The 288,358-nt window shown below is 39.6% G+C and overlaps 1 protein-coding gene across 1 annotated transcript; it reads right to left on the bottom strand.

Moving 5' to 3' along the window:
* Positions 1–54,298: 54,298 nt before the first annotated feature.
* SH3GL2 (SH3 domain containing GRB2 like 2, endophilin A1) lies at positions 54,299–269,518 on the bottom strand. Its single transcript, XM_030294159.1, has 9 exons — positions 269,425–269,518; positions 110,430–110,498; positions 100,708–100,780; positions 64,538–64,681; positions 63,581–63,714; positions 61,603–61,761; positions 59,674–59,777; positions 58,002–58,132; positions 54,299–55,935 (listed from the first exon to the last, which is right to left on the bottom strand). Exons 1-9 carry the CDS (start codon positions 269,467–269,469, stop codon positions 55,736–55,738), a joined length of 1,059 nt encoding a protein of 352 aa, XP_030150019.1. The 5' UTR covers positions 269,470–269,518; the 3' UTR covers positions 54,299–55,735.
* Positions 269,519–288,358: the final 18,840 nt, after the last annotated feature.

The following is a 288,358-nucleotide window of genomic DNA, read 5'->3' as shown; positions in this document are numbered from 1 at the left end:
ATGGGAAAGACAGGATCAAATGTGTGCGTGGATGAAGAGAAGTCTTCCCGAGCACGAGCACGGAGAACCCATGCCAGCAGACCCTACCATCATCATTTCAGAGCAAAGAGAGGTTACAGCAATCCCAGACAAGGAGCGCCCTCCCTGCAACCCACTTTCAATCAAAGGGCTAAAGAGGCATGTGTCTAAGCACCAGTTTCTAGGACAGCAAAGAAGAAATTCTAAAGGGCTGGAAGACAGGTGCAAAGGGCATGTCTGGTGGTCTCTAAGTCCTTGGAGGAGGATGCAAGTAGTGAATAGAGCCACAGGTGGAACCCGTGCAACGGCAGCCTCAGAAGCATGTCCAGAGGTGGAGAAGCTCACTAGAGAGGCTAAGAAATGGTCAGAGAAGTAGAAGGAAACCCAGGGGAGCCTGGGCCAGGGGATGAGAGAGCTTTAAGACACCCCAAGTCAAGGAGAGCAAATCCTGCTGGGGAATCAAGGGAGATGAGGCTGATACATCCCCACTGCATCCAAAAGCCAAAGTGGAAGGCTTTGGGAGTAACAGATGATGAGTACGTTTCTCTCTCAAAAATGTCATGGAGGAGAGATAGAAATGGACATACAATTAGGCAGGAATTTTGTGGAGTTTTGTTCATACGTTTGTTTTGATGGGGATGTTAAAAGATTAACTGAAGTATATTAAAAATTTTAAGAGTTTATTTGAGCAAAAATCTACTCAAATTGGGCAGTGACAAGACAGAAGTGGGTAGGAGGACTCTACTGGCAGGAGCTAGAGGCAAGACTTTAATGTTTTTATTTTATTTTTTATTTTTTAGTGTTCTTATTTATTTTTGAGACAGAGAGAGACAGAGCATGAGCAGGGGAGGGGCAGAGAGAGAAGGATCGGAAGCAGTATCCAGGCCCTGAGCTGTCAGCACAGAGCCCAACGCGGGGCTCGAACTCACAGACTGTGAGTGAGATCATGACCTGAGCCGAGGTCAAACGATCGACCAACCGACTGAGCCACCCAGGCGCCCTTAGAGGTAAGACTTTTATAGAGAAGACACGGAATCCAAGCAAGGAAGTTATTTGGTTGGCTATTGCTTAAACAGGTGCCTTATTGGGAAAGACTTCTTGGCTGTTTGTGAGTAGTTGTCTTTAGGTTTTGATTTCTTAATCTTAAGGCATTACAGGCTTAGGTTTGGTTTGCTGATGTAAGATGCTAAAACATTAGAAGCACTTCAGTCTAATGGCCTCTTTGTTTCATTAATGTAACAGGGAAAACATAAAGATGGTTAAATGTTGAGAATACAGAGCCAGTAAAAAGGGAGACATTGCCAATCTAGGAAGAGAATGAGAAGCAAGGCCAGACTGGGACTAGAGTTCTGACAACAGGGAAAGAGAACCAGGTGTGAGTGTGCAGATGTAGGGGCCGGAAGCTGCAATGTCAAATAATGACTTATCTTTTAAATGTCTGTTTTATTTCTCTTCCTCTACCTGCCTATAGATGGCTTTCTATACCCATAGTCCTTAGTGGAAAAAAACCCCTCAGCTTTCAGTTTCAAAACAGAGTTCCTCAAGTCCCTGGTAAGGCATGTCTGAAAGCTGAGTGTTTTTGATTTGTAAGAGCTGGGGCTTGTTGAAAGAAAAAAGCCAGGGCTGGAAGATGCAAGGCAGGCCCAGCAGACGAGAGCATAGGCCTGTAAAATCAGCCAGAGGGTGGCAGGAGGAAGCCATGGAAAGGGGGAGGAATACGATGTCAAAGTAAATTTTCCCATCACCCAGGAAGGAGGTAAAAATCCCTTCTTGGCTGAGAGGAAATCTTAAAGACATTAAGAGAGGAGAGCCCAAAGGTGGGCGTGCTCTGTTTCTCAGCCCTCAGAGTCAAAACCAGCAGGTGGGTAGAGACAGGACAGAAATACCCAGATAGGCTTAGGGAACTGCAGCACTTCATAGGATGCCTCAGTCACATGGGACATCCAGAGTAGAGAAAATGTGGCAACAACAATGGCATATTAAGCAGGAAGGGCCTGAAATAGCTCCCCTCCTCCTGCCCCATAAGTCTCCCTGGCCTCCAGTAGACATTTAATGCACCTAACAAATTTTTGTATATTTTTTAAATGTTTTCTTAAGTAAACTCTAACCCTAGGATGGGGCTCAAACTAACAACCCTGAAATCAAGAGTCACATGCTCTACTGACTGAGCCAGCCAGGTAGCCCTCAAACGTGTGTATTTTTGAGCACACTACACAGCCATAACTAGGCGGCAGGGAGGTCCGCCCATCTTTGACACTCAGGGCCTAGGACAATGGCACAACAGCCATCTTGGATATCGTTGGTTGGTCTGCCAGAGGAAAGAGTATTCTGGAGGCTCTTGCCCAGGTAATTAAATGTTTACCTTGACTCACCTCATCTTTGCTAGTTGGTCAAATGAACCACATGGCTCCAGATACCCATGGGGGGGGGGGGCGGAAAGTATAATTGAGAGATATTTGGTAAGCAGTACTAATGATTGCCACATCTTCCTTGGTAAAAGGGGCATTGTACCAGCCAGAACACCGGGTGGCTCGGGGTGCAGGGGCAGTCATGAGAAGCTGATGAAGGAAAAGGTGCGTCTCAGGGTGGACAATGTTACTGAGCAGAGGTGGAGCTGAGCAGGGGTGGGTGGAGTCCAGGAGGAGAACCACATGCTACACCAGCCACAGATGCTTCAGCAGAGGGTGCAGAAAGCACAGGGGCCAGAGCCATGGCCTGGGGGCGTGGGAAGGCAGAGTAATGGTCAGTAAAGAATGAAGGACAGCACGTGGACAGCTGCATGTATCTCCCCTGGCCCAGGAAAGCTACCAATTCTTTAAATTGAATTGAGAGAGTTAAATTCAGGATTGACCATATTTAAAGCTATAAGTGACTGAGTTATCTGGAAGTAGCAAAAGAAGTATATGTCACATCAGAGGAAAAGAGGGGAGCTGTGAGAAATTCTAGTCCAGTTATACAGTATAAATAAATAATGACAAGCATAGGACTATACATATAAGCTGTGATTGGGACGTTTCTGCTCTGATGAGTAAATGTGCGGTGGGGTAGGAGGGGGCAGAGATTAGTAGCACTATAAAAACCAAGACATTCATGTGCGAAGGCCTCTATTTTCTTTGTAAATGACGAAACCGCTGGAAACGTGAGGCTGGCCCAACAGTCAGTAACCCTTAGTGGTGTCTACCCCAGGGAGCACAAGCACTAGCAGGTACCAGTGTCCCCACCCCTATACAGGCAGGAACTTGGCATTCTGGGCCTGGATGGAAGGGAGAACAGCGTGTAGCCCAAGCTCTTACCAGGCAGCGCACATTTGATTCAACAGTTCAACCCGGGCCACACTCTCCTGGAGAGAAGTCAAAATATGGCCCCTGCCTCAGGGAAGCGGGGAGAGGGAGGCAGTAAAGATCCTGTTCACAGCACTTTGGCATCTGCAGTGAGGTCACATTGGGTGGTTGTGTGTATCTGACTCTAATGAGTGAAAAGAGAACAAACATTGGAATCAGACTGAGGTTCAAGTCCTGGCTCTTCCAGCTACCTTCAAAGTGCAACCTCTCTGAATCAGTTTTCCCATCTATAAAATGGGCAGAAATGCAATTCCCTTAAGTGTTTGAATGGGATAGTCCTGGAATATAGGAAGTATTTATAAAATAAGATTCTGCTTGCATTTCTGTCCATTAGTGACCCATCTGTTCATTCAGAGAATTTATATCCTGCCATCCTTCCTGATGTGAAGTATTCTCTAGCAGTCCCAGTAAATCACTTGAAAAATCAAATTCAAAGGCATGTTGGACAAATCAGAAGTGTAAACGTTATGTAATGAATTACACAAACAGTAATTGAGCTTTGACAATCCTCACTCCCCCCTCTCTCCCTGGCAAGACCTGTTCTGTTGCATTATGTCACAACATGGGAGTAAAAGGCTGATAAGGAATTTTATTAAAAGTTCTAATCCCTGCCCTTCAACCTAACGACAACAAAATTTAATTGAGCAGCCCATGATTCTCTCCGGGTTTGGAAACTTTTCGGGCTTATTTTTGTGTATGGGAGGTTGGAGATATTTCTACATTAGCACCAGGTACTATGAGATAATGAGTGAGTTAGAGAGAATATTAACTCACTAACCATAGTATTCCATTATCTTTTGCTGCATAACAAACTTCCCAACACTCTGTGGCTTAAAACAACAATTTATTTTTCTTTCTCATGGTTTTAAGGTTGACGGACTCAGATGAGCGGTGCTCACTTGGGGCTTCTCCATGCAGTTGTGAAAAAATGGTAGGCTGGGGCCGGGGTCCTCTGAAGGCTGGCTAGGACCTGGGTGGGGTGGCTGGTGACTGGGTAAGCACCTCTCACCCAATGGGGCTTCTCCTTTCTCAGTCAAAATGGTAGAATTTAAGCTTGACAATTCATTTCCCTGGAGGAAGCAGTAGATGATTTAGGATAATTGTAACACTTAATTTGGAAGAAATGTGGGTGAGACAGGCCTGAGAAGGTCCAATGGAGGCATCAGGGCATAGTGGTTAAGAAGATGGGCTTTAGGGACACCTAGGTGTCTCAGTCGGTTAAGCGTCTGACTCTTGATTTTGGCTCAGGTCATGATCTCACAGTTCTTGTGGGATGGAGCCTTGCATCAGGCTCTGTGCTGACTGCACAGAGCCTACTTGGGATTCTCCCTCTCCCTCTCTCTCTCTCTGCCCCTCCCCTGCTCCTGCACAAGCACATGTGTGTGCGTGTGCACTCTCTCTAAATAAATGAATAAACATTAACAAAAAAGAATGTGGGATTTACAGATGGAGGGCTCTATTGGCCTTTTTGCCATTTTGTCAGTTCTCCAACCCACTAGTTGTGTGGCTTTGGAGCAGATTTATCTTCTCTGAGCTTCATTTTTGCCATCCCTAAAAGAGGCTAATAATTCCTACCTTGCAGGGTATTTGTGAAGACTAAACAAGATAATGAAGTACAATGCCCTGTGCTTAGAGGATGCTTGTTAAGTGTGCAACAGTGACAGGAGGAAGTATCTTAGGGGCCAAGCCTCAAAGCAGCCCCACAAATGAGAAACCCTAGTGATAGGAAATTCGGTTGGTACCAAGATTTCTGGCCATGACTAGAATTAAACATTCCCTGCACTGTGTTACCCCATGAAGGAAAAATATCCTTTTGATGAGCAAACTTGCTTATGGTTACTTGTTTCTACATGCATCAATGTCCTTGTAGGGAGTCCCCAAACGAAAACCATGGTTGTGGCTTATTGTGGTGCCTTGTAAATGGGGTTGTTTTTTTATTACAGAGGTTGTGTTTGGCTCTGGGAAAAGGAGAGGCTCAGATCACGGCATGTTGTGAGTGGGTGTGTGCCGGGAATGCCCACTGCTGGTCCTTTGTGCATAGCACCTCTCCCATAAACTGTCAGATCTCTCCGTGACAGCTAAATACATGCTTTAGACATGTGTTAGAAATCAGGCATGCCAGGCCCGGCTCGGATTTCATCTCACTGAATCACCTTCTGCGTAGGTCCTTAGGAAGAAGGCAACAACCTCAAACAGAGATTAAATTGCTTTCAGGTAGAATTACAGGACAGGGGCCTGGCTGGGGAAATGTTCCTACAATTTAAGGGCATCGCAGAGGACCCTACTGCTTGAGTGCTTCAAGAACTACAGAAATTGGCAAGCATTTTGCTTCTTCTTCTTCTTCTTCTTCTTCTTTTTTTAATCTTTGTGGGGCTTTAAAACTCAACTTTAAGTGCCAGTTAAAAACTGTATAGGCAGCAATCATTTCTATCTCCATCAATATTAATGCTAGGGACAAGCCCTCCACCCAAGTGACAGGAAAGCATCCAGAACTAATTTGAATCCCCAGGCAGATTTAGAAAATTATTATGCCTCAACAGGGGGTAGGGTTGAATCTATCTGCTTTGACCCACTTTGGAAGATGATCTCTTCCCACTGCAAATAAACAGATGATGGAAAATGCAGGCCAGGGGTAGAGAGAGCCTGACTAGATAATTTTAGCCATTGACACAGAGACATTTTTGCTGCTCAACAAGATCAAGGCTAAACTTGGAGTGGGCAGAGTTCCTCAACATTTTCTGTGGTCAAATATGCAGCTTGGCAATCAGTCAGGAGAGGAATGAGCACAGCGGATATGTCCCCTTCAGCTCAGCCTCACGGCTCAGCCAGGCTCTTCACAGCAAGAAGGGTCTATTTGTTTCCTCTTCCTATAAGGGAAAGGACATTTTTTTAAAGGACCAGAAAATAAAAAAATTTTTGGCCAAATTTGGATTAGTATATCAAGGAATAAAATTATCAGGAAGCTAAAGTGGAAATAGATATAGAGACAATCAGTCTGAAATTAAATAAAGTGAATATGTAAGGCCATTTAACAACTATTTCTTGAAGTCTGAACCAAGTGCTCAGCTGTAATCTCTAGATCTATTTTATTTGACATGTAGAGATAAAAATGGATTTCCTGAAGTAATTAACCAAGTGATGTGACCACCAAACACTAAGCAAGGCTTAGGCAGCATTAAAAGAAGTATAGGAACTAGAAACAGGAACTACCTGCATAGTGGGGAGATGCAAAACCCTGTCACGTAGAGACTGTTCAAGAACTGGGACCATTTTGGGGGAGAGGTGTTCAAAAGGCAAAGGGACACAATGCTTTGTTTGTTTGTTTTTTGTTTGTTTCCAGTTTGAAAGGAAATCATGTGGTCTTAACACATTCGTGTAAAAGTTCACGACAAATGTTGGGTATAAGCTGCAGAAAGTCAAGTATGGAATGGGTGCCCTGCTGGTAGTGAGTTCCTTGCCATGGTTTAGACGGCTGGTCTGTTGACAGCGGTATGAAAGAGGGATTTGAATACAGGATAACACTGGATTGGGATGAGGTAGAATTCAGAGACAGGATGGTGCACTGGTTATATTAAGAGCTCAGCTCTAGAAATGGATTTGGGGGCCTCAATCACTTATTTCATACAATCCTGAACACTACTTAACTTCTCTGAGCTTCAATTGCTTCATGAAGAAATGGAGATAACAGGGGCACCTGGGTGGCTCAGTTGGGTGTCTGACTTTCGCTCAGCTCATGGTCTGTGGGCTTGAGCTCTATGTCCAGCTCTGTGCTGACAGCTCAGAGCTTGAAGCCTGCTTCCGATTCTGTGTCTCCTTCTCCCTCTGCCCCTCCCCTGCTCACACTCTGTCGCGCTCTCTTTCTCTCTCAAAAATAAACAAACACAAAAAAAAGAAAGAAAGAAAAAGAAATGGAGATAGCAGTGCCTGTCCCATGGGTTGTTTTGAGAAGTAAATGCATTAGTGGATATAGAGAGCTTCACATTCTGCTTGACATTTTTATTACCCTGATAGTCAAATGTAAACTTTCCAAATTCTCTAGATTCAAGGAACTTAACCTACAACATAACCACAAAGTGGCAGACAGATTGGAACCCTAAGTCATGCTCTGGGATCTAGCTTGGAGGTAAAGGAGCAATGAGAAAGCAGTAAACAGTGAATGGAGAGTGGTAAATGAATCTGGACCCACAGGCTCACAACCAGAAACAAAGCAGGGTGGAACCCGTGAAATCGGGCCATGAATTTACAAGGAGTTTACCATCCTCTGACTTTTTTTGGTTTCTTTGACTTTTATAGGAATAAAATATCTGTTGTATAATAAATAGGTGTTTTCCTGGAAGCTGATGCTTATGGTGACTTTAACTCAGTGGCAGGGAGACAAATGGAAAAAGACAGTAGAAAAGGGTGATATGTGTTTATAGTTGTGCAAGGAAGATACTAGACATATATAGAGCAATGCCCTTCCCACCATCCTCAGACCCAGCCTCACATCTACCTGCATGAAGATATAAACCACATGTACAGGCACCTAATAGTTCTTTCTTGCCTCTAACCCTCCAAGATTGCCCTCCCCAAACTCCTATTAAAAGAAATATAAAAGGAAAGCCTCCCTTTAGGAAAGGATGTTGACTTAGGGAACAGTTAAGTGGATTCTCATCCTGACTGTAGCTCCTTTGGCTTGAACAAGTCACTTCCTCTGTTTTCACTCACATGGCAAAGGTGTAACCTAGCCCTAACTGAGCTCCAAGAGGTCCTCCCTTAATAGCCTCCTACTCATTAAAGTACAGAGCAATACCTTTCTCTGAAGCCTAGCATCTACTCTTTGGTTACATGGCCTATGAGCCATAACCATAATTTTGTTCACACTAAAGCACATAGACACTTAAAACATTAGAAATGGAAGAAACCTTAGAAATCAAATATCCTTGTCCCTCCAGTTTATGGTTGAAGAAACAGATCTAGAGTGATAATTTTTCCAAGGAGAGACAGCTAATTAGTTATCAGGCCAAGTGTAGGGGCCAAACCCTCAGAAATTCAGATGCTCTTTCTCACTTGCATGTATGCACACACACCACACCTACATGGTGATACTCTTTATTTTATTATTTTTTAATATTTACTTATTTTTGAGACAGAAAGAGAGAGAGAGAGAGGAAACAGAGTGTCAGTGGGGGAGGGGAAGAGAGAGAGGGAAACACAGAATCTGAAGCAGGCTCCAGGCTCTGAGCTGTCAGCACAGGGCCCTATGAGGGGCTCAAACTCAGGAATGGTGAGATTATGACCTGAGTTGAAGCTGGACACTTAACCTACTGAGCCACCCAGGTGCCCCCTGCCCAACATGATGATATTTTTAGAGTTTTGTTGAATCTAACTTAGATACCATAAAATCTACCCACATTAATTGTACAATTCACTGATTTATAGTAAATTTACAGAGTAATGAAACCATTACCATAATCCAATTTTGGAACATTTTCATCACCCCATAAAGATGTGCCGATTTGCAGTCATTCCCTATTCCCACCAGGGGCAAACGTTAATCCATTTTGTGTCCCTATAGATTTACTTCTCTGGATATTTTATAGAAATGGGATCATACAATATGTGATCTTTTCCCTAATTTTAGAGGGAAAGCAGTCTTTTGCCAGTAAGTATATTTTATAGAATCCTTTACCAAGTTGAGAACATTTTTTTTCGATTTCTAGTTTATTGAAAGTTTTTATCATGAATGGGTGTTAGATTTTGTCAAATTTTTTTTTGTGCATCTATTGAGATGATTGTACGGGTTTTGTCCTTATTCATATTATTTAATTAATATGATATCATATTGATTTTGAGATATTAAGCCAACCTTATATTTCTGGGAGAAATCCTACCTGGTCATGTTGTTTAATCGTTTTTATATGTAGATGGATTTATTTTACTATTTTGTTGAGGATTTTTGCACCTAGACTCATGAGGAATATTGATCTATAGTTTTCACATGATGCCTTTTTCTGGTAATTGGAATTAGCTGGGAAGTATTCTTTCTTATCATTTGTGGAGAAATTTTTAAAGAATTGGTATTTTTTTCTTTGAATATTTTACAGAATTCACCAGTAAAGACACTTTTCTTTGAGGAAATAATTTTAATTACTAATCTAATTAATTATTTGTTACAGGTCCAGTCAAATTTTCTATTTCTTCTCTAGCCAGTTTCATTAATTTTTGTCTATCTATAAATCTTCCTATTCTAAATTGTCTGGTTTGTTACCATAAAGTTTTTCATAGGATGCCTTTATTATAATCCTTTTAATTTCTGTAAAGTTGGTAATGATGTCTCCTCTTTCATTCCTGATTTTGGTAATTTGTGACTTCTCTTTTTTCTGGTTTCTCAACCTCAGCACTATTGATATTTGGGCCCAATTATGGAGAGGGCTGTCATGCATTATAGAATGTTTAGCAGCATCTGTGGCCTCTACCCACTAGATGCCAATAGCACACCCACACAGGCACACACATATGGACACACACACCAAGGTATAACAATTAAAATTTTCTCCAAATATTGAAAAGTGTACCCTGAGGAGAAAAATCATCCCTGGTTTAGAACCACTGGTCTAGATAACATTTTAATTTTGTTGATTTTTTTCAAAGAGTCAACTTATTTTCATTGATTTTATCTATTTTGTTTGTTTTTCATTTCATTGATGTATGTTCTAATCTTTAACTTCCTACTTTCTCTGCTTTAGGTTTAATTCACTTTTTTTTCTAGTTTCTCAAGGTGGAAGTTTAGGTTATTAATTTGGGGTACACAAGTTGATTTTAAGACATTATATTTTGAACAACTTGGAGTTTGATAAACGTAGCCTCTTAGCTAGAAAATTTGTATATTAAACAAAAAAAAATGGTAAAAGAAGAGCTTTTCCTCAGCTCTCAATTTTTCCTTCCCTAAACAAAATGTTATGTAAACTAAACTTAGCTGTGGTGAACTTCTAGTCAGTTTTTTTACCTAATAACCTTGGCTTCCCTAAAGATATGAATTGTCAGCCTTTCCTTGCAACTTCTTTTTCACCTCCCATCTACATCCTGACCTCTTTTTATTAACACACACTGATTAGCTAATCTGACTTAATAACTGCTGCTGATTATATAGAAAACTATCTCTTCTTTTTTTGTTTTAAAAAAAGTTTTTAAGGTTTATTTTTGAGAGAGAGACAGAGCATGAGCGGGGAGGGGCAGAGAAAGAGGGAGACACAGAATCTGAAGCAGGCTCCAGGCTCCGAGCCATCAGCACAGAGCCCGACATGGGGCTTGAACTCACAAGCTGTGAGATCATGACCTGAAATGAAGTCGGATGCTCAACCGACTGAGCCACCAGATGCCCCAGAATATTATCTTTTCTAAGTGCTATAAATAATGAATAGCACATGGAAGTGATCAATAGACAGTAGCTGCTAAAGTAATGATTACCATAGTGGTGTTTGTGTAGACAATAAAGAATTACCTCTTCAAAAGACTCGATGTTAAAACAACAACACTTTCAAATCATGGAAGGACAGAGGAGATACAATCAAGTACACTAGAAAGGAAGACTTAGTTTAGTGGCCAGACTTATAGTCAACCACCATTCTAAGAGCAAGTGCTAAAGCTGGGATGGGGTTACCATCAGGAACTAAAGGGAGAGATGGTTTTTGAGCCTCCTCAGCAAGCATTAGAGCCAAGCCATGGAAACCAAATTCAATCAAGGAACACCATGGTCATTAGCAGAGGTAACTAGATAAAGACGAGAAGCAGGGCAGAATATAAATATTTGGGACAATGTGAAGAGGCCCCGAGTGGAGCAAACTTCCAGTTTGCAGTTTGCCTTTCTGGGTTCTCCAGGCATGCAGGGCATATCAATGGTCTGGTGGGCTTATAGGTTACAAGAAAGCTGCTATTAACTGGCAGCTTTCTCTACCTGTGTGCTGTGCACTGGCGGCAGGTGCTGTGCCCTTTTTCTCTGTTGGGCACATGCATGGTCTAAAGAGCCTGTCAAAAGGAAGGCAGCTCAGCTCCATACTTCCTTCCTTGATTCCAGTTCCTCTCCCTCTCTATCCCTATCCTTGTCCCTGTCCTTTTACAAGTCCCAATTCATCTTGCATTTGCCTTCTCTCTTTTAGTCCCTCTCCCTCTGTCCAGAACCAATTTTTCTCTTTTACATGTTACATTACCCAGGCTACATTCAGAACTCACTACAGGACTTTAGGAAATATTCTTTCTCTATTTCAAATCATGCTTCTTACATAAAATATCAATTCATCCTGTTTCAGGACATCCCAGGTGTGGTGCACTTCTGTTTACAGTGCAAGAACATTTGGTAGCATTACATAGCCACACAACTGGGAAAATGTTGAAATGGGAAAACTCAGGCTGAAGCTGAGATCCTGTGGGTACTCTTGTCCTAGGCTATGAGACATGTCTATGAGCTGGCAAATGAGTCATGAAAATAGGAGAATTTTGGCAGAAAGAGGTTTAAGAAAAAAGAGGAAGGGAACCTACAAGGTCCCTACACCTGTAAATGATAGAAGCTTTACATGTATTCGTTAATTTAAATCCATCAATTCTATAAAAGAGTTCTCATCTTCCTTATTTTATAGAAGAGGAAAATGAGGCTAGCAGACCCTAAATAACTTGTCCACTATAAGTATGCAGCACAGCTAGGATTCCAACTCAGAGCTAGATGACCCTGAAGTCTCCCTTCCATGCCACACTGCTTCATACACCACTCAATGGAGAACATAATGGTTACCTTGTTAATCACTGTGGTCAGTTTTCTTTTGCTCAACAATAGTCTCTACAGGGGCACCTGGCGGGTTCAGTTGGTAGAGCATGCGACTTGTGATTTTGAGGTTGTAAGTTTATGGCCCATCTTTGGTGTGGAGCCTACTTAGAGAAAAAAATAAATTAGTTTAAAAAACCAAGTCTCTAGAGTAGAAAATTCAGTTTGAATATGTCCTGGCTCCATTCTAATCCAGCCACTTCTCCTGAGTAAAGCACTATTATGGCTGCAGTTAACAATGGTAAAGGTGGAGATCACTATGTGTGCAGGACTTTCTCTGCCTGAGCCAAATGAGAACCTAGAAACAAAGCTGGAGACCTTAAGGTCAAGGATTAGAATATATGGATCCAGAAAGTGAACTTAGTCCACTGACAGTTATGCATCCCCATCTCTCATTCAAATAATGCTACCAAGAGAAGGGAAAATAGACCCACATAAGTGGGTCTGGGCTCCCTGTCCTGAGATGCTTAGGAGAAGATGGAAAAAAAAAACTTTTCTCTCTATACTCTTAATGTAGGAGATCCCAAGTCAGCTAAGAAACAGAAAGACTTCTTCCTGATGTTGACATCTCAGTAGAGCATGATAAAGTTCTGCTGTTGGCTCAAAGAAGCAGAGACCACCAAGCTTCCATTGCTCATGAGATACCCCCACTTGAAATGCATCAATAGCTGAACCTGAGCCTAAGTGAGCAGACTATCAAATGAACCAAATAACAGTTTTACATGAGGATGTCTGACAGTCAGAGGCAGGAGAATGAGCAGAACATTCTGAACTGGCCTCAGTGAAATAGAGCTGCTGGAGGAGGTTAACAACAAATTGGACAGGAAAAGCAGTTATTAAAGAGATTCAGGGACAACACAAAGATGGCTCTCAGAACTAAAAGACATGATTTAGATTAATATAGTCAATAAATAAATGGACAAAGGAATAACCACTGAGAATCAAATCACCAGCCAGACAAATGGAAGAAATATTTTCAAAAACCAAGCTACAATGGTTTGAAAAAGATGAAAGATGAAAGCCATGAGGTAAAATATAAAGGGCTTAGAGAATATAGTGAGGCAACTTGAGAAGCAAAGGAGTCTCAGAAGGAGAAAAAAGAAGAGGTGGAATTGAGGCCATCATTAAGCATAATTAAATAAGTCATAGAAGAAAATATTCCTAACCTGAAGATGAATCTCTGTCTACATGGTAAAAAGGCTCACATAATTATATGTATAAAGTTCAAATCAAAGCAATGCAGTGTGTGGTTTATAACATATGTAAAAATAAAATATAAGACAACAATAGCACAAAAGAAAGAGGAGATAAATCAAAGAATCCTTAATTGTATATGAAATGGTACATACATTAATTCATGGCAGACTATGATTAGTTAGGGATGACCATTTTAATCCCTAAAACAACCACTAAACAATAAAACAAAGAGGTATAACTAAAATCCAAATAAGCATATAAAATGGAACACTAAACAATATTCAGTTAATCCAAAAGAAATCAGCAAAGGAAGGAAAGTAAACCAAAACAGGACAAATACAACGAATAGCAAGACAGAGAACTTCAACCAAACCATGTCAATAATTACATTAAATATAAATGGGCTAAACACTCTACTTTAAAAAGTGAAAGTGATTGTCAGACTAGAGTTCCAAAAAGGCAAGAACTGTATGCTATCTATAAGAAGTGCACTTTAAATATGAAATTACAAATAGTTTAAAAGAATGTAAAAAGATATACTATGCAATTACTATTTATGAAATTTTTAAAAGCTGCAGTGGCTATATGAATAACAGGGAAATTAGACTTCAAAACAAAGTGCATTGCCAGTGATAAAGAGGAACATATAAAAGGGCCAATTCATTGGGAAACATAAAAACATTAAATTTTCATGCACAAAAAAGAGCTTTAAAATGCATGAAATAAAATCTGACAGAGTTGTAGGTTTTCATACTCCTGATAGAAGAGGTGGACAAAAAAAAAGTCAGTGACGATATAGAGTATATGTTGTCAAAGTGTGGTCTGGCTACCACTAAGGGTCCCTGAGACCCTTTCAGGAAGCCTGTAAACTCAAAACTGATTTCATAAGAATACGAAAAGGAGGCTATGTGTCTTTTTCACTTTCATTCTACACTGGGATAAAGCATAAGATAGTATGTTCACAATCAGGGAAAAGTTTCTTAGATGCAATATCAAAGTATTAACCTCACAAGAAAAAAATTTATAAATTCTGCTTTACCAAAATTTTAGAAATATTCTGTTTATCCAATGACAATACTAACTGAACATGAAAGTAAGTCACAGGCTAGAAGAAAATATTAGTAATATTTTGTAGTGTTATGTAAAAATATCTGATAAAGTACTTCTATATCATACATATCAAGAACTATACATTAATAACAAAGGTCAATCAAATTTTTAAATGGATATAGACTTAAAAAGACACAATAAAAGCAGATATGCAGATGATAATAAACATATGAAAAGATGATTCATATCATTAGTCATCAGGGAAACGCAAATGTAAACTCTAATGGAATACCAACTCACTTGACTGAAGTGAAAAAGTCTGACGACACCAAATGTTGTCAAGAATATGGAGCTACCTGAATTCTCACAGACTGCCAGTGAGAGTATAAAATTGTACAAACAGGGGCGCCTGGGTGGCGCAGTCGGTTAAGCGTCCGACTTCAGCCAGGTCACGATCTCGCGGTCCGTGAGTTCGAGCCCCGCGTCGGGCTCTGGGCTGATGATGGCCCAGAGCCTGGAGCCTGCTTCCGATTCTGTGTCTCCCTCTCTCTTTGCCCCTCCCCCGTTCATGCTCTGTCTCTCTCTGTCCCAAAAATAAATAAACGTTGAAAAAAAATTTTTTTAAATTGTACAAACATTTTGGAAAACAAATAGTTAAGCATATACCAATTCATGACATCAGGCATGAATCCCAAAATCCTTATGGTAAGAAAAAAAGTGCCAAACACAAAAGAGTATATTTTATTTAATTCCATCAGTATAGAAGTTCTATAAAAGGCAAAACCTATGATGTTTTATAAATTATACTTTAATAACAAATTAAAAGGAAAATTATCTATCTTCACCATCCCCTATAACCCTGCCCCCCCAAAATCCAGATAGTATGAGTTCACTACACCAGGCATACATGAAATGGATGGACTTGGTCAATTCTTCCTCAGTTTGGAACTGTCTTCTTTGAGGCTCTTATACCTATGGGAGATTTCATTGCTACTGTGTGTCATAAGGACTGAGTGAATCCTCCATTGCCAATTCTTATTTTAAACATTTTGCAAATTTTGATTTCTTACTGTTAAGAAGTTCTAATTTTTTTTGTTGTACTCCAATGAGTCATCTTGCACAAACTCTAGATGTCTGTCTGTTACTTAGGAGATCAGCAACTTAAGTATTTTGCATCAGGATTTTCTGCTACTTTCAGCTGAAAGAATCTTAACTGATAAAGCTTGATGTTGAGGGAAAGGCCAGACATGAAGGTGACTACATCTCATGCTAAGGAAATAAGATTTTATCCTGTCAACAATAAATAGCTTTCAAAGATTTTCAAAAAGAGAGAGAAGTATCTAGCATCATTGTGCGGGGACTAAAAGCCGAAATATCAGTCTGAAGTCTGGGAGGGATTGTTGCCTTATTAAGACAGTGACAAAGGAGGAGAGATAAGAAAATAGAATTAAAGGCAAGCAGAATCCTAAGACATGTGAGTGAAAATACTGCAGGTATTGGTGGTGGGTCTGATGTGGGAACTGAGGGCATGAGAAGCATCATAAATGATACCTAGATTCCTTGCTCCAGCAGCTGGGAGTGTGGCAGGACCCTATCAAGGAGAGGGGGAAGTCTATCAAGGAAGACTTTCATCTTCCTTCCTATCAAGGAAGTAGAAGGGGTAGGGATGAATGCAGCTTTGGGCATCCCAAACTTTGGTTTCCAGGACATTTTCAGTGGGCAGCTGGTGCTCAACAGTGAAGTTGTGGATGCAGGGAAAGCCCCTCAAGTGTTTTCTCTAGGCTAAGGTTTTGTCTTACTAGTTTCAGTGCTTCAGCTCTTCCTTAGCATACAGTGGTGCGTGAAAAGAGCCCCATCTTTCCTCCCTGGCATCACTACTGGTTCCTCTCCCACCTCACTAGACTTGAGGAAAGCTTCAATGGATGACATTGTCCTTTCCCTCCTCTTATTTGTTTAGTCTTAGGTTTGGGGTCACCTCCCACTTCCAGTGAGAGGGCCCTATTGGAGCCTTCAAGGATGCATGCCTGGTGAACTAACTTTCCATTCTCTTCATCAAGAGCACAGACCTGCATCCATTTAACATTTACTGAGCTTTATAATGTCCCAAGCTTTGTGCTACAGACCACATACACAGAAATGCAAGGGCATGGCTCCTGCCTTCAATGAGCTCACAGTGAAGAGACAGAGACATACAACTGCAATGACTGGATTGACATGGGTTTGGCTAAAATACAGTGGAGTTTTGGAGGAAGGAAGGATGAGAAAGGCTGCAGAAATAAGGGATGGTTGTCAAGAGTGGGGAGCCTTTGGGCTGATGTTGAAGAATGTATAAAAACCAGCTAGAGACAGCAAGATGCAGCAGATTCTCTAAATAAAAGATCACACAGAGAACTGAGGTGTGAGCGAGCCTGGTGTATTGGAAAGTGAGGGGTTTCAGACAGCTTAGTGTGGCTGGAGGGTAATGTGCAAGTACAGGAATGTTTGCCCCGTGTCTGCAGAGAGAGTAAGTGGTTTGCTTGTAGAGCAAGTGCTGAGCCTTGCATAGTGTTTAAAGCTTCACAGGCAATAGGAACAGCCTTTCTCTCATGGGCTTTCTCCCATAGGAGAAGCTCATTAACAGTCTGGGAGAAATCTCATTAATAGACACAGTCTCCTCAAGATCATCATGTGGTGCTCTAGAAAAGGACATTTTTCTGGCTAGGGAGGATATTTGCAGCCAGAGTAAAACAGGTTGCACAGTCAAGTTGTGGCATTGCTGAGAACCAGCGAAGTGGGGATCCCACCATAGGGGATCAGGTACCAGCACCACCTTGGGCTGCTGATAGCCAACGGAGCTGCCTCAGAGCAATACCGGCGCCCAGGCTGAGATGATAGTCAGTCATACCCAGTTCCCAAGCCTTGGCCCTAGTGCAGTTCCTGCCTAAAATAGGGCTAATTAACTCTAGTGGACATGATGAGGTGGCCAGGGTGTCAGCGGAAGCAGTGTTACAGCAAGAGCACAGGACCACAGGACTCAGAAAAGCAGAGACACTCTGGGCCCAGGCAGCACTTTACAATGGCCACAAGATGAGGGAAGAATACAAGACAAAGAGAGAGGATGCAACACAGGTGGTGGCCAAGGACACAGCTCCTCTTATACACGTGCAAATGGCATAGCTTTGGTGCAGCAGCTCCCATGAAGATATCCTATGAACTTCTGGATGAGTTTATTGGCTATGAGTGCTTTTATGACCCAAGACTTTGATTTTTATGCCTTTGTGATGGTAGGGCTAGGAAGAAATCCTATTAATAGTCTCGTACTATCCATAAAAGCTACCATGTTCCATAAGATCTAAGAGACCACATATTATCAGAAACATTACTATTTTACCTACCACTGATAAGGAAAAATACTGCTGATTAAGTATAAGGTACAACCAATTGTAAGGTATTTAGTTGTCATTGGTCTTACTGCCAAATATTTCCTGTTCTCCTTGCTTCTGGGGACACGGTGAATAAGATGACACTTTCTGACAGCTTTGTGTTTGGGTGAAGTCACATGGCTAAAATGGGTTGTAAGCGGAAGCGAGCAACTAATTACTTGTGAGTCTGAGACCTTCAAAGCACTTGCTTCTAATCTGAGTAAAGCTACCACATAAGCTAGAGGCGGCAATGGACGTGGTACACAAGATACGTGGCCTGCTAAGATTACAATGAACCCAAGCCCTGAGCTGGGAGTCAGCTCAGACAAGCCTTCTTTGTGTTTCTGCTTCCACTGTATTAGAAAAGGCCACAGTTTCTGAGATTCATAAAAACTGCTATCACTCCAAGAAGACATTTCAGGATATACAACTGGCATCAACTAACACACATTTTTAAACAAAGACATATGCTTTTGAATGAAATGATAACAAAGCACAACTTTAAGACATAATAAAAATGCCAGACTTGGCCAGGGAAAACTTTCAATACTGGGAAAATGAAACATATCTGTTATGTTAGTTACTTTTCCTGTCTACCATCACTCACTGTATTTGGTCTTTTTTTGGAAGGTAGATATTTAGAGCATTTAGGACTTTGTATGGAGAGCAAACCCTTTGACAGGAGCCTAATTCAGTCCTGAGATATCCAGGATGAGAAAAAGAGAAGGATTTACAAGCTTTACTACCAGGAATTAAAGAGGCATAAGAGGCAGAGACCATCCCTAAACCTTCTCAGAAAAATGGTTAGGAAACATAGACCAAGGAACAGGCTATAGGTACATGGGCAATGTTTGGAAATGTTGAGCTCCACCCATATTTGCCAGTCTTGTTCCTTCATGTCTGTGTCCCCATGTAAAGAAGAAGAGTGAGGTTTTTGTACTTGTTGACGAATACAGTTTCTAGGACTTCCCTGGTTTCAATTTCCTTGTTCATTGTACCCACAAGCATTTTTAAGCTGGCAATTCCTTAGTTTTTGGTTCTGAACACATGGTTGCTGTAGGAATTGGCTATAAAGAAAGTCCTTCTTTCACTCTGGGGAGCTTGCACCCAACTTTGTAGACACTGAGACACTGTGAAAATGAGCACATGCAGATGGAAGCTTCTTCCTGGAAGATAAGCAGCACCAGAACTGAGATGGGAAAAGTGGACCCTGAGCTTTATCTAGCAGAAAAGCCCAGCAAGTTTCCTAGAAATTAGATGATAAAAGCAAGGCTTATAAAAGTGTCACTTGGGACTTTCCAGTACAAACAAACTTAACACCCAGATCTTAGTTCTGAATACAATTCTCCACTGAAAAGGATCAGTGTTCTTTATTTTTTTGTTTTATGTTTGTTTTTTTTTTTTTTTTTTAATTTTTTTTTTTTTCAACGTTTATTTATTTTTGGGACAGAGAGAGACAGAGCATGAACGGGGGAGGGGCAGAGAGAGAGGGAGACACAGAATTGGAAACAGGCTCCAGGCTCTGAGCCATCAGCCCAGAGCCCGACGCGGGGCTCGAACTCACGGACCGCGAGATCGTGACCTGGCTGAAGTCGGACGCTTAACCGACTGCGCCACCCAGGCGCCCCATGTTTTATGTTTGTTTTTGAGAGAGAGAGACAGAGACAGAGAGAGAGCTAGCAGGGGAGGGGCAGAGAGAAAGGGAGACACAGAATCCGAAGCAGGCTCCAGGCTCTGAGCTGTCAGCACAGAGCCCGATGCGGGGCTCAAACTCATGAACTGTGAGATCATGACCTGAGCTGAAGCCAGACTCTTAAATGACTGAGCCGCCCAGGTGCCCCAAGGATCAATGTTCTTTAAGGAAATGAATGATTTCAGGAACGGAGCTGAAAAGTACAAGATGACGTTGGAACACCTTGCTGGATCAGAAAGTAGAGGTGTGCAAAAAGAATATGGGGACATGTCAAAGGGATAAGGACACAGCTGAAGGGACTAAATCTGGGACAACTTCAGCCTCAAAATAAAAATTGATAGTATGGGGGCGCCTGGGTGGCGCAGTCGGTTAAGCGTCCGACTTCAGCCAGGTCACGATCTCGCGGTCCGTGAGTTCGAGCCCTGCATCAGGCTCTGGGCTGATGGCTCAGAGCCTGGAGCCTGTTTCCGATTCTGTGTCTCCCTCTCTCTCTGCCCCTCCCCCGTTCACGCTCTGTCTCTCTCTGTCCCAAAAATAAATAAACGTTGAAAAAAAAAATTTAAAAAAAAAATTGATAGTATGGATTATAATCCACAGAATACAGTAAGAATCCATGGGTCCATACTTATGTAGATACAAAAACAAATACATGAGAAAGAACAGAAATCTCTTCTTTGTGGTAGAGTGGCAACTAATAGATATAGAAGAAATTATGGAAACACATGTAAAAGGAAGATGGGATTTGAAAACAATTACCATTTGGCAACTATTGTTTTAGGTCTTTTGTCTTTTGAGATGATATAATGAGAAAAGCACATCTTTTTTTGTGTAGTATTACTTCCCAAAAGGTACAACCTGAGTCTAATCACAGGGAAGCATCAGATAAAAATTAGAGACACTCTACAAATTAACTGGCCAGTATTCTTCAAATACGTATATGGTCATGAAAAAGATGGAGAAACTTGAAGGAAATTATAGAGATATCACAACCAAATGCATCATGTGAAACTAGATTGGTCCTAAACCAGGAAACTGGTTTTTTTTTGTTTTGTTTTGTTTCGTTTTTGCTGTAAAGCACATTAGTGTCCATGTTTACTGATGAAATGTGAATGCGGGTAGGTTAGATAATAGCTGTATGAATGAGAATTTCCTGGTTTTGATAACAGTACTGTGATTATGTGAAAGAATACTCTTGTTTCAAGACATATGCAGAAAAATTTAGGCATAAAGAGGCATTATATCTTCAATGTACTTTCAAATGATTCCAAAAGAGAGAATGATAGATCAGTAAAATTTTAGCACATTGAGAATCTGGGTGAGAAGGTTATATGGAAATTCTTGACATTACTTTTGCAAACTTTCTGCATACCTGAGATTATTTCAAAATAAAAGTGGCTTTTTTAAAAGGAAAGACAGACAGACAGAAAGAAAGAAAGAAAGAAAGAAAGAAAGAAAGAAAGAAAGAAAGAAAGAAAGGTCTATGGAGTTTCTACTGGGGAAAAAATGGAGCGTCAAATCCCATGTAGAATGGACTAGGGTAAGGATTGAGGTTGGGAGAGAGTTCTTCTAGTATGAAGAAATATTTCTTCTAGTCTTACCAGATATCCTCTCATACCTCCAGTATGGAGCCAGTGTGGGTCCAGAGCTATATTTCCTATTTCCTAATGGTTTTTGGTCTAACTCCATAATGCATACAAGAAATCTTGTTCTCCATTTTCACAAGAGGTACCCACAGATTCAACACTCTTTTCAGAAAGCACCCCTGAAATCCTCTCTGAGCACCCCCTGAGATTAGATTACCTAAAAGACAACATCCACCTCTAAACTAGAGGCTCTGATTAGTTTGCAGATTATGGCTCTCCAACTATAGTCTTCTCCCCACCTCCAAGCACCCAACCAAAGTTTCACAAGGTTTTGATTAGGCCAGGGAACAATCTCATCAGAGTTCTAATTGTATTCTATTTGTGTTCATGTTTACTCATAATCCAGTGGGGAAGGAATCCTAAATGGAGAGAAACCACATACCATAGTGAGAAGAGCTCTGAATTTATAATCTTAACCTTTACTACTAACTAGCTATGCAAGCCTGGGTAAATAATTTCTATAGTTCTCACCGTAAAATCAGGAATCTGAATTAAATCTTAATAGCAGTCTCTTCTGCTTCTTAAAAAGGTGTGGTTATTAAAAAAAGGGCCCTCTACCTTAGTTTGCATACCCATAAGAATGAACTTTTCCCCTTGAATTAAAGAGATGATATCTTGCACTCGATTCTCAAGGTTGACCTTGGTTTAAGTTCATGGCATTGACATCACTTTACCCAGGGGAAGGATTACAGCTAAGAGGCATCCTTCCCACACCCAAGTTCTATTTTATAACAACCTCTGCCAGCTATGCTATGTTTAGCTTAAACTATTTCTGGATGCACTACTGTTAATCACCAGCAAAAAATTAAAGGGTAAAAAAATACAAAAAAAAATCCTGTAATCACTTCCAAATACCTTTAACTTTTCTTCTGGTTCCCTGTCCCCCATGCCCTTCTTCTCGGAGATTTCTCTGTAATCCCTGCAACAGTATGCACGTGAGCTGTTTCCCTGTGTCTGGTACGCTCAGGTATCTATTTCCTTCAGGCCTGGCTCAGATTCAATAGCTCCTAGTTGTCAAGGAGTTGGGAGAGCCTAACTGTGCCTGGTTGTGCATGAAACTCAGGCACACACATTTTAGAATCATTCTCCAGGCTCTGCTTTCCCCCTTGAGCTGCCCATCAGGGCGAAAGTCTTCGCTACTAGCGTAAAGAACTTTTACTCTAAATCCCAAGCTTCTGGAACATTGCCTCTTCTCCCAGTGACTATTAAACACTATTCCATTTACTTTTTTGGATTTTGCTCTGATCTGATTGTTCCTTTTTTCAAAGGAAAAAAAATCCAAGTAAGAGAGAGAAAGTTATGCTGAATTTCTCTTGTGGGGCCAGACAAGGGAATACAATAGGAATCTTATATCCTGAAGGAATGCAAGGAATCCCAAAGATGGGCACAGGCGGCCTAAGCTGAGTGCTTTTTATAACAGAAGACACAAGAGCAATGAGAGAATGGATTATGTCCACTTGGTGCAGGCAGGATAAATTAACCTTGACACCAAGGGGGATCTCTAAAGTCATTAAGTTTCCGTGAAAAAGAATAGGTGAAAAATACTTTAACTCCTTTTACATGTCAATTCTGCAAAATTAGAAAATTATAAAACATGAAAAATGTCAAATGTGTAAAAATTAAAAATATTAGTATAAATACCTACAACATTCTGCCATATTCGCTTTATTTTGTCATATGTACTTTCATATACATATATGTATAGTATAAATGTGTATATTCCATATACAGATATGTATATATAAATGTGTATATTCCATGTATATATATGTATGTGTATGTGTGTATACATGTGTGTATATGTGTATTATATATGTATATACAAACATACATATACATTCCTGAAGTATTTTAAAGGACTTACAGACATCAGGACACTTCACTTCTAAATACTTAAGCTTTTATATCCCCCAAATAAGAACATTTTGTGATTTAATGGCAATAACATTACCCTTAAAATTAACAATAACTTGAAAATATAATACCCTGTCTCTAAGAAATTACCCCAGTGGTACCAAATATGTATTTTACAGTTGATTTCTTCAAAACAGAATTCAATTAGACCAAGCCAACCATCTGATAAACATTTTGCATTTATCTAATTGTTTCCTCACAGTATCATTTAACTTTTTTTCTATCTCCTCTGTTTTTCTTTACACTGGAAGTTAGATCTAAAGGCTTGATTAGGGGCACCTGGGTGGCTCAGTCGGTTGAGCGGCCAACATCGGCTCAGGTCACGATCTCACGGCTCATGAGTTCAAGCCCCGCATCAGGCTCTGTGCTGACAGCTCAGAGCCTGGAGCCTGCTTCATATTCTGGGTCTCCCTCTCTCTCTCTCTGCCCTCTCCTGCTCACGCTATCTCTGTCTCTCAAAAATAAATAAAATAAACATTAAAAAAATAAATAAAGGCTTGACTAGTTTTAGGTTCAAGAATTCTAGTAAGAAGCCTTCGTAGCTGATGCTGTATAATTGCAACAAACAGGAGACAGATAATGTCTGGTTGTGCTATCTGGAACATTAAATTTCATCACCCAGTAAAGCACCCAGTAAAATCAGTTTTTCTATAATGCTACATATCTCAAAAACCACTATGCTATACAAAATTACATTCTAAAATCCTTGGGACTTATGGGGAAAATAGGGATAAGGGCACCACATTCAAGGACTTTGTCAGTGACGCATAACAACAAAAAAGAAGTTAGCAATCTATTAAAAACAGTAGCAGTTTTCTATATGTGAAATGGTTAAGAAATACATAAATACGACAGTGCATATGGCACTTTACATTGAAAAAAAGACCTGAAGCTTGCTTGTAGAAGTGGGCATCAGAAGGGTTGTAGCTTGCGGGTTATCATGAAGTGATGGAGGGAGAGTTATCTAAAAGTTCCAACACCAGATGTGGATAGTGTGGCTTATCACGCATATGGCGAAATGAGGTAGCTGGGAGATGTTTGAGATGTGTACACTTGTGCATTTTATGTATTCGTTCGTAGCCCCATTCAACTGGGTGCCATTTTCTGCATTTACCTAGTGTTTCTTGTGGGAAGAATCACACACAAATAACTGTGAAAGTGCATTACTCTCCAAGTGTTCCCTAGGGTATCAGTTGCATTGGAAACAAATCACATTTTGAAACAAATGTTACATCAGAACTGAGTACTGGAAATTTGTGTCTTCTTTTTCTTCCTCAGTCTAGCTAGGGGTTCATCAATTTCACCGATCTTGTCAAAGAAAGAGCTGTTGGTTTCAATGAAGTTTTCTATTGCTCTGTTCTCTAGCTCATTTGTTGTGCACTTATCTTTATTATTTCCTTTTTCTACTTATTAAGATTAAATTTTCCCTTTTTATTCTAGCTTTCTAAGGTGGAGGTTTAGATTACCAATTGTAGATTATTTTTGTTTTCTAAGTTTTTAGAATTATATATTTTTCACTGAATAGTACTTTAGATGCACCTCCCAAATTTTGATGTGTTTTCATTATCATTGTGTTAAAAATATAGTCTAAGATTTCCAAATCTGCAAAGATGGAGTAGACATACTTTTCCTTACTCTTGATTTATGTATGCCTAAGGACCTTGGACATAACATATAATGTAGAAGACTCTGAAAGGTATAGAACAAAAGGCAGGCAGGCTGGGGACCTCAAAACTGATGATAGGTATCTGGATGCTATAAGTAGAGGCATACTGGGGATCCTCAGCTCCCACCTCACCCAGGAATAACAGGGAATTACCCCCACCAAATGTCACTGGAGGTCAACTAGGGGACCCAGACTTCAATCCCCTCCTGTTTACAACAAATCATGCCTCCCTTCTCTAAACAGAAAGAAATGGTAAAAGAAGGAATCTTAGGATACCAAGAAGGAAGAAAGAACACTGGGAAGAGCAAAGATATAAGTAAAGAAAACCTTACTTTCCCTCTTGAGTTTTCTAAATTATGCTTGACAGTTGAAGCAAAAATTTTAACATTCTCTGATTTGGTTCTCAGTATACATAGAGAAAGTTTAAATTTAATTTTTACTTATGACAATTATATTAGAAATAGAAGAGCACAAAGGGACGTAAAGTAAGTTTCTTAAAAGTCATTTGTCATTCTAATGGGTAAAGTGTTGACACCAGTAGATTATGTGTCATATAGATTCATAGATATATAGATAATATGATACCTGATATTACAGTCAATAAGAACAAACTATATAAAGTGATCCACTTAATAACACTGCAGATAATATGTTAAAATGATAAATAAAAGTGGATTTCTAAAATTATTAAAGTAACCCACAGAAAAGCAGGGAAAAGAAAACAGAGAAACTAAAAACAGAAAGAACAAAATATAAAAAATAAATGGTAGACTTAAGGCCTAACAGTAGCTAATGATTTATCTGAAAAATCAATTAAAAGACAGAGAGTGTCTTAAAAAATTGGGGAAATTTTAAAAAAATTTTATGTGCCATTAGGATAAACAAAACCAAAGCTTTTTGCATAACTGGTCCTCCAATAGCTAACCCTTTCCATCATCTGTCACCTAAACCCTACTGCTGGGTGCTCGTCTAGTAATTCAAATATCATAGCTCCTATGAGCTTAATGCTGCCATTTTACAATGTTCAAAATAAAGCAATGGGGTGAAGCCTATTTATGACAGTTTTTTGGTTTTTTTGTTTGTTTCTGTTTTTGTTTTTTTTGGAGAGAGAGAGAGAGTGTGAGCAGAGTAGGGGCAGTGAGAAAGAGAGAAAATCTTAAACAGTCTCCACACCCAGCGGGGAGCCCAACACTGGGCTTGATCCCACAACTCTGAGATCATGACCTGAGCCAAAATCAAGACTTGAACTCTTGACTGACTGAGCCACCCAGGCACCCCCTATTTATGACAGTTTTAAAGAATATATATGAAAAGATAAATAAAATGACTGGACTCAAAATATGCTTATAAAAATGCAAATTTTTTTTTTAATTTTTTTTTCAACGTTTATTTATTTTTTTGGGACAGAGAGAGACAGAGCATGAACGGGGGAGGGGCACAGAGAGAGGGAGACACAGAATCTGAAACAGGCTCCAGGCTCTGAGCCATCAGCCCAGAGCCCGACGCGGGGCTCGAACTCACTGACGGCAAGATCGTGACCTGGCTGAAGTCGGACGCTTAACCGACTGCGCCACCCAGGCGCCCCAAAAATGCAAATTTTTTAAAGAAATTGTCATATATTTTTTAGCATTATGTTATTGTTAATTTTTCTCTGTGGTCACAAAATATGCTGTGTAATATTTCAGTCTTTTGAAATGTAATGTACCAGCATATGGCCTATTTTGCTGGAAGTCCTTACTTATGTGCACTGGAAAGACTGTGTATTTTCAGGGGTTGCAGGTGGTGTTCAGGCAATGCTAGGTCTGTGTGTGGTTCAAGTCTTTTTTATCTGTCCTGAATCTAAGTATTCTATCAATTAGTGAGAAAGGGATGTTAAAATCACTAATGAGGATTGCTGGTTTTTCTATTTCTCCCTTTATTTTATATCAGTCATTTCATATATTATGAAATTATTGAATATGTACACATCCATGATTGTTTTGTCTTATTGATGAATTAATCTTTTTATTATGAAGTGTCCTTCATTATCTCTGATAATCTCTTTGTTTGATGCCTACTTCGTTTGATATCAAAAAGCTGTATCACCAGGGCCCCTGGGTGGCTCAGTTGGTTGAGTGTCCAACACTTGATTTTGGCTCAGGTCAGGATCTCAGGATCATGAGATCAAGCCCTGGGGCTTTGAACTGGACATGGAGCCTACTTGAGATTCTCTCCCTCCCTCTCTCTCTCTGCCCCTCCCCCACTTGCACTCCTTTACTCTCTCTCTCAAAAAAAAAAAAGCCATGCCACCTTTGTTACACTTCTGTTTATATGAACATGTTTTTCCTATGCTTTTACCTTTATCAGTTGGTGTCTTTATGTTAAATTGTGTCTTTTGAAATGAGTATATAGTTGAAACTTGATTTTTTATCTACTCTGACAATCTCTCAATTAAGGTGTTTAGTATAGGCACACTTAATGTAATCGGTGATACAGTTCGTTTTGTTTGTCATCTTGTTGCTATCTAAAAAATGTTTTTGTTTCACTATTTTTCATTTCCTCCCTCCTTTTGAATTAATGTAAAATAATCTCTATGAATTCTTCTAATAGCTTTATAGCTAAACCTTTTTAAGATACCCTTTATTTATTTTTAAGTTTTTACTATAGATATGACAATAAGCATTCTTAATTTATAGCAGTCTACTTTGAATTAAACAGGTAGTTCTTGGGGTTCATGGGTGGTTCAGTCAGTTAAGTGTCCAACTTTGGCTCAGGTCATGATCCCACCACTTGTGAGTTTGAGCCCCACATCAGGCTCTGTGCTGACAGCTAAGAGCCTGTCGCCTGCTTCAGATTCTGTGTCTCCCTCTCTCTCTGCCCCTCCCCTGCTCATGCTTGCTGTCTCTCTCTCTGTCTCAAAAATAAACAAACATTAAAAAAATGAATTAAACAGGTAGTTCTCACTTAACATGGCAGTGCAGGACTATAAAAATGACCATATAAGCTGAAACCATGCAAAGCAATCTTAGTAATCAATGACAAAATTACAATTGTTCAGTGAACTTTAAATAGTTTACCAAAATATTAAAAAGACTCTTCTTGATGGCTGTAAGATAGGAAAATGAAAAAAAAAAATAAAACTAATGTTTATTTAGTACAGTGTAGTTTAAAACATCAGGAACATTGAAAATTCAAATGTTTTATTCATTCATAAAAAAACGTTTCAAGGGCAATTTGAACAGGTTTGCCTTCTCCTCCTCAAGTAATCTGTGATACGGAGCAGGCATCGTTTATATGTTGATGAATTGTCATACTCCTTTCTATGTTAGAATCTACTTCCAATACTATGTCCTTTGCTCTTCCGATGCCATGAAATATTTCTGAGAGTTCCTTTAATGTGAAGTTCTTTGCCAGATATATCCATTTCCTCTGGGGTATATTCATCCTTTATGTTGCAAATACTTTCCTTAATTTAGACCCATAGCTTCACCTTCCCTAAGTTCCTCCAGCTGCCTTTTTAGAATCTCTCAAAAAGCAGTGTGGACATTTCCACAGTCAAGGACTCTTCCATGGCTTCATTAGTGTTGGATTCAAATTTCACTGCTAGGGTTATCACTTCTCATTTCTTTGTTATACTTCCATTTTTGTCAGCCAAATTCCTCTTGATTATCCATTTTTGTAAAATGTCATGTGGGTTTATCACTGGGAGGCAAGGTGGTTAACACAACTACCTGCTTTGCTGCCTATATGAACTGAAAAACAGATGTATATTGACCAGACCCTGGCAGATTTTGAAATAAATGACATGACTGATTATTGATCATGATGATGTATGATGTGCATGTCATTTACATAGTTATCTGTTGCCTGGAGTGAATTGTAGATTATTTTGCAACTACTTAGTACACCATGATAATTTTTTAAAATATTTTTGTGGGACTGGTGTTATTTAACTAAATTTTAGAAACTGAAATGTATGCATTTTGGAGCCATGCAAGGGAGGATTGCCTGTATTGTATACTTCATGTAAGAATCTCAGTGTGGACCTTGTCATTCAGCCCCTTAATCCACCTAGCTACCCCAAAGACTGGCTTACCTTTGTGATCTGCACAGAAAGAGCCTCCAATCCTTTTTAGTACTACCAAGCCTTAGGTTTAGACTGCTTCTTTTGCAAAAGAATTCCCACCACTGCCACTTAGAACACCAATTTCACAATAATTTCATGTTCTCTTCAGTAATAGACAAACTTCTAAATAGCGCAAGGCTGAAGTATTTAACATTAAATAAATTTAGGTTTGAAATTCTGTTGTTTTTTTAAAGTAGCAAATGCACATTGAGCATTTGTTTATGTGGCCATTAATCTCTTTGAGATCTCAAAGAGTTATACACCTCATTGTCCCCAGGTCTGATTTATAGACCTCAAAATATAGAAGGTGGGAAATCAATTCTGTAAGTATTCAGATAATAGAGCACTTGGCTTAATCAGCTCTTCAGAAAAGATCTCATCAAAGACAAGAGACATGAACTGGGCCTAAAGAATAATTAGTATTGGGGTACTTGGGTAGCTCAGTTAAGTGTTCAACTTTGGCTCAGGTCACAATCTCACAGATCTTGAGTTCAAGCCCTGCATCGGGCTCTGTGCTGACAGCTCAGATCCTGGAGTCAGCTTCAGATTCTGTGTCTCCCTCTCTCTCTGCCCCTCCCCTGCTTGTGCTCTCACTCTCTCAAAAATAAACAAACATAAAAAAAATTTTTTTAAAGAATAGTTGGAATTTAGAAGAAAAACATAGAGAAAAGTGTTTAAATTATAACGGTAAATAAAACACCTATTTGCAGAGGCAACATGGCATGGTTACAGCAAAAACCTGGTAACTCTGGAAAATACAGAATTCTAAGGACCCCAAGTGATAGCTCCCCAGGTGTTTCCAAACACTAGCCACATTTGGGCAGCTACAGTAAAAACATGTTTAACACATGTTCACTGCTTCAATAACTATGAAACAACATTTGGATGTTACCATATAATTATTTGATTGCTATAAAGCAGATACAGTCCAAAGACCATCAGGCCTATCATTAATACAAAAGACTTTGGACAGAATTGATTCAATGACATGCATCATTTCTGTTTACCAAAAAACAAAATCTAGGGACAACACTCTATTTATGAAAAGGTCTTATATGAAGGCACAGTTTTGGGGTGGGAAGGATTGTTTTCTTGTGGTAGTTTTTGTTTCCTTTTTTGTTGCTTGCTCTTAGCACCACCCTGGCAGCTGTGTGGTCTGACTCAACGGGCTTCTTTCTTCAGGTGAACAAGGATCTCTTGCTTATAAACATTTGGCTCCTTCTGTTTCTTGGGACACTTTTCCTTGGGCTTGTCCTTCCTCCCCCTTAAGGATAAGTGTGAGAGACTGCAGAGAAGATGGAGCCCAGGAGGTCCTTCTTCTGCTGGGGAGCTGAGCCTTAGGCCAGCACACTTCAGGCAAGAGAGATCCTCTGAGACCACGAGCTGGCCAAGTCAGAGCCCAGGTTAGCCCCAGCAGGCCCTCTGCCTCTACTCATCCTCTTCTCCCTCCAGTTCCAGGGGTAAGAGGCTGGGGAAAGGTAAGCTCTGAACTTCCTGGGTCACCTAACTACCTATTAATCTCCTTCCATAAGATGCAACTGTCACAAGGTCTTGTGGAAGTTAAATGTTACAGACTTGCAAACCTTACAGAAATCTTAACCACCATAATTAAATCATTCAAATCTAATTACTCTTCAAGCAATTTAGCATAGTGGGGTAATTGTGAAGTGCTGAAAAACAGCTGTGAGCGAAAACAATTCTACCCTAGCCCATGCTAAAATAACTGCAACATGTTAAAATGTTCTCATCATTTGGGAATCACAAAAACTTGTCAACCAATTTATAATTATCCCAGAAACAAGAGTGGATCTTTTGCTAACAGAGGTCCCATTCAGGGATTCTCTATAGCCCATCCATAGGGGTAAGTTGTGTCCTAGCTCCTCACAAAAGACAAAAATGTTCATCACGAAAAGATACTTCTCCCAAGCTCTCCATTTGATGTCAATCGTCACAGAGATTGGGTTCAAGGGTGTAAACTATCTCTACCAACTTTCTGTTCTTGAATATGCTTACGGACTTGCCTGTATTTGTGGTTTGCTTGTTTGAAACCTAAATTGCCCTCTTAGGTGTTTTGATGGTGGTGATGATGATGACAAGAATGACGACAATGATGTTGATAAGAAGCTTATAAGAAAACAAAGCAAAGCAAACAAAAATAAATAAACAAAAATACAACTGAAGGGGTACCTGGGTGGCTCAGGTGGTTATGTGACCTACTCTTGAATTTGGCTCAGGTCATTATCTCAGGGTTCGTGAGTTTGAGCCCCACATTGGGCTCTGTGCTGACAATGAGGAACCTGTTTGGGATTCTCTCTCTCTCCGCCTCTCTCTCTGCCCCGTTGCCCACTCACACTCTCTCTGTCTCTCTAAAAATAAATAACACTAAAAAACAAAAACAAAAACAAAACTCACAACTGGTAACCTGCTTAATCTGTACTGAACTTCATATAGATACACATGGTTGCACGCAGGAAGTTGTTGCAGAGTCACCATACGCGCATTCCTCCACAGCTCCCTTTGGCCCTCCCATTCCCAGAGCCTGAAAATCACATGAACTATTGTATAAAAGTGTTGAATTAGAGGTGAGTGGCACTTTGGTCTTCTGTCAGAGCCATCATGGGAGGATGGGCTGTCTTCAGAGAACATCTTGAGGCACAGGTCAAAAAAAAATCTTTGTCTCCAGCCTACTGAAGGGACCTGTCTATCAGGAATCAGTCTTTTCCAGCTCCCTCTGCATAGATAAGCAACTTTTCTCAATCCTGCACCTTTAAAACGTAAAAGACTGTGCTGGGGTAAACTTCCTCAGCTTTTACTGAAATACTTTTTAGAAAGTGAGACAAAGCAGAGACTGGACTCAGGTCCCCTTAACCCTGACTGTGAAACCCAGCATTCCATGATAGCAGAACCCCTATGTCCCTTGAGTAGCATATTTGTAGGAATACAGAAGCAGAACTCTTACCAAAGGGAGGACGTGACTACAAAGACTGGTGAAGACCCTACCAAACCAGTTTGTGCCAAGGTGGACCCCAGTGTTGACCTTTTCCCTCATTACAATACTAAAAATCACTTCCAGGAGTGGAGATTTAACATGCTAATGAGACATGCCATGCATGACAAAGCATGCTCTGTCCACTGTGCCTGCATACACAACTTTCTGTGTCTCTCCTTGCCCCTACATGCTTAGAAATAGCTCTTTTCTTTCCTTAGCCTCTTTAAAAACTCTCCTTGGCCTTTGAGGAGTGAGCCTGAAGGACCCTTTTCTTTGTGCTATCTCCCTTGTCCTGGAGCATAAGCCTCAATAAAAGTCTTGCCTGGAATTCCAATTTGGCCCCAGTTAATTTCTTTCCTTGGAGAGCCCAAGGACGGGAGTTGGCAATAAAAGCTTCATGAGGAGTCAGGCTTCAGGGGCAAAGAGAGAGCCAAACCATGTCTTCACCCATTCACTCACTGATTCATTCATAAACTCACTCATTCACCAAGATTTATTAATGAACCATCAGTCTAGGTTCTCAGGTTCTAGAGGTACAAAATAAATATTTGCTTCTCTCTCCCAATTCACAATTTGGCAGGAGAGACAGACATGCAAACAATAAATTATAATACATCATAGCAAGAACTGTAGGGAAAAGCTTCTAAGCTACCCCTTCTACCGGTGCACATACTCACCAGATTAGTCAATATGAACATTATGTCTAGACATAATGGCTGAGCAGTACACCTTATGGATAATTTTTTGTGTTTTATGTTTTTCTACATTTCTTATGCTTCCTTAATACCTAAATGAGGAACCTAACTGCAGCTTCCCTTGGACATCCAGTGAAATGAGTGGAAATCCAAGTTTCTTGAAGTTCTTCATAAGTACACCTTATGGATAATTTTTTATGTTTTATGTTTTTCTACATTTCTTATGCTTCCTTAATACCTAAATGACGAACCTAACTGCAGCTTCCCTTGGACATCCAGTGAAATGAGTGGAAATCCAAGTTTCTTGAAGTTCTTCTTTTCCCAGGTTGGTCACACATCTCAATTCCCCCAAAGTGGCCATTGAAGTGCTCCAACCACCAATGGTGGTACTCTTTTCTTGCCCAATAGAAGACTTCCTTTGGCAACTGCTACTGATTCTATTTTCCTTTTCTGGAACTGATGGGAAAAGTTTCATTTCACACCAATATTTGTGGCTCCTTGTTCGGCTTCAGGACAGGAATATGCCCTGCTAGTATTTTTAGTCTCCTGTCTTAAGAAGTTTTGGTCCAAGATTCCTGGGGTCTATTTGGAAGGTATTTGAACCTAGTTTTACACTAAACATTACTTTTCCCCTCTGACCCTGTGTTAGACTATATTGCTTTGGTTCTCAGCTGGGCATCTACATATTCGAGGCACTCATCCCAGAGGCAGGTGAAAGGAGCAAAATTTGTCACCCCAAAATATGTCATTTTGGCATGAGGATTAGTTTGAGCTAAAAGCCATGAAAACCTAGCAGATTCAGGAAAAGTTCTTTACTTTCCACTCAACTCCTAAATTTACATTGGGAAAAGGTCCTGCACCAGGAAGAGAGCTACTGCCAGAGATGATCTTGCATAACAGGGCAACCTTTGTTTTCCAAATATCTCCTCTCAAAAGGCCTTCCTCCCTTTTGTATTCCCAGACTCCTACCATTGTCCTATTTTTATGGGGCTCCTAGACTATGAAATTTGTTTTTCTTCTGATAAACGGTCTTATATCAACTTAATTATAAGACCAACCATAGAATCTAGAAGGAAAGAAGGGAAATTTTTTCCACCCTTACACAGGCATTAATTCTGGTCTCCCTACATTGTTTAAAAGTCTTAATCCAGCTATCAAAGGACCTGACTACGTATCTACCAATCAATCATGCAAATTATCTCTTTTTTTATCTTCTCTTTCTCATCATGGAAAAAAATATTCCTTCACATCCTAGAGTTCCCATGGTAGGAATTTAGCTTAGCTTCTTTCCCTTACAGTTACAAGTAGGTGTTTGCAGATGTCCCATCCTTCTGGGTCCAAAGCAGCTTGAGAAGAAAACTGAATCCACATAATTCCCTATATTTGTGGCATTCTTCATTTCAACAAACTGCCTAGAAACTCCTAGTATCCGTTGCAACTTTTCAGAGTGAAGAAAAACTTTTTTACGTATTCTCTATTTTTATACCAGAATGCCTTAGAACATTTAAAATTGCACAAGGGAAAAGGGGAAGGGAAAATAATAACTGAGTTATTTATTTACTACACATGCAAATAGACCCTCACAACACACTGGGTAACTCAATTACATTTCATCTGATTATCCAACACATGTTAAATCTACAATCAATGTCAGCAAGTTGGAAATGCTCTTAATAGGAGAGAAGGGTAAGTCTGTTTTTCTTCTGTGGTAAATTGTGGCAAAGCCCGTGGGGAATGAAGTGTTCCCTGAACCTCATCCCAGTGCAAAGGGGCATCTTTCAGGCTTTTCAGAATTCTAATAGTTAACCATTACAAAATCTTACAGGAATTCTTACAGTCATCAGGAGGTGCTGAGAACCAGCAAGGTCAAAACCAAACTTGGGTCTTTTATCAATGGACAACTCATAAGCATCTGCTCTGCCTCTGGTATATTACTAAAGCCTAAAAGGTTACAGGATACAAACAAAAATTGACCCTCAAGCCATCTCATGGGAGACATATATTCACATTATTGTCAAGAGAAAGAGCTTCATGGAGTCACTCACACATAGAAAGCCCCTAACAAACACTGGCTTGGTTATTAGCTCTGTGCTGCAGTAGAGTCACATGAGGTTTTAAATATGAGGCAGCACTGAAAGCGTCTGTCAGAAGGGACCATGTAAGGTTCTTCCAGAGGAGGTGCTTGGAGCCAAGCATTGGAGGATCAGTATGGAGTCTTCAGGGGAAAAGGAAAGAGCATTCAGGGCAGAAGGAACAGCATAGAGAAAGGCTTGAATTCACATCTTGATCTTATTGAAGAATTCAAGTGTAGCCAGTGTCAATAGAAGATAGGGCCACAATTATGGGATGGGAGAAGGTGCAAAGGTAGAGGTAAATTGGCCCAGATTAGGAAGGACTTAAGGCTCAGGGCTTAGTCTGTAGACAATGGGGGGGAAGGGGCAATATTTTAGGGGGAAAGTGATGTGATCAAAGTTGTAATTTAGAAAGATCACTGTGGGGTAAAAAAATAAAATAAAAGGATATGATTGGTGAGGGGCAGGGATGCAGTTAGGAGGCTTCTGTAGTGGGATGGGGGAAGTCTGTGCAGGAGGGGCCTAAAATAGGCAGTGAAGGGCAGAGAAGGGGAGAGATCAAGAAGCATCTAAAAGACAGGCATTTTCCTTGTGAATTACTATGCTATTATTCTTTCCAAACTATTGAATGTAGTTTTTAATGAGGTTCATTTCTACAAGCTGCAAGTTCTTTGGAAAATGTTTAAAAAAGACTGGATTTTGCCCTTTCTTCCTACTACTGTGTTATGGGTATCTGGGGAGGTCTACCCTGTTAGACCTTGCAGGCGCCACTTGCTGGCAGCTCCCTGAATTACAGGCACAGGACCCGAAAGTATTATATTTAGCTCTGACCAAGGCTTTCTGCCAGCCCATCTTGAGATCATGACAAATGCCACACTGAGATTCCATTGCACTTTTTCAGAGCTAACAGAATATATTCTTTCTTGGGTTATAGAAATGAACATTTAAAAAGTGCTAGCCTCGGCTAACAAAATGAAATGCCGCATTCCAGGTAAAAGAGTAGAAAGAGAATGGGGGAAGGGGGCGTGGAATAGAGGCCACTAAGGGTAAGACCTCTGGTGTTATATCATACAGATTATTCAAACCTGGCAAACAGACTGCTGTCAATCATAAAATAATGAGGGAAGCCCCCATGCTGTGGTCCTGTTACCTGAAATCAGAGCTCCTCACTGTTACCAGCAACATAAATAACAGTTGTTGGGTGCTCGGCTTGGTGTTAAGGGTACAAGAGTTGAAGGCAGAGGACTGGTTTGGTCTTGATTTAAACTGCATCATCAGAAAAGAAAGAGAAAAATGAGACCCTGGATTTGGCCAAACTCTCTCTTATACACCCTTCATATTGTCAATCCATCGCAAATCCCAGAAATGTCATCTTTAAAATCTTTCAAATACTTCCTAATTTGACCACTGTGTGCCACCTCTGTTGTTGCCACCATGGTCTGGCCACCAGACCCTCTGTCCTAGACTCTGCAGTAACCACATGGCTGGTCTCTCTGCTCCCTTGGCTTCTCATCACACTGAGAAGAAACTCTCATTCCTTCCCAGGCCCTCCCAGGCCCTCCTGGTCCCTCCCCTGCTGCTTTGCCTATCTATCTCCCACACCTACCCTTCACAACCCTGCTCCAGCCCCTTTGGCCCCTTTTTCAATCCCTTGTACACACCAGGCACTCTCCAGCACTGGGGTCCCTGTACTTGTTGAACCCTCTATCTAGAATGTTCATCCCTCCATGGCATGTACCTGGAACAGCACCCTCCCCCTCTCTCTAACCCTTTAGCATGCTTTATTTATTTTTTTCCATGAGGGTTTTTTTTTCCCCTGATATTTTGTTAGGCATTTGTTTATTTGTTTATCTCTTTCCCTGGACTGTAAATTCTATGAGGTCAAGGATTTAATCTGTTTTATTTACTGCTGTGTTCCTGTAACCAGAATAATGCCAGGCACATGGCAGTTTATCAAATATTTATTAAATGTATGAAAGACTGGATGACTGAATGAATGAAACACTACCCTCACTTCCTAACCCAGACTCATCCCACCCCTTCCCCAGTGCTGAAATAACATTTACCTTTACTCTTACAACATATCAAAATCCCTACAGGCCAACCTGGACTAAGTGATTTCCCACAAAGTGAGGGGATAGAGCAGGCTTTGGAGCTGGTGAATGGTTAGTACATTTTCATGACACCAGATTATGTTCTTCAGACCTCTTCAGCTACTGTCAAGAACTCAACAGCTGTGTCAACTCTGCCTAAGGAGGGGAGTTTAGAGTGTGCATCATTTTAGCAATAAAGTTCAGAAGATTAAGTGAAGGTATGTTGTAGCTCTGAATGACCTAGATATGTTCTATGGTGCACTATGAAAACAAAATATCAGTTCAGATAACTAATGCATGAGTTCAGTCTTTTGATCCAGAAAGTCAAAACCAGTACCTCCTTGAGGGAAAATAAAAATAAAAGCAAGCTTAGTTCTAAAGGAATCAACCAATCTCAAAAGGGAACTTTAGTCAAAGGCCAGAGTGCCCTCTACTGGCTACTGACAATTAACAAAACCAAGGGGGGATATCACAAAGAGGAAGCAGCTTTATATTTAAATTTATAAATGAGACTATTAAAAAATATTTCAGTCCCTTCAAAGAAAATGGGCTGTGACTATAATAGAGACTAAGTCTTATTAAGTCCCTGTTTTCAGGGGCTTGAAGAATACTATGAGGAACTGAAAGTTGGGATTACAACAGGGTAGTGTAAATGATATAATCTAGAACACAAGACGTGTATATAGTCCATCATGCAGTGGTGTGGGGGTGATGCCTGAGCCAAGGTTTGTAAAGGGATAGAGTTAGCCAGATGAAGGGTATAGTGTGTACATGCAGAATTATACTCTAAATGACAATCCATAGATGCAAAAGCATAACAGTGAGAGAGAAGACATTTAAGGACTACAGGAATTGATAGCAGTGAAAATTATTGGTTGTCTCTTGGTTGTCTATTCACCAGCAAGCCTCATCTGTTTCCCTCTGCTGGTCTGCATTCATGTGGTAGCAAAAAGTACTAGATACAGACATTTCTAACTTCTCTAATGGCTAGACATGGCCATGTGACCCAATTCTAGTCAATGAGATGAAAGGGATCATGTGACCAGAGATATCATTTCTTTCACGATAAAAGAGGAAACGCCCAGGAAGAGAGCATGATGCTCTCAATCTGCTTGTTGAAGCTGTCTTGTAGAGGTGTGACAATTGGAACTATAGCAACTATCTGGTGGTTATGAATGGCAACATCACCAGCACAGTGAGGATGACATTACAGGGCTGCAAGCCACACTTTGGACCACACATCTCTGGACTTCTTATTATGAGAGAAAAAAATAATCCTTATGACTTAAGCCACTTTTGGTTACATACTCTGTTATTTATAGCCAAAGCATGCTCATTGATATAATCCTTATTCTGTGATTTGAGCAATAGCAGAAGGTGTTTCAAAGGCTATAACACAATGAAATTTGCATTTCAGAAAGAACAAGCTGATAACAAGCAAATAATTAATAGAAGAGAGCAAGATGAAGGGCCAGAAGGCCAACTGGGATACTTGTAAAATTCAAGTATGAATGGGAGAGGAAGGTGAAGATTAGGGCCTGACCACTGGAACTGCTAAGAATGGAATATAAGGGAGGTTTTTAAAAAAATATTTAGAAAGTAGGGGTGCCTGGGTGGCTCCGTCGGTTAAGCGTCCAACTTCGGCTCTGGTCATGATCTCGCAGTTTGTGGGTTCAAGCCCCACATCAGGCTCTGTGCTGACGGCTCGGGGCCTGGAGCCTGCATTGGATTCTATGTCTCTTGGCCCTCCTCTGTTCATGCTCTCTCTCTCAATAATAAATGTTAAAAAAATTTTTTTAAAAAATATTTAGAAAGTAAAATGGACAAGATATGGTCATTCATGGGGATGAGATGAGGGGAGAAGTCAAGAGTGAATCCCAACTTTGGGGCTTGGATAATAAAGTGGGTGCACAGGTCACTCTTTGATATGTGGAATTTGGGAGAAGGAGCACATCAAGGATGGGATGGAAGTGATGAACTCTTCCGGTTTAAGGAAGCAAGTAGAGTCCAGGAAGCTGCTGAATTTTATATGTGGAGCTCAGAAAATGTGGATTTAAGATAAAAATTTTCAACATATTTACATGGACATCGTAATTGAAGCCATGGAAATAGAGCTGGTCACTCTTTTCGGAACATATATAGAGCAAGGGAGACAAGAGAAGAGGGTCAGGGCAGGGCCTTGTGATTACCAACATTCCAGGACATATAGGAAGAAAAACCACATTGATTCCAAGAAACAGCAAAGGGAGAAAGCAAAGAGAATGAATGTCACCAAATGGCAAAGAAACTGAAAGATTCCAGAAGGCAACTTCCTATTGCAGAGGACATAAGTAAAATAGCTCAGAAAAGGACACCTTTGGTAACCTTAACCAGAGTGGTTTCGTGGAATGCTGAGTGAAGAAGCCAGAGTCAGCAGAGTGGAAGGGATGAAATGGATGTGATCCAAAGAGACTTTTATTTCAAGAAGATGCCTGTGAAAAGAAGGAGAGAGATAGAAGGATGGTTAGGGAAGGTGTGTGGCCAAGGAAGGGAAGCTTTTCAATATGAGGGAGGTGTGAATGTGCGTCCATATTGAGGGGGGAGGAACCAGCAGAGGAGATGCAGCAGAGTTATGAGAGAGGGGAATGCAATGATAATTGAAGGGGTGAGGTCCTTGAGGTTTGGGAGGGGGAGGGGAGTTGAGGGGCAGAAATTTTGCAAACCAATTAGATCATAGTTCCTTCTAAAGCAAATTAACTCTTTGGTGAAAAATGTAATCCCAACCAATATTGGTGCTCCCCCACCTCCCAAAAATCATGTAAGGATCCTAGCACAGCATCAAAATATCTGGATGGCCTCTCTGGTTAATGACAGTGGTGAGCAGAGAGCACAGAGATGCTCACTCTTCAGCCCTACGGGGCCCAATCTGCTTTGAAGACAACTCTGAGCCCATAGGCTGGGGGTCAACATCCTTAGATTTATCACAAAGACAAACCAGCATTCCCCACACACTGCCACTGAGTCCCCATTACTGGTGGGGATTTCCCTCTCCTCTCCATCTCCAGGCTCTTTTAGAAATGATTCTCCTCTTTTCTCGTATTTATAGGCTATCCCTTCTCTACCTTCTCTGGGTATCTGCAGAGAACAGGACTTCCTGCAACCTCTGTTTTTCACCTTGCCACAAACCACCTCTGAGGTAAAGGATGATGCAGGTGGGGATAGGTGAGGAGCACAGAACAAGCACAAATTAATATTACAGTAAATTATTCTGTCACAGGGGGTAGAATCCAAAATTCAAGTGCAGAAATGAATCCTTCACAAGAGGAGAAAATCTCTTCACAGGATATTGCTAAGTTGGCAGTTGGCCGTAGGGGGAGGGCAGGAATTTAAGACTTTTCCAGCTTACAGGAGAGACTGTCTATTGAAAGGGATAGAGATGGCATAGTGGAGGGACAGGTATGCTGAGGATTATGGTACAAGTCCAAAACAGCTGGTATATGGAAGGGGAGAAGGAACACAGAAGTATTGCTGGGCAATGTTAAGTCCTTGGCTGGAGTTAGGAAACACATGTTACTATGGCACACATCCGCATTATCATGTGATTTTCTCCAGCATGGTTGGCAACCTTAGGGCAGGAAAGAAGAAAACACACAGTTGGATGCATCATGGGATAGGGCAGGATGGGAAGCTGCCAGGGAGATGGCAGGAAGACAAAGGAGACCAGGGTACTGGCTAGAGGCTGGTTAGAGTGAGGGACCATGGAATATAGACAGAGACAGGCTATTGCAGTTTAAGATCTCTGAGACAACACAGTTCTGGGTGGTGGTCATAGAGTAGAAGATCATTGGAGGTGATAATACCAGGGAACCGGGAGCCTAGGAAATAGAACTGGTTATTCATCCTGACAGTGGAGGTGACCAGGATGACAATAAGACAGTGGCAAGGAAGTAAGTCTCTGAGCCACCTCTCAAAGTTATCAGTGAATGAGGTGGGTGGTGAGTGGCAGGAAGGAGCAACAAAGATGGGTAGATCCAGACAGCATGAGTCTCAGAGTGAAAGGATTGGTTACCAAAGGATAGAAGTTGTGGTTTGGAAACATCAAAGGAAAACTTGAAGGGCACTGACATTACTCCTCTCAGTAAGCCATTCTCAGCATTGCCTCTTACCCATGGAGTGTCTACAGATGATTTCAGGATCACACCTCAGAGATTCTGATTGGGACTCTGGTCTAGACTAACACATCATTTTAGATGAGGAAATGAAGATCTAAGGAAAAAGAAGTGACATGCAGGGTACAGTCAACCCGACCCCTATCCGGTGGCCTTTCCTTTATGCCTCACCAATTCTCAGTTTGGGCTCGCCTGCTTTGCAGTTGCCTTAATACTAAGCACAAAAAGAAGAAAAAGAAGGAGAAGGATGAGGAGGAGAAAGAGGAAGAAGGAGAAAAAGGAGGAGGAGGAGGAGGAGAAGACTTCTTTTAACAACCTACTCAGCTACAAATTATTGTTACCAATAATAGTATCATGTCAGAAGCAAGAAGAAGGTTTTCTGGGTTATAAGTTTTGAAAGGGTTTGTGGCATGTAAATTGTCAGTGAGGCCTGAATCTAGAACAGGGGTTCTCTACGTGACCCTCTTGGCAATCCCTACATAGAGTTTACAGCCATAGAGGATGTTGAGGACCCTGCCTGGACTAGAGGCAGAGGCAAGACAGGTGCCATTCCTGCTTTTTTCCTGAAGCCCACCCTTATTTTATATGGCTTCTTAAAGATGATGTCGTCTTCTCCCAAACACAGCTCATGTACTGTTACATGGGAGATAAATTCTAAGATGCTAAACAGTCACAAGAACACACAAACAAAAAGGCCCTTTAAAAGAGCTGAACTCTGTGGTTCAAAGTCTAACTCTGCTATTCAATGTTGTGTGATCTTAGGGAAATTATTAAATCTCTGAGCCTCAGTTTCCTCATACATAAAATGGGGATTACCACTAGGTCTTACCTCATTAGATCATTGTAAGGGAGTATGTGAAATTATCCAAGTAAAATGCTTAGCACAGTTTCTGGCAACACAACATGCACTCAATTAACTTATTCTCCCTGGTCCTCAGTTTCCTCAGCTGTAAAACAGACATTATTGTGTCGCCACCAAATTTGTATGTTGAAATCCTAACTTTCAATGTGATGGTATTAGGAGGTGGGGGCTTTGGGAGGTAACATATCATGAGGGTAGAGCCCTCATGTATGGGATTAGTGCCCTTATAAAAGAGATCCCACAGAGCTCTCTTGCCCCTCCTGCCAAGTGATGACACAGTGACAAGTTGGTTGTCTGTGAACCAGGAAGCAGGCTCCCACCAGACATCAAATCTGCTGGTGCCTTGATCTTAGACTTCTCAGCCTCTATAACTGTGAGAAATAAATGGGGTATTTTTGGTATAGTTCAACTTGAACTAAGACAGTGATAACAGTTCTTGAGGGGCGCCTGGCTGGCTCAGTCAGTAAATCATGCAACTCTTGATTTCTGGCTCATGATTTGAAGCCCCACACTGGGGCATGGAGCCTCGAAAGAAAGAAAGAAAGAAAGAAAGAAAGAAAGAAAGAAAGAAAGAAAGAGAGAAAGAAAGAAAGAAAGAAAAGATAACAGTTCTTACCTTATTGGGTTGTCATGAGGAACTGTGAGAAACCATCTGCATATAATGTTCAGCACTATTCCTGGCACATAATATGCATTTAATTGATGCTATTTATAATTCATTTATCTTCCCACCAGAAATTCTACTCTTATTTATGTTTGTCCAATTGTGTCCTTTTTTGACCCCAAAAGCCCCCTCTCCTCCATAAATTGATGTGAGGTGAAGGTAAGAAAAAGTTCTGTGCTCCCTCAGAATTAAAAGCATTGTAGCCAACCTCCTCAATAAAAATTTCATAGGGATATGCTTTCTTGTGACTGTATTAGTAAGAGAGACTTTAAAATATGACATAGCCCCACTAAAGAATTGCATTGCTCTATATTAGTTGGAAAATACGGTATCACACTATCTCAGGGTCTGACCATCAGTTGGATTTAGTCACTCCCCATCCTTACTCTGATGTTGGTGATAGCCCCAAACATGCAACTGTGATTTGACATTTTTACCTAGAAGCCAATTAGCTATGTGAATTAGATGTTCCTTCTGGAGTGTCCACTGTCCCTCATTAGGTCGGAAGAATGAGGTCAATCATTTTTGGAAAGCAAAGCCAATGACTCTCTTCAGATGCATGGACAAGGGCCACTCAAAGTCTTCATGCACATAAATAAATGCTGAGTGCAAGGCCTAGAGTTCCCCTGCTAAAGATTCCAGAACCCTCTAGTTGGCCTGCATTAGAAAGCACATAAAATGCCACATTTTTAAGAGAAAAGGAGAGGTGGTGGTATAAATATTTTATTAAAGGGAAGTCTTACTCTTTATACTACTTGAATAGTCTCTAGCAGTGTCCAGGGAAGAGAGAACTTGATCAGTACAAAGGTGCATTTCAGACCTTCTGGTAGGAATGTTCCCATGGTGGAAATAATTGCATCAGGACATGAGAATATGGCGAATCTGAGCTTACAATCAACAAAGAGCTGAACTCACATTAAACACAATGAGATTAAAATTTAGTTTTCTGTACAGTTCACCTACACAAAACCCATACAGATTGGATGATATGGCCTTTTCAGCCTAAGTGACAGTTTCCCACTAGCTGACATCCCGCATTGCTTGGGTGATTGTTTCATCATTGTTAAATAAATCAATCCTAGCTGCCAATCCTCCTGAGGCCTCCTACATAGGGCTGCCCATGTGAGAAACAACTTGCTCATACCAATCAGTGCCTGAAATCTGAAGCACCTGGCCAATGACTTTGATTCTAGGCTTATATTTCAGGGCACAGTTTGATTTCTCTGTTCATTTACCATGTCCTACCAGTTCAGCAGCCCCATAGGCCTCTCACCACACCCCAGCTTCAGCCCTCTTGGAGTATAACTGCCTGCATTTTGATGAAGCCACTGAGGACTTTCTTGACATAATTAGGAGACATTCCACAAAACTATGTGAACATGCCTATATTGTCAAACATACCCTCTGTGATGTCAATTTTATGTGTCAACTTGGCTGGGCCACCTGGCATTATTTCTAGGTATGTCTGTGAGGGTGTTTCTGGATGAGATTGGCATTTGAATCTGTGGATTCCTTACAGTAGCTTGCCCCTCCTGGTGTGGGTGGGCATGATCTCATCCATGGAGAGCCTGAAAGCAGAGGAAGTAGGGTTCATTTCCTTCCTGCCTATCCGCTCAAGTTGGGACTTCAGTCTTCTTCCCTTGGACTCAGATTTATAGCATCAGCTTTCCTGGTTCTCAGGCCTTCAGACTTGGACTGGAAGTACATCACTGACTTTCCTAGGCCTCCAGCTTGCAGACAGCAGCAGCTTGTGGGACTTCTTGGCCTTCATAATCACATGAGCTAATTCTTCATAAAAATAAAAAACACTCCTTTACATATATGTGTAGATAGAGAGCTTAACAGACAGACAGACAATTGGGTTCTGTTTCTCTGGAGAACCCTAATATACTCTACAAAATTTCTGTTCCCCTTTAATCTCAAAATCCCACAGCTTTCCCAGGACCTGAGTTCCAGAAGTGCTCTTACTGATATATTAATGACCCTCATGTCCATCCCTCCCACTCTAGTGTTCTTGAGATCCCACACCGCATTGTCCTCAGTGCATTTATATAAACTGAAGCCTTACTACTATCAGCCACATGAGCCCTAAATATACCCTGAAGTCACACAACATTTTTGGTTCTGGGTAGCTCAATGGGATTGGGAAGACAAACCTGCTACTGGAAGTGGGGTTCCATAGGCTTGCCAAAGGAGGACATCTTACTTAAGGTAGTTGTCCAAAGCACAAAGAGTAGGAGAGCACATTGAGCCACAATCCTTGAGGTGCAGACAAGAATCAGGAGTCAGGGGGATCTGATGTAGATATCAAATCTAAGGGCAGGTGAGATTACGCAAGGTAAATAAAACGAAGTGCCAGAAACCAAATGTTAATGACACTGGAGGGCAAAGAGGAAAAGAACAATTGAGAGAGCCTGAGATTGAATATAAGGGGCAGGGGGATGGGATACTGATAGGGTTTTGTTTGCCCAGCATTCCTTTTTCCGTTGGAGAACTGTTTATTCTCCAATACAAAGCCTTGCCTCTCCTACTGCACAAAGGAGCGTAATGACCAAGGCTGGGACTCTCATGGGACCCTATCCACCTAACCATAGTCATTAGACCATAGTGATTGGTCTAAAGGTGGACAAGGATCCAAACAGGGCCAGTCAGAGTTCTCCCATGAGATTTTTCTACTTAGATACTGGAGAGAAAAGGTCCCTCTTCCTGTAAGGATGAACACTTGGATCTGTCAACAATCATCTTCCCATGATGTGCAAAGAGTTGTTCTGTGGCGGGATAGAATAAAGCCAACATATGAAGAAGAGTGGAAATAAGAAGAGCTGAGAAATATGTGTGTGAGGGAGAGGGAAAAAGGGGTAAGCCCCCAAAATATTGCTTGAGCCACTAGATCTAGTTTTGCCTGAACTGAGTATGTCCTTGAACTTACCAATTACATGTACCTTTTTTTTTTTTTTTAGTACATTCTGTCATTTGCAATCAAGCATCTACTGTGCTGTGTAGAACAAGCATTAGCTATAACCATTCCAAAGCCTCACGGGGCATGTCTTGTCCTGCCTGCTCAGCCTCTACCTATCTGGTGTTCCCACCTTGCTACCTCAATTCTTTAAAGCCCCATTGTCTCCAACCTTCTGAGCTCCTGCTCTCTCCCTGGAATGAACAATAAATGATCTCTCAGTGAATGCATCTGAATTATTCTAAACTGGATGGAGTCTTCAAATCACCAAATGTTACTGTTTAATGTTATAAAAGCATGCTGAAAAGAGATGCATAGAGCATTTGGAAAATACAACTCATTTCCCATTGACTTTACCATATCAGAAATGTTTCCTAGAGGAAGACTTTGGAGCAAAAGTCAGAAGAAATGATTCGAGACCTAGAATCTGAGAACTTTGGTTTGGTTTTACTAAACTATTATGGTATGCCCACTCTGCACCAAGCACTATTTTAAACAGTTCGCTCTGTTAATTCATTCAGTTCTCAACAACCTACCACACCAATGAGATAGGTAGTAACATATTCTCATTTTACAAACAAAGAAACTGAATCACAGAGAGATTAAGAAATCTACTCAACATAACAAAGCTAGTAAATGGGCGGGGGGGGGGGGAGGAATGGGTCATGTGCCTTGAATTTGGAAACTTGTGTCCCTCATCCAGAAAATACAAGCTATTTGAAAAGCTGTGTGCATGGTATAAGGAAAGACTGGATTAGAGAGTCAGAAAAACTTGGGTTAGAATTCTGAGCCTCAGTTCTTTTATGTGCAAGACGGACTCACACCACCTTTCTAGGGTTTGTTGTGTGGATTAAATGAGGTAATATGTCAGTGGCTATAGGAAACACTTGGAAAACCCCTCTTCCAGCAAAGCAGAAGAGGCCCCCAGACTATTGCTATGGGTTTTTAAACAAGATGCTTGAAGTATATCAGTCCTTTCCTAGAAACAAGCCACTCATATGCAGTAATGCAAAAAAAAAAAAAAAAAAAAAAAGTTAAAATATCCCTTTAGTTAGAAATCCTGCTTGTTTGATTTTTATGTTTTTACAAAAGCACAGGGAGATATCTGCCACAAATGAGGTAAGAGTTGCAATTAGATACCACCATGGGCTTATACTTCTGCCCTGAGGGAAAATAATAAAATGTGTCAGAACATGTCCTCCCTCACCCCAGGGAATACTCACCTGGTGGCCACCCTAGAGACTTGGCTCTGTCTGCAGAGAGAACTCCTCCGTGTCCTCATTCTACCCTAAGGAGCCACCTCAACTCTGGGACAGGACAACTGAGACACCCTGCCCTCAGCAGGAGCTAAAATCAACACAATTAGAATCTGAAGAGTTGCCCTGGCATGGAAATAACCCTGGAGAGAGTGTGACTTTCAGACTAGTCTCTCAGTATAAGACCCCATATTTCCATTTCCTTGTGATTAAAAGAATCAACATAGGAATTCTGGTATAAATGTAATAGGGTGAGACGTTCCAGGTCTCCTCCAAGATGTCATGCAAAACAAGACTAATGGAAACAACATCAGTATGGGTATTTCCATTTTGAAAAAAAAAACTAGGGAGATACATAATCCTTAGCCTCAAACAAAACAAAACAAAACAAAACAAAACATCTAAAGGCTGTCCAAATCAGGTGCAGAAGCCACTTAGGGAAGAAGCTGGCAGGGGTGGGGGATGCTGAAGGAGCTGGCCCAGGGGCTCACAAGATGTCAGCAGAAATACACTTCCTTTAGGTAAGGGGCTTATTCACTTCACATCCTGTGAATACAGTAAGAATTGCAAGATCTAGGGAGAGAAGGTCAGAAAAGGATGGAGCAGAAACTACAGGAGGGTGGGGGGGGGGAGGGTGGCCACTTCAAAATCCTCCTGGCCCTACTTCTTACTCCAGTCAAAGCACAGCATCCACATCCATGCAAGCTTTGACTGTCTCTGCACCAATCCAGTAGATGGAGGTTTGCCTTGGGGTTAAGGGTTAAGACTGCCTCTCACTTCCTGGGAACCCACTTTTGTATTCCACCATGCAAAACCCAGAGATGTGGGGGAGAGGAGCCAACAGATAAACTTCTCCCCCTTTTATTCCCCAAATGAGTATTTCGCCTTGGTAGATTTCAGTAGGCTCAAGCACTAGTTGCCAAGCAGGAAGATCTCAGTAATGTACCTTTGTGTTGGCTTTTTCTGCTTTCCTGTCCTAATTTCCTACATGTTGGAATCACGGTCCTCAAAAAAACAAAAACAAACCCCCCCCCCCAAAAAAAACACCTAAAAACAAAAAACAAAACCCCCAAAAAACAAAAAACAAACAAAAAACCCCACAAAAAACAAAAACAAAACCTACCTACATACAAGCCATTGTCTCAGGCTTTGCCTGTTGTTGGTGCCAGGCTAAGAAAGTTAGTACCAGAAATGGCCCTGGAAGCAAAATCTCAGAATGTGATTTTGGAGCTGATCACCCATGAGTCGGAAGGCAAGGGCTCCATTGATGGTGATCATTGAGGGACAAGGCACCACAATGAGTTCTTGCCTGCTGGGGATTGGATTAGGTGCTGGTGGAAGGGGAAGCGTGGCACTTGAGCAGCATAGGGGAGCAGTAATTACGAGGACTGTGACATTCACTGGTTTTGGTAACTGCTTTTGAGTACCTGAAAAAAAAATGACAGCTACAGGTCAACCAACCATAAACTGTGGCTGGATAACTGTGATGTGGGCTCCCCAACCAATGTTTTTTGTTAGAAGAGTGGGCCCTCCATTGTCTTAAGACCACACATTATTATTTCACTGGGTAGTACTGTGATACCCACAGGGGCCAAAAATGACACACTCATTAAAAGATCAGGTGTGTAAGCATCATGCCATTGGAAAGAGGAAGACCTTAAGCTCTTTTTATGCATGATGATCAAAAACAACCAGGGAACTTTGTCAGATTTTTAACTGGTTAAAATATACATAGATTTTTTTTTTTTTTTTTTTTTTTTGCCAGCAGAGGGCAATCTAGGTCCCAGGAAACTAATTTGTGGGGGGACAAAAAAAGGGAAAATAGAACATAAAAGACCATATTTAATAACCAGATGGCATCAAAATCTTGGTGATTGCATATGTTAAGGCAGTCAATGCAGGTTTCCTTAGACTCTTGAGCCATTTTCCTCCTCCCATCTCTATTTCCCACTTAATAAATTCAGATCCTTTCATGTTCCTAAAAAAAAAAAAAAAATCAAGGCAAGAGAAAAGGTGGTTACTGCTAATGTCAAGAATTAACCTGTGCATTCTGCAATACTTTCAACTGACTCTTTTCATGGAAGTGCTGCACTACAAGGGGAGAGGAGGCTTGTTCCTTCTCTTCCCTTCTTAGCCACCAACCCATGTCTACTAATGAACCTCTTCCATGGCACTCACAAATCTAAAGGTTCCAAGACTGACCCAGAGTTTCTCAGAGTATGGCCCTAAAACTGCCTGCAGAAGAACTATGCGGTGGGGCAGGATGCCAGTTAAGCCTGCGGATACCGGGCCCCACTCTAGACAACTGCAACAGAATCTGGTGTCAGGACCCGACTCCGCATTTCAGTGGTACAGAATCTTGGTGATTCTGATAGGGACTGACTCGTGACCCACCGATCTAAATAAGAAAAGTGTGAGATATGACATTAACTCAATCCAAGGCAGTTGAGTCTCACTGTAGGCAGACCTCTGACTCCCTCACAAGACATGAAGTAAAGCATGAAGGACCAGGAAGAAGGTGGTAATTCTAAGTCAGCACAGACACAGACGGAGTGTGTCTTTTCTGTCATCAGCTTGAGGGAACACTGGGACGCTGTGGGTTTGCAACATCACTCTGAGGGTGGAAACACACGCCAAATGTTACCTCAACAATCGATAAATGTGAATGTCCCAAAAAAAAATCAAAGAAAAAAATAGAAAAAGTCAGAAAACAGCTGGCTTCATATTTAAAACATTTTAATGTAGACTAGCATTTCCCAAACTTGCCTGGATCTGAGAATCACTTGGGAAGCTTGCTAAAAATACTGACACAGACACTCTAGGGCATGTCTAGGTGGCCATCCTCACACAATTGAAGTGGGACTTCTCAGCTCTGCAGCAAAATGCCTGGATTTCCCAACCATCATTCTCCACAGAGAGTTCTGTTCGGTGTTTGGGCACAAAGAACAATTTCATTGGGGAAAATAACTGATGAATGCATCCACGTTTTGTCCTTACTCTCAATACCAAAGGCAGAGCCGAAATACCAGGAAGCAGCTGACTCTTCCTAAGTTCATCTCGTGGAGCAGGAGTACTTCAACTACAGGCCAGGGACCAGGAATTTACTAGACATGGGAATTCCCAGGCTCCATGGCAAACCTCTGGGGGCGGGGCCCAGGCATTTAACAAGCTTCGCGTGATTCTGATGCCTGTGAACTTTAGCAGCACCATAGTAGACTGTTTCCTAAACCTTTCTGATGTTAGGAGATACCAAATCAGGCCCCTCTGTGGGCAATGTGATTCTGAGAAGCTGGAAGGAGACCTGGAAGGGGGATTTGTGTAGGTACCCTCAGGCCACTCTTATCTTTCAGTTTAGGAGACTCTAGGCACGGTTTGGATTTCTTTACCTCCATGAATTGTGGTAGAGGCAGATGTTTCATGAGATACATGTTAAGAATCACTGGTGGAGCTTCTGCTAAACTCAAGCCTTTTCCTAAACTCTCGTCACTCACCATATCTGGGACAGGCGGTAGAGGAGTAAATAACATGTCCTGGCCTCCTGCAATCGAGTGACTTAAATGGAGAAGGGGTGACTTCCATGAAAACGGCTCTGTGCCCAGGGATGCAGAGTGCTAGTGCTGCAGCTCAGGTCCTTGGCAAAGACCCAGCACCAAGCCCAGGCACAGAGGACTCCAGGAGTACTTTCTAGCAAACTTTGCTGGAGAAAAGTGAGGCCCAGAATCAGAGCCCCTTCCCCACAGGGAGAACTGAGGGAGCAGTGCCTGCCACTTGTGCTGGGAGCCTGGGCAGCACCCATACTTAACTTGCTTCAGGAAAACAGCGGAATGCGATGTTTCTTTTACCAGGCACACATGGAACGATTTTAAGAAAACCAAAACACCAGCAGGGAAATAAAGTGTGAAAAATGTTGCTTTTAAAATGCTGCTTCTACCTTCTGCTTTATCTCCTACATCTCAAATTCTATAAAGCCTTTTATAAGACCTTATAGTCTCTTTATTTCACCCCATCAAGCAGCTCACCATTTCTTTGTCTTGCTAAAATAATCTCGTAACATTAGTAAACTTTTTCTTTTATAAGCTCTAAATTCAGGAAACATCAGACCCTACTTTGGATAAACAATCAACCTGTTTACAGAGCTTTCTTCCAGTATATCAATCCTAAAGAGCTAAATGTTTAAGGTTTAAAACCTTAGTCTTCAGTCAAAATTATATATATTGAGTTTAGCAGAGTGCTTGCTTTGGAATAATAAATAATGATGGCTCCCATTTCCTCTGCCTTCAATTACAAGCATCATCTTATAAAAGTGTTGAATGTGCCTGATTTCCTGGTGTGAAAAGAATGATAGGAAATTCAAACGCAGCTATAAATACAAACACCAGTTATTGCTTAAAGGGCACTAAAAGCCTACACTCCCGATAGATCCTGCCAGATGAAGAAAGAAACCTACAGTTTGCTCACCCGGAATATAAAGAAAGAACAATTCCTGATTTTAGTGAATGCTGAAAACATTTTTTTTCAGGTGACACACTGAAGTGTATATGAACCCCTTGTTTCTGAGACCACGTCTGCCAGGAGGAAAAAAAATAAAGAAGCCAGATTGCAGAGATGCCTCCAAATATCTTTTCATTTTCCAGATATTTAAACTTCATTCTCCACTGTCTACTGTGGATATGTCATTTCTTGTTTGAAGGAAGTTACCTCATTCTTAGCCTTGGGCTAATATCAGCACCTAATCACACAGGGTGGTACAAAATAGTCCAGGGTTGGGCGCCTGGGTGGCTCAGTCAGTTGAGCATCCTACCTCAGCTCAGGTCATTATCTCACGGTTTGTTGAGTTCTAGCCCCGCATCGGGCTCTGTGCTGACAGCTCAGAGCCTGGAGCTTGCTTTTGATTCTCTCTACCTCTCAAAAATAAAGAAACATAATAATAGTAATAATAAATAGTCCAGGGTTCCTTTCTAAGAAAATGGTACTGTGATCGGTGGTGCTCTCCATTCTTCTGTCTCCGAAGCTGACAACCTGCTCCACTCCTGTCAAGAATCACAGCTCCCCTGTCTCAAGGGGAAGGCCGCCATGATTTAGGCATACGTGATAGCTAAGTGGCATTCAAAAGCCTCATCTTTAAGTTCTTAGCATTCATTGGGCCCTTTAAAAAATAACCTTGTTCTTTTCTTTGACAGCTCCTTTAATATGGGAGCTCATAACAGGTCCTCTGTAGCTGGGCCTAGGAATTGACAGTGTGGTCACATCTCCACATAGCCTTGTTAAGTTTACTTCACCTACCATCACCCAGAGTTAGAAGTGGAAGCTTTGGGCTGCCACTCTCTTCAGCATTAAGGCCTTCCTATGTCATTATTGCCATCCCCATGGGATCAGGCAGTCTGAATACTAGTTCTTAATTTGGTTAATAAGATGGCCTTAAAATATGAGCCTTGAAAGTGCCCCCATAGTTCCATCCAGACCACGAGAAGCTGTCTTGAAAACACAGACTTGAGATAATCCTGGTTGACTAAGCCCTGGCTCAGCCTTTGCAGAATAGGACTCAGGACGTTCCAGGATATATGTTATAGACCATATGGTCTCAAGAAAATCTCAATTTTTGGTCATGTCATTCTTACTGTCTACTTATTTATAGCAAAGGGAAAATTTTCTCTTTAAGACCCATCAGACCCATAAGAAAAATAAAATGGGACAGTTGCCTCACTGAACTTTTCCTTTCTCATTCCATCTAGTTTAGTTCTGCTTCTGTTTCCACTTCAGTTAGTTTATTCTGTGATTAGTCTTAGAACAAGTGTTTGGGGTAGGTCCAACATCCCCAGTGGTGGTCCACAGAGTTGCCTGCTCATTTCAGTATTTCACTTTTGTAAAAAGGCATTTACTATACTCCAATAAAAATAAGGAATTCAGGTGGTTCTGAATCTAGTGAGTATATTATTAATGTTCTCTAAGACTCCCTCAAATAAATATTAAGTTCTTCCTGGAAACTGGGGTCATGATACTTTTGTTTCATTTGATATTGACTCATGAGATTATTTGGTGCAAGGTCTTGCTATTAGTTTCCCTTTGAATGTACAGAACTACGATTACACAGGTACGGTCATATCTGAATGTGTAACATTACAAACAATGGAGTGCCTTACTGGCTCAATATGGTTGAATGCACATGTGTCTCTTTCTGGACTCACTGTTCTGTACAGATCATCTTTTTTCCTATCATGGCATCAGTAGCACACTATATTAATTACTGTAACTTTGTTTTATATCTAGGAAGTGTAAGTCTTCCAAATTTGTTGTTGATCTTCAAGAAGAAATATCTCTTTGCATTTCCACATAAGTTTTATGTTTGTCAATTTTCACACATTAAAAAAAAACAAAAACAAAAACAAACTTCTTGAGGTTGTAGTTGAAACCACCCTAAACGCATGTCAATTTAGGGAGAAATGACATCTTCACAATGCTGAGTTTTCCAACATAGAAACACAGAGTATCTCTTCACTTTTTAAGGTTTTTATTTTTCCTCAAGCATGTTTCATAATTTTCTGTACAGAGATCTTGTATAATTCTTGGTAGATTTATATCTATGGATTTGGCTTTTTGCAAATGATTTTTTAAATTCCTTTTTTCTAATTATTACTGGTATACAGAAATAAAGTGATTTTTTTAAGATTGATGTTATATTCAGTAACTCTATTAAATTAACTATTAATTCTAACAGTTTACCTGTGATTTTTCTGTATTTTCTCCATTCATGTCACAGGTAACTGTTTTTAAAACCGTTTTTAAAAAATTATTTGTGGGTGGGAGGGGGGCTAGATGGGTGATGGGTATAAGGAGGGCACTTGTGATGAGCTATCGTATGTAAGTGAAGAATCACTGAATTCTACTGCTGAAATTAATATTTCACTGTATGTTAAGCTTTAAATTAAAAAAATAGTTAAACCCACAGAAGTTAATAAAGGCCTCAACCACAAGAAAAAAGAGATTCTTTCTCTCTCTCTACCCCTCTACTCCACTTGCGCTCTCTCTAAAAACAAACAAATAAAAGAAAAAAAAAGAATTGATCTGTAATACTCTAACTCATGTAGCTGGCAAAAAATATTATTTTCATGTTAGAGCAGTTCACATATAGAACTCAGTATTTTAGATTAAAACTGTTCATGTTAGATCAGAACACCTACTAGACTATTGGCCTCAGCATGGAAGAATACAAATGCACCCAATATATTAAAAAACATGTTTATTTTCTCAGAAGATCAGGAAATACATATTCTGTAGGCACTACTCCCCTACCTTACCACCCCTGCCCCCTGCCCCGACACAGAGAAAAGAATGCTGGCTTTGGCCAATCTGTATTTCCCTAGTTCTTTCTCTTTAAGCATGAAAGACAAGAAAAGACTGGTTCAAATGACTTATTTTATTTGTCTCTCTGGACATCATATTCTTCTGATATCACCAGTGATGATATCTCGCATGACTTGTAGAAGACTTCCTCTCCCCACTCCCTTATCCTCTCTCCCGAATCGCCTTCTTCCTAGGGCTACCCAGAAGCTCCCCGTGTCCAGGGTAGGTCACTTCTCACTAAGGAGACTTCCCTTGCTCACAGGGAGGGAGATCTGAGGTGGCAAGTGGGTCTGGTCTGGCTGCATCAGACGACAATGGAGACTGAAAGAAGACCCAGTCCACCCACTGTCAGACCCATCAGAACAACAGACACAAAATAAAGCACCAGGGCCTCTGGTTTTGTCTTCAGCAATATTTATTGGAAACGGCGATGCTTCCTGTGGTAAGAGGTTTATACATTAAGCAGTAAGATTTGCCTTTCACTCCACATGACCCACTACCGCAGGCAGCACATCCGAAGCAGCACATTAAACCTCTGAAAGAATCTGTACAGCTAGATAAATAGAACTCTGGATACCTAACAGGACTTAATGACTGATACCAAAAAAAAAAAAAAACAAAAAAAACAAAAAAAACAAAAAAAAAAAAAACCCAGAAGAACAAAAAACCACTCATAAGCTTACACACGGCACTGTACACACAACGCGAAGATGGAACAGAAGGGACAGAAAGTAATGACTGAGTTGGGAAAAACTTTTGCATCTGCAGCCACACATCTTACTTAAACTGCTAAGCACAAAAATCATCTTTATTTGGTCCTCATTGAGGGCAGAATATGCACAAATGATGTTCAAAGAACACAAGGTGGAAGTGAAAAGGAAAGACAATTGCTGTTTCTTGGTCTAGGAACTAGTGGAAAAATGGTTTCTTGTGTTTTTCTCTTGTGTCTCTGTGCCAAACGGACTCATGAAACATGTAATTCATAAATAAAACTGAAGTGAAGTGATTTTTGTTCCCTCTTCCCTGTACCTTCAGAAATGGCCGAAATATATACATCGTTTCTCTGCAGCAAGAAATTTAAGCTTGGAAACCAGATGTCTTCCCAATTCCTCATAATGGAGAATCTCTTCTCTTCAGCCCCTCTCACAATATGCTGATTGCCAACTGTCACTGTAGTACTTAGAAATAACAGCGGGAGTCCCCCTCTGGCTTTATTAGCAGGGTGAGAAGAAAACTTGCTGTCCCTCAGAAACACGCATATGTGAGAGGAACAAAGGTGACAGTTTTCAGAAAAGGTTTTTAACTCGCACTCAACACTTTCCTACCTATAGCATCAAGGGACTAATTCATTCAGACCAGAAGACAAGTTGCTGGTGAGGGAGGCTTTCTTCCACAATTCTGTGACTCACATATTTGGGAGGGGCAATGTGAAAGCAAGAACTTTCTCCTATTGAAACGGAGAACCTGAGACCTTGAGATGGCCCCTGGGTGATAGACAGTATCTTCAGTAGGATGTTTTTTCTGTGATGTGGCTCACGGTCATATTCTAAGAAGCCACAACCTCCTGAGAACTGTGTAAACAGCAGTTCCATGACTACTGGCTGGTCTCAGATGGTGTTTAAAAAGCACATGCCATGCCCACCAGCCTAAGAAGATACCACCCATCACCATGACTCTTGTGGGATCACACAAGTCAACCAAAGATACTCGGTGGGGCTTGATGACCTGGACCACTGCGGCCTGCACTTGGGATGTGTTGTAAGCAGCATTACCAAAGCAGTGGTTAAACTTAACTATCTGGGTCAAGAGGAGGTAAGCCTGCCAGCCTAACATCCTAATGAGGCAGGGCAACCAGAATCTCCACATAGTTGATGGGGAAGAAGCCTGACTGGCCATGAAGCATCCCCTCATACCAGTTCTCATCAATTTGGTTAGTGAGTGTGATGATATCACCCTCTTTAAAACCCAACTCCCCTTCATTTTCAGGTTCAAAGTCGTACAGAGCTCGGCAGCAGGGCTGATCCATTGGGGCACCTGGAAGTGAAAGCAGGAGAGAAGAACACAGAAAGACAAGGGGTATTTAAGTCACATATCTACCACCTGCTGCACCTGCCCGGCTTGCTGTCCCCCTTGATTCCTCCCTCACTCCTCTTCCTGCTGAAGCTTCCTCTTGCGGCTCATGCCGAGTCCACTGCATGGCATCTGCTCTTTACCAGTCTTCAGAAGCTTTCTCAGATTTCTGGAAGTTGTTCGATGCCTGCTTCCATGTCCAGTATGAAAAATAGCCTCATCTACGTTTGTAACACATGCGCCACAGTCCATCAAGTTTTGCCTTCCTGATGATGTCCAGAGATGGGAGACCCAGTGACTTAGGGAGTTTTAATGAGATTTAGGTCAATAATATAACAAGGCCAGAACCCTTTCCATGTTAGCATTTTAAAATCTCTGCCCATGTGAAAGAGTCAAGTTAATTACATGAAGAATGCTTGGCAACCACAGAATAACAGTGCAGTTTTCACTTTTGAAAGATAAAGACTCCAGCCTCTGCGAAACTGCTGTAATGTGGTGAAAACAAAACAATATAAGACACCGGGTTCAAGTTCATATTCTGGGTGACCTTGCACAAGGCACTTATTTCCCTTTCAGTTTCTTTGTCTAACATTAGAATTCACAGCAGAACTTACTCCACACTACTACTGTGGCTATTAACTGAGATCACGTAAAAATTATATAACTTTGTAAATTGTTACATATACAAATAATAGGAGTACATCAGAGTTCTGGCGTACAAAATATAATGTACTCTACCTTGAGTAAAATAATGAAGAATGGAATTGTATCTTAAAAGTGATCTGTTTTAAGTGAGCATATATATTTTATACAGCATGTATCCACATAGGCACATCAACTCAGATAAGTGCATACACCTCCCGTGTCTTCTAGATGGCTTGAAAGGGAAACAACATAACCTATTTTTTTTTTTTTTACTTAAAGCAGAAAATGAGCAAGTCTCCAAAGAAAGGGTTAAACATGCGGTTGGCTTCTGAACAGGGAGAAGCAAACTAGTCACAACAGACATGACTAGTGCTTGTGGCCAGCTAGCTTCTAAGAGCCACTGCTGTTTATAATACCTGACCCTGGGGGCTCCGAGAAGCCAAGGGGAACGCAGAGGGCAGAGGGCGCTGACTGTCACCACACACCTGTTTTCCTTCATGGTCTCCTGAAAGCATCTCACAAAGCATTTCTTACCACAAAACATCAGCACTGGGCTACAGGGAAAATAGGAGACACTGCATATCTTTGAAGTCCACATCCAGTTTTAAGAGAGTTTCCACTTCTTCAACCAGGTAAATGTTAAGGTTGAAAACACCTCAAGCACAGGTTTTTACCTAATCTGTGTGTAGGGGGTGGAGAGCAATGGTGCCAACTGAAAGAATATATTACTGGGTATACATCAATATTCCTGATAGAAAATAAATTTTAGCTTTTACTGTACCAACCTCAGTTACACGGCATAATGAGTTGGTTGAAGGTTGCGGAAGGAGAGGAAGAGAGCAGATGTTGAGATGAGAAATACATTCATCTACAGATATATTCAGCCATTTGCTCCCATGACTTAAGAAATCCAATTGGACATGTTCCTGGAGCTGCTGTCTGTGGGTTATATGTGAGTGTATGTGGGCACGCCCTGTCAGGGGCATTTTCTCTCATGCGTTCTGGAACACAGAGAGTAAAACAGGGGAAAAAAAGATATTGCTGGCACCAAATTGGCTCATTAAGGTGACAACACAAGAGAAGGTCCAAATCAAATGTGTTACTTAAGAGGTTAATGTGTGCTAATGATGGAGAGGGAGAGAAAAGGGGACAAAGAAAGTTTCCTAGAGGAGACAAGAGGGAAAAGGAGGAAAGAAATGATCAATGAGAAAAGAAGGAAGGAGTGCTTTGAAAGAGTTTCTACCTGACAAAACCATCCTGTAAGAAATATATCACTGTACAGTTCTTGTGCAGCCCGACTGGACTGCACCTAGAATTTACGGACAAGTGCCAATGGGAGGTGCCCAAGGCTCTTATAATGGGGTCTGCAGGTCTCAGCTCCTTACCTGCAGGTTTGGGTGTACTGGTGTGTGAGAGGCCCCCGTTGGGCTGAGTACTGTCTCCAGTCGGAAACTCCAGGCTCATTCGTGGTTTAGGCTGATACTCCCTTCTAGGCTGAGATGAAGCTTGCCTTATTCTGCATTAAAAAGAAAAGGTGGGGAGGGGGATAAGAGTATGTAGCCAATTAAGAAGCAAAAAGAAAAGCAGTGATATCCAGGAAGGCTACCAATGTGGAGCAGGGAAAATCTCAAAAGAACCCATAGCCGTCTTATCTGTAGGAGGTCTCTGCTTTCAGTGGTGTCCCTCTGGTCATACCCTCACCATCTTCAACCTTTCTCTCAATCCCTCCCTCATTTATTCAGAGCTCCCTGTGAAAATGTGCTGGGAACCCAAAAATGAATGAGACACAGTTCTTGCCCTCAAGCAGCTTATGGTGTGTAAGGGAGATGGAACATAACTGAGTACCATACACTGTGGTAAGTGCGGTTATGGAGATACATACAAAATGCTACAGGAACATGGGGGTGGGAGTGGGCAGGAGTCTACCTGCCCAAAGAAAGGCTTATGGAAGGAGAGAAAACACAGCTAAGAGTCATTTCCAGATGAACAGTCCTTTCCAGAAGAACTCAAGAGCTTGAAAAGATTTGGAAGGAGGAAATACCCTGAGAAGAGTGAGCAGTTTGAGATACAAGAAGGGGAAAGAAATGAGGGAAGACAGGAGGAAAGTGGAAAGGTGTAGACAATAAATATATTCCGTACACCCCCAAGTATTCTCCATAGTCTCAGATGCATATGGAGCAAAGTGTACAGATTTGCAAGGACAGGGAGAGGTTAAGATATGGTGACTGTAGAATGATACTGACTTTGAACATATTTCAGAGAGATAAAAGGAAAATGGCCCTTCTGCTCAACAGATGTCACAAAGACATATAATACTTCTTTAGTATGTCGAAGTGCATGCTTTTAGATCTTTCTCGAGGTTTCCGAGTGTTACACACATTTCCATGAGGGTGCATGGAGGAAAGCTGCACAATGTGACATGTGTTACAGTAAGGACCTCTAAGCTGTGCAGGTTGGGACCTTGCAACTCCAGGGAGCCCCATTCACAAGACTACCCTCACAGTGGGGTGCACCTGAGGAGATGGAACAGGCACACGAAAGCTGTCCCTCTGACAGTGGAGGGTTCTTACATGGTGTGAAAAGATACAGGCTTTCAAACAGATTATGCCTGCCTGGCAAACCCTGGTGACACCACGGTGTGACCCTGAGCTAGTTACTTGATCTCCCTGGGCTCCCACCTTTAGGTGAAGCTAATTATACTTAGTTTACAGAGCTGTTTCATAAGACAGGTGATGATATGCCTCCAGTACGCACACAGAGTATCTGCTCAGCAAATCACATCCATTATCCTCGGTAGCACCCGGCTTCCCATCTGTGGTGGCCAACACACAATCCAAGCATTGACTTCTCACAAACACAAGAGTACACTCAAGGGAACAAAGTAAAACAAAGCACAAGACCCACAAAAGTCAAGACAAATAATCCACAAAGTGCCTATGCAGAATCAAAACTTTTGGCACAAGTTTTACTTAAAATGGACTCCATTATTTCCATTTCTTTACCCATCATTTCATAGGAAGAAAATGGAAGTGTAAAATTCAGGAAATGCTGAGATACCTTTCTTCCAGTCTGACAGTGACTTGCTGCAGGATCTGGACCGCCTGCTTGTGGTATTCCAGCTGGGCTTGGACGAGTGCAGACAGCTGGCTCACCTGTTCGATCTGCAGGCCGATGGGGTGGGGGTGGGGGGGGGAGACACACCTTAGTTACCAGGTTACCATCGTTAAGCAACCACTCCTGCCCCAGCACATATATGACAGAGCTGCCCTGACACACAACCCCAATCTCCAGCCCCAGGAGATATTTCAGGTTCCATATCAGTTAAGGATAAGAAGCATCCATATGCTTGGAAACACCAATACCACAAGGAGTAGTTAGGAATCCAACTGAAGATCACATACAACTCTCACTGAAAGTCTCATTCTTAGCTACAAACTTCCAGCTGGATTTGGCTAATTTTATTGATTTCTTATAGGAAAAAGATACATTGACCAAAGGACTCTTGGCTCCCTGTACTTTTCATGCTCTGTCAATATATTAGTGTTGTTAATAAAAATGTGAATACTGATTTGTCACAGGGGGAAGCATGGAGGTAGTGTGTTAGGATGGAAAACGTTTTGTCCTCTTTCAATCTATCTGCAATGTAAAGAGGCTGGGTCAATGCTTGGGTGCATTTCAGCTCTAATATTCTAGGCATCCTCAGTTACTCTTCATTTTGTGTCTCAGGCTGTGACCTAGCTGAGTATTTCCCTCCAAGTCAGCAGAGGCAATGCTATTCCATAAGTTTTGGGGTGGAATGGGGCCCTGGGTGGAATGGGGCCCTGGGAAGGAACACTGTGATTCAGGTCACACCTCGCGCCTAGAGCATCCTTCTTTAGCAGGCAGGTGGAACACCAGTTGTTTCACATAAAGAAAAACCTACACTGTGTCTCTGGGTGGTGGGAAAATCCAGGTATGTTTAACACGACTCCCCTATCACCAGTCAGGGCAAGGCGGGTAAGTGATAAGCACATAAAGGCTCTGTAAACATCTTAGAAGAAGTTGGTCGGCAAATGATAGGGCCAGAGGTGAGAGTGAGCAAGAGCTTGAAAGCTGTTTAGCAGGTTTTATTACATGAGCAGTCAGAAGTCCTCATGGCTATGAGGCTGAAAGGACTCAATGGAATATAATTTCTAAAGCCACAAATAATAATTTGGTGCTCTGGAAATGTAAAAATAAATTTAAACTTCGTTATACATGCCCCCAAATACAGTATCTGTGCTACAATCATCAAACTCAATTGAAATTAGTTTTTGAAAGAAAATATCAACTTTACTTCAAAATACAGAACATCTTAACCTATACTGGGACCCTCAATTCTAAATGCATTTTAGGTGATATTCTTTTATAATCTGAAGCCAATTTGCCAAATATTTCAACAAAGTATTTTAAGCTACTGAACCTTTACATGAATCATCAGAAAGATTCTTCATCTTCTCACCACTGGTAATTCTTTAAGGTCATTAGGAGTCAAACATCTAGTTAGATCAAACCATGATAATCAGGAAAAAAAACCTTACCATTTCTTGATCTACTTTATTTTTTCAATTTTTTTAAAAGAAATAACTATCGGGGCGCCTGGGTGGCGCAGTCGGTTAAGCGTCCGACTTCAGCCAGGTCACGATCTCGCGGTCCACGAGTTCGAGCCCCGCGTCGGGCTCTGGGCTGATGGCTCAGAGCCTGGAGCCTGTTTCCGATTCTGTGTCTCCCTCTCTCTCTGCCCCTCCCCCGTTCATGCTCTGTCTCTCTCTGTCCCAAAAATAAATAAACGTTGAAAAAATTTAAAAAAAATAAAAAATAAAAAAAAAAATAAAAGAAATAACTATCTGCTGAAGTTCTCAACATATAGTGTAATCAGATATGCACATTTTAAATTACATAACCCTTTAACATAATCTTGAGTCTCAACGGCAAGATTAAATTAGAAACCACAGGACAGTCACTCACATCCATCTCTAAGAGATTAAACATGCTTGACTCAGCAATTTCTTTAGATTCATCAAATTTCTCCAGAGCCTGACGGAGCTCTTCATCTGGAATCTTGCCTTGTCGTTTTTTCTTATAATCAAAGTCCAGGCGTCGACCCTCCAACTTCTTTAGATGATGCTGAAAAAGTCAAGGGCGGCAATATGCTTTGAAAGGATTCATGGAAAGGGCCTATTTTTAGTCTACTTCTCTGTCATGCCTATTAGCCTCCAAAATAAGACAGGCTAAGTTCTAAAATATCATGTTACCAGAAAAATAAAGAAACCTGCAACAGTGGGGCAAATGCTTCCAAAGACTAAATGTGGAGAAGCATCTTTAAAAACAATTAAGAGTAAGAAAGAAATTGTGGGAATTACCAGTGCCCTTTATTTTCTGACCTTGCTGGGCCAAAACCAAGCTGGGCATATGTGCATACCGCCTCACATGTGGAAAACACTGCTACATAGAACCCACAAGTTCCCATCTTCAAGAGAAATGGTAGCTTGCAAGAAGGCAGGGGGAAAAACACTTCCCTTGAAAAGAAGTGAAAAAGACTGGCATTCTTGTTTTTTGAGTCCTAGAACATTAATGCTGGAAGGGACTTATCTTTGAGGAAATCAGTCTGTTAGAATCACATAAGTTGCTTATCAGAAATATGGATTACTGATCACCTGCATTAGCATATCCAGGGCCAGCATCTAGTAATCTCTATCTTAACCCTTAGCCCTTGGTGACCGATGTAGCTTTCAGGGAACCACTGATGAGTTTAAGTCTCCCATTTGGTAGATGATTAAAAAAGTGGAAAAAACCTAACTCAGAAGGGACAATAGACGGGGTCTAATGCCCCACAGTGCTCTTCAATCCCTCCGTGCATCCTTCCCCACTGCCTGGCCACCCAACGTCTGCCCAACACATCTAGTGACAAAGTGGGAGAGTCGTTTCCCACTGCTACAAAGTGTCTTTTGCAAAGAGCTGCAGTGTTGCATTACTAATGGGTGGGAGGAAACGCTAAACTTCCCTGATCCTGGGCGTGTATGGAAAGAAAGGGAGGGAGATGAAAACAGAGTTGGGAGCGGGAAAGAAATGAGAAGCAAAAGAGGAAGAAAAATATCCTAGACCTTCCCTTCCACTGTATACCCTGCCTGCAATCCACACCCTGATCCAAGTTAAATGTTTGCTCCTTTGGAAGGGATAGTCTTAAAACACACTTGAACTTGCAGTCAGGGTAGAGTATTGGAGGTGGGGTTAACATTGTAGATTTAGAGTGAGTCTGCCACTTACTAACTGCAATCTTGAGCAAGTGATACGGGGGAGGAGACTAGAGAAAAAGCCGTGTAAGGGATTTCAAGCTGTAGATGACCACATTACAATAAAGTTAAATTTCAGAGAGGTTCCATAAATATTTGTTGAAGGAATGAATGAGTAAACATTATACACACAGATGGAGGCAAAGCCAGGTGAACTTTATTTATTTGGAAGAGCTCACTCTTCTCCATGTTTTATAAAGAGGATAGTTGGTTATTCTTCCTCAGTCCTAACAATCATCATGAAAATATGAAAACATGTGTTTATAGAATGACAGTATAGCTATTTACCTAAGCTAACAACGGATACATCTAACAACTGTTTTAGAGGGTGAAATCAGCCCAGAAAGACATAATTAATAACACTGGATAGTATCAGGGAAGGATATTATTCTTCTGGAGAAAAAAAAAAAAAAGCTTGAAAAACCTGAAGACTGAATGTGGAAAAGTCAAATGTAATATTCATAAAAGGCCCAATCATAATAGTGGGGCAAAAGAACTGCATTTCCGGTTAATCTCAATTTGTCTAGCTGGGTTGTTTTTAATTCAAACCTGACCGCACATGATAAGCTTAAAACAAAAGTTTTGTGAAGAAAAAGGACACCTACATCTGCACATTCAAACTGCTTGCTTCCTAAAGGACTGGTTGCAGATACCTGAATTTCTCTCAGATCTTTGTCATGAAGGTTCTGAAGGGGGTCAATGAAGTTTTGCTTCACCTCCATGTCCAATGAGTCTTTCACCTCCGAGAGCTCCCGCATGGCCTCCCCCACTTCACCAAGGGCTGGGCCTGGAAGGGGAGAATGAGTCTGTTTCACGTTAAAGGACAAAGGTGAAATGTATATGCGGTCACAGGGCCACCACAGGTGAAAACCCAGGGACTACTGCCTGTCTTGCGAGGACAATGGAGATGAGAGGCATTACATAATGCCCTCTAGAGAGCAGTGTGTTTCCACCTAAGACAGTCCATACAGTACAAATTCAATGCTACCAAGGGGGAGGTATCTCTTATTATGAAGAACATAACATTTTGTTTTTCCTTTAAAAAGCAATTTTGGAAGCTCTCTACCCTCCCTTGTCAGTACGGGCTTTTCCTAATAGGGAACCTGTTTAAGGCCAATGCATTTAGCAGAAGCAAATATAAGGAACAGACATTTATTTGCTGAGACTTCCCATCATGAAGAAGTGAAAACAGAAGTGTTTAGTATGGTGACTGAGTCGGACAAGAGAGGGGTGAAGGAATTCATCTGGGGTGGTAGATCTCAGAGAAAGCTTATGGGGCAAGGTGTTACATCATACAGACTGTTCCCTCTGCCCTAATATTCAGTTATGTCAGACACACTCCACAGTGAGCTTCCAGGCATCTGGATGTGTTCACCAGCTACTGTAAAGATTAGGATCTCATCAGGGAAAAAGAAAATAACTAAAACCTCTACTAAGACAAATCACACTAAACATGAAATGACTCTGAAGACAAATTTTTGGCCCATGCATATAAGATCTAAAACAGAATCAAAATATAAAATGGTTTGAATAATTTCCTGCAGCGTCTTACTGGCACTAAGTCCCCACAGACAAATGAAAGAACAGAAGTGTGAGAAAGCACACATTACCAAAGTTGCAATCATCTCCAAGCTCTCTTCCAAACTTGAGCATGGCCTCTGCCAGCAGTGCTTCTGCCTGGGGATAGCCTGGCCCTTTCTCCTGGCCACGGATTTTTGACATGGTGTTGATCATGCTGAGTTTAGCTCTGGAAGCTGGGGGCAAAGAGATCACAGACGTTCACAATAGGCAATGTGATATAGCAGAGACAGGGCCGGATGGAGAATCAGACCTTAACTGGCCCATAAACCACCTCAGCTATGAACAATTACATCTGCACCTTCCTAGCTTTGGTGTCTTCATCTGTAATATGAGGAGGCTGGCCTACAGATTGATATAAACAGACTTTTTTTTTTTTAATCACCAAACTTTCCCTTTCTTTCAATACTTACAAGGAACTTAATAGAAAAAGCAAAGCTCTTCTGGGTGGAGATCCTACCCTCATGTGGTCTCCATCTTCCTGTGTACTTTTCCAATCCTCTCTTCACTGTGGTGGCTCTGGCAGTACCTCTGTGGAGCTGGGAGGCCCCATGGGAAGCATTTTGAAAACTACTGAATTATGCATTCTCTAAGTTTTAGGATTCAAGTTTATATTTCAATTCTAGGAGTCTATGGACAAAAGTAGGAAATTGTTAATTCTTGCCATGGGAGCCTTATGCCAAATTGTACTTACACCCGTTTTTTCAAAATCACTGTTCAACTAAGATTCTGATGGTAAACAGACCCATGAACAACAGAAATACTGAGTTCATTAAAAAGACTTAATCACTTCCCTAGAACATAATGGCTTCTGAGAATTAGTTTCATGCCACAAAGAGCACTTCAATTTCTTTTTTGCTATTGTTTTTATAAAAGATGCTTAGAAGCAACTCCAGTTTTCCTGGAAGAAAAAGTTTTTCTAACACAGTGTTAAAGAGAATTTCTTGATGCTAGGATACTAGATTTCCTCAGGTTCATTATTAGAGTTGGGCTGTACATTAGCCTAGGATTGTGCCCAGGATCCCATCTGCATGGAAACCCCTGAATGAACCACTGCCAAAGACACTTCCAGCATTATCAGTGGCCGATATTTAATCTTGAACATTTGTTTCAAATAGTTTTTAAAAAGTTTTTATTTCAACTCTAGTTAATATATAGTGTTATATTAGTTTCAGATGTACAATATAGTGATTCAACAGTTCCCTATAACATCCGGTGCTCATCACAACAAGTACACTCCTTAATCCCCATCACCTACTTAACTCACTGCCCCCTCCATCTCCCCTCTGGTAACCATTAGTTTGTTCTCTACAGTTAAGTCTGTTACTTGGTTTGCCTCTCTTTCTTCCCCTCTACTCATTTGTTTAATTTCTTAAATTCCATCTATGAGTGTAATCATATATTTGTCTTTCTCTAACTGCCTTATTTTGCTTAGCATAATACTCTCTAGTTCCATCCACATCAATGCAAATGGCAAGATTTCATTCTCTTTTATAGCTGAATAATATTCATATATATCACATCTTTTTTTCCCTCAGATCTAGGGTTAGGGATAGGGCCAGGGTGAGGATATGTGCCTGGTATCCTGCAGGTCAGGTCCCTACAGAGGGTGTTAGGGTTAGGGGTTAGGCTTTAGGGGTGAGGGTAGGGTTAGGGCTAGGGTTAAAGTATGTGCCTGGTATCCTGCAGTTCAGAGACCTCTCCAGAGGATAAAATCCCGAATTTATGCTAGAATGGGAATAGACATGTGAGCCATCTATTGAGCTGAGGCAAGGTGAGATTTAAGTTTTTATTTTAATTCCAGATAGCTAATATACAGTGTTGTATAGTTTCAGGTGTACAATATAGCTATTTAACACTTCCATACATCACAAATAGGCTTTTATTTAAATTTGGGATTCCAAGGTCAAAACTGGAGATGAGGACAGTTATCATGAGAGGACTCTTCCCAGCCTAGCCCCAGGGGTATATATTATAATGAACAAGGAAGATATGGTGCCTCCCTTTAGGAAGTTTACAGTGAACTAAGGGGAGCATCTATTTTAAAACAATTAGAATGAAGTGCATATACTAAGTGCCATGGTGGGGGATTATAGCAAGTTACAGAAGTACAGCATCACCTCAGTCTGGGGGCAGAGGGCATTGCAAAGAAGGATTCTGGAGGGAAGTATCTTTAAGCTTAGAATCACATAGTGACTAGCAGTTAGTTGAGCTAATAGTATATGCAAAGCCTGGTGGTAACTGGAAAAAAATATATATATATGTATATATAATTCAAATTTTCCTTACTCTGCTTTTCAAAGTATATATGTGTTAATTTTCAAAAATTGAAATTGCTACATGGTCACACATTTTTGAGGGAACAGTATTATTAGAGCATATTTTCAAAGCCTTTTCCAAAATAAGTCGTATCAGAGATGCCGGAAGGAACACGGTCCCTGCCCTCAGTGTGCTCACAGTATAGTGAGGTGTGAAATAAACAGACAGTGGCAACAAACATAAATGCAATGATGGCTAATGTGTACAAGGTACTGGGGGAGTACAGAGAAGAAGCCATAAAAGCACAAATAAAAGTGAAATAAGCAAACATCAGACAATAAGAATTATAGAATGAATAGAAGGAAAGAAGATAAATGGAGGCCAATGAAATACAGTGCGGAAATCACACATGGTAGTTAATCCCTTCAAATCCTGTTTTGACTACACTCTGAAGACTTACTCCTTTTACAAAAGTTGGTATTGATTTGTGCTTATAGCTTGGTTCTGTTAAAAGTCCTCTTGTGGTTAAGTAATGACCAGAAGTAATTGAAATGGTTTAATACTGTGGCTGATTTTCAAAGTCATCATTCTTATTCTTCTAATTACTTAAAAATATCTTGGAAATTTTCTACATTTTCATGAAAAGGGTAAAGAAAACCATACCTATTAGTTTATTTCTTCAAATCCTCTAAAATATCTATTGATCCACATATTATTCTCCATACTATGAAAAGGCTGGCTTTTAAATTCATTCACAAACTCCTTAAATATTTATCAAGAATCTCTAGTTAGTAAAATTTCTGTGTTCTTGAAAACGATCATCAGACCTCTGAATTCATCATCTTTAAATATAACATAATTGTATTCAAATGATTTTTTTAAAGCTGTATTTTAAGAAACAGAAAGTAAACCTGGAAAATACAAATTTCAGACATTAGAATTCGTATAGTATGGTCTCTTCTCTTTCAAATTATCTTTTTTGCTTTCTCATAAATTTTCTCACAAATTTTTACAATCTCTGAGGCTACAGCCCCATATTTACTGTTCCAGCTTTGCTATCCTAGTTCAAGTTGCCCCCACTGGGTTTACTGCTGAAACAGCTTGTCAACAGTAATCCCTCCCCTGGTCCATGGGAACAGGATCCTGGTATGCCGATGGGTGTATCTCCCAGATGGGTTAGCATAACCCCGTGTACACTGTGGATGTTTAACACATGCCCACTGAAGGAAGAATAAATGAAAGAAGAGATTAACTTGAAAACTAGTAGAATATCATGGCAATGGTTTCCATAAGTAGACTCTGCTCACATCCATTGGCTCATGTGCCTAAGAGCCTATAAAAGCATAACAGAGAATGAGAAATAGAAAACTTGTTTCTTTTTGTTGAAAAATAAAAGATTTTGGGGCGCCTGGGTGGCGCAGTCGGTTGAGCGTCCGACTTCAGCCAGGTCACGATCTCGCGGTCCATGAGTTCGAGCCCCGCGTCAGGCTCTGGGCTGATGGCTCGGAGCCTGGAGCCTGTTTCCAATTCTGTGTCTCCCTCTCTCTCTGCCCCTCCCCCGTTCATGCTCTGTCTCTCTCTGTCCCAAAAATAAATAAAAACGTTGAAAAAAAAATTAAAAAAAAAAAAAAAAGAAAAATAAAAGATTTTTTAGGAGAGAAGGGAAGACATCTATCTGACTCAGCTTAGAATAGGCTTCTATACTGAAAACAGGACATTAGGGCCTGTCCATATAGTGAACAATGAGATTTCCTCTACCCACTTCCCCTAATTGTCGCCCAGAGAACTGGCAGCCAGGTTAGTATTCTTCCAGGTAGGGAACTAGAAAATTTTTCTAGGGGGAATACAAATAATCCAAAAGAAGAGACCTACAGACACTGGTAGCTGTTAAGTACCGAATACACCAATCCAGGCTATTCAGCCTAGAAAGAAGCTATTACAGTTTATAAGCCCCTACTAACTCCCACACAGCTTTACTGCCATACACTTAAGTGGAAAAATATAGACACCAACACCAGATTTTGAAAAAGGTTTCTAACATAAAGGAACCAAAATAAATAAGGCAATTACAGGAAACAAACCATTCTTGGAGGGAAAAATAACTATCATTAATATTCTCAGGTGTCTAAGACACTTTGTCCATGAAATAAAAAAAGAAACAAAGAAGAATTCTTAGGAATTAAAATATAATTTAAGTTTAAATACGAACTTAAGTAAAATATAAAATTAAAAATCATGGACACATAAAGTTGAGGCAAATTACCCAAAAAATCGTACAAAATTTTAAAACTAGAGAGAAAATCAGAAAGAAAGCATAAAATCAGGATCAGTCCAAGAGGTCTAATGACTGAATAACAGAAGTTCCAAAAAGAAAAAAACACAAAGAAATATAAGGGTAATAGATTCTTTTTAAAAGTTAAAGAAAATTTCTGAGAACTGATGAATGTGTGTTTCCTGATTGGAAGAGGCCACTGAATGCCTAACACAATGGATAAAAGGGTCCACGTGGAGGGCCATTAATAAGAAATTTCACTGAGAACACAAAGAAGTTCCTAAAACCTTTCAGAGAGGAAAAAATAGGTTATATACAAATATCAAGAATTAGAAGGTAATTGAACATGAGAATATCATGAAAAAACATGAGAAATTTCCAGGTAAACAATGTAGTGATGACTAAAAATTTCTTAAATAATATATAATTCTATATTCAAATTATCAATGAAGCATGAAGGTAGAATGATGACATTTTCAGACACACAAAGAAGGATTCTCATCATTTTTCTTCCCAAGCTAATGGAAGAGGCAGTCTACCAAAATGAAGGTGTAACTCAAGAAAAGGGACAGTACAGAATCTAAAAAAAGAGATCCAATACAAGGAAAGATGTAAAAATGATGACAAAAGGAAATCTCAAGATGGCTATTGCACATCATGCACTAAGGGCAACTGTAGCTGATGCTACACATCATAACCAGGTCCACATAGCAGAGGAAGCCATGAGCTACAAGGGAGCTACAGGCTCCCCAAGATCCTCCATGGGGTCAAGTTACAGTTATCTACCACTGTACCTTGCTTTATAATGCACCCTTCTTTGGCTTCCCCTCTTCCCTACTTCCCTCAAGGTTTCCTGGAATCACTTCCCAAATCAAACCCTAGTGCTCATATCCTTGCCTCATGGATTGCTTCTGGGGGAACTCAAATTAGGACAACAAGCAATGTGGAATGCAACTTTAGATATCTCAAAAATAATGAACACCTGACATGTTTCAATATAATGAGAGAAGATTCACATATGTGGCAGAGGGTCTGGGAAAGAATGAAAGGTACACAAAAAGTGAAGAAAATGAGAAATAAAACAACTACTAACTCCACGAAAAACAAAAAGGTTGTACAAGAAAGGAAATATAATCATATTATTTTATATGTCTTAGCTCCATACAAGTTTACAAGGATGTAAAATGTAAATACTGAATACTAATTTAACAAAAATTATGCCACAAACATACTGGTAATGAGGGAGGGGAAGGATGTGAAAGAATGGGAAGATAAGAGCAAACAATTCTCATCTTCCAAAGTAGGAATCGAACAGAAAACTTAAAACCGGAAAACCAAGCAGGGAGCAACATAAGCATGTTGTTTCAAGATTAGAAGTAAAAACCAAACAAAGAACCAAAAGCATCTTGAAAGTGTTGTTTCTTGAAAATGGGTGAAAAAATGCAACTCCAAGGGCATTGTTTTTTGTAAAAAGCACTGTAAAATTATTGGACTATTTTTAATATGTACATGTATTACTTCCATTATAAATAATTAAATTTAAAATACTTCCCACTTCCTTCCCTCAGGAGACCTAATTTAGTGGCTGAACTGGGTAAGAAATACTCATGGTATCTTGACAATCTGGGCACTGCTCTAACTTCAAAGATCTTTCAGCCAGAAAGTTTCATATTTTAATTAGTTTAAGGAGAAAAGAACAAGAAAAGTTAATAAGGATTAACAAGTAAAATGCCATTAAAAAACCATCGAAGAAAAGGGCTGGATGAGTCCACACCCACTTGATTTCTGGAAGCAATTGTATCCAGTCAACTTGAACCAGAAGAAGAAGTAAAATTATGATGACCATAAAAGGCTGATCTTTTCCCTAAAAAGGGGTCCTGTTGTTGTGTGCTCCATAAAAAGGCTGTTTATTTTTTGGCCTAACGTGGAAACTACTGGGAAAACTCAGAAAACTCTACTTATAAGTCTTAGTTTAAAAAATGTTTACTTCTTAATCCAAAAGAACAAACAAGAAAGCCACCAAGGTCTTGTCTTTCACAGAAATCAGCACAGTGCATTAAAATAAACATTAGCTTTGGTTCAGACAAACATAGGTAAAAATCCAGTCTCAAAATCTTGCTAGCTGTATATTCTTGAAAAATAATCATTCATAAGGTTGTTACCTGTATTCAATGATAAACTACAAAAAGAGTAACTAGTATAGCCACACAACCGGCACTGGAGACAGAGGAAAGCATTCCTTTCTTTCCTTTTCCAAGTCCTCTTTTTTTCTTTTTTTTAATGTTTTTATTTATTTATTTATTTGGGACAGAGAGAGACAGAGCATGAGCAGGGGAGGGGCAGAGAGAGAGGGAGACACAGAATCTGAAGCAGGCTCTAGGATCTGAGCTTTCAGCACAGAGCCTGACGCAGGGCTTGAACTCATGGACTGTGAGATCATGACTTGAGCTGAAGTGGGACGCTTAACTGACTGAGCCACCCAGGCGCTCCATGTGCTCTGGAATACTGCCAGCTTGACTGTATGGGGAACTACATTTCCCAGAATCCCTTCTCCATATGCTTCACAGAATTGGTGGAAAGCGAGATTGTGTGAGACTTGGGAGGTGAAGGGGAAGCAGTAGTCCTAATATTCTGGAGGCTGTGACTGCACAGAGGAGGCAACAGATTGATGCAGAGCTACAAATGGGGTCCAGCTCATTCCCGCTCTTCCCTACTCTGTGTCCAGCTCTTGTTGAATGCTGATTCTGCTTACCAAAGGTGACCTTAGACCCCCCAAAGATCTTTTGTTGCAAAAGCAGACATAGTAACTTTGAAGAGCCAACAACCTTCCACTACCTTCCATAGCTTTTGCAGTTCTGCTACAGCAGCTGGACCTGCCTACCAGATTCCTCTTTAGATTCCTGTCTAAGTCCATTCACCTGAGCCAGGGCTGGTCAGTGACCTTTCTCTAGTCTTTCAACTCCATATTTTTGGCATTATCAAGATCTTTCAATAACTGTGCAAGCTCTAATTCCTTTAATAAATCTCTTATTTCATGATATCCACAGTGACTTTACTTCCCTGACTGTGCCCTGAATGATGCAATGTGTGATGTTCTTGTAGAACTAAAAAAATTTATGATGTATCATATACAGAATCCTAAAATTATTACTTATGTCAACAAAACTGGCTGTAACTATTCCAGTTCTACAAACCTGTGTTTTGAGAATTAGACATAAAAGAGAATAACTGTGGGTAGGAGTTAGCTGCTAACTGTGGAAAGAACGGTAGAAAGGGGAGCCAGTTTAAAAAAGAATTAAGACAAAGACTTTTTTTTTACATGTTTGTTTATTTACTTATTTATTTTTATTTATTTATAGATTGAGAGAGAGAGAGAGAGAGAGAGAGAGAGAGAGAGAGAGAGAGAGAGAGAATGAATCCCAAGCAGACTCTACGCTATCAGCAAGGAGCCTGACAAAGGGTTCAATCTCATGAACCATGAGATCATGACCTGACCTGAAATCCAGAGTTGGAGATGCTCAACCGAGCCACCCAGGTGCCCCAAGGCAAAGACTTTGGACTCAGACTGTCTGAGTGCAAATCCTAGCTCTATTTCATGCTGGGCAATTTTGGCCCTTAGTTTACTCATCTGTAAACGGTACCTCTCCCTCACTGGGTTAGGCTGATGTAAAGACTAAATGACATAATGTATGTGACAATGCTGGCACATGATAAACAGTCAACAAATGTGCTCATATCTCTATGAGCACCACAAATGCTAAGAAGTTTTGCTGTGTGATTGTGTTATGAATTACTTAACCTTTCTGAGTCTCAGGTTCTTCATCCACAAAAAGCTGAGGAAAAAAACAAGGAGACAGCTGGATAATCCTTATACCTCTTTCAAGTTCATATACTCAGGTTTATTTGTATTAGATACAAAACTCTGAGCTCAGGGAAAGCATACCCTGGCCTTCAGACATAGGAAACTTCTGGCAGTTTCTTCAAGTTACTAGAACTGTTCCTCTTCTTGGAATAGCCTTCCCTCTCTCTGTCTACCTGCCACCATAACAGCAGATACCACCCCCAACCTTTTCTTACAAAATCTTTCTCAATCACCCTTTACCTGTACTGCCTCCAAGTTTAAGTGACCCCTTCCCTCATTTTGCCTCTACTGTGCCCTGTATATACACTGATAATATCTCTTGATACTTTCTCCCTTTTGTGCATGTCTGTTTCCTGATACAAGTTCTACTGAATTCTAGTACAGGGCCAAGCATGCAGCACATGCTTACTTATTAACTGTGGGCTGGATGTCTTTATTTAAAAGGTTTGGTTTTTTTATACATTTCTTTTGCAGATGTCATTTTTTCTAATCCTTAAGAAAATCATCCCTATTCAAAAACACCACAATCTCCTACTATGCTCTGAAATGCAGCTAGAGCCTGATGATAAGATCTAATTACACACTAACTTTGTGATCTGACAGGATGATTTCGGAGAGCAGGTCATGCTGATGGCAATCTGCATGGCATTCCCCTTGCACAGACTAGATTTTAAGATTTATGAGGCTGCCAAGGTTCTTCATTTCTCTTAAAATGCAGAAGGGTGGAATCCCACTTCCTATTTACAATTAACTAATACTGGCTCTTGGGTAGCAATTCATCTCTAAACTATGTCATGGAAAACTGATTTATTTGAAAATGATAAGAAACTGATCTAATAATCTCCCAGAATCCGAATATGAGCTCTCTTTTCTCCAACAAAAGAAAGTCCCTAAGCTAAACTGTAGGCCTTAGCACAGGGGATACAAAAGACAAAACGAGTACAAGTCAATGAATAGGTTACATTGGAAACAATTATGTATTCCTTGATACAGAAATATTGATTTGTATTGCCTGATTGAATTATTTACTAAAAATCTGCTTTTTAAAGATTTTTTTGTGATAAAATGAACAAAACAAGTATTTATTTAGCACTTAATGTGTGACAGGGACTGTGCTAGGGAGACTCTAAGAGAAGCAAGGCCAAGCCTCCACTCTCAGTGAGCTTCTTGTCTATTTGCAGAGTCAGAGGGCGCTCCACTCACCGTGACATGAGGCCAACGGGGGCCATGCTGTGGATAAGGTTCTAATGAGTTCACATCACAGAGAAGAGTGGTAAATTCCATCCAAAATAGTAAGGCTTGGAAGGCTCATGAAACAAGGTGACACTTGAGCTGGGCTTTCTCAAAGGGTAAGCTGTACAGAGTGGTGGGAAAAGCCATTCTAGTTCCCTGGAGACTGAGCAAAGGTACATGAAAGTGCCTAGCATATCTGGAAAGTTCAAAAAGTCTTTGGCTTAGGTGAAGAGGCCATAAAGTTGGAACCATGTTGTGAAGGGCCTGGAGTTTTACGCTAAAGAGCTTGGATTTTGTTTCGTAGACAATGATTTTTGTCAAAGGTTTCTGACACAGAGGTATTTCAGATCTAGACCTTTAAAAGGGCTTTAATTCAGATTAAATCAGACTGTGGTTTGGGAAAAAATGATTCTTAACATCAATTAGGGAAAGTGGGAAGAACTGTAGGCAAGGAGACTAGCTTTGAGAATACTATGATGAATGAGTCCTAAGAAAAAAGGGATGACTGTTATAGTCCTTTGATGGTAGCATTAAGAGGACCAGGTGACTGATTAAATGAGGACAAAGAAGAGAAGCCTCTGGGATGATGTTAGGGCAATGGTTAGCTGCCTGGTGGAAGCACCTGGGGAGCTTTTCTTCCAAAATTAGTACTGGGTCAACCAGGTTCCATAAGGAAAAACACTGACTCTACCTCACACTACACCTAAAAATCAATTCCAGGTAGACTGCACATCTACCTATGAAAATAAATACACTACAACTTTTAGAAAATGATATAGGAGAACATATCCATGATTTATGAATGCAAAGATGCAAAGATTTGCAAAGATTTCTCAAAATAGGGCACAAAAAGCAATATCCATGAAGGAAAGTATTTATAAATTGGACTGTTAAAACTAAATGCTTCTTTCTTTTTTCTTTATTTATTTGAGAGAGAATGAGAGCACAATCAGGGGAAGGGCAGAGAGAGGGAGAGACAGAATCCCAAGCAGGCTCTGTGGTACCAGTGCAGTGCTCGATGTGGAGCTCAAACTCATGAACCATGAGGTCATGACCTAAGCCAAGATCAAGAGTCAGACGCTTCACTGACTGAGCCACCCAGATGCCCCAATACTTCTTTCTTTTAAAAGAAATCGTTAGAAATAATTACAAGGCAACCAACAAAGTGAATTAAAATATTCGCTATATATATATATATATATATATATATATATATATATATATCCATATCCAAAACAGGACTTATATCCAGAATATATATTTTAAAAACCTCCTATAAACCATTATGAATGAAATAACCCAATTTAAAAAATGGGCAAAAGAGACAGGCCCTTCACAAAAGAAGATATCCAAATATCTAATGAACATCTGAAAGGGCTTAATTTCATTTGTTATTCTGGTGATGCAAGTAAAATTGCACTGAAACATACCCACAAGAATGGTTAAAGAAAAAATAAAAACCCTAGAAAGTATCAAGTATTCAGAGAGTATAGAACAGCCTGAATGCTTGAATAGTGCTGGTGGTAGAACAAATTGGTAGAACATTTTAGAAAACAATTTAGCAATATCTACCAAAGCTGAACAGCTGTGCCCCAGCAATTCCACTTCTAGTCATATATCATAAATGTATACATGAGCAATAGACATGTAAAAAAATAGGCTATTCCAAATAGCCAGAAAATGGAAACACCTAAATATGTATCTGTGAAGAAGTAGAAAGGTTGTGCTATATTCTTACAGTGAAATGCTATGCAGCAATGAGAATGGAGGAACTAACCCTACATTCGACAGTAACATAAAGCAGAAGAAAGGAAATCAGATCAAAAGAGACATGCTTGGGATGGCTGGCTGGCTCAGTTGGTACAGCACATGACTCCCTACCTCAGGGCCATAAATTCAAGATCCATGCTGGGAATGGAGCCTACTTAAAAAAAATGTACATGCTCTATGATTCTAATTTTAATGTTTTATTTATTCTTGAGAGAGAGAGAAAGACACAGCATGAGCAAGGGAGGGGCAGAGTGAGAGAGGGAGACAGAATCCAAAGCAGACTCCAGGCTCTGAGCTGTCAGCACCGAGCCCAAGGTGGGGCTCAAACGCACGAGCCGTGATATCATGACCTGAGCTGAAGTCAGACACTCAACCGACTGACCCACCTCAGCGCCCCTCTATGATTCTATTTAAAGTCCTGAAACCTGGTGGTTCAGTCAGTTAAGCATCCAACTTTGGCTCAGGTCATAATTTCACAGCTCATGAGTTCGAGACACATGTCGGGCTCAGTGCTGACAGCTCAGAGCCTGAAGCCTACTTCGGATTCTGTCTCCTTCTCTCTTTGCTCCTCCCCTGCTTGCAGTCTTTCTTTCTCTCTCTCAAATATAAATAAACATTAAAAATAATAATAAAGTTCTGAAACAAACAAAACCCTATGTGTTAGAGGTCACAGGGCAATTTTTCTGGAGAGGGGTTTTTGGACTGTCAGTAACATTCAGTTTCTTGAACTAGTACATTTACACAGGAGTGTCAGTTTGTAATAACTCATTAAGCTAAACAGTTACACTCTATAAACACTGCACTTCTTTTTATGTTACAGTTCAGGAAGGAAATCCTAATGTCTGTGTCCCACACCCACATTTCTGATTTAGTAGGTATGAGGTCTGGCCTCTGATAGTTTTTAAAGTGTCCTAGGTGATTCTAACGTGCAGCCAAGGTTGAGAACCACTGCATGAGTCTCCAGACTGAGTACTTGTATAGGTAATGATACAAATCTAACAACACAGGAGGAAGAGAAGATTTTGGAGAGGAAGTGTTGAAGTATTTCAATTTCCGCAAATACAAAGTCTAACAGTATCTACAAGGTTGCACTACACAGTAACTAAAAAGGTGTGGGTCTTGAGTCCAAAAGAGTAAAAAGAGGCAGCTTGTTTGGTAACATTTGGAATATTGAAGGTAAAGCTAGTAAATAACAGAAGGAAGGGGAATAACATTCCAACTCCATCAAATTTCCTCTAGGCGTAAAAGCTGCAGGTGGAAACCTCCATGTCTCCACAGGATAATAGAAAAAAAAAAAAATCCTCCTCTAAAGGCTTTTACCAGTGGCTGTCAACTTGGTGTATTTCAGAATTACTTAGAAAACGTTTTAATTTCTTTTAATGTTCATTCATTTATTTTGAGAAAGAGAGAGCAAGAGAGCATGCACGGGAGCAGGGGAGGGGCGGGGGGGGGGAGGGAGGGAGGGAGAAGGGGAGGGAGAGAGAGAGAGAGAGAGACAGAGACAGACAGACAGACAGACAGACACACACACACCCAAGCAGGCTCCATGCTGTCAGTGCAGAGACTGATGTGGAGCTTGAACTCACCAACTGTGAGACCTGAGCCAAAATCAAGAGTTGGATGCTTAACTGACTGAGCCACCCAGGCACTCCTATTTAGAAAACTTTTTATTTGGCTGCTTAGAATCTTTTGGTTATTTGTTTTGTACATTTTTTATCTTTGGTTTCACATTCCCAATCAAAACAGTATTTTCCAAAGTTACTTAAGTCACTTCCTTCTTTTAATTGAAGTATAATTACAGTGTTATATTAGTTTCAGGTTCCAATATAATGATTCAACAATTCTATATATTAGTCATGCTCATCTTAAGTGTACTCTTAATCTCCTTTATCGATTTCACCCATTTCCCTACCCACCTCCCTCTGAAAACCACCAGTGTTTTCTCTATATTTAAGAGTCTGTCTTTTGTCATTTTCCTTTGTTTCTCAAATTCCACATGTGAGTGAATTACATGGTACTTGCCTTTCTCTGACTTATTTCACTTAGCATTATACCCTCTAGATCCATCCACTGTTACAAATAACAAGATCTCTTTATTTATGGCTCAGATACCAGTGTGTGTGTGTGTGTGTGTGTAGCACTTCTTTATCTATTCATCTATCAATGGACATTTGAGTTTCTTCCATAACTTGGGTATTATAAATAATATTGTAATAAACATAGAGGTACATATATCTCTTTTAGTTATTGTTTTTGTTTGCTTTGAGCTAATCCCCAATAGTGGAATTATGGGATCAGATGGCAATTCTACTTCTAATTTTTTGAGGAGCCTTCAAACTATTTTCCACAGTGGCTGCACCAATTTGCATTCCCACCAACAGTGAACAGGGTTCCTTTTTCTCCATACCCATACCAACAGTTGTTATTTCCTATCTTTCTTATTTTAGCCATTCTGACAGGTGTGAGATGAAATCTCATTGTGGTTTCGCTTTGCATTTCCATGATCATTGCTGATGTTCAGCATCTTCTCACATGTCTTTTGACCATGTTATCTTCTCTGGAAAAATGTCTATTCAGGTTCTTGGCCCATTTTAATCTGATTATTTTTTTTTTTTTTTTTGGTGTTGGCTTGCAGAAGTTCTTTGTATATCTTGAGTATTAACCCATTTTTAGATTATCATTGCAAATATATTCTCCCATTAAGTAGGCTGCCTTGTTTTGTTGACAGTTTCCATTGCTGTACAAAAGTTTTTATTTTGCCATAGCTGCAATAGTTTAACTTTGCTTTTGTTTTCCTTTCCTGAGGAGACCTATCTAGAAAAATGATTCCATGGCCTATGTCAAAGAAATTACTGTTTAGGCTTTCTTCTAGTTTTATGATTTCAGGTCTCACATTTAGGTCTTTAATCTATTTTTAGTCTATTTTTGTGAATGGTGTAAGAAAATGATCCAGTTTCATTCTTCTGCATGTAGCAGTGTCATTTTCCCAGCACCATTTATTGAAGAGACCATCCTTTCCTCACTGGATACTCTTGCCTCCTTTGTCATAGATTAACTGAACATATACATGTGGGTTTATTTCTGGGGTCTCGATTCTGTTACATTGATCTATGAATCTCAGAAAAAAAAAAAAAAAGATTTGAAGACCACACCTCTGCCTTGCTGATTTAGAATACCTAGGGGGTTGGACCACAAACCAGACTCCAAGGGTACTATGGAGATATGGAAAAACAAGCTTGGGCAATGAAGTCCCATCTTTTATTGGTCTGGACAATCAGTTAACCTCCTTGAGTCAGTAAGCTGATTATTCTTGATTTTTTCTCTCCAACCCAGGTACTCATGTATTCGAGTACCTACTTAACTCCACTAGCACGTTACACATTTCATAGTATGCTTAAGCTAAACTCTAGGTGTCCCACCATCATTCCCAATCTTCCATTTCTAAAGTATTCCCCATATTAGTGAATGCAATTCCATCCATTCTTCTACTTGCTCAGATCCAAAACTTAAATGCATTTTTGGTGCCTCTCTTTACCCCATACTTTGCACTTAATCTGTCAGTGAATTCTGGCAGCTCTGCCTTCAAAATATATCCAGAATCAGAGCACTTGTCACTGTAGTCCAAGCCCCCATCATCTCTCACTTGGATCCTTAAAAGAGGCTCCTACTGGCCTCCCTGCTTTCACGCTTGCCTCCTATAATCTATTTTGTGTATGAATGCTTTTAAGTCAGATCATGTTATTCTTCTCAAAACCCTTTAATATGTTCCCATGTCATTCAATATAGGAGACAAGATTCTATGTTCTTGACATTCAGAATGGAACAAGGTCCTTTATGCTACAGTCCTCATGACTTCCTCTCCCACCATGCTCTTTGCTGCTCCTTGAGCACACTACCACTCTGGACCTGGTCACCTCTCTTGCTTACCCTTGATTTTTCTTCATTGCACTCACCCCACCTGACATTGGATATTTGCTCCCTATCAATCTCTTCCCACTAGACTGGAGACTCCATGAAGTCAGGGTCTTGGTTTGCTTCATTTACTGATATGTGCCTGGGGCTTAGAATACTGCATTAGAATAAATGTGACACATAATTGAAAACAAAATGTTTTTCTCTTCTATAGAAAGGAGAGTATCAAAGCTACCGAGCTGGGTTACTGTGAGGTTTAGAAATTATATTTTTAAAGTACCTGGTACCGTGCTTGGCATTTAAAGAAATACCGAATAAAACTGAAACTATAATCAACATGATAAATTCTTTGTTGTATGTAAATTAGGTTAACTAAGAATTATATTGAGCTAAACAGAGCATTCCCAGATTATCATGGACAAGAGGAAAGTTTTTAGAGTTTTTGGTATAAAATCTAATGTCTCAAGTATAACACTAAGCACAGGGATAAGACGGCCCCATCTAGGTTAAAGGAATAGAATTGGTAAGAGAGGAGAAGGCACAAGAGGACATTCAGAAAATTCTCCATTTTCACCTCCTTCCTCCCTATCCCACCACCCCTATGTCTGTGGATTAAATCCAAAGGAGCTATAATATTGACTTAATAGAAATGTTTCTAGTCTATGTTGACTTTGATGGTAAAAAACTATGACTAAAATGTTAAAATTCCTTCTTGTTCTCTGTGAATGAAAATGACTTTGGGTTAACTCCCTAGCTCTGTTCCCCCTGGAAACCTGATAAAGGTGCAATACTGCCTACTACAAGGTAATACTGCTTATGGTAAATACCACTGCTGATTGATACACTGTGTCTGGACTGGAGGAATCAGGAATAAATGATCAATACCTGGTGAGAAGCCTTAGATCTAGGTTTCCCTTCCTGAATCTTGTAACTTGCCATATCCCTTACTGGGATCTGAGAAGTTACAAGTGATAGTAGTGATATTGATTCCTATTTAGGACAAGAAACCTCTAAACCCCTTCTCTGTAACCTGTTACATTCTGATTCTCTAGTACCTGAGGTGACCCTTGGAAAGACAGGAAGTAACTCGTGGCTGCTGTGTGGACTGCTGAATCGCCCCTGAAAAAAATGCATGGCATTGCCCTGCTGCCTCCTACACTTCCTGTCTTAATATTCTTCTAAGTGAATTCCATGTCAGAGGAAGCTAAATGAGCCATGGGAGATGAACTGCCTAGGTGAACCTCTGAAGACCCCCAAAGTGAGTGCTGCAGAGACTTGGAAGCAATTTGAAATAAACATTTTATTACTGTCTGTATTCCTTTCCTAGGGCTGCTGTAACAAAGTATCATAAACTGGGTGGCTTGAAACAACAGAACTTTATCCTGGAGGCCCCTTTTCTATACCTTGCCCTATGCATCTCTTCAATTGAGCTGTTCCTGAGTCACATCCTTTGTGACACACCAGTAAACATTAAATATTTCTCTGAGCTCTGTGAGCCATTCTAGCAAATTATCAAACCCAACTGGGCAGAGTCAGAAGCACCAGAGACTCAGCTCTGGGATTGGTACCCAAAGTGTGGGTAGTCTTGGGGGACTGAGCCCTTAACTTGTGGGAACTAACACTAACTCCAGGTAGATGGTGTCAGAATTGAACTGTGGGAAACCAGATACAGTCAGAGAATTGGTCACTGTGCGAAAACCCCCAAATGTCTGGTATCAAAAGAGTTCTGTGGGTAGAATGCAGAGAAAAACAGTAGTTTTCCATTTATCTCTCTAAAACAGGATGTAGCACACTCATATGAGTGGGTGTTAAGGTTTTGACAGACATTTGTTGGAAAATCCTTGAGGTTCTTTTTCTAGAAAGCTTCTGCGAAATGTCAAGATATGTGGATCCCAAGCCTCTGACAAGGCAAAGTGGTATTTTCTAAGAAGGGTTGGTCTCAAAGACAATCTTCCTCAAGGAAAAAAAGGTGGGGAGTCCTAACGTTATTTTTTTTAAGTTTTATTCACTCTAATTCAAAATCAAGGTTTATAACAAATGGGATTTCTGTAGCTTTAGAAACCAAAAGTCTCTGTGGAACAGGAAGCTGGATTAGAGGTCAGCACAAACCTGAGCACAGGGTAGGAGGGGACGCAGGGTACAGGGTGATGAAGGTGGGTGTTCACTGCAGTGGGGAGGACAGGAGTGAGCAGTGAGTCTGCCCTGTTGCACTTCATCTTCCTCCCCACCCTCAATGATCGTGAGGGGATCATTGAGGGGATCGTCAGGGGATCGTCAGGGGATTGTGAGGGAACAACCCTAGGGTTGTTTGGGGAGAGACCTTCCATTAAAAAAAAAAATTCACAACTTGCTTTAAACTGCTGCATCGTGTTCTCAAAAGTGGCTTCTTTCCCTCTTCAACTGTGAAATTTCAAATAAGAACACATATTGATAGGGCATCTGCCTGTCACAATAGAGAGGAAGAAAAGCCAACCCCTGCTCCTGGCTGGCCACACTCAGAAGAGGTGCCCACAGTTTCCAAGTCACATCTTCATGATCTAACCTAAGGAATTTAGCATTCGTTAGGGGAGACTAAAGACATGGAACAGATTTTCCAGATCTAATGTGATGACTTCATTTCTTTCTACCTCTCTACCTACTTTACAGAAACCAAACCTAGTTGCCCAAAGTTACAGAGATCTCTTGCAGACAAATGCTTACTGATTCCTACTGGTATTCATAAGTGCTACCATCTGGTTTGAAAACTTAGAAAGAGCACTGATGTGTCTTTGAAAAAACTGAAGATCAGGACCATGATTCATCTCACAGCTACCATCTCTGAAGTATCTGCTGTGTGTAATTCACATGTATCATCTCTTCAATCCTTCCAATAATATGAAGGCAGGTTCCATTTCTGCATCTTGTAGCTAAGGGAAGTAGGACACAGAGAAATGATACAACTTGCCCCAGGACATGTGGCAACAGACATGAGCCAGAATTCGAATCCTGGCTATGTCAGCTATGTCTCAAAAGCCTGCTCTAGTCCCAGAATGCTGCTATGGCCCTTGCTGCTTTATTAACATCTTTGTTAATATAGGTCAAATTCAGACTTGTCAGCTTTAGTTATATTTACACTTGTTAAGTAATTTAAAATGCAGAGGTGAGGAAGTGTGATAGACGCTGTGACTTGGGAAGGTGCAGGAGCTCCACACCACAATCAGGGAATTGGAGGTCTTTCCATCTACATAACCTTGGCGAGCTACCTAACTAACCCCTCTGGACCTCTGCTTCCTCATCTTGAACACAAGAGGACTGGCTTACCTGATTCTGCAGTGCCTTTCCAATGCAAAAATCTCTCATGCACACACTAGTGGCCACGAGGATAAGTGGACTAGGTCATTTGCAAGAGGAGATCCCAGTGTACACAACCTAATGTCAAGTTTCAAAACCAATGAAACTCATCTTTTGTAAAACAAATACTGAGTTCAAAACCAACAGATCTTACTTTAAAAACTCCAATGTAAAGATTTTAACTTTATTCTTTTTTTAAGTCTTTTTGTTTCTTTTATTTCCACAAGAAGGCACCCTCTAGCCAGATTATTTCCTGCTGATCTGGTTTCTGTTTATGGTGCTTTACAAATACAGTATTTTTTAAATGATAAAACAGATAGTTCAAGGAAAACAAAAAGGTAGTTTATTTTCCCCTTCTCGTATAAAATTGTCAAACCTCATTAGGAGGAATCAATTAATACAGTGAACACTGAACAAGTACTGTTAAAGTTTGGGGGACAAAAGTGATATATAAATGTAAAAATACAGCCTCTTTTTAAAGATAAAACAAATAGAACGGCATTCTCCTGTGTGACAGCATCTATTTTCATTTCGTACACTTTAACATGACAATACACGCTATCAAAGAAATAACACAGGCCGGGGTTCAATCTGCAGCTCTGCCTCTCACCAGCTCTTCAGAGAGGAGAAGGTCTTGCCCTCCCCCTCCCTCCCTCCCCACCGGAGCCTCACTGAGCCTGGGTAGAAGCAGGAGACAGTAATACTTAGCTATGGAATAGCTGTGATGACAAAATCACAACAGTTGTGATGTATATGTCATTAAAGCAGGTGCTAAATAAATGTGAGTTCTTTTCCCCCTTTTGGCTGCAGAAAACTGTAGTCGACAGCCATTTCACCGAAATGGCCACCTAGAGCTAAAAACCTGCTTACCTCGGTGGCTCAGTCAGTTGAGCCTCTGACTTCTGCTCAGGTCATGATCTCACAGTTCATGAGTTCGAGCCCTGCATCAGGCTCTATGCTCAGACAGCTCAGAGCCTGGAGCCTGCTACAGATTCTGTGTCTTCCTCTCTCTCTGACCCTTCCCCGCTTGCACTCTCTCTCTCAAAAATAAACAAACATTAAATTTTTTTAAAAAAAAAACCCTGCTTACCTCTTCATTACCTATAAAGGCTCAATGATTTCTTTAGTTGGTGTAAAGCCATTAATTTTGAATTACTTTAACTAAATTATTTTAACTAAATCTAAATTATTTTAACTAAATTATTTTAAATTACTTTAACTAAAGTCTAGTACAGACATCACAACTGAAATGTGAACATAAATCCCCAAATCACACCGAACTAGATTTGGAGCTTAATACTTGCAACAAAATGTATGTAATAACACATTGGCGCATCTTTCACGCTGGCAACTGTGATGACTTGTAACGGCCTCATTTTCCCAGGTGAAATCTCAGAACATCCACAGATCTGAAATGAGCCCTCTGACGCTCCCTGCACTGTAGGCGATGTGTTCCCTGGACTTGCACACCAACAATTACTAAAGGATGCAAAAGATGTACATGTAATGAGGACTTAGGTAAATTTCCTCAAACCTGTGCAGTTTCTTGCGAAGTTAAATACTCCATAAATATTCTAGAGACTGGGAAAAGGGAAGAGGAAGATCTTTCCACTGACTTATTCAAATATGTAACTCTAGCCCTGGATCATGCTACTCTCAACCCAAATAATGGTCGTTATGTAACACCTCTCTCCAAGGTGCCAGAGCTCGCTCACGCCCCGCTGAGTGGGAAGCGGCGGGGAGGTATTTTAAGACACTGGGTGGTGGTGCATGGCAGCCCTAAGAACCCATGAGATGGGACAGTGAACATCTCCCACCTCCACAAAGGGTGTTGCTAGGTGTCGACACAGGTCTCAGAGTGAGTCCTGGATAGCAGGCAATTGCACCACAGGAGCATAAAATGGCTTCAGCAGTATGAAAAATACATAGCCCTCTGAATACTAACATCATGAACCTTTGCTTCTTCTGGTTTGGGGAGCAGACAGAGGGTGGACACTTGTACTGTGTTACTGTGTGTGTGTGGCGGGGGGTGGGGGAAAGTCCTGCAGTGGGACTTCTCCCTGGAGGCCTTATCTTACTATGTATCTTACAGTGGAGAATTGCTAGCTAAGCCCCTGAGATACCCTCAGGTACACGGACCCTGCAGGCCACAGGCAAGAGAAGGTGAGTGACATTTCCTGAGCCCCTACAAAGTGACAGACACTGTGCCCAGTGCTTTTCACTGCCTGTTGTTTCAAAGTTATCTGCAGTCTTAGCACAGAGCGGACCTGTCCTACCTTACAGAATTCAGGAGACTTTATCCTAAGCTGAAAAAGATGTGACAGGCTTTCTCAATCTATTTCCTGCTCCCATGGAAGGTATCCAAGGAACCAAAACTGATAAGGGCAAATGTCCAGATAACCCCAGAAGACAGTGATATGCTTGAAATGGGAGCTCTAGCTGGGGAACAAACAGCCATACTATATTAGTTTTCCATGCTGTATAACAAAGTTCCACAAAATTAGTGGCTTCAAGACACACATTTATTATCTCACAGTTTCTGTAGGTTAGAAGTCCAGTGCAACTTAACTGGGTCCTCTGTTCATGGTCTCACAGGCTACAATTATGGTATCAGCCAGGCTATCTCGGTATCTGGAAGCCTGAGTGAGAAAGAGTCTGCTTCCCAGCTCATTCAGGTTGTTGACAAAATTTCAATCCCTTGTGGTGGTATCACTGAAGACCTTGGCTTCTTTCTGGCTGTCATCTGTGGCTACCCTTATGTTCTCAGGGCACACCCAACTCCCTGACACTTGGCCCTCTCCTTGGGCAGTCACAACAAGATAGTTTGCTTCTTCCAGACCAACAGGAGACTCTCACTCCAGTCTGCTACAAAAAATTGATATAATGTAATGTGATCATGGAAGAAACATCCCATCAATTTTATTTTATGTTGTAACCTAACCGAGGCAGCAGTGAGTGGTGATCCCAATACCTTTGCTATATACTATTGGTTGGGAACAAGTCAGAGATCCCACCTGCACTCAAAGGGAAGGGATTGTACAAGAGTGTGGGCCATTAAAGGTCACTCTAGAGTATATTTACCACACATACCAAGAATGAAGGTATCTCCACATTTTGTAGAATATGAGAGTGAAAACAAAATGGACTGTGGAGACAGTCATATCTGAATATGAAGTTCTCTTGTTGCATGACCTTAAGAAAATTATTTAATCTCTCCTGAAGCTTCAGTTTTCTGAAATCTGAAAATGGGAACAATTATCTTCTATATTTATACATGTGAATGTTCTGTCAATAGTTTCAGCCCACTGATTTCAGTGAGATGATATATACACTTCCCTATCTTTTCCAAAGCAACTGTGAAATGTATTAATTGTACATGACATCAAGTAGGTATTATATAGACACAGTAACATCTCTGATCCTGGCATGTTCAAGCCTGCCTATCATGGCTCTACCTGAGAGGTCAGCTACTCCTATAGACGGAGCTTAACTATGCTTAACATGATTTGATTCATTCATTCAGCACATTAAACACCTACTAAGCACCCCTGTGTGAGGTACTCAGTAGATATAAATGAGCAAAACAAATACAGTCTTGTCGTTGATGACTTTATGATACAGTGGGAGAGATACAAAGCACTGATTCAATAAATACTGAGGGCACTATGTGGATATTAGAGATAGTTAACAGGACAAACTCTACTCTGGTAGAGATTAAATTCTACACGGGAAATGTGGGTGATGAACAGATGATTTTTAAAAAGATAAAATACACTATCATTTCAAATGATGATAGAATAATAAAAGGAATACGAGAGGTACAAGGAGAAGCTACTTTAGATAGTGTCCAGGGAAGGAGTACACAGGGAGGTGGAGTGATAAGAACAGCCATGTGGGAACCAGGAGAAGAGTTCCAGGCAGAGAAACTTCATGTGCAAAGACCCTGAGGCAGGAACAAGCTGAGCATGGCTGAGGATCAGAAGAAGTCAGTGAGAGTGGACAGGAATCAACATGGGCTCCGTGGTAGAGAGCAGGAGCCAAATCATGTCGGACCTCACAGTAAGTTTATTCTCAGTTCACTGGGAAGCTCCTGGCGAATAATAAGCAGAGGAATGATATGATTTACATCTTTAATGGAATGACCTGGCTGCTATGTGGAGAATGCACAGAATGTATAAGGCAGTCGGAATGGAGGAAGGCAGGATATTGAACAAATAAAAAAAAAAAAAACATATGAAAGTAAATACTGGGGGGAGCAGGGCATCCGGGTGGCTCAGTCAGTTGAGCATCTGACTCTTGATTTCAGCTCAGGTCACCATCCCATGATAGTGGGACTGAGCCCCGGGTCAGGCTCTGTACTGAGTATGGAGACTGCTTAAGATTCTCACTCTCCTTCTGCCCCTACCCTGCTCACAGTCAAGTCCAAAGTCCAAAGTCAAGTCAAGTCAAATAAAAGAAAAAGTAAATATTGTGAGAAGTACAATAAAAGGTAAGAGTAGGCTCTCTGACTATAGTTTGTGAAAAACAATCCTACACTCAGGCTACTTGCATTATGGTGGCAGACACAAGTAGTATCTTAACCAGTAAACATATAATAAAAATTTAAGGAGTGATAAATGCCATGAAGAAAAATAAAACAGGAAGGGCTTAGAGGGTGAGGAGGAGTGACATTTTAAGCAAGAGGGTCAGGAAAGCCGACAAATAAGATGATACTCCAGTGGAGATCTGAGTGCAGACTTTGAGAAGAGGTGGAGGTAGGTGATTCAGGCAGGACCGGCACAGTCCAGATGAGTGGGGGTGCTGTGCATCTGAGGAACGGCTGGGAGGCTGGAGATGCTGGTGCCAAGGGAGCAGATGGAGACTGAAAGGAATGTAGGACCTGAGTCAGATCATGGACCCTGGACCACAATAATGGCTTTCAATGTTATTACAAATGGGAGCCACTGGAGAGATCTGTGGAGAGGACTCACTTGTAGGCATCATGAGAATGTGGCAGTGGAGTGGAGCTGTTTTAGAGGGGGCACAGGGAATGCCTCTTGGAGGAGGTGATATTTAAGACAAGCAGGAAGGATGAGTAACAGTAACAAGACAGGTGTCACATAAGTGGCAGGTGGGCATTCCCAGAAGGAGGAACATCCAAGTGCCAAGTCCTGCTGCACAAAAGAGCTTGCAGCACCAGAAAAACTGGAAGACCAGTGAGCCTGCAGTCGGGTGAATGAGAGGGAAAAGGGACTTACACAAACAGAGAGAGGGCAGGACCACCACATGCAGGTAGGGGATTAGTAGCTCAGGGCTATTATTTTTTTTTAACTATTTTTTTTTAATTTTTAATACATGAAATTTATTGTCAAATTGGTTCCATACAACACCCAGTGCTCATCCCATAAGATGCCCTCTTCAATGCCCATCACCTACCCTTCCCTCCCTCCCACCCCCCATCAACCCTCAGTTTGTTCTCAGTTTTTAAGAGTCTCTTATGCTTTGGCTCTCTCCCACTCTAACCTCTTTTTTTTTCCTTCCCCTCCCCCATGGGTTTCTGTTAAGTTTCTCAGGATCCACATAAGAGTGAACACATATGGTATCTGTCTTTCTCTGTATGGCTTATTTCACTTAGCATCACACTCTCTAGTTCCATCCACGTTGCTACAAAGGGCCATATTTCATTCTTTCTCATTGCCATGCAGTACTCCATTGTGTATATAAACCGCAATTTCTTTATCCATTCATCAGTTGATGGACATTTAGGCTTTTTCCACAATTTGGCTATTGTTGAGAGTGCTGCTATAAACATTGGGGTACAAGTGCCCCTATGCATCAGTACTCCTGTATCCCTTGGGTAAATTCCTAGCACTGCTACTGCTGGGTCATAGGGTAGGTCTATTTTTAATTTTTTGAGGAACCTCCACACTGTTTTCCAGAGTGGCTGAACCAGTTTGCATTCCCACCAACAGTGCAAGAGGGTTCCCCTTTCTCCACATCCTCGCCAGCATCTATAGGCTCCTGATTTGTTCATTTTGGTCACTCTGACTGGCTTGAGGTGATATCTGTGGTTTTGATTTGTATTTCCCTGATGAGGAGCGATGTTGAGCATCTTTTCATGTGCCTGTTGGCCATCTGGATGTCTTCTTTAGAGAAGTATTTATTCATGTTTTCTGCCCATTTCTTGTTTTTTGGGTGTGGAGTTTGGTGAGCTCTTTATAGATTTTGGATACTAGCCCTTTGTCCAATATGTCATTTGCAAATATCTTTTCCCATTCCATTGGTTGCCTTTTAGTTTTGTTGATTGTTTCCTTTGCAGTGCAGAAGCTTTTTATCTTCATGAGGTCCCAATAGTTCATTTTTGCTTTTAATTTCCTTGCCTTTAGGGATGTGTCAAGTAAGAAATTGCTGCGGCTGAGGTCAGAGAGGTCTTTTCCTGCTTTCTCCTCTAGGGTTTTGATGGTTTCCTGTCTCACATTCAGGTCCTTTATCCATTTTGAGTTTGTTTTTGTGAACGGTGTGAGAAAGTGGTCTAGTTTCATTCTTCTGCATGTTGCTGTCCAGTTCTCCCAGCACCATTTGTTAAAGAGACTGTCTTTTTTCCATTGGATATGCTTTCCTGCTTTGTCAAAGATTAGTTGTCCATACGTTTGTGGGTCTAGTTCTGGGGTTTCTATTCTATGCCATTGGTCTATGTGTCTGTTTTTGTGCCAATACCGTGCTGTCTTGATGATTACAGCTTTGTAGTAGAGGCTAAAGTCTGGGATTGTGATGCCTCCTGCTTTGGTCTTCTTCAAAATTACTTTCGCTATTCGGGACCTTTTGTGGTTCCATTTGAATTTCAGGAATGCTTGTTCTAGCTTCGAGAAGAATGCTGGTGTAATTTTGATTGGGATTGCATTGAATGTGTAGATAGCTTTGGGTAGTATTGACATTTTAACAATATTTATTCTTCCAACCCATGAGCATGGAATGTTTTTCCATTTCCTTATATCTTCTTCAATTTCTTTCATAAGCTTTCTATAGTTTTCAGTATACAGATCTTGTACATCTTTGATTAGATTTATTCCTAGGTATTTTATGATTCTTGGTGCAATTGTAAATGGGATCAGTTTCTTTGTCTTTCTGTTGCTTCATTATTAGTGTATAAGAATGCAACTGATTTCTGTACATTGATTTTGTATCCTGCGACTTTGCTGAATTCATGTATCAGTTCTAGCAGACTTTTGGTGGAGTCTATCAGATTTTCCAAGTATAATATCATGTCATCCGCAAAAAGTGAAAGCTTGACTTCATCTTTGCCAATTTTGATGCCTTTGATTTCCTTTTGTTGTCTGATTGCTGATGCTAGCACTTCTAACACTATGTTAAACAACAGCAGTGAGAGTGGACATCCCTGTCGTGTTCCTGATCTCAGGGGGAAAGCTCTCAGTTTTTCCCCATTGAGGATGATATTAGCTGTGGGCTTTTCATAAATGGCTTTTATGATCTATAAGTATGTTCCTTCTATCCCCACTTTCTCGAGGGTTTTTATTAAGAAGGTTGCTGAATTTTGTCAAATGCCTTTTCTGCATCAATTGACAGGATAATATGGTTCTTATCTTTTCTTTTATTAATGGGATGTATCACGTTGATTGATTTGCGAATGTTGAACCAGCCCTGCATCCCAGGAATGAATCCCACTTGATCATGGTGAATAATTCTTTTTATATGCTGTTGAATTCGATTTACTAGTATCTTACTGAGAATTTTTGCATCCATATTCATCAGGGATATTGGCCTGTAGTTCTCTTTTTTTACTGGGTCTCTGTCTGGTTTAGGAATAAAAGTAATGCTGGCTTCATAGAATGAGTCTAGAAGTTTTCCTTCCCTTTCTCTTTTTTGGAATAGCTTGAGAAGGACAGGTATTATCTCTGCTTTAAATGTCTGGTAGAATTCCCGAGGGAAGCCATCTGGTCCTGGACTCTTATTTGTTAGAGGAGATTTTTGATAACTGATTCCATTTGGGTCTGTTATGGGTCTGTTCAAGCTTTCTATTTCCTGTTTGAGTTTTGGAAGTGTGTGGGTGTTTAGGAATTTGTCCATTTCTTCCAGGTTGTCCAGTTTGTTGGCATATAATTTTTCATACTATTCCCTGATAATTGCTTGTATTTCTGAGGGATTGGTTGTAATACTTCCATTTTCATTCATGATTTTATCTATTTGGGTCATCTCCCTTTTCTTTTTGAGAAGCCTGGCTAGAGGTGTATCAATTTTGTTTATTTTTTCAAAAAACCAACTCTTGGTTTCACTGATCAGCTCTACAGTTTTTTTAAGATTCTATATTGTTTATTTCTGCTCTGATCTTTATTATTTCTCTTCTTCTGCTGGGTTTGGGGTGTCTTTGCTGTTCTGCTTCTATTTCCTTTAGGTGTGCTGTTAGATTTTGTATTTGGGATTTTTCTTGTTTCTTGAGATAGGCCTGGATTGCAACGTATTTTCCTCTCAGGACTGCCTTCGCTGCATCCCAAAGCGTTTGGATTGTTGTATTTTCATTTTCGTTTGTTTCCATATATTTTTTAATTTCTTCTCTAATTGCCTGGTTGACTCATTCATTCTTTAGTAGGGTGTTCTTTAACCTCCATGCTTTTGGAGGTTTTCCAGACTTTTTCCTGTGGTTGATTTCAAGCTTCATAGCATTGTGGTCCAAAAGTATGCATGGTATGATCTCAATTCTTGTATACTTATGAAGGGCTGTTTTGTGACCCAGTATGTGATCTATCTTGGAGAATGTTCCATGTGCACTCGAGAAGAAAGTATATTCTGTTGCTTTGGGATGCAGAGTTCTAAATGTATCTGTCAAGTCCATCTGATCCAATGTATCATTCAGGGCCCTTGTTTCTTTATTGACCATGTGTCTAAATGATCTATCAATTGTTGTAAGTGGGGTATTAAAGTCCCCTGAAATTACCACATTCTTGTCAATAAGGTTGCTTATGTTTGTGAGCAATTGTTTTATATATTTGGGGGCTCCCGTATCCGGTGCATAGACATTTATAATTGTTAGTTCTTCTTGATGGATAGACCCTGTAATTATTGTATAATGCCCTTCTTCATCTCTTGTTACAGCCTTTAAAGTCTAGTTTGTCTGATAAGTATGGCTACTCCAGCTCTCTTTTGACTTCCAGTAGCACGATAAATAGTTCTCCATCCCCTCACCTTCAATCTGAAAGTGTCCTCAGGTCTAAAATGAGTCTCTTGTAGACAGCAAATAGATGGGCCTTGTTTTTTTATCCATTCTGATACCCTATGTCTTTTGGTTGGCGCATTTAGTCCATTTACATTTAGTGTTATTGTAGAAAGATACGGGTTTAGCGTCATTGTGATGTCTGTAGGTTTCATGCTTGTAGCGATGTCTCTGGTACTTTGTCTCACAGGATCCCCCTTAGGATCTCCTGTAGGGCTGGTTTAGTGGTGATGAATTCCTTCAGTTTTTGTTTGTTTGGGAAGACCTTTATCTCTCCTTCTATTCTAAACGACAGATTTACTGGGTAGAGGATTCTTGGCTGCATATTTTTTCTGTTCATCACATTGAAGATTTCCTGCCATTCCTTTCTGGCCTGTCAAGTTTCAGTAGAGAGATCCATCACTAGTCTTATCGGTCTCCCTTTATATGTTAGAGCACGTTTATCCCTAGCTGCTTTCAGAATTTTCTCTTTATCCTTGTATTTTGTCAGTTTCACTATGATATGTGGTGCAGAAGATCAATTCAAGTTACGTCTGAAGGGAGTTCTCTGTGCCTCTTGGATTTCAATGCCTTTTTCCTTCCCCAGATCAGGGAAGTTCTCAGCTATTATTTCTTTAAGTACACCTTCAGCACCTTTCTCTCTCTCTTCCTCCTCCGGAATACCAATTATACGTAGATTATTTCTCTTTAGTGCATCACTTAGTTCTCTAATCTTCCCCTCATACTCCTGGATTTTTTTTTATCTTTTTCTCAGCTTCTTTTTCCATAATTTTATGTTCTAGTTCACCTATTCTCTCCTCTGCCTCTTCAATCCGAGCTGTGGTCGTCTCCATTTTATTTTGCAGCTCATTAATAGCATTTTTTAGCTCCTCCTGGCTGTTCCTTAGTCCCTTGATCTCTGTAGCAATAGATTCTCTGTTGTCCTTTACACTGTTTTCAAGCCCAGCGATTAATTTTATGACTATTATTCTAAATTCATTTTCTGTTATATTGTTTAAATCGTTTTTGATCAGTTCATTAGCTGTCGTTATTTCCTGGACATTTTTTTGAGGGGAATTCTTCCGTTTCATCATTTTGGATAGTCCCTGGAGTGGTGCGGGACTGCGGGGCACCTCCCCTGTGCTGTCCTGAATAACTTGCATTGGTGGGCGGGGCCTCAGTCAGACCTGATGTCTGCCCCCAGCCCACCGCTGGGGCCACAGTCAGATTGGTGTGTATCTTATCTTCCCCTCTCCTAGGGGCGGGATTCACTGTGGGGTGGCATGGCCCATCTGGGCTACTTGCACATTGCCAGGCTTGTGGTGCTAGGGATCTGGCATATTAGCTGGGGTGGATTGGCAAGGTGCACAGGGGTGGGAGGGGCAGGCTCAGCTCACTTTTCCTTAGGTGACCGGCTTCGGGAGGGGCCCTGCAGCACCGGGAGGGAGTCAGACCCGCCGCTGGAGGGATGGATCCGCAGAAGCACAGCATTGGGTGTTTGAGCGGTGCAAGCAAGTTCCCTGAGGGGAACTGGTTCCCTTTGGGATTTTGCCTGGGGGATGGGCGAGGGAGATGGCGCTGGCAAGCGCCTTTGTTCCCCGCCAAGCTGCGCACTGTCGTCAGGGGCTGAACAACTCTCCCTCCCATTGTCCTCCAGCCCTCCCGCTCTCCTAGCAGAGCTGTTAACTTATAACCTTCCAGATGTTAAGTCCCACTTGCTATCCCAACACACTCCGTCCGGCCCCTCCGTTTTTGCAACCCAGACTCAGGGGCTCTGCTTTGCCGGCGGGCTGCCCCTCCGCCCCGGCTCCGTCCTGCCAGTGCATGTAGCGCGCACCGCCTCTCCGCCCTTCCTACCCTCTTCTGTGGACCTCTTGTCTACGCTTGGCTCTGGAGAATCCGTTCTGCTAGTCTTCTGGCAATTTTCTGGGTTATTTAGGCAGGTGTGGGTGGAATCTAAGTGATCAGCAGGACACGGTGAGCCCAGCGTCCTCCTACGCCGCCATCTTCCCAGCTAAATGAGGTAGGGCAAATGACTCAGGACAGTCCCAGAAACAGCAGGTAAAGATGTCTAAATGAGCAGGGATCATATCAAAGGAGCCTGAGGCCCAGCTGATGATGGGTGGTCCACTAGTGAGTAGATGACTGTGCCAAGGGCATCTTGGTGGTAAAATAATAGGTTAGCGCATGGCAAGGGCACACTTCACATTTCCTCAGAAAAATAAAAGTCACTCTCCACACAACGCCAGGGTTCCCACCTCAGCTCTGCGTCTGCCTAAGAGGCACCCTCGCTCAGATTGGGCCCGCGGCTGAAGAACTGCGACGAGGCGCCGGTAACTCGGCAGGCCTTCAACACCGCGGATGCTCAACAGGCAGGGCGCGCAGGCTTGCCTCAAAACGCTCAGGGCTATTAAACTGAGACTCCATTAGCTTAATTTTCTATATATATGCATATTTTAAATGCCTAATATCTGTTATGATTAAGTATATTTTAAATAAGGTCTGGCTTTAGCAATCCTTAGAGACACAGAAAATGAAGATCATTCATCTATCAGTGCCAGGTGACTTAAAAATTATTTAAGGTGCCTCAAATATATTAGGAACCTATTAATTTTCAATATTTTTCCCAAAGATGCAGCGAAACTAGGAAAACCCTCTAGCCTTTTCAGTACAAACAGTGTATGAATTATACCACATATCACCCAGCTTGTTTTCCACCCTTGAAAGATCCTATTCCTTTCAAGTTTGGCAATATTTTCCTCACAATTACTTTTGTAATCTGTCCTTTATGCATTTCCATTACTTTTCAGTGTCAGGACCTAGAAAAGGAAATGCTCTGGTTACCAGGCTCAGTACGTATTATCCCCATTCTTTAAGATAAAAATAGATACATTTATTTGTGCGTCTAATCAGAAGACATATTGAGGGCAAACAGTGAACCAGGCACAATGCTAAGAGCCCTGCAAAACAAGATGAATACAACTCAGGACCTGCCCTCCAAGAAGCACAGCAATTTCAGTATGTTGTGGAGCCACAAATTTGAATACATAGATGTCAAACAATATATGTATTGATTTTCAGTCCCACTGTCACCAAATATCTTATGATCAGTGTGTTTTCATCTTTGGAAGGAGCCCGTGGGAAAGAAGTATAACAGTCTTGGTGTAATATCTTTCCAGGAATTAATGAGATATTTAAAATTAATATAGCTAACTTTTACTTCCACAGGCAATATTCCTCAAATGAGATTTAAAATTATTACTAAAAAATTCTGAATAGACACCAAATGACCCCGATTTAACACCCCAATGTGAGGCATGCTGGAGAAAGCTAAACCATGTAGGCCTTCAAGGGAAGCGCATTTCTGTAGAGAACCAAACCTTGACTGTGCACAGTGTTCTTCATGTTCAAACTGCTTTTTATCTATGCATCTTGGAAGTTTGCATAGGATTATGCAACTTCTCAGGGTCAGAACAACTTCTTAGTGCAAACTGAAAAAGCCTCTGTCACCATCACTAAGCTAAGGCTGGGAAGGAAACACAGCCAAATCTGGCCGTGTCTCTCATTCTATTTCAGGGGAAGATCTGCAGTATAGTGCCATGTAACACATTTGCAGAAGGTTAAAAAAAATTAAAGATATCCTGGTCTAAGATCCAGAGTCCATTTCTCTTATTGAAAACATAACCACCAATGTACATAAGCCAAGGAGCTAAATATCAAACATACATCAAAACAGAATAAATAGCTTGAATGGTAAATTATCTAGAGCTGTCCATTATGGGAACCACTGGCCACATGAGGCTATTGATCATTTGAAATGTAACTAGTCCAAACTGAGATGTGTTGTACATATGAAATATACACCGAATTTCAAAACTTAGCACAAGAACAAAAAAATATAAAATTTGTCAATAGTTTATTTGTTAAATTTTGGGTATGTTGGGTTATTTAACGTGGCTACTAGAAAATTCAGAATTGCACATGTGGCTTGCATCTTATTTCTTTTTGACAATGCTGATTTAGTACTTTTTTCTCCACAAGGCATTAGACTACTCATATAGGAAAACTGATCTGTATTCTCCAATGATTTTGCTCTTAGATGCCATAAGAATATAAGGGCTCACAACTGCTGCAGTATTTTTCATGTTCGAATTATTTCTTACCTAAGCAGCCTTGCAAATTTGTATTGGTTTACACTGTTCCTTTCAGAATATTTCACAATCTGTGGTAAAACACTGCAGGAAGACCTGCAGACCTATGACCCCTTTCACCCTTCCTAACTGCATCAGTTAGCTGGGATTTCCAGAAGGAATTATCTGTGAAGCCCTCTAGACTGCTCTCCTCAGGGTGTATGTATCTTATGCTATTAGGCTGTGAAGTATCAGAGGGCAGGGGCCCAATCTTGGTCCTGTTTCTACCCCTAATGCATCTAAAGTTGGCCTTTGCATAAAAATAAATGCATCTGCTAAGTGTTAGTAACACAGGTAGAGCCGATGGTTGAGGGAAAAGGAAGAGCTTTTCCTTCTCTTTATATTACAGCAGTTTTATCACATTAGCCAATGATTGTCAACTGTGTTTCATAATTTATTTGTTCAAATACCCTAGTGCCACTGCTGTCTGGAACTGGGCTGGGGATGTGGAGATAAGACAGGCACAGTCCTGCCCTTACAGAGGAAGACAAACAAAAGTACACACATCACACACGTCTATAGTAAGTATGGCATGTGCCACCAGGGAAAAGCAGCTGGAATCGTGACAGGGAAGTTGACAAGTGAACCTAACTAGTCCAGGGGTTAAGGAAGGCTTTTAAATGACCTTTATCCTGGATCTGAGGGTACTATTTACCTGCAAGGTCGAGGGGAAAGGGCCAACTGACCATGCAGGGAGGGACCTTTAAGTCAAGTTAGAAATTTTAAACTTAGTCCTAAAAGCAATGAAAACCCATTGAAGGGTTTTATGCAAAATAATTATGTGATCGCAAGTACCTTTTAAAAATCTCACTCCAGAAATGGGTAAGAGTGGATATGGGCAAACACAGTGTAGAGCAAATTAATAGATTCATGAAAATTAATCAAACTCTCTTTGGTCATCATTTCAATACGAACTGGGTTTTACAAATATTAAAGATGTGTATGCTCCACAACCCACAAGATCTGAAAGCCAGAACATATCTCAGAATATTAATCTGATGGAAGATATTCTCAAAGTACCTTCAAAGCATGAATTTCCACTGAATCTACCAGCCTGTCCATGTAAATCTGTTGGTTGTCATCAGTCTCTGCCCTGACCCAAGCTCCCTGCTTATTCAGGAGCAGCCTCTAGTGATACATATTGGTTGACCCAGCTCCTAGCATCATTGAGAGGCTGAGTGGTCTAAGTATTTACCAAACTATAGGAGTTGAGAATATTCTCTCTGCTCTTCTGTACCTAATGACTGGGTGCCTGCGTGTTTGCTAGACTACTACATACCTTTGTCAAGGACACTTGAATAGCGAACTAATGTACTTTTCAAAAGTGCTTCAGTCAAGTGTCTGCTCTTAGGGTGAGAGATTCAGGGAAGAAGTAAATCATATCTATCATAGAACAATTAAATACAGATTGTCTAAATTCTATAGAATAACTATATGAAATTGTGTTTTGTTCTCAACTCCTCTGGGTGACACTTCTGTGGCCTGCCCATATATAACTGCTTTTTTTTTTTAAGTTTATTTTTGAGAGAGAGAGAGAGAGCGAGCGAGCGAGCAAGCACACAAGTTAGTGGGGTTAGAGCCGGGGGTGGGGGGGGGAGAGACACAGAATCCCAAGCAGGTTCCACACTGGCAGCACAGAGCCTGAAGAGAGGCTTAAACTCCTGAACCATGAGCTCATGACCTGAGCAGAAATCAAGAGTTGGATGCTTATCTGACTGAACCACCCAGGCATCCCAATAACTCCTTTTCTAAAACCAAACTGGGATTTTTCCGGTGATGGCCTTCATTGTTCTTCTTGGTGCCAAATGTCTATTCAAATTTCAAATGGCCACAAAACATGTTGACAGTTAATCAGCACATTCAACATTTGACTAAAAATGTCATTTTTAAAAATCCTTATCTTTCCCATTACTTCCTCCTGTAATCTTTTTTATTAAAATGAGTCTCAATCCCATAATTTGTCTCCTTTCTGAATTTCTATTGTACTCACTCTGACCTGGGTTCCAATTCTGCCTCCATCCTCTTCTAAGTGTGCGACTTTGGGAAAGTTTCTTAAATTCTTGGGCCCTTGTTTTTTCCTGCAGAAAATAAGGCTAGCCTACTGTATTAGTTTTCTAGGGCTAGCATAACAACTTGCCACACACTGTGTGAGTCAACACACTGAATTGACTCTCTCACGGTTCAAGAGGCCAGAAGCCTGAAATCAAGGTGTCTGCAGAACACCTCCCAGGCTCTCTGGGAGAATCCTTTCCTTGCCTCTTCCACCTTCTGGTGGCTCCTGGAATTCCTTGGTTTGTGGCCACACCACTCCAATCTCGGCCTCCACTTCACATTGGCTTTCTTTCCCATGTCTCTGTGTTTTCTCTTCTTATAAAGACACCAGTCATTTTATGTAGGGCCCACTCTGACTCCAGAATGAGTTCATCTCAAGATCACTAAGTAACATATGAAAAGACCCTATTTTCAAACAGTCTTATATTCTGAGATTCTGGGTGGCCTTGAATTTTGAGGGCGCATACCATTCAACACACTGTACCCACCTACAACAGAGTTCCATTATACTCAGGAACACTGATGGGCTTACACTTACAGATTTATGTTACAATGGATTTTTAGTCTCTTTTCCATAACTATGAATTGTTCACCTGTGCTTTATTTTTACAATCAGAAAAAAAATGTTACTTGTAGAGTTGACACAGTGTAAATAATTAGCACTGTCTTACAAATGCATTAATGCTCAATAAACAGTATATTCTCCCTCCCTTACCCTATCATTATCTTAGCCCCACACTGAGTTACCAGCACGAGTCATGTGTAAATCCCAGGAGATCAGAGAGTACTTCAAAAGTTCTGTGCCAAGATGAAGACACAAACTTCTTGCCCTTATGGTGAGGCAGGTGGAGCAGCTAGCTCTCTTCAGATCCTGACCTGTCACGGTTGTGATAGGAATACTATGGCATAAATGAACATCTGAGAGATCCTTGCATCTCTGCAGAATATAATGGTCATAAAGAAGGCTCTGGTAAAACTTAGAAACTTCATTTTTTGCTATTCTTTGCCTTATTTGCTAACCATTTGGTTCGCAATCAGTTAAATTCCTCGACCCTACAGGATACTGTATTTCCTTCTGTATTTTCCTTCCGTATATATTCCCATCTCTGATGTATTTTAAGAAGAAAAAAAAAATCAAGAATGTGTTCATCTTTTGAAACAGCAGCTGTGCTGTCACAGGTAAATAAAGGTTGAATGAGAGCTCAGTCAGCAGCAGGAGGCAGTAGAGATGGTCAGCACTTACTATTGCACTTGCCCACTCTTACCCCACACCTCCTTTTTTCATCTCTTGCCCACCAATGCTCTGTATCCAAACACACTAGGGCTGACACAGTATCTAGACCATCTTCCCTAGGACCACCAAATACACTGGTCTCCCAGCCTGAAACTCCCAAAGAAACTAGTCCCAAAAGAAAGCAGCAGTCTTCTAAATATTCATACTTTTCACATAAATACATCCAGCCTTGCTTCAAGCTTCTATCAGTTCTAAGTTAGGAACTGATGTCAGGAAGAGTAGTGAGGAGGTCGATGACAGTGGCTGTTTTGCTTTGTTATACCTTGTGCCTATAGACACTGCCCAGTTCTGCCTGGTTCTCTTTTCAAGGGGTAGATCCATTATCTCTATTAAAACTTCCTTCTCTGAGAGTGTAACAAGTTAGCAGAAACAAATGCTGACCTGCAATGTACTGGGAGAAGAACTGGAATTAGGAACAACCCTCCAAAAACTTTAGTGATGCTGTATGAAAGAAACCCTCTGTATTTCACAAAAATTTTTTACTCTTTCACACCTTATAGGAATAGCTGTATCATATCTTAAAATTATCCCGTTTTTTTCTTACCATCCCTTGCAAATTAAAGTTTGGTTACTAACAGCTTGTGGCTACCCTGACATGATGTGGCTTCCAAGCTGTCCATGCTATACCATTTGCTAAATATCCTAGAGTCAGATAAAATATGACAGACTCCTTCAGTTACCTCAGTGTGAGCCTTAAAAAGTCCTCCCTCCTCAAAGTGCCATATACCAAGCCCTCCAGAAAGGTGGGCTGAGAAAGTAGAAGCACACCAAACTTAAATGTATATTAAAGAGAAACTACAAGTTACCTGGAGGGATACCCTGAATATATAAAGTGGTCCCTTACCTGGATTGGGTTGAAGGTATTCAATTGTTTTAGTCATTATTTCCATCACAGCCCTGCTGGTGACATCCACTTTCTGAAATAAGAAAATAAATATTCTAAGTCACAAGAATTATTCACTTTAGCACCTTAGCTCTTGCTTGAGTAGATCTACAACCACTGGTGCAGCAACAGAACCAGTCCTGCAGTGGACAGTGAGGGGCCGGAGATGCTCCAGTAGGAAGAATGGCTTTGCATTCAGCTCAGCTCCATCAAGATGTGGAAACCCTGTTTATTCAAAGAGGAACCTGGAATTTCCTAAAATTTGTTTCAAAATATACTTCACTATCTTCTGGCAAAATAAGGTGGAGATGGCTTCCTCTTCCCCTAAATGGCCTGAGGTAATCTCTGAAAATGGTCTACTCTTAACTTGACCCAGAAACCCCCCAAAAATCATGCAAATCAAGAGGTTAAAATCTTTATATTCACTTTATAGAGCTCATAGTCAGATTAACCCCTACATGAGCTCACTCTGCTGCAGTGAGATAACTCTTATTAAAAAGAGCCAACTATTCCTAAACCAGAAGAGGACGTTGCATGCGCACAGGTGTGTACACACACACACACACACACACACACACACACACACAGCTCAGGGAAAAAAACTAAAGAAACAAACACATATGGCCCAATAATCAATTCAGCATAAAATAAATGTAAATAAAAGTTACAAAGGTAAAAAAAAAAAAAAAAAGAAAGAAAGAAAAAGAAAAGGTGGAGATCATGAATCATATTTTGTTCCAGAGGCATTTATAGGATGTCTACAGTAGGCCAGGCATGGGGACAGGTTTGGGGGCTGAAAGAAAAAAAAATGCAGTATCAACTCTGTTTATTCAAGTACGAGATAGAACATTTTTATTTAACTTCTGAGGATATCCTAAGTATATAAAACTTTTGAGCAAACACTTCTAATCAATCCTTGAATTTTTGGTTCATTCCAAATAAAAATCCCAATCCTACAGTCTCTATCTGCAAAGTTTTGAATGGTCAGCATTTGCATTCAGCAGGTCAGCATGTCCTCTCTCTGTTGGGCCCTCCTCCCTACATGAAGAGTCTGTGTGGATCCACTCCACATTTCCCAATAAAATGCTTTCCTTATCAACATGGGTGGTCCACTCACTCACTCTACAGGGTACATTACTGACAAAAACAAATGCATCCTCCTATCCAAGGTACGTGTGTGGGATAAATGATATAGATAGGAGTGAAAGAAATTTTTGATGGTAGAATTGCAGATATCAATTAAGCCCACGGGGATTTTACTGTTATGTTTTAACTGGAGTTCAAGAGCTCCTCTGTCAATTCCAAGAAATTTTTGAGTAACATACTATACAACTACATATAAAATCAGCCTTTTATGGATGGGTTAAGTATCTTTCATAATCAGAAACCAAACCATAAACCATCAGAAGATTTTATCTTTCAGTTTGGTTTTTCAATACTTAATAATTTCCTATTCTATGGCAGTCATATTGTTGTGTGTGTAAGGAGTTTCCTATTATTGTAATTAACAGAGGAGAACACTTTTCTTGTGGGGTTATCATGGGATAAAATTACCTCAAGAAGCACTCCTATTTAAGAGATGCCTGTCTCATAGGACATGTACCATGTCCTTCTGGTTGACTTGAGTTAGGAATATGCCTTAAGTTTGACCATGTACCAAGTAGTGTTTAGTACTATAGCGGGCAGGGGTTCCCTGGAGTTGTGCAGTACAGGACTTGCATGGCCAAATGTGGAAGTACTGGCAGTATTAGCAGAATACCAATCAACCACTATGTACTCAATGTCATGGAAGTGAATTAAGGGTTGTATGCACAACAAACATGCTAAAAGTCCAGGTTACATTCATGACAGGAGGAAAACGCAGATCTCCTAAAGACTACATGATAGGGATAAGGGAATTGGATGTCAAATGTGTATCCAAAGATCCTCTGTGGCTATGATGGGAGGAAACAATTCTAAAGTTCAAGGTGTCTAAGAGAGTGAACCAGAGGAACTGACCATTTTATATTCTGAAGTCATCTGCTACTAGGATGCTAACCACTTCTAACTTTCCCCCATATCTGCCCTCAATCATAATTATGCCCAGCATCATCATAAAGTGTTTTCTACTTGTCAGAACTCATTCTAAGAATTTTAAATACCTTTACAGTTTAATTCTAAGAAACCCTGTGAAATAGATACAGAGAGGTTAACAAACTTACCCAACTATGGCTCCAGAGATAGTGTTCTTAAGTACCACACTGTAACTTTTTGCAAGAATAAGCTCCCCATAGAAGGACAAGGAACAGAAACATCTCCCAAATGAAGGAAGAGCACAAGTCAGAGCTGCAAGCCTCTTTATAACATCCCCCAGATGGGGCTGGGGATCTATCTAGTAGTGGCCAACAACACAGGAGCAGGAGGGAAACACCTGCCATCCCATCTTCTGGGGGGTTTTTTGGTGTTGTTGTTTTTTTTTAAGTCGTCAAAGTCTGTGGAAACTTCATTCACAAGAACTATTCTACCCTGGGCATCTGCAAAAGGGAGGCTCTCCGACACTGAGCTGTTTGGCTACAAGCCCTGAGTTACACAGGCTTCTCTACAGAGGCTGGATACCAGAAGTGCATATTTGGAGTGGTCCACAGAGTGGTCAGCAAGGAAGGTGTGAAAAATGGTTCTGATTTGGGGTATGGAACCCCCTTTCCCTTCTGGGCTCTTTAAATACACAGCTCAACTACTCAGGCTCTATTAATAGAGCCACTAGCTTGGCAAATGCCAGTGGTCTCAGGGGAGACACAGAACAGCGATGCCAATATTCGAGTGTTAAGTTTGGTTCCCAGTGTGGAAATCAATCTTCAAAGGGAAGTAGGAATAAAAACTATCCAGTGTTCCCTGTGGTTTGACAGGGAACTTCCACGAAGGAGTCCATACCACCCTGAGATTGTTATAGACTTTTTCTGCCCAACAAGGCAGATTCCTTCAACACTTTTAGTTACCTAAGCTATATATCACCATAAAACAAGCTCTAGCCAAACCCATTTGATCAGATCATAAAACAAAATTCACTTGAAATCCACTTCTGAAAACAACTTCATCCATATAATATATTTACTTATATACAGCGTTCACAAGAAATATCTCAGAGAACAGCTTATCAGCAAATTCATTCACTACCTCTTGCTCTTGATTTTACTCTGACAGATGTCACTTGATAAAGAACAGAGACTACAAGAGCATCTAATCCAAAGCCTTGATGTTTTAAACGTGCAAGTCTGAACTCGGAGAACGGAAATAAACTATCTGAGGTCACAGACCCATTATAGCTATGACGGGAAGAAAAGTAGTTCAAAGGTCATGGGTCAGAGATTTTCTAAGAAAGACTGACGGAGGAACTAAACAGAATGATGGCCATCTGCAGGTAGCAGGCTGACCAAATTCTAGCTTCTTTCCATTTGTGTCATTGCTAAGAATGTCTCAGAGTCTTTCTGATAAACTATGCTGTGTTTTGGTGGTCATAGAAAGGCTGAGGGGTCAGTACTCTGTGAGAACCTTGAGTATAACTTATTAGGTACTTGCTAGGAAGCTATATATATACACTTAAACTGGATTTGTCCAAGCACATATTCTCTTATTAATAGGCCCGATATCATTAATATGTACTAAGATTTCCACTTAAATAATTTATCATACCTTTCAAGGGCTCATTCCCATTTGAGGACAACAGTTTAGCTCTGAGCTTATACAGTTAAAGATTTCCTCAACCCCCAAATTTTTCGATTACCTGAAAAAAAGTTTTGATGCATCCTAAATTACAACTTCCATTCCTGTGAGCTCCTGAGCATTTCTTTAACTAACTTTGTCTGGATGGTGGTAGGGAGTCATTAGGGAAGCCTGTTTAGAGGTGAAACTGTAAATATGTATAAAAATAGGCATGTTTTCAAGACATAAAAACTCAATGTAAGTTTTTTTCTGAAGGTAAAAGCATAGACATATATTCTTCTGGTCATTTTTCCTCAATTTTCTCAATAACCAGGATTTTAGCAACACTCATACTTTAGAATCAGAAGGTTCTCCCTCCACGATCTAGTCTTGTGATTTACAACTTTGGGTAGGGAGAAAAATAGCTCTCTTAACCTGCTGTACTCACTATAACATTTTTCTTCATCAAGAAAAGCAAGAGTTGGCAAACTATGGCCAGTGGGCCAAATCTGGGTCACTAGCTGTTTTTATATTTTTAAGTGATTGGGAAAATTCAAAAGGAGACTACCATTTCATTGCACATAATAATGACATGAAATTCAAATTTCAGTGTCTTTAAATAAATTTGACTGGAACACAGCTATGCTCATTCCTTTTAGGCACCATCAATAATTGCTTTTGCTCTTCAATAGTGGAGATGAGAAGTTTCAACAGAGGCTACAGAAGCTCTCTGACCCACAAAGCCTAATATGCTTACAGAAGAAGTCTACCAATCCCTTGCTAAGGTTCTATTTTCACCAATGTGTGCCACAGTGAATCTATGGATGCTGAACATTTCATCAGCTTCCCCAGCCTCTAGAGATAAGACACAACAGAACCAAAAGGCACCACATTGACTAGAATATGATTTTGTTCTGAGGCATCTGAATATTACCTTTTCCACTAGAGAAAAAGTAGACATTGCATCCTGAACTTAGCTGGCAACACACACAAACTATACAGCATTCTTTGTGGGGCAAAAAAAGAATTAAAGATAGGACTTTATACTGTCAGATACTCCATCATCCCAGATGCTGTCACAGGGAGGCAGGAGCAGAGTTTAAGAAAAAAAATTAAAAGATCTTAAAACGGAGCAGGACAGTGTGTAGGTTTGGTGATCAATAATAAACAGATGAATTAAGCATCCACTCGGACATGGGGTAACTCACAGTTACATGCCATATGAACACTAAATCTTTTGAAAATCTTAATTTTTCTATCACTGAAGTTAAGAAAATGAACCTTTTAAGAATGCACACGTACCCACTTAATGAGAACCCTGAATGAGACACCTAATTAAGCAAGTCACAGAGACATAATGGAATCAGTACCCTGGGAAAGTTTGTCTGGCAGTAAGATACAGTCTGGCCCAATAAGGATGTTTTAATAGTTCCCTACTGGCTCAGAAGAATTAATGTACCTGTTCCCAAATTGCTCTGCTTTCTAGCAGTTATCTGGTATTTGGAAAGCCTGATTAATAGTGTGTTGAAAAACAAAAATAAACAAGGCATTAGGCTGAGATTTCCCCAACGTATTTTTTTGCTAATCTTCACAGGCATTACCTTTAATGAGTATCAGCATGGAAGCATATTGTAAACACACAGCTGAGAAGAACCGTGACTTCCCTGAATTTCAGGATCACCAGAAAGCTGTTTTTAGAGCTCATCTTGTCTGGGGCTCTTACCCATCTTACAAGTATACCAGTGAGTGAGGGTCTTAGTACAGTCATCCACACCTTCTGTTTTACCACCACGTCCATGAAAAAGACATTCATAGTCATGACAGACTCCAAAGGGTGTGCTCACATATGTTTTACTCTGAGTGTGCTGGCCCAGACTCTACTCCTTCCTTCTTCATTTGAGATCAATCACCAGAGTTCAATCCAGTGGTATTATTTAATTGTGACGTTATTAGTTCCAAATTACTTGCCACAATACTCAAGAGATGATGACTAGTGTGCTTCACACCACTTCACAAGGTGATTTTAGCCTCTGCTTAAACATGGACAATGACGGGGAATTCAGTTATAGCCATGGCTTCCTTTTTTTAAGTAGCTCTGAGAACCAGAAGTTCTTTCATACATTGAGCCTGACTCTATCTCTTCACAGTTCCTACTCATTAATTCTATTTCTACCACTTGGAGTTGGATAGAAAGCTGTAACAACCCCCCTCCACCCAATGACTAATTAAGTGTATGAAGATGATGACCATGGACATTCATTTCTGACTTTTCCCCACATCCCACTCTGTCAACAACCCACTCTTTCACACTTTCACATGGAACGGCTTTCTTCCCATTCTTCTCCAACATCCTGCTTGTCTTAAAATTGGAGGCAGCCCTTAAGAATTCCATTCTCACTGAAGTGGTATACAACCACATTTCCAACCATATGACCTCTTCTGGTTTCAAGAAAAGAGATTTCCCAAGATACTTTTCATGCTGCGAAAAGGGACACTACACTCCTCCTATATGCAGGGCAAGAGAAAATTGTAGCATTTAGCTCAGGCACCCTCTGCTCTAGGAAGCTTCCACCAATCTAACCAACCTGAGCTAGGTCTTCCATGGGAATCTCCACAGGGTGCCAAACACCATGTCCTGTAAGCCACATTTCTTCCATCAAAACTGGAAGTTCTTTGATGGCAAGAACTGTGCCTTAATCATCTTTGTATTCCTGATGCCCACCACAACACTTTGTACAAGGAGGACGCATTTACGGATATACCATATGAATTAATGAATATAACCACACACACGCACACACACCTACGAAACCACGGTATCACTGCAGCAACAGATGGAGATTTAAGAAGGAATTACAGATCCTCAAATTCTAGAACTTCCTCTTGACAAAAAATCTGCAGCTTCTCAATAAACATATCTACAAGATGTCTATACCACAGTAAGAACTTTAATCTGTATTTAACAGATCTTGTAAGCAACAGACACCATTTAAAACTAAAACATAAACAATTCTAGGCAAGGTATTTACGGGGAGGAAAGAAGTGGCTATAGGCAGCGATCCTGCAGAGACAACAGAGTTGCAGGGTTCCACCCAATCAGCTCTGGGAGCCGTGAGTGCTAAGAGACCCAAGTGTGATTTTACTGCATCTTGGCAGGAGAGTGGCTGGGGTGGCTGATTAGAGAAACAACATCTAGGAATACCCACTTCTCTTTCCAACTAGTGCTGATTGATGCAAACCTCTAATTTATTTCATTTGGTTGCCTAATTGCACCTCTGAGAATGCATCTGAACAAAGGTCTCTGTACCCAAAATGCCTGATGATCAGAAAACTGACTGTGGACAGGTGATTCTTCTGCAGGCTTGGGAACGCCGAGCTAAAATATTTTTGTGAGTCATTAATAAATTAACAGGAGAGAAAAGATTTGAGATTCCAAATCCAAGGCATGTGCTTTCCAGTTATCACAGAAATCTTTACCTTTAATGCAAACTGAGCATAGGTAGAGTGTAAAATGTGCACAGTGCCATAGGTAAAACAAACAAATATGTGTAGTAAAATGAAATTAACTTCCACACTGCTCTGAAATGTAAATCTCTCAATTTACTTAGAGATAAACCCAAATATAAAACCAAAGGTGTGTTCCTCAAATAATCAGCAAAAGTTTCCCCCCCCCCACCAGGAATACCTTTTTTGAGACAAAAGCTTCAGAAACTAATTATTTTCTAGGAAATAGGAGAAATAAACCTTACCTTTGAGCCCAGAAATGCCTTTGAGTCTTTGCCTGAAGGAAAATACTTACAAGATCTTCTTTCATTTCAATTAGTTTGCAAGATGGACATGGATTCAAAGGCTTAATTAGTTGCTCAGTGATAAATTCTACTCTATTCTCTAAATTCCCTGTTCTTTTTAGTTCCATTTAAAAAATGGAAAGTTTGTCTTAGCTTAGTCAATGAGCTACCTAGCTTATTATCTTTAGTCCTGGCAGACGCTGAAAGCTCAACTCAAATTCTGACTCCTTGGTTCTGAATTCCTCAATGCCTGACTAATCTGTCATTAACAACATGGCACCAGGGAGGATGTTATAAATTCTCTCCTGAGGGGAGAGGGACGAATCAAAGGATAAGGAAGGGGAGATTAAGAAATAATGGCTGGAGACAGAAGCTGGTGCAAATTAACAGACCCACAGGGCAGCTTCTTATGAGGTGTGAGGAACCCCAATATTACAGGGAATAGAGGAATCCAGTCATTCTAGGCAAATGTATCAGTATCTGTTCTCAGATGCTGTAGAAAACAAAGGGGTAGAATACCATTTCCAGAACTATGAACACCAGAGAGTTCTAGCTTTGGTTCATCGGGCAGTACTGAGAACTGTCCAGAGATGAGAAATAAGGATCAATGCAGATTTTAATTGCCCCAGTGGGGGCAAATAGCTATCAGGTATTAGGTGTAAGAGGCTGGACTCCCAGACTTCTGGTTGGGCCTCACGACTCTTGTATTAAATCTCCTTTCTAGTGGGTACCTGTGCTATCAGTGAGATCTGTCTCAAGAACTCGGCCAGAATGATCAGTTACATTAACACTACACAATCTCATCTCATAAGACCCCTCTCCCTTGGCAACTCTTTTTTTTTTCCAGGAACTCAAATGGGTCCTGTTCTCTCTTACTTGCTGTTTCTTTTACAGAAACATTAATTTCTAATAATTCATGCTCATTCTGTTCACTGCTGTATCCTACATGCTTGGCTCATAGAAGCACAAAATAAGAATTTGCTGAATTCATCAATGAACTCAAAAGAAAGAACTGAAAAAGACAAAGCACAAAGCACCTAAGCAACTTTCTTCATTTGGCTCTTCACACAAAGACCACAAATGGCAAAACTGAGGCAGCCTACTGGAACTGATGTGACCTAAGTAAAAATGCAGTTTTCCAGGTACTATAGGCTTTTGACATCCTCTCTGTCCAAGTACAGAGTTTGTATTGCCAGATCCTTTACCCATCAGTTGAACACCAGAAACAATTCTTTGCAACACGCAACACACACTCTTCACCATAAGCCTAGATTATCACTTGCTATGAACCGTCTCAAAGAGAAAATACGGCGATGTTACAAGAGAAATGAAATGGGCTATTCTGTTTGCCACCTCCACCCTCACCTGCTGAGAATCAGCTATCTTTTAGGCAGAACGCTAAATGATTTACCTTATTTTTCATCCTTAACACAAGTCCCCAACTAGGGATTAGTATTCTCATTTTACATTTACACAAAAATAAGACTCAGAGCAATAAACTGACTTGTGGGTCAAGCAGTTCAAGGGCATCATGGCCAAGCCCACAGGTCCCTTCATGCGTACTGTCCACCACACCTGCTGCCACCACATGGCCCTGCCCAGAGGTCCACCAAGGCCAGGCAGTGACTCAAACTCTCCCAGACACTCAGGACACCATTTTCCACCTTCCCCTATTTTTTTCACACTCCACCCCCCATTCAAGCACAACTTTATGTTGTCCTATTTGGAAAATTAATGATAAAATCCACCAGGAAAGTACATTATGACATTTCACCTTTGCTGAAGCTTTGTTCTCAGTACAAAGGGAAGAGAGAATACTTTGCGTCTTCTGTTTTAAAATATACACTAAAAGGAGAGTATAGGGGCGCCTGGGTGGCGCAGTCGGTTGAGCGTCCGACTTCAGCCAGGTCACGATCTTGCGGTCCGTGAGTTCGAGCCCCGCGTCGGGCTCTGGGCTGATGGCTCAGAGCCTGGAGCCTGTTTCCGATTCTGTGTCTCCCTCTCTCTCTGCCCCTCCCCCGTTCATGCTCTGTCTCTCTCTGTCCCAAAAATAAATAAACGTTGAAAAAAAAAAATTAAAAAAAAAAAAAAAAAAAAAAAAAGGAGAGTATATTTTACAATAACAAGATGCATTTTCAGGTACCAGAGAAGAGCCCTTCCCCTCTTAGTATGCTAGACAATTTTATGTCAAAGGGAGCTCTAAGGGTCAAGACTTACCCGCTCCATCTCTTTGAAGTCATCATCCAGCTTGGTTCCTTCAGCTCCTCCAACCTTCTCACTCACTTTCTAAAGAAAACAAGCAAAAAGGAGAATTATTATAAATAAAGTTTCTTTTCAAAATGTGTGTTAACAGTTTCAAGCACTTTCACAAACATCATCTAATATTATTTTTCCTACAGCCATTCTCTGACATGGGGGACAGTCCTATTTTCATAGAAGGAAACCGTGGCTCAGAAGGTTTAAACAATTTGCCAAAGACCAGGCACCCAGTAGGTACTGAAACAAGAATTTGAACTTATTTCTTCTGCTTTCAACCCCAGTGTTCTTTATTATATACATCATTATATAACTACCTAATCACTAACATTTGCCTTTTCAAAGTTCTGAGGGACAACAGCATCATACAATTATCATTTCCCTCTGATAATGGATCTAAAATGCTACCTAGGTAGAAAATTGCTACTTCTTCCATCTATTTCTCCATGGGCTATTGAACAGATAATCACAAGCATCTATCAAACTGGTAAGAAAAAAAAATCAGCCCAGCTGATCTTCAGATGAAAGGGCTTGAATACTAATCTTATAAAGCTTCCTGTAGCTGTCTATATCCTTATAAACATGAGATAAACCATACAGAAAGAAGTTAAGGGTATTTCTTTGCTACCCAATCAATTCCCATTATTATACATTTTATATTCATTAATTTATGCATTCAAATGGTCATTTTCCGTATGTAGAATTCATGTTTATTAAAAAGTTAAATATCCTATTTTGTTCTGAAATAAAGATTTAAATTAAATCTAATAAAAATTTATGAATGGATCACAAGAAAAATACCTTAGTTTCATCAAAGGCAGGAATATTAAATGCTAATGACTCAAGACTTCTGTTGCTCCTAAAATATTCTAATTATAAAGGTAGTTAGATGCTTTTTACAAAGATGTCACTGTATTAAAGTTATCACACACAGATACTGAAGTATGAATTTTTATTTTCTTTAATAACCGCTGGATTGAAGGTCTCTGCAGAGAAGGCCACCACCAAGGCCAGACCTACAACAATCTCAGTAACAACCTGGGTCATCTTGTGAGTTTGGTTTATCTCCTTCTAAAGGAGTCCTTGGATATATAGCTCTGTCTCCTGGCAATGGAAGCCCCCAATATCCCCCTGCTGGGGACTTTAGTGTATTCCTTCCTTCCTTCCTTTCCTTCCTTTCCTTCCTTCTGTCTCTGTCTCTCTGTCTGTCTCTCCTTCACTCCTGCTTTCTGCTATCAGGAAAACCTCTAGAAGAGACTAGTATTGGAGAAACTGAAAGTACGAATTCTATCACCACTCAGGACCTGCATACCAGATGCCACCCATTTCACCCCAGCATAAGTAACAGAAGGAATGTGTTGTGATGAATGGCCATGGCATGGACAGACTCCTCTACTCTTTGCTAGGTACACAGAGTTGTTATGAAAATTAAATAGTGTATCAAGTATAAGAACCTATGTCTGAACCTACAAGACAGATGGTAAATTCTAGTTCCCTTCTCTCACCAATGAAGTATATATCTGCTTATAGTATCCTGGTTTCCCCAGTTTTTTTTTTTTTTTTAACTGTAGTGTGAAATCTTGAGAAGAATCCAGCAATTTTCATTAACATAATACAACCGTAGGTAAATAAAGGTCGATTATTAAAAGTGTAAGGTTAATAAAAACAATATTAATATCTTTCATTTGTATAGCTGACACCTACTTTCACTTACAATTTGTCATCTAATATGTGCATCACAAGAACTATGTAGATCACATATTATTCCCATGTCACAGATGAGAAAACTGAGGGTTGCATAAGTTAAATTTCCTACCCATGGTACAGATTGTTAGCTAGGAAAAAGTGGAACAAGGACCTGAATGCATTTTTTCCAAGCTAAACCGTAGACTCCTTCGCATCCCCAGCCTAGTTTGGGGGAGCTGTCCATGGTGCTGACCTTCCCTGCCTGAAGTTCCATTAGATTCACTGCCTTAACCCTGGGTCCTTGACATCAACCCTCACTTAACCTGTGTCCTAAACGATGCTAGTTATCAATTATTTCAGCAGTCCATACAGATCTAGGATTTGCCTAGCATCAACACCACCTAATCAAAAGCCTGTGATCTGGGAAAGAAGTCAACTTCTTTGCCTGCTTTCTTAAAGATTTTTAACAAACCAGAAATGGGGGTAGGGAGGTCCCAGAATTCAGTTTAGAACTTTCTAGTGGGATCCAAGTGCCAGTGACTTGACCTGAATGTTTGGAATTAAGTTATAGAAAATCAGGAAATAGAAGGGCCTGACAGGTTATTAATAATCAAATTTTTTCTATCAGCAAACAAATTTTTACTGTGATTTTTATAGGTTTACTCCCTTTCACTTTGTTCAGAGATGGCAGTTTTAGCTCACATTTAGCCCCTCTTGTGTCTTATTATTCTTGAATTACATAGTTTTCAGTTAAATTTGGGCTGGGAAACTCTAGTCAAACTCCTACAAAATAAAAAAATATATACTGCACAGCCCTCAACCAACTCTCAGTTCTACCTTTCTCCAATGTCAAGGAACTCACTATATCCCAACATCCCATTTTGGTCAAAAACAGATCCTCCTATGACCTGTGAGTGAGACATTTAATTTTTATTTACAAAATTGTTACCAAAAAATAGCCAAGAATGTTTCCATTTATGGTAACATTAGCAAATCCTGGTAATCCTGGGTTAATCACATTCTGATCATCTCTGGGGAATAAAATACGGCCCTTATCAAAAGCACAAGGCCTATATCACATTCAATCCCATATTGCTCAGCTGAGAATGATTTTAATTCCCCCCTTTTTGCATCTAAAAACAAGTTGGCATCACAATAGCTGACTCACTGTATCAAACAGAATACCAAATGGAATTACAATGGCCATTAATAATTTAGAACTAGTCCTATGACTCACACCAAGGGCAACTCATCAGTCCACTGGCTTTAAATATTTGGTTTAAAATACTTAGTGTGGGTGTGGGTGCAGGTATGGGAGGAAGAGGTAGAGAGAAAGTTGGATTGAGAGATATTAAGCTCTTTCTCTTCTCTACCAAAGCTGATTTTGAACTGCTCTGAGAGAAACAGTTCACCAAACATACTAAATGAGGCTAGCAGTTAGATTCTGGTACTGGTCTGATTGGTTGGCTGATATAAAAATTTCTTATCTAATTAGATTCTTGGAGAAAGCAATATTCAAAATGACATCTACATTGTTCTTGGGGCTATCTTCTTTTCAAGTCACAAAGGATCTAAATATATCAAGGCATTGAATTAAACAGTGGGCTTAAATAACACTGACTCATTTCTTAGCAGTAAAGCAAATATTTCCCCCTCCTGATCTTTAAATATCATTACTAAAACTTCTATCTTCTTATGAATGAGTCAAGGTGAGGAATATAGGCTCCCTGATCTTATCTGGCCAACAATGAATTTTGTTTTCCTTACCTAATACCATATACTTAATAATTTCGCCCTACTATTTTCCAGTGAGGTGGTCCCTAAAAACTAAGAATTCATGGTATTGAATATTTTTGGATACTGTTTAATGTACTTTGGCTAATATGCTAGCACTTGAGAAATTGATCACCTATTTAAATTTAAATGAACTTTGGGGCATCTAGATGGCTCAGTCGGTTAAGCTTTGGACTTTGGCTCAGGTCATGATCTCAGGGTTCATGAGGTCAAGCTCCGCATCGGGCTCTGTGCGGACAGCTGGGAGCCTGAGGCCTGCTTCAGATTCTGTGTTTCTCTCTCTCTGTCCTTCCCCAGCTCTCTCTCTCTCAAAATAAACATTAAAAAATTGTTTTTAAATTTAAATGAACATCAGCAAAAGGTATTTGAATCAAACAAAACAGTACAAATAAGCCAATATACTCCCCTATGCTACCCAAAACAAAACAAAAACATCAAACACATCAAACAACAACTCCTGTATTCAAAACTCTCAACTGTACCCACTTAACTACATCGAGAGCTTAAACTTCTCATCTTATCTATTACACTCTACATATACTCTGTTTCAATCAAACCAGCAATTTCACCTTCCTCTATCTTACTCTCCATTGTATTCCTCATAACAGGTACTCAGCTAAGATCTGTGGAACTGAACTACAATGTCTTTTTGTAAATATTAATGTTAGGTTGACAAGAGAAAGCATACAGTGAGGCAAATAAGACTTATCACCTCACTCAGGATGGTAGTTCAAAAGGCACAACTTTCCAAAAAAAGAAAAAGAATATAGTCAACTCACATTTTAAATTAAAAGTCTTAATTCTGAGCCTGCAGTAGCATTGTCTCATGCTATTTTTTCTCCATGTACCAAATAAGAAAAATGTCAAAGGGAACCAGTAGCAAGAGACAGCTTAAATAAATGACCACTGTTCACAGCCCAGAGGATGCTGCACTGCTTTCCAACAATGACTCATCCTCCTCCATACTGTCACCTCTGGGAAGAAGACACCCCCCTCTAGTTACAGCTCTGATTCTTCCCTGCATTGTGTTTCATTTACTAAACACTGATGACTCAACTCCCATGTTTCTGACTGCCTTTACGGTGGTCTCCTTGAAAAATCACATCAGTGAAATTAATCAGACTTAATACCAAATTCATTCATACCACATACACCTGCAAAGTGATTTACTTCCTACTTCTCTGTTTTTGTTCAGTTCTGTTATTTTACATCATACAAAGCCAGGTTTCTTTACAATCCACCAAATGCACTGTGTTTATTCCCTCTGCCTTGTACATGGACCTATTTCCTTCTTCTATTTTTTAAATCCTACCAACTATTCAAAATGCTCACCCAGATTTCACCTTCTCTGTCATCTTGACTGCCCACCCTAGCAGGAAGTTATTAGACTTAATATGCATTCTTAATAAAGCATATCATCTGTTGGACTACCTGGAACTAGCCACTTCATTAATAAAATTGCTGAAGATCTTTGCTCATCTGAATTTTAAGATGCTAAAGGCAGGAATCATATCTCCTGCTTCTTTGTCTAAAAATGTTTGAGACTGTGGTACCTAACAAAGTGCTTGCAAAGTAGACATTCAATTACCAGTGGAAAAAATGATCTCAAAGAATTATCCTAAGGTCAAAAATTGTACGTTAATTAAAGGAAGACCCTAAACTATGAGTTAGCACTGGTTCTGTACCTCCTTTCTCAGAGTTTAATCTCCCCTGTAAGTGTAATATCTTTTTCTCTACCAGTAACAGGCAAAAAATTAGAAAATTGAATAATTAAGGATAGTTTATTTATAGCCAAGGTTAAAGAAAATTCTCTTCTAATTGTAACCATTCTACATTCACCTGCCAAATTACTTTCAGAACAATGATAATTAGTATCAATAATATATATTCTTCCCATTAATCCTGATTCTAAATATGTATGTATTTTAGTCTATATGCATAAGCACATATGTGTGTATAAATACACACACAGGCCAACATGTTCGTGTGTGTGTGTGTGTGTGTGTGTGTGTGTGTGTGTATCCCCTCACATGAGAGAAAGTAATATAATACTTTTCCCAAATGTTTTTTACAAAATCAAAAATAATTTTATGATGTGCTGCACTATGTATTTATTCATATTAAAACAGAATTACTTTGACATTCCATAATCACAGCTAGTTTGTTCAGAGCAAAAAGTAGAACTCATACACTATCCTGCCCATCTGCACTGTAGATCAACAAAATTATTTATATGTATAATGAAATCTCATTGACAAGGAAGTCAATGAGAGCCACTTGAATTAAGATTTTAGAAATGGATTTAGAATTGAGACATGAATTTGACCTTGACAATGACACCAAATGGTTGTATATAAAAGAAGATGCATAACTTCTTAATGCCTCAATTTCTTCTCCTAAGAAATGAAAAACAACACCATTCAACACTGGGTGTTTTGTTGTTTTTTTTTTTTAAAGAATTAAATTGGAATGTACATATAAAGAGCACATTATAAACTATCAATAATCATTATTAAAATACGGGTTTATTATGTCTTAACGTGATCTTACTCATATGACAGGCAAAATTTTAAGTTGTTTTTTATATTTGGCTAAAAAAAACTAAGTTTAATGTAAATGCATTAAAGCACAACATTATTAACGTGCAAGTTCTTCAAGAAGTTATGATAACTACACCTGTGGGACACTGTACTGTATTCCCAGTACTTGTAGAAAGGCATCACCTATGGTAATAAATAAAAGAAGCCCATACTCATGAAAGTTCTTTAATCATCATTCATTAATAAGGTACCAAAAAATAAAAATTATACTTGATGACATACCAAATATTCAGAAGGAAACAGGAAAGTCAAAATTACAGCAGTACTTTCTTGATTATTTGGCTAAATACAAGTAGATCTTGTTTTTCCAGATGGTGGTATTCCCATGTTTGAAAGGCAGGGTGGATTCACTTCATGGAATATAAGTTTCACACTAGTTTTTCTCAGTTGTCATTAAATTGGAATGCTTAAATGCCATGATGTTTGGAAGTGAATTTCAAAAAAATACGTATTTTTCCCATCCAGAAACTTCTAATTTTCTTAGAGAATGATTAAAGGCATTTTATCTATCTAAATTGGGTTAATTCTATTTCTTTTTTTTTTTTGGGGGGGGGTTAATTCTATTTCTTACTCTCAAATAGAATCTGTATATTGAATAGTGGTAAGTGTAAAGATTCCTCTTGCATAATGTAAAAACTAGCGACTCCTCCCCACCCCCAAGAATTCAATAAGATGAAAACCGATTTTCTTTAAATATCTGAAGTTAAAACTTTAAAATAAGTTTGAGTGAGTTAAGCACTTCACCCTATTTCTAGCTTCCAATCTCCCTATCTTGCTTCTGGTCAAATACTATATGGAAAATGTAGTAACTGATTTGCAGCATGTTATAATGATTTCTGGTATGATTCTCTGGGGTTAAAAGTAGTAACTTTCTAAGCCCTATTTCCCCAAGGTGAGAATTTCCCTTAGACTATGTAGCTAATTACTTGCATACACCCTTCAAAGGGCGTTAGCAGGATTGATCATAGAAGTTTCATGCAGAGCCTCAGTCCCTCCCCAGAAAGATCGTTTACACTATCACTTATGGTGTCATTTGCAAATGATCCTATTTTTGTCTTCTAGAAAATAAAAAAAAGTATAAAAAATGTTCAGAATAAAAGAAAACCAGCATTTCTCTATTTTTCAACTTCCCAAATCATCTAGTTCCTTACCAGAGAAAGGGTAATTCTCCCCCATCAGAGGGGGAGAATATTTCCATAAAGTTTCCCATCTCTGACGATAGGAAAAAAGTACACATTTTCATAGTCCACTGCAATACATAAGCCATTGAAACTGAACAAAATACAAAAAGACAGCGTGTGCTAAAAATAGACTCTATACTTGAGGCCAGAATTATGTCATGTACTATTTTTAAAGTTCTATTTAAAGCTGAGTCATAAATTCTCTTGAGAAGAAAACAGAACTCAGAAAGAGAAATAAGAGGTACCAGTAATTTACTTGAGGATTCAGTCCTGTTAATAAATGATGTAGAACCTAATGTCTGATGACTCAGTTGATAAGGCAAGATGGAGTAGCCCTAGGCTTTCACTTGTAGGAGAAACTGCTGGAAAGCCATTTTCTGTTTTGTGAAATGAAACCACAAACTCACTGAGCTTCTGTTTCCTCATTCACAAAATGGGGCAGGCCCAGGGTATGCTCAGACAACCAGGAGAGTTCTAAGTTCTCTTACAATGAAAAATTTGATGTCTTTTCTGTGATGGTTAATTTGATGTGTCAGTTTGGCTAGTCTATAGTACGTAGCTTTTCAGTCAAACACTGATCTAGGTGTTGCTGTGAGAATATTCTATAGATGTGGTTAATATCCACAATCAGTTGACTTTAAGTAAAGGAGATTATCCTTAATAATGCAGTTGAGCCTAATCCAATGAACAAACTAAAAGGTCTTTAGAACAAAACTGAGGTTATCTTGGGAAAGAAGAAACTCTGCCTACATATCTCACTGGTTCTTTTTCTCTGGAGAACACTAATAGATACAATTTCTACCTGGTACAGTGCTATTTATAGTACACCAAAGGTAGATAATAAACCAGGAAAAGTTCCTTTTCCTGGAAAAGAGAAAATACCATGAAAAATGTTTGAAAAGAAAATGCTTTGTTACCCCCCTCCCCCAAATCAGGGTTATTTTGATGCAAATCCCATTCTGAAAAAAAACAAAAAACAAAAATAAAAACAAATCACCTTTACTTTAATTCACCAAATGGAATGAATGCAAAAGTACTCAGTTTGAATGCCTACTATGTACCAGGGAGTTTGTTAGCACTGGAGGTTTTGTATGCAAATTTAAGACATGGCACATGCTCTCTGGAAACTTACAGTTTGGTGAGATATATGGATACATAAACAAACCATTCCAATAAAATGGGGCAAGTGCATTAAAAAAAAAAAGTAGACTGTAATCAGATCCTAGGATAGACAATTTGGTTGTAGCTTGATGAGAAGTCAAGACTGGGGAAACCTTCCTGCAGCTGATACCTGTGCTGATTCTCAAATGAGAGTAAGTGAGATGGAAAAGTAGACACAGGATGAAGAAAGAAGCTTTCTCAGGTAGAAGCTACTACACGACAAAAAGCAAACAAGCAAAAACACAGCATTTGCAGGAAAGTACAGATATTTCAGTGCCGCAAGATATCAGAATATAAAGGACGGTGTGACAAGAACTGAGGTTGTAGGAAGAAGGAGAGATCAAGTGATAGTGGGCCGTCTAGGCCATGCCAAAGACCTTAGTTTTGTTTTGAGTGTTAGTAAATAATGGAGTTGGGCAAGCATCACTACAACCTAGCTTTAAACAGTTTCATCACCCCAAGTGCCCATGTTCAGTCAATGCTCACTGCCATCCTTAGGCAACCACTTATCTGCTTTTCATCTCCATAATTTTACCTTTTCTAGAAATGCCATATAAATGCAAACATACAGTAGGTTATTTTATTATATATATATATATATTTTTTTTTTTTTTTGAGAGAGAGAGAGAGGGATAGAAAGAAAGAGAGAGAGAATGAGCAGGGCAGGGACAGAGAGAGGGAGAAAGAACCCCAAGCAGGCTCTGCGCTGTTAGTACAGAGACCGACACGGGGCTCAAACCCATGAACCATGAGATCATGACCTGAGCCAAAGTCAGACACTTAACTGAGCCACTCAGATGCCTCAATAGGCAATTTTAAATATCTGGCCTCTTTCTCTAAGCATAAGGCATCTGAGATTCATCATGTTGTTACCTGTATCAATAGCTGAGTTCTATTTTATAGCTGAGAAGTACTCCACTGCACGGTTATACCACATTTTGTGTATCCATTCTTCTCCTGTTGATGGACACTTGAACTGCTTCCAGCATGGGGCTATTATGAATAATGCCACTATGAATATTTGCATACATGTCTATGTGGATATATTTTTTTATTTCTTTTGGGTAGAAACCTAGGAGTCGAACCACTGGGTCTTGTGGTAAACATATATTAAACTTTTTAAGAAACTGCCCAAATGTTTTCCAAAGTGACTTACCATAAGACCTTAGATTTTATCTCAGCATTAATAGAAAGCCATTAGCAGGCTTTAAGCTGAGGAATGACACAGCTAAATCAATTTTTAAATCTTTAGATTACAAAGTGAAGACTTACTTGAAAAAAAAAATGAGACTGGAGGTAAAGACACCAGTCAGATTGCTACCAGAATCATACAGGCGGAAGATGAGGACGTGAACCAAGAACTCTGGGATTAAGGATGGACTCAGTAAATATTTAGGGCCCAAAGTAAGCAAGCAAACTTTGTGACCGGTTTGGTGTAAGAGAGAAGCAGAGAACTCTAAGATGATTCCCAGGTTTTAGACTTGAGCAAATGGATGGCTGAACACAAATGAACACAATCTATTTAAAGCAGGTTTAGATTCACTAGGTTGAAATCCAAGTACATATGTCCAGCAGGCAACTGAATATACGAGTCTGAGCTTGTAGGAAGAGGTCAGGGCAAGAGACAGATATGTGGAGTCGGCACTGTATGTATATGTGACTTGTAAAACCAGAAAACCAGCAGATGAGATCGCTCAGGGAGAACATGTACCAGCAAGTGGTTATGGGTTAAGGAGGGAACCCTGAGCATCACCAATAATTAAGGGCTAGCAGAGGGGGAAACCAACAAAAAAGATCATGAAAAAAAAAAAAAAAAAAAAACCACAAACAGAAACTACAGGGAAAACCTGGAAAGATAAGGATCAAAGAAAACAAGGAATTAGTTTCTCAAATGAAGTGTGAGCAAACCCTCAGAATGGAAAAGGAGGACAGTGGGGTTGTGGTTCGAACAATCATTCCAAGAGCCATTAAAATTGTGACCATGGCAACTGCTATATATGTGATACAGGTTAGTGCAATGGGATCCAAGGCAAAATACATGTGACCTAAAGGCTACCAGGAATCAGACAACAGAAATACAACCTCCTGATTTTGTGTCTAGTATTTCTTCCATCTCTCTTTCTGCCTATAGAAGTATCATTTGGAACCACAGGACATGCCCATGAAAGGTAGAATAACTGACAGCTGTTGAGTCCCAGTTGCACTGCAGGGCAAGCAGCTTAGAATACGCTCCATTTCCATCACTGTGCTTGGACTGCCTTCCTCCACACATCCCAGGAAGGTACTTCAGCCTTGCAGAAGAAAACATCGGGGACAAACTGCAAGCAAACAGGTATCTGAAGATATCTGAGAGATGTCCTGCAAGTATTTCACACACTAACATAATCAGCTTTCCATATAGCATCGTGTATCACCAAATGTGGCAGCCAAGCTCTATTCTGAGGTAAACACTCTTCCTAAGCCAAAGGAAGCTAACATCACGCTCATAACAGCAGTAATAAATCATAAGCTTAACCTTAAATAACAACAGGGAAGAGATATGAAGAGACTTCAGAGATGGTCATAAAAGTGGATGGACAGCCACTGGATACCAGACCCACCATCTTATATAGAAAACCACTGACCTACTGACAAAGGAATTAAATCAGGAACAAAGAATAACCACACAAAACAGAAAGATGGATCCCTGTCTGAGATATCAAGTTTGATAATTCACATATGCAGAAATTCCATCATCTGAACGAAATGTTTAAAAAGCACCTTAATGACAGAACACATACACAGATATAGATTTGATTTATAATCCTGGACAGAATTTCCTGAATGTTAAGCAGCCCATCACTGCCTGCGAAGGCTTTGCACTGACAGATGCACCAATCTGCTTGTGCTCCAAGCTTCAAGGTCTGCTGCCTGTGCTGAAGACAACTCTCTGGAGACTCACACCTTGCAAGCTCATGCTGAGGTCAGAAGGGAAGTGGTGGAGGCTGCCCCCATCACGTCCACTCCTGGTTTGCTTTTCTACACGCAGTGTCTAGTATTAGAACTTCACGTGTCCTCTGCTGCTGCAGGGTATACGTAACAGGAAAGGCAGCTACAAGAGCCGGAGCACGTATTCAGAGTAATGTCACCGTATCCCACACCATCTAAGAGCTAACTTGGTTCCTCTTTCCCAATATGCTTTCAAGGTGGGGTGTGGATAGAAACTACTGACTTTATTGTCTCATTTCCTACTGCCTCAATCAACTATATACGGATAGTTGCATTTCATACTCCTTTACACACACACACACACACACGCACACGGCACTTGATGAACAATACGAAAATATCTTTCTACAGGTTTAGAGTTGCTCAGAGTTGTACATTTAATTGGGGAAAGGCTCTAAACACTATTCAAACATTCCAAACTAGCACTAATGGCTTCCTTTTCTTTCAAGTTTCAGCCCAGTGCTTTTCAATCACTTGGGAGACTTGCTCTTAAATGAGATGACTGCTTGCAAAGCTCTAATAAAAATATACCAAAAAATAAAATGGAAAGCATACAGGAAAGAATATTCTCTTTTTAATTCTGCTCAAGCATTCAGGGACTCTTATAAGCTGTTATTTATTCAAGTTGGACATGAGAAGAAGGGACAGAGGGCTATTTGGAAGAGAGACTTTTAAGAGGAGGCTGGGTACCTCTTCTCATGACAGGGAAAATGTGAAACCAAATATATACTAAGAAAGGGGCCCAGTGTCAGCTGGTTTGAAGTCCCTTGTCCTTAAGCTCTGTGAGGTAGAAAAAAAATGAATTATAAATTTAATAACTTCATTGAGGTATAATTTATATGCCACAAAGTATTATTCATTTACAGTATACAATTCAGTGATTTTTAATGTATTTATAGAGTTGTATGAGGCCATAAGCTAATTTTTCAACAGTTTCATCGTGCCACAAAAAAGCCTTGTAACCATTTGCATCATTCCCCGGTCCCCTCCCCCAATTTCATTCACTGCCCCATTTCTTGACAAGTATTAATCAAATTTTGGTCTCTGTAGAATTATCTATTTTGGACATTTCATATAAATGAAATCATATATTATGTGGTCTTTTGTGTCTGGCTTCTTTTACTTAACACAATGTTTTCAAGTTTCTTTTGTGTTGCAGCATGTATCAGTACTTTATTCCTTTTTATAGCTGACTAATATTCCATGGTAATGATGTATAAAGCTACCTCACCAGGAGTTATGCAGATAACTAAGTGCTTTGTCAACTACAAAGTACTTCACCAATGCAGAGGATTAGTGTCATAAACGTACAAGTGCCACTGAGAGTACTTCCCTAAGAGTAACAAGGTGACATCATATGGAATTTCATGGACATGGTGAAAGCAAGGCAGAGGTTTCCAAAATGTGTCTACCCAGGGCTAACTTGTGGTGGAAAGAGAAAACATGAACACATTCAGAAATACAGGCCAATTAAAGGTTTGAAGGCCATCAACATATATGGCACTATTCTAGATGAGGATCTTTAAGAGCAAAATTGTATACCTGTGGGCACTTGTTACTAAAGATAAATCTGAAATTTACACTTCAGAATGTAATGCTATACTGAGGATGCATTTTTCAGAAGTGACCTCTTCTTATCACATCAACTCATTTCACAAAGGTTTTGTGGTATAGTGGTCCACTGAGTTAGCAAGTAAGAGTTTAAATAGGAGAAAATGAGAGAAAATGAACACATTCAAAAGTCTACACAGTGTAGCCTGCTTTGTGTGTGTGTGTGGGGGGGGGTTGGCAAAATGAAAACTTCCAATTATGATTTTGGGTGAAGGCTGTATGAAAGGGGAAGTCTGGTCACCCACAGAATAGAATCACTGCAGGAGGAAACTTGCAGTGTTGAAGGGAATGCACCATCTCATGGGTGCCTATGTGTGCTGGAGAGTAGGGGGAAGGGCAGGGATGGGAACTCTGAGGAAGTAGACATGTGTTAGGGGCAGACTGCCAGGCAGTACCAGAGACAAGACTGAAACCCAGGTCCTGATTCCCAGACTCAGTAAACCCTGTTTCCTAGGAAAGGGTCCACTTGGATTGACTGTAATTAACAGACGTCAGCAGCATCAGAGGGCACTTTAGTGTGCAAGCATACTTTAAAATGTCTACCTTGTTTTCAATAAATTTATACTGCTAAAAATTGTTACTAAAATTTTCTTGGTAACAAGAACTGTTTAAAAGCAATTTGGTTTTACTGCCCTTCAGTAATCCATCGCTCCCTCCCTTTGCCTATATGCCTCCTGGATCGCAGCCACTATGTCAACTGTACTTTCCCAAGTGAAGATGTCCAAACCCTCTGGGCTCCCACAGCACCTGGGCCTGTCTCTATCCAGCACTTGTTAGACTGCATTTGTACCATCATTATCAAGTTGAATGCCTCTCCCAAATTTTCTGAGTCCCCAGAAGGCAGTGATTTCAATCTTGTCTCTATTCCCTGGTGCCTAGTGCAGCACTGGCACAAGCTGGTCTGCAGCGGAAGGGCAGAGGAGAGGCAGTGGAAAAGCACCGTGGCCTCGGTGGCACCGGATTTTTTTCTGCTTATTTTTATTTTTCTATTCAATTCTACTTGAAGATACTCCCCTAAACAATCACTGTATTTGCCTTCTCTTCTTTCCCCTCTGCCAGTGACAAAGCTTGAAGGCAAAAAGTAGGTACAGAAAACAGGGTACTCAGCAGCAGTTCTGGACACATTCTCCTATCTTGAACAGGTTTTCTTTGTTTTTATGCTGGCATGACTACTGATAGAAATAAAATGAAGAAGTTAGAGAAAGTAGAAAAGCAAGAGCTGGCTTACTCAACACCCACTTAAACCAGGAGGGATCAGACAAGGCAGTCAAAGGTTGTGCTGTTCTTTTTTTAATGTTTATTTATTTATTTTGAGAGAGAGAGGGAGGGAGGGAGGGAGAGGGAGAGAGAGAGAGAGAGAGAGAGAGAGAGAGAGAGAGAGAACGAGAACATGAACACACATGCGCACAAGTGGGAGAGGGGCAGAGAGAAAGGGAGAGAGAGAGTCCCAAGCAGGCTCCATACTGTCAGTGCAGAGCCTGACGCAGGGCTCAAACCCATGAACTGTGAGATCATGATCTGAGCAGAAATCAAGAGTTGGACGTTTAACTGACTGAGCCACCTAGGCTCCCCAAAGGTTGTACTTTTTTAAGTGCTTGTTTTCCACCACAGCCACCAAATTATAAGGTGGCTACCTTCTAATATCTATCATTAATTCATTTTAAAAATATTTATTGGATGTCTTTTATGTGTCAGGCACTGAAGATATAGTGAGGGGTATATGCAAAGGCCCTGAGGAATACAGGGTAATACACATGGCTCCTCCAAGAGGCAAGCATGAACAAAGGTTAGAGAGGGAAGGAGAAAGCATTCAAGGTGAATGCTGGAGAGGCCACCCACAGCCAGACTCTACAGACCCTTTTGGACTAAATGAAGGTCTTCATCCTTAGAGTCGTGAGGGTAAAGCAGGAGAGGATTTGTGATTTTCTAAAATCATGCTAGATGTACTTCATTCAAAGTCACTCAGCCAAATGAAAGCTTGGCATGACAAAGGATGCTGCTTTAGGAAGAGGTTTGATTCCTGCTGTAAGGACTATACAACATTTTGCTTTCATTTGCAGGACCACAGAATCGTGATTGTCACAAATCTGGCATGCATAAGAGAACATATGGCTTCTCTCTGGAAGAAGTCCTGCATGCATCAAGTCCCAAGTTTTCTAATGAAAACATCCTGTTCTCTAAGTAGGCTTAGAGAACAAAACATATTTTATATATATATATATATATATATATATATATATATATATATATATATATATATATACACACACACACACACACATATATATGTATGTGTATATATCTATGTATATGTGTGTGTGTGTGTGTATATATATATATATACATATACATATATATGCGCTATTGTCCTTTTGTTTGGGTTTGGTTCCCTTCCCTACACAACACATGAAAACCCACAGCAGGACTTAATTTTCTGAAACGTAAATTTTCCAATGAATAATTTTATAGTTTCCTACAAGCTGTATTTCTCTTGAGTGAATTAACCATCTACTCTTACATAACATTTCCCAACTTAGAGTATGTATCAGCCTGTCATTTAAAGCTTAGGAGAATATCTTTAGCAGAGCAGAAGGTTTTAGATACCACACGACTGCTAGAGGAGAAAGTTATATTCTGAAGTACGAAAAAAAATGGAAAGTATCTTTCAATTTAATTACTATGGTGCATTTTCTCTACTAGTTAAATCCAGGCACCGCTCTTTTAGTCTCATAATGAATTAATTTCACTCAAATAGGTATGATGAACATGCCTAGATAGAAATTAGATTTTAAGCACCACAAGAAACAGATTCCTGAACAAATAAAAGTCAAAGCGGAAGACTAGTTTCACATAGAAATCCAGTATGTTATTTCAAATTCCAAAATGTAAACACCCATCTAAAAGCAACTCGACCTTTAAAAACCTAAAATTTTAGGGGTGCCTGGGTGGCTCAGTCGGCTGCGTGTCTGACTTCGGCTCAGGTCATGATCTCGCGGTCTGTGGGTTCAAGCCCCGCATCGGGCTCTGTGCTGACAGCTTGGAGCCTGGAGCCTGCTTCAGATTCTGTGTCTTCCTCTCTCTAACCCTCTCCCACTCATGCTCTCTCTCTCTGTCAAAAATAAACAAACATTTAAAAAAAAATTTTTAAAAACCGAAAAATTTCCCCTATTTGTTATGGATAGTTTTAAATAAATAAAATGTAACAAACAGAATCAAAGCTCCTCTTATGCCCCCTGCCCCGGAGATACTGCTGTGCTTCCCAATGACACTTTTGTTCCTTTACTGCCCAAGGGTCTTGGAGACCCTCCCCCCAAACATAAGCTGGGATGTAGATGAAGGGGCAGTGATCCCACCAACCAGAGTGAGGGAGTGGGAAGGAGCAGAGAAAGGCAAGGCCAAAAGGAGTGTGGTCTGAGCTGAAGTTAGGCAATGTGTCTTGACCCTGAGGGATCCCTGTGAGGAATGATACTGAACGTCCCTCAGTGTTGTTCCCTGGAGGAACAGGAAGCTCAGGCAATCATCTGACTCACGTTCCCATTGGTTGAAGGCTGCCTCCAGGTGCTTTAACTGATATGTCAGGCAACACAGAGGGAAAGCTGAAATTTCCAAGACTTAGGAGAAACTGCTATGACATGAAGGCTAGAGGTGGGGTGCTGGAGCTGTCCACCCAGGCTAGACTGAGGGGATGTGAATCTCGGCACACAGAGCATACGTATAGCAGGGGCCGGTGACGTTTTTGGTAGACTGGCAAACAGAAATAGGACTTGAGGGTCAGTGCTATAGACTGAATATTTGTGTCCCCCCAGAATTCATGTTAAACTCCTCCCCCTCCCATATGGTTCGTATTAGAAGGTGGGGCCTTGGGGAGGTGATTATATCATGAGGATGGAACCCTCATGAATTGGATTGCTGCCCATATAAAAGAGACCCCTGAGAGCTCCTTCACCACTTCTGCCATGTAGGGTCACAGCAAGACGATGAGTGTCTATAAACTAGAAAGAAAATCCTCACCAGACACCAAATCTTGGGTGTCCAGCCTCCAGAACTATGAGAAACAAATTTTTGCTATTTATTAGTCACTCAGTCTATGGCAGTTTGTTATAGCAGCATAATGGGCTAAGGAAATCAGATATATTTGATGACACGCTTTTTTTTAATTAAAGCATTCTTTTATATAGAAAATTTTTTTAGAGCTCTTGGAGGATCTATCTGACCTGCAATGGAGAAAAGCCATAGCTTTCCCTTCCTCCCTTCCTTCTTTATATTTACAGCACTTTAAAAATGTAAACATCAATCTCAGCTTGACTGTTCAAACACAAGCCATGGGCTACATCTGGCCCCCAAGCCACACTTTGCTGACACTTGCAGTATAGTATTCATCAATCATATAAAAACATACTTTTTTGACATATGTTAATGGTATCTTACTGTCCATATCCTTCTATAATTTGTCATACATGAAACTTATAAATATGCTACATGTAGAGGTAAGCCATTCGTTTCAACTGCTGTATCATGTTCTACTGTAAGAATACATCTAGATCTGTTTACACACTTCCCTAGTGGTGTGTATTTGGGTTGTTTTATGTTTTTCACTATTACAAACAATGCAGCAATAAGCATCTGTCTGTGAGGGCTGCTGCTACACCAGTAAGAGTTTTCTCTGAGATATATGCCTTAAGTGAAATTATTGGTTCATAAGATATGTGAATAACTGAATCTTCAACTTTGTTACTTTCCAAAGTCCGTTGTATCAATTTATAGCCCCACCTGCAGTAGAGCAAAATTCCCATTTCTTCACATCTTCCTCAATATTGTTTTACAGGTTTCTTAATTTTTGCAAATTGGATGGTTATTAATTTATATCACATCATTGTTTTTTTATATTTATCATTTTTTATTTGAGAGAGACAGAATGCAAGCAGGAGAGAAGGAGAAAGAGAATCGTAAGCAGGCTCCACATTCAGCCCAGAGCCTAATGCAGGGCTTGATCTCATGACCCTGGTATCATGACCTCAGCTGAAATCAAGAGCTGAATGCTCAACTGACTGAGCCACCCAGTGCCCATATATCATATCATTGTTTTAATTTCCATATTCCTGATTACTATAGGATTTGCAGACCCTTTCACACCATTGATCTTCTGTGATTCTTATCCCATAAAATGTGTATCATACACCTATTTTTTTTTATTACTACTGATGTTAGCTCTATTATGGGATTGTCTTTTCTTACTCATGTAGTTCTTTATAACCCTTTTATTTTTAAAAGTTCTAGCTGGAGGGTGCCTGGGTGGCTCAGTTGGTTAAGTGATCAACTTTTGATCTCGGCTCAGGTCATGATCTCACAATTTGTGGGATCAAGCCCCATGTAGAAGCCCGAGTTGACAGCATGGAGCCTGCTTGGGATTCTCTCTCCCTCTCTCTCTCTGCCTCTTCCACCTTCACATATATGCTCACTCTCTTGCTTTCTCAAAATAAACATTTTAATAAAGTTCTGTTTGGCTGTTAGGTCAGCAGATTCTAGATCTATTTCCACACCCAACAGGTCCCAAAGTACCTGAAATCATCACTAAATGTATCACTTCCTTTGGGTAAAAATAAACCTATCACTTGAAAAGTATGGTAGACATCCATTCAGTCATCCACTCACTCATTCACAGACACTTACTGAGTACTTGTTTTGAAGTAGCATTCACAGTACTAACAACAGAGAACATAAAAATATAAGAAGGCATAACCATAGTGAAGGATTTGTCACCAGATGAGCTAAATGTCATTTAGCTAGGAGCACAGCCTTGAAAACTCAAGGAAGAGGATGTGATGAGAGGTCTGGGTGGATATGGCCAAGGACATGGGAGTTCCCTCTCTTCCCAGCAGGTAATCTAGGGATACAGTTTCACGAACTGAGAGGGGCAGGCTGCCAGTGTCTCCCATCCCTCCACCCCCATCCCCCACTGCAGGAACACAAATCTGGCCAGGTGCTGCTAAGACAGTTAAATCTCCCCTCCCCCACTCAGTTCCCATTGGTTGGGCAGGGCTCTGATTCAAGAGCAACAAGCTGAGAATAATGGGGCTCCAATCACCCCAATTCTAGCTCAATCCTAGAGTATAGAGACTGCACACTGAGAGAAGCAAGCTAGAAGACCAGTGACCACCCAGTGCCTGACTGTTGAGAAGTTCTGTCCCTCTGGGAGAAGAAGGAGGCTACTGTCTCTGCTCAAAGCTCTGCTGCAGTGGCACAGAGGCTCTGCTCAGGAGGAGAGACAGGCCCGAATGATAGAGAGCTCCACCACACTGTGTAAGGAGTCTGACTTTGGGGATCAAGAGTGGGGAGTCAAAAACAATGGAGATTCTGATGGCAAGCAATTAATTACTTGGGGGCTAGTAGCTTCATGATATTAGTAGCAAAAAGTGAACCAGCCATATATTTAACAGAGCCTGAGAGATCCAAGAAAAATCCTCCTGAGATCACATACCTCCCTGAGGGTCAGACAGCAGACAGAAAAAAATTCCCCAAGTTATACACAGATCCATCAGCAACATGTGGAAGTCTTACTGACTGAAGGGGCTACAGCACAAGCTTTCACCAATTCTGGCTGAGCAATAAGCCACTCTAACCTAGGAAGAAGTCAGGAAGTCAGACTTAATAGAATTACATCCATCCCTCACGGTCTTTTCCAGTGTAGCACCCATTCAGGAGAGACTGAAGGAAGCACCATGGAACTACCAGACTTCAAGCGGGAGAAAACTGTGAATGCCCTGAACTGTGAAAGCAATTTACAACCCATACACACATCCAACTGGCTAAGATAACTTAAACACAAACTTTGATCAATAAATGATGTGTGTAGGGTCACCTGGATGGCTCAGTTGGTAAAATATGTGATTCTTGATCTCAGGGTCATGAGTTCAAGCCCCACTGGGCATGAAGCCAACTTAAACTAAGTAAGTAAGTAAGTAAGTAAATAAAATGATGTATGACAACCCAGGGAAAACCCCTAGGAAGCCAGACTTAAAAATGCAAACAAGGGGAAGAAATTTCAGCAGGTAAGTCATAGTGTACGTGATGTGGAGAAAATAGACTTCATAGAATTAGCCCAACCAAGTCACTAAGCATATAAGAAAGTGACCAAACAATAACTTCAACAATAACACCCCTTTCTCCAAAAGGGGTAGGGTCAGTATTGAAAGATATTAGAATATGTTACCTAAAATGTGCAGTTTTCAAAGAAAACTTATGAGACATGAAAAACAACCAAAACAAAACAAAAAAGGACAGATAAGTATCATCCATTCACACAGGGGAAAAAACTCAGCCAATAAAAACTTACAGAGACCAAGAAGTAGGAATTAACAAATACTTGAAAGCAGCCTTTATAAATATATTCAAAGAATTAAAGGAAACCACACCTACAGAAGTAAAGGAAGCTACGATGGCAATGTCTCATCAAATAGAAGAGTATCAATAAAAAGATAGAAATTATGGGGGCGCCTGGGTGGCGCAGTCGGTTAAGCGTCCGACTTCAGCCAGGTCACGATCTCGCGGTCCGTGAGTTCGAGCCCCGCGTCGGGCTCTGGGCTGATGGCTCGGAGCCTGGAGCCTGTTTCCGATTCTGTGTCTCCCTCTCTCTCTGCCCCTCCCCCGTTCATGCTCTGTCTCTCTCTGTCCCAAAAATAAATAAAAAACGTTGAAAAAAAAATTTAAAAAAAAAAAAAGATAGAAATTATGAAAAAGAACCAAATGGACATTATGGAGCTGAAAAATACACAAGAGTGAAATGAATTCATAAGAGTGGCTAAGTAATAGATTAGAACTGGCAGAAGGAAGAATTCACAAACTTGGTAACAGGTGAATACAGACTATGTAATCCAAAGAACAGAAGGAAAAAAACAATGAAGAAAAAAATAAACACAGCCTCAGAAAGGTGGGACACCATTAAGTGTACAACACATTCATAATGAAAACACCAGGAGAAGAGAGAGAAAGAACAGAAACTTCCCAAGTCTGATGAAAACCATTAATCTACCTTTCTGAGAAGCTCCATGAACTCCAAGTAGGGTAAACACAAAGAGAACCATACTCAACCAACCTCATCAAAATGTTGAAAGCCAAAGGCAAACTTCTCAAATCAGTAACAGAAAAACAACTTTCAATGGAACTACAATAAGATTAAGAGCTTAATTCTCATCTAAGAAAAATGCGGGGGCGGGGATGGGGGGAGCCAGAATGCTGAAAGAAAAATCAGGAAAAGGTATGTATGTTTTGATTGTGTGAGAGAGAAAGACCCTTCAAAAACATATCTGGAAAGGTATTAGAGGTATTGGGATATTACCCATGTATTCCTAATACATGGGTATTAGGAATCCTCAGGCAAACAGAGGAAGAATGTGGAAGAATTACCACAGCAAAGTAATACTGAGATAAAGTCTGAAGGAAAACACAGATCTCAGTTGTTAAAAGACTTTACTTGAAATCTGCATTTTTATTGAAGTTAGAGAAAATCTCTTGTGTACATCATTTGAATGTTTATGAGAAGTCAACAGCTCTTTCATCTCAACAGATTGAGATACATTTCTCAACCAGATCTGTCAGCGAGCCATCCCGTAGTTAAGTAGAAATATGAAAGATATATAGAACCATTTGTTAATTTTCAGAAAGGATTCATTAATTATTAACAGCTTATAAATGTGAGCCATGTGGGTGATAGTGAAGGCAAAATGGGGATATCAGCTGCAAAAGATGACCAGAGAATTTATCCATTCATATTTTTTATTGGAAATACAAGATTTCAAGGTTTGTAAAAACAGTGGGTACAGTCAGAAGAAATGCTAGAAGGCTCCCTGAATACTGATTACTGGTTCTACAAAAAAAGATAAATAACACAAATGAAATCCACAACAGCCATTTATTTATAGTACTGCAACAGGCTTGCCTGGACTCTCAGTAAACATTGTAAATTTTTTTTTTTTTTGTCTTCTGAGTGTTTTAAATGAGCTTTTATTGTTGGATGCTATTTATCTTTTACAATCAAAGCAAATTTACCAATCAGGCACCGGTGATTTAGATAAAAGACATCTGTGAGAGAAAGAGGGCACAGTATTAGTAAAGCAGAGATAATGAGCCAACTCGAAGAACCTGCTAATTATATTTAGCATGCCCTGGATACGCATCTCTCACCTACATCTACTAGCTCCTCCTGGAAGCCTAGTTGTTATAATCAGATACGAATATAAATTAGACAGAAGAAAATGGCTAATTTACACAGACAATAAGAGGTGATGGTAGCGGTCCCACCAAACACGGAAGGGAAGTGACCTGGAACTGTGTAAATCCTGATGAGCCTCTTGATAACAGAAGGGATTTTTATAAGCCAGCATTTTACTGCATGTTCAAAATCCAGAGTTAAATTACAAATAAAAACAAAATGATTCTTTCCAAAAGGAAATTAATGTTCACGATGGCAGGGAGAAAATGTTTTCTCCTGAATAATGGATTATTAGTGATATTCAACAAGATCTTGTCCAGCAAGAGAAGGTAACAGTCACATAACTATGAGAACCAGAAGTTGAAAGTACATACAGGAAAAACTGCCAACTGTTTAAAAATGGAGACTAAGAAAGCTCACTAAACAGCAGCTGTTCATAATCACTATGATCAGGACTGGTGCAGATCAAGTCTGAGGTTCACTTAAGTAAAGAGAGGAAGCCCGAGAAGCCACACTTCCCAGGTTCTAATCCCACTTTCTGGGTAGGTCATCTTGGGCTGGTATTCCACTTTCTCAATACCCTCAGATTCCTCATCTGAAAAACAGTCTACAGATTATATTTTCAAGGGGGTATGAGACAGGGGAGAGGGAAAGTGAATCCTTAGCTGTTAGTCTAAGTGTCCTATGTGCATCTTGAGCTACACGACATTTGACTAGGATTGAGAGTGTCACTAAGAATTCTATGCAGACTATCACTTCAGAAGAACTTTTTTTTCCTTGTGAACAGGTCAGAAAATCAGGCCCATCTTAAACAGAGCATTAAAAATAACTACCAACGGGGCGCCTGGGTGGCTCAGTCGGTTAAGCCTTGTCCGACTTGGGCTCAGGTCATGATCTTGTGGTTTGTGAGTTCAAGCCCCATGTCAGGCTCTGTGCTGACAGCTCAGAGCCTGGAGCCTGCTTGGGATTCTGTGTCTCCTGCTCTCTCTGTTCCTCCTTGCTCATGCTCTGTCTCTGTCTCTCAAAAATAAATAAATGTTAAAAAAAAATTAAAAATAACTACCAACGAAGTATTTACATTTTCTAGTACTGTAGCTGCTGCCACTACTGCTTTCCTGTCTTCATATATTCATTGCAACAACAATGAATGCATCAATACAGCAACGCAGAAAGTCTGCTAACTTCTGGAGTACTGTTCACCGCCCCTATTCAAGAGACCTTAAATTTTAATATTGTAGACTTTTAACACAGGTAGAAATTTGCTTTGTCTTTTTCCACTTAAGTTTGAATTATGGTTTAGTATGACATACCCATTACATTGTTGTTCGAGGGCCCATGCCCTCTACAGAGTGGTTGTAAAGACTAAATTAGATAATGTGTGTGAAGGCATTTTGAATAGTGCTTAGCTCTCAGTGAGTGCTCTCAGTGTTAGTTATGATTGTAATATTATTATTTGATCACCTATTATATATTATTATAATCATATTATTGTACTGTTAATGCAGACAGGCAAGGCAGAGGATCTCTGTCTCTAATTCAGCCTGCAGAGTTCATTATCTCCCTGCTAAGACATGATCTGGGATCACACAGGTAAGTGGCCCGAGCATTACTTTTGACATCACTGCCCTATTTCACTGTTTTCATTTTCCTATTAGTAGTCAAAACCACAAGCACATGTGAGGGCACACTTTTTTTCTTTACATCAGCTAAAATGGGAGTAGGAAATTTAGGAGAAACTTTCCCAAGAAATGAAGAAATACATAGACTGGTTGAGTAAAAAATGTATCTTCATTTAATAGAGCACACAGCAACTACTTAAAATAACAGAAAAGATATTCATTATGTGTTGTAAAGTGAAAATATGTCAAGCTTAAAACAGCATGATCCTGTTAAAAATACACATATAGAAAAAGTAGAAGAAAAGACTAAGTCCTCAAAATATCTAAATTATCACTGGTGAGAGAATCATAAATTATTTTTTTCCTCCTGGTTATGTTTATCATAATAAGTGTGCATTAATTTTATAATCCTAAAAGAAACCCTGAAAAAATTAAGGTCCACTGGATGTGGCCATTTCAAGGCTAATTTCTTAAGTCAGATAAAGGGTCATGTGGGTCCACATTTAGGGGCCAAAACCTAGGCAAACACTCTAACCAAACTGTCAATCACAGTGGCTGAACAGAGATGCAGAACGCAAGCAAATTAGCAAGAAAGAGAAGAGCCAGAAGCCTCCTAAAGGAGGGGCCACTGTGGCCTGACACACAGACCTTGTTTGGTTGCCAGTCTGATCTTCCAATAAAACTTCCCACCTCTGATTTCCCACAATTATACACTGCCAAACAACAGACCGCCATTCAATCTCATCAAAATATTTCCTCTCAAAGACAACATAGCAACTACTATAACAAACATGAACTGTATACCTTGAACACATTTTGGTGGCTTACCTATGAAGGGGTCATGGTACAAGTGGGCACCATGGCTCATAAACGTAGAACCACCCATTTAGATAGCTGTATATCTTTAATCCCTCCAGCTATGGGGCTTTTTTAAAAGTTAAACTTACAAAACAGATATTAAGTACTTTATTTCTCACATTTCCCCCTATTTTAGGTGAAAAACACCTACAGTATAAAAAACATGCCAGGAAGTAAACTCCTTGTTTGATTTGTCTTCTCCTCACTTCAAAGAGGCAGAAGACCATGCAAGTAATTCATTTTTAGGTCAATCTCTGTTGTGTCACGTCTCAGTACCAAATTAATTTCTTTTGTGCAAAGAGTTGATACTAAAATTATTACTTTAAAACCAAGCAGAATAAATTAAAACATCTTTCCTTCTATTGGTAAACAACACATTCATATCTACTTTGTCAATGATGGTTGTTTGGGCCAACTATAACTTTATAAAAACAGGATATTCGATATATCAAAAATATATGGGTGTTTCTGTAAATTACACAGTACTATACTTTACATCTCAATAAACACAAGAGCATTCAAACTTTCCAATGCCCTAGGGCATGGATCAGACACGGGTCTGATTCCAAAAGCTTAACTTTATATTCCAGGTAAGATCTTGTTCTCTTTTTATATTTATAATTTGCCCTAAATCTGGCAGATCATGAAAACACTGATTGGAAATGGGCCTGGAATCAGTTCCTATTTTCTAGAGACAGTTAAGTCACATTTACAATGCTATAAGCTTTAAAGTTAAGAATCTTGGGGCGCCTGGGTGGCGCAGTCGGTTAAGCGTCCGACTTCAGCCAGGTCACGATCTTGCGGTCCGTGAGTTCGAGCCCCGCGTCGGGCTCTGGGCTGATGGCTCAGAGCCTGGAGCCTGCTTCCGATTCTGTGTCTCCCTCTCTCTCTGCCCCTCCCCCGTTCATGCTCTGTCTCTCTCTGTCCCAAAAATAAATAAACGTTGAAAAAAAAAAATTAAAAAAAAAAAAATAAATAAAGTTAAGAATCTTATTTAGTTAGCTAAGCCACTTTGGAAAGCAAGTAACATTCCACATATATAACATTAAGACAGGATGAAGTAATATTTGCTATGACCATGGCAAGGTAACTTGATTTTCCATTAGTTTTCCCAACAGCCCTCAAGAATAGGTAGATTATATCATTCAGATTATACTCAGGAAGTTTAAAAATAACTACACCAGAGTACACAGGTATCTTCAGGCTATAGTGAAGGTTCTTTGAGAACAAAAACTGCCTAAACTCATCTTTTTGACTCCTCAGGATGTAAATTCCAGATAATGGGTAGACCCTCAGAAATTGTAGAGGCAAGGATGGAAAAACAAACACAGCGTAGGAAGTAGGACAAGAAGATGTACTGCCCTCATATGACAGGCTCACTCCTCAATCAATGTTTCTCAAAGCAGGACCCACTTGTACTAGAATTTCCAGAAACTAATTTCAAGTATACTGCAGCTCCCCGACACCCTACGTCCACTAAATGGCTAACTCAGAATACTTGGAGGTAGGGTCTTGGCAATTTGCATTTTTAACATTCTCCCCAAGGGTAAGAAAAGCTTCCATATTGCGTGTCCTCCCAAACCCCAACCTCAGCAGCATGAATATATAGATCTTCCTCTTACTCACGTTGTTGGCAATGTAATGAGATGCTTGAAAAAATCACGAGGAGAAGCTCTAACACCCTGTGAGGGAGGCACAGAGTGACCTAGTGCTACAGAGTCACGATATCCGAATCTTGCCAATGCTTTCTTCTGCAAGTGGTTTTCTGTTTCTCCATATGGTAAGTGCCTAAGTATTATCATTGCCATCTAAAGTTTTAAAGTGTAAAACAATAAAGCAGTAGGGATTTACAGTGCCCCCAGCTTACAAGATCTGAATTCACATAAAAATTCACTGGGTACAACTTGTTTTTTGTAAGAGCTGAGCACAAATAACCTGCCGCAGCAGGAGGAAATTGAACTTACTGGCATGGTTCTACCTCCTGTGGGCACCACCACATATCAAAACTCACTAATTATGTGGAACCCAGGGGTTTCAAACAGGACCTTAACACTGAAAAGGTCAGATTAAATAATGAGGACAGATCAGCTGTTGATACCCCTTTCACTACTGCTAATAATAATTCCAAACACATTTATAGTCTTTTATAGTATATAGACTACACTTCGAATATCTTAATTAATCTGATCCCTAAAATCCTGGGCTGGGCCCAGCATACTCCACATACTTCCATTTATAGGCATTTTTATCTCTGTGCTGCCTCATCTGAATTCCCTTCCCCCACTGAATTTCTGGAAGGCAGAGACAGTATATTTTCTTCTGCATCCTTAGCATCTGGCATGGTCTCTGACTCACTAAAGAAGGCACACACAGACACAGAAATCTTTTTTTTTAAACAAATGCCACATTCTAGAACTGAGACAACTGAGGTTGACCGAGATTGAGATATTTTATCCCAGAGAGATGACTGAGGAAGAAAAGGGATTAGACTACTTTCATATGATATTACCACACAAATTTGGATGGAGGTTAGCAGGAATCTTCCAGCTCATTTAAGAAAGAAGTTTCTAACCATGAAAAATATCTAAAATAGAAAATGTGTTCCTCAAAGAGGAGAGTTGCCCAACATGTGAAAGTTGGTATGTGAAGATACTGTATAGAAAGGGTTTTAAGCATCAGAGGATCAACCACATAACCTGTAAAGTTCCCCCCAACTAGGAGACTCCATGAGCTTACACAGGCTGGTAATGGACAGAAAAAGGAGAGACCCTCAACCTCCTATCACTACTCCCCTTGGATGCCTTTGGAGATCATTTAGCTCATAGGTTTTGACAATTCAAACAGCATCCCATCAGGCTTCAATTTCAGAGCAAGACAAAGTAAAAAGGGCTGATTTATCCTACCTGAAACCAACCATATAATACGTGTGTGCACATGTGTGCATATGTGTGCGTGTCTGTGTAGAAACAACAGACTTCAAGACTGGGCATCAAGAAATGAGAGAAATTCATCCCTCACTGGTGGGAAACAAGAGAAAAGGGCCCTATAGTTGTTCTAACTTGCTGCCTTGAGAGATTTTCTAGGCTGCAATGCAAAGAGGGAGCACACAAGAGTGAGCTTCAGAGATCAGTCAAGTGTGTGAGGAAGGACAAAGATGACTAGAATATGTAAGAGAATACCAGAGTGGAAAGAACTACAAAGACGTACAGAGAGAACATCTATAGACAGTCCTCTTGACTAGGCAGAATACTGATCAGCACATGCATGTGAGGAAACTAACCAAGAGTATGAAAAGAACCATCCAAGAAGCCAACACTCACACAAAGCCACAAAGCCAGGGATATTGCCTATTCTCACTAGACATAATGGAAAACCATGAATGACCCAGCATTTAGTGTAGTACTCAGAAAGGTAAATGATTCATCTCAGTAGTGTGAAGTTAGGTGCTTTAGCTATAGAGTAAACACTGCACTGGTCCTCCCCAGCAAATTTAAAAGCAATACCCAAAAGGATAAAACCATTTCCATATAATTTAGCTATATTCCAGAAGTAAGTTAAAGAATTCTTATGGGAATATAAAAATACTCAGCACTATGATAAAATTCACAATGTCACGCAACCAAAAACTATCAGGCATGCAAAGAAGAAAATATAAAAAATATGATCTATAATGAGTAAAACCAACCAATTAAATCCAACCCAGAATTGACACAGATGATAGAATTAGTTGACAAGTACATTAAAACAATAACTGTATTCCCTATGTTCAAAAAGTTAAATACAGACATATATGCAAATCAAACTCCTAGTGATGAAAACTACACTGTCTAATATGAAAAAACAACAATAGGAGATATTACAGGGAAAAAAGAAAACTTCATGGAATTTAAAACATAGCAATTGAAAGTATCCAAAAATAAAACACGGAGAAAAAAAATGAATCTAAAAAACAAAGAAGAAAAAAGCATCAATGAGCTGTGTGACAACTTCAAATGAATGTAATATAAGTTCATGAAGTTGCAGCTGATTTTAGTTCATAAAGGTGAGAAGAGTTTGGGAGTGGCAGAGAAAAGATTTGAAGAATGGCTAGTTTTTCCAAACTTTAAGAAAACTATAAACCCATAAATCCAAGAGAACCCTAAATACAAGAAAATAAAGAAAACTGGACCAAAGTAAATCATAATCAAATTGCTCACCAGTAATCAGGAAACATTAAAATCAGACCAGGGGAAAAAAGACATATGACATACAGAGGATTCAAGGAATAAAACTTCTGGATGGCAGCATAAATAATAGAAAGACTGTGGAACAGCTTCTTTAAAATACTGTAAGAAAAAAACTGTCAACCAAAAATTCTATATCCAGTGAAAACAACTTTCAGAAGCAAAGGCAACATAATGACATTTTCAGACATATGAAAACTGAAATAATTTATCACCACAAGAACTACACTAGAAGAAATGTTAAAGTTAGTTCAGGGAAAAGCAAAATGATACCAGATGGAAACGTGACTCTACACACACAAAAAATGAAGAGCACAGAAAATGCTACATGGTTAAATATATGAATTTTTTCTTATTAAAATATATTTAAAAGATAATTTGTTTAGGGGCACCTGAGTGGCTCAGTTATTTAAGCATCTGACTTCGGTTCAGGTCATGACCTCCAGGTTTGTGGGTTCAAGCCCTGCATTGGGCTCTGTGCTGACAGCTCAGGCCTGGAGCCTGCTTCAGCTTCTGTGTCTCCCTCTCTCTCTGCTCCTCCCCTGTTCACACTCTATCTCTCTCTCAAAAACAAATAAAAACATTTAAAAATTTTTTGAGAGAATTTGTTTAAACAAAAATAACTATGCGTATAGGAATTATAATACCACTAAAAGTAAAATACATGACAATAACATAAAGTCCAAGAGGGGGAGAAAGGAAGTATACTGCTATAAGGTTCTTACTCTATACATAAAGTAGTAAATATCACTTGAAGGTAAACTGTGATAAGTTAAATATGGATATGGCACACTGCCTAAAGCAACCACTAAATAACAAAACCCATATGCCCAATAAAACAAGGGATATGTATTGGAATCATAAGAATAACCCAAAATAGGTAGGAAAAGGAGGAAAAGAGAAGAAAGGCCATACAGAACAAAGAGAAAGTAGCAAGATGATATATTTAAACTTAAAGGTATAAATAAACACATTAAATGTAAATGGTCTAAACACCTCGAATTAAAGGAAGAGATTGTCACACGGCATAAAAGACTAAAGAACAGTAATATTTGCTTACAAGAAACGCACTTTAACATAAAGGCACTAATAAGTTAAAAGCCAAAGGATAGAAAATGATATATATGGTAACACAAGTGAAGAAGATACACCATGGTAATACAAAATAACATCTCTGATATTAGACAATATGGATTTCAAAGCAAAGAATATTACCAGGAACAAAGAAGGTTATTTCGTAATAATAAAGGAGTCAAATAATCAAGAGCCTAAATATTTATGCCCCAATATAAGATCTTCAGATGCATGAAGATACATATAAAAACAATTAGAAACTGACAAATCCAAAATTAAAGTTGGAGATTTAAGTACCCCTTTCTCCGTAATTAGTAGAATAGGCATACAGATTTTTAACTACCCTGTCAACCAGCCTGGCCTGACTAACATGATAGAGTCCACCCAACAATTACAAAACACACATTCTTCTCAAGTATATATGAAATATTTAACAAGATAAACAGCATTCTTGGCCATAAAATAAGTCTCAGTACATTTAAAATGACTGAAGTCATACAAGTCATTCTCTAATCACAATGGAATTAAATTAGAAATCAAAACCAGAAAGAACTCTGGAAAATCCCCAAGTATTTATAAATAAATATTTCATTTCTAAATAATCACTGGTCAATGAAGAAATCCCAGAGAAATTATAAAGTATTTTGAACTGAACAGCAATACAACATATCAAAATTTGTAGGACAGCACTAAAGTGGTATTTAAGGAAAAACTTATAGCAGTAAACTATATTAAAAAAGAAAAAAATTCTCCATTAATGTTTTTCACTTACACCTTAAGAAACTACAAGAAAAGCAAACTAAACCCAAAGTAAACAGAAGAAAGACAATAATAAAGTCCAAAGCAAAATCAACAAAATAAAGGACAGAAAAACAATATAGAAAAGTCCATAAAACCAAAGGCTGATTCTTTAAGAAGATAAATAAAACTGATAAACTTTAAGGCAGGCTTATCAAGGAAAAAAAAGAAAGAGGACACTGATTACTAATATTAGGAATGAGAGAGGTGACATGACCACAGAGTCTACAGATTTTAAAGGAATAACAAGTGAAGTTTATCCCAGGAACACATGATTAGATCAACATTAAAAAAATAAATCACCATATTAAGAAACTAAAAAGGGAAAATCACATGGTCATCTATGGCAATAGATGCCAAAAAATCATTTGACAAAATCCAGTATCTACTTCTCATAAAAACTCTCAAGAAACTATGAATATAAAGAATGCCCTCAAAATGAAAAAAAGACATCTATAGGTAATATTGTACTTAATGGTGAAAAACTGAATACTTTCTCCCCATAATCAGGAACAAAGACAGAATGTCCACAATGATATTATGCTTACCATTTCTACTCAACAGTGTAACAGAGGTTACTAGCCAGTGAGATATTTATTATCATACAATAAAGCCAGAAAAAGAAGTAAAAAGAACCCAAATTAAGAAAGAAGAAAATAGATGACACCATTGTGTAGAAAATCCAATGTAATCTACAAAAACAAAACAAAACAAAAAAATACTGGCACTAAAAAGTGAGTTTAGCAAGTTATTTCAGGCTATAATGTCAATACACAAAATTGTATTTTTATATCCAAGCAATTAACAATCAGAAGCTCAAATAAAAATGCCATTGAAAATGGCAAAATATAAAATATTTGGAGACAAACCTGACAAAAAGATGTACAATACCTGTGCACTGAAAACTATAACTTTGATGAGAAAAAAATTTTTAAATCTAAACAGAGATATACTTTGTTCATGGGACAGAGAATTCAATATTGTTAAGATCTCTATATCCCCAGGTTGATCTATAGATTATTGTAATTCCAACCAAAATCTTAGCAATCTTTTCATGTATGTGGAGAAATTGACAAACAGATCCTAAAATCCATACAGAAGCATGAAGGATACAATCAAAATAACTTAGAAAAAGAACAAAGTTGAGACTAACATCTAATTTCAAGACTTACTACAAAGCTATAGTAATCACAAAAGTCTGCATTAAGGTAGACAGAGAGATCAATGTAACAGAATGAGTCCAGAAATTAATCCAGATATACAGGAAAACTATTTTTTTTTTACAGAGATGAAAAGACAGTTCAGTGATGAAAGGATTACTAATGATGCTCGAACTGAATATCCATATGCAAAGAGAAACAAAACTTCAGTTCATGCATTCTACCATATACAAAAATTAACTCAACCTGATCACAGATCTAACTCTAATACCTAAAACTATAAAACTTCTGAAAGCAAACATAGAACAAAATATTTACAACCTTGGTGATGATTATATGGCAAAGATTTTTTACATATGACAGCCAAAGCACAAATCATAAAAGAAAAATTTGATGAATTTGATCTTTATCAAAATTATAGTTTCTGCTCCTCTAAAAACAGTTTATGAAGAGTCAAGCCATAGACTGAGAGAAAATATTTACAAAGCATATATCTAATAAAAAACTTCATAATATATAAAAAAAAATTCTCAAAACTCAGTAATAACAACCCAATTTAAAAAATGGGCCAGGGTGCCTGGGTGGCTCAGTTGGTTGAGCATCAGACTTCAGCTCAGGTCATGATCTCATGGTTTGAGAATTTAAGCTCCCACATCAGGCTCTGTGCTGACAGCTCAGAGTCTGGAGACTGCTTCGGATCCTGTGTCTCATTCTCTCTCTGCCCCTCCCCTGCTTGTGCTCTGTCTCTGTCTCTCAAAAATAAATAAATGTAAAAAAATTTTAAGAAAAAATTGGGCCAAAGATTTTCACATATATATCACCAAAGAAATATAGAAATGGCAAATAAGCACATGAAAAGATGTTCAGTATCATTTGTCATTAGAGAAATACAAATTAAAACCACAACTAAACTCCACGGCATACCTATTAGAGTGGATAAAATATAAAAGCCTTCCCGCCATACCAAGTGTTGATAAGGATGTGGACAACAGGAACTCTCATTAACAGGGACATATATGGAACAAGTACTTAGTAAAACTCTTCAGTAGTTTCCTCAAAACTTAAACACGTATTTAGTATGTGATCCAGCCATTTCACTCCTAGATTTATCCAAGAGAGAGGAAAAAAGATTAGACAACAAGGTCATTTGTGACTATGAAAAAAGTTATGGCTTGTGTTTTTGTCTCATTGCTGCTAGCTGGCTAGATCTAAGACCAAGCCCATCTTAGAACTACTGCTCTTCCCTTTCTAACTAAGAAAAAAAAAAAAAGGTTTTGGGGAACCTAGTTTGGTATGCCTAAGATCAAGAAATTTTTTTTATTCTTTGGTCACAGGCACAATTTCTCTTACATACTCCACTATTTGCTTCCCTTAATTCTGAGCACTCTGTATTCTTTGAGAAAACTGAAAGATGTCAGCTGTGATACATATAGGTCACCATATGAGAAATAGAGACCATAAGAACAAAGAATAAAACTAAGGAACAACATGTGTTTCTTTTTGGTGACTAAGTACAAGTACTTTTACCAAACCACCATTGTCATTAAAGCAGTTAAAGCCAACACATTTTTAAGTAGGACGTATCACTGATTCAGCTCTAAAAAAGCATTAACAAAAAGTTTTTGTTCTGTTCCAGCTGTGTCTTGTCTAAGTGTAAACACTGTGTTTTAATATCTAACCATAAGATTTTTGAAAAATTATTTGCACAAATATTTGCACTGCTTATGCCTGCAAATATGTGATGTGACTACTGCTTTATTTTGACTGTTTTTTTAGACAATGTAATCTGATCCTTTCAAATAAACATGATTTATAATTCTTATGGGACTATTTCAGTGATTTAAATAATAAATACATTTTTAAAACAAACAAAAAAACCCCAAGATTTGCCCACAGAAGAAAACTTGTCGATGAATACTCATAGCAGCTTTATATGTAATAACCCCAAATAGGAAGCAACCCAAATACCCATTAGCAGGTGCATATGAATAAACAAATTATGGTATATGCATATGATAGAATATACTTGGCATTATAAAGGAATGAAGTATTCATACATGTAAAAATTGGATATATCTCAAAATAATTATGCTGAATGAAAAAAGTCAGACAAAGAATACATAGTGTATAATTCCATTTATATAAAACTCTAGAAAAAGCAAACTAATTTATGGTAAGAGAAAGAATATTAGTGGTTGCCTGGGGAGACAGGAGTGGGAGAGATTACCAAGGGACTTCAGAAAGTTTTTGGTGGAGTAATGGATATGTTCACTTCATGGATTTCAGGGATGGTTGGTGGATATCTATCAATATATTTAGAAACTTACCAAACTGTGCACTTTAAATAGGTATAGCTACCTTAGGGGCACCTGGGTGGCTCAGTCGGTTAAGCAGCCTACTCTTGGTTTTGGCTCAGGTCATGATCTCACAGCTTCGTGGCTTCAAGCCCTGCATCGGGCTCTGTGCTGGCAGTGGGGAGCCTGCTTGGATCCGCTCTCTCCCTCTTTCTCTCTGCCTCTTCCCCACTTGTGCTGTCACTGTCTCTCTCAAAATAAATAAACTTAAAAAAATAAATCGGTACAGCTAATTTATATCAACTGTATCTGAATAAAGCTATTAAAAGACATTCCATTAAAGACAAGGAAGGAAGGTTAACAGGCCATAGCCACAAACTGCTGCTTCGAACAAAGAAATACTAGTAGTCGCAGCACCACCGGCAGCAGCTAATGTTTACTGAGGAGTTACTGTGCATCAGGTATCCTTTGAAGCACTTTACATGAACTAACTTATTTGTTACTCAGGCCTACCCTGCTGTTTCATGAAGTAGGTGCTATTATTACACTTCTCAAATGATGACTGGCTTATTTCACGTAGCGTAATATCCTCAAGGCTCATCCATGTTGTAGCATGTGTCAGGATTTCCTTCAAGGCTGAAAAATATTCTATTACATGTATACCACATTTTGTTTATCTATTCATCTGTGCATGGGCATTTGGATTGTTACCACCTTTTGACTATTGTGATTATGTCGCTGTGAACTTGGGTGTACAAACATCTGTTCAAGATCCTGCTTTCAGTTCTTTTGGGTATACAGCCAGAAATGAAAATGCTGGATCGTATGGTAATTCATGATTAATATTTTCAAGAATAGCCTTACCTTCTCATTCCTGTGCTGTAGTCCACAGATTGAACTGCCTAGAAGGTAAATCTGATCATGTCACTCCGGGGCTTAAACTCCTTAAAGTTCCTTAACTCACTTTAGGTTAAATTCAGATTTCTCAACACAGCACATCCTTCCCAGACAACTGCACTCCAACCCCAAAACCCCCTCTCCCAAGAACCTCCAAGGCTCCAAAGCACCTTGCATATGTAGTACATCTATCAGCACTTCCCTCACTGTATTCTTTTTATTTATTTCTGAGAGAGAGAGAGAGAGAGTGCACGCACAGTGCAGGGGCAGATAGGGAGACATAGAACCAGAAGTGGGCTCCAGGCTGTCAGCACAGAGCCCAATGTGGGGCTCGAACTCACTAAGTGTGAGATCATGACCTGAGCTGAAGTCAGACACTTAACCGACTTAGCCACCCAGGCACTCCAATCCCTCTCTGTATTCTTAATGGTTTACATTTCTATGTCCTTCATGAGGGTGTAAACTACTTAATAACGATATTCACATTTTTATTACTTTTTGTATCCCCAATACTGAACCATAATGCATAAAGCACAGTAGACACCTGATATGTATTTGTTAAATGAATAAATGCCAGTTTTCCTGGCCAAGGAGTAAAAATCTTGCTATGGTGTTAAGTAAGTAAAGTAACAGAGGAGAGAGAATATGGGTTAAGTGTGTGTGTGTGTGTGTGTGTGTGTGTGTGTGTGTGTGTGTATAATGCATACACAGGTTAAACACGCAACAGATATATGCAATGAGAAAACCTCGTTTTTACATGCAGTATGTGGTCATCATATATCATTTCCATTTTCAGTCTTAAGCTGCTTATGATGCAATTAGAGGCCCCACCAAGCAGAGAGTGAAATAAAAGAAACCAAAAATACACAGTCCACTTGCATGTCAGATACGGTACCAGAAATAGGATAATATCTGGGGCACCTCTCTCTACTGAGTATCCGTGTGTGGATTATGCCTCTGGTTTTATGAACAAGCCATACAACAAATACGTTCTTGCGTCTGGGAATAGAAATCTAGTATGGCTTCTTGGTTAACTGTGTAACAAGCTTCTGTTTTACACTCATATACAAACCAAAAATGGCTTTCTTGTCTAATAAGACAGCAGACATTAGCATGCAGCTAAACCTCAAGAAAGGTTATGGATAATGGTTTTCCTGACACAACAATTCAAACTAAAATTAATGACAGTTTATAATTGTCCACACTAGATGATTGCTGAATATTTTTTTAACTCTGGTAATATTTCTAATAAAAATGTCACATTTTCCCAAAAGGTTCTGGCTTTCCAGACTGCACTTTTGCAGGAGAAAAAAAAAGCCAAAGACCACATCACTGGACTTTCTAATCATGAGATGATACCAAAAGGGGTGATGCCCTTGGTCCGTGCTAGATAATGTAAAGAAGTGACCTCTCTACACAACAAGCTTCTTCCAGGCCAAATGCATTCTTCATGGGTCATATCTGAACAAGCCCGGGGAAACATTTCAACCTGCACAATCTGGAACACTACTTACCAGCAGAACCTCTGGCATAAACACTTTGCCTACATTAACATTAGAAACCAATAAAATGTTTTTGCTAGGTGTAAGAATCATGGCAGAGGAAACAAACTGACAAACAATAACATACCAAGCTACAGAATCAATTTCTGAACATGAAATAAAAGTGCAGCCTTAGGACTCAGAATTAAGGATAATGCACTAGGGCTAGATGTGGAATTCTTCTCACACAAAAATGTAGAAGCCTAAAATGCAGGGGCTTTTTGTTCCAGTAATATCTAAGATCTATGGTAACAAAGAGCCTCAAATGTACTTCAAATTTCCTTAAACCTGAATCTTGTAATCAGGTTGGATATGCATAGCCTAATTTCTTAAACAGGGCCATGCAGACAGCCTTTTAAATAGTCCTTTTAAACTGATCTCAGAAGTGGACCTCCTTGACATATAGCAAATTTAAAGCACATCAAAGGGCATTTATTATCTGAGCTACATAAGGGTAAGTAAAGCAGCCTGTTAAAGCCACTGGACACACTTGACCATGTGCTCATTTAATTTAGGAGTATAATGTAATATAATCATATATATTTATTGATAATATACTTGAATAAGTTTCTAAGAAAGTCAAGATGTGATGGTTCCATCCACACATTTTACATGCTTAAAAGCCCAAGTTAGAATATTCTCAAACTGGAGTTGTTATATTCTAGGGTTCTTAAATTACTCAAGGTAGAATTTCTCTAGAAACATCCAACAGGAAAGAGGGCCAAGAAGAGTCAAACTCAAAAGATAAAATGTATGAAACGTGACAATCTGTTAAACTGAAGCAAAATTCATCATCACTATGAAAGCCAAACTCATGTACAAGTGAAATTGTAGAAAAATGAGGAAAATAGATAGTAGATGTGTAGTAAGAATGTCAAGAAGCAGCACAGAAACTGAAGAGAGCAAAGATGACCACAGGGGAAGAAAAAAACCAGTCCAGAATCTAGGGACATGGCATTCCCTTGCCCATCACAGAGACCCTGAAGACAGCAGTGTATCACAGGGAATTCATAATGGAGATGTCCAGAGATAAAGATTTGCTGAATTCTCTTTGTATATTCTAATACAATGGGAACATCATACATAAAATCTACATGCTTTCAGGAGGACAGGTGTGAAAATACACCTCTCCAGGTCTCACCTTATATTTGGGGGAAAATGTAAAGAGTAGATGCAGGTGTTGAGTATGTGTGAGATAGTATATGCCTCTGAGGTTAATTACTTGTTTATGTTGAACAGACAGCACTGCGATTTTAACAGCAAATGGAACAGACTTATTATGGGCTGTGGACTTACAGGTAAACTCTAATGGCTATAAAATAAAACGTTTGGTGCCAATACAAGTCTCCCTTTCTCTTTTGTGGTGCAATATATAGTGAAGAATTTTCCACATCAGTTGATAACTAAAATGAAACATTTAAATTTAATTTGAGCTGCTGTTCCTAAATACACAAAGGCCACTCTAGTAAGACTGCATAGTATGAACTCAGTAAAATGCAAGTGATCAAAGAGAATGCGATAAGGTGCCCCCAGCTTGCTGATGTTTTATCTGCAAATGTCCTCCAATCACACAGCTTTCAATACACAAAGGACAATAAACAGCTCTAAAGAAAGAGTTGAGGCCTGAGATTGAATGCCCCTAGAGGATACCTGCTGAGATTACCAACACATTCTTGGTGGCCCCAAGAGGCAGACTCAGAACCAAGAGATGAGATCTAGAAGATCTATTTCAGCTCAGCTTCAGGGTGCTAAATGATGTGACAGACCAGCTGAGAATAGCACTACAGCTATCTTATTTCTCACAAGGGCCTAACAAAATTACAATAAGGAAACAGAGGACCAAGAGAGGTAAGGGTCTCTCGCTCAAGGTCACAGAACACATGTATTGCAATCAGGATCCAGAGATATACCAGATTCAAAAGCCCAAGCTTTTTCTTTAACTCTAGGCTGCTCTGATAAATTTCTGATCTTCAGGGTGGATCAAGCAGGGGCTGGCTGACCACTGGTTGGCAATGTAGGGGCTTTGTATGTCAAGTGGTTATATACATAGATATTGCCTAAAAATCCTTTTTTTTTTTTTTACTCTGAGATACTGCAATTCTCTTAACAAAGCACACTGCTTGAATTTCCTTTCAACACTTACCATTTTGTTGAGGCAAAACCCTATAGCAGCTTTCTCTAGCCTTCTCAAGCTCTTAATTAAGACCCTCTAATATGGGAAGCAGGATTATATTTTTTTATCATTACTCATTTTAATGGTGTGACATTAGCATTAGACATCAGGAAGAAAGGGACTAATGAGGAAGATCCAAAGAACGTTAGCTGCCCGCCTATGATAAGATGTCTGAAGCTGGGAGGAAAATAAAAAGATGCAAATCTTCCTTCGTAAACAAAACTTTCTATTACACACAAAAGAAACCAGAATGAAGACATAAGCAGCATGTGCTATATAATTTAACACAGGAAAGATTAAATGCACTGCAATCATTTTATGACAGATATAAATGACCATAAAAGTTTACCAGGGTAAGAAAAGATAAAAGGAAAATAAAGTGAACTAAGCATTTCTTTAGGAATAGCAGTTTTCCTGCTGCATTTGGCAGAACTGAGAGGCTAGGAAAGCTTGGAAGACAGGAAAGTTCCTGAAAAGGTGCTAGAATTACATGCAGTGTGGAGGAAGGGTTTAAATTAAAAGAGCATAAAAATACCGTCAGGCCTAGCACACCCTACTAAAAACTTCAACACACATTCTCGGGGAATGACGATAATTGATTTAAAGGTATAAAAAAGATCCTAGAGAAAGAGCACAGCTCTGGAGATCCAAAGACCTGGCATCTAGGCCCTGCTGAGTGGCCCTGAGCAAGTTCTTTAGCTACTCTAGAACCAAAGGATAACAAAAAGGGAAACAAAAACAAAACAAAACTCTCAAGTAATACAAATCTAAGTGTTACTTAAAATCTGAAATCTATTATTTTGATCAGTCTTTAGTTCTAGGTCTCAAAAAAAAACTCTTTAATTATTCTTAATAAAACAAATTGGGTGAAATTGGCACATATTATTCTCAACAATCACCCTCATTTAAAAAGTCAACTTATTATTATGATACTAAAATCTGACCTTTTTATCAACCTCACAATTAGTTGGATCTCACAAGCATTTTAAATAGAGGTTCACATACTCTAACTGTTAAAAAATATTTTTACTGCTCTTTTCTCCTGAGCCATAAAATCCTTCAACTACCATCGAACATAGCTGATTTTCATTTGGTGACTGGTTGGAAATTTTGGAGGCACTCAGGCTATCTCTATATTTCACCCATGTTGAGTCTTCTTTCAAAAGCTTGAGGCTCCTGCTAATGTCTGATGGATACACACCTTGCAGAATTTATCAGAGACTGCTGGGTTGTCATCTGTCATAGTCCTAAACAATTTCTAAGGGCAGGATAAAGCAACCAACTTCATTCAGGTCAGAGCAAGATCCAGGATTAACAAAAGGATAATCAAGTGACAAACCAGCTGACTGCAAGGCATTAACAGATTCAGAGCATTTGGGACACTGCAACAGAGAGGTGTCTAAATTTAGTTTAATAGGCATTTCTGCAGCATATTCCCTCTTTTTTAACTTAATTTTTCCTAACATCTCTAAATTCATAGAATGTGTCATATACATATACATACACACATATATATATATACACCCACACACATATATATTTATACTTATGTGGGTATTATTTACCAGAGGATTCATTTTCCTATGCCTTAAAAATCATCATGGATATTAAGGAATTATTAGTTGTGATAATGGTATTTTAATGTGTATTTCTTAATGGTCTGTGACACACACACCCACAGATATTTTGGATAAGATTATATCATAGCAAAAATGATCTTTGGGGTGTCTGGGTAGCTCAGTAAGTTAAGCGTCCAACTCTTGATTTCAGCTCAGGTCATGATCTCTTGGTTCATGGGATCAAGCCCCATCATGTCAAGCTGCACACTGATAGCATGGAGCATACTTGGGATTTTCTAAATAAATAAATAATCAAAGAAACAAACTTAAAAAAATCTTCAAAATAAATAAGATTAGCCACAAGTTGATAATGCTTAAAATCAGGATGGGCACATGACAGTTCACTGCTTTTCCCTTTACTTTTTCTGTTTAAATTTTCCCATGACTCTGCTTACAGTGTTTTTTGCCATGTACCATGATTTCTTTTTATGGAGGTACATATGTTGATTCTTTTATAGATTCTGGGTTTGGAGTCATAATTAGAAAGGCTTTCACCAAACCAAGATTACTTTTTAAAATCTTTCCATGGCTTCCTCTAGTGCATAGTTTGATTTATTAGTATTTAAATCATGGTAGAAGGTCTCAGTTATGGACCCAAAGTTTTTCTAAGAGGATTACCCATTTGTTCCAACATCATTTATTGAATGATATCCTGTCTTCACTGTTTTGAAATGCCACCTGTATCTCATTAAATTCCCACATGTATTGTGTCTATGGATTCATTATTCTTGTCTATTGATCTGTATCTTCATGAAACAGTAACATACTGTTTTAAATACTGAAGGCTTTTTAATGTGTTTAGTATCTGTCAGGCCTGGTTCTTTCTTATGATTCTTCTTTACATATTCCCTGGCTATACTTGGTTATGCCTCCATATAACTTATGAAAGCCTTATTTTGTTGAAAACAGTATTTTTTATGATTAACATACTATGTTTATAGCTTAATTTAAGCTACGTTTACAGTTTAATTTAAATAAAATGGATACTTCTATAATGCTGAGTCTTCTCATCCAAGAAAAAATATGATAAGCCTTTCTATTTTTTACATCTTCTACTAGGAAGAATTTTACTGTTTTCATTTAATTTTTAAACTAAGAAATTGTATTGCTAATTTATTCCTAGGTATTTTATCTTTTTTTTTCTTTTTTGATGCTACTGCAAATAAGGTCTTTTCTTCTACCATATACTCTAACTGGGAGTTGTTTTTATCTATATAAGCTATTTCTGTATGTTAAAATGAATGTAATTATTGGTCATGTTTTTCAAATTGATCGCATAAAGCTTTCTAGGTATACATCACATCATCTGATAATACTCATGATTTTATTGTCTCTTCAAAATTGTAGACCACCTTTTCTTCCCTGTTGAACTGTATTGGTGACAAAGTACCTCCAAAATAAAGTTAAGTGATAGTCTTCTTCCTGACTCTGATGGGAATATTTTAATGTTTTGGCATGATGCTAACTGCTGCGACTGAGGCAGATTAAGAATGTGTTAATGTATTCCTACTAAGAATTATTGTAATGAATGAATACAGAATTATGTCAAATGCCTTTAGCACTTATGGAGATCATTGTATATGTCTCCTTAGACCTAATGTGGTAAAATGCATTGATATTAAGCCATCACTGCTGATCTGGAATAAGCCCAACTTGATTTTCCACCCCACCTCCCAAAATTTTGTTACTTTAAAAACTTGAAATATACAGATTACCCGTATACTTATCATCTTTGCTTTTAAATTAACAATTTTCCATATTTGCTTTATATGTGTGTACACATATATCTCACACACATATTCTTAACCATGTGAAAGCAAATTACAACTTCATGACACGTCATCTCCAAATATTTCAGTAAGCATCTCCTTATTTTGTTAAAAGCTCAGAATAAGAATACTGTCTCAAATGACTACATACCAACACCATACTTTAAAAAAATAACAATTTTCTATTATTATATAATATTTCATCTATATTGATTCAATTGTCCTTAAAACATCTTTTAAACTCATTGCTTCAGGATCCAATCAGGGTTTATGCATGACATTTGCTTGCTAATCTTCCTTAGTCTTCTAATTCTGAAATGTTTCCCCAACCCCTTCTTTTTTTCCTCTATGACACAGATTTTTTTTTTTTTAACAGACCAGGCCAATTGTTTCAGAATGTCCCACACTTCAGAGTCATCTAATTGTTTTCTGAGAATGCTATTTAACTTGTGCTGGTGTATTGCTGAAATCTCAAATTTAGGTACAAAAGCTTAATTAGATCTAGGTTAACTATTCTTCTGAAGACTGCTTCCTGGGTGATTATGTGTGCCTCATATCACATCAGGAGGCATACAATGTCAGGCTGTCCCACTATTACTGATGCTCAGTTTGGTTGAGGTGGTGGCCTCCAGATTTCTCCATTGTAAAGATACATTTCTACCTTTTCAATTAACAAGAAGGGTGTGGGCTATCATCCTGGCCACCGTGAAAATACACTAATGGCTTTAGCATCCTTTAGAACCAATTTCTCACCTTCTCAGAACCAATTTTTTCTCACTGGGGTTTATGGAATTGGGATTTTCTAACTCTATCACTCCTTATATATTTACTAGGTATCATTCTCTGTTTTTTAAAAAAAAAGCCATTATTTGCTTCATTTATTACTTTCTACCCTCAATTTAATTATGTCTGATAGTAGGTTCAAATCTCTGTGTTTTCTGTGTTTTTGGGTTTTGAGGTTTTTTTGTTTGTGTTGGTCTGTCCCTACTTGGTATACCATTGCAAATGTAATCAGGTTAAGATGAAGTCATAGTAGATTAGGGTGGGCCTTTAATCTAATAAGACTGGTGTTCTCATAAGGAGAGAAGAGGGGCACCTGCATGACTCAGTCAGTTGACCGCCCAACTCTTAATTTTGTTTCCGGTCATGATCCCATGATCACGGTATTGAGACCCACGTTGGGGTCTTCACTGAGTGTAGAGCCTGCTTAAGATATATTCATTCCCCCCCTCCCCCACCTTCCCCCTCTGCCCCACTCCCTAGCTTGCACTCTCTCTCTAAAAAAATTTTTAAAAAAATAAATAAAAGAGAAGAAGAGACACAAAGACCACCACAGGGAAAATTTCACATAATGACAGAGGTAGAGATTGGAGTGATGTGTCTATAAAACGTGGAACCCCAAGGATTGCCAGCAACAACAGAAGCTAGGAGAAACATAAAGGCACCCCCCTAGAGGCTTCAGAAGAGCATGGCTCTTCCATCACCTTAATTTTGGACTTCTAGCCTCCAGACCTATGAAAGAATAAATTTGTTTTGTTTTAAGCCATCTAGTTTTCAGTGATTTGTTACAGTAGCCCTAGGATACACACGGGTTTGGTCTTAACTGTCCTATTGTAGGTAATTTTGTTCTAAAGCTGTTACAATTTTTTCACCATTTGGCTATTTTACTTTGCATTGTCAGGACATGCATGTGTGCAATTTAAAGGTTATTATTTGAGCATTCTGTGTTTAGGAAAAGGTGACTCACTTCCAACTTCTCCTCTCAAAGAGCAGACAAAAGTCAAGCCCTCTTCTCACTCCCACCTCCTATCACCCCCACTTCTCCTGGGACAGCTCAGGTCTTCAGTTCCCTCTTCATTTTTGGTGCCTGATAATGCCTTTACTGTCTGATTAGCCCTGCTACTCATTAAAACATATAACTGTTGTGTTTTACTCAGCATTTCTAGATATTCTGTGGTGGAATTTTTTTTTCATTTTTTCTAGTCTGTCTTATCCCTCCCTCCCCCCCTTGCCTGCTTCAAAATGAGAGGTTATGGAATGATGGAAGGTTACACCTCATTTTACCCGCAAGGCAGGAAGGTCCAGTATGAAACAACTTGTCTAAGGGCAGGCACACTCCATACTAGCATGATGAGACACAGTCAAAAGCTTCGTCCACCTCTTGAAGGCAAGCCTTTGACATGAGCTCACCTGCCACTCTGCTTACTACGGTTCTAATATTAAAAACTGTGTGTAGCATCTTTATACCATATGTTTAAGTCCTTAGAGTTTGATTCAAAATATCAGAATAAGTGTTTTCTTTAGTCTGCAGAACATCTAGGAAACCATATGGCCTTATTGCTGACAAGATTTTAACATGGGCCTTTGTAATATTTAAGAGACCCTTCAAATTAACCACAAACATAGAATATAGGAAACTGTCCAAAGAAGAAGGGTAAAATAAATGGAAAACATGAAAAACTTGGAATGGCAAGGAAATCTGGCTGAAGAACAAAAGGGTAGACAACAATTGGTTACCTTTTCAAAAACAAGAAAGACAGACTCAGTAATTAGTACTGGCTAACCTAACCCAACCATCAGGAAACCACAGAAAAAGGGGGCTAACGAAGACAGTTTCAACTCCTTTAGGGACTAGGTTTTGTAGGATATTGCTTTAGGAAATTTTAACTTGGAGTTTCTAAATTTAAATGCATTCAACTGGGTAAATCATATGTATATAGAAAAACAATAAAAGGGTCAAAAATGCTCAGCAGGCTGAGAGAAATCCAGCCCCTTCTTCAAATACGGTGAAAGAACATGAGATAGTCTGTCCTCTGAATCGAAATGGGTTAATATGATGGATTCAAAACAAATTTATTTAAAAAAAAAAACAATAAATCCCTAGCAGATGGATCCTGAACACACAAAGGAACTCAAGTTCTTTAGGGATAATTTTGCCTCTGTGTGGCCATATGTTCCTCTTCAGAGACTGTGGTAGCCAGAATTACTTTCTTATTCCACAGAGATCACCAGCAAGTGTGACAAAGCAGGGCATTCTCATGTACTCTCACTGGGAAAATAAACTGGTGCATCTATTCTGGAATGCAAATTTCCAGTATGGGTGAAAATTAAACAGGTACACCTTTTGACTCAGCAACAGGTCTCCATGGCATTGTCTAAACAGCCAACTGAAGAGAGCATTCATCATGAAATAATTCTAACACATACCAAAAATGACATAAATGTTTGCCATTAGATTAATGGCTACATAAATGATGGCACATGTCATCAGTGAAATTCTAAGACGGAAGAAGCACTAAACCAGCAGGGGTGCCCTTATTCAAAGGGCCACATGGTCTTCACTGGGAGCTTAAGTTCATGAGGCTTCACAGTAACACAGACAAGCACTCCTGGGCAGCCACATGGGGCTAGTGTTCAATATGGCATAAGGGCTAAGGGGGCAGGGGCAGCAGCAGGAGACAGATGGATACCAAGCTCTTCCTGCTAGAGAGCCAATCTCAATGAATTTCCTCTTTGGAGTATGTAAATGCTACGTGGGGGAGACCGTAGGATATCGCTGGAGGGTGATACTGAAATTTCTGTCAGTCTAGCAAGTATGTATTTCAGTTGGTTTTAATTTAGTTTGGAGAAATATAGATATGACCACTTGTTTCCTTCACCTTGAATATTATGAAACGGTTCATGCTGATTGCACAGAAGTTTTATAATATCTTCACCAAATGACTGACAGTGAATCAATCACAGTTATTTGTATAGAAATATTTCAGTGAATTTTGGCTTTTTTCCTCCATACCATTCTGTATTTTTTTCCTCCTCCCCTTCCCCATCTTCTCCTCACCCCCCCCCCTTTTACAATTTGTATACACTGTATACAAAAAGGAAAAGAGCAAAAACTAAAAAGAAAAAATGATGAAATATCTAACTTCCCTTCAAGGTCAGAAACATCTTTCACTATACAGGAACCCAAAGTACAATTTAGTCTAACTCCCCTACATATGTGGAAACAAAGCCAGAGAGTTGGTTAAATAACCTGCCAACTGTGATTTTATCCATCTAGTTTCATATTTTATTTCCTTTTCTTCTCTCTCATTTATTACTTATCGACTTTGATGAAATTTTATTTATTGATATTATGTCCTATTTCTTTAGTTTATCTAAGTCTGGGATTTAGAACTATTCTGAGTCTTCTGTGTTCAGTCTGTTAAAATCACCCTTTGGGCACCTGGATAGCTCAGTCAGTTAAGTTAACGGACTCTTGGATGCCGCTCAGGTCAGGATCTTAGGGTTTGTGAGTTCAAGCTCCACATCTGGCTCTGTGCTGACACTGAGGAGCCTACTTGGGATTCTCTCTCTCCCCTTCCCCACTCATGCTTGTGTTCTATCTCAAAAGAAATATACTTTTTAAAAAAATCACCCTAAAATGAGCCTAAGTCCCAGAAAGTCAAAGAAGCATTATGGTGACACTATGCAAGGGCGCATGGAGGTCAATTTTAGTTTTAGCAGACACACACACACATATACACAAAGATGTGAGGAGTAAGAAGTACCAAAAACTGCTGAAGAGGACCCATATCTCAGAGAGTCAAGTGCCCACCCTTCTGCTGTAATACATGCAAGCATACTTTCCCTTTGGTTTTGTTTACAGAACTGCTTTCTTCATATTCAGTTAAACATAACCCTGAAGTCATCATTAGAAAACACAAATGTCACAGCAATTTATAATTAAAATATACTTTGAGTTATAAAGTCAGCTATTTAAATGACATCATCTGTTTAACAAAAAGGTATTTTCTTAATTTTAGTAACTGGAGCTCCCTGAGTCCTCAAGCTACCCCTAACTACAACAACAAGCCCAGAATGAAAGGGAGGTGGGGGTTACAGAGGATCTTCAGATCTCAGAACTGAGATAGTAACATAGCCGGGACCTGAGCAAGCAGGCCTGCCCACTCCTGGGCTAGTGATTTTCCCCCAAAATGTCAAGATGCCTTTTAAAAATGTAACCTCAATACAAAAAGGCCTCCATTACTCACTAAGGTCGGACCTAAGAAATGACCCCAATACTCCCTACCAATTACTTCAGAAAATATACCTATTCTCCAATTTCAGAGTCCTTGAGGTTTTTTTTTTCATAATGTTTCCCTTTTTAAAAATATCTGTAGAGACTTTTCTTTGCTTATTCCTGCCAAGAAGAAATCTACTCCTAGCTCTCTGCCTAGAGGCAACCTGACTGAAAAAGACACTGTGATTACATAAGTGCCATTCACCCTGCCGCCACCACCTGGAGCATACAGAAAGGGCTTTTTACAGAGAAGGTCAGAGGCTCCAAGCGAGCATGCAGGGAGTTCACATACCTCCTGGTTACAGAAAGTTTCCATCTGCGGAGTACATGGAGACCCAAGCAATCGCATTTGTTTCACTGAGGTTATGTGACACCAAAAACCTTACTGACTCAGTGATAATCATCCAATTACTCCTTGTGTGTGCAGAAGAGAGGAGCTAGGTAAAGTTTCCAACCCTCTGGAAATAAAAATCTCTAATATTTGCTGACACCTCAGGCATCTAATCCACTGAGCATCAAGCAAAAACAAGCTCGTGGGGTCCCTGAATTCCTCTCCCACCCTTCATCATGTGCCTGCCATCCTAAGAAGGCAGAGGGATTGCATTTCATTTTGAGCAAATAGATGTTGGTAAGATATTGAGCTAAGAGATGCTACTGAACATTCCAGAATTTTCAACCACTGAATAAAGGTAGGAGAGAGAACAGGAAGACATGTCTTATGAACTCTATGTTTCTAATTATTTTCTTCCTCTGTTTTCCCTCTGGTAATCTTTGCAGTGCCTCTTTCCTGTACAGTGATCTCTGGCTAACTTTTCTATTTTTTTCCCATTTATTCAATTTACAGCATTTTAAAATTTTTATTGGATTTCCTTGAAATTCAACATTGTGATTGCCATGACAGATATCAAAGCACTGCCTCTCCTACTCCCTCCCCTACAAAAAAAAAAAAAAAAAAGCCACTTCAGTCTCTAAAGCCCTATTTGCAAAAATTTTACTAGGTTCTGTGAATATGCAGTATGGCATTTAACCTAGTTATTTTAATACTTCAGAGCAACACCTCAGGGAAATCATCATCGCCATTTTTCTGGCACACAAAAATCTGGAAAGAACACTCTCACTTTATCCAAAGGTGGATATTTTCATTTCTACCTGTCATATACTTATAATAGTCACACCCTCAAATATTTGTTTTTTCCTCTCCTGGCTTGAGCTCTACTCTCTCAGCTGACACAAAGAAAAATAAAAGTGATATTTTACAAACCTAATTCTGAAGGCGAAATGATAGGCAATACCATGGAACTAACACAGACACATCATGCTTAATATACAGCAATTCCAGAATTGTGGTATAAAAAAAAGCAACAGTAAAAAAAAAAATAAATAAAAATAAAAAATAAAAAAAATAAAAAATAAATTAAAAAAAGCAATAGTTGCTTTTAGAATAAAACAGTTAAGAAATTTCACAGAGAAAAGGAACTAATGTTTTCTTATTAACATAAAAAAATGGGCAGTCAATACCAGACTCTTGGTATGTTCCAAGATCTACTTCTGTCTCCAATTTCCTTACCAGGATTGTTCCTTTCTGAATAATATGAAAGCTTCCAACTAGCAAAAAGAGAGAACCAATGCCAATGAAAATCTTGCAAAATGGTAGGTATAGAAGAAAGAAGTAGAATAAAATCCAGCATATACCTCATATAAATCCGATCGTTAATTAGCTTCTTAAGTTTCCATTATACATTCAATAAATAAACCCTCTACCAACAGAAATTAAATTACCACCATATTTCCAACCAAGACGCAGGTGGTTAATATTATTTCAAATATACTAATGGTCAGTGTCTATCTGGAAAGCAAAATGAGACCCTCTCTCACCAATAACGCTTCCATTCAAACCATTCAATGTATGCTTGATTCCTCCAGATGGGAATGTACCAAGTCTTCAGCAGCTTCAATTTAGTTCTCGTAAAACAGTATTTAGAGAGAAAGTTACATATTTTCAGGTGGCAATTCTGTTGTCTTTTTATATATCTATGGAGAGATTGACTTAAATAAAATGGCAGAATAAAAAAGGCACCTTTAAAAAAAAACTTCTGTGTTTCTGTGAAGAGCCCTTATACCATTCACACTGGGTCTAAGAAAATAAAAACATTACCTATATTCCCATTTTACAAAAAAAAAATAATGTCAACTCTTGGAAAGTATAGATTGTGTATTTAGCTCATCTCTGTTTTCTTGTGTAACATATCCATTAGATATGGCTGAGGTTTCTGTTCTAAGAGAAAGGATCAGCTGGTTTCCAGAGGAGAAAAGATTGCCAGCAACCAAAAATCTCAAAAAGAGAACCCCAGTCCATGTCCTCAAACATCACTTCTTTGCTCACAAAGACACTGAGTAAATATTCAAAGCCAATTTTTAATAGCGGTATACATGCAATTTCCCAAATGGCCACAGCATCTTTAAAAAAGAAAAAAAATCTTTTCATTTTAATGGACAATATAGTGACATGGTTAAAAAAAAAAAAGACTATTAAAAAGTATACAGTGATCAGCAACATCAATAGGAAAACCTCAATATACCAGCAAATCAAATCCAGCAATGTGTAAAAGAAATTATACACCATGACCAAGCATGATTTATCTTAGGTACGTAAGCCTGATTCAACATTCATTCAAAAAACAATTAATGCAATCCATCACATCAAAGGCCAAAGAAGGAAATTTACATGATCATATCAATAGATGCCGAAAAAGCATATGACAAAATGCAGCATCCATTCTCAATGAAAACTCTCAGCCAACTAGGAATACAGGAAAACTTCCTCAACTGGATAAAGCACATGTACAAAAACCTACAGTTAATATCATCCTTAATGGTTAGAAACTAGAAACTTTTCCAAAAGATTAGGTACAAAGCAAGGATGTCCTCACTCACCACTCCTTTTCAACACTGTAAAGGAAATCCTAGCTAATAAACTAAGGAAATAAAAGGTATAACAATTGCGAAGGAAGAAATAAAACTGTCTTTGTTTGAAGATGACATGACTGTCTACATAGAAAATACAAAAGAATCAAAAAAGAAACTCCTATAATTAATAAGTAATTACAGGAAGGCTGCAGGATGGTAGGTTAATACACAAAAATCAATCATTTGCCGATATACTAGCAATGAGTAAGTAGAATTTGAAATTAAAAACACAACACTATTTAGGTTAGCACCCCCCAAAATGAAATACTTAGATATAAATGTAACAAGATGGGTACAAGATCTATATGAGAAAAACTATAAAACTCTGATGAAAAAAACCAAAGAAGAACTAAACACACGGAGATATTACATGACCTTGGACAGGAAGACTCAGTATTATCAAAATGTCAGTTCCTCCCAATTTGATCTTGGATTGGGATTCAACAAAATTCCAATCAAAATTATAATAAGTTATTTTATGGATATTTATATTGGTTCTAAAGTTTATATGAAGAGGCAAAAGACCCAGAAGAGCTAATACAACACTGAAGTAGAAGAACAAAGTCAGAGAACACTCAAGTTCAAGACTTATTATAAAGCTACCGTAATCAACAGTGTGGTATGTGTGAAATAATAAATAGATCAATGGAACAGAAAAGAGAGTCCAGAAATAGATCCACATAAATACAGTCAACTAATCTTTCACAAAGGAGCAAAGCCAATAAAAGGGAGCAAAGATAATCTCTCAACAGATGGTGAGGGAACTGGACATACACATGTAGAAGGAAGAAAGGAAAGAAGGAAGTAGGGAAGGAGGGAGACACAAACCTTACACTGTTAACAAAAATTAACTCAAAATGAATCACAGACCTGAATGTAAAATGCAAAACATAAAACTCCTAGAAGATACAGGAGAAAATCCAGATGACCTTGAGTATGGTGATCACTTTTTTTAAAAAAAAATTTTAAACATTTATTCATTTTTGAGAGACAGCATGTAAGGGGGGAGGGGCAGAGAGAGAGAGAGAGACAGACAGACAGACAGAATCTGAAGCTGGCTCCAGGCTCTGAGCTGTCAGCACAGAGCCCGATGCAGGGCTCGAATCCACAAACTGTGAGACCATGACCTGAGCCGAAGTCAGACGCTTATCCAACTGAGCCACCCAGGCACCCCTGGTGATCACTTTTTAGATACAACACCAAAAGCAAGATCTATGAAAGAAATAACTGATAAGCTGGATTTCATTAAAATTTTAAAATTCCGTTCTGTGAAAGACACTGTCATGAAAATGAAAAGAGAAGCCACAGGCTGGGAGAAAATATTTGCAAAGGACACATCTGATAAATGACTGTTACCCCAAACAAAGAACTCTCAAAACTCAGTAAGAAAACAATGCAATTTAAAAATGGCACAAAGACTTTAAGACATACCTCACTAAAGATACATAGATGGCAAATAAGCATTTGAAAAGATGTTTCACATTAAATGTCACCAGAGAAATGCAAATTAAAACAAGATACTAATACAAACCTATTAGAATGACCAAAATCTGAAATGCTGACATCATCAAAATCTGGCAAGAATGTGGTACAACAGTAATCTCATTCATTGCTGGTAAGAACGCAAAATGGTACACTATGGAAGACAGTTTGGCAGCTTCTTACAATACTAACCATAGTCTCACCATACAGTTCAGCAATCAAACTCTTTGGTATTTACCCAAAGAAATTGATAACTTATGTCCACACAAAAACTTGCACAAGGATGTTTATGGCACCTTTATTTATAATTGCCTAAAGTTGGGAGAAACCAAGATGCCCTTCAGTAGGTGAATGGATAAACAAACCATGGCACATATGGAATATTATGCAATCCTAAATGGAATGGAGCTATCAAGCCATGAAAAGAAGCTTAAATGCACATTACCAAGTGAAAGAAGTCAATTGGAAAAGGCTAAATGTTGTTTGATTCCAACTATATGACATTCTGGAAAAGGCCAAGCTGCAGAGACAGTAAAAAGATCAGTGTTTGTTACAGGTAGGGATGGCGAAGGAGTTATGAAGAGGTTGGAGCACAGGAGGACTTTTAGAGCAATGGAAATACTTGGGATGATGCCATAATGATGAATACATGCTATTATACACTTGTCCAAACCCACAGGATATAAAACACCAAGAGTAAGCTATGGATTTGGGGGTGATTATGATGTGTCAATGCAGGTTTATCAATTGTAACAGATGTAGCACCCTGGTGGGGGATGATAGTGGGAGAGGCTGGGAGTGTAGGCAGACGGGGGTGTATGTGAACTCTCTAGACCTTCTGAATTATTGTGTGAACCTAAAACTATTCTAAGAAATAAAGTCTATTTTAAAAGAAAAAAATGTACAAAAGTATACAGTCAGAAATATTTCCTATCCATCCCCTGCCTCTAACTGCCCTTCTTTCCCCCACATAATAATTACAAGCTATCACATTTATTTGCTTTTTGGATATATGTCCAGGGTTTCTTTAGGCAAAATAAGCAAATAAAACTCAGCATACACTATCCCCACTTCTTACATAAAAACTATCATAATGTGAGTATCTTTCTTTCTTCCATATCAATACATAGCAAGCCCCCTGTACTTTTTTTAACACCAGCACATTATTCCACTCTAGATGTGCCATCATTAAGAATCCCCTATTATTATATACACCGGTATGATTTCTTTCCAATACTTTACCATTTCAAAAATGTAACTTTATACATGTTATTTCACATATAGGTAAGTATGCCTCAGATATATGATGTCAGAAATTGGTTACAGTTATAATTTTGATAGACATTTCAAATTAGGGCCACTTCTTTTCTGAAACCTGAAATAAACAACTCTTCAGTATGTACCCTCAAAGAATATCAAGGAATTTACATGGAGTATGTAGTAGTTTATAATAACTGCCAAAATTAATCAAAATCATTAATTTTAAAGTCAAAATCAAATACTGACAAGGTAAACAATACTCCAGGAAAAAAAAAAAAGAATCTACATAACATCAAGAATGAGGAAATCTACAATCCATATTGTTACTGGAAAAGTACAAGTTTGGTTTTTTTAATCAACTCTGTTGGTGTAAAATCTTCTGTAACTGCAAATCCCATCAAATTTATCTGAAAGCAAGGACAGAAAATTAAAGAGAAAGCTACTCAGTTTTATTTTTAGAGTTTTAAAATCCAGTCATGTTTCTTATGTTCAATAAACTCAGTGCTTCTGGTTTTATATGCAGGAATCATATACAAACAAATTGAAGATCAGGCTTAAAATGCTATAAACTGATGAAAACTAATTAACAGGGACTCATTTATATGGGGACTCATTTGTAGACTTCCCTCAAAAATAAAAGTTATTGGGGCGCCTGGGTGGCTCAGTTGTTTGAACATCTGACTTCCACTAGGGTCAGGATCTCACAGTTTGAGAGTTCGGGCCCCATTGTTGGGCTCTGTGCTGACAGCTTGGAGCCTGGAGCCTGCTTCAGACTGTGTGTGTGTGTGTGTGTGTGTGTGTGTGTGTGTGTGTGTGTGTGTCTCTCTCTCTCTCTCTCTCTCTCTCTCTCTCTGCCCCTCCCCTGCTTGTGCTCTCTCCCTCTCTCAAAAATAAATAAGCATTTTAAAAAATAAAAGTTAGTGATAAGTGTACTAAGTACTCACATTTTTCTAACTAATGTATTAATAACCAATTTTTACTAGCTGTCAGAGGTAAAAAAAAAAACATGTTTCTAATGTTTTTATTGACAACAGTGATATTATTTTCATTAACAAGGTAAAATACAAGTGAACTTAGGGAAAGGAAGGAATTAAAAGGGCATTTTACGTTTCAAAGGAAGAGTCAGAACTGGCAAAAGGCTATAAAGCAACAGTGAGAACAGGAAATAAAGAACAACCAAAGAAATGTCAGGCTACAGCTCCAATAGCAAAGAGCTTAGCAGTTCATTGCTCTATTGAACAAAGTGTGTACAGCAAAACAATTAATAAGAATAATAAGGTGCAAAACTACTGGGGAAGAGTAAGTTCCATGAGGTCGAATGGCTTTGTTTTCTTCATGGCATCTGCACAGCATCCAAAACAGGCTAGCTGGCACACAACAGGAGCTCAAGATATAATTGCTGAATGAAACACACCAAGTCCTCTCAGAATATTGAGGCTGTCCACTAGAGCACCCTAGGAGATCTCTGTAAGCATTATTCCACAGCCCCAAATTATACTTTTGTGTTCTTCCTCACCAGAACTTTACCATATCAGTACCCTGTCAATGAAAACAATAAATCAAAACAAGTCATGCTAAAATGCAAGCAACTACTGGCAGTGTAAAAGTCTTGTCCCTGCAGACTCAAATAAGGATGTTCACAAATCCTAACTACAGAATTCCGAAGCCAATATTCAGGTACCTGGAAAGAAACTGTATGGATGGTGGGGCAGAAAATGCCCATTTGACTTGCCTTATATTTGTCTTAAAGATGGGTTGTAAATAGACTCCTTAAGCTCTGGATCTATTTCACTGTAAGTCGCCAGGAGATAGTTTTAGCGTTAATTAAATGAGAAAAGAAGAAATGAAAGATGTGGCAGAAAGAAATGGAGTTTGGTTTTTCGCCTTTTGGTTTTTGGTGGGTTTTTTTGGTAAAGGTATGAGCTGAGGAGAAATTGCTTTCTTTTAAAGGTCAAATCTGCTGTCTCCATACATATAACAAAATCTGGTTCATGAGAAATTAAGAACTGATACCGTAAGAAATCATCTGGTACAGGAATTAGGTGAACAGAATCTAGGGCCTGGTTGCAAGCATAATCCCCTGATTTAACAAATGCAGTTATATTCAACTGAACCAGCTTTTCACAACTGCAAAATTATTTTAAACCAACCTTGGCACCTAACAGTCATAAAAATAGTTTCAAGGCACAGGAATTGCTTTAACTACAGAGGTTCTCTTAAAGGATAACTTAAGGAACTGTTCTCTAAAACTCCTGGATCCTAAGATTATGGAAAACACAGTATTTAAGGTTAGGGAAACTCTGGAATGAGAATCCTCAGGAAAGTCTTTTCAAAGTGGACAAGATAAATGAACAGAAATCTTAGTCGTTTGGTCCTTATTCCCTTGGAAATCTAAAAAATAGTCACTTCCAGGCAGAGTAAGGTGAAAACAAAAACACAAACATTATAAACGTAAATGACAGAAAATCTAGCATGTGGCACCTCCACGGACAGATCCATTACTATCTGTAATTAGTATGCTAAGACTCTGGTTATGCAGAAGTCCCCACTATGCAAAACATGCCCTTTTCTTCATAGAAGGAGCTTACTTCAAACTATATTCACCACCGCTTTGAGGGCAAAGTTTTTGGAGGCTATGACACAGAAGTCTCTACTTCTAGCTAATCTTATGCCTGCAACTCATTCATGAAAACTCTACCAGGTGGACTCTGGGGTAAGCTTCATGAACAAACACACTGGCTTTCCATAGGTGTAATGATTCACATTATATAAGGACTGTTTGTTTGCATTTTAAGTTATTCAAAGTATTTTATTTTTTTCATCTAGGTATCCCCTGTACCTGGAACTTTGTCTGTCATCCTTAATAAATGTGGAGGGCTGGGAAAGGAGTGGGGGAGGAATCAATCTCCCATTAGGCAGAACGTCTCAGGCAAGCACAATACACTTCCATAATGTTGAGCTTCCTCCCTGGACAGGCGCACTAACACCTGTCTTGGGCTTTAGCTGATCCCAGGATCCTCATAATCACAACTACTGGGTAAGATGAGTGGCATACTACAGGATTTCTACACCAGAGCCTTGGTAAAAAATTCTAAGCAATGCCTCTAATTCTAAAGGGCATATATGATGCAAAGGAATCTAAGACCAAAGTCAAACACCAAAATCAAGGTAACTGAAGCATGGAGTTTAGAAGGGTGGTAGGAAGGTAGAGGAGTCCTTAAGCAAAGAAGATGTATCCAACTTTAAAAAAAATTTTTTTAATGTTTATTTATTTTTGAGAGAGAGACAGAGAGACAGAGAGAGAGAGACAGAGAGCGAGCAGCGGAGGGGCAGAGAGAGAAGGAGACTCAGAATTTGAAGCAAGCTCAAGGCTTTGAGTTGTCAGCACAGAGTCCGACACAGGGCCAGAACTCATGAACCCATGAGATCATGACCTGAGCCAAAGTCGAATTCCCAACTAACTGAGCCACCCAGGCACCCCTGTATCCAACTTTTTATGCAGTGCCTGAGGCATCCCACTGGACTATGTTAAAAGCAGTTACAGGACAGATGTAAAGCAGACACAAATGTAAATCCCATAAATGACTACTGAGCAGTAATTTCCTGCCAGCACAGAGCTAGATTCTATAGGGGTAAAGAGATACATCAGAGATAACAATTGTTGGGATGTACCAACTGAAAAGAGAAAAAAAAATGTCTCATTCCTATAAAGCAATAACGCACAGCAGAGAACAATTTTTATGGGAAGCACAGAGAATGTAGTGTAAGCATTAAAAGAAAGGGGAAACTGAGAATTACTTCATTCACCCTATATTCACTTGGTGCCTACCTACTGTGTACCAAGGGCTGGTCTCTTGTCACAGATGCAGGAGTAAACATAACCAACCAAGTCCCTGACTTCATGTGACCTAAGTTTTAGGGGGCTGGATAGAAAGTTTAGAAATAAATAAGTTCAGGAAATACTGGGAATCATGGGGGAAAAAAAGATTTTGTGGTTATAAACTGCAGGTGATACAATTTTAAATAGGATGGTCAGGAACGGCCTAACAAGTTAGTATTGCCAAAAGACCAGAATGAAATGAACAGTACAAGTGAATATCCAGAAAGAACTGGCCAATATAATGGCCAATGAAAGGTTCTATGGCAGGAACAGTCTTGACATGTCAAGAAAGACCAAGAGGCAATGTAGCTGGAGCAGTGCCAAAGAGGGAAGTCCTAAGACACAGAACTGAAGAGAGAAAGGGAGAGTTCACCTGGGGCCTTGTAGGCTGCAGTGCAGATACTCTACAAGAAGGGCCATGTGTCCCGGGCTTCAAAATGTTCCCATTTCCTGTTATCAACACCCTACCCTAGTGTGGTATATTTGTTACAACACATGAACCAATATGGATACACTATTATTAACTAAAGTGCAAAGTTTATTCAGATTTCCTTCCCTTTTTAACCTAGTGAGCTTTTCTGTTCCAGGAGCCCATTCAGGATACCATAGTATCACATCATAACTTTTCATGTCCTATTAGCTTCTGCTTGGCTGTGACAGTTACTCAGACTTTTCTTTGGTTTCGATACCACAGACAGCTTGAAGATTTACTGGACAAAATATTGTAGGGTACTCCTCTATTGGAATTTTTCTGATGTTTCTCATGATTAGACTCGGTTTGTGGGCTTAACACAGCGGTAAAGGGCCATTTTCATATCATATCATATTCATATCATTTTCATATCATATCATATCAAGGGTAAATGCTATCAGTATAACTTATTACTGTTGATGTTGACCTTGATCACCTGACTCAAGGAGAGTTTGCCAGGTTTCCCCAGTGTAAAGTTACTCTTTTCCCCACACCCCTTTTCCATACCATAGTCTTTGGAGAGATGTTTCATGAGCAGCCCACACTTGAATGAGGAGTTACATGCCCTCTCCTTTAGGACAGAGTACATAAATTATTTGGAATTCTTTGGGATGGAATATTTGTCTCTTCTCCTCCAATGATTAGTTTATTCAATCATCTACTTATATCAATATGCAATCATGAATATTTATTTAACTTGGGCTAAGAGCCAATATTACTTTATTTTTTCCCTCAAATTATTACATCTTTAGCCATTGAGAACTCTCTGAGTCAGCTCCTGTGCCCTTCTGACATATCCCCACCAATTATCAATTTTTTTGTTTGCTTTGTGGGGATTGGGGTATTGGGGCACAACTCCTTACTCTCTGCCACTACAAAACACTCCAGGCTCATCTTTATGTTTCCTCACCAAGTCAGAATCAGCCATTTCTCCCAGGTGTCCTTGCTCCTCTTGTTGGAGAATGGTATGAGAAATCAGATCTGGGCACTAAATGTGCTCATGATCTCTGCTATATTTTAACACTCGGTCTTCTTATTTCTTCTGCTAATAATTTATCTATCTAATGTTTCCCCATTGATGAATATGCTGTTTTTCCTCTAATACCCAATATTCTTTCATCAATTTCCATTTCAAACTGCATTTCTTGAACTGATGATGAAAGCAAGCTACATCACTACTCAAAACACAATTCTACTTATTAGAAAACTGGGCCCAAAATGCTGTCATATAACACTGGACTCAATGGACAGAACTGGACAATCTTGGTGCCACTTTGTATCTCACTAATGTAACAAGTTCAAAACAAGTTCTGAGGTATTTTAATTTTCCAAGTAGACTGAAACTGGAACAGATCAATTTCAGTGAGCAAAGGAAGAAGAAAGCTAGTAACTCTCATCCACTAGAGAAGCTGCTACCGCCATGTTAAAATGTACAATGCAATCATTGTCCCCATGTTTTAAACACTACAGAATTATAAAAATACACAATCAGCCAACTCTTAATGAATTTTGTTACATAACGGAAATGGCTTCAGGCAGGAATCTTCCTTTATGCCTACCTAACTTCCATAGACTCATATATGAATATTACTTTCTAAATTATGGGTCCTAGATAATAAGCAATCCTTACAACCATTTTCTTATAACCCCTTAAAATTTATGTCATTATTTTTCTCCAGTCTACTAAGTGTAATTATAAGATGTATTCAACATAATAATAGTTCCTGGGACCGTATGACTCATCATTTTAGACTTTCCATTTCACAAGAAGAAAGAAATACCATTATTTTCTATAGGAACATAATTTGCAATGTAACCATATGCATGTCATAGTTTACTTGTTTCCCTGTGATTTTTACCACCAGGACTTCAAGTCTATGTTATGAAGAACATACTTTTAACTCAAGTATTCTTTGTGGGGTAGCAGAGGGAAAACATTAAATTGTACAGCCATGGAGGGTAGCTTTCAATAAGAGACAAGTTTAAGAGGTGAAATTGGACTGAGAAAAACTCAGAATAAATTTGAGTGGTTCTAGATATTAAAATGATTCTAAGAAAATCAAATCAGTGTTAATAACACTTACTGAAATCATTTTGCAATATACACATACATCAAATCATTACGTTGTACACCTTACATTCATACAATGTTTTATGTCAACTATCTTATTAAAGCTGGAAAATAAGAAAAAAAAATCAAAGCACAGACTTACTACATGAGAGAAAACTTAAAGGCTTTGGAAGTTTTTTTTTAATTTTTTTTTTCAACGTTTATTTATTTTTGGGACAGAGAGAGACAGAGCATGAACAGGGGAGGGGCAGAGAGAGAGGGAGACACAGAATCGGAAACAGGCTCCAGGCTCTGAGCCATCAGCCCAGAGCCTGACGCGGGGCTCGAACTCACGGACCGCGAGATCGTGACCTGGCTGAAGTCGGACGCTTAACCGACTGCGCCACCCAGGCGCCCCAGGCTTTGGAAGTTTTAATACCAGTTTACTTCTTTAGTTCTTACTGCTACCAACTACTTAATGTGTATCTTCAACTTTAATTCCAGTGTAGTTAACATACAGTGTTATATTAGTTTCAGTTATAGTGATTCAACAACTCTATACATTATTCAGTTCTCATCATGCTAAGCATACTCCTTAATCCTCATCACCTATTTCACCCATCCCCTCACCCACCACCCCTCTGGTAACCATTAATGGGTTCTTTATAGTTAAGCTTTCTTATTCTCTTTTTTTTTTTCCTTTGCTCATTTGTTTTGTTTCTTAAATTACACACATGAGTGAAGTTATACAGTATTTGTCTTTCTCTGACGTATTGCACTTTGTATTACACTCTCTAGCCCTATCCGTGTCATTGCAAATGGCAAGATTTAATTCTTTTTTATGGCTAAATAATATTCCATTGTGTGTCTGTGTATGTATGCATGCATGTATGTATGTATGTATGTATATGTATGTGTGCACGCACACACACACATGCAATCTTTTTGTCCATTCATCCATCAGTGGACACTTGGGTTGCTTCTATACCTTGGCTATTATAAATAATGCTGCAATAAACACAGGGGTGCATATATTCTTTTGAATTAGCATTTTTAATTTTTTTTGGTAAATACCCAGTAGTGGTTACTGGGTCATATGGTAATTGTGTTTTTTAATGTTTTGAGGAACTTCCACACTGTATTCCACACTGGCTGCACCACTTTGCATTCCTACCAACAGGGTTCCTTTTTCTCCACATCCTCCCCAACACCGTTCTTTCTTGTGTTGTTAATTTTAGCCATTATGACAAGTGTGAAGTAATATTTCACTGTAGTTTTGATTTGCATTTCCCTGATGATGCAATGTTGGGCATCTTTACATGTGTCTGTTGGCCATTTATATGTCTTCTTTAGAGAAATGTCTGTTCATGTCTTCTACACATTTTTAATTCTATTATTTGTTTTTTTGGGTGTTGAGTTTTAGAAGTTCTTTAAATATTTTTGATACTAACCCTTTATCAGAATGCCCTCTGAAAATATCTTCCATCCCATAAGGTTACCTTTTAGTTTTGTTGATTGTTTCCTTTGCTGTGCAGAAACTTTTTGTTTTGATGTAGTACCAACAGTTTATTTTTGTTTGTTTCACTTGTCTCAGGAGACACATGTAGAAAAATACTGCTACTGCCTATGTCAGCGAAATTATGGTCTATGTTGTCTTCTAGGATTTTTATGGTTTCAGGTGTCACATATAGGTGCTTAATCCATTTTGAGGTTATTTTTGTGTATGGTGTAAGAAAGGGTTCCAGTTTCATTCTTTTGCATGTGGCTGTCCAGTTTTCCCACCACCATTTGTTGAGACTGTCTTTTTCCCATTGCATATTCTTATTTTTTTTTGTTGAAAATTAATTGACCATACAATCATGGGTTTCTGAGCTTTCTATCCTATTCCATTGACTTATGTGTCTATTTTTGTGCCAGTACCACACTGTTTTGATTACTACAGCTTGGTAGTATAACTAAAAATCTGGATCTGTGATTCCTCCAGCTTTTTCTTTTTTCAAGATTGTGTTGCCATTAGGGGTCTTTTGTAGTTCACACAAATTTTAGGATTGTTTGTTCTAGTTCTGTGAAAAATGCTGTTGGTATTCTGATAGGGATTGCATTAAATCTGTAGATTGCTTTGGGTAATATAGACATTTTTATAATATTTGTTTTTCCAATCCATGATGATGGAATATCTTCCCATTTGTATGTAAAGTCAGTCCACGTTATTGCAAATGGCAAGACTTCATTCTTTTTTATCGCCAAGTAATATTCGTGTGTTGTGTGTGTGTGTACCCCATCTTCTCTATCTATTCACCTATCAATGGACATTGAGTGGAATTACTTGATCATACGGTAATTATATTTTTAATTTTTTGAGGAAATCTCCATACTGTTTTTCACAGTGGCTGCACCAAGTTGCATTCTAACCAACAGTGCACAAGAATTCCTTTTTTACCACATCCTCACCAACACTTGTTATTTCTTATTTTTGATTTTAGCCATTCTGACAGGGATAAGATGGCATCTCATTATAGCTTTGACTTGCATTTCCCTTATTAATGATGTTAAGCATCTTTCCATGTGTCTCTTAGTCATCTATATGTCTGGGACTTTCTATCTCTTCATGATTCAGTCTTTGAATGTTGTACATTTCCAGGAATTTATTCATTTCTACTAAGTTGCCCAATTTGTTGTCACACAATTGTTCAGAGTAGTCTCTTACAATCTCTTATATTTCTGTGACATCAGTTACATCTCTTTCCTTTCTGATTTTATTTACTTGCATGCCCTCTTTTTTTCTTGGTGTGTGTAGCTATAGGTCAGTTTTGTTTATTCATTCAAGGAAGTAGCTCTTAGTTTCATTGATTTTTTTTCTATTTTTATTTTAGTCTCTCATTTATTTTGGCTCTAATATTTGTTATTTCCTTCCTTCTACTGACTTTGGGTTTCATTTTTTGTTCTTTCTAGTTCCCTGAGATACAAAATTAGGTTGCTCATTTGAGGACTTTTTTCCTTCTTGAGACAGGCATGTATCACTATGAACCTTCCTCTTAGAACTGATTTTTTTTGCAACCCATAAATTTTGGTAAGTTGTATTTCCATTTTAATTTGTTTCAAGGTATTTTTTAAGTTATTCTTTGATTTTTTTCATTGATTCACTAGGTTTTCAGTAGCATCTTTTTTAATCTTATATATTTGCAAATTTTCTAGTTCTCTTCTTTAAATTGATAACTAGTTTCACTCCACTGTAGTTGGACACGATGCTTGATATAATTTCAACCTTCTCAAACTTACTAAGACTTGTTTTGTGGCCTAACATGTGATCTATCCTGTAAAGTGTCCCAGGTGCACTTGTGAAGTGTACTCTGCCACTTTTGGATGAAATGTTCTGTATGTATCTGATAAATCTATCTGGTCCAATGTGGGATTTATTTTCTCTTTTCTTAAGTTTATTTATTTATTTTGAGACAGAGAGCATGAATGGGGTAGGGAAGAGAGAGAATTCCAAGCAGGCTCTGCACTGTCAGCATAGAGCCATGAACTGCGAGATCATGACCTGAACCTAGATCAAGAGTCAGACATTTAACTGACTGAGCCACCCAGGTGGCCCAAAACTGATTATTTTCTTAGTAATCAAAAACCTCCAAACAAACAAAAGTCTAGGACCACATGGCTTCACAGGTGAATTCTACCAAACTTTTTTTTCAAACGTTTATTTATATTTGAACTAGAGAGAGCACGAGCAGGGAAGGGACAGAGAGAGAGAGAGAGAGAGAGAGAGAGAGAGAGAGAGAGAGAGAGAATGAATGAATCTGAAGCGGGCTCTGCACTGACGGCAGAGAGAGAGCCCAATGTGGGGCTCAAACACTGGAACCATGAGGTCATGACCTGAGCCAAAATCAGACCCTTAACTGACTGAGCCACCCAGGCGCCTCTCTACCAAACATTTAAAGAAGAGTTGATACCTATTCTTCTCAAATTATTCCATAAAGAGAAAAGGGAGGAAAGCTTCCACAATTATCCTTTAAGGCCAGCATTACCCTACTAAATCCAGATAAAGATGCCACTAAAAAAGAGAGCCACAGGCCAATATCCCTGATGAACACAGACACAAAAATTCTCAGCAAACCAAATCCAACAGTACATTTAAAAAATCATTCATGGGGCGCCTGGGTGGCGCAGTCGGTTAAGCGTCCGACTTCAGCCAGGTCACGATCTCACGGTCCGTGAGTTCGAGCCCCGCGTCAGGCTCTGGGCTGATGGCTCAGAGCCTGGAGCCTGTTTCCCATTCTGTGTCTCCCTCTCTCTCTGCCCCTCCCCTGTTCATGCTCTTTCTCTCTCTGTCCCAAAAATAAATAAACGTTGAAAAAAAAAATCATTCATGACAATCAAGTGGGATTTATTCCTGGATTCCAAAGATGGTTCAATATTTGCAAATTAATCGACATGATATATCACATTATTGAGAAAGGATAGAAACTATATGATCATTTCAACAGATGCAGAAAAGCATCTGACAAAGTACAACATCCATCCATTAAAAAAAACTTTTAATAAAGTTGGTTTAGAGGGAACATACTTCAACGTCATAAAAGCGATATATCAAAAACTCACAGCTAATATCATCCTCAATGCAGAAAAACTGAGAGCTTTTCCTCTATGGTCAGGAACAAGGCAGGGATGCCCACCCTCACCACTTTTATTCAACATAATACTTTAAGTCCTAGCCACAGCAATGAGACAACTAAAAGAAACAAAAGACATCCAAATCGGCAAGGATTTCACCATTTGCATATGACATGATACTATATATAGAAAACCCCAAAAAACTGCCACCAAAAAACTGCTGTAACTGATACATGAATTCAGTAAAGTCAGGATACAAAATCAATGTACAGAAATCTGTTGCCTTTCTATACACCAATAATGAAGCAGCAGAAAGAGGAATTAAGAAAACAATCCCATTTATAATTGCACCCCAAACAATAAGGTATCTAGGAATAAATGTAACCAAAGAGATGAATGACCTATACTCTGAAAACTATAAAACACTGATGAAAGATGACAAAATGAAATGGAAAGAGATTCTATGCTCATGGATTGGAAGAATATTTATGGTTAAAATGTCTATGCTACCCAAAATAACTTACAGATTTAATGCAATCCCTATCAAAATACCAATTTATCAAATACCTCATTTCTCAAAGAACTAGAACAAACAATCCTAAAATCTGTGTGAACCACACAAGACCCTGAAGAGCCATAGCAATCTTGGATAAGAAAAACAAAATTGGAAGTATCACAATTCCAGACTTTCAAGTTATCTTACAAAGCCATAGTAATCAAAACAGTATGGTGCTGGCATAAAAATCAATACATAGATCAGTAGAACAGAAAATAAAGCCCAGAAATACACCCACAATTATATGGCCAATTAATCTTTGATAAAGGAGGCAAGAATATGCAGTAAGACAAAGACAGTCTTTTCAACAATGGTCATGGGAAAGCTGGACAGGTACATGCAAAAGAATGAAACTGGACCACTTTCTTACACCATACATAAAAATAACCTCAAAATGTCATAAGAACCTAAAGGTGAGACCTAACACCATAAAAACCCTAGAAGACAACATAGGCAGTAATTTATGTGACATCAGCCATAGCAACATTTTTCTAGCTATATCTACTGAGACAAGGGAAATAAAAGCAAAAATAAATGATTGGAACTACATCAAAATAAAAAGCTTCTGCACAGCAAAGGAAACAAATCAATAAAACTAAAAGGCAACCCACAAAATGGGAAAACAGACATTTAATAAAGGGTTGGTATTTAAAACATATAAAGAACTTATAGAACTCAACACCCAAAAAACAAATAATACAATTAAAAATGGGCAGAGGACATGAACAGACATTTCTTCAAAGAAGACATACAGATGGCTAACAGATACATGAAAAGATGTTCAATACCACTTGTCACCAGGGAAATGCAAACCAAAACTACAATGAGATACCACCTCACCTGTCAGAATGGCTAAAATCAACAATACAAGAAACAATAGGTGTTGGTGAGGATGTGGAGAGAAAGAGACACTTGTGCACTCTTGGTGGGAAACCAAAGTAGTACAGCCACTCTGAAAAATGGTATGGAGTTTCCTCAAAAAGTTAAAAATGGAACTACCCTACGATCCAGCAATGGCACTACTAGGTATTTACCCAAAGAATACAAAAATGCTAATTCAAAGGGATACATGCACCTAATGTTTATAGCAGCATTATTTATGAGAGCCAAATTATGGAAACAGCCCAAATATCCATCAATCGATGAATGGATAAAGAAGATGTGGTATACGTGTGTGTGTGTGTACACACACACACACACACACACACACACACACATATATACATACCTACCATGGAATATTACTTAGCCATAAAAAAGAATGAAATCTTGCCATTTGCAGCAAAATGGATGGAGCTAGAGAGTATAATGCTAAGCGAAATAAGTCAGTCAGAGTAACACAAATACCGTATGATTTCACTCATGTGGAATTTGAGAAACAAAACAAACGAGCAAATGGAAAAAGAGAGACAGAGAGGCAAACCAAGAAACAGACTCTTAACTATAGAGAACAAACTGATGGTTCCCAGAAGGAAAGTGGGTGGGAGGGGTGGGTTAAACAGGTGATGGGGATTAAGGAGTGTGCTTGTTGTGATGTGCACTGAGTGATGTATGGACTTGTTGAATCACTATATTGTACACCTGAAACCAATATAATAGTGTATGTTAACTAATTTTAATAAAAACTTAAAAAAAATTTAACTGATATTTAATTTTCTGTCTGGATAATCTATCCATTGAGGTAAATGGGATATTAAATTCCCCTGTTATTGCACTGCTGCCTATTTCCCATCAGGTCTGTTAGTATTTGCTTCATATATTTAGCTGCTTCTATGTTACATGTATAAATATTTATAAATGCTTTATATCCTCTTGTTGGATGGACTCTTTTTAACATGACATCATGCCCTTCTTTGTCTCTTATTACAGTCTTTGTTTTAACATCTACTCTGTCTGATGTAAGTATAGCTACCCTAGATTTCTTTTGGTTTCCATTTGCATGGAATATCATTTTCCATCCCTTCCCTTCACTTTCAGACTGTATGTATCCTTATACCTGAACTGAGTCTCTTGTAGACAACACAGAGCTGGTCTTGCTTTATCATTCATTCAGCTACCCAGTGTCTTTTTTTTTTTTTTTTTTTTTTTAAATTTTTTTTTTTTTTCAACATTTATTTATTTTTGGGACAGAGAGAGACAGAGCATGAACGGGGGAGGAGCAGAGAGAGAGGGAGACACAGAATCGGAAACAGGCTCCAGGCTCTGAGCCATCAGCCCAGAGCCTGACGCGGGGCTCGAACTCACGGACCGCGAGATCGTGACCTGGTTGAAGTCGGACGCTTAACCGACTGCGCCACCCAGGCGCCCCTACCCAGTGTCTTTTTACTGAAGAATTTAGTCCACTTATATTTAAAGCAATTACTAAAAGGTATGGATTTATTGCCATTTTGTTGTTTTCTGACTGTATCCTCTGTCCCTTCTTGTCTTGATTTCTTCCTTTGTGGTTTGATAACTTTTTCTATGCTATGCTTAGGTTCTTTTCTCATTATCTTTTGTGTATCTACTATAGGTTTTTGCTTTGTGATTACCACGAGGCTTACATTTATTTTAAATTCTCTCATGTTCTAACATCTGGGTCAAATCTGAGTCTGGTTCTATTGACTGCTTTGTTTCTTTGCTTTTCCTGGCTTCTCTGTGTGTCTCAGTAATTACTGGATAAAGTCAGACATCCTGTGTAGAGCAGTAGAGACTGAAGTAAATATGGTATTTATACCTGGAAATGAACATCTCTCTTCTTTGCTAATCTTAAGTGTGGGGAGATGATTCAGCCTACACAAGAGATGAGACTGGGGATGGGTTTTATTGTTTCTCTGGTTACCCTCTGCACGTTATAGGCTTCATATGACTTTCTTGTTACTTTGTGCTTATGGTAGGGCTGGTTTGTCATATCATTTTTCTCAGTATCTGCTGTTCCTTCAGCTTTAGATCTTCCTTTTTTGTCTGCACCACAGAGATTGTCTTTTCCCACATTATTCCCCTTTCCCAGAAGTAGACTACTGTCAGTTATTACAACGCTTGTGAACCTAATGTTTGTGCACGTGTACATGTGTGTGTCTGTGTATGTGTAAGAAGACATTCTCTTGTTCAAATTCAGCCTCAGTTTTGGCAGGATTTGTATATCTGGGAGGAGGGTCTGCACAGTGATCTTGTTCTTCCCCCAATGTTAGGGGCTCTAAAAGTCCCAGTGGAGAATATTTTCCTGCCCCTCCTCCGGAGACAGAGGGTTTTTTCCTGTTCAGATGCCCCAGCTGTAATAGATTGTCACCTGTGCCCTGAGGCTACAAGTTTTGCTACTCTTCCCCCAGAAGCTTAAGGCTTTTTTTTCCCTCATAGGGATGGAGAGAGAAGAGCTTCGTGTCTTTCTTGCAGTGGTTGCTATTTACCTCCTTCAAGGTCTGATCCACAAAGGAGGATTTTTTCAGTCACCTAACCTGCCCCCAATCTTTCCCATGAGCACCTGGTGAGATCTTGGAGAAGAGGCTATAAGAGTATGTATTCTCTTTGCAGCTGCCACTCCCATGCTACCATACATTCAGTTTTTAACACATTTGAAGAAAATTTTGGTGGAATTCCTCTTACCAATTTATATGGCATCCAGCATTTCCCTAGGTAAGCAAGCATCTCATCCTGTAGAGAAGTATGACTTTCCTTAGATCCCTTGTGACTTAAATTCTCTGATGGATTAAAAAAAAGTTACGATTTTGTGGATTACCTGGCTTTTTACTATTTTTTTTACAGTTTTTTAATGTTTTATCTATTTTTGAGAGAGAGAGAGAGAGAGAGAGAGAGAGAGAGAGAGAGAGAGAGAACGAACACAAGCAGGGAAGGGGCAGAAAGAGAGGGAGACACAGAATCCAAAGCAGGTTCCAGGCTCTGATCTGTCAGCACAGAGCCTGATGCCAGGCTCAAACTCACAAACCATGGGATCATGACCTGAGCCGAAGCTGGACGCTTAACTGACTGAACCACCAGGCACCCTGTGGCTTTTTACTGCTGTAAGCACAGGGGCAATACTCCTTCCAGCCTTCTACATCCTAGCAAAAGTCTGTTCTTGTGAGTTTTTGTTTGTTTGTATTAACATGAAAGGTTCTGGCACTTCAAACACACAAATGCACATTTATTATGTCAACCTGTGAACTAGAATTACATCAGCAAGTGCTTGGGACTCTAGTTAAAATGCTACCTCTTAGAATTTATTTTAACCAACGGGGTTTTTCAAAGGAGAAACATATCTCCCATTTGACTCCTCACTGCAGAGTCCACAGACCTCCTAGAGACACACGGGTGCACCACAGGGAAGCCTAAAGCAGGTATAGAAATGTGCCGGTATTTTTTCAGATAAGTTAGGAGAGGACAACACAATGGGAACAAAGAAAAACAGAACCAAAAAATACAAGCATCAATTGGTAATATTACAAGGGTGCCACTCACTGTTCCTATAGTGCAGGCTTCTAATCCTGTACTAATTATACGTGTGTGTGTGTGTGTGTGTGTGTGTGTGTGTATTTTACCACTTACATTTCCTAAAAATGGTTGTGGTACTTTCCATCCTAAGTTTCTACCTGTTTTTCCCTAGTGTTGTCACGTTTAGATTTCTTTGAGGTTTGTGGAAGCAAAATGGCTAAGAGACCTGGTGTGACTTGTGTGAAACAGAAACTCACGCATTTGACGCATTAAGGAAACCACTGTAGACCCCCTTCCAAATAAATACTTGGTGGAAACTTATCAACTGCTAAAAGCTTCCAACTGATAATATTTCAAAACATTCACTAGAAAAATCAATATTGAAATACCACCTTCACAATGTCGGAACCCTGCATCACTGGAAAATTATCCAATCCACGTTGTATGTATGAAGGTCAAACTTAAGCCCAAAACAAGATTATTCAGTAACTATGAACACAAGAATGATCAAAAAGGAGATAACAATGAACAGATTCGAGTGTTTGCACAAATGGGCACAGATGTATCTTTTCAGAAGAAAAAAAAATGTTTTTAAAATCTTTAGGGGGAGTAAGTCAGAACGTAAATGCAGGGCAGACAGAAGCTCACCCGTGCAGAAACCCTGAAGTCCTCAGGAATGACCGCGAATGAAGAATAGGGAGGCCCTCTCTGAATGCTTCCTTTTGGGGACTGGCCTGGGGCCCCTCTGGGCAGTCCTGAGGCTACAGTGGCCTCTACCAGTCTCTCTGGGAAGGAACCAAGACAGAGGAGCAAAGATATCTGGCATATAAGGTAGAAATGCCAACAAGAGGACTTAAGGGAGAAACAGAAGGCAGAAGTATAGAAAAGAGAAAAGGAATAGGAAAAATTTTAAAAGACAGAAAGGAAACCAGGGAAGACTGAAAAGTAAATCAGGGAAGCATCTGTTATGTCTCAGGCCTTCCTGACCTATTTATTCAATGAAGGTGGTATCATCATTCTCATTTTCAGAGGACAAACCTGAGCTGTGAGACAATGTGGGAAAATATCACTTTTAGAGATGCACAACTATGTATTAAAGAAGAAAATGTAACGAGATCGGAGACATAGTTTTCAAATTTTCGGCAAAAAAAAAAAAAACAAAACCCTCCCCATTCTAGATGCTTGAGTATTTCTATAGTAAAATCAGGTGGAAGGCAGGCAAGGCAGGCAAGGCAGGCAAGGCAGGCAAGGCAGGCAAGGCAGGCAAGGCAGGCAAGGCAGGCAAGGCAGGCAAGGCAGGCAAGGCAGGCAAGGCAGGCAAGGCAGGCAGGCGAGGGAAAGAGGCACCAAAGACTAGGATCAGGAATTAAGATTAACAGCAGGGAGTTAAGCTTTTCAGGTAGAACACGGGACAAAGTGAACTGAAGAGTATGCACACTCCCTAAATGGGAATGTATTTCTTCCTGTTCTTCTAACCAAACCTTTTGCCTTTTCTCACTCTACAGCTCCTTTAGTACACACACAGCTTCTAAGTACTCTGGGAAAAGCCATCCATGAAGCAAATCCAATATGCAAGTCAAAGCTTTAGGATTTGGGGGCGCCTGGGTGGCGCAGTCGGTTAAGCGTCCGACTTCAGCCAGGTCACGATCTCGCGGTCCGTGAGTTCGAGCCCCGCGTCAGGCTCTGGGCTGATGGCTCGGAGCCTGGAGCCTGTTTCCGATTCTGTGTCTCCCTCTCTCTCTGCCCCTCCCCCATTCATGCTCTGTCTCTCTCTGTCCCAAAAATAAATAAACGTTGAAAAAAAAATTAAAAAAAAAAAAAAGCTTTAGGATTTGTAACAAGGTATTATTACTGAAAAAACAGCAGTACCAGAAGCACCACATCTACAGCATTAAAGCACCTTTGTCCACTCCTCCCCCCTCTCTTATAACAAAGGATTTTGAAATTCCAGGGGGAAAAATGACCTTTCTACTAACTCAAAGAACTCTGTAATTAGCTCACATTCTCAAATAGATACTGACATTACCCAGATGCTTGTAATATTCATATGCAGGGATATTTTCTTGGCTTTTAAAGCAACCCCCAAATTACGACTCAACTAAGATTTCAAGGCAGAGTGCTTGAAGTTTGGAATTCATTCTCCTTTGGAAACAAGGTCACAAGTAGTTGTTAAAAGGTCAGGTCAACCAACGTGTAACTCACAATATAACTGAGAAGGCAACACTATTTTACCAGACATAGTTACCAGTTCATGGTACTATGTCTAGCTCAGGAAAGATGTTCACATGGTAAGTAGATAGATGTTTACTTTATTCTCTTACTTTTCTGTGTAGAGTTGACCCTTGAGCAATGGGTTTGAACTGTGCACAGGTCCACTTACAGACTTTTTTTTTTTCAATACAGTACTGTAAATGTATTCTCTCATGATTTTCTTAATCATGTTTTCTTTTCTCTAGCTTAGTTTATTGTAAGAATACAGTATATAATACATACTACATACAAAATATGTGTTAATTGACTATTTAGGTTATCAGTCAACAGTAGACTATTAGTAGGTTAAGTTTTGGGAGAGTCAAAAGTCATATATGGATTTTTGACTGCATGAGGGGTCAGTACCCCTAATCCTCACATTGGTCAAGAGCCAACTGTACTTGAAATATTTAACTGAAAAAAAGATTTTTCACTCCATAAGTATTTATCGAAACTCTGACAAATTAAAAAACCTTGTATGCACTATGGGGAATACAAATATTTACCATGTTCTTCCTAAATGCAAAAAAAAAAAAAAAAAAGGAAGACATACAAAATGGAAAGCATGAAAGACCACAGCACAAATACAATGTGCAAAAAGAACTTAAGTACAGAAGTCAATCCAGTTCTAACAAGGAATACTGTGTTGATGGTTAAAGTCACAAATTCTTCCATCCCTGTATGCACATTTCTTTATATTGTGCCATGCCTGCTCTTCTCATCAAAAATGGAATCTATTTTCCCACACCTTGAATCTGGGCTGGCCTACTAACTTGCTTTGACCTAAATATGTGAAAGAATTGCTACCGTGCAATTTCTGGGCCTGCAACTTCTGCCCTCACTTTCTTGCAGCCGTGAGACTGCCATGTAAAGAAGCCTGAGCCAGTTCCTGTGAGGATAAGAGAAAGGCAGAGCCGAGTGCCAACAACAAACTGCCATACATGTGAGTGAGGTTGTGGTAGGCCATCCATCTCCAGTTAAGCCACCAGATGAATGAATACACATGACTGACCCCAGACAAGACCAAAAGAAGAAACATCCAGCTGAGCCCAGCCCAATTAGGGTTCCATGATTTTTCTAACAGTAATCACGAAATTCTGTTGTTTTAAGCAGTAAGTTTTGGGGTGTTCTGTTATGCAGTAATAGATATCCAAGATAAATACAAAAAAAAAATATGTCACCGCCTCTCATTCATTGGCACTGGAAAGAAAAGGCAAAGACACTTCTTGCTACCATTATCTAGTTAATTCTACGTATCTTCATAAGCAAATGCATAGATCAATTCACAATGATTTCAAGACCCATAATAAGCAAGAGGAATATAACTAGAAATAAAACAGAGATCTTCCACTCAAGGAACTTAAAGATGAATTCAGTAAGGTGGACGAGATTCTACCACAGAGACATACACATGGTGTCCTATGGAGATCACAGAGAAAGGTCAACAGTCATAAATCTGGTAGATGAGCAAGAGAAATCAAGAAAGGCATTGCAGAGGAGCCAGAACAAAGTTCTGAAAGCAAAAGAATTAAAAGGGGCACAGTAAGTAAGACCAGCACAATCATAAGTGAGGATGCATGAAATATCATGGTGTCTTTAGGGAACTAAAAGCAGTTCCAAATGGCTGCATTTTAAAGTATGTGTAGAGAAAGTCAGGACATCCAGCTGGAGAAGCAAACAACAATGAGATCATAGTAAGCTATTAGATCAAGCAAGGGAGTCTGGACTTTATCCTGTTGGTGATCAAGTGATCACCCATGTGTTGGTGATCAGAAGTTGGTGATCATCCATGTGTTTAAAGAAAAGAAGCATAGTCAGAATTGTGTTTTATAAAAGATTATAGTTGTAGAAGATACCTGAGACGACCACATCCAGGGACAGGTAGACCAATCTGGGTCCAGATGAGAGACCATAAGAAGGTAGGTAAGAGAGAAATTCCTTTGTAGGACATTTTGAGTTTGATTCATAGACAGTTAAGATGCCCAGAATGTACTGAAGTATACAAGACTAAAGAATGAGAACAAAGCTAAAGGCATACATTTGGAAGTCATCTGTATAAGTCCAAGAATTAAAACTATGAGCAGAGATGAAATCAATCGGGGAAAGCTTCTTGAGTGATATTCTAGAGGAATATCTCCAGTAGAATGAGAAGTGAAAGTTATAATAGAGTTTGATGAACGTAAGGCATATTGCTCTTTGCATTCTTTTATAAAAATAATCATTCCTTAGGTCCTCTGTATTGGGAGAGGTAAAGGTAGAGTATCCAAGGCTCCGTTACAGCTCATTCACCTCCTGATGGGTTGTCACCCAAGATTCCCACATTCCCTAAATTAAAAACTGATCCACGGGCATGGCAGAGATTGTATCTGGGCTCCTTTCCTTAGAGAAATAGCCATTCTATTCACTAACCTGACCATAATGAGCTCAAGTCAAATAGCTTAGAATTCAGCTGACTATGATTGCTGTTTTAGTCTCCATTCAATCAATTATTTACACTTCAGTCATCTTAACATCGGCAAGTGGTACAAGGATCTGATATTATGCATTCAGTTGCTTAGAAACCACAATTTCTCATAGTTTCCTTCTCTGCTTCCAATTTTAACTATTGCCAAGCCACAAATTTCTACATATCACCTTAACACTAAAATCAGCAAATTCACTATCTGCATTCTAAGTATCCTTTAATAACTGTATTGCACATGCCAGAGTAAATTTAGGGCAAAATAAAACATCAGGTTGCAGAGGTCAGTTTTAGAATTTTGTCTCCTGGGACATACTACACTCTGACATTAGTCAGTGGGTACCCCAGTCAATTCTATACTGACCTAAATGGGATTAATGGCCTGGTGTAGTTTCATTTCAGTCAAGGTATGGGTAACTATCCTTGATGAGGTAACACTGTTGTTATATGGGAAGATAAATACCTCAAGAATAGTGTTTCAACCTAAGGTCTTGTTATCTCAAGGCAACCAAGATGTCATTATCAGTTGTAAAGGTCATTATTAAGTTTGTGAAATTAAATTGCAGCTTCAACTTTCAGTTTCACTATATGTAAAAGTCAATTATGTACAGAAAGAGGCACAAAACTGCCAGGGTTATTCAAAGCATTCTGAAGTCAAGGGCTTTTATTCTTAAAATGTAGGATCTCAGAAAATATATTTAATTTGTCTTATGAAATTCCTCAGTATGTAAAATAGAAGCCCTTGCACTGCCTGGCAAACAAAATTGAAAGCCAAGAAATCTGATGAATAAATGGAATGATTCAATAAATGAATGACAGACTATTCTATCTCCTTGTAGTACGAAGATTTAAAGGTTACAAGATAACTTGTATCTTCAGCAGTTCAGACATGATGACATCTGTCCTATACCATCACTCAAACAGTCTATAAGCTATGATTGTAAAGAGTCTAACAACTTCCATGAGATACTCCATAAGCCAATCCATTAACACAGACTAGTGGTTCTCAAAGTGTGGACCCCAGACCAGCAGCATCAGCATCACCTGGGATTGCAGAAATGCAAATGATCTGGCCTCACCCCAAAACTACTGAATCAGAATCTCTGGCTGTGGGCCCCATTAATTGGTGTTTTAACAAATCCTCCAGGTGATGCTGATGCCCACCAAAGTTTGATAGCACTGATGTATACAGAAGTCCCATTGAGTAGGTAAGAGAGGAATAAAATCTGATTCTGTAACTTTATTTTTCAAATTAAATTGGAACAAAGATACAGTTGAAGTTGGGAAAACAGAGGAAACACCATTTGATGGCCCATTTGCAATTCCAATAAGCGGGATAAATTAGATAAAAATCTGCCAATGACATAATACAATTGTTTCTCCCCATCCAAGCTAGAGAAACACTGAAAAAGAGATGTCACCATGGAGTGCTAGCCAAGACTGTGAAGAAAGACCTTCTCACACCTTGCTGGTAGGAACAAAAACTGCTACAGTCCTCATGGAAGAGAATTTGATAGTATATAACAAAATTATGTGTATGTACACCTTTTGTCCTTACAATGTCATTTCTAGGAATCTACCCTAAATATACGTCTCCAACATTATCAAAATAAATATGCATTATCTACTGCAGCAATGTTTCTGATGGTAAAATATCAGAAACAACCTGAATACCAACATTAGAAAACTGGCTGAATACATTATGTGGTATCCTTTATCCAGACAAAGGATACTATGTCACTATAAAGAAGAATGAGGACAATCTCTATGGAAACATATGTAATGACATCCAGAATATACTGTTAAGTGAAAAAAGCAAAGCTGAAAAATACATAACGTGTGTTACGTTTTGTGTATGAAAAAATGGGAAAAGAAAATATATGTATACCCGCATATTTTTGCAAAAGAACTAAGAGAAGGATAAACCAGAAACTAATGACGCTAGTTACCTGTAAGTACTAGGAACTAGGATGGGAATGGGGTGGAAAGAATTGGAGTTACAATATTTCTGAGCACATCTTTCACTTTCAAATCTGTATTAATATTTTATATATTCAAATAAATAAAATCAACAAGCATGAATAGAGGGATCCTAAAATGGAATGCAACAAACATATGAACCAACAGTATGTCAAATACAGAACATAATCACATGGAAAGAGAACTAGCCCACATATCTTTTGAATGAAGTATTTTGACTACTTAGCATCACTCAAAAGACAAAATGAACTATAAACAAATGTTGAACTCTAGTGACGAAGTTTATTTTTCAGTGGTATAGGTTAGAAATTTTAAAACTGCTTTGTTTTTAATTTTTTTGATTGAATAGGTATATTGAAAATAATAGAAGACAGGTTTTTCACAGATGATGAAATGAGTTACAAATATGGAAAAAAGGAACGCTAGACTGAACTCTGTGGTACTGGGCTGAAACTGAAAGTATCATCAGTGTGAACTCATGGCTTCCAATGGACAGATGGACAAACAGATGTATACACACACTTATATGTAGTGTATATATATTTTTTTCTTCCTTCCTCCCTTGCTTTCTTTCACCTCCAAGAAGACATAAAAGTCATGACACCCTGGTAGCAGCAATGAGTACATATAGCACCCAAATCTAAATACCATTCTCCACTGAAAGACCTAGGGTTCCTTAGTGAATTGGTTGATTTCAGTACTATAGTAGAGAAAGTACAAAACCAGGCCGGACCATCACGCTGTGCCTGAGAGTAAGGAGATACTTAAAGTCTGATGGGACACATCAAAGGCTAAAGAGCCAGCTTGAAGGAGCATCCATTGAACAAATTGGGGACAATCTGAACATCAAAATAAATGCTGGTAGCAGCAGCTTATAAATTAAGTCCATAACAAATGTAAATGAGTGAGTAAATAAACAAGCAAACAAATGCTGGAATACAATACGAAGAAACAGACTAATCTTAGTTAAGATACATTCTATGAAATAATTTGCCTGTACTGTTCAAAAATATCAAGGTCAAGAAATAATAAGAATGAGGAATGGCTCCAAATTCAAAGAAACTAAAGAGACATGAAAACTAAATACTACCCATACAAACAGACCCAGGTCCTCGGATGGGGGAAAATGCTATAAAAGTCATTATTGGGACAACTGAAAATAATTTAAATCAGACTGTGGACTGGATATAAAATGTACTGATTTTTTAATTTTTTTTTAACATTTACTAATTATTGAGACACAGAGCATGAGCAGGGGAGGGGCAGAGAGAGGAGGAGACACAGAATCCGAAGCAGGTTCCAGGCTCTGAGCTGTCAGCACAGAGCCCGACGCGGGGCTAGAACTCACAAACCGCAAGGATCACGACCTGAGCCGGAGTCGGACACTTAACCGACTGAACCACCCAGGAGCCCCTAAAATGTACTGATTTTTATCACTGTACTATGATTATGTAAGAAAATGTCCTTGTTCTTAGGAGCTATGTATAGAAATACTTAAGGATTAGTCTACAATTAACTCTCAAATAGTTCAGAAAGCAACAGTATGTATACACAAGAGGGAAAGAGCTAATGACAAAGCCAATGGAGTAAAGAGTGTAAAACCCTGGCAAATCTGGATAAAGTATACATATACGGGAGTTTCTAAGCTAATCGTGGAAATTTTCTGTAAGTTTGACATCATTTAAAAATAAAAAGTTACTTAAAATTATACATTTATTTAAAATCTAACCAATGCAAAGAAAAACTTTTTTTTTTCCCCCAGCAAAGAAATCTTAAATCTCCTCCTGTGTTTTCAATAAATCTCATATTTTCCAGGACAGGTGAATCAATTAAAGGGAAAAGAAGAAGGGTTAGGAATAAAGACTGTGTGTGGAAGTAGTTGGAAAATATTTCTTAACTCTTTCCAAGCAGTACTTCTGAATTTTCTATACAATCATAGTCAGTGTCAATTTCCCTTGGTGAAATAAGCTTGTATCTCACAGAGCTGTCACATATTGTCATATACAATACCTTCAAAGGCAGAACTTTGCCTTTTTCAGCTTCAACTATTTCACAACCATGAGTTCAAGCTCATTATGATTTGCATCTTTAAAAAGCAACAAACTAAAGCAAAGACATATAGAGTTGCGCATGCATCTCAGAGTAACACAAAGCAAGCCAAGAACTGAAAATTCCAGAAGTCTGATCCAAATTCCACATAATTGCTTTGATTTGATTTTGTTTTTCATCAACACATTTCTGGATGCCACATATGGTAAGAGAAATGCTAACAGGAAGCCCACTTTGCTAACATGGGAATTCCATTTTTACCCAAAGAAAGTTACAAAAACAATGCCAATGTTTTAATCAGAGGTTTAAGCCTAATAGCACTCCCAACAGCTGTTCCTTTATTTAGCGGCTTTCAACTTCACTTGGTCACAGTGAAAGCTTTTGAGTATAAACACAGTAAAACTAAAACCAAAGGCCATTTCCAAAGGACCAATACGGTTTTAAAAAACATTTCTGTTTCAGTATTTTTCTTCCTTAGCATTCTTTCATTTAAAACTGTCACCAGTGGTGACAACCAAGACCTAGTGATTGGAAGAGTGAATATCTCTCTCCACACGTGAGGGGTGGGGGCGGGGGGGAGTTCAATCCACTAATGAAATGGCAAGTCTTTAATTCATGCTATTCCAATAGCTACTCTGGTTTCATAAGAAAGGTCTATTTTGCTTTTGATTGCTTGCTGCTGTTTTTTATTTTCCAACCCGAGTTCAGTCACTGGCAGCAACTTCCCTTTAATTACAGCTCCATTAACAGTAAGTCTGCAGTGCTGAGGCATGCATTCAATCATCCTGCAGTAGATTTACACCAGCCTTCACATTTCTGGGATGGATCATTCCCCAAAAACATTAATAAGAATGAACAAGTAACTGTGAGAGTAACAGGTAGCTATGCCAGGTGGCAGTCACAGAACAACAACAAATCTGTATTTCAAACCCCTGAGTGGTCATGTTTTTTGATACCAGAATAAATTCCTACTTCTTTGATTCACAAGTTTTGCTAGAAGCTAGATTCATCTTTTATAAAATGAATCAGAGTATATACATTAAAATTTAAGACTGAAAGTAATAAAATGCATAAAAATCAAACCAGTGGAAGGAAAATCATGAAAAAATAAATTTAGCCCATAAAATAAATACAGGAAAGCAAAGAAAAAAAAAAAAACCACAAGCGAAAACAAAAAGCACTAGTAACAGTAAAAAAAGGAACAAAAGTAAATTGAGAATGGGGAGAAAAAAGCCTATAGGGAAAATAAACCTCAATATAAAAGTCATCACAGCCAATGTAACTGTTCTATATGAAAATCACCAGCTAAAAGATCAATCAATATTCAGTCCATTTGTTTTTACTCCAATAGTATGTTATTTAAAAGAAACACGTCTAAAACATGGTGACACTGCCCCGCTCTAGTTATTACTAAATATTGATGTTTCAGAGAAGATCATATTTATCTATCTTTCTTAACACCAACAGATACTTAGCTGCTTTCGTTTCTCTTAAACCCAGGGGCAGGGAGAACCCAAACCAGTTGACAACTTTCTCGGGTAAATGAGGCATAGAGAAATAAAATGTGATTTTTAAGAAAGACTGCTTTGTTAAGGTGCAAAGCCCAAGGCCATTTTTTTGTCACTTAACATGTAACTTCTCTCTTTTGATTAGAATATATCCTCCCCAAGAGGTTTATTAAGAAAGGATTTAGCCAAAGAACAGAAGGCATATAATTTCACATATGCTGTGAAATGTGAAAACGTGTCCATTCTATGTGCTCACCCGCCAAGAGAGAGGGCCAAATATTGAGTCTGTATCTGACTGAAAGTCACTTAAAACTAGATACCTACCCAATTCATTTTATATAGAAGGAATTGGAGGTTCTGGTATTCAAGCTTGTGTATTTAACCACAAGAAGAACAAAGTCATGATAGTATTTCTATAAACCCCAGAGAGCTAATAGTGACAGACTCAGGTAAGAAATTCATGGGAAGTTATAGGACAATAACACTTGCTCTGTATGGAGTCAAATATTGTCTCCATACAGCTTCTTCTCATTTGTTCAATCTTCTGATATGATAGAGAGGTACAACCATTTTCCATTAAGCAGCTTGGCAATTATCTGGAGACCTAATATCATGCATGCATTTATGCTTCTCTGCTCTAAGCTATACCACACTCACTACTCTGGGCATACCAGGCCAGGCACACTGTTAAAAGTCATCTCATCATGGGAACTACAGTATTCCACACTCAGCAATTGACAGAACCCACTAGATAGAAAATTAGCAGAGATACAGGAGAACTGAACAATACATAAACCAACAGGATCTAACTGACATAGAACACCCCACCCAAAAAAGCAGAATACACATTGTTATCAAGTGCTCACAGATATTCACTAAGACTCATCATAATCAAACTCTCCTAAACACTCATAAAACAAACCGCAACAAATTTAGAAGAACTGCAATTATACAGAGTATATTCTCTGACTATAATCCTATCAAACTAGAAATCAGTAACTGAAGGGGCATTTGGGTGGCTCAGTAGCATCCTACTTTGGCTCAGGCCAACATCTCATGTTCGAGCCAGTTCAAGCCCCACACCAGGCTCTGTGCTGACAGCTCAGAGCCTGGAGTCTGCTTCAGATTCTGTCTCCCTCTCTGTCCCTCCCTCCCACACTTGTGTGCGTGCTCTCTCTCACTCTCTAACAAATAAATGTTAAAAAAATTTTTTTCAAGGAAATTAGTAACTGAAAAACAGGAAAATCATCTCACTGAAACTATCCCAACATAATTTTGAGAGAAGTATTCTAACACATTTTACACTTAAAAAAAACGTAAGACTCAAAGGAACCACTACCTAGGAAAGGTCATAAGCATTTAAGTGTTAAAGCCAAAATCGTCGAAATAAGTCAGTCAGAGAAAGACAGATATCATACGTTTTTCACTCATATGTGGAATCTGAGAAACTTAACAGACGACCATAGGTGAAGGGAAGGAAAAATAAGATACAAACAGAGAGGGAGGCAAACCAGAAGAGACTCTTTAAATACAGAGGACAAACTGAAGATTGATGGGGGTGGGGAAAATGGGTGATAGGCATTGAGGAGGGCACTTGTTGGGATGAGAACTGGGTGTTGTATGTAAGTGATGAATCGTGGGAATCTACTCCTAAAGCCAAGACTACACTGTATGTTAGCTAACTTGGGAATAAATTTTTAAAAATAATAAAATAAAAAATTTTTAAAAAGCCAAAATCTTTATTCAGGAATATGTGACTCCAAAGTCTATAGTTTCTACTATACTGAGTTACATCTCAACAAAGAGCTTACAGTCCAGCAGTCTCCAAATTTTTGATCATACTCACCCCTACTAGCTAGAAAAAAGTCTATACCCCAAATGCATATTTTTTTTGTTTTTATTAATATATTATCATCTAGTATATGTAAGTCAACATACAAAAAATAGATTTTTTTTAAAAAGATGCTTGTCTAAATAAACATGAATAGAAATTCTAATGTTTTCTTTATGTAACAGTGCTGGCCATGGATAGCCCTTTAAGTTAAGCATTCCATCCAAAACCCCAGTTCTTTTTTTATCTACTCTTAAAATATTTCCTTCCCCATCTTTACTTGTGCAGTTAATTTTTCAATCTCAAATGACAGCACTGCACATCTATCGTTGTTCAATTATGGTCCACTGCTCAATTCTGTGAAGATATCTTTCCATCCTGGGCCTGTCATCCATCATGTGAGTACTGCTCCTAGCTTCATCATGTGAGCTGCTACATTGATGGACCTGCTCTTGAGAGCTTTATCCAAATAAACTACGAAAATTTCCACAGCACAAGGCTAAAACACTTACTCCCTCAGCTTGCCAGATTGGTATTACCAGTGGCTTGGAACATTATTTTTTGGTCACCTTCTAGTTTGCCTAATTGTTCTTACAATCCATACTTTACCATTTTATTCAGAGGATAGCATACAAGTTTTATTGAAACATCCTGTGAAAGTTTAAATGTGATATATACCACTCTTCAGGTAGTTCACCACTGGAAGAAACTCAGCATCGGATGGTCCAAACACTCCAGTTTTCCTGGGAAAACGCTGAGACTAGAATAGTTAAGTGGCTTTCTCAGGTCACCTAGTCAGTCAGCTAAGATAGAACCTAGCTCAGGGCTGAAATCATCTGAATTAAAACTGGTTCTCTTCACTACATCACCATTCTCTATGAGAGAAAAAGGGAAACACTTACTGAGCATGTGTTGTGTGCCAAATATCATACTCAGTGCTACACAGTTTCTAACCGAAACCTCCATCTCTTGGAAAAACAAAAGATGCCTACAGGATCACCTAACTACACAGCATAAGTAAGTGAACAGGGGAGGTATAAGTCAGCAGGGAGCAGTGATCACCCAAAGAGGCTCCTAGGCACACCGCTTGAGGAATATAGCCGGCCCGAGATACAGGTGTAAGGTTGCCAAATCTTCTGATTTCTGAAATCCAGATTTCTTCTGACACTTAAATGTTAGCAACTATTTCCAATTTAACACTATCCTGGCCAAAAAACCCATATCCAAATACCAAGCCCACTTAATGCACGCCAGGCATCTTGCATACATTCTTTCATTAAGTGCTTCCCACAATCGGGGCTTTAATGGATGAGGCACCTGTAACTCAAAGAGATTTAAGTTTCCCACACAGCTCACAAGTGGGAGAGTCTTAATTCAGGCCTGTTTACTTAATACTGCCACTATATTGTCTCATTTAATCCTTATAACCATCCTCAGAGGCAGTTACCATTATCCATGTTTACAGATTGGGCAAAAATCTGAAGACTAGAGACGGAGACTAGTCACCTCTGGCCTGAAGTCAATTAAGAATGCAGTTTTATGAAAGTCGTAAGATTTTTGTCTTCTATTCTTAATGGGGATGAAGCACTCTCCAGCAATGAGTCTTAAAGTAGAAGTAAGATATTACTTGACTTTCAAACTGCTTTTTGTTTTGCTTGGAGGTTCCTGGCAAGATATCCTGTGCCTCTAACATGAACTGGTTCCAACTTTAATCAAATAACACTAATTTAAACCCTATATGATGAAATAATCAGTAAACCCAATAGTAAACTCATTTCTGTGTTTTACTACCAGCTTCCAACTTAGATTCTAGAGGACATATAAACACAATATTCTCAGTTACAAGGATTAAGACTTCTCTCCTTGACTCTAAACAATAGAGCTCAAAGATTAACCACTGTCTTTTAACTTCCACTCATTCATTAACATCTCTACAGCCCAACGGATGTGACACATGAAAGATTAACCACTGTCTGTCTTTTAACTTCCACTCATTCATTAACATCTCTCCAGCCCAGGGAATGTGACAACATGCTGGTGTGAAAATATACACACACCCCACTTACTTCAATGGCTGACATTCACAGGATAACGTCTACCTCCTGGTTTCCCACACCTACAAGGCAACTCAGGAATGGCTTTGCGGGCTGCTGTCCCAGAGCTGCAGCATCTCCTGCTGCCCCTGGATGGCGCTGAGGAGTTCTCCCAGGAACATACAGTGGAGGACCAAAGAGAAACAGAGCGCTAAGGGAGAGATCACAGCCAAAGACTTTTCTTCATGATTTGGGACCTTGATGTAAATACGAGGGACCTCAGTAATCATTTACCTTGTCCCCATCCCCCTTTCCCATTCTTCCTCCCCACTCCATATTCCCTCTCTGGGTTCCCGCTTCTAGCTCCAGTAAATTTTCCAAGAAGAAACCTTACATCACCTTTTTTATTCCTTCTCCCATTAGAAGCCACCTGAGCTTTCATTCCATTCCATTCTTGATGAGAAGAAGATAATTTCCCAAGTTCCTATTTAATCAGTCACTACTCCATGGGCATTTGCATTTTAAGCAGGGCTTCCCAAAGATACAAAGATAATCCAAAGGACTCCTTTCATGGTGGATTTTTCTAGTACCTGCATAGGGAAAGGGGCACTGACCTAGAGGGAGAGCTTGGAGGACTTCACCCATACCCCTCGACGTAATTTCCAACAGCTCCCTTCCAATAAACACATGACAGAATCCTTACTGTGCAAAACCTACAGGTTTTGTTGTTATTTTTAATTGTTGTTTTATTTCATGTTGTTGTCTTTTAAGTAAGCTCTACACTCAATGTGGGGCTTGAACTTAAAACCCTGAGGTCAAGAATCATTTTGCTTTGCTCTACCAACTGAGCCAGTCAGGCACCCCTAAACATCCAGTTTAAGCAAAAAATTTCATCGGCATATCTCCTAATATTCTTAAATGACTTGAATGCAATAATGTGTGTGTATATTAACGTACATACATTAAACATAAGCAATATTGTTACTGTTCTGTATTGTTATAATAAACCTATTTCCGTTCACATATCCGATGTGATGATCCAGTGAAATTAGGATGAAATAAAGCCCCCCATCCCAAAGGGCAGGGGAGTTAAAATATGTCACTAGGAGAAATCAAAGAGGAAGGATTATAATTCACTAAAAAAAGACAAGGTATCAGAAATGCCTACTCAGCTTGCTGTAGCTGTCTAAACAAAATACGTACATATTTTTTAATTTTTTTTTTTCAACGTTTATTTGTTTTTGGGACAGAGAGAGACAGAGCATGAACGGGGGAGGGGCAGAGAGAGAGGGAAACACAGAATCGGAAACAGGCTCCAGGCTCTGAGCCATCAGCCCAGAGCCTGACGCGGGGCTCGAACTCACGGACCGCGAGATCGTGACCTGGCTGATAGTCGGACGCTTAACCGACTGCGCCACCCAGGCGCCCCAAAATACGTACATATTTTACTTTTTTCTTTGGAAAAAAGGGCCCAAAGGAAACTGACACCATATAGATCTCACAAGAAAAGTAAGGTGTTCTCTAATCAGCCACTCATCTGAAGGAACAGAACCAGACACTCTAGACTGGGGTTTTTAATTAATGATTTATTAATGACTGTCAAAAGGGCAGCATCTTAATTACTGTTCATGAAACAAACTTTTGCAGCCAGTGCAGAGTATGATCCGAATACCAGAATGTGACATTTCCAAACAATTCAATGTGAATTAATACAGAGCACCGGCTCACCTCTTACATTCATACCTGGAGTCAGTCAGTTAATTCAACTCTGGAAGCTTATTTATAACAGGCACAAACACACCACTTTTATTAAGCCATTAAAACTGCACAGAATCTTAATATTGAGAGCACTGTAAAATGAATATGCTGAAAACCTTCCACCAGAATCACAGACAGGTAGGTTCCACCTCTTGTGCTGCAAGAATAATGATTAAAATAGTGACTAGCTACTGTTTTAGGGGCTTCACATACTTTAATTCATTTAATCCTTATAATAATCCTGTATCAGAGAAACTATTTTTTCCCTTTTTACACATGATAAATTCAGCACATATAGGGGTTAAGTTGCGAAAGTCAGAAAGTGAGTGCCAATGGGGCACCTGGGTGGCCTCAGCAGGTTAAGTGGCCTACTTCGGCTCAGGTCATGATCTCACAGTTGGTGGAGTTTGAAACCCCGCATCAGGCTCTGTGCTGACAGCTCAGAGCCTGGAGCCTGCTTCGGATTCTGTGTCTATATGTCTGTCTGTCTGTCTCTCTCTCTCTCATCTTCTTCTGCCCCTCCCCCATTTGCACTCTGTCTCCACCAAAAATAAACACCAAGAAAAATTTTTTAATTAAAAAAAAAAAAAAGAAAATGAATGCCAAGAATGTTAACAATTAGCATGTAGATGCTGTTTCCCTGTTTCCAAAGCTCATTCATGTACAGTTATCCTTTTTGGTCCTTGTAACTGCCTTGTGAGGCAGGTATTTTTACTTTTATATTCCTAACTCACAGAGGAAGAAGCAAGAGAGGTAAGTAACTTGCCTAACCGGCACAAGTAACTGGAGAAGATGACAGCAGAGCCCAAGTCATTCACCACAGCCTGCCCATGTGGATTGTATGACCAACTACTGCCAAGACCAAAGACCCCCTCTCTACATGGTGTGACAGAAGGGAGATGAGAGGACCACTTACGCCTAAAATCTTTCTCTTCTACTGCCCCCAATTTTACAGCCGGTCTTGTGTACAGACTTTATCACGGTGTTTATTACAGTATATTAAAATGGCCTGTCATGCATCTCTTTCTCCTACTAGAACAGAAGCTCCAGAAGGCAAGATTATGTGTCTTTTGTCACCCAATACAGATTCTCAACATAAAGTGCCTAGCACCTAGTAGGCGCTAAAACAAAAAAGTTATCCTAAAATACTAATTCAGTTTGCCAATGTTTATTCAGTTACATTCTTCTCTGGGGTTGAAGCAGTAATTTTGTGATTATCTCCTGGGAACAGTCAGAGTGTGTTTATAATTTAAGAGCTTTCATACATTTATAATACCAGCGAGTACTTTGGTACACTTCAAGCAGTTAGGTACCATTCAATGATTTTTTTTCTTTTAATGAAATCATCAAATGACATCAGCTTTCAATCCACACTATTAAAATTTTTTAAAAGGCTATTTTGCCCTTTTAATCCTCTTTTCCTAATCTAAACTGTGTACTATTTAACTTGTCCAGGTAATCTCATACATATTTTAAGCAAACAAGAGAATACTCATTGAAAAACCTTTTTTGATAAGCATAAAATATTTGTTCAAACATGTTCCTCAAGATATCTGAATGTAATTTAAACAGCTACCACCAGCAGTTATTTCTTGTTTGCATGCCTAAAAGTATGAACAGAATTAAGTTAAATGATAATAATCAGGGGCGCCTGGGTGGCTCAAGAGGTTGAGCATCTGACTCTTGATTTTGGCTCAGGTCATGATCCCAAGGGTAATGGAATCGAGCCCCGTGCTGGGTTCCATGCTGAGTGTGGAGTCTGCTTAATTTTCTTACTCTCTCTCCCTCTGCCCCTCTCCCCTGCTCATGTACTCTCTAAAAAGAAAAAAAAAAAAAAAAAGATGACAATCATGGGCATATACTTCAACAATCTATTATTTATTATTGAGAACCTGTAGTATTGCAAATCCAACAGAAAATTTTCACCAATGTAGCACAGGCAAGGCTATGCATACTTACAGTGTACAAAGCAATAGTATAAAATTGCTTTTTCTAAATTAATGGAATTCCAATATCTGGATCTAGTCAAAAAACTTAATTAAACAAGCTGGCTCTTTTATAAGACCAGCACTCTACTGACTTATGATATTGGTTATGTTAACTAATCTGAAATATACTACATATTAAAGAAAGTTAAAACTTCCCCTATCTATTTATGGGCAACCTTCTTATTTATGGGTATTTCTATTTATGGGCCTTCTTTCTTCTGTTCATCAAAATAATTAAAATTAAAAACACCGCAACAGAGGAGTGTTTGGATGGCTCCATCGGTTAGGCATCTGACTCTTGATCTCAGCTCAAGTCTTGATCTCAGGGTTGTGAGTTCAAGCTGTGTGTTGGGCTCCACGCTGGGCATGAAGCCTACTTAAAAAACAAACAAAAAAAAACCACCCCAATAGAAATGATTAATGAGATAATATTGTACACAGATCAACCAACACGATTTAGGTAGAAAATAAATTTAGTATTGCCCAAAGTAACAAATAATTTTTAGAAAAACCAACCTAAAGACATTATTCTAACTAGTCTAGCTCTTTCACTACCCAAAAATGAAACCCTGCTTCTCAGTAAAGTAGCCACTAAATCACTCTTATTTTAAAGAGCCATGGCAAGTGAGGTGCTTGGGTGGCTCAGTTAAGCATCCAACTTCAGCTCAGGTCATGATCTCACGGTTCATGGGTTTAAGCACCACGTTGGGGCTCTGTCCTGACAGTGCAGAGCCTGTTGGGATTTTCTCCCTCTCCCTCTCCCTCTCCTCTCTGCCCCCTCTGCCCACTCATGCTTGCTTTCTCTCTCTCTCAAAATAATAAACTTAAGAAGAAAAAAAAAGAGGGCATCTGGGTGGCTCAGTTGGATGAGTGTCCAACTTTGGCCAGGTCATGATCCCATGGTCAGAAGGTTCATTCCAGCTCCGGGTTGGGAGCTGACAGCCCAGAGCCTGGAGCCTACTTCAGGTTCTGTATCTTCCTCTCTCTCTGCCCCTCTCCAGCTCACACTTGGTCCTCTCTCTCTCTCAAAAATAAATAAGAAACATTTTAAAAAAGAAATTTAAAAGAATGAAAAAAGAATGACTTTGCATCCTTGCCTACTTACATCCCTTCTCCATCCCTTCATCCTACTTTTTCATTTGAAATCCTCAAATTTTCTCTTTCCCCTACGTGTTATTCTCAATCTTTCAACTATCATCAGGTTGAGCTTCTATCATGTATTCTATTTTTGAACAAATAAAAATCCCAGCAACTTGATACAGGTTCCACTGTAGTAGTACCAGCAGGTACCAACATCACTTAAAGCAACTAGCTTGGGGGTGCCTGAGTGGCTCGGCTGGTTGAGTGTCCAACTCTTGAGTTCAGCTCAGGTCATGATCTCACTGTTTGTTGATCAAGCCCCTGCATTGGGCTCGCACTGACCAGTGCGAAGCCTGCCTTGGGATTCTCTTTCTCTCGCTCTCTGCCCCCCCCCCCGCCCCTCCCATGCTCACTTGCTCTCTCTCTCAAAATAAATAAACATTAAAAAAAAAAGCAAACTAGCTTAATGACCATAAAAGCCACGTGACTAAAGCTTCCAGACAGATCACAAGGACTGTTCATCCAAAGAACATCAGTTTTAAACTTATCTTTGAGGAATTTTCAACTTCTTTAGCAGAATCTAGAATGTGATCACAAATTTTCTCTAGTCCATATTCTCCCCTCAAATTATTATATAAGTGTATTTCACACAGGAAACAAATCACCATAAAATTAGCATCATTAGAACCCATTTCCTTTGTACTGCGCAATTCATTGACCTGTGAAATTAAGACTGTGAAATTAAGACCTCCAAGACATGCTGAGGGTTAAAGTACCACTAGAGTAGTATAAACTGCTTCTGAAATTAAACTGAGCTGATAGCAGAGTATCTTCAGATACTCCAAACAAATTTAAATTTTTAGATGTTGATTGTGGACACTTTTAGCCCTAGTCAGAGTATGCATATAGTTTTCATGTAGATAAACCAAAAACTTTATCAGAATAAAAGTGTTATTACTAGAAACCAGCACATAGGGTAGAAGAAAGAGCTTATTTACACATACCCATACTTTACTTCCTAAAGGATGTTAGGGCACTAAAACAGAGAACTGAAGAGTTGAGCCAATTTCTAATCTAATCCTGACCGAAAAATGTGCCAGGTTGAGTTTTTTTTCACAGTACTTTTCTTTAGGTCAAAAGATGCAGATCCCTGCGAACACACCCCACCCCCAGCTTTACCTTGTTCTGGCAATCTAGCAGGCAGGGACTGACTTAGGGAGGAGTCTCCCACTGAAGGCAAGCAGGCAGGGATAGTGACCCTCAGATCATCAGGTTCACACCACATGGTTCAGTTATGTTCCATGTGCTCCAAAGCTGTGCGTGGGGCTAAAGGCCAGAGGAGGTAGACAGACTAGAACCAGCAACAAGGTCGGTTGATATGAAAAATAAAGAAAAAGTGCTTCAAGCACCATTTCAAAACATTTCATTTGTCCTCCCTTTGGCAGTATACGTACACAGCGCTCAATATGTAAATAGTATGTTTAAATAAATGCTATTTGGGTTTTTTGTGTGTGGTTTTAGGTAATTAAGGTGCAATGTAAAACAAATTTCTCCTTACTTCACTTTTGGAAAATGCCTATTCAGATTCAATTTACAGGGTACATGAATCAATCCCTCATACAATACATGGTCTGAAATACAAAGTCATGCCACGTGTGTGTTTTATTAGATTCAGTTCCTACTTCTCAAGCTGCATGATCAGGGAGGCAAAGCAGAGATGTAGTAAAACACCCAACGTCCCTACAGCAGAGGGGGGCTTGGAGAGACGGAGGGAAGCAAGCCTGGATGTGTGCTCCTTACTGTCAACCCTTGTTGCAGAAAGGAAGTGCTCCATGAATTCTGAAAGACAAGGCAATGAAACATCATCTAGATACTGATTTTACGATCAATTGTAGTCTTCTACCCTGCTGCGTTGTGATTTCTCTTCTACCCTTTATAGCTTTCACTCAAAGACCCTGCTTAAAGCCTCTTAGGTGTCCAAAGCATTTCCAGAGAAAAAGGAAAATGCATGCTGATCCAATTCCTCTTCATCACCTCCCTCTCCTGAGGGGTTTTTCACAGAAAGGCAAAAAATTGTTTGATCCATGAACATCTGCAGAGCACTAAACCACAGCTTCTTCCAGGACCCATTCACTCTCACTGCAGAGGTCCTATCACATCCTGCAGGAGCAGCAGGCCATTGTCATTAAAAGTAACAATTTAGATGGAAAATGTCCACATGTTACCACTTCCCCTTATTTTTCTTTTTTTTATTGACTTCATTTTCTCTACTTATTACAGACTTAAAGTAGCCTTGTAAGAAGATATTATACGTTTGTCACAAAACAATGTGTGCTCATACCCTTCCGCTAACTACTTCTCATTCACACTATCTACTGGTTAGTATGGTCAGTGGGATTAAACTCGTGTTTACCTACGTTTATTTTCACAAATTTTTTTTCCAAAGGTTTTCTTATTTCTTATGAGATTCCTAGACATTATCTATTTACTTTCATCATTAAATTCTATTCATTCTGAGTCCTGATCTACACTCTACACTTTTGAACTTGCCTTATAGACAGGCAACAGGCTCAGGGACAGAACTCACTTATAAATAAATTAAAAACCGGGGCGCCTGGGTGGCGCAGTCGGTTAAGCGTCCGACTTCAGCCAGGTCACGATCTCGCGGTCCGTGGGTTCGAGCCCCGCGTCGGGCTCTGGGCTGATGGCTCAGAGCCTGGAGCCTGTTTCCGATTCTGTGTTTCCCTCTCTCTCTGCCCCTCCCCCGTTCATGCTCTGTCTCTCTCTGTCCCAAAAATAAATAAACGTTGAAAAAAAAAAAATTAAAAAAAAAAAATTAAAAACCACCAAAACCTCCACTGCCTAGTCAAAAGGCAAGGTTCATATCTACTGCTACATCTTCATTTACTGCTTATCCATTCACCTGTATAATAAAGTTTCACTAAACACACAGGAAACACACACACACACACACACACACAATCTTCATTCTCTTCTGGAGTGAAGTTTTTTAGGGGAAGCAGCCCAGAAACCCACAAGAGAGATACATTAAAATCACCATAGTAAAGAAAAAGTATGAATGATACAAGAACAAAAGCACAGAGAAAGGACAATTAATGCTTTATCAGCATTATCAGCAGCAGGGGTTGTGGGTTGGCAGAGAAGTATTAATTTTTCCAGCCTGGTTTTCTTCTGACAGAGAAAAGGATTCTCATTTGACTCTGGATTTCTTGTCATTCCACAGCCTCCTAGCTCTCTCCTTGGCTTGACACCTTCTAACAACTAGTTGCTAATTAGAGTCAAGGAGAAGTCAAAGCTTAAAATGCAGAATGAATAATGACAGAAGCCTGGCTCTGTGAATATACTGCACAACTATTTTTCTCAGGGTAAAAAAAAAAAAAAACTCTTTCTCGTCATTTCTTTTGTTATAAAGCTGATGACTTCTACCTACTTGAAGCTGGGTTATCATGTACCCTCCATATCAGCCTCTTGTGAATTGTCCCCATGAAGATTCACCAAGGAAATATCTAATCTATTCTGTCATAGCACCTGCCCAATTCATTGCCTTCAAGTTGAACCACTTTCACCCTTCAGGCTTCCATCTGGAAATTAAGTTCCTCTGAGCAACAAATCATTTGAACATACTGGTCTTTCTTTATCCCATCCCACACATCATACACAGTTATATGCATGATCTCCAGCAGTATGACTTTTGCATGTTTCTCTTTTCAAGAGCATCTAAAGCTGGTGATCTTCCAGTTTCTGTTTCCAGGTCATTGAGTCCATTATTTTGTCAAGACTTATTTGTAAAATAGGAATGGTAGCTACTTATCCCTCACAAGATTTCTACTGTAATTAAAATACTGTGGGATGGTGCCTTTACCACACAGAAAGAACTCACTTAGTGAGAATTCTCTTTTCTTCTCCCTTTTCTTCCTTCTGGACAAACCTAATTTCACACAAGTTTTCCCAAAGAGTCACACAACTCCTGCTTCAGAGAGGGTTTTAATTTTTCACTTAGAGAAAGGCTAAGTGGTTCTCGAGCTAAGTTGTCACTGAAAAATGTCAGTAAGAAAACACTGTGGAGCAACCCACCCTGAGACACTATTGGGTCAGGATATACTATTAGTTTTACTATGTTAAACACAAGAGGATTCTGTTAGCTAATATCATGTATAGATTTTCTACATCTCTGTTCATTGGCCTATAATGACCTTTTCTTGTATTTTCCTCCCCTTTTTTCCATCAAGGTTTTCTAGTTTCAGGTAGACATCATTACCAAGGCAGGTAACAATTCCAGAGTAACTAAAACTGAGTTCAGAGAAAATTATAAGGCATCTGAGGAACCTAAGCACTGTGACTGAACCTAAGCTTGTGACAACAGCCCAAACAATCAATACAGTATCAGAGAAAAACAGCCCAAGGAACTCTCCAGATGGCATCCATAAAGGAGGAAGAAGAGAAAGAAATAAGATATATGAGATTTGGAGGCTTAGGGACAGAAGTTTAGAAGAGGCAGAAGAATACAGAAAAGTGAACAGATGGGGAAGAAAACTAAAAAAATTACAGTCGAGAATTTCTAAGAACTGGGGTTAAAAGTAAGACATGGGATCAAAAGAGTTGCCATTTAGAAAGTAAAAAAGCAATGCAAGAAAACAAGCAAGAAAGAAAACAGCCCTGGTAAAGAGAAAACACAAATGAAAATGGCAAAAAAAAAAGCCTGATAGAAATGTAAACATAATAAAAGTTGATAAAAGTGAATACCAAAAGACAGACTCTCAGATTGGCCTTTTGAAAAATCATGACTCAAACAGTCAACATTAAGGTATGCAAAATACATGTTAGAGAAGCATAAAATGGAAGAAAACCAGTATAGCAATTTTACTATCAGACAGAAGAGAATTTAAAGTCCTAAAGGACAGGGGCGCCTGGGTGGCACAGTCGGTTAAGCGTCCGACTTCAGCCAGGTCACGATCTCGCGGTCCGTGAGTTCGAGCCCCGCATCGGGCTCTGGGCTGATGGCTCAGAGCCTGGAGCCTGTTTCCGATTCTGTGTCTCCCTCTCTCTCTGCCCCTCCCCCGTTCATGCTCTGTCTCTCTCTGTCCCAAAAATAAATAAACGTTGAAAAAAAAAAAATTTAAAAATAAAAATAAATAAATAAAAAAAAATAAAGTCCTAAAGGACAAAGAGGAGAATTTACCTACTTATCAAAGGACTAATACAGAACAAAACACAACAATCACAAAGATATATGTACATGAAAATGTATCCACAAAACATCTAAGAATACAAGTGACTGATAAATAGATAAACACTGGGATAAATAGATAAACCAACTATTTTCATTGGCTAATATGCTCCCCCACAGAAGCAAACAGAAGATTTAAATAAATGATAAAAAATATACATATAATATTAACACACTTCTCTCAGAAATGAAAGAAAAAATATACATATACTAATTAATAACACATACAACTTGAGAAACACGGAGTATTTGTTTTTAAACACTCATGGACTATTCACAGAACTTGGTCACTCAAGACCATAATCAAAAAATTACCCCCAAAAAATCAAATTACATTTTTACCTCAATATAATAAAGGTGGAAACAAATAATAAAGGATAACTAGCAAATATTTCACATACCCAAGATATAACATATGTAAAAATAATAATGTGACTTCAGGAAGACAAATTGAAGGGAACTAAAATCCTTACAGCCTAACAAGGGAAGATCTCATGCCAAAACCTATGCACCTAAAACAGTAATAGCAGGAGATTTTGAGCTCTAAATGCCTTTAATAAAAAATAAAGATTTAAAAAGCAGCCATTAGGTTAATTCATTAAGGAGGACAAAACCAAGAAAATAAAGCCAGAACCAAGAATATAGGGAATAAAGATATGGGCAGAAATCAATGAACTGGAAAAAAAGAGTTGATTAGTAAAATATCAAGTGGTGTTTTTAAGTGTAATAATTGAGAATTGCCTCACTCAAGACTGATAAGAGACAGAAGGCAAAGACCCTTGCCTCACACCATAAGAAAAAGCAAAATCCAGGTAAAGACAGAATAAAAATAGAGGAAAAAGAACTACTGGGCCACTGAGTGAGGAAGCATAGAGAATAAGAATTTAAAACAAATGGGGTGCCTGAGTGGCTCAGTCAGTTGGTTGGGCGTCCGACTTCAGCTCAGGTCATGAGCTCACCAAGCGTGAGTTTGAGCCCCACGTCAGGCTCTGTACTGACAGCTCAGAGCCTGGAGCCTGCTTCAGATTCTGTGTCTCCTTCTCTCTCTGCCTCTCCCTCACTTATACTCTGTCCTTTCTCTCAAAAATAAACAAATATTAAAAAATAATTTAAAATAACTAATATCAATATTGAAGCTGAGAAAATACAGGAAATATGAAAATGATAGCATTAAAGTACTGAAAGGAAAAATCAAGCTAAAATTTTTTTACCCAGCAAAAAATATCTTATTAAATAAAGACTTCTTTAGAGATAAAAGCCAAAAGAACACACCACCCACAGACCACTAAAAATAAAACAAAGTAGAATAACAAGATAATGGACAACTAATGGCAGAGCTCTGTAAAATTGTCAAGAAAAACAATATATATAAATCAATAATACTCCTGCGTACTGAAACCATCAAGTTGAAAATAGGAAAACAATGTACTACTGCAACAGCACCAAAGACAATATATCTAGCAATTAACCTAACACAGGTTGCCCAAGACTCTCAACTAAAAAACATTAAGACCTTACAGGACATGTAAAAGTCTCTGAATAAATGGGAGGGAAAAGATGCTCATGCAAAGAGATAAGTTAACATTTTATTTTATTTTACTTTATTTTTTTAATGTTTATTTTTGAGAGAGAGAGAGCAGGAAGAGGGGCAGAGACAGTGGGGGACAGAGGATCCGAAGCAGATTCTGTGCTGTCAACACAAAGCCCAATGCAGGGCTCAAACTCTCAAACTGCACGTGAGATCATGACCTGAGCTGAAGTAAGATGCTTAACTGACTGAGCCACCCAGATGCCCCAAAAAGTTGACATTTTAAAGATGTCAAGTTTCTCTAAAATTAATTTATAACATCAATGCACTTCTTATAAAATCCCATCAGGAATTTGAGAGAGCTTGACAAACTAATTCTAAAAATATATACCAAGGGAAAAAAACTGATAGATATTTTGGAGGAAGAAAATAAAAAGCAAAAGCCATTAAAATTAGTTACGTCCTACTAAGTAAGAACAGTAAAATACTAATGAAAAAAATCAAGACGCAAAGTCAAGAAACAAATACATGTTCTGTGTGTCTTCCTAACACACACACAGGGACAAGAGGAGAATCAGCGAAAAAAGTCTGAGGTCATTCAGAATTCAGGTTGAGGGATTCCTTAAGGCTCTATAATTAGGATATCAGGGTGACCTGAACGTAACTGGGGAAACCGTGAATTCCATAAAACACCTATGCATCGAGGAAAAGCTCAAGACACTTTAAAATCAAGAATTAACATGAGCAAGCTCATATAATTAATATATTCCAAATAGAACCGGACTCTATAATGTAGTAAGGTCCTGCTTTATCCTTTATACTACCATTACCTAGGACTTTACAAAAATACATTTCAGTTAGTTAACTATGAAAACATTAAATAGGTGTCACCTCACATACCTTTCAACCTATCTGTTAAGAGTGACCTGATGATTAAGATGTGAGGAACCCACAGGCCGCATTTCATGTTCTTTGTGTACTTCAAATTGTTTATAAGGATGTCATTTATTTCTAGTTTAAGTAAACTCCTAGCAGTAATCACGTTTTACTTTTCTATATCAATACACACGTGCATTATTTTATTACATAACCGAGTTGATCTGAATAAAAATAACACCACCTCAATTTGGCTTTAGTTAAAGTTCTAATCAGAGCTGGTATGAAGTAAATTTTACTCTCTCCAGGAAAGATGCTGTTGTCAATATATTTAGAAACGTGTGGGACACTAAATAAAAATAAGTGGATATGAGGCTTTTCTTTAGATTAACTTAAGTATGAGTCATTCTACATTATTTTTCTGGGCCAAACACTGGATAGGTTAAATACATTTTGGTACAACCTGTCAAAAACTGTTCACTGTGATTCTTCTCCATTTCTCTCTGTTACAACAGGATGTATAACAAATTGGTTTGAAATGCTTATCTGCTCAGAATTCCAGCATAACAGAAAAAGTACCCCAACTTTACTAAGAAAAACAGTATTACAATTTTTTACTCAAAATAACTAAAAACATTCATTATTTCCTTATGCCTGAAATGATGCCTTATATATGTTTTTATTAAAAGAAAACTTTGTGTTGCCTCATTTGAGCTAAGTCTATGAACCGAACTCACTTATGTAAGTTCGATAGGCCACACAGAAAACTAATTTGCTTTTCATTTGAAGTAGAAAAGTTTTATGCATTCCCCAGTGCCTTTTCAAATATCACACATTTGGTAACTTACAGATTTAGCTTATCATACAACTATTATTATTTTTTTCATTTAAATCATACTGAAAACAGAGACCTTTGACCAAATCAGAATGCAGTATTTGTGAGGTAAAATAAGTTGTCAAATTCAAAATATGGTTGTAATTCTGCCTTTAAAAATATATACTATAGAACACTATAATGAATGTAACTGAGTTAAGAGAAAAAAGCATGAAAGCCCACTCTGACAGGTAATTTTTAAACACACATGCCATATAACACAGGAAACACAATTACACTCAGAAGTAAAATAAAATCTTGATAAAGTAGTGCTTTTTGTAACTAGATTTCACTGCAGTTGAAAGAAGATTGGTTGATGTGATGACCAGTTCACAATTCTTTTCTTCTGGGTTCTCATTTGTAATCTACATTGTCACCTCTTTCTAGGACTTACCATCATTTCAACCTGAATGAAACCGAACTATCACAGGAAACTGTTTTGAACATAAACAGATATACTTAAAGACAGACTTGAAACAGTATCTGGGATCTGTCAACACAGTAATTTAGAACCCTGAGAAGCTACTTGAAAGAAGCCAACAGTTCATTTTCATAGCAGCTTTGATTCTATCAAGACACTATCTTAGTACATTTTGGAAAATGAATGTATTAAATAACACCAACAAGGGACACCTGGGTGGCTCAGTGGGTTGAGCATCGGAATCTTGATTTTGGCTCAGGTTATAATCTCATGGTTATGGGAATGAGCACCGCTTGGGATTCTCCCTCTCCCCCTCTCTCTGCCCTTCCCCTACTCTCTCTCTCAAAATAAATAAATAAACAGTAAAAAAAAAAAATTTTTTTTAAGGGGCACCTGAGTGGCTCAGTTGGTTAAGCATCTGACTCTTGATTTCAGCTCAGGTCATGATCTCATGGTTTGTGAGTTCAAGTCCTGCATCAGGCTCTACACTGACCATAGCAGAGCTTGCTTGGGATTCTCTCTCTCTCCCTCTCTGCCCCTCCCCTGCTCACACACTCTCTCTTTCTTTGTCAAAATAAGTAAATAGGGGCGCCTAGGTGGCTCAGTCAGTTAAGCGTCCGACTTTGGCTCGGGTCATGATCTCACAGTTCGTGAGTTCAAGCCCCGCATCGGGCTCTGTGCTCACAGCTCAGAGCCCGGAGCCTGTTTCAGATTCTGTGTCTCCCTCTCTCTCTGACCCTCCCCTGTTCATGCTCTGTCTCAAAAATAAATAAACATTAAAAAAATTGAAAAAAAAATAAGTAAATAAACTGAAGGAAAAAAGACAATCCAAAGGAATTCTCCTTCTCAAGTGTCTAAGCTATTAAATACCAATGCTAAGAAATAAATACTGTGTATTTCTGAGCAAGTTAAATAGGCATACTGGCCTTCCTAAAGAAGGATAAAGGCAAACTTCTTTGCCTGGCATTCATCTTTAATGATTTGGCCCCAAATTGCTATTCAGCTTTCTACTCTTCCTCAGTACCTTAATGTAGCTACAACTGAATACTTCCTAGTCCTCAATCCCTATGTTCATGCACTCCCCTAATCTTGATCATGTTCTTTCCCTCAAGCGCTGATCTCCCTGTATAAAAACGCTGTCAATCTTCAAGGTCCAATTTAAAGGACGCCTCTTTGAGTGCATACATGACACAGTGAGTACTAAGTGCTTCATACTCATTTTCCGTTTCAGTCCTTACAATCCCACCTGAATGGTAGCCATTAACAGCCACTACCATTAAGTACTTCTACGTGATACCAGTGATACCAAGTGTTTTCCGTATTTAATGCTCGCATTATCCCCATTCTATAGATAAGGAAGGTGAGGCCACAGTTGTTAATTGTAGGACTTGAGAACACCAGGTCTGTGGTCTGAATCTGAATCCCAGTTCCCCCGTTTGCATCTCCCTACAACAGCACGTTCCTCAAGTGATGAAGAGTTTGTGTGGGTGTATGTGCGCGTGCACGTGTGTGCGTGCGTGTGTAACTAACAAGAGCTCTTTCAGAGAACTGTTGTAAACACTAAATGAAATCACCCACATAAAGCACTTAGCACAGCATCTGGCACCCAGCGAGAACTTGCTGAGTGTTGGCTATTATTCATTGAGTCTTTCCCACAGTGTCTGACATAGTGTTTTGCACACTGGAGAAACAAACAAAAGTACCTTAATGATTAGAAAATAGTCCATCTTTTCTCAAAATAAATTTCTTCACCAAGTCAATTTAGAAAAGCAGTTTGTGCCCTGTTAACTTCAGGTCTTTAGAAAAATAGGAATCTGAATTCGAACGTTTCTGGGTGGACTCACAGACACAGTTCCCCTCCCACCCGCTACCATAAGCTGCATGTGCCTCAAGAAGCAGTGGGGAGACGGCGACGGAGTTTAACCTCTGAGGAACTGAAAACGATTTGCTTGCAAAACACTACTGGCTGTTACGAGGTGAAAATGTAATATTCAGTTCAAGCACAGGGACTATAATATTAGAAACTGATAAACAGAATCAGCATCTACCCCTAAAAGGCTCTTTTACAAAAGCTTAAAATAACCATTTTTAAAAATGAACTCATCCAGGTAAAAACCAAACAGAAATTTTCATTTTATCATCAAAAGGATTACATAATTCCTTATCTAAATTCAGTTCCACTATTTGATCTAGAATTAATGTATAAATTTGGGCAATCTCTAAAGGTTTTCTATATTTACTTTCTTCCCTAGAATTTAAGTGAAAAAGCTGAAATCTGATGCTATTATGCTACATTAGGCAACATGCTGAAAGAAAAAAAATATTCTATGAGGCCTCTATGATATATTAAAACTGATCTGAATATTTGCATAATTTGGTCTTCATTTCAAGGGCACAGTAAGTAAATGACTAAGTAAAATAGTCACAGTCACAGTAAGTAAACATTTCAAATAATCTTTCAAAACACTCTCAGGCCTTGGCCCTGAGGAAACTGTAAGGAGTGCATTACAAGGAAACAGGAAAGCCACGGGTCCTGCTGAGAGCATCTGCTAGATGGTCTCAGTTCGCATTCATAGCAGTCTTGCAAGGTGGGCACTACTCAGCCTGTTTCACAGATGAGAAAACCGGCTGAGAGAGGCACTTTTAAATAAACACAAACGTCATTAGTTTTCTTTAACATTGTGAAGTACAAGCTCTGTAGTTCAAAACAGAAAATGTGTACCGTAAACCTGTCCTTTTTCATAGTAAGTGGAAATAATGCTCTTGAAAAAAAAATAGTAAAAGGCCAACAAATTGATTATATGCTTTTTTAAAAATAAAGAGCAAGAAAGGAAAAAAGTAACCTCGTTCCAAGTTCTCTACTCATACAATGACTAGTACAAGAATAAGAATATAACATGTTGAAGAATAATCCCTTATTACCACACTTAACTAAGAAAGACAGCCAGAGGGCGCTGGGTGGCTCAGTGGGTTAAGCATCCACCTTTGGCTCAGGTCATGATCTCACAGTTCATGGTTCAAGCCCCAAGTCTGGCTCTATGCTGACAGCCTGAGCCTGCTTTGGATTCCATCTCTCCCTCTCTCTCTGCCCCTCCCCCCGCTTGCAGTCTGCCTGTCTCTCTCTTGCTCTCAAAAATAAACGTTAAAAAAAAAATTAAAAAAAAAAAAAAAGAAACAGCAAAATGCTTCACTGGTAGGAGCAAATAAGCTGGCAGAGGCTATGTATATTTTTAAATGTTTTAAAACATTCATACTTTCTTGAGTTATAATTTCCAAGTAATTGCAATTGAAATGAATTACAATAAAATTTTAATTGTACAGTGTGACAAATGTTATTATTGTATGCAACCTTATTACCTCTGCTACATTTAAATTATAACCATACCACCACCCTAAAATGTTTTTCTGGTACTCGTTTGCAGTAGATACAACGTCCCCAACTTTTAGCACATGCAACCACTGATCTGCTTTCTATTGCTAGTTTTGCCAATTTTACAAGTTGATATAGAAGGAATCAGACCGTATTTATTATTTTGAGTTTGGCCTCTTAGCATAATTTTTTAAACATTCATTAATATTCGACATGTGTCTGCATATACTAATATTTTGTTCCTTTTTATTTTTCATTCCTATTGCATAATACAGACATGCAACATTTAGGTTGTGTCCAATTTGGTACTATTACGAATCATAATGAAATCACTTGAATAATGAATCACATGAAAGTGTGTATGGACCTGTTTTCATTTCTCTTTGACATACCAAGAACTCAGACTGTTGAGTTATATGGCAAATTCATGTTTAACTTTATAATCCTGACACTGCAATACTGTCTTCCAATTTGTATTCCCACCATCAACACATAAGGCTTCTAGATGCTCTACTCCTCACCACACTCGCTGTTGTTAGTCTTCTTAACTCAGCCATCTAGTGGGCATGAGTGCTATCTCACTGTGGGTTTGATATGCATTTCCCTGACAACTAGTGACAATGTACACCTTTTCACAGGTTTACTGGTTATCTGTGTATCTTCTTTTATGACATGCCTATTCAAATCTTCTGCCCAAGTTTTAATTGGGTTCCCATCTTCTTATGTTGTTGTTGTTGTTGTTATCATCGTGTTCATACAAAAAGTTGTTTATGTGTTCTAAACATAAGCCCTTTACCAGATTTATGTTTTACAGATATTTTCTCCAAGTCTATGGCCTGCTGCCCCAGGTGTCCTTTGAAAGATACAAAAGTAATGAAATTTGACAAAGTCCATTTCACCATTTTCTTTTCTAGTTCATGCTTTTTGTGTCCTGTTCAGGAAAGCTCAGAATCAAAATCTACACCAATGTCACGAGAGAAAATGGCAATGATTATACTTCAATTCCCACAATTCAGAATTCACACCTTTATTCAACTCACCTTTATAGACCCACTGTGACATAACTACACTTGGATGGTGGCCACTCCTGCCAAAAAGTCACTTTCTAGCCAGTGTTTTAACACACCACCGGGCTTAATGACTAATTAGCCTTCATTTTTACATATGAAAATAAGAATAAGAAAGGAGGCCTTAAACACACACACACACACGTCAGTCCACTCTATGTCATATAACATCAGAGAAAACCCTAGGGGGGAGACACAACCACTACCTCTGTTTTCACCTAGTGGTTAAAAGCACAGACTATGGAGCCAGACTGCCTATGTTCAAACACCAGCTTCACCTCTCAGTGTGTTCACTGGTAGCACAGGGGAAAAGGATAATACTTATTTCAAATATTATAAATATTAATAACATAACATATATTCTCACTTATCACAGTGCCCAGAATACAGTAGGCACTAGGGAAGTTCTGCCTGTATTTTATAGATAAACCAAATGGATACAATACATAAACTTACTTTCTAAGGGCAAAAAGCTATTAGCAGCCCTCAAAATGTGATCCTTAGACCAGCAGCATCAACCTCACGTGAGAACTTGCTTTTCCAGGGGACATGACCACCGGTAGACCCATGAGCTGGACCCCAGCAATCTAAGGCTCTTCACCTCCTCTCCTGTCTTTAGAATGTGCATTCCACCTGCCTTTCCTGCTCCCAGAAGCTGCCCCAACGATGCAACCTTGAGACAGTGATGCGGTGTTGAGACCATCTGAGTGGTATACATGAATGAACCCAGTTAAGACCTCCTGTACATAAGCTTTTAGAATTGGGGGGGGGGGTGGAGTAGAGATCTACTCATCCTGTGGCTGCTGAGACAAGTCTCACATGTAAGTTCTCTTGCTTGTTAAACCTACTCCCTAACAATCTGGAGTGGCCAGCTCTTTCTTCAGTCTCTCTCTATCCTCTGCATATGGGGAATGATTTCAGATTATACCCAGGAATCTCTAGAGGAGCTTGCAAACCAGCACTTGCTAGAAATTAAAATTCTCAAGCCTACCTGAATCAGAAACTCTGGAGGTGGAGCCCAGCAATGCAGTTCTGAGAAACCCCCAAAGATTCTGATGTCCATGAAACTTGAGAGCCAAGGAAATGAGAGAAGCCAGATGCCCTCCCACCCCCAGTCTAGAGGGGAGAACTGACTGACTGATGGGGAGGGGTGGTTAGTAGGATCACACTAGCTAGAAGAGAGAGGGTGGCAGCCTAGCTGAAGGGAGGCCCATCCACCTGTTGAGGTTGGTTCAAAGGACCAGGTGACCAGAGTGGGGTGGTTCAGGCTGAGCCCACACGACAGAGGTCCTCATTCTGCAGGTCTCCCAGAGTCACAAAGAAGAGAGACATGGTGGCACTGTCTCATTCTCTCAGCTCAGGTCACCTTCTCAAAGGGGCATTCTCACCATCATTTGGTTTTCTACATGGCAATTTTTACAACTAAACTGCTTTCATTTACTTGCTGACTCTTGTCTGTCTTTACTATGACAGAGAGGCTCCACTAGGATGGGGAATTGATCCATTTTGTTCGTTTTCACATCTGCAGCCCTAAAATGCAGGAAACACTCAATAAAATATTTGTACAATGGATGACTAAACAAGTAAACAGCCAATACATAATGACTTTTTTATCCTGACTTGAAAAATGTGCTTGGAATCAAGAAAATAAGAAGGGCTTCTCTAGGACATCTTGAAAAACATCAGTCCCATGAAATCAGTGTTTTAAGATCAAAAGGTAAGCTTCAGGGAGGAATGGAAGTTGAGTAATGACATGAGTAACAAACACCATTTGGGCACCTCCTGGTGCCACAAGCAGTGTGCAAGGCACTTCGTTACATTCTCCAACTCCCGCAAAACAACCACCGAGGTGGTTCTGAAGACATTAACGATGACTTCTGAGGTTATTACTCCAATTTAATTGATAAGGAAGCTGAAGCTTAAAAAGAGAAGACATTTGTTGGAGCACCCGGGTGGCTCAGTTGGTTAAGTGTCCGACTCTTGATTTCAGATCAGGTCATGATCCCAGGGGTCATGAGATCAAGCCCTGGTTTGGGCTCTAGGAAAGATTCTCTCTCTCCCTCTATCTCAAATTGTCCCCCCCTCCTCATGCTCTCTCTCTCTCTTTAGAGAGAGAGAGAGAGAGAGAGAGAGAGAGAGAGAGAGAGAGAGAGAGAGAGAGAGAGAAGCACCTGGGTGGCTCAGTCAGTTAAGCGTCCAACATTGGCTCAGGTCATGATCTCATGGTTCATGAGTCCAAGCCTCACGTCGGGCTATGTGCTAAGATAGCCTGGAGCCTGCATCAGATTCTGTGTCTCCCTCTCTCTATGCCTCTCCTCCATGCTCGCTCTCTCTCAAAAATAAATGAATATTTTTTAAATGTTTTAATTAAAAAAATAGAGAAGGCACTTGTCAAAAGGTGCACAGTTTGTAAACAAACTCTTTCTGTATCCATAGAGCACATGGTTTCCACTATTTCTCTGATCTTAGGAAGGCCAGTGTGGAATGCAGTCTTCTACATGAATTCATTCTTTTGTTAAGACACAGTTCCAGCCTTGGGAAGTTCACAACTGAGGGAATAACACAGACAAATCCACAGATAATAAACAGTGCAGTAAGTGCTAACCGGGAGCTATGAGCAGAGGCTGTGGGAGTTGTGACGGGGCCCCCAGAGTTGCAAAGCACATCTTATATAAGACTGGAAATTTGAGAATGATGTGTTTTGGCCTGAATGTGATGGCCATATCCCAACCATTCTCTATTTACTAGCAATGCTTACTCAGTTATAAATGCTTATTTATTAATAAAATATTATTGAAATGTCAAAGCTGTGATATGGTCTTAACTGTCCATCTTTGAATTCTTTCTCCTTCCAGGCAATCAGCAAGTTAGAGCAGGCTTTCTACTATAAGCAAAATAGAAGAAACTGAGCAATAACACACATTCACATGCACGAGTGACTGAAGGCCTCTTTTTTGCTCTAGTGTCCAACACCCTAGAGTAGATACCATGAATTTAAATACACACACACACACACACACACAATCACATAGGAAATGCAGTGCACGCAATTGTTTCAACAACAGAGACAGCTGGCCTTAATTTTGGTTCTGGCTTTAGAGACTATGCCAAACATAACTAGTGCCAGTTCAGTGGACACAAGAGAAACGATACTTGAATTAAATGTCTATTTTGAATTGTTTTCCAGTATAATGTAAATATTTGACTTGATGTCAAGATTATACACTCTGTGCAGTCATCTTGCACTAATGGGAAAAATAATCTTCCTGGACCAAAAGATAAGGTTGCATTTCCTTTAACATTATAAGAACAGTTAAACTACTAGAAGTTGTACTGTGGCATGATTCTGGTGAAGGAGGTCATTTTTCAGTTACAGTCAACACGGAAAATGGAATGGCTCTAACACACTGTTGGGCATCATAACATTTCCTTACACAAAATACCAAGCTGAAAAGTGAGATAGGATACTGTTTACAAAGACGGAAGGAGTTTTGGTATGGGATAAAATGTTGGGAATTCCAGACAGGTTAGGTAGGTTGTTCATGACACAGAACACCCGTCCATTTTTTAATGCTTCCATGCTGCTTGTGAAGTTTTGATCAATTTAAAAGCTGTTTCCTAAAGCAAAGACAATTTTAGGCCAATGTTTAGAGTAAATGACATTCCCTGATTAATGTTTTATTAACCCTTTCATTGATCCTTTTTCCTATAAATATATATAGAGGAAACAATGTTGTACGGAGTGAAGAAAGTCTTTAAGCTCTACAAAAATCTTTTTTAAAACAACCTAAAAAGAAAATGCCTTTCCCCCACCAAAAAATAATGATGATGATAATAATAATAATAATAATAATAATAATAATATTTTAACAGGCCTAGAAAGGAATTATCGGATACATTTCAAAAGTAAAACAACATATTGACATTTTTAAGGTTAATTTCAAATCATACATGAACATATCAATAAGGAACAGCTCTAAAGGCATCAACAAAGCCAACCTCTCTGCTTTTCAAAGTAAGTCACCTCCAGGTATAGATTGGGAAATTAAAAAGCTCATTCTCAGGAAGAAGTATGAAAACTGTAAAGTGTTTGCAGAGATCAGGGAAAAGTGGGTTAGACTAAAGGATGTTTTGGGGCACCTGGGTAACTCAGTCAGTTAAGTGTCCAACTCTTGATTTTGGCTCAGGTCATGATCTTGTGGTTTATGAGACTACGCCCCACATCGAGCTCTGCACTGACAGCATGGAGCCTGCTTGGGATTCTCTCTCTGCCCCCTTCACCTCCTCATGCTCACACCCATGTTCTCTCAAAATAAATAAATAAAAAGAACAAAGGATGTTTTAAGGCCCCACATAACCCAAGATCCTATATTTAGGGTGATATTCAAAACTCTTAACCTTAGTATCTCCAAAGTGCTGACTTACCAACAGCATCACCCAGCCCAGCTTATGTGAACATCCAGTACAGCAGGGCTTTATTTTCTTCAGGATATCAAATTAAGCCCTTATATTTCCATCTACAAAGCTGCTAGAAGTCTTGTTTTGTGGGTTTATTATAACAAACCCCAGAAAAGGACAGCAAGAGAAAAAGAAGCAGGAACAATTGGAATGGCCAAGATTCACCAAACAGATCGCGGCAAACGCAAAGCCTTGAACAAGAGAGGGTGTTAGAACATGAAAGCTGTTGTTTTTATTTTAACTATATGCTATGGAGGCAAAGATACCATCCTTAAAACATACTCGCCTCTCAACACACCCCAAGGTAAGTGTTCATCAGTAAAGGTTTGTTGAATAGAACACATTCAAAAAATTATTCTACTTCATCATCTTTCAGAAGGAAAGGTAGAAGATCTTATTGCTTAACAGTCAGACACTGGAATGTCCTAGTGAAATACATTATTTTGGGCAAAAATGTCATATAATCTATTCTACTGGTTTACTAACTCCGAATGTAAATCCTAATCAGTAAAAAACTTCAGCATGCAAATATTTTTATTTATAAACTGTATGGATCCTACTAGAGGAGTTCAAAATATACATTTTATAATTTTCTTAAGTTTCAGAAAAATACAGAAATACTAATTTCTGGTATTGTTTCCTACATCTCCACATACCATCTTGCACACCCAGTATGGAACCACCTATTATATTCCACCTTTACATAACCAATATTTAGTGCATTAGAGTATTAGTTTGTATTATATTCAAGCCATAACTAGTACAAATTGACAACTCAGAAGACACTATAGTCACCTTCAGAAAAGTGCTCAAAATCAGTATCAGCTCATCTATTTTAATGCCCATCTACTAAACCCTCTCATTTTACTGATAAACAAAGACCGACACACATATTCAATGGTGTCCCCAGTGCCACACAAGCCATACACGGCAAAACCAGGAATACGCTATGGCCATGGCTCACAGGGGCCTTGGTTCACTTCACTCTCCCATATAAGCAGGGCCTCTTACTTGTCACCATCACTGCCCTGAAACCAGAGACGGAACTGGTCAACAGAGCATAGGGGATGGAACAGAACAGAAATCTGCCATCGGAAGGTTTCGTGGAATTGACGAAACCGTAGCCCAACCTTGCAATGCAGTTTACCTAAAATCTAAATTCAACATGATATTCAGAGCCTCCCTACAGCAATTCAATCAAACTTCAGAATATGTTTTCAATAAATCTAGGAAAGGGGGATGGGGCAGGGATGGAGGCAGCAAAAAAAATTTTTTTAAGAAAAGATATTGAGGGGCACCTGAGTGGCTCAGTTAAGCATCAGACTCTTGATCTTGGCTCAAGTCATGATCATGGCTCAGGTCACGATCCCACAGTTTGTGAGTTCAAGCCCCACATCCAGCTGTGTGCTGATGGCACAGGAGTGTGCTTGGGATTCTGTCTCTTTCTTTCTGCCCTTCGCCTGGCTTGTGCACACACTCCCCCCTCTCTCTCTCTCTAAATAAATAAACTTTAAAAATCAAATAATAAAATAATTTTTTAAAAGATGTTGAGAAAAGTCAGAGGTAAAAAGATCTAAAATATTGAAAGTAAAATATTCTCTAAATTAAACCGATTATCCATTTTGAAAACAGTATCCTACCCAGAATCTATGAGAGCTGAAAGAAGTCTCCGACATTAAGTTGTGGCACAAAATTCTCATTTTTTTAATGTTTATTCATTTTTTGAGAGAGAGAGAATGAGCAGGGGAAGGAGCAGTGAGAGAGGGAGACACAGAATTTGAAGCAGGCTCCAGGCTCTGAGCTGTCTGAGCACAGAGCCCTGATGTGGGGCTCGAACTCAAACTGCGAGATCATGACACAAGCCAAAGTTGGAGGTTTAACTGACTGAGCCACTCAGGTGCCTCAAAATTCTCATTTTAAACATGAGAAAACTGAGACCCAGAAGACTAGAAAAAAAATTCATGTTAGGAACATCATAAGCATGGATTGTATGAGGGGGTTACTGCAAATTCTGGGGGGATAAAGATGGATGGTATCTACCTTGCTCTCTGCAAAATGAATTACAAAATTTGTTTTATTTTGTAAAAACAAAATGTACTGCCAAAACACAATTACTTAGAAGAAGTGTGACAAGAGTGAAGAGTCTCCTATGTATACATTATTAGCTATTAAGTTTGTACATTTCACCTTTCTAAGCTTGTTTTGTTAACAGAACAGTTTCCAAGAATAAGGCTAAAGATCATTTCAATTCTTCGTCTCATCCACTCTTCTCTAGAATCACCATCTCTATGCCATAATTCAAATTGAAACTGGACTATCAAGCAATCACAGGGTGTGTAGGCTCTGGATACTTTTTAATGCTATCAATGGTCACAAATTAAATCAATTGCTACATACCTCTTTTCCATTGTTCTGACTGGATTTACATGCTGAATCCCCAAGTACCCAAACAATTAGAGGATCCTAAGCCTCTACAGTCATTATGGGAGAAAGGGGCCATGACTGAAGAATTAATCACTGATCCAGCCCTACCCTGACCATAAAGAGCAGACAGAAACCGGGCCTCAAAACCAAGCTCCATCTCCCATCTCCCAGATTAGGGAGCTTCTCAGTGTTATACTGTGTATATACATGTGTATGCACACACACACACAGAGGGACGCGCACACGCACGAAGGAAACTTCTGATTTCCACATTAACTGCTAATTAGCAGTAATTTCTTTTATCCATAGATCTTTGGCATGATTAAACTCTAGTTCTAGTGATGTTAGGTACCCACCACAAGGCTTTACAACAGGAAAAGCAAGGAGACAGAGCATGTGCCTTCTGCGTTTTACCCACCCATCACATTCTGACCCTCCCAGTCAATCCGCTTGACAGCCCTCCTAACACTGAACCCAGTACATGTACTCTTGCAATAGCTTCTTACCAAGGGAGTGGCCAAAGACACCTTACCCAACCAGAGCAGCATCTAGTAACATCCAGTATGCACTCAATAATATTCTAACACAGACATATATTGTTTTTGGAAGACCGTTACAGAATGAGAAGTAGTATGTTAGAAATGTATTAATGAAAAAACTTACTTCCATACCATTCATTCATTTAACAACTATTTCACAGCCTTCCATTATAAATGGGCTGGTAAAGCTATTTTATAGTTTTCTAATTACTACATACTCACCCATTCTTGTATGGATTCATTTGCTCAAAAATACTCAGTGAATTCTAGTTATACGCTAGATCCTGAGAACATGACTACAGTCCAAATTCCCGAAGTGATTCTGAGGCTGATTTAAATTTGAGAGTCACTTGGGGGCGCCCGGGTGGCTCAGGCATTTGAGCATCTGACTTCGGCTCAGGTCACGATCTAGCAGTTTGTGAGTTCAAGCCCCACATCGGGGCTCCGTGCTCATAGCTCAGAGCCTGGAGCCTGCTTCAGTTTCTGTGTCTCCCTCTCTCTCTGCCCCTCCCCCTCTCGTTCTCTGTCTCTCTTTCTCTCTCAAAAACAAACATCAAAAAAATTAAAAATTAAAAAAAATTGAGAGTCACTTGGGAAGCTTGCTAAAAATGAGCATTTTTATGTCTTACCCCAGGGACTTGACTCCTAGAGGAATGAGATGTGAACCAGAAATCCACACTTTTATCAAGCACCTCCAGGTGATTCTACTGCAGGTAGTCTGTGAAGCAGACTTTAGACACTGGTTGAAGAGAAGTCAGAATATACACAAAGAAATATTCAAGGGAACATCTCAAAGTCCAAATCAGTGTCAATGAACAGGACTATAGGACTTTGCTGAACTGAAAAACCTGGTTACAGATACATGCAGAAGGTGGCCTTGCAGTGGACAATCATGAAAAGCGAAACTTTAATAAATGGGAAAGAAATAGGTTTAAGGCAACCTAAAAATGCTCTTTGAATATTTATCAAGGCAACTCACTTAACATGATGTGCCAGAGTGCCAAAAATCAGCATCTTGGTTCTTCAAATCTCATTTTCCCCAAACTATTCTTCAGCATTACCCAAGCTACATGGTTCTAAAGGGATATAATATCACAATTTAGAGAGGATTACAAACACTGTATTTCATTTCTATCATGAAATTAAAATAATAAATTTATGGAAGTTGAAACATGATGGGATTTAGAGATCATATAGCCCCCCTACTTCATAACTGCACAGAATAGCCTTGAGACTGGGTCCATATCACAAACTTCATGAAAGGCAGAACTAGGGTGAGAACCCAGGTCCCCTAGCTCCCAGCCATCTCATGTGATCCTCATATTCTCAAGTCAACATCACAATTCGTTACCAAGTCTTCTGCAAAGGCCACATCCTGAACTTTGATTCAGTTTCGTACAGTTTACGCAAAAGGCATAGGGGAAAGAGAGGCAATTGAATTTTCTAGAAATTAATTAAAACATGGATTTTTATAAACAGCTGGTATTACATATCACCGTATGCTGTGCTAGGCTGAGCGTTACTTCTAAAAATATTAAAGCTTCTCTGATGGAATTGGATCTGAGATCAATTCTTAGCTGGCAACCTATACGAAGCCTTGTTTCACACAGAAGATCTAAAAAGGGTAGCTGGCAAGATTTCATCCATTAATAGTGCTCAATATGCAATTCTCTCTTTAGCTACATAAAACCTACCCAGAACTTTTTGCTGAAAATTAAAGCTACCCATTCAAAAAAAAAAAAAAAAAAACAACTTGCAAACAAGCTGCTAAGGCTTCTAGCTTCAATATATATGTTATTCTATTTTTCTCACCTTGAGATCTTCCACTCAGTCAAAAGGCTTGAAGTCACCAAGGCACCTTTCACATCATTAGGTCGGAACCAGACTGACACATACACACAGATTAACATACACACAGGCACTCCAAAATAAAGTTATCTGGCCATCTCCAGAACTAGAGATGTACTTTTAAGTTTGGCACTGTGTATGAGAAATAATGTTCCTACTCTACTTCCAGCCCACCAGAAAGTTCTATTTGGGTTGGGGGCACATAGAGAGTTAAGAGAGCAGAGGGAAGAGTCCCTTATTTCCTGAATGCCCACGTGCCAGTAACAATGCTGAGTGCTTATGTATTTTGGCTCATTTAGACTTCAACAACTCATGATCCTGAATGATACCATCATGTTCAAAAGAGAAAACTGAGGCTCAGGGGAACTTAAGTAACCTTCCCATGGTCTCTGACACTCAATGACTTGTGCTGTGTACTGCAAAAATTCTTCTTCAGACAGGCATCAGTCCTGCGACTCAAATATGAATATGAAAAGGCTGAAACACAGCAGAGGAGAGGCTAACACCAACCCTTTCCAGTCCACCATCCTATCACTGAGTCACTAGAGCAGTGGAAAGAAACAATCCCCACGTTTCACAGACAAAGAGCCCCACGGCCACTCTGGACACTAGCTGTCTTCTCTGCTAAGGCCACCTGAAACCTCTATCTCAGGAGACTTATCTGGGTTTTATTCTCTGTTTACACAGTTATCACAGAAGGATGAAGGGGCACGGTAGGGAAATAAATACCTTCACCTTCTCAGAATGCCATCAACACACAGCCACAGCAACTTATTATTTTAATTGATGATATTCATAGCATTACATACAAATTACACTCCCAGAATTAAGATTCCTGAGCTTCACAGTTTACATTTTTCATGCCAATGTGACTACATTAAAATCACCTTGTAATTATGATGACTTTAATTATTATTTCTAATTTTAAAAGCCAGATAACAGATGGAGTCTGCTTGCTAACACTTCATTTCTGTTCCTTTTCTTTCTCCAGCTGAGCCACAGCAGGCGAGAAGGCCATATCTTCCAGGCTCGCTTTTAGAGGAGCTCACAGCTGGGCTAGGAACAAAGAACCCAGCAAAGGATGGGGATCAAACACCTTCTGAAAGTTCTGCCATGACTTCCCGAAGAACAAGCCAAGTGCTCTGCCTGTCACAGGAAGATGAGCTGAAGGTGGCCCCTGGGCATATCCATGCTTTGGGGTGTCTTAGAGCACCACAGGATGAACAAGAGGGAGAGGAACTGGAGGATGTCTTGTTGGTGGGTGCTGAGAAAAATGACAGTTGGTGTTTTGTTCCTTGAGTGTACAGAAAGAACAGTGGCCTTGGAATCTGGCAGATTTTACTGGTGGGACTACCATCCCACTTCCTCTGTTGAAGAGCTTGAACATGGCATTCAGTGTTTACCACTTACCTGAGAGGATATTCATGAGAATTAAATGAGGGGAGGTCACTCAGCACGTAGTCCAGGCCTGACATGGAGTCAAGGAGAATAAAAATCATCCTAGTTCAGAGCCCTGCTCTGGAAACCAGAAGCAGAGTATGGGGGGTGGGACAGAGGGCAGGACCCAAAATGTTGCAGTAAAGAGAGACCATTTTTAAGGCCTCCTCTGCCTGAACTCTCCCAATTTAAATAATTATAAACCTATGAGCAACACAGCCAGCAAAGCCAGTTGTCTGAGGAAGGGTGGGAAAGACATATTAGAGAATGTGCTTTGGAGAAGGGCTGTCAGATACCTATTAGAATCCACAGAAAGCTAATAAAGCTTTTCAGAAAACATATTCATGCACACATACAACATTTTGCATTTCATTGCAGGGGGCTCCATAGATGCCCTAAGAACTGCTGACTTAATGGCCTTAAATTTATTGGTGAAGGTTTGCCGGTATGTGTCTTGAAGTAACTGCATTAGATTTCCACTGTTTGATTCTTAAAAACAACAACAAAAATATCACAACTGCCATGTGAAAAATCCAAGCACATGAAGCCTTTAATAAAATAACAAAAAACTGGAGCAGAAAATGTGAGACATACAGCCCAACTACGGATTTTCTGAAGACATGCCCCCGGCCCAGTGAAGCTACTAGAAGAGGCAGCTGAATGGTTCTCCAGCCTCAAACCATCTCCTTAACTGCCCCTCACAAAGGTCTCCCTCAACATCACTGCTGGTGCTTCCAAAACTGGCCTCAAGGCCAGAGGAAATGTGGAAATACTCCTATGAGGGTAGATTCTCCTGACATATGGAGGCAATAAAAGGCACAGGTGCCAGGTAGAGGTCAAAATCCATCCCCAACCTGCGCCTGCCAAGGCGTACAAACATGGGCTCCCACAGGCTCCATCTGCTGTGTGCTATGGCCAGAACCTCCTTCTGTGAAACGTAACCAGAGAAATAAGAGGATCCCTCTCCCACCCCGGCAGAAGAGCCCATCAGATCAGATCAGGTGACAAAGTCCAAAATAAAAACAAGGAGAAAAGAACAGCTTTTCTGTTCTGCTTCATCAACCACAGAGCAGTAACATTGATTTGTGTACTTTTCCCTAATTGCCTTTGGGTAACCCTGGGGTTTGGACATATTTCTGGGTCTGATTTCCCATGAGGATACACAGTGACCTCAGCTTCTCTTTCACAGTAAAAAATTACACCCTCAGGGCACCGGGTGGCTAAGTCTGTTGAGCTTCTGACCCTTGATACGGGCTCAGGTCCTGATCTCTCAGTTTGTGAGATAAAGCCCTGCATCAGGCTCTGTGCTGACAGCACAGAGCCTGCTTGAGATTCTTTCTCTCCCTCTCTTTTTCTCCCTCTCTTCCCCTCTCTCTCTCTCTCTTCCTCCCTCCCCCCCCTCCTCCCCTGCTCGTATGCGTACTCTCTCTCAAAATAAACAAACACATAAAGAAGAAAAATTATATGCTCTATATGTGGGCCCCCACATTGGAAGCTAATTGAGAAACAAGAAATCTACTCCCCCTCCTATCGCCACCAATTTCCATACCTAGGCCAATTCTAGAGGACTTACATACCTTCTTCAGTCTCACAGTCTCCAAGACCAAGGTGAAGGAACACAGAATTCAGAGACAGAGACACTGGGTTAAAATCCTGGTTGGGTCAGATTACCAGCTGTCTCCCCTTTGCAAAGTTCCTGTCTTTGCCTAGCTTCCTCACCTGTGAAACAGAATTAATCTCTCCCCACCTAACACACAAAGCAATTGTCCAGACAATCCTGTGACAGGACACATAGAAAAACTTCTTCAATAGTTCCAAACAGTAAAAGAATGTCAGAAATCATCAGGTGAATGGGGTGTGGGACAATGAAGAAAACTGGCTTATAAGAAAGGGAACCCCCCAGTCCTGCAGTTGTGATTCTCCTCAACCTACACAGAAATACTCAAGATGGGGCTCCTGGACCAGGAAGCAGTCAACAAGAGACCTGGATGAAATGGAATCTGCAGGCTGCTTCCTTCCTGAGGAAGGTAGAGCACCTTTCCCCTCACCTCTTCCACCTGCCCATTCACAGGTGATAATCTAATGTTAAAGGAGAAACCCCTGCCCTCCCTGGGCTTGGTGAGACAACAGAACTAAAAATTCAGGCAGGAGAGAGAACCAGAATATGCATGTTCATTAAACGTAGGCCAGACCCCTCCCAAAAAACGTATGGCCAGAGGGAAAAGGACACCACCATCTGTAAGGCTAACTCCAGCCAAGGATTACAAATAAATACAAGAACCAAATTCATCTCAGACACACTCTGAATACATATTCCTCATCTGACAACTGTGGATCCAAACTACCCTTCCTCATTACTTAAGATTTCTGCTCTACTAAATTCACCAACTAAGAAATTGGCAGATTTTTAAGTCTGGGCCCAATACTTCATATGGCAGAGATGATCACTGAAAATATGTGCATCCAGGTGCAATAAAACCTTTCTCTACCAAAAGGAACTGAGCTCCTAAAAGAAATGGATGATTCCAGGATTGGGGCAGAATAGGTATGAAATGAGCCTGGAGTACCTCATTATGCCAAAATGTAGTAAAATCATGGGAAAATACAAAGTGGACATGAGCCAGCTTGAAGGGGCTCCCACTGGCCAACTCTGTGACAATTTAAACAAAATAATGGAGTTCAGTAGTGATTTATAATCCACTGGAAAACAAGAATTCATGACTCCATAGCAATAACAGACAAGAATGAAGGGAGGCTCCTTGCTTACAGAATGCTGAAGGATGACCGGTAAACATGGAAAGAGCACCGAGTTCAAAATTCATGATTGGACACTTACTAGTAAAGATTAGATCTGACCGGTACCACCAATGGATGATAAATATTGCATCACTTTTGATGAAAAGAGGGTTATTTCCATGATGATGTAGTGTGTCCTCACAATTTGCTTACTAGTTGCAAGGGAGGAAGAAGAAAACAGTAATTGTATAGTCAAGAAACAGGACAACACCTTGACAGTGGTCAAAGTTACCACTACTGATGGGAATTATTTGCTGCCATATGTGATATCCCAAGAAGGATGTTGTGTCCAACTAAAATCATATAACCAGAATCCAATCATGAGGAAACATCAAACAAGCCCAAACTTAGGACCATTCTTTTTTTTAAGGGGGGAGGATGTATTCTTAAACAGTTTCAATGTCACAAAAGATAAAACAAGGCTGTGCAACTGTTTCATATTAAAGAAAGCTAATGAATGAAATAAAAGAAAATACCTGAAACTAGACTATATCCTGCATTGGAGGGAAAAATATTATAAAAAGACATCACTGAGTTAACCAGCCAAGTTAGAATATAAATATTAAATTTACTAAAGTTGATCATTGCATTGTGGTTATCTAAGAGACTATCCCAATTCTTAGGAAATGAATATTTAGGTATTTAGGGGTGAAAGACCATGATGTATGTATGTAAGACATCCTCAAAATGGCTCAGAAAAACTGTGTGTTGGCAGGGGGGGTGGAGTTGTGGGTGTGGGGGGGAGGTATAGGAAATGATAAAGCTAATAGGGGTACATTTTAACAGCAGGTGAACCTCGGAAAAGAGTACACAGGTATTCTTTGTACTTTTTTTTCTGTAAGTTTGAAATTATTTCCCCCCAAAAAATGAAAAACAAACAAAAAACACATTACATTCTTCTTCAAACACTGTCATGTCTTAGTTTCCAAAACATCAATCTCTTCTGCATTTCCTACTTCCTTGCTCACTTCTCCTTCATTGGCAACTTTTCAGTTAATCCCCTAAAATTGGAAGGTCTCTTGTTCTCAGTCTAAAGGCTAGCCTACATAAAATCACATTCACATCTGAGGTTTGAACTACACATGGAGGTTTGGACTATACCTAAGTCCATATTTCCAACCAATCTACTTACCAGACCACTCCACCAAGATTCCCACAAGCTCCTCACACACTACTCAACACTGACATGACATATAGCTTTTTTGAAAATGAGAACACTGTGTGTACCTACTTTCTTAAGGAAGATAGGCCCAAAAGTATTATTCAATCTGAACTCTTCAATTGGTATCACTTTTTTTTTTTTCTCTGTAGAGGGATTCTTTTAAAAAGTTGAGGACACCTATGATGGAACACAGACATCCCACAGTTAGAGGCTGAATCTGGAAACAGGAGATTTTTTTTTAACTCAGAAAGTGGCCTGGGCACCCAATTCCAAATGTCCCTATTATTATAATAAGGTACATTTTTAATCAAGGTACTTTTTAACAGGTCCTCTTCATCTTAAGAAAGCTACTGAAATTACTACCCAGCCCTGGCAGATCTCTGACAAAGAAATGGAAGCTATCCTCCCATTTGGACATTGCAGATGGCTTATTTGCATATTATAATTCTCCCGGTTGAAGATGGTTTGGGAGGATATGGGAAGAACCAGATGGGTGGGCAAACTTCTTTTTTTTTTTTTTATTGTGTCCCTCTGGTGAGTAACCAGTCTAATAAGTAATCCCTACATAATAACCTTTCATAAAAACTCATAATACAAATTCATTAAAAGCTCACAAGGAAAAGGTCAGTTTATGCAGAAATTTCCAAAATGACATAGTTTGATTCCAGTTTTCCCCAAATTTCATTTGAGAATAATCAAAAAACACCAGAGACCATAACTGTGGAGGCAGGAGAAAACTACACAAAATAGGGACACTGGCTGTAGAAAACCAGAGGAAAAATGATAGAAATTAAAGGTTGGAGAGTAAAATTTTTACTGGGAAAAAATGGAAAACAAAGTAGAAAACTGAGACAATTACTGGAAAATTCCAGTCAAAAAGTCATTTTAATTTTGCCCAAAATAACCAGATAACTGTCCTGAGTTATGCACATAATGGCTTTCCTTCCCTACCACTTATCTCATAGAGACAGGCAAACTACACACTGAAAAACAGTCATCTTTTACAGAATTCTAGGTATTTCTGCTGTCATCAGCCAGACTCTGGCAGACTGAATCTTGAGTGACTTTAAATATCATCCTGACATCAATACTTCAGACAGTTAAAGAACAATGATCACGAGCCCCACATTCTTATTTGATCAGATTTGTGAAAATTCTTGGCAATACTCTGTGTGAATCCAGTATTCACACAGATCAATGTGAAATAAAGACACAGTATACAAAGCTATCACATGATTGTGATTACACAGTATCTTCTAAAAGGTAGGAAGTGAATGATGGTGTCACAAAGATCATCAAAGATTAACATTCAACCCACTGGCTGAGTAAGTCTTGCACATATTTGTGGAACAAAAATCAGCACAAGAAGGTAATTTTACAACAGATATTAAGATCCAGTAATTAAGATCCAATAATTCTAGTTCCGATCTACCTCCAAATAAATAATCCCAGATGCTGGAAGTGTTTTATGCACAAAGGCATTCGCTGTAAAATTACCTACAATGAAGAAAAATGGCAATAATCAACCCATTCACACATTGTTGATTGTGGAAATAAAAGTAAAACCAAGTTATAAAGGTTACCTATAGGCATTAAAGCAAGTCTTTAAAAGGGCAAGAAGACACAAATTTTTACATGTTTGATATATGAAAACCACAGCTATCAAATGAAATTTGTCAACATCTTTAAAAGCTATAAAGTGTTCTCCTAAGCCACACACTGTAAAAAAATTAAAGAAAATAATTTTCTGATAAACTACCAGGGCAAATCTGGTGAGCTTCCAAGCTAATAACTCCCAACTATTTTGGATATAATGGCCTTCTCGGCATCTCCATCTTTCAGACTCCTCCAATCTAACCAATCCAAAACTAAAATCATCCCTACTCCCTAACCACCCCTCCCCCGGGGTCTTCCCTGGTCTTCCCCACCCAACTGATGGTACCACCCCACCCTCCCCAGTCTTCCCCACCCAACTGATAGTACCTACCTGATAGGGTTGCAGTGTAAGGCACATAGTAAATGCTCCACAAATACTTATGCAATGGCCATTTTAGTCAAATAATGATCATATACCAATAAGACTCTGACCAGAACATCCCCTAATGCTGGATATTCTTATTTCTGTCAAATCTTCATGATAACTTAAAAATGGAGCCACAATTTAACTTCATGGATCAATGTGAAAAGAAACTGCCTACAAAATTTAATTTTTTGAAATTTGAAATTTTAAAAATCAGTTGTTTCAACTACTTAATTTGGGTGCTTTTTTCCTGAGATTTTTTTCTTAACCCTAGTATCCTGACAAATTAAAATTTGTCCAGCCATCTGTCTCATCCTCTCAGGAAAGACCAAGATACTACATCTCAGAATCAGAAGTAAGGGGAAAAAATGTTAACATTCAGTGCTGATGAGGGTGAATGCTGGTGGGAGTATAAAACTGACATGTTTTGCGACATATATGAAGAATCTGTAAGAAGTTACACACTCTAAGCAATTCTATTTTAACAATATCAAAGATGTGGACAAATATTTATACATGAACGTGTACATGTCAATGTCCTATTGTGAAAAACTGAAAACAGTCTAAATGCCCAACAACAGAAAACTATTTAAATAAATTATGGTTCACTCAACTACTCTTTTAACTGTCTAAGCAGTTAACATCTCTAGCTGTTGAGGTGATGGATGATTTTCCTCTTTGTGCCAGAGTTTAAAGCCCAGGTCTGCTATATACTAGATATGGGATCTTGGGCAAGTCACTGTACCAAAATGTCTTGTAAACAACAACGGAATTCTGAAGACAGACTTAGTTAACACACATAAAGTACTGAGAACACCCTGGACACACAGCAAGCACTACACGGATGGTGTTAATATTATTAACTTTTGCACTCAAATTCTTCACAACAATCCTGTGTCATTTGTGGAATTTAAAAAATCAATAAATGTCACTAAAACTACTTAATTCCTTAGGCAAAAATTTAGTTCAATATATAAATCCGCAATCCCTTATCAGAAATCTTGGGGCTCAAAGTGTCTTGTAATACTGAACTTCTCACATTTTAGAAAGATAATACACTGCACCAACCATTCTACATAAACCTCCAACCCAGTTTGGGCCAATACCTTACAATCAAACACATTCACACAAAATCAAGTAAATCAAGACTCCTCAGAAACTTCATCAGGGAAGTCAATGCAGGTAACGTTTTATTGATAAATAAACTTTGGGAAGTTTCTTCTTTGGGAAGAAACTTTATATTTTCAGAGCTTTTTAAATTACAAAACTGTGACAAAGGAGTCCTGAATCTACATTGTTGAATTCTAGCATCTGGGCAGCAGCTGCATTCCAAAATGGCAAATGGTCGATTTATGCCACTTCAGATGCCTGGACAAAGAAATAATGACAGCTTACTAAAACCCCAACTCTGGTAGGATCCCACTAGAGCAGATTTATCATTGGGGTGCTATTGACTGCATACTTCTCTGTTGAAGTATTTTGTCCTGTATAATTATAGAATGTTTAGCAGTATCCCTTACCTCTATTAGATGCCAATAGTACCTTCCCAGTCACGATAACCAAAAATGTCTGCAAACAATGCCAGGGCGAGGGAGGGGTGTTGAGAACCAGTGCGCTGAAGCAAAACAGTATGTACAGCTTTCCACCCCATATTCCACACTAGGACTCCCAACCACAACTTCTGCTGGACTGCTGCTTATTTTATGAAGCCTCGCCAGTCTCCTCTACTAAGTCCCAAACCCCAGCCAAAATGAACTTATTGCTTTTGTCCCCACATACTGCAGGTTTTAGTCCACTACTGCAGGCTTTAGTTCACACCGGGTCCACCCAGTACATCGGATCCCACCTGTCTTCATGCCCATGAACACAAGAAGGTCCTGACACACAACTTTCCAAACAAGGCATTTCTCACATTAAGCATTAGGATCAGAGAGGTGAGCAAGCCTACAGGTGTCAAGAAACAGGACTCAAGCAGCAAACCAATTCATCAGCTGAAAAAAAACAAAAACAAAACAAAACAAAACAAAAACAAGTGGTTAGCTAGTTTTTGTTATCTATGGAATCTGGGAGTCAGGGAGGAATCACACAGGTCAACATTCCCCAAACTGGGTTTTCCTTGAAACAGTCTTGACAGATGTTAATAAGAATCTTGAAATATGTGATGCTCAAATAAGTCTGAAAAACTATCTTTGATAATTTTCTGTTGCTATTGTTAAAACCACATAAGTACTTCAAGTCTTTAATGTGCTAATTCTTTTATGGCGCTCCAAGAGAAAATAGGGAATACCGCATTTCCCCAAGCTTATTTGGCTATGAAATCCTGGTTTCCTTCTCCTCAAATAACATCTGCCTTACTAATGAGGGTTCCAAAGAGCACCAGTTTATGAAACAATGATGGCTCTCTAATCTCCAGGGACCATCTTTCAGCTGGGGCACCTGGGTGGCTCAGTTGGTTAAGCATCCAACTCTTGATTTCAGTTCAAATATGACCTCAGGGTCGTGAGATCGAGACCTACATCAGGCTCAGCACTGTGTGTGGAGCCTGCTTGGGATTTTCTTTCTCTGTCTCTGTCTCTGTCTCTCTCTCTCTCCTTATCAAAATAAATAAACATTTTTTAAAAACTAAAAAAATCATTTTTCAGCTATTGGTTTCTACTTCTTTCTAAACAAATCTACCTATGTGCACAATTTTATAAACTGCAGCATTGTTCAAAAGAGTAAGCTGAAAACACCTTAAACATCTGCCAATAGCAAGGTGGTTAAGTAAATTATGGCATAATAATACAACAGATTACTACCCAACCATGAAACAATGAGGGAACTCTTAATGTTCTGATACAAAATAATCTACAAGGTACATGAAGTGAAAACAGACACAGAGGCATATTTTGCATGCCAGCATTTGAGTAAGAAAGGAAGGAAGGGAGAGGAAGAGAACATATACACATTTGCCAACATACGCATGGATGATCTTTGGATAGAAACACATGATAAGGCAACACTGGTTGCCTCTGGAGAAGAATAGCCAGGCGGACTAGAATAGATACAACAGTATCGAACCTTTTACACTCTGCTGACTGTATTACTCAGAAAACAAAATAAATAGTTAAAAATAAGTACATAAACTATTTTTACTAGTCTCTTTAGAACAAAAATTAAAGATGCAATAATCTACTAAAACAAGCAGTCTCTATTAATAAAGAGGCAATGCAAGGAAATTATTATATCAGCACATGATGCTCAAAGTTGATACCTTCTTTTTTTAAGAAAAAAATTTTTGATAAAGCAGTAAATATTTTATTCCCCTTCACGATTTCATATATATTCAGAATCTACCTATTCACTCTTCTTGAACTCTCAGATACTCAGCCTCTTTCCTCCCTCCTCCACTACATTGCAAAAATAAAAATAAAAACATCACCGCCACAAAAAAATACAACAGCTCCTTTTATTAGTTGAGTGCATACAGAATACGTTTTGGCAGATTTCTCCTTGTTGATTCCAATTTTTAAAAAGTATCACTTCAACCAATTAGCTACAGTTGAAGTTGTACCCATGTATGTTTCCCCCACAATGGAGAAAATGTAGCTACCACCTTCCTGAGAAACAGGTCACTGAATCATTTTGTCTATCACAGAAAGCCATCAAGCCCCTTTGCCAGTATCGTTATTTCTTTTTTTAAAAACCTTAAAGCTTCCTAGTTTATATTTTTTCTAGGAACCTAAGTGCTTCATCAATTGTGTCGTATATACAGGTATATACACAAGAGCTTAGTAAATAAATTTTCCTCCAAATATTAAGGCTGGTGTGGGATAAATAAAATGATGGGTAGGTAGCTCACCACTACCAAACAAAGGCTGTACTAATTAGGAAGACTTGAAGAAGGCAGAATGCTGACCACCTCACTATCCGGGTTCTCACTGGGGTCCTGCCACTGAGCACAAGCTTTAACTTTCTTACTCACGGGACTACAACCTACCATGCAGTAGAGAAAGCAAAACTCTGGAAAACTATTTTTTAAACTACTAAATTGTCAACTGATTAAAATGATTACACCTATTTGACTGAGTTCTATGAGATTAGCGTTACTATTTTTCTATAGAAAAGAAATACAGAATTATTTTAACAAGGATCTCTTCATAATGGGGTAGTGGCTTTTCTTCATTTAACTTTTGTTCTAAGTTTTTCACAATGAGCATGTAATTCATAGGGGGAATAAAAAATAAGCTGTTATAAGGGGAAATGCCACAGATGGAAATATTACACAGGTTTTTTTGAAGGCCCAATTATTCATAGAAAATATAGGTGGTAAATAACATGGTTTATTTGAGAACTGCCAACGGTATCAGAAAACACTTTCTGCAAAACAGACTTCAGGCAGCTTGGAGGGTGCTCATCAGGATGTCAACCACTGATTCTCCAAATTGTGCAAGCAACAGTAGGCAATGTGTCACTACTAGTCACTTAGCACCTGTGAGCAGGAACCACACAAAGTGTCCAGAGTGGTTGGGAAGGGCCACAGTACCAGGGGGCTCTTGCAGCAGGAAGAGAAGGGCATTCCCAGATGAATCTGATGGGGCACTCTCCCTAATCAGGGGGTGTCACTGGCAGCTTGGCACACCTGTAGGTCCCCGGAGGTCAGGGAAGATTACCCCTGGACCTGGAAATGCTACTATTATAGCATTCTGGGTGCAGAGAAATTTGAGTCTCTTAAGGGATCTTGTATTTTTGTCCTCTGTTTTTCCATCAGCCATAATACACATCATTTTCCAACAACTGCACCCTTTAAAGAGTCTGAGCAGAGACAGATTAAAGATAAACTTCACCAGCTTGGGGGACAGCAGCCCCTGACACCCACTTCCCAGGTATTTCACTTTAGCAAACTTAGTTAACTTTTCCGGGTCTCAGTCTCCCCATTCATATAGCAGTGGTCCTGATAAGAATAACAATACATAGCTCACAAGGTTGTTATGTGAGAATGTGCATAGTATTTAAGCAACACTCCCTAACACACAGGAGGTTCTCACTGAATGTTGTTTTCCTGCCCTTTTTTCCCCAGAGTTTGACCTATTACAAAAAAAATAGTTATCCTGTCCCAATTCCAGGGCCACTAAGGATACTGACACAGATCTTTAGTGGGCCAGCCCATCCTGCTACCTGAAATCCAGCCAAGTCAATTTCCTTGACATAGGATTCAATCCAATCTTTCCTATTTCCTCCAACAGAGGGATCTGGCTAACCCAGTCATGTTAATTTCCAAGTCTAACGCGGGCAAGGATTTTTAATCTTTTTTTCTCCTCTTCTCAGAAACCTCAGCATTATACACACAAATGTACATATATACCACAGCAACTCTGTGACACTGAAGAACATAATGTTTATAATTTGCTAAAAATGATCAGTATTTTGCAGCACCTAGAAAAAGATTAGTCAGGTTAAAGAAAGAACCTTATATCCCAAAGAAATCTGTTAAGAAAGCATGTCCCCAAAAAGCTGAAAAGATAGATAAGTGGCATTTTGCCCAGGCCCTTCTCAAACACAAGCCAAATAATTGAGTCTACCCACCAAAGAAGGAGAGGGAGACAAGAATATAAAAGAAGCACAAAACCCTTTAGAAAGTGACCACACAAGATCTCCAGTATTGTTTTCAGTCATCTGGTTTACCAGGCAGCCAGCCAAATAAGGCGCTGGTTATTTAGTGGCATTAAGATGAGCTAAGTAGGGGAGAAAAGAAGAGGGAAAAGGAAAGCTTTTCACGTTGCAAAAACGTGGAAATAAGCATTTCCAAATGTTTGATCAACAACCAATATAGTAGTGAAATGCTAAAATGACTTCTATATAGGTATAAAAACATCTTCCTGCCATTCCTTTCTGGTCACCACACATTATGCATATTATGTGCATTACAAAGTGATCACTGGAAAGTCCAAGAGCCAAGCAAAGATTTTCCCCAATCGGTGAGGCACGCTGCATGACAGATTCCTTAAAAGGTATTTAAATATCTGAAGTAAAACAAACTGTCCTTTATTTGACAAATAAAATTTTCAGAGCTGAGCACAGACAACAAAGGAAAAAATGCCGTCTTCCTCTGGGACGCTTCAAATTACTAAACATTCAGAACTGAAGGGAACAGACTGCTTGGGGGAGGGACAATCATGTGGTTTCTTGCCAAAAATATAGCCATTGTTGTTATTTATCTGAACACAATATTTTGTCATTTTAATTTTCACCAACATCAGCTGGGTATTTTGTAAAGACAGGCACAGTTTTCAACAGGGCATGGATGGCATACCACTGTTTTTGTGGGAGAAGTGGTTGAAAATGAAGGAATTAAAATTTCACTTGAAAGGAAACTAGAAAACACTAATATTTTATTTCTTCAACTGAAAGCATGTAACAACACTCCTAGTATGTCACTGTCACACAGTTCTCCAATCCTAGAGCTTGAGACATTAGAAAAGCTTTCATCACACTAAGAAATCACTCTTATTGACTCCTAACTATACAACGAATGACAAGACTGTCTCAAGTTCCTTTGAGGAACAAAAACCAACAAAAAACCCGGCATCTCCTTACTCCTGTCCAGAATACATTGAAGGCGGGTAAGAAGCAGCAACAGAAAGAAGCATTGATACATGCTACAACATGGATGGAGCCTGAAAACATCATGCTGAGGGAGAGAATCCAGACACAAAGGACCATGTATTGCCTTATTTCTTTCAGATATGAAATGTACAGAATAGGCAAATCCAATCCATAAAGGCAGAGGTACACAAGTGATTGACTGTCAGGGGATTTCAGGAAGAGGGGTAGGGCTTTGGGAGGAAATGGCCAGTATGGACATGGAGTCTCTTCTCAGGGTGATGAAAATGTTCTGAAATTGGCTGTGCTGATGGTTGTGCAAGTCTGTGAATATACACTAAAAACACTTAAACTAGTGAATGTATGGTCTGTGAATTATCTCTCATTAAATGTTATTTTTACAAAAGTAAAATGAGATGAACATACTCTCATGTTTACAAACATACACAAAATGCAATCCTCACAGACATACACACGCACACGTACCTCTCTCACCTTATTTTCAACTGTAGGATCTCTTATGTTCTGTATTCTAGAGCTGGTGCTTCCCAAACATAGTGTAGAGAAAAGTCACCTGCAGACCTTATTAAAGTGCAGACTGGGATTCCTTACGTCTGGGGTGGAGCCTGAGATTCTGCATTTGTGGCAAGCTCCCAGGCATGGCAAGGCTAAGAGAGTTTTGTGTCCTCCACGCACTATAGATGTTGTACCATGTATATGGACTCATAGCCTAAAGCACCGGCAAAAGCTGCCACAAGTCAGCCACAAGAGTATCCCAGGAAGGGCTTTTCCTCCCTGTCCTACGCATGCACAGTACTGCAGACAGAAGACAAGAGACAATGCCATCATTGAACACTTGGACCTTCCTACACATAGATGGGCCTGCCTTCTATGCCAGTTCTGCCGTTCCATGAGCTCCTACCACGTACCACCTCCTCTGAGATAATTTCCTTGTATGTACAATTGGAACCAATACTAGTAGCTGTTGACTTCACAGAGTTGTGTCCAGGGTGAAATAACATAATGCACACAAGAGGTGTTTAAAGAACCATAAAGTATTCAAAGTGTTGAGATGGGCAAGTCGTCGCACCAATTCTCTGATGCACATGAAAGACAAGAGAAGTCGGGCAGTCTCTAGAGGCTGGCAATTCCTGCTGCCTTCTCCTGTGGGCACTGATACAGGTCAAGGCACTGATAGAGGTCACAGCAACGCCCCTTCTCATCTTCTTCTAACAGGGTTTATTGAAGAAGGTATGTGAGTTCCAAGAGAAGGAAGACTTTAGTGACAAAAGTTAACTGGACATGTTCTGAGAGGCAGGAAAAGCTTGAGTCCATGTCTTAGAGATCCAACAGCTTACTATGAGAATGGCAGAGTGATATCGTGAGTTTAATAATGGGGAGCTCTGGTCACCAGTTATGGAGTCCCAGATAGGATATACCAAACTCAATTCACACATATCCCAAGAACACCACTGCTATGACATGAAAATTCAAGGTCTCTGATTATGCTGTAGCTGGAAGGAACTGGAGCCAATAAAGTTCTAAATGAGCTTTCCTTTCTATTAAATTGTAGTGCCCTGAGGAAAAAAGAAAGGTTATTTTGCTGTAGAATATATTTTAGTTTTCAAAAAGCAAAAAGAAAGTTAGCAAAAAGAGACCAAAATATACTGTACTTCTATCATAAACCCATATTTATCCCATAAAAATTAACCTCAGAAGTTACCTTCATAATAATGAAAATATTCACGAAATACAGAATTATCTATTTCTCTAAAAACAGCTTCAGAAACAAGTTTAGAAGATTTATAAACAACTACTCGTCCACTTATTATAAGAGAATCAAAATCAGATGGAGTTACTCTGTGTATTTCCTTTTGCAAAATTGTTAAACTTTATGAAATAAGACTGATAAAAGCATATCTTCTATTTGCAAGGTTATATGTATTATATAAGGTCTATACCATGAACACTTAAAAACTAAAGAAGTTATCTGCATTTTTCATGAAATGAAATTTGTCTTCATGAATAAGCACAGTCTTAGAGAAATGGGAAAAAAGAGTTAATTGCCAATTTAAGAAAATAACCTTTACTGAGAAGAAATGAGAGCCTTATTTAATACCCTGGCATTACCAACACTTTTTCTCTAGGTACACAGTAATTTTTTAACTGTATTAACTTCGGTGGAAGGCACCCATAACCTAAAGAAAGAGGTAAGTAATTACAATGTAGTCATTTGAAAAAGCGTTCCTTTAACATAAAAGAAGGCCTCATTTTGAGGAGGCACCAGCTTATTTTTATTACAATGTCACCTATGAGTCAGCAAGCTAGTTTGCAGAAAAAAGAAAAAACTTAAAAAAAAAACTTAAAAAAATTTACTCTAGAATGGCTTTGCTTTAAAACTTCATGGGTGACTCAGTGGGTTAAGTGTCTGACTCTTGATCTCAGCTCAGGTCATGAACCCAGGGTCGGGGGATTGAGCCCTATGTCAGGCTCTGTGCTATCAGCTGATAGCTGATAGCACAGAGCCTGTTTGGGATTCTCTCCTGTTCTTTCTGCCCCTTCCCCGCTTGCTCTCTCAAAATAAATAAATAAACTTAAAAAACATTTTTTTTAACTGTGTGAAATTTGCACTCCTCTCCCTGACCTACCCCTCCCCCCCCCACCACAAAATCTAGACGTTATTCAATCATCACAATGTTTATACCCTGGTTTCTTAAAGTATGTGCTGGAACAGGTAGAATGTTTCCCCAAAGTTCTCAGTTCCCATTCCAGCATGCATTTACCCCTATTAAAGTTACCACAGTCTTCCAAATATATTCACCACTTAAACTAATCCCACAAACAAATGCTTTCATGTGTCTCTCAACATAAATCATAACCTCCATGAGAAGAGAAAGAGGGCTTTAACTCCCATCTGTTACTCCTCTCATGCCCTAGCAGATGCGACTGCCAGAGCACACAGTAAACAGAATCAACGCCCTGTGCTATAGCACTGATCTGCAGAAAGCTCATTTGTTGTCACTTCCAGAAATCAAGAAATCAATTAAAAGGATGAAAAGAAAGGAAGCTATCATTTGCTGTATTCCAGCCCCTTAATGTGCCTTTAGATGTTTAATCCTTTTAATACACTGAGGAATTTTTCAGAAGGGGGAACTTCCCCACAGTTGTACAGTGAGAACAATGTGGGACCTCCTATCAAATCCACACCTGTAGAGTTAAAATCACATACAGATAATACTATAACACAATGACTGACTTAAGAAAACTCAGATTTAGTGGTACCAAGGGTTCAACGCTCACTTAGCACATAAATACTTATGCAGTACAATTGGATCCAGAAGTACCTTTGTTAGCAGCCTGGCGCATTCAGAAATGGCAAAATGACTCCGCGAGAAGCACAGGTGTGGCACATCTTGCTATGGTTCTTACTGTGGTTTCCAAGGGTCTGCCACTCACCGAGGGGAGCCCAGGTGGGGAAGTGCTAGGAAGCACAGCCTCTCTCAAGGGACAGCCTTACAGAGTTCAGCTGTAGCTCTATATTGTGATCTGGAACTTTCTTTAAGAGAACAAACTGTTTTTCAATATGTTCAATAAATCTCCAAAGTGTTTTCAAGTACATGTCTGCAGTGTCACATTGGAGACTCACAAACTTGACATGGCCCAAAGATCTATTTTCACGACCCGAAGACATTTTTAAACCTTTAATTAATTGCCCTATACAGATTAGCCATACTGGGCTCACTTTCCTAGGGCTACAGCTGCAGAGGCTGCCCCACTGGGAGGCTTTCAGCTCACCACCACCCCTCCTACAGGCTTCACTCCTCTACCTCCCTGGCTTCCGTAGGCATTTGATTTGCTACCTCCACACTTGTCAGAGTTTTATAGGTAAGGACCATGACCCAAAAAGAGTGCTCAATGGATTTTTTTTTTTAAATTGACATCCAAATTAGTTAGCATATAATGAAACAATGATTTCAGGAGTAGATTCCTTAATGCCCCTTACCCAGTTAGCCCATTCCCCCCCCCCCCAACAACCCCTCCAGAAACAACATGAGGCAGAAGTAGCAGATGCTGGGATATGTTTACCACTGTGGATAAGGACAGTGAACTGAATACAGCATCTTTATGTATCAGTGGGTCTCTTAGATCTCCATCCACCAAAACATTATTTCTTACATTATTATGTATTAAGAGCAAAGCAGCTACCTCCATAGGAATTTTAAGTGTCTTACATTTACCAGAGCTAAAAAGGTTTGGTTAAATTGTATTTCCACTTGCATGTTACTAAAAATAATTGTTATTCCCAATCTAATTTCAACCTCAAACCCAGGTGACAACTCCTACGCTTTGAGCCCTGAATAATTTTATTTGCTTTCGTGAAATATCTATGTAAGGAGAGACAGTGAAAAATCATGAAAGCATGTGCCACTCCCTGAAACCTCTCTGTTCCTGACAATGCTTTGCCTAGGGAATGTCAAAGCAGCTTAAAATATCACTATGCTTCATCCATCAAAAGATTGTCACTTCACTTGAAAAAATATGACTCAAAATGAAAATACTTGTTACTTCCAACCTATCTGGATAAGAGTCAAACCTGTTTATCAAAGTGCCCTTTAACAGGTTTCTACAGTAAGGTTTGACCATGGAGAAGGCTGCTTACAAATTCCAAATGCAAAAAAGATTTCTAAATACCTAACTTCCTCAGTTGTTTACATACAAGTGCAAGTCTGCCCCCAAACACAAGGATTCCCATTTTAATGTCAACAGATTAGCTAAAAGGAGAGAAAAGTCATGAATTTCTTCAGGGTAAAAAACATTTCATATCATCAATATGTCCAGCACTGAGCACAAGTACTTAGGGCAGAAAGACATTAAGTGTATCACTAAATGAAGTGCATTTAATCCACGACTCCCCATGATCAGTTTGTGATGGGACCAAGTTAAAAAAAATTATTTTCACGTTAATTTCAACAGAGGCAATTATGCTCTGGATTGAAACAAACACAATCACAACAGGCAAGCTGTCAGAGCCTGCTGGAAGTTTTAGTCATTCCAGTTTTGAAGACACCAGTCAAACAGCTAATTGTACATCCTACAGTATGACAGATAGATAGATAGATAGATAGATAGATAGATAGATAGGCAGGCAGGCAGGCAGGCTATGATTAGAGAGCCTGTAAAAAAAATACTTTGGAAAAGCCTTAATAGGATTTATGTGACTTAACCGTTCAACTAAATGTGTCTTTGTTTTAAAGACCCATAGTTAAATAGTGCTTTCCTGGGGCACACAACTTCTCCTGGTCTGTAGCAGCCCCTATAAGAGGACGAGGAAGAAAGGTCATCAGCTGGTGGACACAGTCGGAGATCATTGTGTTTTGGGGGGCACTTCCATCTTTCACATGAATCCATGGGAAATCAGCAACTGCTGATGCCCATGCCTATTTTTTTTTAATGTTTATTTTTGAGAGAGAGAGAGAGCACATAAGCAGGGCAGGGGCAGAGAGAGGAGAAGACCCAGAATCCAAAGCAGGCTCCAGTCTCTGAGCTGTCAGCACAGAGCCCAATGTGGGGCTCAAACTCACAAACTGTGATATCATGACCTGAGCTGAAGTCAGACACTTAACCAACTGAGCCACTCAGGCACCCTGATGCCCATTTGCTACTGTCATTTCACAGCCAGAAAAGAGCTGCTAAGATATGAAGCTATTCAAGACACACCTTGAATTTCACAATTTTATTTATCTGTTATGGTAGTTTTCAGCATTACAGGACACAGAACACTAAATTACTCCTTTACCCACCTAATAAGAGAGAAAGGAAAACATCAAAGAGAAAAGGTTAAGTGGCTCAGACTTTGGGAGAATATCAAGCTTTTGCCTCATCAAAGCCATCAATTAAATATGATAATAAACTTTCTAAACCGATTTTAGCATTTGGTCTCCTAGCTCAAACCTCTCAGGGTGGCTAATAAGAAGAAATCCAACTGGTAGAGCAATGGGCCATTAAAACAAGAAGACTAGCATAGTTCACATCAGTCAAGAGAGAGAGCAGATGCTACTTAAGCAAAGGATAGGCTAATGGTGTTCAGCTCAGGCTGTGTTGGTATCACTTGGGAAGCTTCTCCTTCAAGTGGTCTGGGGAGGGGTGGGGGCATTTTTTTTTTTAAAGCTCACCCAGGAGATGCTAACTCAGCAGTGAGAACCACAAGATCAGGCTACATGAAAAAAAGAATAAGCCATTAGTGAAAGTGATCATGTAGTCAAGTGTAGAAATTTCAGAGCAGACAAAATAATTTGTTGACTTTGATGAAATTCTAGGTCCACTCAGTGCCTGGACCCGATGGATCTGTGTGCGTGCACAGATTCAGACAGAAGCTGTGTCCTTTGCCCATTCTGGCACCAGTTTTCAATTCATTCTGGATTCACCTATTTTGGATGTCCACAATATTGAGAGGTTCTTTCACTAGGAATGTCACAGAGTATGACAAATACCACACCATGAATTTTTTGATATGCAGCTTATATATATTTCACTTATACATGAACATTTATATATCACTGAACACAAACACACACACTTTTAAATGATGCATGGTATGGTTGCAACACTGGCTCCAGTCCTCCTTGCCTGGCCTACGAAAAACATCTCTGCCTGGTTCTCTTCTAGTCCTTGGGAGTGAGGACTGTACACTGACCTCAGGTGCTGAGACCCCCAGGGTAAGGTCATTTAATTCCCTTTCTATCTCCAGCCTCTTACCCACTGTGAGGCACACAGGTGCTCAATACTTGTTTGTTAAATGAATTTTCCTTGAGCACAAATGACCTCTCTGGCCATCTCAAATTTGGATGAAGTCTCCCACTATAAACTGGTAGAGCTGAGCAAGTAAAAAAAGAGCTAACAAGACATGAGTCAGTAATGAGGGGATGTTTCTCATCTAGGGTCAGAAAAAAAAGTACTTGTACAATAACACTAACAACCCTGTCCAGGCCTCAAACTAAGCCAAACTCCACCTGAACGCTGACAATTTCTGGGGACAACCAACCTACAAGAGTCGGGGGTGCCTTCCTCAGGAGACCGTGGAAAGCTGACCCAAGAGAACACACCGCCACCCTCAGCCAGAGATCAGAGTTTAGCACGTCTGCTCTCGGCATGCCCTTGAAGACCATGACTTCATAGACGCCAGGCCTCCTGCCTGCAGTGACATGCCCTTAACCATGAAGACTGACTGAGACTACCAGCATTAACCAAGTGTCCTGTCACATGTTTCACTCCCCTCCTTCACAACCACCAGAGCAAGACAAGCATTTCATCCAATCTATTCCATGCTGGTTAACATGAACCAACTAAGCAGTCTGGCTAAGGAGAGAGAGCTAACAGGCGATTACAACTGAGCCTCAATCCCAAGGCCTCTGTCCCGAAAGCCTCCTTGCAGCAGAAACCAGTAACAGCAACAACAAAACAATAAGTGGCTAATATCCATCTGTTACTTCTTTTGTGCAAGAATACTAGGCTAAGTGCCTAATATGGGTCAACTCAAATAATTCCTATAAAAACCTCATGGAGTACTGGTATGATTCCCCTTTTATAGATTCAGAAACAGGCTTGGAGAATTTAACCATCTGTGAATTTGTGTCCAATAGCAGAGCACAGGCACTGTGACTCCACAGCCTCCCTCTTATTATTCTCTCTCCAGCCTCCAAAGAAAACTGGATGAGCCAGAAGTTAGAAGGACTACACCCACCCACAACCTCACTTGAGACCCAGCTTTCTCAGCTGTCAAATGTGAATGCCAGAGCAGATGATGCGTAGGGTCCCTGACAACCAATATAGTTTTGCTCACCCTATCACACCCAGCACCAATTACAGGACCGGGAGAACCATGCCCCACTGTGACCAGAAGCCAAGAGAAATCAGAGTGATTCATTCTGGGTTGTTTTTTAATTGGTATAAAATATGCATAACTTTAAATTTACCACATGAACCATTAAGAGTACCAGTGGCATTAAGTTCAGTCACACTGTTGTGCAGTCATCACCACCATCCACCTCCAGAACTCTTTTCATCTTCTCCAACTGAAACTCTGTGCCCAATGAACACTAAATCCCCACTGTCCTTCCACCCAGCCCCTGGCAACCACCATTCTACCTTTGGTCTCAATGAATCTGACTACTCTAGGTACCTCATACGAGTGGGAGCATACAGTAACCATCTTTGTAACTGGCTCACTTAGCATAATGCCATTAAAGTCTTTCGTTGTAACATCTGACAGGAACCTTCCTCTTACAACCAAATAATATTCCACTGTATGGATATACCACATTTTGTTTATCCATTCATCTGTTGATAGATACGTAAGTTGCTTCGACCTTCTGACCTACTAACACTGCTATTAACAGGGGTATACAAATCAGAACTCTTCACCTTCCTGAATTGAGCCCAGCCCTCTAAGCACAGGCCCAGACACTGAGTGCCAGGTCACAGGAATCAGACACGCACAGCACTGCTCCATCATGAGGCTCAGGCCCCCATCACAAATATGCCTCTTTGTCTATCACTGAAGAATAAAATGAACACATGCTACGTAGGGAAAATAATCTCCCAGAAAAGTAGCACAATGAGGAAGACCTGAGTGTACTTTGCAGGGGGTGTGAGGTGGAGTGTTCTTGACGGCACACCAGTTTTTAGAATAACTACAGAGTTTCTTTTAATCACTCTGCAGTTAGTTCAAACAAACAAAAACCAAATGATTCAGTAATCAAAGTCATTTGTTATTCTTAATGAGAAATTGTTTCATTCTGGTTCAGGTGTTTCCTACCTGTTCCCATTCCATTTTCCAAACAAAATAAAAAATAAAATAAATGGAAGACTAAAGAGGAAAATAACAATCAACTGTGTTGTTACCATCAGTTATAATCCTTCTTTCACAAATCAATAATATTTAAGTTATTTTCTACATTGCTAGATCTATATGGGCCCACGTCACTCCCTCTATGAGGGGTCAAGACTCACCTGAAAGTCAAGATCCACCTTGACAATCTCCTAGAGGCAAGGGTGAAAGAGATAAGGTGGCTTATACCTTTAGAGCAGATGACACTTGGAAAGAGAGAACTAAAGTCATACAATAATGTTTGGGCTAACATGTACCAAATCAAAGATAGTTTTTGATGTTTAATCATAATCTAGCCATAAAATCAACTGACTTCAACAATGACCTACCACTGACTCCCTAAGTAAAACAAATGAGTTCAGATAATAGCAATCAAACTGGGGTGCCTGGGTGGCTCAGTTGGTTAAGTGTCCAAATCTTGATTTTGGCTCAGGTCATGATCTCAGGGTCATGACATGGAGCCCATGTTGGACTCTGCAGTGGGTGTGGAGCCTGTTTAAGATTCTCTCTCTCTCCCTCTTTACCCTCCCCCCCCCCAAACACACACGCACTCTCTCTCTCAAAAATAAAAAGTAAAAATAAATAAATAAATAATAAAAAGTAAATAAAATAGATATAATTCAAAAAAATGCAATCAAGCTGACATGCCACTGGCTGGGTTTCTGAGGTAAATAAGCTAAAGAAAAGAACTGTCCCTGAATGTAATGCAACATCTTGGAGGAGACAGGACCACAGAGATACAGGAATGTTTCTAAAGGACCTCGTGGGCTTAAGTAGTATATAAAAAGCCAAGCCTCAAAGCAGAAGAGGCAAGACGGACAGTTTGTTTCAATAGTGCACTGAGAACAAATTCAAAAGTTATAGCAAGCAACTTTAAAATAAAAAATGGAAAAATGGAGCACAAAGCACCATTCCAAGTCATGGTCCTATGAATTAAGATCGTTTCTGGTCTCTTGCAAACCTGGAGAGGACCAGGAGGTCCTCATGAAGGGTGCTGAGGTGCTAAGAGCATCCTGCCTTGTGTCCAGAGGAGAATGCCAAGGATGTCTGATTATTGTCCAGTCCCTTCCTCTTTTAAGTGATACCATCCAATAACAGAGCTCTTCATTTTTTTAACACTTTATGTAAAGAATGCCAAGTTGGTTTTCAAAAGTTGGGGGAAAAGTCTTAAAAGAATAACTGGGTTTCATCAACCCATTAACTTCATCAAATTAAACCACTGCTTTCTGCAATGCACTTAAAATGGTGTGGTCTCAGCTTCCCTTACCTGAAATGATCTGCAGTATCTCCAGCCCCAACCTAACAATTCATGATTCCCAAGCTTAACTATCTCTCTTTTGTAATTACTAGAACCAGAATTACTTGTAACTATTTAGCAGAATCAAATGCACTACAATTAATTCTCTGCAGTGAGACTCTCTCCCCAAATGACCATACCCCAATTCTTGAAAGGAGGACTCAAGTCATCTGATGAATGAACTGTACCACTCAAAATGATCTAAAAAAATTACTTCTGGTTCTCGCTCAAGCATTCAAGAAGACTGGAAAATTAACAATGTCAATTAAACACTCACTGGCTTCCTCTATCTCTAACAATTAAAATATTTTTTAATTACTGTCATGGTTTAATATATAACTTCACTTTTTCTGAAGCTTATGTGGAATGGAGACTTGATTTATATAACTAAAAAAGATATTTTACAAGGGATAAAAGGAAATACTATTCATATAGCCATTAGACAAAATAACCGTACTTCAACAAACCTCGAGAACCAAACACACACACACACACACACACACACACGCACACACACGCACACACACGCACACACACGCACACACACACACACAGAGTTAAACCAGCATTTCATCCTTTAAAGAAAACCACCAAAGAGGGAAACGTGAACCATTAATTGTACCTGACCATTTCATAAAAAAGAGTAAGCTGTTTCTAAGTCTAAAAATATCCTCTGAACATTAAACCCTGTGTTTTTCTACCTTTCACCCATTTTTCTCAATGTCCTTTGGTAATAGATTGACTCAGATTAAATAAGGTGATATCACATGAGCTTACAACAAAAGGAAACAAACCTGTGCATGACAGGCACACCCACCCCCAATCCCAACAGGGCCTGTGCTATCTGCTGAAGATGCCAGGTGCGATAAAGCTGGAGAAACAACATGCACATGGCACTGAAGGAAAAGTTTGGGTGGAACGTGTATACAGTGATTTAAGATGCTGAGGGAAACCTTGATCAATGGGGGAAAAATCATAATGGTTATCACAGAGCTAATGAAAAATAAAAATGTGCAGAAAAAAAGTTATAGAAAAAACACAGAAAAAATATAGAAATATCTATTGCCACTCCAACAATGTACTAAAATCTCCGTATCACAAACCCTGACCCCTAAATTTACATGGCATTTTTCAACTGCATAGACAATGTATTCCTTTCTTTCTTCCCTCTGCTCTGCCTTCCAATAATCCCTCACCTAGGACAATGGGTAAACAGAATTTTTTAAATCTCCAGTGTGTCCCCACATTGGGGAATATCATAAAACTTATCTTTAAAGTCCATTCTCCACAAAATCCAAAATAGTGGTATGTACTCATTGAACCAGCTAGAGTGCTGAATATCAAATGCTGCTTGTCATTGCAAAACCAGCATACCCCTGGTAACTAAAAATGGATACAACAGGATAGAAATAGCATTCTATAGATATATCATTAGCAAAATTATGCAGCCAGATTATCCCTGTCTACAGTATGTATAGGGTTGCTACATAATTAATACTTTATTAAACTCTTCTCTGAAGATGTGACTGAGAAAAGATCAGAATCTGAACCAGCTGTGCTGTTTAATATTATCTCTCAGGAGAGAGGGGTGGGGGGAGGGAGGGAGGGAAAGGGAAAGAATAGGTGATTTATTTGAAATTCTCCCTTCAATGTTACACTCCTATGTTTGACATGGATGTTTTCTTTTGTTTTTTCCCTCCTTTTACTTTGTTACTCTGTCTTGTAAGGCTAAAGAACATAGGACATTTAATTAAAAACAGAAGACTTTAGGAACAGTGATGCTTAAAAGGCTGTTTCTATTAAACATTGATCCAGTTCATCCAGGAAGGCTTTGTGCTGTAGAATAAACTCCAGTATTCATGCAACTTTAATGAAAATGTTTCTGAACCCCATTTCCTTCTTTGTGTTTGACCTTCTGTTCAGTACCCTGAATATTTCAAACATCTCTAACACAGTGGCTAGGAAGGCCAAATATGGGAATAGTATTTACAGGAGCCAAAAATAAGTGTTACAAGAATTTAAAAACTTAAAAAGGGATAAGACAATGTCTCACGTTTTTATTTCATAAGCTAGAAGACTGTTCAAATAAGAAAAATAAAGAAAAAGATACAGTCTTAGATATCTATTCTCATATCCTGAGTAGTTTTCTTATTGTCAAAAAATATATGCTCACTGTCTGTATTTTTTTAAAGAAACAACATCCAAAAACTTTAAGAAAAAGAAAGCTTTCAAAAACCCACATCTAGAGATAATAACATTGTGAATCTTGTTCCAAACCTCATCCAGCCTCATGTTCAGAAACAGGTCATGTCCCCAATTTCACATACAGGTCCATGCTACACACACCCCTAAGGAGATCAAGGCAAGGGGTCCATGTGAACAGACGTAGATTCCATCCTTGGTAACAGCCACATAGAACTCCATTCCACAATTGCACCAGTATTTCACCACCATTAACACAGTGATGAATTCTGAACATGTCTTTGCACACATCTCCAATTTTCCTACTTGCGATAAACTACAAGTGCCTTAATCAAAGTGAATCTTTATCTTGACACACATTGCTTAACTGCCTTCCAGAAAGGAAGAATCTGCAGGACATGAGAATAATCCCTGGCACCACACATTGCCAAAGCTGGATTCTGTCTCTTATTTTTCAGTTGTGCACTGCCTATCATAATCCCATTAGTCATTTCAATCATATTTAGAATGCTTTTGCTACTCAGTTCTTCACTTTTATGTAGCAAAAATCACCCACTTTATTCTGCACTCTGTGCGCCTTATCTATCATATTCAGAAAGGGTTTTTCCACCTTCCAGATTTTCCTCTTACTACTTTACATTCTTTCATCTTTATCCGTTTCCAACCATCTGAAATTTATTTGGGTATAAAGTGTGATAAAAGGATTGTTTCATTTTTTTAAAAATGGATAAATAACTATCCATCCTTTATTGAATAATCCCGTCTTTTTTCCACTGATTGAAATGTTGCCTTTAATCATACACCAAATTACCACAACATGCCTGTATTATTTATTAGATCTTCTATTCTATTGGCTGAATAAGTGAATTACTAAGGGACGTATTTAAAATCTATTGCAGCATTCTAAGGATGGACTGCTGCTGTCAAATTCTGCCTCCACCCTTAAGTAATGGCTGCGTAACTTTGGATAAGGCACTTACCTTCTCAGTGTCTTAGCTTCCTAGTCAGTAAAATGGGTACAACAGTACCTACACCACAGGATTTTTATGGGGTTAAGCTAATGCTACACGCTATATACATCTTACTTATCCTTATCATCATCCCCAAAAGTCAGCAATGAGAAAGTTGATCCTTGCCTTCAGGAATTTAAAGACCAGTGAAGGAGAGAGACATTTAATCAAGTGGCCACAAAATTAATGCACAAAAACAAACCACAGAAAATAGATTAAGGGGAACCTCATCCAATCTAGCAGATCAGAGTAGGGGCTTCCAAAAAGCAACATGTGAATTAAAGGCTAAAGGAAGAGCAGGAGTGAACTAGCCCCAGGGTACCAGGAGGGTGGGCATTCCATCTGGCCACATGGGGCTGAGCGCAGAACCCCACGTCTGCCTCTGATGAGCAGGCTCCTGCATGCTGTGCCCCGAGCTGACAACGTCATAAAACGTCAGTTTGTTCTTTCAACTTCTCAGTTTAAATTCACATCCTCAGAGAGACACTCCATGACCACCCACTTTGAAAAGGCCAGAGATATGGTCTTTGATAAAAGAAAAAAAAGATGATAATCCTATCACACAATCTTTTCGTTCAACAGAAACTATTCCAGCAGATGTTCCAAGATCCTAGCTTCAGTAAAACACAAGAAGGAGTTCTTTATCTTCAAGACTATCCTCTCTGAAATAAAACATGCAAGTGTCTGAAAAGCCATCAAATGCTCTTTTTAATGTGCAAATAACAGTACTTTTCTCACATCTGGAATGATCTCTGCTGGTAAGAACTTCCCAGGTTGTACCTAATAAACAACACTTAACCTTTCTATATGAAGAGGATATGGTCTGTCTCCACAGCACAGTGTCAGACATGACCCCATTATTTCTTTGTTGCACTGGCGACAGTGTCTAATTACATATTTGCATGATTACTGGTCTACCTCCTGCACTACACTGCCAGTTCTATGAGGGCAGGGAATGAGGATTTTCTTCACCTCTATACTCTCAGAACTTAGCACAGAGCCGGGCAGGTAACTGATGTAATGCCTACTGTTTGTAAGACAGATGGATGACCAGAGCACAGTGTGAGGGGAAAGCTGGCACTACACCAGGGCGGAGAGGCAAGGGCCAGATCAGGTAGGCCCTTGCAGCTCACTATCTAGGACCTTGGTCTTTGCAACTAAAAGCCACTGAAAAGTCCCAATACACAGAAGCAGCAAGGGCATATTCAGGTTCTGAAAAGATCACTCTGGCTAAAATGTGATCTCAATGGAGGCAGGAGGGACTGCTGGGAGACACAGATGGTCAGAAGTTGGACTAAGATGCGTGGTGGTGGTGGTGGTGGTGGTGGTGGTGGTGGTGAGCCAGAGACTGTCTGAGCAACTCCCACAGCATTTCAAGAATGGACATGACAAGTGCCAACATTTCAGGAGGATAGATTTGGCCTCAGAAAATTCTACACAACTAATAACCTCAATATAAAATGTGAGACTGTACAGTATAGAATAAGTCACTATCATCAGGGAACCTACAAAATCAAAAATGAAAGTGTAAACTGAAATAAAGTCTACTCCCCACAGAGGAGGCCCAATTCTGAGCAATCTCACTCATCCAGGGGACATATCAAAACCACAAGGCATGGGGCGCCTGGGTGGCGCAGTCGGTTAAGCGTCCGACTTCAGCCAGGTCACGGTCTCGCGGTCCGCGAGTTCGAGCCCCGCGTCGGGCTCTGGGCTGATGGCTCGGAGCCTGGAGCCTGTTTCCGATTCTGTGTCTCCCTCTCTCTCTGCCCCTCCCCCGTTCATGCTCTGTCTCTCTCTGTCCCAAAAATAAATAAATAAAAAAAAAACACGTTGAAAACCACAAGGCACAATGGCTGAAGGCCTTTGCATTGACCTATTTGTAACTCAATAGCATCGCTGTTAATTACTCTTTAAAAAATAAATAAGTAGGGGCACCTGAGTGGCTCAGTCAGTTAAGCTGCAGACTCTTGATTTCAGCTTTCAGCTCAGGTCATGATCTCACAGTTTGTGAGACTGAGCCACCCCCCACCCTTCCACAGGGCTCCACGCTGACAGTGCAAGGAGTCTGCTTCTGATTCTCTCTCTCCCTCCCTCTCTGCCTTCCCCCTGCTTACACTTACTCTCTCTCAAAATAAATAAACTTCAAAAAAAATTCTTAAAAAATAAGTAAATAAATATATTGTAAAGCTTTTTTCTCCACAAGATTACCAAAAAATAACCTCTGAATAGTTACTCCTCAATCCTCATAACATTCCTGAACAACCTGCTATTGCATATCTTACAGTTCTTTCTAGTGTGAGGTGGCAATGAGGTTCTGTATTTGTAAATGGCTTTTTAGGCAGGGGCAGGCCATCCATAGCAGTTGCTACTTGCAGCAGTTGGGGAATGCGGTCTAACACCCCTACTATGCTTTTGCACTGCTTCTCCCCCTTCTTGTCCCTCACAGCTGTCATGAGCGTGTCTGGCACTTCTAGAAGTGGCTTAGGCACAAAGAGCCTCGTAGTTCCATCATTTCTGCAGAAACTTCACTCAAGTTACTCAGCCTCCATTTTCCCACATGTTAAGTTGTTCAGCATCAATATGCCTTCTCCCTAGAAAGAAGTTAAGGCACTAAAATAAACACATACATACTATAAAATGCTAAGGTGTCACTCCACATTCATCAACAAAGAGGGAAAAGTTAGTGAGTTTCCAGTTTGAGATGAATTTAGTGAAGCAATTATATAAGTAGTTACTACTTAAAGAGTCAAATCATTATTTTTCCAAAGAAGACATACAGATGGCCAACAGATACATGAAAAGATGTTCAACATTATGAGGGAACTGCAAGCTAAAACCATAATGAGATATCACCTCTCAATTGTTAAAATGGCTATTATCAAACAAGACAAGATAAATGCTGGCAAGGCTGTGGAGAAAAAGGAACCCTCATGCTCTGTTGGTGGGAATGCAAACTGGTACAGCCACTGTGGAAAACAATATGGAGTTTCCTCAAAAAAGTAAAACTACCATATAATTAAGTAATTCTACTTCTGGGTAGTCATACAAAAAACAAAACAAAACAAAACACGAAAACTCTAACTCGAAAAGGTATATGCACCCCCATGTTCATTGCACCATTATTTAATACAGTCAAGGTATGGAAATAACCTAAGTGTCCACAAATGGATAAAGAAAATGTAGCATATACACACACACACAAATATTATTCAGCCATAAAAAAGAATGAAATTTTGCCATTTGCAACAACATGGACAGACTCTGAGAGCATTACCCTAAACGAAGTAAGTCAGAGAAAGACAAATACCATATTATTCACTTACATGTGGAATCTAAAACAAAACCAAAAAACCAAGCCCACAGATACACAGAACAGACTGGCAGTTGTCAGAGGTGGGAGGTGGGCAAAACAGGTAAAGGGAGTCAAAAGGTACAAACTCCCCAGTTATAAAACAAATAGGTCATGGGGACATAATATACAACATTAATATTAATATATTATTATATTACCTCAATACATTAATATATTAACAATGTACCATAGTTAATTTTTTAAAGAGTTTGACAGGAGAAATTATTGAAAAGACCTTAACACTTCTTTCAAAATAGAAGTGATGCCTCCACTTAGAGAAACACATATCAAAATCAAACTTTAAGAACTTTTAAAGGAAAACTATTATTTATCTGATGTACAATTTGTAACAAATCTTTTTTTAAGTTTTTTTTTTTTTTTTTAAGATGGATGAAGAGGGAAAAAGAAAAGTCATGGGGTGGGGGCCGCTAGGCAGGAGGATGTATTAATCAATTAAGTTTGGGAAACTACATAACCATACCCTGCTTCAAGAATTCTGAACATTTTATGGTAGCCTCTGGAAAATCCTGCAGTGCGGAAACATGCTTACTTTGATACAGTATTTCTCCAACTTACACGGTCTTGGTATGAATCTCTCCCCCATGTTCTACTATTTAATAGAAGACTCCAGATAGCAGTTCATAAAGCTGAGGAGTTGTTTGGGGTTTTTTATTGGTTTTGTTTTGTTTCATAATGTGTATGGGCCTTCTCAAATCTAATTCAGAATCTCAAGTGGTGGGAACCAGTGAGATGTATTACTAGCTTTGGGAAACACTTCAGTGGTTTTCAATGACTTTCAGAGATGCTAGGTTGGGGTCAGAATCACGAATAAATGAAGGAGGAGGCAATGGTTGAGCATCTTCAAAATTATGATGTAAGCAAAAGTCAAGTCATTTAATCTACAGAAATAGGTACACACCCTTTTCCAGCCCAAAGATGCTCTAAAAATCAGGACTCTATGGTTCCAACAGTCTACTTAGGAACCAGAGGAGACTAGGCACTGATACAAATAAGAATCTATCTTGCATAAACAAATCATTTATTAAGTAGCTTATTAAAGCATATTTTAATAACCTGCATTTAAAAACTTACAAATCAGACTCACACCTCACCTTCCACCAGTAATGCCCAATTATGAGACAAGTGTCCGGCAAAACTCTTCCACTTTTTTTTTTTTTTTAATTTTTTTTTTCAACGTTTTTACTTTTATTTTTGGGACAGAGAGAGAGAGACAGAGCATGAACGGGGGAGGGGCAGAGAGAGAGGGAGACACAGAATCGGAAACAGGCTCCAGGCTCCGAGCCATCCGCCCAGAGCCTGACGCGGGGCTCGAACTCACGGACCGCGAGATCGTGACCTGGCTGAAGTCGGACGCTTAACCGACTGAGCCACCCAGGCGCCCCAAAACTCTTCCACTTTTAAGAGAAGCTGCTATGGAGTGCCTGAGTGGCTCAGATGGTTGAGCATCCCACTCCTGATTTCAGCTCAGGTCCTGATCTCATGGGTTCGTAGGATTGAGCCCCACATCAGGCCTGTGATGACAGTGAGAAGCCTGCTTAGGATTTTGTCTCCTTTCCTTTCTGCCCCTCCTCCTCTAAATAAATGAACACTGAGAGAGAGAGAGAGAGAGAGAGAGAGAGAGAGGCACCAAAGAACACAGTGCAGAATGTATAGATAATGAAGTTCCATTATATTACATCCATCTTAACTCAAAAATCGTTATTATATAGTGTTTATTCATGTTGAAATCTATGAACAATTAAGAGGACCAAAACCTAAAGTTTTGAAGAAAATAAAAGCATCGGTTTAGTACACACTTCCATCAGATCACTAGGCCAGAAGACAAATTTCTTGAGACAGTCTTCAACTCTGTTTCTCAACTTACAAGTTAATGTTGCCTCCAGAAATTTGAAGAGATTTTGCAGAGACTGGAAAAACAAGCTTTACTCCAGAAATGACTTCACAGACTATTTGTCTCAGTGCTTGAAGCACTTTTCATTGAAGCCATTAAAGAGTGCCAGGTTCCAGAGAAAGCCAAACCATCCATAAAGGCACACTTGTGCCCAACCAGCAGCCACCCTTGGTGCTCCTGTTGATCTTGCCAGATGTGTCCTCTCTGGGAGGAAGCTCAAAGTCACCTGCCCATCTCATTACTGAGACTGTTTCATGGTCATGGTCCTTCCATTCTGTTCTATTTTGGGGTGGAAACAAAAGCCATTCATGGCTTCCTAAACTTCACATTTTCTGTCCTCAAAAAAAAAGCCCAGCAGAGACTATTAACAGAATTCTACATCCAAGTTCAAAGAGTATCACTTAGAATATCTCCTATCCTCTTATTTTGTCTCCGTATCACCTCATTCTTCTTTGCTGAGATGGCATTGTCTACAGGTCTTTTGCTGAGAAGCTAAAAACTGACAGGAGATTCCTAGTATAAGGGCTGGAGGAGGAGACTGAACATCTTGCACCATATTACTTAGAACATCTTGCCAAAATATTCTTCTACACTACACATGTCCTAGCTGTCTTCCTTCCTCTATGCAAAACACAGTCAAAGCCATGGCACACTCTTTCCTAAGGATAAGACTAGGGCTCTGGGGGAAAATAAATCTTTATTTAAAAGAAATGCTAGCAGAAGTCATTAGCAATATTCTCACTTACAAGGTTCCTATACTTCTTAGAGATATAGGAAAAGCAGCCATGCGTTCAGAAGAAACCCGGGCAGCACAATTTAATTCAGGGCTCTATGGAGAGCGAGACAGGCATTCAAATACTCTTAAGCTAAATGTCTAATGGAGCAAACACACATTGGCTTATAGCTCTAGAACTTGGCTGGAAACTGGGTTTACTCCCAATCTCACTGATCTCTTAAAGATTCTTCTTTTTCTGGGGCACCTGGGTGGCTCAGTTGGTTAAGTGTCCAACTTCGGCTCAGGTCATGATCTCAGTTTGTGAATTCAAGCCCCTCATCAGGCTCCCTGCTGTCAACATGGAGCCTGCTTCGGATTCTCTGTCCCCCTCTCTCTCTGCCCCTCCCCTGCTCAGGCTCTCTGTCTCAAAAATAAATAAAACATTTAAAAATTTTTTAAAAAAAGTTTCTTCTTTTTCATATTTCCCATTTAACCTGAGGAAGTGAAGATAAGAACAAGATGATAGAATATAAAGAAAATTTAGTGATAAATATAACTTAAAAACATGAACGAAATGTGGAAACAAATCTTATAGCAATATTACCTGGCATGGAAGTTCTCAGCTTATTTTAGCTACTATTATAGTCCTTCTTTTCCAATATTAGGCCTATTACAACTGTGTTTTGTGGCCTGCTTCTTTCATTTAGCAGTAATCATGAACATTTCCCTACACCAATAAATACGGTCCCATGGATAAAATGGCTATAGATACTCCGTAATATAGACATACCAAGATTTACTTCCCCATCTCCTATCACTTGACATTTACATTGCTTCCAATTTTTCACTACAGTAACTACCAAACTGAACAACTGTGCACCAAGTTTTGCAAGCTTATCCATTTATTTTGTGGATAGATTCCTGAAAACAGAATTACAAAGAAGAGACCTACTGATCACCTGAAGTGTTACAACAGTTTACACTCCCACCAGCAAATGAGAACACACATTCTTACACCCTGGCTAACTTGGAAAGTTATCCTTTTAATCTATGCCAATATAAACAATGAAAAATGTCATAAGTTGCTATTTGATTTCCATGATTTTTGTATGTGTATCCTGGTCACTTGTAGTTATTTCATACATTGTCTTTCCATATTCTTTGTTTTGTTTTTACATTTATTTATTTTTGAGAGGCAGAGAGAGACAGAGTATGAGTGGGGGAGGGGCAGATAGAGAAGACAGAATCCAAAGCAGCCTCCAGGCTCTGAGCAAGCTGTCAGCACAGAGCCCAACACAGGGCTCGAACCCATGAACCATGAGATCGTGACCTGAGCCGAAGTCAGACGCTTAACCGACTGAGCCACCCAGATGCCCCTCCGTATTTTTTTCTATTTTTTCTACTAAAGTGTTCATCTTTATCTCACTGCTTAATCATAGCTTTTAGATATTTCTTAGTTTGACATTTAAGACTGGAATAGGACTCATAGTTAAGAATAACTTGGCATTTACTGGTTCTGAAACCAGCTAGCCTGGATTAAATCCTGGCTCTGCCACTGAAGTTTCATGACCTTGGTCAACTTAACCTCTCTGAGCTTCAGTTTCTTCATCTCTAAAATGGGTCTAATAATGTAGCCACCTCTAGGGCTGTTATATGTAAGTAGTTAATGAGCTAAAATAGTACCTAGCCATGTTAGCCATGTTTGCAGTTAGGAAAGTTTATTTTAAACCTACAATTTTATGAGGTCATGTTTGTTTTTTTAATTTTTTTTATGTTTATTTATTTTGGGGGGAGAGAGAGAGAGAGAGAGCCTAAGCAGGGAAGGGGCAGAGAGAGAGGGAGACACAGAATCCGAAGTAGCCTCCAGGCTCTGAGCTGTCAGCACAGAGGGTGACACGGGACTCAAACTCACAAACCGTGAGATCATGACCTGAGCCGAAGTTGGACGCTTAACTGACTGAGCCACTCAGGCACTCTATGAGGTCATGTTTTAATTTAACTTTTAAATGAACACTTAAAAATATGTGATGCAGAGGCACCTTGGTGGCTCAGTTGGTTAAGTATCTGACTTCAGTTCAGGTCATGCATGATCTCATGGTTGGTGGGTTCAAGCCCCACATTAAGCTCTGTGTTGACAGCTCAGAGCCTGGAGCCTGCTTCAGATTCTGTGTTTCCTTCTCTCTCTGCCCCTCTCCCTCTTGTGTGTGTGTGCGTGCGCTCTCTCGCTCTCTCTCTCAGAATGAATAATAAATAAATAAATAAATAAATAAATAATAAATAAATCTTAAGAAAATACATGTATTCTTAAGCAGAAATAAACAGATTCAAAATATATACATAAGATAACTCCTTTTAAATATATATAAATACGGATACATAGAAAACAAGTATCAGTTGAATGCTCACTATGGGACAGGCATTGGGGACACAATGAAGGACAGAAAACACAAGGTCCCCTTCTTTATTTCCACCCTGGGGGATACCAACAAAGAAACAATAGGAGCCTGCAGTGCAATGGGCCAAGTGCTACACTTAAAAGAAGTGTAATGGGCAATTTTCATTGCACATGGAAGGGCATTTAACCCACATCAAATGAGGCAAAGATAAATCTCTCTGAGAAAATATCAAGCTGAGACCTTCAAGAGGAGTAGTGATTAGTCAAGCATAAAATGGAAAAAAGGGAAGGGAGATTTCTACAAAGAGTCAGTATGGTTCAAAGGCTCAAAGGCAAGTAAGTTTGTATGGAATAAAGCTGTAAAAGCTAAGCACACACAGAAAGAGCTGTGAACAATGAGACTGGATTGGTAAACAGGGGCCAGATCACACTCCAAATCCTTAATGGGCCTTATAAGGGCTTTATGCCAGGAGCCAAAAGGAGCCACTGAAGAATTTTAAGCAGAGGAGCAACATTAGATTTGTTCTTTAGAAAGATCACTCAAGCTACACTTAGATAATGAATCAGAGGAGAACAAGACCAGCATAAAATAACAGAACCTAAACTCATGCCCAAGACCATATTACCGCCTCTGCAGAACTTAGCAATTGCTGGGAGTAGCAATCAAGTGACTAGTGACTTGGTTGAGGTCTTACCGGTCCTCAGAATGGGAAAACTATACAGAGATCTGAAATTTCTGAGCCTCTAAGCCTGGGATCCTGACAACCATGTTCTACACAGCTTAATGGTGCATGGCCTTTGACCATTTTCTAAAATGATTTCAAGAACTTCTCTCAAAGTACACCTCTGCCTCCCTTCTGAACATTATACACAGAACACATGACTCCGTGCTACCCTAAGCAAATGACTTTCCCTTTTATGATACATAATTAAATACCTGGTCATGGGCAGAAAATTCCTTGATATGCCAAAAATGGCCAGCCATTTATATAATGGTCAAATTGTGGGAGGGACCATGTTTGAATACAGTTGGTACAGACTTGTGACCTTAATAACACTGATTCCCTCGATGAGGAGAACATTGACTTTATTCTTCTTTCAATCATTCTGATTTAGTAAGGGACAACATCCCAGTGTACTATTGTTAGGATATGTGCTGCTTACCTTATAGGTTAATCTCCTTTTTTAACAAAAGCAGAATAAACTTCAAGCTCACAGATTTACTCCAGCAAGAGTAAACATTTCTGTATGATAATTCTTATACTTTTATTTATGAAAAATGATAGTGGCTTTTCCATTTATGAAAATAACACAATGATTCATTTTTAAAGTTGAGTCAGTAACGTAGAGATGACACAGATGCCTAAAAGCTCATGAGGATAAAACTCAGTAACAAATCTGGGGGACAAATTACTCCACCATAACCATATGGAGCCTACTGAAGTTGACTGCCTAAATTCACTTTACTCTTTCACAGCAACTAGCAGACACAATGACATCAGACACCAAGAATTTAGATGTTATAAAAGGCAAACCAACACATATCATGTGATATCAGCAAAATTCATTGCCTCAAAAAAGTCGAGTCATAATCATCAAATTCAGACAAATGCACTCATGGAGAGATTGTATGATAAGCTTTCTGGTTAAGATACATCCTTCATTTAAGGTTTATGGTAAAAATGAGTCAAAAGTCTTTAAATGTGTACATCTGAGATACTGAAAGCTCAAAGAGCTTGCAAAGAAATGAATAAAATACATCCACATTGTTCGAGTATTTTGTGATCATTTAAATTTTACAAATAAGGACAAGCTTCCCCAGCTTCTGTTGGAGCTAGGAAAAAGGAGGTTTCCACATCTACATGAAGAAATTTAGAGAAGATATAAATGATAAGCACTGCAAGTATTTTTCTGAAAAATATGGACTGGGTTTATGGTGAAGGTAATGACTAAAAAAAGTGAAAAATGGAAATTTTGGATTTGTGAGTTTCAAAGGAACCAAAGATGCATAGAGAGTAGATGACATGAACAGGAAAGGGTTTAATGGCAAACAATTGTTTGTTAAACTTAATTTAAAGGGGAAAAGAGACACAACTGAGGTGCAAGGTTGAACATAAGAAGCAGAACCTAATCTATAGATAATAGGATTATCACCTTCCATGAGTAAAATCTTGATGGTGGTATTAATGAGGAACATTTCCAGAAAGTACTTCCATTAGTCAATCTACAACATGATGGAGGATAGCCACTAGCCACAACTAGCAAAGGGTTTGGGTTTGTAGGTCTTGCCTAGAAGTAGCCACTTAAGCAATTTAATAAATAATATAAATATGTCCAGCAACACACCATATGCAACATTCACTCAACCTAAAGAAGCACACCAGGGTCACTTCAGTAAGCAGTAAATGCTTATTGAATGCTTACTGAACATTAGGGTGAAAGCTGTACCTGCTCTGTAATCAATTCCAACTGGATGCTTCACCATCCGGTTACTTCAGCCCTCTGACATGGACCACGCCTGACTATTCTCTCCTCAGCCAAGCTGCCCAACTGACACCACACCCATATAGGACATATCTCAGGTGTCGGCCCTCATCCTTTCCAACAAATGTCTGGCACTGTCCACCAGCTGCAATTAGAAAATCATTCAGGGCTATGGATCTGCAAATCATGTCAAAGAGCATGAAACTAACATAACACAGACAAACAACACGAAATGTGCCACGTGCACCTGAAGTTCTCAGTAACTTAATGAACAACTTCAAATTACCATGGAGCTGTTTGATGTGCCCACACTAAATAAGGGCATTTCAGTGTGTCTGTGTTGGCACAGGCCTTCCACAAACACAGGAACAGATGCAGGGGGAAGAGTCAACCACTTTGCTCTCACTAGTAAAAATCCCTGATGCTTTGATAGAGACTTAGAATTCAAAAGGCTCCTCAATGTTCTACAGTCTCTCCATTCCAAGGTCAATGAAGCGGTCACTGTACTAGCAGCCTACCAAGCTAAGATTCCTCAGAAAAGTAGTTAACAGCCTCACCTTTTACAACTGATCAGGAACCACAAAAGGAAACGTGTGTTTCACTAGGAAAAAATATCTAAATGTCAAAAAACCTAAACATTATAGGGGGAAACATCTGTAAAATATAAAATGTATTTAAAAATATATAGAGAACATTGAGCCTTATAAGAAAAGTTGATTCAACAAATTGTTTGTGTATGTATGTATATATTTACATACACACACACACACACACTCAGAAGCACACATATAAATGAATGTATGATAGGCACAACAGACAGCAAAGACTTCTAGCTTTTTACCGCCACTCACTTCTATACTTGGGTACACTGCTTGACTACACTTTCCAGCCTCCCCCCTTCTTCCCTTGCACTTAGGTATTCCACAGTTTGGCTATGTTATAAGTTCCAGCCAACTGAACATAAAAAGAAGTGACTATTTTTTCTATGAACTTTCTGTTGTTGCTTAACAAATTATCATAAACTTAGCAACTTAAAAACTATATCCATTTATTAGCTCACAGTTCTACAGGCTGAAAGTCTGGGCCAGCTACACTGGGTTCTCCACTCAGTCTCACAAGGTCAAAATCAAGATGACAGCTAGACCAGGCTCCTATCTGCAGACTCTGGGGAAGAATTCCCTTCCATTCAGGTTGTTGGCAAAGTCCTGCTCTTTAAAACTGTGGGTCTGATGTCCCTGTTTCCTTGCTGGCTACCATCTAAAAACTGCTCTCTACTCCTAGAGCTGAGTACATTCCCTCTCACATGGCCCCTCCATCTATAACAGCAACAAGTCCGGTCCTTCTCATGCTTCCAATCTTTCTGACTTCCCCTTTCACTACCAACCAGAGAAAATGCTCTGCTTTTAAATGGGTTTGTATGATTAGATTAACCCCAAACATACAATCTCCCCTTTCCCATATAGAGTAGGAATTTCAGGAGGAACAACTTTTCATAGTGACAGGTTGACTCACACTCAAAGAAGAGGGGGCAATATGAGAAGGAGAGTCACTTAGAGCCTAAGCATCCTGCCTACCACATTCTTCTTCCAGGCCTGGCCCACAGAAATCTCCCATGCCTGTTCCAACATACTCTTCCCTTTGGCAATCTTGAAAACCATGTGTTGGGGCGCCTGGGTGGCTCAGTCGGTTAAGCAGCCGACTTCAGCTCAGGTCATGATCTCACGGTCCGTGAGTTCAAGCCCCGCGTCGGGCTCTGTGCTGACAGCTCAGAGCCTGGAGCCTGTTTCAGATTCTGTGTCTCCCTCTCTCTGACCCTCCCCCGTTCATGCTCTGTCTCTCTCTGTCTCAAAAATAAGTAAACGTTAAAAAAAAAAAAATTTAAAAAAAAAAAAAAAAAGGAAAACCATGTGTTAAAGATTTAAGAACCCCCAGCCATCCTGGATCCCTGAGGCAAATAATGGGAAGTAAGAATGAAAAGAGCTATGAGCAGTAAACATCGATTAAGACTTCTTGGTTAAATCAAAGCATGAGGCTCTCTTACAAAGTTCAGGTGAACACAACCAAACCTACTGGTTGAAAATTAGGTATAAAAAACATTCATTGGATCAATGGAATCCAAAAAGATTCCACTTCAGTAACTAGCAAATGGGAAATCTCCTAAGTTTCTGAAGGAATTTTGTTGCCCAAATCAGCCATGAGCCATGAATAGTTAAAAGCCAGTAACTGCAAGGGTGCCTGAGTAGCTCAGTCTAATGGTTAATCATGGGACTCTTGATTTCAGCTCAGGCCATGATCTCATGGTTTGTAGGATCAAGTCCCACGTGGAGCTTTGTGCAGACAGTCGTGAGCCTGCTTGGGATTCTCCCTCTCCCCTCCCCCTACTCACATGTGCACATGCACACTCTCTCTCAAACTTTTTTAAAGAAAAAAAAAAGCTTCTAACTGTAAAAAACAAAAAACAAAAAAACAAAAAACAAATATTAAATAAACAGGAAGCCAACGAAAGAAGCTATACAGCTCCCGAAGAGGCCACGCTCCCTGTCACCCTCTTTAGATTTTGGCCAAACAGCAGAAAGAACAAAAGAATTCTTCCCTGATTGCAGAACCAGGGTAAAACCATAGAACTTCCTCTCTATAGGGGTTGGGACCTCACAAAGCTTACCCAGAATGTGGTATCATTGTATGGACAATAATTGCCATGGCTCCCATTCTTTCTTTCTCCAAATGGGAGTGGTCACTGAGGACAGTATTTCCTGAACATGAAAAAGCATAGGCAGACTAGTCACGTGTGCCTAACATGCATTGTACTTTGATACTGAGATATTTCTTAGCTATGGAACTACTCCAATTAAGATCTATGGAGAAAGTTCAGTTTGAATTATAACAAAGACACTTCTGTATCTTTCAGATACCATTATTCGGAAGAGGCCACAAAATCCTGCCTAGTGGTCCTTCAGAGACCTGAGTGTCTAAGCAAGCCTCCGAGGAGCTTGCTGGTTCTCACAAATTATAGGAAGCTTTTCCACAGTCATCCATACCATATAGAATCTGACCTGGGGCTGGGCAGAGGGGAGTGAGAGCAAACCAACTAGATCATATTCAGAAGTTGCATTAAATGTAAAATCTTCATTAACAGTAAATTTACTTCACAAAGCATCAGACTCAGTCGATGATTTAGTGTCATTTGAAAATATTTTATCGATATTCTACAAAAACATTTACAGGGTCTTACAATCATGACATTACAATAGGTATAGCTGTAGCTCTCTTCTTAATCTTTATTATCTATTATAGACCACATAAATCACTTTTAAACATCTGGACTCCAAAAGGATCAGGGCAATAAAGAAAATCTAAACCAAAAAAAAAAAAAAAAAACTGAGAAAAGTTGTATTGTAAAATTTTGTTTCCTGCCGCCTTAACATCCTCACATACAACGAGCTCGAGCAACCCATCCAGGTAACCAAATGCACCACTGTGATAAGGTGGTCCCCACCACAACTACATTTCTCAGCCTGCCCTTGACTATGACCTAGTAAATTCAAATGCACCAAGGAAATACCCTCTGCCTTTTCTTGTGTTCTCCACCCTGACCCTAATAAAGACCCTTACTCACTGGTCTTTGTACTCTCTCTTGGCTACCACCTGCTTGGCTGAGCCCACTCCCCTGGCCCTGCTCATATGTGGCCCCTTCAGTGTGCATTGTCTCTGTCTCCCTCAAACCTGTGAATTTAATAAACTTTTTTTCCTGAGCCTCTCCTGGGTCCCCTCTTGGTGCCACACTCAACTCATCATCATCACACAGAACATAACAAAGGTATAAATGATCAAATGAACAGAAAGGGGAAAAAAAGAGAAGTCAAGAAAATCCTCTGATTTCTTACCCTCGAGATAGAATCCTGCCCATCTGGCCTTAATTCGTGAAGGAAAGCCACACCACTTTAAACCCTGGAGCTGTTCTTAAAGTCTGCCTCCCCCAATTCTCCTTATTTGAATGATTCTTGTCCTCCTCTCTCACTTCCTCAAGCTGCCCACTCTAACGAAAGCCCTAGGGTTGCATGAAGGCCTGGGAATCTGAGCAGCACAAGGGGCTTGGCAGAATGGACTCTGCTCTGCAAGCTGAAGCCCTCCCCGCTACCGGCATCATGCCCCAATATTAAGTCTCTCTCTCCCACAATGACATTTCTCCTCAAAACAGTCACCACTTCCCCCCACCAAGTCTTGATGCATTTTCAAGGGTATTTATAGTTAATTTGGGAGATACATACTTCAAAATTTTCCAAATAGAAACCAAAGTTCATATAAACTCAATTTAAAACATTAAAGAATCACTGTGGGGGGAAAACCTTGCAAAAAAATGTCACTGTTTCAACAACAACAAAACACTTGATCAGAGACTCTCAGTCTCAAGGGAAATTATTTTCAGCAGCCACGTTCATTTCAAACTCCTCCACAGGTCCATTTGCCAAGTGTATCAGTAAGTCAGAGCTCATTGACAACCTACTGTTTTTTTTTTTTATTTTTTGCATGGTTCCAGTTATCTTATTATGCAAGCGTGGCACTCTCACAGACATTATCTCATTCAATTCTGACACCTTTGGAAAGGCTTTTTATATTTGATTGCCCCTACAAGTAGTTTAGAGATGGTTTCATTTTGAGCAGATATTCTAAAGCCCAGTAATATATTGATGCAAGTGATTGTTATTGTAAGAACCACCCCATTCTCTCCTGATGACATGATCAATTTGTTATAATGCATTTTTACTTTGGGGGAAGGGAACAGGATTGGGATTAGGAATTCCTCTAAGAAGCTGATGATAAGGGGCACCTGAGCGGCTCAGTCAGCTAAGCAATCAGCTTCATCTAAGGTCATGATCTCATGGTTCCGAGTTCACACCCTGCATTGGGCTTTCTGCTGTCAGCACAGAGCCCACTTCGGATCCTCTGTCCACTCTCACGGCCCTCCCCCCTCCTTTCTCTCTCAAAAATAAACATAAAAAAAAAAAAGCTGATGATAAAAAAAAAAAAAAAGAAGCTGATGATGAGTGGCTCAGTCTGTTAAGCATGGAACTCTTGATCTCAGCTCAGGACTTGATCTCAGGGTCTTGAGTTCAAGCCCTCATGTTGGGCCCCATGTTGGGCTCTGCACTGAGCATGAAGCCTACTTTAAAAAAAAAAAAAAAAAAGCTAATGAACAAGTTTATGATAGGCTAAAAACCTCTCCCTCAGAAAAATGCACATATAAAATGTGGCATATAATTTTAGAAAATATATAGTCCTTCCAGCCTCTTATTGACCCCAGGTAAGAACCTGACAAAGAGTGCATGTATAGAAACCCTATGTGAACAAAAAAGTTATACTCGAGATTTTGAAGGCAGCAGAGATTTTACTGCTTTAAAGCAAGCATTTAAGGAACTGAGAACCTCACTCAAAGTTATAACTAATTATATATTTCATTAAATACCTTAACAAGTTTGAAGTCCCACCAAATCAATAAATGCATAAAACAGATTTATGCAACATTCTCCCAAGCAAAACATCTATGTAAAATACAGCACTTTAAATATGATGAAAGCATGAAGAAATTAGTTAAATGGAAAGGCATAAAATACCAATATAATTAAAATTTTCCAGTTGATGAATCTGAGTGGGACAATAATCATGCACCAGATTATATCATAACATACAGCCTAACCAAATATTAGTTTCTATCATTAAAAAAAAGATGTAGTCTATAGTAGGTATATATCCTAACCAAATTTATTGAAAAGAAGAAAGCATATCTCATTCAATGCAATATAAAGGTGTTATTTATAGACTTAATTGTCTTCTTAATGCTAAATCAAATGCAGTATTTAGGAGAACACTGTGGTGAATCCTGTCACGCAAATAATAGCTGTTATGGGTTATGTGCCCCCTCCAAAAACTTATGTTGAAATCCTAAATCCCCAGTACCTCAGAATGTGACCTTATTTCAGAAATACAGTCACTGCAGATGTAACTACTTAAGCTAAAATGAGGTCATACTGTTGTAGGGTGGGTCTCTAATTCAATATGACTGGTGTCCTTAGAGAAAGAGGAGATTTGGACACAGATAGGAAGAAAACCATGCTAACATGAAGACAGAAATCAGGGTGATGTGCAAACAAACCAAGAAAAGCCAAAGATTGCCAACAAACTACTAGAATCTGGGAAAGAGGCCTGAACAGACTCTTGCCTAAGGCCTTCAGAGGAGTATGTCCTCACTGTCCCCTTCATCAAGACTCCAGAAGTGTGTGACAATAAATTTCTGTTGTTTAAGACACTCAGTTTGATACTTAGTTCTGCACAAATGCCAAAACAAATACAATGACCTAATAAATTTTACTCTGTAACAAACTTACACCTGTTTCCACAAAGCAAGGTACATCCACAACAAATGCTTGATAAAGTAAAAAAAAAAAAAAAAAAATTAAGTATAGAATTTATAATAACAGCATGTTAACTGGAACCAGACAGCTATTTTTACCTAATATGCTGCCAGTTTAAACCAACAAGTGAAAAAAATTGACATTAATCTTGCTGAAATGAAATCTCAATGAGTAAAACTCACTAAAAGTAGAATACATGTTCATTTGCCCTATTTTACAGTAACAAAAAGGAGTACCTTATTTTTTCTAATTGTATCATAAATTATATCTACAAGCAATAAAGTAATAAAGCATATTAAAGTAAAAATATGATCAATTTTTGCTGTTAATATATTCTCAACCTGAAAGTCTTTCCCACTTATTAAATTGTCTTTAGCAAAAGCATTTTTTCACCTCCAAATATCAGAGATATTAAAAATAACTGTAGGCAACAAGGTAGAAATAATCAGTTCTAAATCAAGAGAACAGCCTTGACACTTCTATTCAGAGATTTCAAATCAGTGGGCAAACTTCAAAGGCGTACTGCTTTATTAACACAAATATCCTGCACTGAAAAAGCAAAAAACTCAATTTCACAGAAACAAGAGAAACGTTTGCCTGAAGAGGGGCCCTCCACTTAAGAATACTGGCCACACATGGGTGCCTGGGTGGCTCAGTCAGCTGTGTCTAACTTCGGCTCAAGTCCTGATCATGCCCTTCCTGAGTTGTAGCCCCAGTTCAGGCCCACTGGGCTCTGCTGACAGCTCAGAACCTGGAGCCTGCTTTGGATTCTGTGTCTCCCTCTCTCTCTTGCCCCTCTCCCACTCACACTCTGTCTCTCTCAAAAATAAGCAAACATTTAAAAAAAAAAAAAAAGGGAACATTGGCCATATAATCTAGCATATCTATTCTCGAAAGGCAATAATTCTAGGTGTAAAGCTTACTTTGTAGATAAGATCAGGTTCACGGAGCTGGGTATGGAAAAATGGCTTAAAAAGTAGGACGTGGCTATTTCCCCTAGTATCTTTGTCACACGCAAACACTACACACCCTTCAAATATACACACGTACACATGAAGAATAACCTTTGCCAGGGGCTAGGACTGTGCTCCATTAAGTTATGGATAAGATATCGCGTGTTGTCTCACCTCTAAAATGAAAGGCTTTTCAGTAAAAAAAAAAAAAAAAAAAAAAACACTCAGTGACTCTGCATCTGAATCAGGTGTGATGAATACTACTCTTGTCACAAGCAAACCTCCTCCAACAATCTAAGAAGTTCTTTCACATCATACAATTCTAGTTTTTTATTCTGAACTTCCGTGTTACATATAACTTCAGGATTTGGCTGAAATGAAGCAATCTGATCTTTTTTTGTTAAGGTAACAAAACCAAAAAGTCTAGCTTCCACATTTCCTCAAGTGTCATTACTACTAATACAAAGGACAGAATCTTACACTGGTGAAATTATCTTTAATGTTAACAGCATTTATTGAACACTTATTATGTGTGTTCTAAAAACTCATCTGCACTCCCATCAATTCTAGGAAGTGGATACTTAACCCCATTTAGCAAAGACACATTCAAATGTTAAATAACTTGCTCAAGATCACTAACAGCAGAGGTGGGGGTCAAGCCTTAGCCTAATTGCCTTTTAAGGCTCCAAGATTGGGGCGCCTGGGTGGCGCAGTCGGTTAAGCGTCCGACTTCAGCCAGGTCACGATCTCGCGGTCCGTGAGTTCGAGCCCCGCGTCAGGCTCTGGGCTGATGGCTCAGAGCCTGGAGCCTGTTTCCGATTCTGTGTCTCCCTCTCTCTCTGCCCCTCCCCCGTTCATGCTCTGTCTCTCTCTGTCCCCCAAAAAATAAATAAACGTTGAAAAAAAAAATTTTAAAAAAAAAAAAAGGCTCCAAGATTTGCAGCAGAAGTCCTCAGAATCAAAGTGAAGAAGGGATGTGGTGTTGGTAAATCCAGTGCTGAGGTCTGCTTTACAGAAGTAACAAATACCTGAAATTAAAAAGGTTAGTGACTTCAAAGAAGTCCTGCCTAAGAATTTATGGTAGCACCTGTGCTGGTCTGTAAACCTGAAGGAACCTGAAGTATGAAGTTATTAGAAGCCCTCCATATTACACCAATAAATATATTTACATTCTGTCAGAGATGACTCGAAGATCCAATTTGAAAAGCAAAAACAATAACATTAATGGGTATTTGTACTGAAATCATCTTAGTTTTCTCAATTTTCCAAACTGACAGATAAAACTGATTCTAAAAAGGCAGGGTGTCTGGGTGGCTCAGTCAGTTAAGTGTCTCACTGCAACTCAGGTCATGATCTCCCTGTTTGTGAGTTCAAGTCCCTCATTGGGCTCTGGGCTAACAGCTCGGGGCCTGGAGCCTGCTTGGGATTCTGTGTCTCCCTCTCTCTGCCCCTCCCCTGCTCCTGCTCTGACTCTCTCTCTCTCAAAAATAAATAAACATTAAGAAAATTTAAATTAAAAAAACTGATTCTACAAAGGCAAGCGGATAGTGATAGACATAGCATGTGGACGTACAGGAGAGGAACGTCGTGCTGCATCTGTCCCCCTACCTTAACCAAGATTCTGTAAAGCACAACCCTCACCTCTTTTGGATGTGGTTTAAAATAGGATTGTTACTGTGGTAGCCTAGGAAAAACCTCACTACTTCTGAGAAATTATTGAGAAAGCTCAGTATTAATCAAGGCTAATCTATAAAAAATATTTAAGGCTAAATTATGAGAAACATTTGAAGAAACCAACAAAATCCTTAGCTAAAAATCCCTTAAACTAGAACTGTTTCAGAAGGATAACAAAAAAAAAAAAAAGTAACCACCCTCATTACATAAGAAATAGGTCACATTATAAGTATTCACCTATCTTTCCCTATGTAAAATTCTTCAACAGAGCCCAAGGAGACTTAAAGTATTAGAATCTGAATTAAATAAATTGTAATCACAGCTTATTAACCCCACAGAGAAATACGGTCACATTCAAGATGTAAAAGCTTCATTGAAAATAATACTTAGACATTTATGATGATTTGGTTATGTTAAGGCTACAAAACCCATGGGAAATGTTTAAAGACACAAACTGCTGGTCAAGCCTCGGCCTCAAAGGAGTTTCACCACCGAGTTCTCCAGGGAAAAGTTAATGCATGAGCTTCCCTGAAGGAAGCCTCATCCTCCTATTGCTCTGGCGCCTGGGGACAACATGGAAGGAGAGATTCAGAAAGCACAGTGGAGGAGCGCAGACGGCGGACATCACCGCAGTCACCGCCGGTGCGGGCCACCGCTCGTGCCAGCACTTCCCGGGACAGCTGGGGGCACCAACACCGCAAGGTCACCGGGTAAGAGACGACTTTACATAATCTCCTGCCGCGCCGCTGGGGCACCTGCACGCCCGGGCGACGGTGCAGCCGCGGTCCCCTCCCAGACGCTCCCACGCGGGGCGGTGCGGGGGCGGCGCGCGGGGCGACGAGGCGGGACGCCGGAGACTCGCGGACGCCCGCAGCGCCGCACCGAGCCGGGGGTGGAAGACGGAGGGCGGGCTCCCAGCCCCGGGCCGCTGCCGCGGCGGGCTGGGCGGGCGATGCGGAGGGCGGCCGGGGCGGGCTGGGCACAGGCCGGGGTCCCCGCGCTCCCCGCTGGCTGCAGGCGCCGAGCGCGCCCCTCGCGGCTCCGTCCGGGACCACCCCGGGCGCACCTGTCACGCGCCTTACCTGAGTGGCTTTGTGGAATTGCTTCTTGAGCCCGGCTACCGACATGGTGCGGGAGGACGCGCGGGCGGCTGCGGTGCTGGTGCGGAAAGGGACGGCGGCGGAGCGGGACCGGAGGGCCGAGCGGGGCGGCGCGCTCGCCGGGCGGCCGCTCGTCGTGCCGCCGCTCGTCGTGCCGCCGCCGGGGCTGTGGGCGCGGGGGCGCGGAGCGGCGCGGGACGCGGGCTCGTGCGGAGAGACACCCTGACGTCAGGGGCGGGTGATGCGGCCTCTTAAAGGGAAAGCGGGAAGCCCCGCCCCGGGCGCGGGGCTGGCGGGGCAGGTGCTGCGGCCCGCGCTACCTGTGCGCCTACCGCGGAGATCCGGCTCCAGGACAGCCGCGCGCCGGCTGCGTGCTTAAAGGGCCGAGGGCGTTCTCCCAACGCGGGAGTGGGGTTCGTGGCCCCGCACACTGCGGGCCAGTCGCTGCAGCTTGGCAGCCCAGGCACGGGCGCGACTCAGGTGACTTGCTGGGCTTCCAGGTAGCCGCAGCGGCGCTGCCTGAAGCTGGCCCATCTGCCCTTTGAGCCTCTCTGCCTCCTGGAAAGGAGGTGTTCTATCTGGGGTAATTAATAAGTCATTGCTCCTTCTCTGCCTTGCGCCCACTTGGTTGGTCACAGAACACATTTCTCTGCCCTGGTTCCTGGTTTCAATACTCCAATATCCCTTAAGCCTCCAAAACGTTGCGGAAAGCCAACAAAACGATTTTTCTTGTTTTTTTTTTCTTTTTTCTTTTTTGTCTTTTTTGTTTTTTTTGTCTGATAACGCTTGAAGAAGAAGAGAAGGAAAAAACATTTAAAGCCTTAAAGCTGGTCAGGTAAATAGAATTGAAATGGACTATTACTCCAGTAATAGCATTTTAATCCTGTGATTATAGACAGAAAAGTCCAAATGTGAATTTGGTATTCACTTATGATAGTGGTTTTAGGATTTTCAATCTGAGCATTACACATGAAAAAGCATAATACTAAACTGTGCAAATATTACATACATAACAAAGTATGTATGGCTGGGCTAAAGCCAAATACTGATGGAATTAGGTTAATTTGTAGCACAGCAGCACTACCATGGTTTCTGTCTTCTGGTGATTAGCCATTTACCCTGATTTGTCTTGGACTGAAAGCCCATAGAAAAGAACTTGAACACTGTCCCCACATGGGGACCAAATTTGTAAGGAAGAGAAGGCAGAGTGACAGAAGGCAAGGTAAGTGGATGAATAAGGAAATACGTGGCAGCAGAGGAGTTCTAGGAATTTCTTTTGTTGCCTCCATGACCTCTGCTACCTACTAACATAGACTCCCTGGCCCATGTGTATTTTATTTTTTGTCATCAAAGGTGTGTGAAGTAAGTTGCCTGTTTCATTCCTACAAAAAGCCTCACTGAAGTTTGGGTACGTATATTCTCTTTTTTGCAGTCTCACTGAAGCAATGAGCAGACTCAATCCCCAGACCTCACGATCATAGGGAATGGTGGCTCCACACACTGACCATACATACCCTGGCCTCGTAACCTGCAGATTTCTTACCAGCTAAAGAGGGTACAGAGTAAGCTCTGGTGATCTCTAGGAAATTGTAATGGAATGTCAGGGCAAGGGACAACCTGTGTCTCAGGAATCAGACAGGGAAAAACAACAGTCCTGCCAAGAAATAGGTGGGGCTACTAATCCACCAAAGTTCAGGACAACCTTTAACAAGACTTGACTGAGGCACCATGATGTAGCACAATGACTCACACCTCTAAGGCCCACCATGGGGATTCCCAGATTCTTGACATTAGGAAATTCCACAATAGTTTGTACTTACTGCAAATGGAGGTGGGGCTTTAGATAAGAGAGCTTTGGGGGCTAGTGTTACAATGACTGCTTTTGTACTCTAACAGTTTAGTGAAGCCTGCACACGCACGCGCGCACACACACGCACGCACTCATGAAAAGAATGCATAAAATGCTAATAATGGTTGGGCTGGTGGAGCAGTTTTCAAACTTTAGCATGCATCAGAATCCCCTAGAGGACTTTAAAGCAAAAAATTCCCACATTCCCAGTTTTCCATTCACTAGTTCTGGTTGGGGCCCAAGAGTGGGGCCCATTTCTAACAAGTTCCCAGATGATGCTCTGCTCTGGTGGCCACACTTTGAAAACCAGGGGGCTAGAGTAGGGAGACTAGGAATTAACTTTTTCCTCTCTTCTCTCAAGTTTTTAAATGATTTCTCATCACTTGTATAACAGAAAAAGTATTCTATGGTTTATTTTACCTGCCTGCGCCCAGATCTGAACATAGAACATTTGCAAAGAAGGATGGGCCTTAGTGAAGCTGTTAAGAGAGAGAGAGAGCAACTAATCTCCAAAGAACAAAGGACCTGGGGTCCATGAGCTCTGGTCTTTAACCATGACAGGTGTGAAATGAGGACCTGATGAATCTCCTCAGGACTTCAAACACTTGCCGGAAACACAAATTAAATGAAAACAAGTCTCTCTCTTTCCCTGGTTCTTCATCTACCAACTTTGAGCACCTATATTTCAAAGGAACTACCTTGGCAGAAATTGGAAGCATGGTTAATTCTGCCAAGTATCCCGTGGATCTCATGTAAATCCACTATTTCTATCGAAGCCACCATGCATACCTATAAAGACCTTTGAGATGTTACCTTTCAAAGAGGTTTGTTGAGGTCCCCCTTCTAGCAGGCAGCAGGGTAGGAGGTATGGGGGGATGGTAGGGTGAGATGCCAAGATACATACCAACTGCATCTTGAACCCCAAGGAGCTTCCAGACCAGTAATCCAGAAAGCCCTTTTAGACATTTACTGTGACCTGAATGCAGAGGCATGAATGCACCAGACATTGGAAAATGTCAAACATGAGTGCCCTCTTTGGTTGCAAAGAAGCTGCGGCACAGGCTTCACAGAGAAATGCAGAGGCATAATGCAGGGAAAGGGGAATCAAAGGTCAATGAGGAAGAACTTTGTTTCATAAAAGGTTGTTGTAATTCAACATGCTGCCCTCTCCTCCCCTGAGATCAAATCAATGTAAAATGGTAAATAAACCTAGATGGCTCAGGAGAGGTCCAATTAAATGAAACCCCCACACAGCAGCACCTCACTAATTGGACAGGAAATTCATGGTCCGCAATAATTCCATCACATCATTCATGCACTACTTCTCCCTACATTATGCCAAAGCTTCTGGCAAATACCGGACCTCTAGTTTGCACAGAGCTGCTGCATCCCTGGCACCTTTCAGAGGGCCCCTCGTTCCAAGGTGGCAGGGGATAAGCCGAAGCTCTCATCTTTCTGCCCTTCAGCCCTGGATCCCTTTCCTCTGGCCCACTCAAGGGCAAACTGTTCCTGAATTTATGTGGAAGCTCACTGAGTGCAAGAAACATAGCAAAACAAAGGCATTAAACCCTGACATTTTATTTTACAGATGAGAAAACAGAAGCAATGAAAGGGAGTGACTCCCTCATCGTTAACTTCTTCTACTCCAGCCTCTAGCCTTAATTCAGGGCAGAAGCCTCCAGTCAGTGTTAATACATACAGATGGGAATTAAAAGTGGAACAATTTATCACTGTCACTGATGCTGTATCCTTGCTACATTGGGTCTGATGCTCAAGAGCCCTCACCAACAGCCCTGCATGAAATCACAGATTGTGCGGGACCCAGACGGTTGTCCTGGTGTGAATTGCTCTTAACATAAGATTTGGGGCCTTCAGATGCTGCCAGTAGCATTGAGCCCCCACTCAGCATGGATGGGACTAACAAGCCCTTTCCTAGAGATGGGAAATCAAGGGAGACATCTTCCTTTCCTTGCTTCCAGGTTCGTCACCTATACCCACCGTACAACGGATGTACAGAGAAGCACACTTTTTTGTCTCTTCAACATGGAATGCATAGGTCTTCCCCCCATTCATCCCCCTTCTTTTTCTCCCCCGCCTAGTCCTCTTCCATTCAAAGCACTGCAGACACTTCTCCCTGCGAACACTTCTTCATTTGGCTGAACCCTGGTAACCCAGTCTCAGGAAAAGGAGGAGGGTACTTAACCAGGTGGGTGGCTCACATCCAGCTCCTACATCCGGGGCCCCTCTTATTATTTGTATCCCAGTTGGAAATGCTTTCAACTCCTCTAGAAAAATCCTGCCAGCTCCAATGCCCATCTCCAGTGCCTTTCCTTTGAGGTTTTCCCCAACCTTCTGACCGCATGTCCTCTCTTCGCTGGGGGAGTCCCAAAGCCCTGATGGCGCACCTCTGCACGAACTTGATCTAACGTGTGTTGCAGCTATTGATATATAAGATCCTTTAGTCTTTGAATACAGGGTCTTATCTTTATTTTCACAACTCTTAGCAAATAGTATAACCACCCACTAGATATGGGCAAATTGAAATTTTAAAAGCCTGATGAATTTTTTTAAACTAGATCCAGCAGAGGGCCAGGAAGCCTGGAACTGGCTAACCTTCCCTCCAACTGTGCACACCGTCCAGAGGTTATCGTTGCTGCTCCCCTGCTGTATCCAAGCCTGTACCTCCAGGTTCCTGTGAATTCTGAGAGTCCCTAATGACCGTCCCATAAATGCCCCTTTGCTAATTCAGCCACTATGACTCTCTGTTACTTGCAGTCAACAAACTCTAAGTGACCTATCCCCTCCACGCTCCCAACCCCTACAATAACATTCTAATCCCATTCCCATTTCTTGTTCAGATCTAGCAACTCAAACATAGCAATTAAACCACAAGTCCTGCTAAGCTGTGCATTAGGCTTCCTTCTCAGACGAGAGAGTGGTCAGATTGTGTGACAAGAAATATAGTCCTTAAGTGTCAGCTCTCCCTGTAAGACACTGACATTCTGATTTACAAATCAAACTTTTGTTTATTTGACAGTATGTGTCAGGCTGCCAGGGCTGGAACCTCCCAAGCCCCTGGGAATTGGCAGCTAAATGCTGGTAAATGCCAAGCAACTGGACTCTGAGATAGCAATGCCCAGTCCTGAAATGAAAACAACTTTAATTAACTGTAAATTGTTAGGGCATCTTTACCACTGGCTTATTTTTTTTTTTTCTATTCCTGGATAGATATTATCATTAGAAGATCTGAAGGCATGCTGTGAACCCTGAACATGGGATCTGGGTAGTCAGCCTGTTAAAGCATTGTGTTAAAGAAGCCACATTCTATTTTAGTAGCTAGTTAGCCATGCAGAGAAAAGCTACTTCTTAGTCACCGTATGCATCCTACTCTGTCATCTCAAGGATGCATTCTCTTGGTGACAGAAAAGTCCAGGTGAGAAAGGAGAGATAATTTAGTTCAGCAAACACCTGTCAACAATATGAAGCTGTCAGAGTAAACCTTCCAAATTTCTGTCAGCATCAGCTTTACACATGAAAAAGAAATTTATTCTATTTTACTATATTTAATAAGACAAAAATGCACTTAAAAGGATAGATAATTTACATATTTAAATAAATCATTTATCTTTGGAACTTTTTATTTTGCCTTTTAAAAACTTATTGGTGATGGGGTGCATGAGTGGCTCAGTTGCTGGAGCGTCTGACTCTTGATTCCAGCTCAAGTCATGATCTCGTGGTTTGTGAGATTGAGCCCCACATCGGGCTCTGTGCTAACAGCCCTGAGCCTGCTTGGGATTCTCTCTCTCCCTCTATCTCGGCCCATCCCACTCATCCATGTGTGTGCACTCTCTCTCTCCCTCTCAAAATAGATAAAACATCTTTTAAAAAACTTTTTGGCAGTTTTATTAAATGTGCACAACTTGTAGTATCCCTGGTCCACACACTTAACCTTGACTTCAGTGACAGGTCAGATATAAAGCACTATTTTAAAATAGCATTTCAGGGGGGCATCTGAGTGGTTCAGTTGGTTAAGTGTCCGACTTCAGCTCAGGTCATGATCTCACAGTTCATGGCTTTGAGCCCCACATCGGGCTCTGGGGAGACAGCTCAGAGCCTGGAGCCTGCTTCAGATTCTGTGTCTCCCCCTCTTTCTGGCCCTCCCCCACTCATGCTCTGTCTCTTTCTCTCTTTCAAAAATAAACATTAAAAGTTTTTAAAAAAATAAAATATCATTTCAAACATTTAAAAACAAAACACCACCATCTCAAGAATACCAATTTTCTTTCAAGATCTAGTCACGGGAAGTTTGCCAAATAGGGGATTCCTCAGAACAAATATTTTGAAAATGTTTTTAGTTTCCTGTAGATAGAGTTGAGTTGTTGGAGAGAACTTTTGATGCCAATTTTTAATTTTTTTTAATGTTTATTTATTTTTGAGACAGAGAGAGACAGAGCATGAACGGGGGAGGGTCAGAGAGAGAGGGAGACACAGAACCTGAAACAGGCTCCAGGCTCTGAGTTGTCAGCACAGAGCCTGACGTGGGGCTCGAACTCATGGACCGTGAGATCATGATCTGAGCCAAAGTCAGACGCTTAACCGACTGAGCAACCCAGGAGCCCCTGATGCCAATTTTTAAGATGACTTAACTTTGAAGGTGAATTACAGGGGGAAGGAAATCTCACCACAGCCCCACAAGCATCAGACCACTGAACACGTGTAATAATAAGGAAACTCTTTGCTCTATCAAGGTAGAACTGACTATGGAGAGGAAGTGGAAGGAACAAAGACAAATGTCCCCATTGTACACCCCCACCCCCCGCCCCACACACAAACCCACAAAATGAGAAGTCTTAAGATGAAGAGAGAATCTGTCATTAGGTCAGGGGATATAGTAAGAGATCTGATTAGCTCTTTTTTCTTTTCTTTTTTCTTTTTTTTTTTTTTTTTTTTTTGAGCCAGGGAGACCCAGACATGTTCAAGAAAAAAAGGAAGGATCCAGTTAAATGGCAGGTGAGTCATACTGAAGATTTAAAAACTCACTGAGCTCAGTCACTGAAGGATGCAGAAAGGATGGGAAGAAAGGCCAAATGGAGAGCTCACCTGGTAAAAGAGGAGGAATGCCTCCCCACCTGGACAGAGTAGTGGTGGGAAGGTGTGCAGGGGTGAAGCCATGATCAATGAGGAGGGCAAGTTCTGGCCACAGGTGAAAGCAGTCAGTGGAAGCAAGGGAGGTGCCTGGTGGCCCATATCCTCAGACTGTGACCATATAGCATTGAGGGTCTTACACCATCTGGCTTCTTCCCCATTTCTCCAGGCTGGGCACCCCTGATGCCCTTATTCTCTGTGCTCAACCCCCTTGTCTGTTCCTGCCTCTGACCAGGACTCTGCATTCACTGTGCTCTGTCCCTGGAATAGTTGTCTTTTGCTTTACACCTGGCTAATCAATTCAAATGGCTTCCCTGGGCTCCCCAACATGCCCAAATCTCACTATTAGAGTCCTTTAGAACTAAGTACCACTGTCCTTTGATGCACTTAATATAGCTGTGATTTTACATGTATTTATGTGATTTTTATGTCTTTCTCCTCCCTTCCCACACTACTCTGCAAACCCCATAAGGGCATGCTCTGTTGGGGTTTGTGCACCACTGCATGTCCAGCATACTACTGAAAGCCTAGCATTATAGGAGGTGCTCCACAGGGCATTTCATGAGTGAGTGAATGAATGAATGAATGAATGATGAGTAGGTGGAGAAGTTTTGGGAGAGTCAATAAAACTTAAAAGAAATTTAAGGGTTTTCTGAGGAACAGTGATGGCCTAGTTTCCTAAGCCCAGCTAAACATGATGGGGGGGCGGGGGCGCGGACACAAATCAACAAGAAGGTTGCTCAGTGACCACCACATGAAAACTGGTAAATGTATGATTAATTACACAATAGTAAGGAAAATATGTGTGAAAGAATTTCAATCTAAAATGGAAACAGAGGATATAAAATGGAAAATCTCATCCATGTGCCCTTGGGGAAACAAAATTTAAGGACTGAGAGACTGATTTCCTATAAATGTCTGATTTATAGAAGCTGATAATGTTGGAATGTTCTTAAATGGTAGGAAGTTAGTCAGGGGGAGGGGGAGGGGTTGCCAATATCAACCTTGGGAAGTTGTGCTTATGGTTTCCAGAGGCATGAATAAGAAATCACCCAGGGTGCGCTGGTCTCACAAAATAGGCTAAACTGAACTTTTATTTCTATGACTAGAGTGGTTTTGTCTGGTTGGAGAATTTTCATAACTGGTCTCCATTTGTTTTCTATTTTAACAGCCTAACTAAACTCACCCCTCTTTACATTCCTTGCCAATAAACACAGCCTATCCCAAACCCTCCACGGACTTGCCCGTAGCTTGCTACAGTCTACGTGTTGCCAATTGTAATTCCTCTGCTATGCCCAAATAATTCATCTTTTTGACAGTTTTGAGCTTGCTTTGGTCTACCTCTTCTTTTAGGTTGACACATGTTATGAACCCAAGGAACGGATTCATCCTGGAGAAAAGGCTTCATGAAGTTAAGACAAAGGTCCTGAAATTAACTTTCAATTGGTCTCGAATCTCATCACTCAGAGAATCTCAGGATATCTTCACTGAGAATGAAGATAACCAATGAGATATTACAAGACTTTTAGGGGTAAGGCATGAGGGAACGGCAGGTGGTTGGCGCCTATTTATGGTAACACAACCTACAGTTTATCTGCACATGGCACAAAGCCTCCACCCTTTCAAGAGTTCTTGTAAGGCTGACTTCATTACATTTATCCCATAGATCTTCCCCAAGTATCCAATCCCATAGTGCTCAAAATGTAGCCCCTAGACCAGCAGCATCAGAATCACCCAAGAATTTGTTAGATTAGCAAATTATCGATGCCCTACCTCTGACTAGTTGAACAATTCTGGGGTAGGGTCCTGCAATTTGATTTCACCAGCTCTCCAGGTGCTAGCGATGCTCCAGTTTGAGCATACTGGGAGTGGGTGGGAGTCTCAAGAATTCTTCTCAGGCCTGGAGGCTCAGACAGCCAAACATAAAAGTTTTTCCCTTTAGAAGCCCGTTGCATCGTCACAAATGGCAGGTTATTTTTACTTCTACAAGAAAAGAAATTGAGACACAATTATTAAGCAGTTTGGCTAGAGATTTGGGGCCTTTATCAGTTTGCTAGGGCTGCTGTAACAAATTACCACAAACTGGGCAGCTTGAAACAACAGAAATCCACTCTCTCACAGTTGTAGAGGCTCAGACTCCCAATGCAAGGAGTCTGAGGGGTCGCTTCCTTCTGAGGGCTGTGAGGAAGAAACTGTTCCGTGCCCTCCATCTACATCTGGTGACAGCCAGCAATCTTTGGTGTTCCTTGGCTTCTAGATGCTTCTTTCCAGTCTCCACCTCTGTCTTCCCACAGTGCTTTACGGACTGTGTGTGACTGTGTCTAAATTTTGCTTTTCTAAGGACACCAGTTATATTGAGTTAAGGTATGGCCTCCTCTTAATTTAGCTCATTACATCTACAATGAACCTATTTCCAACTAAAGTCACATTCTGAGGTACTAGGAGTTAGGAGTTCCACAGTTTTGGGGGGACCAACTCAGGAATCCTGTTGAGAACATGCCTCACTCTTCAGCATTCTTTACTTCCCCTCCACCAGGAACACAGGGGCCCCTGACAGATTTCCTCATCTAATGCCACTGGCAGAGAAACCCACAGAGAGGGATACCTTACACCCCTCACAGTGTGTCCCCAGAGCAATGATGTTTACATACATTAACAGAGTATTTTCTGGGACCCGTATTTCCCCTTCCATATCTGGTACACTTAAACATAATAGTTTCCTCCTTTTTCTTGGATCAATAGCTACATATTTAAAGACATAGTTTAAACTCAGGCAACAACAGATGTCGGCGAGGATGCGGAGAAAGAGCAACACTTTCACACTGCTGGAGGGAATGCAAACTGGTGCAGCCACTCTGGAAAACAGTATGGAGGTTCCTCAAAATATTAAAAGTAGAGCTACCCTACGACCCAACAATTGCACTACTAGGTATTTATCTAAAGGATACAAGTGTGCTGATTTGAAGGGGCACATGCACCCCAATGTTTACAGCAGCACTATCAACAATAGCCAAAGGAAAGAGCCCAAATGGAAAGAGCCCAAATGTCTATCGACTGATGAATGGATAAGGAAGACATGGTGTGTGTGTGTGTGTGTGTGTGTGTGTGTGTGTGTGTTGGAATATATAATGGAATATTACTCAACGATCTAAAAGAATGAAATCTTACCATTTGCAACAATGTGGATGGAACTAGAGTGTATTATGCTAAGCAAAATAAGTCAGTCAGAGAAATACAAATATCATGATTTCACTCATGTGTAATTTAAGATACAAAACAGGTGAACATAAGAGAAGGGAAGCAAAAATAATATAAAAACAGAGAGGGGGACAAACCATAAAAGACTCTTAAATACAGAGAACAAACTGAGGGTTGCTGGTTGGGTGGGGAGATGGGCTAAATGGGTAAGGGGCATTAAGGAGGACACTTGGTGGGATGAGCACTGGGTGTTATATGTAAGTGATGAATCACTGAATTCTACTCCTAAAACCATTATTACACTACATGTTAACTAACTTGGATTTAAATTTAAAAATTAATTAAGTAAACCATAACACTTATGTTATACGTGGGACAATATAACCATAGTCTGATTCCTCAGACAATGGAATCGAGCCAATCAGAAATGAACAACTCAGCACCAAGAGTTATCAAGCCAATAAGGGTAAAACCTGAGAAGGAGCAAGGTGGGAGGGAAGAGGGCAGACCAAAACCCTATGAAACAAAGTCCCTTGTCTATAGTCTCTGTAAAGAGAACTTTCATACTTTTCTTACTTTCTGATCTTATACTCTAATAAACTTTTGCCTGCTGTTCACAAAAAAAAAAAAAAAAAAAAGACAGTTTAGAGAAAAGAAGATCCATCACCCATCACATATTACTCTGTGCTCCCCCTGGCGGTAGCCATGTAAAACAACCAAACCTAGGTAGCAAGGGAGAGTCAATTCAGAAGACCATAAATTCAGAACTACTTTGGAGTTTTGGATAAGTCCTTTTAGACTCACAGATCTTCCTAAAGAAAAACTGTAGATGTTTGTAATCTACTTATGGGCGACTAGGACCTTTAGGCATGAAACATCAGGAAGGGAGATGGAGTTTACGATTCAGCATCCACCAGCTCACCTCTCACACCACACCTTCTGGAAGCACTACTAGCCCAAGGTGCACCTTATATTTCAATGATGTCTGTTTAAGAATTTTGCTGGCCAAAAAATGATACAGCACTCGGACCTATATTTTTATCATGAAATTCTTTTAAGTACAAGTAAACATTGAGAGATCTACACTGGACTATGTTTTAAAAGCTCCAGATATTTCCATCAGTGCAATTAAAGTGCATAAGAAGCCAGGGCACCTGGGTGGCTCAGTTGGTTAAGCGACTGACTCTTGATTTCAGCTCAGGTCATGATCCTGGGTTCATGGGATCGAGCCCCACGTCAGAGCCTGGAGCCTGCTTAAGATTTTCTCTCTCTCCCTCTCTCTGCCCCTTCCCTGCTCATGCTCTCTCTCTCTCTCTCAAGATAATAAATAAACATTTTTTAAGTGCCTAAGAAGCTAAATGAAAGGATCAACCACAAAATAATTACCACTTCTAATTTCCTCTATTTCATTGAACATAAGCTATTATCCAATTTTCAGTTATATTCAGGGACAAGCATTGATATGTCTCCTGTAATCAAGTCGTTCTCCCTTCATTTTACTTCATTTGCCTCCTATTTTGCATTATGTAAATAAGTAAATATGAACTTTTACGATTTTCTAAATCTCTTTTAATACTTTGAAAATGGTCATTCTGGTTATTATTGCAAAAACTCTGAAATATTAATTTTTCTCCCCATATTTTTTACTGACAAGTTACTTAAAAACTCCTTAAAAACTCTTTATCTAGCATAAACTATTCAAGATGAATGTTAGCTATTTTAAGAAAACTTTCCAAAACAAACCTAAGGCCCAACAAGAAAATGTAAGAAGAATATGAGCTCACTGAAGTTACAGAAATAACCATTACGTGTATGAAAAGAACCCAGTTTCACAAGAAATGGGGTTAAAATAAATAACTCCAATTTCACTATATTGGCAATGATATTAAATATAATACTTACTTTGATGAATAAATTATAAAACAAGTGTCCTATACACCTCCAGGCTGAGTTACATTGGCACAGTTAATGAAAAGCAGTTTGGCACTAGCTATCAACTTAAAAACTGTGCCCTTAACTTTAGATCCCAAAAGTATCTTAGTTAAATAGAAATTCAGGAAATTAGCCATCAGAGAAGTGCAAATCAATACTATGATACTCCACACCCACTAGGATGGCTGTAATAAAAAAGATAGACAATACTAATTGTTGGTGAGGATGTGGAGAAATGTTCCTGGTAGAAATATAAAATGATGCAGCCACCTTGGAGAACAGTCTGGTAATTCCTAAAATGGCTAAACGTAGACTTACGATATGACCCAGCATTCCCATCCCTACTTATAATTTTTTTAATGTTTATTTTTTGAGGGAGAGAGAGAGAGAGAGAGAGAGAATGTGAGTGAGGGAGGGGCAGAGAGAGAGGAAGACACAGAATCTGAGACAGGCTCAAGCTCTGAGTTCTGAGCTCAGAGCCCGACACAGGGCTCAAACCCATGAACCGTGAGATCATGACCTGAGCAGAAGTCGGACACTTAACCAACTGAACCACCCAGGTGCCCCCTGTTCCTACTTACACACCCAAGAAAAATGAAAACATATGTCCACACCGACTTGTACATGAATGTTCATACCAGTATTATTCAAAATAGCCAAGAATGGAAACAATCCAAAAGGCCATCAGCTAATGAGTGGATAAGAAGGATGTGGTATAGCCTTATAGTGTAACACTATTTGGCAATAAAAGAAATGAAGTACTGGGGCCCCTGGGTGGCTCAGTCGGTTAAGCATCCAACTTCAGCTCAGGTCACGATCTCGCGGTCCGTGAGTTCGAGCCCCGTGTCGGGCTCTGGGCTGATGGCTCAGGGCCTGGAGCCTGCTTCCGATTCTGTGTCTCCCTCTCTCTCTGACCGCACCCCGTCATGCTCTGTCTCTGTCTCAAAAATAAATAAACGTTAAAAAAAAAAAAAGAAATGAAGTACTGATGCATACTATATGATATGAACATTAAAAATATTATGCTAAATGGAATAAGCTTATCACAAAAGATTACCTATTATGTAACTCCCTTTATATAAAATGTCTAAATTAGGCAAATCCACGGAAATGGAAGGTAGATTCGTGGTTACCTTGGGCTAGGGGATGGGAGGCAGATAGAGGGATTGGGGCTGATAGCTAAAGAGAAGGGTCTCATTTGGCGGTAATGAAAAAGCTCTAAACTAGATTGCGGTGAAGGATACACAACTGGTTCCAAATCCTGGATTTCCCTTTTGTGCCCATAGGATTACCTCTCCCACTCACAATATTCTCTGAAATGGTCATCAGTCACTTCCTCAAAACCCTGTTCCCTCTCCAATTCTCAACTCCAAATAAAACTCTCAACACCAGCCTGCTGTCTCCTTTCACTGTGTTTTTCCATCTGCTCCTATTCTTTTGTCTTTCCTAGAATCCAGTTTGTGGATTCACATGGCCTGATTCTAAAGCATAGAGATCTAGGAATCGAGTTAGCAAAGACAGAACTCCCCTTAAAAAGGATGGAAAAAAGCCAGCAAAGAAATTCCCCTCTGACTAGCAAGGTATAGGAAGGCTATAAACACTCACATGATTATAATTTGTAAGTCCAGTTTCCAAGAGAGTGGGGACGTTCATCTCATTCTTTCTGCCTGGATATCGCCCCTACCCTCTTCTTGACTCTCTTCCCCTTCCAGCTCCTGTGCCTCAAAATCAGCCTGCATTCAGGTTATACACAAACAGCCTATCCGTATCCACTCAGTGGGGGGTGAGCCCAACTTCTCTGGTCCAGCAAAGCTTGGTTTGAACCACCTACCTCATTCTCAGAGTTTTTAGTATAATCAGTGAGAAGGCAGGGCAAGATATGAGTCAAGGTCAATACACACGTTCTAAAACAGAAGCTAGTAAGAATCAATCAACATAAGTATTAATAGCTACCATTTGAGGGGCGCCTGGGTGGCGCAGTCGGTTAAGCGTCCGACTTCAGCCAGGTCACGATCTCGCGGTCTGTGAGTTCGAGCCCCGCGTCAGGCTCTGGGCTGATGGCTCGGAGCTTGGAGCCTGTTTCCGATTCTGTGTCTCCCTCTCTCTCTGCCCCTCCCCCATTCATGCTCTGTCTCTCTCTGTCCCAAAAATAAATAAACGTTGAAAAAAAATTTTTTTTAAATAAAAAAAAAATAGCTACCATTTGAGCATCTTTCTGTGCATGACATAGACATTACCTCATGAAATCTTCATACAACTGTATGCTGTAGGGATTCTCATTCCCATTTTATGGATGAGGACACTGCAATTTGGACAGATCAAGTAATTTTGCTCATGGTTTCAATCTGGTAAGGAATGGAGGAATTCAAACCTAGCTCTGTGTGTCTCTAAGGACTCTTCTCCCACCAGTTTTCCTTGTCCTGCCCCAGAGCAATGTGCCAGGACACCAGCTTGACTTCCAGAACAATGTCCAGGACATGATGCAACTTGGAAAAGGAAATCTTTTCAGGGGCTAAACTGGTCAAGTTCAAAAATGAAGCTTTCTGGTGGTCTGCATGATGAAGATTAGAATTTGAGGAAGGTCAAGTTGGGGAGGCTCATATTTTCACTTGACATTCCTTAAAGATGGACTTTGGTGAAGAATAGACAGTTGCTGATGTGGATTAATCCATCTTCTCCGTATTGAATCCATTCCTCTCCACCCCTGTTTGTCTACACCAGAGGATGGACTACTGTCAGATGTGTTCTTTTTACCAGTTCTTTTACCACATTCCTTGTCCTCTGTTATAGAGGATTCTCCTGGAGTAATTTATTTTTCTTTTCTGAACATTTGGGCTCCTTTCAGTTTGGAGCTATTATGAATAATGCCACTAAGAACATTCTTGTCTGTGGCGCTCTTGGCATACATATACAAACATACCTGTTGAGTATTTACCCAGGAATAGAACTGCTCAGTCACAGAATTGCTCATATACATAGCATATGCTCAATTGTATCAAAGAATGCCAAATTGTTTTGCCAAATGGTTGTACCAATTTGTGCATTCACCAGCAGCATTTAACAGCTTCCTTTGTTCTGCATCCTCACTGGAACCTGGTATCATCAGTCTTTTTGATTAGCTGTTCTGGTAGATACACAGTGGTATCTCATGATTTTAATTTGCATTACTTGTATTATTAATGAAGTTGTGAGCATCTTTTTATATTTTAGCTATTTGAATATTCTCTTTCATGAAATATTGTTTAAATCTATTGCCCATAATGGATTGTCTTTTTTTATTGATTTGTAGACAATCTCAATATATTCTAGAATCAATCCCTTTGTCCATTATATATGTCCCAGGTAATTTTTCTCTATTCCATTAGTCTATTTGTCTTTGTTCAAAAATAAGGCTTGCCTGAAATTGTCCTTTTTCATAGTGTCTTTGTCAGGTTTGGGAATCAAGATTATGTGGTATCATAAATCATGTATGGTATGTTCCCTTTTGTCCTAATCTCTGAAAGAGTTTATATAATATTAGTGTTATTTCCTTCTTTATTTTGTAAAGATTTCTTAAATGTTTCTTTTTTGAGAGAGAGAGAGAGCGTGCATGAGCATGGGAGGAGGGTGAGGGGCAGAAAGAGAGAGACAGAGAATCCCAAGCAGGCTCCACATTGTCAGCATAGAGCCTGATATGGGTCTTCATTTCACAACTGTGAGATCATGACCTGAGCCAAAATCAAGAGTGGGATGCTTAGCCAACTGAACCACCGAGGTATCCCTAATGGTATTTCCTTCTTAAAAGATTGGTAGGATTCAGAGGGCCCAAAGTTTTCCTTGGGGGGAGTTTTAAATGATAGACTTAATATTTCCAATATTTGCAGAACTAGTCTATTTCTTTTGTATCAGATTTATTGTTTTCCATGGACTTTGAAAACTTCATCTAAATTTTTAAATATACTGGCATCGTGTTGGTCCTTATTTTCTCATATATACAATGTAGTTAAGTTCTATAATGATGTTACTTTCTTCATTCCGGACATTGGTTATTTTCATCTTCTCTCAGCCTCTCTCTCTCTCTCTCTTTTCCCTTGATCTGTCTTAGCAGAAGTTTTTCAGTTTTTTTTGTAAATTTTTTTTTTCTCAACGTTTTTATTTATTTATTTTTGGGACAGAGAGAGACAGAGCATGAACGGGGGAGGGGCAGAGAGAGAGGGAGACACAGAATCGGAAACAGGCTCCAAGCTCCGAGCCATCAGCCCAGAGCCCGACGCGGGGCTCGAACTCATGGACCGCGAGATCGTGACCTGGCCGAAGTCGGACGCCCAACCGACTGCGCCACCCAGGCGCCCCAGAAGTTTTTCAGTTTTATGAGTTTCTCCGAAGAAGCAATTTTTGGTTTATTGATTTTTCTCTATTTTATCTTTGCTGTTGCATTAATTTTTTATCTTCTCTTTATTCTTTCCTTCCTTCTTGAAGGTGGTATTCTTTTTTACCTCATTGCATGTAAAATTACAAATTTCCCTTTAAGGGTAGTTTTAGCTGTATCCCACAGATTCCGATATGTAATAATTTAATTATTCTGTTCAAAATATTTTCTAATTCCTTTTATGATTTCTGCCTTATGCCAATGGGTTATTTAGAAATATAGTGCTTAATTTCCAAATATATGGAATTTTTATAAATATCTCTTTCATAATTGATTTCTTAGTTTCATGGTGGACATAAAACATACTCAGTTTGATCGGCATCTTTTGAAATTGTTGAGATTTGCTTCAGGTTTCAGCATATAGTCAATTTTTGTAAATGTGCTGTGTGTTTTTGAAAATAATGTACATTCTGCACTTGTGGAGTCCAGTACTCCATGTATGTCTACAGGTTGTGTGCTCACTGGGTTGTTAAATCTTCTATGTCATTTTTTATTTTTGTCTATTTTACCAATGACTGAAAATGCTGTGTTAAAATTTCCTACTATGATTATGAATGTATCTATTTCTTCTTGAAGTTCTTCTTTATTTACTTTAAGGCCATATTGTTAGCTGCATGCAGTTTCACTTTATTGTATACTTTTGGTGAGTAAAATCCTGTATTCTTTAATCATGGTCTCTATTTCAAATGTTTTTTTTAATGAAAAATGCTTTATCAGATATTAATATAGATAAAAGATGGCTATCCCACATTAGCTTTCTTTTGGTTAGTCTTTGTATTTCAATCTTTTTTGTAGCCTCATGTTTTAGGTGTATTTTTTATAGATCTTACATATTTGTAACTAGCCTGAAATTGTTTTTAATCTTAATTTGATCATTAAGTCTTTTATATGTAATATAATTTCTGATGTATTTGGTTTAAAGCTTTAATTTTACTGCATCCTCCTTTTGTTCCACCTGCTTTATCTTCCTATTTCCTGATTTTCTTAATGTGCTTAGATTGACTAGGTGTTTCTTATCATTTTTTCCAGCTATATATTCCAAGTTATAAATCCTTTTACTATTCTTTTTAATGGTTACCTGTGAGATTACAACATGCATTCTTGACTTACTAAAATGCAGTATTTATCAGCACACTTGCCCTCCTCTTGGACAACACAAGGACTGGAATACGTCAACGCCATTCACCAGCCTTCATACTTATGTCTAAATGACATTTTTATTATTGTTTTATAGAGCCAATATTCATTCAGATTTATTCACAAAGTCCCTTTCTACTGTTCTTCCTTTCTTCCTGCTTCCCCCACCTTCCATCTGGTAATATTTTTATTCTGCCTAAAAAAATAATGTTTGAAATTTTCTTAAGAATAGGTATACTGGGGATAAATTCTCTACATTTTGTTCATCTGAAAATGTTCATTTCACTTGCATTCTTTAAGGATGAAAATAGGCTTTTAGGTTGACAGTTATCTTCTTCTGCTACTTTGTTATATTTTTCCATTTTCCTCTGGATCCCATTATTTCCTCATAAAAAGTCAGCCCACAGTCAAATTTGTGTAATTTAAGGATGGCATGTCTTCACTCCGGCCTGCTGCGGGCTGCTTTTAAGATTTCTGTTTGTCATTTGTTTTCAGTGTTTTGTTTTGTTTCTAATTTTTTAGCGTCTATTTATTTTTGAGAGACAGAGCATGAGCAGGGGAGGGGCATAGAGAGGGGGAGACACAGCATCCGAAGCAGGCTCCAGGCTCAGCACTGTCAGCATAGAGCCCAAACACGGGCCTCGAACCTATGAACCCATGGGATTGTGACCTGAGCTGAAGTCAGACGCTCAGCCAACTGAGCCACCCAGGCTCCCCTATTCTCATTGTTTAACTTGGATGTGCATAGGTGTGGAGTTCCTTTTATTTATCTCATTTATAGTTTATACAACTTCTTACTCTGTGCCCTAATATTTTAACCAGTGTTGTAAATATCTTAGTTATTCTATCTTCAATTATTCTTTCTGGGACTACACTTACTCATATCTTAGACCTATTCACTATAGTTTCTATGTATTTTACCTTCTCCTTTGTATTTTTCACCTTTTGGTCTTTCATGTTTCATTCTTGTTTACTTTTCATTAGTCATATGCTCAAATTTTCGTATTTTAGTTGTTTGAGCTAGTATATTAAAAATATAATTGATTTTTTGTGTACTGAGCTTTTATTCAATGACCTTGATAAATTTATTTATTAATTGTAATGGTTTATCTAAAGATTCTTTTGGATTTTTTTCATGAATGCAAGCACATGGTATGTAAATGGCAGTTACTTCTCCCTTTCCAATGTTTTATTTAATTTACATTTTTTTCTTGACTTGATTACTCTGACAAGGACCTTCAGTGAAA

This window comes from Lynx canadensis, chromosome D4, assembly GCF_007474595.2.
Source record: "Lynx canadensis isolate LIC74 chromosome D4, mLynCan4.pri.v2, whole genome shotgun sequence".
NCBI lineage: Eukaryota > Metazoa > Chordata > Mammalia > Carnivora > Felidae > Lynx > Lynx canadensis.
The sequence above is the reverse complement of the archived record's forward strand: the minus strand, read 5'-3'. Positions and strand labels throughout refer to the sequence as shown.

Excerpts from the sequence above, each read along its gene's own strand:
- SH3GL2 (XM_030294159.1), bottom strand. The coding sequence starts at position 269,469 with ATGTCGGTAGCCGGGCTCAAGAAGCAATTCCACAAAGCCACTCAG. Across the intron at positions 58,133-59,673 it reads ACTGTCAGACTGGAAGAAAG|AATAAGGCAAGCTTCATCTC; the intron begins GTATCTCAGCAT and ends TTTTTAATGCAG. Across the intron at positions 55,936-58,001 it reads CAGTACACCCAAACCTGCAG|GTGCCCCAATGGATCAGCCC; the intron begins GTAAGGAGCTGA and ends TTTCACTTCCAG.